At 37.0% G+C, this 288358-nt stretch overlaps 1 protein-coding gene across 2 annotated transcripts; it reads right to left on the bottom strand.

Moving 5' to 3' along the window:
- Positions 1-56990: 56990 nt before the first annotated feature.
- On the bottom strand, positions 56991-205432 carry ZNF516 (zinc finger protein 516). Of its 2 annotated transcripts, none has more exons than XM_036763336.1 (5): positions 205335-205432; positions 144695-146738; positions 76120-77607; positions 67893-67963; positions 56991-59963 (listed from the first exon to the last, which is right to left on the bottom strand). In XM_036763336.1, exons 2-5 carry the CDS (start codon positions 146601-146603, stop codon positions 59904-59906), a joined length of 3528 nt encoding a protein of 1175 aa, XP_036619231.1. In that variant the 5' UTR covers positions 146604-146738; positions 205335-205432; the 3' UTR covers positions 56991-59903. The 2 variants fall into 2 exon arrangements, with proteins under 2 accessions (XP_036619231.1, XP_036619235.1); XM_036763340.1 differs by lacking the exon at positions 205335-205432 and adding an exon at positions 205245-205290.
- Between the last annotated feature and the right edge of the window lie 82926 nt (positions 205433-288358).

The raw sequence follows: 288358 nt of genomic DNA, 5'->3' as shown, positions 1-288358 counted from the left end.
AGTAAGTGTCTGAGGCTGGATTTAAACTCAGATCTTCCTGATTCCAGGTCTAGTACTCTATTTGTGCTGCCTACCTGTCCCAGGTGTCCCATAGACACATCAATTCAACTACCCCTGCCCCCTGCAGAACCTTCCCTAAATATCCCTATTTCTTCTGATGACACCATCTAGGTTTGCAAATTTGGACTATTTCTTGACTCCCCCTACTCCTCAACAATTATATCTAGTTAATTACGAAGTTTTATCAATCCTGCCTTTGTAAACTCTCTTGTGTCCATCCCCATTTCTCCATTCACAGAGCCTTTATTTCAAGTTTTCATCCTCTATTACTTGGACTATTATGAGAGCATCCTGATTGGTCTCCCTGTCTTCCATCTTTTACATCTCTAATCCATCTTCCACATAATTGGCAAATAGCCCTAAAACACAGATCTGATCATGCCATCACTACATTCAAAAAATTTTCAATGGCTCCCTGCTGCCACTACAATAAAATGGAAATTTCTCAGCCTGACATTTAAAGCCCTTATAACGCCAATCATGGCAGCACACCTGAAGACTGCTGCTATGAATAATTTCAAGGATCTAATCGCGTAGTATAATGAACTCTCTATTTATTCAGCAATAAATTAAACATTGTTGAATAAAGCATAACATTCATAACAACATATATATATATATATACATAAAATCTCATATCACTCAGTATGGTGCCTAGCATATATCACTGCACTCAGTAGCATTCCCCAAAATACTTGTTTACAGAGCAGGAGGTCCCAGGGTAAGGTTTCCCCTAGCACAACACATCCTTAAGGGGTAGCAGAAAATACCATCCACCCCTAAGTCACATTAAGAACATCACACTACACAGTATATATCATTGCACCCCCAAAATCAGGGGGTCCCAGGCTAAGGTCTTCCCTAGCATGACATATCCTTAAGAGTAGCAGAAAATACCACACCATCCACCCCTGGGCCACAGTAAGAACAATTTCCTTAATTAAGGCCAAGACTCAAGGTTGACTTGCAAGTACCATGTCTCTTCCTCTGTGGGCTGACCACTCCTGATTCTCACCTGGATTCACACATAGGCAGCTTTCTGCTCTTTCACCAGGTCTCAGCTCTGGGGAGTGCTCCACTCCAAGCTCTTCCTGCTCCTGCCCCAACAGCAGGCTCCAGGGATTCCTGCCCACAACTTCCGCCTCTGGGAAAGCAAAGCTTAACAGGGCAACAACACACACCACCAGCACCACCATCTCAATTCACCTCAAAGGCCAGAGACTCTGTGTTAACAGCTCAGTTCACTTTAACAGTTCTTAAAAGGGGCTTAAGCTAAGCCTCCTTCCCATGGGCAGGTTTCTGCCCTACAGCTCTATTTGCTTTTACAGCTCAAAAGCTTCTTCAGCAAGTCTTTGCCGTCAAAGGTCTTCTCTCTGCTCTCAGAGGTCTCCTCCGCGCTCTTAAAGGTCTCTCCCCAGCTCTTAAAGGTTTCCTCTCAGCTCAGTACTCAAAGCTCATTCTTCTTCTTTGTCTCTTCTCTTCATTCTCTTGTTCTCAATGCTGGCTCACTCTCTTGATGCTGGCTCTCTTGATGTCTACTCTCTCACACTACTGGCTCTCTTTACATACAATTCTAGTAGGTACCTGGTTGGCTAAAACTCAATCCACATATCTTGATCGGCTAAAATTCATGAATGTGTCTGATTGGTTAGAACTCACATACAAGTCTCTGATGGGCTAGAACTCAATCCAGCAAAAACTCCTACTTTGCTTGCTGTTACAGCCCTCTACAATCTAAATATGAACTAGTCTCCTACTATTAACTTCCCTTTCTATACTCTCTATTTTAGTTAAACTGGCTTGCTAGTTATCTCCTATACATGTTTTTCCATTTCCTTTCTCCTCATCTTTGCACAAGTGATCTTCCATATCTGGAATGTATTCTGTCATCACATCTGCCTTAGAGAATCCTCAGTTTCCTACGAAATATAGTTACTCCACACATGAAGCCCCTTCTGATCCCCTCAGTTATTAGTATTCTTTCCCTCTTGAAAATAATGTTTTGCACATATTTAGACTTCTGTACTCATCCTATATGTAATCCTACCAGTAAGTTTCTTGAGAGCGGGGATAATTTCATTTTTTCTTTGTGGGGCTGGGGAAGGAGGCAGCTGCTGTGCATGAATACTGTGTTCAGCACATGTATGCCATCTCCACCATGGAAGCCTGCTTCTGGAAAGGTGTGATAACACATCATAGCAATGCTCAGCCCCTGATCTGCGTGCACATTCAGAAACTAGTCTCAGTATAGTAACTATGTGATAAAGAGACAGATTTTTCATCTGCTACATAGTCAGAACTAGGGTGTATTAAAAAAGGACAAAAGTCAAAATGAGCCTGGGGTTCATTCTTGCTTGGGTGTGTTCCAGTAAAGAAACGAAACCTGCTGAGACCCCTTAGTGAGGAGAAAGGTCTCAATCCTTTATTTCCTCATTGGAGCTGCCACATACAGTAAATGCGCAGCCCTGCTCTTGCTTCTGTCTCAGTTTTGTTTATCCTTCCTTATTTCAGGTGAAGTTTTGGAGACAACTACAGCTTTAGGACCTCAAAAGGTCAGGTCAGTAAGCCACCAGAGGTCTGAGATCTGGAGTACATAAGGAGATGTGACAGAAGGCAGAAAGTGAGGACCAAAGTTCCAAACAACCTACTCAGCCTAGCCCAGCAGAAGCAGAGATGGGGACTTATCCATCCCCATCCATCCATGATGCTACGTTTTGAAGTGAACTTGGTGGGGATAGATCCTATATAGAAACTACTCTGAGTTTAAGGTCGACATCTCCAATCCAGTATCAAAGTGGTATAGGAGATATTTTACCTCTTGGAGAGGGGGAGGGGGAAGAGGTTACATTAGCACTACCGTTATCGCTGTATCTTCTACTTAAAATAATTGATTTTAGTTGTTTAAATGAAACTGGGAAGCTAATCACTGGTGGCTAGTTATGGGAGGAATATACTAGAATGGGGGCTCAAGAAAGACATTCCTGGCTCCTCAGGCATACCCTAGAACCATCTGGGGGAGATGTAGCCAGGTTTGCTCCAGGAGAATGAGTCCAAAATCTCTCTATATTTGCATCCTCGGCACCTAGCACAGTGCCTTGGACTACTTAAGAAATTTTTGTTGAATTGAATTATATCATTATGTTGCCAAAAAAACTAAATGTAGCAAAGGAATATCGTCTGTCATAATCTCAGCTAGACATATCTCAGCAGAGATCTTCAGCATGTACCGTACAGGGGAAAACACTATACTAGGAGAAAAAAGACCAACATCTTACCTCTAGCTCTACCATTTACTACCTATGGGAACATGGGCAGATCATTTCACTTTTCTAGGTTTTGGTTTCCTCATCTATAAAATAATGGAGTCCTTGAGATTTGACAATCTCAAATCCCATCCAACACTAGCATTCCATTGATCTGTTTGTGAGAAAACAAAACAAACTCAGAAAGTAGGGGTAGCCGAAAAGGAGAAAGCACAGAGAACCCAAATTATCTTTTTGGTCTAGTCAACCAGTACCAATCGTTTTTTTATAGGAAACAGTTTGAAGGAGTTACTTTTAAATCAGCAACCCCAACACAAACTATCAGTAAATATCAGCGTGGAGTTATGCTCACCAGATCCTGAAAATACTATAAGACTGATATTTCCCAGTCTAACAAGAAATGGCTCTTTTCCTTTCCCCCTTTTTTAAGTAATAGAAGAGAAATAATGAGAGAACCTCATAGCATTTTAGTCCACATTTCTATTTCCTCACCATAAAAGTTCTCAAAGAAATGCAAAACACCAGTGAAGATTTCAAAGATGAACCTGAGAATGTGGCTGTGCATTCAGGCTATACTGACGTATTCATAGACTTCTTAGGCGGGGTGTGGGGGGGGTAGGGGAAGAGCCCAAAAGAAGAGGAAAAAAGCTCAACGCACAAAAAACAATACACATCACCTCATTCTTTTGCAGCTGGTACTCCAGGTATTCATTTTACCCATTAAATAAACTAGGAGCCACACAAGACCCCTAGCTGCAGCAAGTACAATAAATCTATCCATTTCTTTAGGGGAACTGATTTCTTGAGAAGCAAAAATTATGTGATGTAAATGATGCAAAGGCTGATACTGCTGAATTTCAAAACTGGGTTGAGAAGTTTGACAAGGTGAATTAGATTATGCTATATAAAGCATTCCTAAGTAACTGATATGTACATTACATGAAAAGAGAAAGCCCAGTTAGCTCAACTGTAACTTTTTTATTCTATTGTGAAACAGCTGTCAATTCATTCCCAAATGCATCAATTTTGAAAGATTTCCTAGTTTGTTAGCTAAATAAAAAAGCAACTTTTTATAGTTTTATATTTTTGAGAGACGGATCAAGCATTTTGAGACATTTTAAAGCATTTAGACAAATATATCTTTGCCATTTTAATTTTTTATAGGTTTCTAGTAGGGGGTTCAGAAATCCAGTCACTCATGTTAAAGTATTAATGTTAATATTAATATTAATTAATATTAATTAACTTTAACAACAATTCCGTTGTTGACAGGTTTCTCTGACCTTAGAGGTAGTTGGTGGCACAGTAGATATACAAAGCTGTGTCTGAACTCAGGAAGACCAGAGTTCAAATAGAACCTCAGACACTTACTAGTTAAGTGACCCTGGGCAAGTCACTTGACTTCTGTTGGCCTCAGTTTCCTCATCTGTAAAATGGGGGTAATAATAGCATCCACATTCCAAAGGGGTTGTGAAGATAAAACAAAATGTATGAAGTGCTTTGCACAGTATTTTGCACATGGTAAACACTATATAAATACTTATCCCCTTCTCTTCTCCACTTTAAAGAAATTTTAGCAACAATAACAACAGCTATCATGTATATCACATTTTAAGATTTGCAAAGGACTTTACACATGTTATCTCGTTCAATCTTTACAATAACCTTGTGAAGTAGTATAACAACAATGCTACTGGCCGCTACTGTGGCTGTGTAAGACCAATAACACCAGCACACAGAAGGGCTGCCAGCACAGGTTCTTTGATCTGCTTTTCTGAGGAAAGCAACTTTAAGGGGGTTTACAATCTCACTTTAATTAAACATACATATATACATATATATATATATATATAGTGAGTTGGGAGCTGACTGCTCCCAACTCACTCTCACCTGGATTCACATGTAGGCATCTCTCCACTCCTGCACCAGGTCCTAGCTCACAGGGATTGCTCCACTCCAAGTTCCTGCCCAACAGCAGGCTCCAGGGGTTCCTGCCCACAGCTTCTGTTTTTGGGGAAAACAAAGCTTAACAGGGCAGCAATACACACCACCAACACCACCATCTCAATTCACCTCCAAAGTCCAGAAGCTCTGTGTTAACAGCTCGGTTAATTTTAACAGCTCTCAAAAGGGGATTAAGCTAAGCCTCCTTCCCATGGGAAGGTCTCTGCCCTACAGCTCTACTCGCCTTCAAAGTTCAGAGGCTCCTTCAGCAAGTCTCTGCCATCAAAGGTCCCCTAACTCTCAAAGATCTCTTCTCTTCCCTCCCAGCTCTTCTAGGTTTCCTCTCAGCTTAATGCTCACAGCTCATTCTCCTTTGTCTCTTTTCTTCTTAACACCAGCAACTCTCTGGATGCTAGCTACCTCTCAGTCTTCTTCTCAACAGTGGCCGCTCTTGATGTCTTCTCTTCAATGCCCTCTCGATGTCTGCTTCTCTCACACTCTGGGTTCTCCTTATATACAGTTCTTGCCAGCATCTGATTGGCTAGAACTCAGGTCTCTCACTGGCTGAAACTCAACGCACATTCAATCCAGCAAAATTCCACTTTGCTTGTCATTACAGGTAGGTACCATTATTGTCCCTGTTTTGTAGATGAAGAAAGTAAGACTGAGAGGAAAAGTTTCAGTGACTTGCCCAAAGTCGCACTGTTTATGTATGATGCATGACTGAACTCAGGTTTTCCGAATCCATGTCCAGTGCTCTATCCAATGTACCATTCTCTGACTCTGAGCAAAGCACAGTTACAAGGGAAAAAACACTGGCTCTTGAGTTAGAAGATCTGAGTTTAGAACCTGGCCTTTATTGCCTATGTGGCCATGGGCAAATCACGTTCCCTCTCATGTCTGAGCTTCTTCAGCTATAAAGAGAAGGGATTGGGAAGATGGCCTCCAAGCCCCCTTCTAACTCAAAATCTATGCTACTATGATTCCTCTTTCCCTTATGCTATTCTTCTTCCTTTCTACCAGACTGCTCACAAAAAGCCACTACAAGAAAACTAAGAGTCCTTCAAAAATGAATATTTTAAGTTTACCAAATGGAATGAAATTTACTTCAAGCCTTTTTTGTAATGATGTTCATTTATCCTGAATGGAACTAAACCATACCCCTAGTAATTACTGCTGCGCCTGCACTGATCCAGCGCTGATTACAGTGCAAGGTCTTAAATCTCAGTAATCTTTTGGAAATGTTATTAAATATTAGATTTTCATGTGATTTGTTTTCTTATCACTTGACTTGTAACTTGACTGGCATTCACTGCCAAGACATCTTGAACATAAGCCTGCTGCTTTCATCTCAATTTGTTACACTAAAAATGCAAAATTAAAGAAAAATGAGGAAAGTTTAATATTACCAGAGAACGTGATTGATAGCATCATGTCAGATTGGGGAGTTTTAATATTATAAACTGAGTTTTATGTTCCTCTCCTTTAATAGTGACATATTTAACATGTTAAGACTGCATGGAATAATTTTATGGGGCAAAATGGGTATTATTAGAAGATTAGGCTGTAGCACTTTGTCAAATCCTTGTATATTAAATACAAAGAACTACAATAAAATAATACAAAGATTCTGACTTCAGCCAAGTGAAAATCAATCCTTGATTCCCACACTGTGTTTAGGGAATGCAGAAGTCTCCATGAAATACAGAAAGTCAGAAAATTCATAGTACATTTCTCATTGGCATGTAGATATCAAGAGTCAGAGGAGAAAACAAATATAAGGCTAGAATTTTTTTATTCTTCACAACAAGTAAATATCTGTTATTTCTAAAGTGTGCCAAATCATTTCAGGCACTACCCAAAGATCTCAGTGCCCCCTTGTTTGTATGACATTCTCAGAGAAATGTGATTCAGATTGAAGGAATTCTTTCCGGCAGCTATGAGAGCTGCTATAGTTCACCTGTGAGTAGAACATATAAATAGCAGAACGTACACGAAATTTCAATGAAAAATTTCAATCAGTGTGACATAGACATGGAAATTGTAGCAATAACCAAAACAACTGTTAAGGTCATAGTCAGATATGGAGCAAGGCTTTAATTTTTATTCAATAACCCCATGCCACTTAGAGGCAAAAGGAAAGAGGTGCAATGAATGGTGAGTCTCCAAAAGGTAAACAGATTGGAATGAAAATGAATTGACTACCAGTCTTTTAAGACACACTATGGGGGGGGGGGGAGCGGAGCCAAGATGGCGGCTGGAAAGCAGGGACTTGCGTGAGCTCCCGGGCCAGGTCCCTCCAAAAACCTATAAAAAATGGCTCTAAACAAATTATAGAACTGCAGAACCCACAAAATAGCAGGGTTCCAGCCCAGGACAGCCTGGATGGTTGCTGGGTAAGGTCTATGAAGCGCGGAGCTGGGAGCAGAGGACAGCAGAGCCCAGAGTGGGTGGCTGCAGGACCAACCAGACCTGGAGCCAGGCAGAACAGGCCCTAGTGCCCTGAATCAATGAGCTCTAGCAGTTACCAGACTTCTTAACCCACAAACACCAAAGACAACAGAGAAGGTTAGTGGGGAAAGCTGCAGGGGACAGAGTGAAAGGAGTTCGCAGCAGGGGTGGTGCAGCTACAGAACTACAGCTGCAGTTACTTCTGGCCCTAGGCCCACCTGGTGGGAGGAATTAAGTGGCGGATCAGAGCAAGAGTGCAGAGCCTGATTAAGATCTGAGTCTGGTCCAGGTTGGTGGTTCTTGGGGTAGGAGGAGCACTGGTGTGGCACAGCTGGCTGTATAGAAATAGCTCTGAAGACAACAGCACATCCTCTCAAGCTTGGAACAAATTACCCTCTACTCTACAAGCAGTCATACCCCCAAAAAAACTCAAGGGTCAAGTAGTTGGCTGGGAACATGGCCAGGCAGTGAAAACGCACTCAGATTCAGTCTCAGACTTTGGAATCTTTCTTTGGTGACAAAGAAGACCAAAACATACAGCCAGAAGAAGTCAACAAAGTCAAAGAGCCTACAACAAAAGACTCCAAGAAAAACATGAACTGGTCTCAGGCCATGGAAGAGCTCAAAAAGGATTTGGAAAAGCAAGTTAGAGAAGTAGAGGAAAAATTGGGAAGAGAAATGAGAAGGATGCAAGAAAACCATGAAAAACAAGTCAATGACTTGCTAAAGAAGACCCCCAAAAATACTGAAGAAAATAACACCTTAAAAAATAGACTAACGCAAATGGCAAAGGAGCTCCAAAAAGCCTATGAGGAGAAGAATGCCTTAAAAAGCAGAATTAGCCAAATGGAAAAGGAGGTCCAAAAGACCACTGAAGAAAATACTACCTTCAAAATTAGATTGGAGCAAGTGGAAGCTGGTGACTTTATAAGAAATCAAGATACTATAAAACAGAACTAAAGGAATGAAAAAAATGGAAGACAATGTGAAATATCTCATTGGAAAAACCACTGACCTGGAGAACAGATCCAGGAGAGATAATTTAAAAATTATTGGACTACCTGAAAGCCATGATCAAAAAAAGAGCCTAGATGTCATCTTTCAAGAAATTATCAAGGAAAACTGCCCTAATATTCTAGAGCCATTTAGAAATTGAAAGAATCCACTGACCACCTCCTGAAAAAGTTCCCAAAAAGAAAACTCTTAGGAATTTTGTCGCCAAATTCCAGAGCTCCCAGATCAAGGAGAAAATACTGGAAGCAGCCAGAAGGAAACAATTTGAGTATTGTGGAAATACAATCAGAATAATACAAGATCTAGCAGCTTCTACAGTAAGGGATCAAAGGGCTTGGAATACAATAACCTGGAGGTCAGTGGAGCTAGGATTAAAACCAAGAATCACCTACCCAGCAAAACTGAGTATCATGCTCCAAGGCAAAATACAGACTTTCAAGAAAATAGAGGACTTTCAAGCTTTCTCAGTGAAAAGACCAGAGCTGAATAAAAAATTTGACTTTCAAACACAAGAATCAAGAGAAGCATGAAAAGGTAATCAAGAAAGAGAAATCACAAGGCACTTACTAAAGTTGAACTGTTTTGTTTACATTCCTACATGGAAAGATTTTGCGTATGGTTCATGAGAAGGGAATATATATATGTGTGTGTATATATATATATATATATGTACATATATACATATATATATATACACACACACATATACACATATATATACACACACACACATATATGTATGTATGTGTATATGTGTGTGTATGTATATATGTGTGTGTATACATATATATAGACAGAGGGCACAGGGTGAGTTGAGTATGAAGGGATGATATCTAAAAAAACATCAAATTAAGTGATGAGAGAATGAGAAACGGAGAGATAGAGTGGGGTAAACTATGTCACATAAAAGTGGCAAGAAAAAGCAGTTCTGTAGGAAGGGAAGAGGGGGCAGGTGAGGGGGAATGAGTGAATCTTGCTCTCATCAGATTTGACCTGAGGAGGGAATAATGTACACACTCAGTTGGGTATCTTACCCCACAGGAAAGAAGGAGGAAGGAGATCAAAAAGGGGGGACAATAGAAGGGAGGGTATATGGGGGAGGAGGTAATCAAAAACAAACACTTTTGAAAAGGGACAGGGTCAAGGGAGAAAATTGAATAAAAGGGGATAGGTTAGGAAGGAGCAAAATATAGTTAGTCTTTCACAACATGAGTATTATGGAAGGGTTTTACATAATGATACACATGTGGCCTATGTTGAATTGCTTGCCTTCTTAGGGAGGGTGGGTGGGGAGGGAAGAAGGGAGAGAATTTGGAACTCAAAGTTTTAAAAACAGATGTTCAAAAAAAAAGTTTTTGCATGCAACTAGGAAATAAGATACACAGGCAATGGGGCATAGAAATCTATCTTACCCTACAAGAAAGTAAGGGAAAAGGAGATGGGAGGGGAGTGGGGAAGGGAAGGCTGACTGGGGAATGGGGCAACCAGAATATATGCCATCTTGGAGTGGGCAGGAAGGTAGAAATGGGGAGAAAATTTGTAATTCAAACTCTAGTGAAAATCAATGCTGAAAACTTAATATATTAAATAAATTAAATAATTTTTTAAAAAATATATACACTATGAAGGGTATCCTCAGCAGCAACATCATTCCAGTACAAAGAGTAACCACACATAGCCAACTCATCCATATCAGAGCTAAGATCTCTGTGTGAGATAGCAGTGCCATTTCTGTGTAACCTTGAGAAAGTCACCTAACTATCCTGGATCTCAGTTTCCTCCTCTATAGAATTAGGGAGTTTGACTACATGCCTCTGAGGTCTTTTTCACCCCTGGAACTATTATCCTTTGATGGGAAGATATTCTGACCACATCATTCCTCTGCTTTAAATTGCCTCGATGATATTTTCGAAAAAATAAACTACATCCTTTGTCTGTGTTTTAAAGCCCTTTACAATCGGGCTTTTTCCAGGTTGCTTACAGATTGCTTTACTTCACACAGATTTTAGCCAGGCCAGACTATTTGCTGTTCTCTGTACAACACAGGGGCTGCTAGGTGGGACAGGGGATAGAGTTCCTGAGTATATCAGTAAGGCAAGATTCATGACCTCAAGGATGCCCATGAATATGCCTGAATGATTTGGAATCTTGAAGTATAAGATATTCTCTAGGTAGAAGGCAGAGGAAGTATAACATTTATTTAGACACGAGGGAATCCAATCCCAGGACTAGTAATTCCAGTTCCATATAGTAGCAATAATATTCCAAAGCCAGTAAGCCCACCTCAATGTAGCCACAAGGAGATTATAACACAATATTATAGCAAGAGGCCAAGTCATCCTGTAACCTTCCCCCCCCTGCTAGGGCCTCTCTGTAAACAGTCACTCACAAATCCTAACTCTCTGCTCAGCACTCTCTTCCGCAGCTCTGTAGACTCGGAGTTCCTGCTCCTTCTCCTCAGGCTGAATTCTGATTCCTGTAGCTCTTGCTGCCTCAATATCTTCTTGATGTCTGCTTCTGAATCCTGCCACTCTTAGTTCCACTGCTCTCAGTTCTGGGCTCTCTTTTTATACAGTCCTAGCCAGCATCTGATTGACTAGAACTCAGTGAACATACCCTTGGCTCTGGTCTTAGAAACTCTCCTTAGGGTCCTGAGGGCCTCACGCCCACTTGGCTTAACTAGCAAAAGGGTGTGGACATGGAGCCTCACATCTAGTTAGTGAAAGGGTGTGGGCCTGCATCTAATAGGCCTCCCTTTGTTGACCCCACCTGAGGCCCGTTCAATGGGTGGGAAAGATCTTTCACTTACTCATTGGCCTTACACTGGGCTGGTATCAAGAAGACTTGAGTTCAAATCCATCCTCAGAAACTTACTAGCTGTGAGAGCCTGGGCAATTCACTTAACCTCGTTTGCCTTGGTTCTCATCTGTAAAATGAGCCAGAGAAGAAAATGGCAAGCCACTCCAGTCAAGAAAACTATCAAAAGGGATCAAAAGAGTTAGAAACAGCTGAAAATTGACCAAAAACCAACTAAGTACATTGGTTCCAACTCCTACCTCTCTACCACTTCGTGGGCAGTTCCCCCATGCCTGTAATCTCTCCCAGCTACTTCCACCTCTTGGATTCCCTGTATTCATTTAAGACTCCAATTAAATGCTAATTCTTAAGTGAGGCCTTTCCTGATCTGCCCACTCCTACCAGCTGTAAATGTTACACCATTTAAAAAATTAGTGTGAATAAATGTTCTATATGTATCGTATTTACTTACCTGTGCACATGTCAAGTCTCCCAGATAAAAGGGATGCTCCTTGAGGTGAGAGATTATTTTCACTTTTGTCTTTATATTTCCAGTGCCCAGCATGGTGTCTGGCAAACAGTAGATATTTTTAAAATACTTTAGAATTGAATTTAATTAGACTATCAAAGCACTGATATTTGAGGAATTCACACTTGATAGGCTTGCAAAATATCCTTAGGCTAAGGGACTTGGATTCACTTCAGAAGGTCCAATTATATCAAATCTAACAGCCCAGTATGCAACAGTAAGCAATTCTACCACCAGGGGTAGGAGATGCTTAAAACATATTTAACATAGGACTATTGGACAACTCATGCTGTACTAACCTCATTTCCTAGCATAGGTGTGTATAAGAATATGGACACACCCTAGGGCCATTATAGAAGGGCCAGAGGAAGAGCAGGTGAGAAGGCTCCCAGGTATATGCCAGCCCACATTCTATGAGCACCTATGATTAATTGACAGAGGTTACTGTTGAATATTATAGAGGTCTGGATTTGGAATCAAGAAGACCTAAGTTCAAATCCTGACTGTGACAGTCACTAGATGTGTGACCGTGGGAAAGTCATTTATTCCTGTAAGCCTGCAGCAACTCTCTAAAACTAGGTCCTTGACACACTGAATAGATTCAGTACTTTACAGAGGACTACTGATGATTGATTAGTCAGTCAGGCAACTAACATTTATGAAGCACCTACGATATGCCAGGCATTGTACTAAATTCTCTTGATGCAAAGAAAGGAAAAAACAAAAACAGTCTTTGTTCTCAAGAAGCTCACAGTCTAATGGGAGAGGTAACATAAAAACAGCTATGTAAAAATAAGAAACATACACTACAAATTAAGGGTGGTCAAGCTTGACTTCTCCCATCTTGTTTTTCAGTTCTCTTTTATGTGCTGTCTTCCTATTAGAATGTAAGTTCCCTGAAGGCAGGGCTTTTCTTCTTTATGCCTGTATTTCTAATTCCAGTGCTTAGCACGGTACCTGGCACAGCACTTCACAGATGTTTTTTTCTATCTAATTCCACCCTAGCATCCTTCTCACTCTGCCACATTGATTATAGAAAAACTTCCTAGCCAAAGTTTTGGAAAGGACAGACAGATTAATCTGAGGAGAAGAAAAAATGAGTTGAGTAGGGTTTTTTCCCCCTTTATTTTTCATTTTAGGAAGGCCTACTGATTGGTCTTACAGATAAATCGAGGGTAGACTGCTTTTCTAAGACACATAGAAATACTTTAGGGTTTGAACTAAAAGAGCATGGCAGAGCCCGCTTCCCTCAAAAAGATGAGAGAACACTAACCAAGGACTTCAGCTGAAGCCATCAGCTAGAAGCAAAGAAACTCAACAGGCACATGCTCATGCTTGTCAATGGTCTGTGGAAACTATAGAGTTCATACATTATCCATGAACTTATATACCCCATTTTCTCAACCGACTAAGAAACAAAGAGGTCACAGGCTCCAAGAAGTGAGTTGAAAGGGACCTTGGTGGTCATTGAGTCCAACAAAGCCATTTTAGAGATGAGGAAATTGAGACCCAGAGAGGTAAAATAATTTGTTGAAAGCGGGACAGGTGGTAAGTATCAGAGCTAGAATTCAAACCCAGGTCCTACAACTCCAAATCCAAGTCTTTCTATCATACTGTACTATCTCCCTAACTATGAAAATTTAGCTTCAATTCCAAACTGATTGGAAAACAATTTTACTTTGGCCATCCATACTTTAATGCGCTATAATTTGATGGTCTCTATCAATGTAGATTTAATCCATTTGTAACTTAGTTGGTGACCTCAAGAGTTGCTGAGGTCAAAAAATGAATCAACCTCTGACCAGTCTGGTGATAGGGCAGCTAGGTGCTGCGGTGGATATAGCACTGGGCTTAGAATTAAGAAGACTCATCTTCCTGAGTTCAATTCAACCTCAGATACCTACTAGCTGTATGACTCTGGGCAAGTCACTTAACTTGGGTTGCCTCAATTTTCTCATCTGTAAAATGATCTGGAGAAAGAAATGGCAAACTACCCTAGATCTTTGCCCAGAAAACCCCAAATTGAGGTCAACAAAGAGTCAGACACAACCAAAACAACTCAACGACAAAAAGTCTGGTTATGGGCCTCTAAGAACTCAGCTAGGATAGTCCCAGTTCCTAGACTACATTACTTGATTCTTGTTTCGCTTGCTTTGTTTCTCTCTTCATTTCTTCCACCTCTCAGAAGGAAAAGATTTGTATATTAAATAGTAATCATGAGCTCATAGATCTTTATTTTGTTGTTATTTGTCCTTTGTTCTAGTCAAGGATCAATGACATCAGGAGAGTGTCTTGGCTTGCAAGCAAATTGGATTTAAGTGAGATAGAGCTGTGTCAAGTTATCAGTCTCACTTTCTCCTCCAGGATCATTAGAGTCCAGTACCAAAAAAAAGGTCAAGATGACTAGCAATGGCTCAGGATGCGGTGGGTGACCCCTTCATTTTACAGATGAGGAAAACAAAGACAAGAGAGATTAAGTGACTTGCTAGAGTTTAGAGAGACAAATGATGGAGTTGGGATTTGAATCCAGATCCTCTGATTCCAGAGTCAGTGTGCTCTCTTCCCCACGTATCATGCTGGCTCCCTCTAATAACAGGTTATTGTTTGTTTGTTTTAAGTCACTATAATACCCATAGTCCTATTAATGGGCATAGTTACAGGCTGCTGTGGAAGCATGCTACAAATGATCCTTGGGCATCCAATATAATATGATGCTATTTAGAACATAATCACCCACATTTTACAATCTGTTCAGCCTTGATGTTTTTTTTTTTTTGCCTGTATGTGAGTTTAACTTTGTCCTAGCTATGTACCACCATCACCATGCCGCCTAAATGCATGTAATACAGGGAGATACATTCATGTTTGGCTCTTTATTCTGATTATAATTCATAACACAGAAATGCCGCACAAGGTCAGTTTATATGGGAAAATCTATATTAGCAGAAGTACACACTGATTCTCCTTTCAAGAACAAATGATAGGATTCTGAATGGAATTTACGGTTCCAAAAAATTAAGTGCCCTGACTAGAAAGGGATTATAGAGCAAAATGTTACCCCATTCCCCACCCCACCAAAAAATCGTGTTGATGTTACTGTTATCCAGTCATTCCAGTTTTATCTGACTCTTCATGACCCCCTTTGGGGTTTTCTTGGCAAAGATATTGGAGTGGTTTCCCATTTCCTTCTCCAGCTCATTTTTCTAGCAACTAGGGTTAAACAACTTGTCCAGTCACCCAGCTAGTAAATATCTGAGTCTGGATTTGAACTCAGGTCTTCCTGACTCCAGGCCCGGAGCTCTATACTCTGTACCACCTAGCTGCCCCATGTAGATGCTATATGAAAACAATAATGGCTAGTTTTTATATAATGCTTTGAAGTTGGTAAAGCGCTTAGCAAATATTATTTCACTTTATCTTCATAAAAACCCTGGCTGGGAGGTAGCTGCCTATTTTACAGATAAGGAAACTGAGACAGAGATTAAGTGACTGCTGCAGGATCACTAAGGCAGATTTTGAACTCAGGTCTTCCTGACACCATATCCAGCGTTCTAGCCACTGTGCTACCTAAGAAGTTAGAATTATGGGATTCCTGTTTCTATTTTGTTTTCTCTACCAAGAAGGATCTTCAGATGTCCCAAAACCTAAAAAAATCATTATGCTTTCCACTGTCAAGAAATGAATTTAATGAAAATCAGGTATTTGGGTCAAAGAATAGGAGGCAGATAGATGGCATAGGGGATAGAACACCGGGCTTGGAGTCAGGAAGACCTGAGTTCAAATCCAGCCTCAGATACTTACTAGCTGTGTGGCCCTTCGCAAGTTACTTAACCCTTTTGCCTTAGTTTCCTCCTCTGTAAAATAAGCTGGAGAAGGAAATGGCAAAACACTCTAGTATCTCTGCCAAGAAAAATCTGACAGTCAGACAGAAATGAACAACACTCTTTGCCCAATCAACTTCAAATTCATTTATCTGTATTATTATGCTATTACATACACTACATGTATATGTGTGTGTATACATACATGTGTATTATATACACAATACCATATGTATGTGTATATATGTATGTATATATATAATATACCATATACAACAGTATATTATCATACTATTATCTAGGATGTAGCCATCTCATCCATAAGAATAACATGAAAGGCTTCATCAAATGCTTTGCTAAAATCTGGGTAAATTATATCCGCAGTAGCCCTTTAATCCTATTTTTCAGGCCTCTCTGACTCATGGAAAAGTACAGAAGCCTGGTGAGCTCCACACTCCTTAGCTAAGGGGCTCTTAATCTTTTTATGTGCCATAGGTCCCTCTAGCAATCTAGTGAAGACTATGGACTCCTTATAGTAATGATTTCAGATGCAGAAAATAAAAATGGATTGCAAATAGAATTAATTCTCTTGAAATATAGTTATCAGTTTTTTTAGAAAGACAAGTTTATGGACCCTTGGTTAAGAACCTTTGCTTTAGCCTTTTGAAAAATGAATGGGAGAGAAGAAAAGACTTTATTCAAAAATTCAGTGAATGCTGTTTTGAGTTTATAAACTTCACACTTCTGATATTTCATTGCACTTTTAAAATTTTAATTTTATTGATGTCTTCTTTATCATCACCTTGATTTCCCAATATATTCCTCCTATTTCTTCCTCAATAAAGAATAAAAAAGAAAGTAGAACAAGGGAACAGTTCAGCCAAACTAAATAACATAATTAACTAAGTCTGATAGTATATACAATGCCATACCCGTAGTCCCCTACTTTTATAGAAAAGAAAGTTACATTTTCTATCTTTTTCTTTGAAGATAAGTTGATTGTTACAATCATGCAGAATTGTATCCATTTTTTTGTTCTTTTCATTTTCATTATTGTAATTATTTTACTATTTATTTTATGGGTTGAATAAATGTCACGCAGAAAGCAATGGAAAGGCCCATAGTGTATGTCAGCAAGCTTCAACGTATCACTGGCGAGGGCTTTTGAAGAACACAAATCTAATGGGTTATCAAGGAAGCGTAGGAGAGAAAGAGAAGGTGGGCTGGTCGTGTCAGGTGGACAGGCAGAATGCTCTAGTGGCCTCTTCTCATTATGAAAACAAAAGGAAGGAAGGCCTTTGGCGCTTTGGATGGACACTTCCATGATGAGCTTAGCAGAGGACATAGTCATGAGGTATGTGGTAGCAGCAGAAATGGATGCATTGTTGGATGGAACTCTCAAATCAATGTACAATGTACAATCAATGAGTATTGAGTCATAATGTACATTTTTTCCAATGGTTCTGGTTACGATGCTATGCATCAGTCAATATACATCATCCTATACTGTTCCTAAATCTTCACATTCACAATTTCTAGTGGCGTGATAATATTATATTACACAAATGCCTAGAAATGGGATCTCTGGGTCAAAGAATATGAATATTTTAGTCACTTTTTTCGAATAATTCCAATTGCTTCCCAGAATGGTTGGATCAATTCACAATTCTAGCAATAGTGTATGAGTGTGCCTGTCTTCTCCCCACCTCCTGCAATATGTATTATTCCCATCTTCCATCATCTTTGCCAATTTGCTGAGTACAAGATAAATTTTTAAAGTTATTTTGATTTGCACTCTTCTTATGATTTGTGATTTGGAGCAATATTTCACACGGATCTTAAGAGCTTGCGATTCGTTTTTGAGAATTGTACTTTGTCCACTAATCCTTTGGGAAATGCCTCTCGATCAGATCTGTGTGTTAATTCCTCATTTATCTTGGACATCAGAATCCTATCAGAGATTTTTAAAAGTTTTTTTTTCCAATTAAGTTGTATTGTATTTTTATCCTAAAAAAATTTGATGAATATCTATCAAACAACAGAAATATTCTAAGTGCTTCAGCCATGAAGGTAAGAGTCAACCAAGAAACCTGTACACACTGTGCTCAAAATCAAAATGGATTCGTTTCATCATGAATGCAAAATAGGAGAATCACATAATGAAAACATTTAAATACATTTGTGATATTTTGTATATTTAGAGAACTCAAGCTTCTGCTGTAGGCAGGATTACCACACTGAAAGTCAGAGATAAAGATGAGCAAGGAGAGCAGAGAAGGAAAAGCCAGCTTTTAACATGGTGAGAAAAAAAATTCAGAAAGCATTCTGTGATTTGGCAGCACTGTTATTAGTTATTATTTATAAAGCAATGTAAGATAATAAAATATTTTTGCAAAACAGAGACGATGTCACGTTCTCTGTTTATAGCTAACAATGCTAAGGAGAAGGAACGAGTCACCTAACTACCCTGACAAAGTCAGATATTCCTGGGTTGTTTTTCAAGTAAAGGAAGTAAATCATATTATTACTGTAATTATTGCTCTGTGCTCATAGCAGATTATGGTTACAAAGCTTTATAATATCAGTTGTGTATTGGTTCTTTCTTTATCACATCTACTTTGTGAAATTGGCGAGTTTAACTGAGAAGGGTAATTATGGAATAGAGTTAGGAAAGGGAACATTTATTAAGTGCCTACTATGTGCCAAGTACTGTGTTAAGTGCTGGGGATACAAGCAGAAAAGCAAGTTATCCCTAACATTGAGGAGCCATATTCTAATTAGTATTGGCAATATATGTAGGAATGCTCAGCTCCTGAGCAGATGGAAATTCCAGTGGCCATTTGGTTCTAGCAGGGTGGATCACAAGGCCCAGGAATCCTTAGAGTGCAATGGTATGTTAAATGACAATGCTCCTTGACAGCAGGGACTATCTTTTGTCTTTCTTTGTATTCCTTTCACATCGGTTAGCACAGTGTCTAGCACATAGTAGTCACTTAATAAATATTTATTGACTGATATAGGAAGTAGCAACAGGACAGATGGTAAAGCTTAGTAGACCTTTAGGTATAATGCCAAGGCAGATTGAACAGCCCAGTGGGCCGTCTGACTAGCAGAAGTGTAACTGGAAGAGTTTGAGCAGTCTGAGGACCAGAATGGATCAAGGCTCTGATCTTTGGCTTTCGCCTTCTGCCTCCCTTGTGAAAAAGGGGGGGGGGGGTGAGGGAGGGGTCAGCAGGGAATGAAATACTAATCTTAAAGACAATATTTTTATTTACCTTTTCCCTTTCCTCTAACCAGAAATATCAATTAATATGCAAAGCAGTTTTTAAATAAATCATTCAGAATATTAGCAAATGAATATTTTTTGGTCAAAGTGTTGGAGTAAGGAGAGAGTAATATGGGAGAGAACTATAGGAGCAACATTTTAAAGATTTCGAACATGGCTGTCATGCAGGCAATCATATTGGGGTGCTTGTCCTGACTAGTGAAATAGAGCTGAGGATGTTTGGACATCACTCTGCCTAGTAGAACTGGAGATTCTGTCTGGGCTCCACAATCCCACTGGCTTTTTTAAAAATTTTTTTGAGGGGAGGAGGCAGGGCAATTAGGGTTAAGTGACTTGCTCAAGGTCACACAGCTAGTAAGTGTATCAAGTGTCTGAGGCCATATTTGAACTCAGGTCCTCCTGACTTACTGTGCTACCTAGCTGCCCCTGCCACTGGCTTTTCGGTAAAATGGCATCCAAGCACTTATTACACCTCATTTCTGAGGTTTGCTGTTTCAAAAACAATTCATTGATGTACATTAAATCTTGTCCCTATCAAACCCTAATACATACATATACACATACATTCATACATATATGTGTGTGTATATACACATATATGACAATATATTATCAAAGTCCTTTCACTGAGCTTAAATTGTCAAAAATTATGAAGCAACTGTTTTAAAAATCATAGCATGACCACCACCCTAGCTAATTGCAGGGACTATTTTATATTATGACATGTACATGGCATAATACAGTGGTAGCACTTGGGCTTGTCAAAACAAATAAATTTCTTTCATCCTCCACCCCTTTAAAAAATGAAATCTACTGAACAAAGGAACTAAACAAATTACTAGGTAGCAGCAAATGTCTACCACACCATCAACATTCAGTACCTGAAGAGAACAGTAGAAACTTTCAGGGACTGAAAGCAGGCCTGCCTGAGAGAGCTAATTGAGCACAAATGAAAGGATCTCTTCCGGTTGGAAGGGTAAGCCAGAGCGTGAGCAGGACAATATGCTCATTTATGATTTCAGATAACCATGGTTTGTGCAGTACAGTCTTAAATGAAATTTACAGCCTTGATTACGAAATGGCCCTGCGCAGGAACTTGGAAGAAATGCATAACCTATAAGGGTCTGCTGTGACTAAGGAGAGAAAAAGGGAGATAATTCACATGCTATTGGGGCAGATTCTTCATGGTCACTGAAACACAGTGATTCTGTTAACAAACCAAACTGATGCTTTTATTTTCTCTTCCTCTTAAAAAAAATGAGATAAGATGGTCTGTGGTCTAAAGTAAATGAATGGTAACAGCAGTGACATGACCTAAAAAAAATGCTTTCAAAATAAGAAAAAAGACTGGAATTGGAAAATCTGGCTGCCCTTAGCCAGACCCAAAGTTACTACAAATAATATGTGGGAAAGAAAATGAGTTATGGAAATAGAGCTCATATTACCTTAAAAGAGTAATCTTGTATAATCTGCTTTCTTGAGAAAGAAGAGGGAAGCGAAGAAGTCTCTATGGAAAAAAAAAAAACATTTATTTCTTCCATTATCATAGAAGAGGTTTGTGATGTTGTGTAAAAAAATGCCACTTCTGGAGTTGGAAGAACCAGCTTCAAATCCCAGTTTAACTAGTTACTGTCCATGAGATTCAGGGCAAGCCACTTTACTTTCTGAATCTAAGTTTTCTTATCAGTAAAAACTGAAGAAGCTAGACAAGATGGCCTCAAAAGTAACTTTTAATACACAACAAAAGACATTGATTCTGTGATGACTAACTTGGATAGACTTGGCTCTCCTCAGCAATACAAGGCTCAAGACAGCTCCAAAAGTCTCATGACGGAAAAAGCCAGCTACGTCCAGAGAAAGAACTGTGGAATCTGAATGCAGATTGAGGCAAACTGTTTGCTCTCTCTTTTTTTTCCTCTTTTTTTTTGTTTTGTTTCTTCTTTCTCATGATTCATTCCATTGGTCATAATTCTTCTTTGCAACTTGACTATTGTGTAAATAAGTTTAATGTGAAGGTTTATGTAGAATCTATATCGGACTGCATGACGTCTTGGGGGGAAGGGGGAAGGGGAGGGAAGGGAAGAAAATTTGAAACTCAAGAACATGTAAAATTAAGTGTTGTAAACTAAAAATAAAAAAATCTAGTTGAAAGAATAGCTACCAAAAAAGTACCTTCTACCTCGAAATACATGAGCCTCAAAATTTCATAGAAAAAAACTTTCTCCACAAGTTTATCACATGCATTCTCTGTTTAAAAGTATATGAGTATACACAACCATACAAGAACACTGACTGATTAGCGGTAGCTGATCCTTTATTGCATAACCCAAATTCTTAGAATTTAATAGTTTATTGTTAGCTGGTTATACAGCACAAATAATACTATGTTCATTGGCTTTCTCCTGCCACAATCCACCCACACACACATACACAACCCAATTAATTTAAAAGGATAGTGTTCCTAAATCTAAAATGAGGTTAAGCCACATGGACAACAATAATTCTTTAGTCAGGAGAGTATTCACTCCTATGATATGTCTTAAAAATAAACATGAGTGTGAGAAAAGAAAATGGCCACACACGGATATATAATTAGACCTGCCTTTGGCAGGATTGGCTCATTGTTTTGCTAAGGAATGCCCAATGCTTTGTTACAAAATTCTTGGTAATTGGAAAGGGCTCAGAAATAGTTATTCTTTTCCAAAGTGAAAACGGTATGCCTGAGCTGGGTAAGAAAAATTAAATAATGAAGCAATCACGCCTGGCCCAATGAAAGCAGCTCCATTTGGGAGACCTCAAGAATAGTTTAAGGATCCTCTCATCACTTTTGTACTTTATCAATATTAAGGTTATTTCAACGACATTCCTCCATGTGAAAGGTATTTCTTTCAATAACTTCATTTCTTGAATGAAACCAAGTTAATTAAAAGCAGGCTAGGCATAATGTTACTTTCTGCAAACCAGATTTCTAGACAACTTCTTACCTTTTTGTCTCTGCTCCTTATTTAAGCCTTGTTTGACTTTGTTTCCAAGACAGACCTGCAAAAGTGTCAAAAAAAGAAAAGGTATAGGAAAAATGCAGTGCCTGGCACATAGTAGGAACTTAATAAGTGTCTGCTGAGTTGGATTTGAATTAATAGATGCAGCCATAATTTTCCATGAGATAAATAGTCCCTGAGAGCAAGTGAAATACCCTCTGTAACTGTGTTAACTCTTTCAGAACTCTGAAATGCCATAGCGGGCAATGAAATAGTCATTTACATAATCACAACCATATGTCATATCTGTTCTTTGTACCAAGAAGCACAGAATTTTAGAGTTGGAAGGGGCTTTGGAGATCATCTAGTCCAATCCCATCTGTTTTACAGAAAAGGAAACTGAGACCTAGAGGTTGTGCTATTTTTTTTTATTCATACAGCTCCTTAGTTGTAAGTGTGAACTAAAATCCAGGTCTCAAAAGTCATAATCCAATGCTCTTTTCACTTGATTTTCCTAAAGGGCAGGTCAGACCATATTACTCCCCTACTCATTAAACTCCAGTGGTTTCATATTGCCTCTAAGACCAAATATAAACTTCTCTATTTAGCTTTTCAAGTGCTTTACAACATGGCCCCAATCTATTTTTCCTCTCTGGTGATATATTACTCTCCTTACTACACTCTACAATTCAGTCAAATTGGGCTTCTCTCTGTTCCTCACACATGTCCCTCTAACACTAGTGCTATACCACACCCCCACCTCACAGCATCCTCTATTTCTTCCCAACACCACTCAAGCACCACCTTCTACAGGAAGTTCTTTCTAATCCCCTCAATTATCTCCTTTTTAGCTACTTTGTATTAATTCTCTTTATATTGAGTGTATAGATACTTATATGCATATTTGTCTTCCCTATTAAAAAGTAAGTTCCTTACAGTAGGAATTTTTTCATTCATTCATTCATTTATTCATTCATTCATAGTGTCTGCTATGTATGAAGTGCCTGGCACATAAGGAGTACTTAATAAATGCTTATTGATTCATTTGATTTGCTCTGCCCATCATCCATGACTGGAATGTACTCTCTTTTCACATCTGGTTGGGAGTCCCTTACTTCCTTTAAGACTCCACTCAAGCACAACCTTTTACACAATGCTTTTCCTGATCCCCGCACCTGCCAGTGCCCTCCCTCTCTAAATCCTTTATATTTAAACTCCCTTGTATTTATTTTGTTGTATTGTATTTATCTGTATGTACTTATATACTTACATGTGATCTTCCTCAATGGCACAGAGCTTCTTTAAGCATAGGACAATTTCGCCTTCGTATCCCTAGTGTCTATCTCAATGCCTGGCTTCTATTAGGTGTTTAATAACTGCTTGTTAATTGATTGTCGATTGGTGCATTGCCTAACTTGATTCTAATAGCAACCCTGGGAAATAAAGAAGTTAAGAACTGGCTTTGAAAAGTTGATGCAGCTTCTTACAGCGTCTAATCCCAAAGAAGCTTCTAGGGAAAATCAGGTACACAGAATGTTTAACCAAAAAAAAAAAAAAAGATGGTGGGGGGTGGAGATTTTCATATTCACAGAAGTCCTTTATTTTGGAAAAGCCCAAGGAAGCTGTGGAAATTAGCAAATGATATTTCCCTTTCATAAATCCAAAGAGTAGAAGAACTGTAATCATGATGTCTTGACCATAGGAATTTTCTTTCTTCAGGTGTTTTAATTAGGTGAATTCTTATTCAGGTGACCTTTTTCATACTTGTTATCCAGAACAAGAATTCTCCTCATCATTCAGTTGCTTTTGTTGTGTTCTTATTGCGTGCCTTTCTTTCCTGTCACCCAAGTTCAAAAACCTCAGAGTCATCCTCAACTCTTCCCTCTCCTCAATCTCAAAAGTCAGCTCAAGGGCTACCTCCCCCAACTCACACAAATTGCCTCTCTCTCCCCTGAAAATTACTTCATATTTTCTTTGACTGTATTTTGTATTTACATATGTATCTTTTATTTTCCCTGGTAGAATATAAACTACTTGTGGGCAAAAAGTATTTGATTTTTGTATTTGTATCCCCAGTGTCTAACACAGTTCCTGGCATATGATAGGCACTTAATAAATGGACTGATTGCTTGATTGACATGGCTAAACTTGAAAAGGTTGTCTACAATGGGTGCTTCTACTTCCTTCCCTCTCACTCTCTTCTTAATTTTTTCAGTATTCGTTCTAACCTTATCATTCAACCAAAGCTACTCTCTCCAAAATCACTAGTGATCTCTTAATTAACAGATCGAATAGTCTCTCCTCAATGCTCATCATTCTTGACCTCTCTGTCACTTCAAATTCTCAAATTGTCAATCACCCTCTTCTCCTCAATATTACCTTTTCTCTGGGTTTTCTGGCTGTCTCCTGGTTTTCCTCCCATCTGACTGCTCCTACCCTGTCTCCTTGGCTGTATCTTCTTCTGTCATGACTGCTAACCCCTGTCTCTCTGTCTCTGTCGGCTTGTCTCTCTCTCTCTCTCCTGCCCTCTCTTTCTCTTTCTCTGTCTCTCTTTCTGTCTCTCTCTCTGTCTCTCTCTCCTATTTCACTTGGTGGTCAGTACTCATGGATTCAATTATCATCTCTATGTGGATGACTCTACCTGTCCAGCCCCACTTAACCTCCACTGGCATTTCAAACTGTCTTTTAGACTTCTCAAACCAATTGTTCCATAAACAATCTAGCCCAGCTGTCAGAATGATCTTACTAAAATGACCATATCAACCTCATATTCAATAAATTCTAATCACTCCCTATTACTTCTAAGATCAAATATAAAATCCTATGGTTTTTAAGGCCTTACATAACCTAGTCCCTTTCTACCCTTCTTATATCGTAATCCCTCCAACACGTTCTGTGAGCTAGTGACACTGGGCTCCTTTCTGTATCTCACACAAGGCATTCCATCTCCCAAACTTTGAGCATATTTCCTGGTTGTACCTCAAGCCTGGAATGCTCCCCCTCCTCTTCCCTATCTCCTGCCTTCCAGTTTAAGCTAAAGTCAAATGTTCTGCAAGAATATTTTTCCAGTCCTCAATCTTAGTGCCTTCTCTCTCAGACTACACTCAATTTATTCTGTATATGCCTTATTCATACAAAATGTTTTTAGACATCGTTTGCCCCTTTAAATTGTGAGCTCCTTGAAAGCAGACTTTTTGCCTATTTTTGTCTTTCTTTGTGTCCCCAGTTCTTAGCATGCTGCTTGACACATAGTAGGAACTTAATAAATACTAATTAACTAACTGAAGTGATAGGTCCTGTAATACAATAAAAACATTTTTATCCCTTATTGATAACAGCACAAGAGAAATGGTCATTACATTACTGAAATGTAAGCCACTGCAGTTTGTTGAATAGGGAAAGGCATGATTGGACCTGCACTTTTGGAAAATCACTTTAGTAGATAAATGGAGGATGGATTAGAGTAGGGAGAGACTTGAGGCAGGCATTTGGCCACCAGCAGGCTACTGCAATAATCCAGTTGTGAGGTGATGAGGGCCTGATCTGGGATGATGACAGTGTGAGGGGAGGGAAGAGGGCATTCAACAGATGTCGCAAAGGTGAAAAAGACAAGGCTTGCTAATAGATTGGATTGGGGGTGAGGGTGGCAGAGGGAGAGTTGAGAGATAGTGAGGATTCCAGGAAGACTTCTAGATTGTGAACCTGAGAGCCTGGGAGAATTGTGTTGTTCTCTAGTGTAATAGAGAAGGGTTTTGGGCAGGGGGAGGAATGGAGAGTGTAGAGGGAAAGACAATGTTCCATTTTGGACAAATAGAGTTTAAGATATCTACTGCACATCCAGTTTGAGATATCTGAAAAACAATTGAAGATATGAAATGGTACAGTCTACAGAGAGATTGGGCAAGGATAAGTAGATTTGAGAATCAGTACAGATATGGTAATCAAATCCATGGAAGGTGATGAAATCACCAAGTGAAGTTGAGTAGGGAGAGAAGAAAAGAGGGCTCAGGAAAGAACCCTAGGAAACATATGTGGTTAGAGGGCATGATCTGGAAGAGGATCCAGCAAAGGAAACAAAGAGGTGGTCAGATAAGTACGAAGAGAACCAGGAGAGACTGGCATCCTGAAAACCTAGAAAGAAGATAGTATCAAGGAGGAAAGAAAGTGATTGAAAGCATCAAAGACTGCAGAGAGGTCAAGAGAATGAGAATTGAGAAAAGGCCATTGGATTTGGCCACAAAGAGATAATTAGAAACTTCAGAGAGACAGCGACCCTGGCCTCTTTTCTGTACATCACACAAGGCACTCCATCTCCACAGTTTTCATGGAGTGATAAGGTCAGAAGCTAGATTGCAAGGGGTTAAGAAGATAGGGAGAGGCTACAAAGTGGAGTCACCTGTGACAGACAGCTTTCTCAAGGAGTTTAGCTACAAAGGGCAGAAGATAAACAGGACAATAGTTAGTAGGGATGGAAAGATCAAGTGAGGACTTTTTTTCAGGATGTTTGTAGGCAGTAGGAAATGAGTCAGGAGAGAAGGAGAAATTGAAAAAAGGTGAAAGCGTGGGGATGACAGAAGGGGCACTCTGTCAGAGGAGATGGGATGGAACGGGATTTCTTGAACAAACAGCTACCAGGATTTTGATTAGGTGGAACCTCAAAGACAGAGGGGTTAGTGAGTGATGGAAGAAGGGGCAGAATCTGGAGGTGGCGCTGGGAAGTAAGGAGTATTCTAACTGCTCTGCCTCAACCAGCAATCCAAGGAGACTGAGTGAAGGTACAACCAATACCGCAAAAGGTAGCCATGAAGGTGTGTCATCAGGGGTAAGCAAGATTTCAGTAAGAGCTAGTAGATTCGAAGGAGTGGGAGGAGAAAAGATTTAAGAAGAAGGGAAGTTTGTTGCCTATGTAACATGCATTCCAGAACTGATTATGAATGGTGCCTTTAAACATATTGTAATTTCCCTATATTCGGTATGGTTTTATTTGAAATCACGATTGCTACCGCTACTTTTTTTAAATTGAGCTGAACCATAATAGATTTTGCTCAAGCCCCTTATTTTAAGTCTACATGAATCTTTGTGTTTAAAGCACATTTCTTATAAACAGCATATTGTTAGATCATTTTCTACTTTGATTTGCTATCATCTTCTTTTTATGGGTGAACTCTAGCAGGCACAGTGGGTAGAGTGCCAGGCCTGGAGTCAGGAAGACTCATCATCCTAACTTCAAATCTGACCTAAGACACTTACCAGCTGTGTGACCCTGGCCAAGTTACTTAATCCCATTTGCCTCCATTTCCTCATCTGTAAAATGAGCTAGAAAAGGAAATGGCAAACCCCTCTAGTATCTTTGCCAAGAAAACCCTAAATGGGGTTACAAAGAGTTGGACATGACTGAAATGACTGAAAAACAACTATATTCCTTAAAGATATGAGGGTTCTGAGGAAACATTTTCTTCTTAACCCCCATTAGCATATATGCAATTCATCCCCACATAGTCCTTCCGATTGACTAAATTGGTGGACCTTTCTATATTTCTTTTAGTGTTTGCCTTTCCATTTCAAATGTCTACTCACTTCTGGCCTTTTCATCAGGAAAACTTGGAAATCCTCTATTCCAGTGATGTCAAACTCAAATAGTAATCGCGGTCACTACACTACACGTAAGGATTGCTCAAGGATGCCTCTTGACTTAATTTTTAAATGTAATATTATCTACAGGATGGAAGGGGTTGAATTTTATGTTTTTAAATTTGTTTTGATTTTATTTATTAAATATTTCCCAATTACATTTTATTCTGGTTCAGGCCACACCCAAGAGGGTTGTGGCCCACATGCAGCCTGCAGGAAACATGTTTGACATTTTTTCTCTATTCCATTTTTCCCCCTAGAAAATTATACTTAGTTTTTCCAGATAAATTATTCCTGATTGTAAGCCTTTATATTTTACCTTTTCAAATATTGTACTTCAAGCTTCCCGCCCTCCCACCCCCCAATTTCAGTAGTAGCTATTAAGTCTTGTGCGGTACTTACTGTGGCTTCTTGGTATTTGAACTCTTTCATTTTGGTTGTGTATAGTATTTTTTTTTCTTTGACCTGGGAGCTCTGGATTATGACTATGATATTCCTGGGAATTTTCATTTGGGGGTTTCTTTCTGGAGGTGACTTGCAGATTCTATTTTCACTTTGTTTTCATTTATGATTTCTTAAAATACAGTTTCCAAGATTTTTTTTTGTTTGGTCTTGATTTTCATTTAGTCCAATAATTCTTAAATTATCTCTTCTTAACCTCTTTTCCAGGTCAGTTGCTTTTGATATTATATTTCTTACATTTTCGTCACTTTAAAAAAAAGGTTTTTTAAGAATATTATTTACTGTTTCATTAAGTCATATTTTCTACTTGGTCCATGCTAATTCTCAGAGCATTCAGTTCTAGGGTGAGAATTCCCACCATCAGTTCCAAAGTATCAATTTTCATTTCCATTCTTTTCTCCTTGGCTATTGCATTTTGTATCCCTTGTTTCGTTATCCTAGGTAATCTTGTAACCTTTGTAGCTGGGCCAGTTTTTATCTCCAAAGTTCTACCTGGACTTGTGATGTCACTCTTTTCCTCAAGGTTTACCCTTTAGGTGTTTCTCAGTCCAAAGAATTTCTTCATAGTATCTTTCAGTTTCTTTAGTTTGGGGTTTTTGTTGTTGTTGTTTTAATTTCAGCATGTTCAGTATCTAGCTTGAGCGTGGGAGGTGGCGGTGGGGAAGGGAGGCTGTGCTTAGGTCAAGCTCTGCCCCTATGCCCTGGAATGGTACAGGCAGGCCCTGCCTGGTCCTCAGTGTGCTCGCCACTCATTCTATAGGAATTGTTTGACTTTGTCTCCTGCTGTGGTTCAGGCCCAAGCTTCATGGATGCTAAGTTGGGCTGGGGTTGCCTAGACGTCTGTCAGGGGTCTCTCTTCTTTTGTGGCCAAGGCTCAGGTCAATCCTGATACCAAGGCTTTTCTCCTCCACTGTTAGTAGTAGTAGTAGTAAGCTCTATCTGGGCACCCCCACCACTTACCACAGAACTACTTTGCACTAAGGCTTCCGGACATTCTGGCTTTTCTACTTCAGAGTGTCGGCAGGATTTCAGGCCTCCTTTTGTGCAGTTCTATGCTTGATGGAGACATCTATAAATTATTTTCTTAATTCTTTTCTTACTTGGTGCATTTGTGAAGCTATATTGGGGCGTTTTAAAGAGATTCAAGCTCCCATAAGTCCTAACACACCATCATCTTCCCATAATCCCTAAAACCATCTAGTTTTACAATCATTGACAAACCTATTTTAGGATATTCTATCAGATCCTTGTCCAGTGACCATGTGTGCCTTTTACTGGAAGAAATAACGAAAGCAAATTAAGAGACATATAAATTCTTCATTCTTTCCTTCATCTGTTGTTGTTGACTCCATCCTCCATGAGAAGCATATTTATACCTTATTTTATTTTTTTCATTAAAAGCACTTTTTAATTGAAATTAACATTCACCTGACTCCACTCACATGAACATTTAGTGCTTTGATAGCTATTATTAAATAATAATGTTGTACTTTTATGCTCACCTTCTAAACTTGATTTTGTCTTATCTACATACCTTTTAAAAATAGATCGTATTATTATCTTTTGTTTTCACAGGCCTATGATTCCCCCATATGACTTCTCTTCTCCCCTCCCAGAGTGCCATCCCTAACAACAGAAAATATACATCTTCTTAAAATCTAGGTTGATGAGTTCCTCCCATCCCTAACAACAGAAAATATATGTCTTCTTAAAATCCAGGTTGATGAGCTCCTCGTGTATCCACATTATTCTCCTTTAGAAATACCCTTCTATCCTTCCTCATTGAAATCATTTGCTTTCAACTTCAGAATTTTATTCTTAGAAGTGTCCCATCCCTGTTGTGTCTGGCTTCCCTTACAGAATTTTAGGTGATGAAATGTTACTTAGCACTTACCCGAACCCTTAAAATCTGCTTTCTCAGTATTTTGCGTACCAATCATGCTATGACTTTTTTTTGCCTTCTTTTCTACCACTAGTACTAAGATAGGTATCTCACCTCAAGTTTTCCATTGTTTCCACTTTAGAAACTGTACTTGTTTGACAGAATGATATCCAGAATAGTAGTTGCCCTTATCATCTCATTCATTTTTTTGAATAATGAAACTATCACTATAGAAACTTAAGAATTAATTCATTACTCCACTTTTGCCAGAGAAAGAGGACTCAAGTATAACTTCAGGTAAATGAAGTACTCCATCACTACTATATCAATACTCTTTTCCAGACCTGTAATCTATTTCCCAAACCCCTCATCTATTTCTTCCTTCTGTCCTTATCATCTGTCCCATGACAATATCATTTTTCTTCGTAATTCTGTTGATCTTCACCCAAATGCTTTCCACAGTTCTTTCTCTCTCTGGTTCTTGGCAATTATCTTCTTAATATATGAAGCTATTCCTCTCCCCTCTTTTCATATATTCTGTTTCTTTTGAATAAAGTAGACTTTTCCAACTTTACCAAGTCCAGGTAAAAATTATCTTTTTGCATTAGAATTTCTAGCTCATCTTGCCCATTATCCTTACCTAGAATATTTGTGTATAGACATCTGAGACTGGAGGATTTAATGCTGGCTCCTTCCTTGGCCTTTCTCTCCTGGGTACTATTGGATAAATATTTATTGACTGACTGACTACTGGGAATCTGAACGGCCATTCTTCATATATTATAGCTATTTCTTCTATCTCTGCTATTTACCTTAGTAGATGTATGTAGGCAATTTTCTCCTTTCCTCTCCCTTTTAAATTTAAAGCACTCTTTAAAACCAAATTTAAAGAATTTTCCTTCAAAGAATTTTTAACATTTTATCTTAATATTCTCACATTACCCATTTGCCTTAGGCAGCGTAGAAAGACATTATAAATTAGAGCGCTTTATGAAGCTCACCTTAGTAAAGCACAGGGTGCAAGTTTTTCACCTAAGAAACCATCAAGAGTTTGCCTGGCAAGAATAAGATGGCTTGTATTGATGCCAGGCCCTTTAAATCAGACAGAACTGTATTTTCTTCCCTTGAGATTACTTTGTTATAGAAATGCCACAAAGCAATTTTAGCACAATATAAACTGTATATATTTACTGCCATAATTGTAAGCGCATCATAATCATTTCTTCATTGAGTTTTGCTGAAATATTTTGCCTTTGCCATCTTACGTCATCACAGAAGCTTCCTAATCTTTCCCTGGAAACATTGTCATTATAAACACAAAACAGGCTGGGAAAGTACTAATGACATTTTTATTCCAATGGTACACTTAAAAACCATAGAAGTGATCGATGGTAGTTAGTAAATGCTTTCTAGTAATGGTGTAAGTTTAAATTCTAGGTCTCTAAGCAGAAATTTCAGAAAAGGCTCCCCTGCTCTTTGTTAATTGCAAAATAAACAGATAACCAGCAAGAGCCCCCTATGTTCGTGAGCTCTCCTGCAGTGCGAAGACTGCTTGTGTCATATTTATGTCTATCTTTTGAATGTTGGGAACACATAGAATCTACAATCTGGTTTCCATATCCTCTTATCTACTGAAACTTTTCTCTCAAAAGTAGCCAATGATTTCCTTCATGTCAAATTCATTGAATTTTTCTCAATTCTCATTCTTCTCACCCATTCTGCAGCACTTGACACTACTGATCCTTTCCCCCATCTAGAAAATTTGGTTGCTTAGGCTTCCACTTTTTTCACTCAGCCTCCAGATGTGATATTCCCCAAGGATTAGGATTCAATTTTTCTCTATGTGCTCTTCTTCTGTAAGCTTATGTGCCCTCACAATTTCAATTATCACATAAGCATTAATGACTCAAATTTACTTCTCTGGCACTGACCTCTCAACCAATTTCCTGCTACATATTTTCATCTGCTAAAATCTGCCACTTCGCTAAGTCAAACTCAACATAACCCATATCAAATTTATCATTCGTCTCAAGAGCTAAATGTCTTAGTAAAAAGTCACTTCAATTTTTGATTCATTAGATAGTGTTTTGAATCCAATGGGCAAGTCATTTATCCTTCTGGGCTTCAGTTTATTCATCTATTAAATGGAGATGATAATACTCTCATGCCCTTCCCCATAGGATTACCATGAGGAAAGAGCTTTGTATACATTAAAATCATCATAGCCTTCCTTTTTAATTATTCTAGGAGTTATCTCCCATCATTCATGAGTCTTCAATTTTTTCTTTGGGGGGGGCTCTTATTTTACTATTCATTTATTTAGTTTTAAACATTAACTTTAATAAGATTTTGAGTTTTCAATTTTCTCCCCCTCCTTTCCCTCTCCCCTCCCCAAGACAACATGCAATCTGATGTAGGCCGTACATCTACAATCATATTAAACATACTTGCACATTAGTTATGTTGTAAAGAAGAATTAGAACCAAAGGGAAAAAATGAGAAAGAACTCCCCCACCAAAAAAAAGAAAAAAATAGTATGCTTTGATCAGCATTCAGACTCCATAGTTCTTTCTCTGAATGTGGATAACATTCTTCTGGAGTTGTCTTAGAACCTTGCATTGCTGAAAAGAGCCAAGTCTATCAAAGTTAGTCATTGCACAATGTGTCACTTAGCATCACTTCATATAAGTCTTTCCAGGTTTTTCTGAAATCCGTCTGCTCCTCATTTCTTATAGCACAATAGTATTCCATTACATTCATATACTACAACTGTTCAGCCATTCCCTAATTGATGGGCATCCTCTAAATTTCCAATTCTTAGCCACCACAAAAGGAGCTGCTATAAATATTTTTGTACATGTGGGTCCTTTTCCCATTTTTATGATCTCTTTGGGAAGTGGTATTGCTGGATCAAAGGATATGCACAGTTTTATAGCCCTTTGGGCATAGCTCCAAATCGCTCTCCAGAATGGTTGGATTCAATTTTTTTTTCTATCCACTAGCTTCTCCCTATCTATCTATAAAACTGCTGATTTACCTGTTCTTTTTTTTTAAAGTGTTCTATTAACCTTTGATTTGATTTACTATTACAAAGGAGACAAATAGAGACAAAAATATGAAATGAATACAGCTTCTTCTTGTTCCCCTTGATGACCATAGATGGAGGTGGCCTTAAAGAAGCTGGAGTTCTATTAGGAGGCCCCCTCTAGGATCATTTACCAGTAGGTCCCAACCTGTACCTTACATTATCTCAATGAGGAGAAAGTTCTCCATTGTTCCATGATACCTACATCATATTTGTTGTCTAACCATGCTGTTATTAACTCTCCTCTTGACATACGCTGATAACCTCAAACTTTGCAACCTGGCTGCTGGTCCCATACCTATAACTAAAAGTGTTCTTTCAAAAGCGTCCTACTCACCAAATCCACCAGTCCTTTTTAAGGCATTGAATTCCTAAGCCCTTCTGAATGTGCTAAAAGTGCTGCTAATGCAATTCTTCCTATGGAAGAGGCTGGAAAGCCTACTTCCAGAAGAATCACGATGATGCATAATAGAAGTACCTTCAAGATGTCATACAGATCTGGGTACGGCTTGATTCAAGAATTACACCTCTTGGCAATCTCACTCATTTACATGCCTTTAAAAGCCACAGCCAGGCAGATGATGCCCTGATCTCTGTCTTCAGTCCTGACTTCTGAGCTCTAAAGCTGCATTTCAAGCTTGTTTCCAGACATCTCCTGAATGTCCCACCATCACTGCAACTTGTCCAAAATTGAATTTCATTTCTTTCCCCTTAATTTATTCCTCCCTCCAACTTCACAGTTTTCTCAATGATGCCCCCAGTAACTCAATTTCTTTTATTTGAAACCTTGGTGTTATCTTTGACTGTTGCCCCTTCCTTGCCTCTCACTCTAACCAGTTTTCATGTCTTACTGACTTCATCTCCACATCCTCATCTCTAATATCCCTCTCTTTAAATCCACATTGACACAAACCTAGAACAGTCCTTTACCATTTACCCATTATTTCTACTCTCCTAAGATCTTTCCACCCAGACTATTGCTCCTCCTCGATTTGTCTGTTCTACAGCTGCAATATAATCTTTCCTACATATTAATAAGACCCCGTTACTCCTTGTTGAAAAAAATGAAAATGAAAAATAGTCGTTGGTCTCTATTGACAGCTACGCAAAGCTCAAATTCCTTTCAGTGGCTTCCATAATGAGGTGCTACCCTACCCTTCCAGACTTGTCTCAGATAACTGTCCTCCATGTATTTTGCCTTTCCAGTCAAACTTGTTTGCTCCTTTTCTCTTAAATGCACCATGTGTTTTCCTGAATCTGCCTTTCCTCAGGGTTGTTCTTGACACTTGGAATGACCTACCTATTTGTGAAGTACCTACCTATCCTTTTAATCCCAAATCATCTGCTTGAGAGTCTTCTCTTTTCTTCTGGTTGGCAATGACCTCCCCCTTCAGATCTCACATAGAATTTTATTTTACAAATCTCTTGTAAACTTATTTTACAGTTATAGCACAGGCTCTGAGTTCATTAGCTCAATTTCCTCTCAGACTGGCAGTCCAGGCCCCCAGAGGGTGGCTGACTATTTCTCTTCTTAGGGTTCTAGGTATAAGCCTGAGGGGCTGGGGTGGGGAATCTAGTCCTATTGCTTAAGAGTTCCCATTTGATTTGCCCCAATATTGATTAACCAGTTAACCTCTTCCCAATTTTAGTTAATCTATAACATCAAATAATTTTTATAATTATTAACACTAAAATGCTATTAAATAACTTTTATAAAGGGAATTTGCTGAGAAGGAATTTCAAATACCAAATAATAACATCCAAACGTCTTAGATGTTCTCTTCTACAAGTACACACAGAGTACAGGAGAAAGCACGCTTAAGCATAGAAAACTCACATGGTACAGGAGTTACTCCAAGCTCTGGGTTAGACACAAGATTCTTCTTTCTTTTGTGGAGTCTTCATGAAGTTCCCAGAGGCATTTGTAGTTCCCTCCTGAGCCCCTAGTAGAGTGCTGAGATTGTCCTTCTCTCCAAAGGTACTGAGTTTGTCATCTCTTGGCTCCACCAACGACATAGCCAATGGGGGTCAAGGAGAGTGTGATATTCTCTCTAGGTTCATAGGCACCTCCCACTTGCTCGAGGTCTGTTTTCTTCAGTCCTGAAAGCTTGACTCTTAAGGTAACCACTGGCACATTTCTGCTAGAATCTCCTTTTCTTATATACACCTAGGCTCAGAGAGATATCTAATTCTTTCAAATAATATCGGTAAACGATGTGGTCACCTGATTTCATTCAGTGGCTTGAGGCACTTCACTCCTTCCCACTTTAACTACATTATTCATAATACCTGGTTAATGGTCTTGATTGGTTGATTCAAAAGAGAAGTCTAGGAATTTTTCACACCTAATTTTTATATTGGATTGATTGGTTCTCTAATTCAAACAGGCATTCTTACTTGATAAAGGTATCAGGGCTTAGAGCATCTTGTTAGATGCATTCGTTGGCATTAGGGTATGGAACAAATTCCTCTTACACATTTCATCTTCTGGCCCACATAACGTAAATTCCTTCAGAGTAAGGACAGTTTTGATTGCTCTTTGCATCCCCAGCACTAGCCCAATGTGTGGGAAGTAGTAGATGATTGAAAGTACTTGTTAAATGAATGGAATTATGGTCATCAGTGTCTGTGTCTTTAACTTATACAGTGTCCTGCACATAGAAATTGTATAAGTGTGTGTTTGTTTGTTTTTTTAATTTTGACATATACTGTTGTCATTTAGTTGTTTTCAGTCATATCTAACTCTTTGTGACCCCATTTAGAATTTTCTTGGCAAAGACACTGGAGTGATTTTGCCATTTCTTTATGCAGCTAATTTTGCAGATCAGTAAACTGAGGCAAACAGGGTTAAATGACTTGCCCAGGGTCACACAGCTAGTAAATGTTTAAGGCCAGATTTGATCCCTAGAAGATGAATCTTCCTAACTCAAGGCATGGCACCACCTAGCTGTCTGACATATATTGTAGGCACTTAATAAACATCTATTGAATGGAAATTAATTCAGTTACATGTCCAATGCTGTCCCACACTCCTTACCACAGACCCATTTTTTCATTGTCTCTCACACATCAGGAAGCCCCAATGCTCCTAAAACTACAAAAATTATTGTTGTTGTTCAGTCATTTCAGATTCTCCGTGACCCCATTCGGGGTTTTCTTGGAAGAGATACTGGAGTGGTTTGCCATTTACTTCTCCAGCTCATTTTACAGATGAGAAAACTGAGGCAAACAGGGGTAAGTGACTTGCCTAGGGTCACACAGATAGTAAGTGAATGAGGTCAGACTGGAACTCAGGAAGAGGAATCTTTCTGACTGTGCTACCTAGCTGTGCTTGCTTTTAAAAAGTGGAGAAGAAGGGTTGACAATAGTGTAATTATAAATTTATAATTAGAAGTAATTATAAATTATAATTCCCTAGGCAAAAAATGGCAAAAAGGCTATTTTCCACTGTTATTTGCAAAATAAAATAACTTTAACAAATCTTTCCTACGCTCATGATCCCACTTCCTCCATGAAGTCCTGCCTCCTCTCTTCTGACCTCCACTCATCTCTCTTCTTCTTTACCTCTTACTGCATTTACCTTTTGTGCCACATTAGTAATACCATCTGGTGACAATATCTATATGTCCCACGTATAGAAGCTTCACTCCCTAACAAGACTGAAGGTATGTGCTGTGTCAAACATTGCTTTTTGACACTTACAACCTTGAATTCAGTGTTTGGGACACGCAAGACTTACTCCACTGAAATTGGAGAAACTTTTTATAAGAAAGAATATTGTTTATAATTTGAGTTTAAAATATAGTCCCTGTGGATGTGGAGATGAATAGTATGCCTCTCAAAGTCAATTAAACAAGTTTTTATCAAACCCTGATCTAAGCCCAAATAGTGTGCTAAATTCATGCAAAGAATAGAAAATAAGCATAAGATGGAATTGTTAACACCTAAAGAATATATCCCTTCCCTTTTTAACATCCTTATTAACTATTACTGTGCCATGAACATAGTATGCTCTCTTCAAACATTGATTTATGGTGAGAATAGCAACTTTATGCCTCTTCTATAAACCTATCTTTTTTTATCATATATTTATTCTTATTTTATTATTTGGGTGTGTGCCATAAAATACCATGAAGAAAGAGATTTTATCTTACAGATTTTTTTTTTGTTTTCCTAGTCTTCATCCAGCCCACTGATCTGACATAGCAGGTGTTTAATTAAACTCTCTAGCCCTGGCCACCAGAGCATGAACAATGGAAGGAAGGAAGATATGCTCCCCTCATTTTCCCCCACCAACCATGACCTGTCTGCCAGATTCCTAAAGAATATTGACATTTCTGTGACATCTGTGGCTTCTGTGACATCTGAAGTTAGACCAGAAGACATGGCTCTATCTATCTCTCAATACACTCAGAGCTTTTGAGGAGATGATAGTGATTTCGTGGCCTCGTAGGTTCTAAGTCTTGCATGAAAAGAACTAACTCTTTTTAACAAGCAGGGAATTTCAGAGAGAATGTAGACTGAATCAAAAGCTGATTTTGGAGTAAGAGGACCTGAATTTATACCCCAGCTCTTCCACTTACTACCTGTGTGACCCTGAGAAAGTAAATTACCCTCTCTGGGCCTCAGTTTCCTCACCTATAAGATGAGGAGGTTAGACTGAATGATCTTGAAGTTTCCTTCTAGTTCTTATTCTATGATAATGTCTGAAGTAGGACTGCTTTGAGTGAAGGCTCAAACTCATTGCATTTATATCTTGCCTCCTGTGCAACTCTGACAATGTCTCTCTTGAGACTCTATTTGAACTTATCTGTTTGTAGTTCCCAGAACCCTCTAGAGCTCCCTTCTTGTTCTCCGGGTCTACTTTTCATGTGTATCAACCCAAAGAAGAATGCTATACAAAACTTCATTAAATCTCTCCTCCACGAAACCTTTCCAAATTAAATAACAATTCCTTTGGGTGCAGAAATTTCTCCTCTGCAACTTAAAATGCAGAAATGATGAGATCTTTGCCAGGGATGGAGTATACCTAAGAAGGGCCAGTAAAAATGCAATTTATTGGTGTCTTACAAATTGAATCAAAAAAGTTTCCCATTGAAAAGGAAGGATAGAAAATGACTATAATATCTACCAATCTAAATATAAGAGAGAGTAACTATGGTGTAAGAAAAATAACCATAGAGATGCCCAGTAATTCACAAGAGACAAAAAAATCAATCTACACAAATTTAGTAAGCAACTATTATTTGCCAGGTACTGAGGTAGATACTGGGGATAGAAACAGAAAAGTGAGACAGTCTCTTCCTTAAATGATCTTATAGCCTACTGGAGGATACTATGTGTTCACAGAAAAATAAATTTGTTATATACAAAATAAATATACAGTGATTTGGGGAAGGAGGAACTAAAAATCAGGAAAATTGGTGAAAATGGGGAAATCAGAAAAGATCTCTTGAAGAAGATGGAACATGAGCTGAGCGTTGAATAGAGGTAGGGATTCCAAGGGGCAGAGGTGAGTAGGGAAGCAAGTCTAGTCATGGAAACAGAAATGAAAGCCCAGTTGAAGTTTAATAAGATAAAATTGTAATGGACCTAGTTGTTAGCATGGTTATGTGACTTCTTCCAGCCATCCTCAGCAGCAGCACTCCAGAAGAAGGGGGAAAGAAGAACTGGAGAGCAACCTAGTGCTTTGGTTTGAAAAGGAATAAGCAGGGATAGGATAAGCAGGACAATGGAGCAAAAGATATGAGGGCTAACTAAAGACAGTGTAAAGTTGAAATTGTTAACTAAAGGGTTAAGATTTTTGAAGGAAGGAAACAGGCCAAAGCAGGGACTGGGAAAATAGGGACAGGTGATGTAGTGAGGACACAGAATAAGTTTAGGAAGGGTGAGGCATAGGGAAAGCTGGAAGGATGGGTAATTTTGGTCACATAGAGGAATTTCAAAGTTACGGATATGTGATGAGATGAAGGTTCTTGCCATCCCTTTATTCCAGCTAAAATATTTTTTTTTTGCAAGAAATGGGCGCCCACATTGTTCTCTGTTCTTTGATACTGCAAAAACCCCATACTGTGAATATTTTATTCTGTATTAGATAGAAATATAGATAGAAAAGTAGATAACGCATTTCACAAGTGCTTACTTCTAGTGAAATAAATAGAACCTAAGGAACATAATGCACAATGACTAGAACAATGGAAATTAAAAGATTTAAAAAGCAGCCGAATGCTGAGGACCTCGATGAAATGGTCCTAGAGAAAACATCTCTCATTATCTAATGGAAATGTATATGGAAAAACAAATGGGCATGACTAACAGCAGGCATACTTAAAAAAAAAAACTGGAAAAGGTCTACTTACGATCCATCAAAGCTATCTGTTACTATATAAAAATAGAGAAATGAACCAATGAAATGAAGAAAAATACCAGACATCCAAACGAACACATACAAATTGTTCATATTTGAGAAACTGATAAAAAATCAAAACTGGAGAAAACATCTATCATTTAACAAATACACTTGGGAAAACTAATTTCCAATGTGACAAGAAACAGATTTAGACCTTCATTTCACACCAAATACCTCAATGAATTCCAGCTGAGTGCTAGAGAATCATTTCTTTTTAAGTAAGCTATAAAAAAATGGAAGAAAATAGAATAACACACTTAATCTCAATTATAAAGGGAAAACAACTTTGTTTCTATTAAAAAATAAATAAAATTTTCAAGGGCAAGATAAGGATGATTGATTCTATGAAAATTATGAAACATCTGCATAATAAAAATCAAAATAAACAGAAAATAACAGCTTGGGGAAATGATGATGGTAAATGTGACATGAAAACTTGATACTTAAAAATAAAAGGACTTGTGAAAAATGTATGAACACAACTCCTAGCCTCAGAATGGATAAATAGTCAAGAGACATGAACAGACTATTTACAAAAGAAAAAAATTATCAGTTTAAAAATGCTTACTCTCACTAATAAATTAAACTCTAAGATACCATCTCCTACTCACGAAATTGACAAAAGTAACTAAAAGCGATGAAATGCAATGCTCCTGAAATTATGGAGAAATAGCAAAGCTGTAAATAAAAATCCTGGTACCTAGGGGGCAAAAGTGATAGGGAGTCTACCAGGGAAAGGGAATAGGGCAGAGACAGGGCTGGGAGGAACTCAGCTGGGGCATGTCTGGGGTACGTGGGCCTCCATGTTCATTGCACTCCACGTTTGTTGCATCTGAGGTGGCTTTCCTGTGAATTATACATAATTGGGTGTACTTGAACAGGGCATGAAGTCCCCCAGGGATTCTAACTTGGTCTCCCTCACTTATAGAGAATCCCAGCCAAAGATGCTTAACACTTCACCCCCAATCCTTCCTCCTATAGACAGTGAGAAAGAAGAAATGGCAGCCCTCTCACTCTATCCCAGTATGCATGGGGAGCATAAGACAGATGAACAGGGTGTGTGTAGGCCACTAGCCCCAGGACTAAGGTCCAGCTACTGGGAGTAGTTAGCTGTCTAGAAAGTAATTGCTATTGATGAGGGAGGAGAAAGGGGCTCACGTGTGGTACTGGGAGGACAGGTCAGTTCATATCCAAGTCCTCCTTCCTTCAGCCAGGATGGTTTTTCAAGCACAGGTTGTGCCAGACTATTTCCTTTTCAAACAAGGTGGCTGTATGTATGTAAGAGTCCAAGAATTAACTTAAGCATAGTCACTGGTAACAGCTGATGATCAGCCATCTGGTGTATGGTGTATGAAGGGAGGGGCTCCTCCAAGGAGCACAGAGTGGTTGGTCCACCTGGCTTTCAGACCTACTCAGACCTCACTGAAGGAACCTTTTACCCCTGTGCTGACCACTTCTACCCAGGGTTGCTGGGCTCACCTTTGCAGACAAGAGGAGGCCTGGAGAACCAAGCTCATTTCTGAGCTTAAGTAAAGCAACCATTTCACTGCATACTTAAGAGGCTGAGTCATTTACTGCATCAGAACAGAAAACAAATTCAGGCCAAGACAAAGCAAAAGCTGAGATATAATCTACCTACATTTGAAGAAAATATTGGACAAATTCTCTCATATAATTCAGGTAGACGACATGGAAAGATATGGTCTAGACAGAAGTTACTTGAATTCAGGACTGGTTGAATGACTGGACCTCATAGTAAATCTGAATGAGTCAATATCAGCTTGGAAGAAGGTATCCAGTGTGGGACTCAAGGAACTGTGCTTGGCTCTATTCTGTTCAACATTTTTGCCAATGATGTGAATAAAGGCATAGATGGAATGCCTATCAAATGTGCAGATGTCACAAAACCTAGGGAGATAGCTAACATGTTGGATCCATAAAGGTCTCAATAGGCTTGAATATAAATAAATGAAATTTAATGGGGATAAATATAAATTCTTGAACTTTTGTTTTTAAATCATCATTACAAGTCAAAGAAAAAGAAAGTATGACTAGACGTGAGTTAGTCTGAAAAAGATCACCGGATTATAGTGTATAGCTCAATATGAGTCAACAGTGTGATAAGGAAGCCAAAAATCTGTGATTTATTTTTTTTATTTTTTGCCTCAGCTGGAAAGGCAGCAGCCACTCAGAGGTCAATCCCACCGTTGATTGTACCTAAAGCTGTTTCTAACCTCAGCCAATTAGTCCCTCCTAAGGCAACCTATTGCCAACCATCCACCCTGACTCTCATTTTATCAATGGTTTAGTTTGAATGTCTGATCAGCTTTAGCCCTGTGGTGGCTCAGAAGTCCTGAAATCAAGAGAACTACTAGCCTCAGGCTGTCAGAAGGAAGGACCCCACACCAGGCTCTGTTGTTGTTGTTCAGTTAGATCCAACTCTTTGTGCCCCCATTTGAGGTTTTCTTGGCAAAGTGGTTGGCCATTTCCTTCTCCAGCTCATTTTACAGATGAAGAAACCGAGACAAATAGTGATAAGTGATGTGACATGCCCATAGTCACACCACGAGTAAGGGTCTGAGGCCAGATTTAAACTCAGAAAGCTGAGTCTTCCTGACTCCAGGCCCTGCACTCTATCCACTGTGCCACCTAGCTGCCCAAGCCACCAGACTCTAATATGATCTTAAACTCCATTTAAAAAAGCATAGTGAACAGAGATTGCCCACTGTGCTCTATCCAGCCCAAGGGTAACCAGGAAGATGAAGGACCTAGAGATGATGCTATAGAGGACTAGGTGAAGAATTGGCGATATTTAGCTTGGAAAAGAGAAGATCTAGGTGGGACATGATAGGGGTTTTCAAGTATTTAAAGGTATTTTGCATGGAAGATGAATATAATCTATTCTGTTTGGTCCCAGAGGGTAGAATTGGGAGCAATGGACAAAAGCTGCAAAGAGTTAAATTTAGGCTTGATGTAATTAGAGACTGACTAAAAATGGAAAGTAAAATCAGCTGCCTCCCCTGTGAAGGTGTTTGCTGGCTTATTGGAGGTTTTCAAAGAAAGGCTCGATAACCTCTTTATGAGAATGCCATGAGGGGGATGGATTCTTGTGCAGGTATTATTAGAATAGATGGCCTGAGGCACCAGGCAAAGCCAAGGGTTTCGTTGTTGTTAAATTTTGTACTTCTTCACACCCTCAAGATATTATAACATAAAACTTCTGCCTCACCGTGCATACCTACCCAGCCAAATACACTTCCCCCATCCTTATTCATTGATTCATGTTCTGTTCATTTCTCTGTACGGAGGTAGTAAGTCTGTATACCACAGGGTTATGGCATATGTGCTCAGAGAGGGCTTGGATCGTGTCTGCTTGGATTCCTTAGTACGGCATTAAATCAATCTAAGCAAAATTGTGGAGTGACATAGGTTTGGCTTCAGTGCCCCACCCCCATCTCTTTCAAAGATCTGACAGTGACCACAGACTGCCTCCTCTCCTTCCTAAAGTGTCAAGCCCCTTCTCTTCCTTTTCCCCCTTCCTTCTTTCCCTACTTCTTTCCCCCTCCTTTGCTTCCTTGCTTCCTTTTTTCTTTCCTTCCCTCCTTCCTTTCTTTCCTTCTCTCTTTTTTCTCTTTCTTCCCACTCCTTTCCTTCCCTCCTGCTTTCTTCCCTTCTTCCCTCCCTTCTTTCCTTTGTTCCTTCCCTCCTATATTTTAACCAGAAAGAGATTTTTGTTTCCCCTAACCCTAAATAGTTTAAATTTTGAAAAAAAAATCAAATTATCTTAAATGAAGGTATGAGTGCCATCTAGTGACGAAAATTTGAAACTGCAAATAAAAATCTTTTCAATAGCCAAGGGATGGGGTAGGGGGCAGAGAATGACCCCCAATCACTGCTGATTTTCTCACTCACTTGCAAAACGTTGTGGCGTATTGTTCTTCAGAGAATACCGCTACTATTTTTGGCAGATTTGTGAGATTTCCCAAATTATCTAAGTGGATTGCAAAACAGCAGAACCTGCAGAGATGAGAGAGGTGTAAGTGCAAAGAGGAAATGAAGCCCAAGGTCTAAGGAGAAGTTGCCATGCACATTTTACACTAGCAGTAGTGAAGGCTGCAGAGGATCATGCTGGAGCTCCTGCAGGGAAAATAAAGAAGCCTAGTATAACACTGCTTTATCACCGGATTAAGACAGCATGAGATCAGATAAACCCAGAAGCCGTAGCTAAAGGGTTTAGAGGAAATACTGTATTTCAAATTTCATGAATACAGCTGAAGATGGTATTTTTGAGTTTGAAGAACTCAAAAACAGAGAAAACAATAAAAGTGAGGAAGAAATCAATGGTGCAAGAGAGGTTGTAATAGAAATGGGGGAGAGATGCAATGTGTGAAAACTGAGAGCTACTAGTAGTAAGGGCAGTAAGTAGTAGTAAGTGTAATAAGTAGTAATTTTAAAGACTAATTTTAGGCAAAATCAAAAGTGTATACCATTATATGTTTAAAAAATATTTTCTCATATATTACATTCTTATGGAAGGAAGGGGATATTTCAAGGACATCTTTTTCATTAATATAATAATCCTTGAGATAAAATGTCATCTGTTAATAGATTAAGATGTGAACCTTCCCTGGAGGTATTCGTCTGCTTAGATAGATACTCAAAGGCCTCTGCCTACCTTAGGTCTTTCTTGATGCCCCCAGTTATTAGTGCCTGCTGGTCAAATTACCCTAAAATTTACTTTCTATACATTTTGTATACACTTATAGCTTTATTGTAGTTTCAACTTATGGAATGCAAGATCCTTGAGGGCACAGGTTGTCACTTGTCTTTGTATCCCCAGCACTTGGTACCATATCTGACACACTGTTTGCACTTATTCAATTCTTGTGGATTGTTTGAAAGAAGATTCTCAACAATTTTCAATCTTTCAAGACCTAAAGGGCTGAGTGAAATCTGAGGCACTTGACAGGAATTTGGAATGGGGATGCCAATGTATTTCTAGTCACACGTTAAGAAGCCACCAATAATTCTACCTGTCCTTCAGCAGCATAGTAAGGTATTAAATAAATGCTTTCAGAGATTGTCTTTCCCTTTTAAATAGTTCCAGCCAATACTTTTCTCAAGGTGACAAAGATGCAAGTGAGAAAAAGCCATACTCAAAGGTTCATATAAGAAAGTGGGCACTCTGATATCTGTGTTTGTGCTCCCAAGCTTCATATTCCACATACATCAGGTAACTGCCCCCATGTGACTGTAACATGGGAGACTACAAAATAGACATGGACATCTAGGGGATTCCTGAATGGCCCATTCTGGGAAGGTACTAAAACTTTTAAAAGACAATGTAAGAAATGGAGCATCCCATAAACACAACACTGTGGGAGTAAATCACCGACCTTTCTGGCAGCCACTGAAAAGCTTTTGTCATGTGCCGACAGTTACTCACTGTCTGTCCCTCCCCTGCCCACAGAACAGTAACTGGTAAATTGCTTTTGTCTAACATTCCCTACAACAATGAGCAAAGGCAAGATCTGTAAAATCATCAATCAATTTATCATCAATGGTGAAATCCCTCCCTTCCCCACCCCCCACAAAGAGCAAAAAGTCTTTTTCTGACTCTGCCTCCCTTCCAAATGAATGTCTATAGGAACTTTGACTAACATCTGCCAAGCACCAAGCAGAACTAGGCTACCAGATCCCTAGAAATAGCCCCATTAAATTCTTATAAGAATTCCAGACACATATCCACAACAAAATAATGGATCTAACCATAATACCTAATACTACCCAAACAATAATGTGCATCCATTTAGTAAATTAATTACAAGATTGCTATCTATTTAAAATTATTATCTCCCCCCTTGTCTCCCCATTCTGGGATCATAGATTTAGAGCTAAAAGAGATTTCAGAAGCCATCAAGTGCAACTTGTTTATTTTTTATAGGAAAATGAACCACAGAGTGGTTGTCACTTGTCCACGGTCACACCACTAATAAGTGTCTGAAGTGTAATTCCAGATTGCCCTTCAAATTGGTAGGATCAGTTCACAATTCTACCAACGACGAATTAGTGTCCCAATTTTTGCACACCCCCTCCAACATTTATCGCTTTCCTCATTGATCATTTTAGTCAATCTGGTAGGTGTTGAATCTGGGCTTTCCTAACTTCCAGTCCCCATATCCATCCACTACACTAGGCTGCCTCTGATTTGGAAGGCTTCTCATTAAAAAAAAACAAACCCAGAGTCATTGCTACGACTGTATTAGTTTTCCCTACATCCACCAGTCAACAACTATTTTAAAGTTATACTCTCAATGAAATAATTCTAAGTATATTTTATTGATGTGTATCCCTGCTACTATTTGTCTAATTCAGTTTGGCTATGAGGGTAGTGTGGTGTAGTGAATACAGCGCTGGGCTTAGGATCATAGTCTGAATCTGACTGTAACATAAATCGTAGGACTGAAATAATTTAACCTTTGAGTGTCTGACGCAACTTAAAAGCATCTATCTGCAAAGTGGATAGTACGACGATCTATCACGCCAAGAAATCTGCTTACCAATTAATGTACCCTTGGTCAATGAGGAAAAGGTGTCTGACTAATCACAAAATAACTTCAAAGTAAAGGAGGGGGAAAACTTGCTTCCAGCAAGTGTGGAAGGCAAGTGGGATTTTTCATTGACCTGCTGAGAATGAATCCAGTTTTATCTCTAAGAAGGGATAAATAACATCTCTGTATCCATGAAGTTCAGGCTGGTCTGCCTCCTGTAAGAGAAAGTGAAAGGGGTGGAGGAACACCTCTCTCCAAACTATCAGGGATAATGAAGCGGTCCTTAAAAGACAGGCAGAGGTACTTCCAAATGAAAGCGAATAAGATAAAGGATCTAAAGAAGCAGAGGGAAATCTCGACCTGAGTCAGGAAATTGGGGTTGAAAGACAGTGATACGGAGGAGTATGGAATGTAGGAGAAGCTATATAACAGCTATGAGCTTCTTGTGAACCAAAAACAATGATGCTGATTTAGTGGCATCATGAGAAAAATTAAATGAAGGTCAGAAGAAAATGAAAAGCAGAGGTTGGTGAGGGGTACTGAGGCCACTACTGAGGTCAAATATTGAGGTCGGCTATCATAGAATGAGGGGCAGCTAGGTGGTGAAATGGATAGAGTTCTGGTTCCAGAGACAGGCAGACACGAGTTAAAATCCAGCCTCAGACATTTACTAGCTGTGTGCCTAAAAAAAAAAAGCTCCTCTTGGATCACTGCCTTGTCATCACAGAAGAGCTTACATAGCTCAATGAAACTATAAACAGGGTTACCAAAATGGCCAGGTCATAATGGAGAGCTCTGACAAAAAATGGTGATCCACTGAAGAAGGAAATGGTAAACCACTCCAGTATCTTTGCCAAAAAAAACACCATGGAAAAATAGTCCATGGGATCACGAAGAGTCAGTCAAACAACACTGAATGACTGAACAACAAATCATAGAACAATAAAATCATTGAATTAGAGCTGGAATGGTCCTAAATGGACCATTTAGTTCCCTCATTTTATAAGTAAGGAAACTGAGGCCTGGGGAATTTAAGTGAATCGCCTAAGTTCACACTGATAAAAAGCTACACTGGCAAAGTTTGAAATCTGGTTCTTTGATTTCAGAGACGTCTTCTCAGATCATGTATCTGAGACATGACAGAAAGCTTCTTAAAACCTATCAAACTTGATGACCGTTACTCAAGTAAATAGCCCACCTAGAAGGAACATAGCAAACTTTAATAGCATTTATGAAGTCTTCTTGTCATTTGTCCTTCATTCTTAAAAAAGACCATGACATCAAGAAGGTGATGCCATGACTTGCAATTGCATTGGATTTAAGTGAGGGAGGGCTGTACAAAGTTACCAGCCTCACTTTCTCCTCCAGCACCATCTGGGTCCCATGGCAAGACATAGATCAGAATGACTGGAAGTGGCCCCATTATGAAGTCTTAAGCAGGAAATTAAGGGCCTTCAAGTCTCAGCAAACATCCCCCATTCTTCAAGATCTCCCCAGGCCCCCTTAATACTAGTAGTGGCTTCCCTCTATGGCCATCTCCAATCTATTCTTTATATACCTTGTTCAAACATAGCAGTTTGCATGTTGTTTCCCCCATCAGGATGTAAACATCTTGAGGAGGGGCACTTTATTTGCCTTTCTTTCCCCAGCCCTCAGCACAGCATCTGGCACACAGCAGACACCTAAAAAATGCTTGTGTATGGTTGTTGACCTTAGCAGCACAAATGATATTTTCTAAACTGCTGCTGATTGAAGTTAGGAGTTTCAGAAAAGAAAGGAAGAGTAGAAGTGAACAGTTAATTAAGGAGCTCATATCTTATAAAAGGATTTATAGCTTAAAATACAGGGATGGTAAGCTCTTGGCTAGTGATAAGTACATTCAAGAGAGACCAGTTTTATATGTGTGTGTGTGTGAATATAAAATATGTATATGTGTATATATATATATGTATTGGTGTATACATACATACACATACATACATATGTGTGTGCGTATGTTTATCTGGTCAAGAGGGCTTTAAAGTAAAAAGGGATGGCAAGAGGAGAAATCGTCTATATATACCTAATAAGCCAGATATTGTAGATTCAGGGAAAAGATAATTAGGCTTATATGTACCATGAGTCTGAAGAAGTCAGCCTCAGAGGGATGGGAATTATCAAGAGTGAAATTCTGAAGATACAAAAAAAGAAACGGTTGTGGTGAAAAAGAAAAAGGATAACTGTCTAGATAGAACAATTTGAATACACAAGAATCTCACCAACTGTTATAAATATGCTTATGCTGTCTAGGAATAAACAATACTCGTTGGAAAGCCAGGAAGGTTTTAATTATATTTTACGTTTATTCATTCTGAATGGGTACGTCCCCTGAACAGAGTACAGGAGAGTATGAGGACTCAAACACCAGTCCTTTTATTGACTCCCAATTCAAACCTCCCACCTGGCTCTTCATTTGCCAGATGCAACCCCCTGATGGCCTACGTCATGCCCTCCTTCAAGGGCTCGTTAAGCATGCATACAAGCCTCCAACCTTTCACCAGATCAGAAGCTTGGTCTCTGCTAGATCACAGCTCTGATTAGAACTAGTTACCTGACTTACAATCTGCTCTCACTATCCTGTGGAAACAAAACTCCTCCCATCATTTCTCACCCCAACCAATCTGGTTTATAAAAGATAAGTATAGAAGATGAACTCACAGATAGATTATGGAGAATGAAGAAGAAAGTTTACAATGCTAGAAGGATACTGTCAGGTGGTACTAAAGCTCAGGTAAATAGGTGATGAATGCAAAGGACAACAAAAAGTTTGCTGGGGGCAAAACAAAGATAAAAGTGGATATGAGCATTTTTTTTCAGTAGATGAGATAAAGGACAACTGAGAGAACACAGAATTTCTCAACTCTTTTTGCTCCTTTTTTCCCCTGCCAAGCACAAAAGGTAGACTAGAACAAAATGATAGACCAAGCATTGTAAAAACCAAAGGAAAGAACAAAAATATTTAACAGGCATTTGGAGATCAGGAAAATCAAGGCCATGATCAGAAAGCACCAGGCTGCCCTCAGTAAATTCAAATAATCAGACTGATGAATACCAGGGTATCCAAGGTACTAAACGAGCAGCCAAATGTGTTTGTTGAGCTATTATTAATGGAAGAGCTCCCAAAATACCACAGAGAGCAAAATTTGCCCTGATTTTCAAAGAGGAGTAAGAAAAGAATTTTCAAGCTATAGGTGGGTGAACTTTACTTTGAGTTTTGGGGAAAATGCTGGAATGAATTATGATGATAATGATGATGATGATGATGATGATGATGATGATGATGGTGGTGGTGTGTGAACATTTAGAGGGAAGCAATGATCACTGAGATGCAAAATGGGCTCCTTAAGAAGAGGTCAAGCGACCATAATGTCATTCCTTTCCTTTTTTGGGGGGGGGGGGCGGGGAGAAGTGTTGTTGTTAGGATCAAAAAGTGTTGCAGTAATATGGCATAGTGAATGATTAATGTGCTTGGGAAACAAAGGCCTGCATTCAAGCCTTGGCAACTTGCTAAGTGACCATGAGCAAATCACTTTTGGCCACAGAGCATTTTTGAAACTAAATTATAAGTAGGTTGTGATGCTCATCAATTCAATTCGAATCGATAAACAATTATTAAACATCTTCCATGTGCCAGTGTGCTAAGCATTGGGGAAACAAATAAGAAAAAGATGGTTCCTGCCCTCAAGGAACTTACAGTCTAATGGGGAGGTACGGAATTTCCCAAATCAATGAAATCACTGGTCCTTAAAATACATATTTGATGACTGGTGATCAAGGGAATCCTAGAGGCATGGAGCTCTTTGGTTCCAACAAAACATTTGGCCAAGTACCTCATACTATCTTGTGGGCAAAATGGAGAGATGTGAGCTCAATTATAGAACAGTTACATAGATGTGTCACTGGTTGAATAGCTGTAACCAAAAAGTCATTACTTTTAAATGTGGACCCATAAATAAGCTTATATTGGAATACCCAGAAATGTCTTTGGCCCTATGCTGTACCAGGTTTTGTCAATAACTTAACAACAAGAGTGGCATGCTTATCAAACTTGCTGAGGTTTCTTACACACTAGACGACAGAATCAAGATACAAACGATCTCAGTAGGCTAGAACAATTACCCTAATCTCATAAAATGAAATTTAACAGAGCTAAGTGTAAAGGCCTACTCTTGGATTTTTAAAAATCATTTTGACAAACAGGGAGAGGCATACAAAAAAGAAGTCATCTGAAAATATCTGGGAGTTTTAATGGACATGAGTCAATCATGCGATATGGCATGCCCAGAGAAAGCAAGGCAGCATTGCAAGCCAAACCGTCCAGTTCAAGGAAGGAGAGAGTTCAGCCATACTCTGTCACGGTCATAACCATATTTAGAATGTGCCCATTTCTGAGCACCACACTTTAGGGAGAGCAGAGATCAGCTAGTGCTACTGTCTACAGCAGAGACTCAAACTCTTTTGGTGTCATGGACCCTTTTGTCCATGTCAGTCTGGTGTGGACCCCTTCTCAGAAAAATGGGGTTTTTTAATATTAAATGTCAGTTAGTAAAAAAAATAAAGATGTATTTTTCCCATTAAATTGATAGACCTCCTAAAATCTATCCTCCAAGAACCCTTGATCTAGAGAAAGGCAATCAGGACAGAGAAGGGACTCACAATCAGTGGAAAGAACTGGGGGATGTTTAGCCTGGAAATGAAGACAGCAACATGATAGCTGACTTTAAATGTTTGTAAACTATTATGTGAAAGGGAGATCAAAACTTTTTTTGACTCTGGTGGCCTAAGCCAGTGCTAATGACTAAAAGTTGTAGAAGAGATTGACGATGGTGTAAGGAAAAAGTTCCTAAAACCTAGTGCTATACCAAAAAAGAAATGTATTGCTTCAGGAAGGCTCTAAGTACCCATTAGCAGCGGTCATCAAGCAGAGGCTGTGATCACTTTTCAGGGATGTTACAGAGGTGACTGCTATTTGGGGGCAGATTCTTCTAGTTAACCTCTAAGATTCCTCCCAAGTCAGTGGTTCTGCAACTGGGTGACTATATCAAAATCAAAGCTTGGGGATTTGTTTCAAGACCTTTGCTTTTTTTTTTTAACAACTCATAATTATAAGTTATTACCTTTTATTTAAAGCTATTTTAATTTCCAACTACTCTCTAGATGTTTATTATTTCATATGTAAATTAATGTTTGCTTGTTTTACCTTATATTTATTATGTAGACCTCAAAAGGGTGTTAGAGCCAGTAATTAGGATTTAATTGATGTCAATTAATTAATTGATGTACCTTCACCCTCACTTTTTTTCCCTTTTTTAAAAGTAGTCCTTCTCCTTGCCAAGATAAATCCTCCCAACTGTCCTCTTCTTTATGCCACTCGCTCCCATTTATTCTTTGTTCCCGCTTCTTTCTCCATGGGCTAAGGCCACCTTTCCCTCTGTCCTCAAACATACATAGATTAACCCAATTAAAACAAAAATCCTTCCTTTGACTCCATCATGTTTCAAATTGCCACTTTCCATTAACCACCAAACTTCCTCAGAATAATGGAGTCAGGAAGACCTAGCTTTGACTCCTGCCTCAGACTCTTACCGTATGAACCTGAGCTAATCATTTGGCCTGTTTCTTCATTTATAAAATGAGGGAATTAGCCTTGATAATCCTTCAACTCTAAGCCTATGATCCCAAGACCTTCTGAACAGTCTGGCTTTAATTCCCACCACTTTTCCTGAATCTTCTCTAAAATCTAAGTTCCTTGAAGAAAGGGATGCTGTCATTTTAAAAAATCTTCGTGTCCCTAGAACCTGGAATATTGCCTTGCACATATCAGCTGCTTAATTAATGTTTTTTTTCATTGAATTCTCATGACTACAAATGACAATTACAACCAACACATTTGCTCAGTTCCATCATCCATAGATTTTCTATCACTTGATTCTATTGATCACCCCTTCTTGAATATCTCACTGCTTGGCTTTTACGACATTGTACGTTCCTGGTTATCATCTCTCTATTTCCCACACCATTTTCTTGCTTCTAGAGCCCCTTCCCACACAAATGTAAACATTTTTCTGGGTTCTGAGAATGACATTTTCTCTCTGCATATCCTCCTCTTTGTTAATGTTATCCATCTCCATAACTTCAGCTACTGCTTTTATTTAGACACTTCAATTCGCCTCTACTCTCAGATCAAGACTCATATTTCCAATTGTCCATTGGATATCTGTCTTTATAGCACCTCGAATTCAATAAAAACAAAACTCAATTTATTCTTTCTTCCCCAAGGCTGCTTTTCTATTTCTGTTCTTGTCATCGCCAGTATTTTGGTTACCTTGGTTTGCAAACCTCGAATCACCTTTGATTTCTCTCCCCACTCCAGATGAAATGTCACTAAATCTGACATACCTCAAAAATACCTCTTGAATCTGTCCCTTCCTTTCCATTCCCACTTCTAGCTCAAACCCTCTTGAATGTAGGATTTCATTAGTCTAAACTAGTCTTATGAACTCCAATTCTTTCCCCCCTCCATTTTGGCCAGAACTGCCAGAATTATCATCTTAAAAGATAACTCAGACCGTATCAATACACTGTTCAGAAACTTTCAGTGCCTCTAAATCTCACCCCACAACTCCAATTTGCCTATTGGATTAAATCCAAACTCCTCAGCTTGACAGTCAAGGCCCCAATTTTATCTTTCTAGCTTTCTCTCTCAACAGTGTCTTAAATATACCCTACACTGAAGATGTGCTGGACTACGCACTTTTCACTAAAAATGTCCCACTCTATACTGCTTCAGTATTTTCGCTCATGTTGTTTGCATCCCCCAACATCTAGCAAAGTACCTTGCATACACCACTCAATGAATCAGTGTTTCTTGGGCTGAAATGAATTGTCTGGCACTCCCAGCTAATCCATGAGTCAAACCCATCCCTTAGGATATATATCAATTGCTATCTCCTTTGAGGAGTCCTTCTTGATTCCCCCGAACTGAATGTTATTATCTCCCATCACTGAACCCCCACAGCAAATCTTTTCAACACCCATCACATACGATTACTATCATAACTTTACACTTCTCTTATCCCTCTGTGGGTATATCTTACTCATCCTTTTACTCTCCTAAGTTCCTAGCACAGTTCTTTATAATTAGTGGACATTCTATATATGTATGTTTGTGTGTGCATGCATATATGCATATATATATATATTTGAGACTTCCCACCATGGCCCAGAATTCTGACAATTTTCACCCAAAATGAAACTGAGATTCTACCCCTGGCTCCCTATTCATGCTTTGGGCCTCCATGCAATTTGTCAGTCTCGTTATGTCATAAAATACCCTCCTTCCCTTCTACTCCCCCTTTCTGGTACCAATTCATGTATTTATGCTTTGTCTTTTCCTATTAGAATGCAAACTCCTTGAAGGCAAGGATTATCTTGCTTGCGTTTATGTTTGTAAGTCTGAACTTCGCACGGTGCCTAGCACATAGTATATTATTAATGAATGCTTTATATGTCTTTGCTGAATTGAAATGAATTCATAAATGGGACCCTTTCAAAAGGCAAATCAGAAATAGAAACCTCCATAACCATCTTAGTAAAGAGTGGTGCAAAGAACAACCTTTCTTCCTTTCAGTCCACGTAAGGAGAGGAAATGGGAGTCTAGGAGGATTACATGAAGTGCTTATAGGATTTTCTTTCCCTCCAGGCCTTTTCCATTTCACTGCATCAACTGGGTAATGAAATCCAACAGACCAAGGGATTGTTGCATAGGAAAATAATGTCAGCACTTCACATTTTGTTTGGAAAGTTTACAAAGCCCTTGACGAATAACTTACCTTGAAAAGTAAGAGGGGCATCACTAAAGTGAGGAGCTGGGAGTGCCATAGTAAGGAATAACAAACTGCTGCCCTTGCTTTCATTTCATAAGTTGAAGAAAAAGAGATCCAGGCACCACAAATACATGAGCTCATATGAATACTGGCTATACTTTTTTTGAGAGTTGGAAAATACCCATCTCTTGCTCCCAATATACTATGCTACAAACTTCCATGTGTTAAGACCTGCAATTTCACAACCTTCTTCCAGTAAGCTCCAACAACTCCTTATTATATCACATTCTGGGAAGAGCGCACTGCGTGGTTCACTCTCGGATGGCTGGTAGGTAGAGAGAGAAAACTAACCAACCACTTTCTTCCAGAAAACCACTAAGATTATTTGTAAAGTGCACTGAGCACCGTGGAAACTGGGAAGAACAGAACCTTGTCCGAGGAGCAACAGTCATTGCCCATCAGTTATCCCAACAGACTGACATTTTAAAAGGTTTCTTTGGTCAGATGTCAGCTGCCTTGAGAAAGTGCTTTTTGCCAGTATTGGGGGTGGGGTGGAGATAAATATAATCTTTTCATTTGCGAGTCTTAATGGTGCCATTTCTCTATGCTTTATTCACTTTCAGGCCCACCCTGAAATTCTGGCTAATTAGAGAAATCTAATTGAAGAATGGCTAAGACCCATTCCAAGGTATATCCATTGATCGACAAGTGCAGACAATATATTTGGGGAATCCAGGTATGCTACAAAAATAGAGCTGTGCTATGCTGCCACAACAGAGGTAAATACAGGTGTGCATACTGGAGTATATCAAAGGTTTCAAAACACATCACACATTATTCCAGTATTTTGAAAGACAGTTTGGTCTAGGAATCACCTAGCTAGACTTTTGACTACTTAAATTAAAAATATTACAAGTAAGACTTGCATAAGAAAAGCCAATGATGTCAATATACAAAGGCAGCAACTATACTTTTTTTAAAAAAAAATAGCTCAAGAGATTCTGGAAGCGACCTCGGGTCAAATTCTGAGGCTTTAGAAGCATTTTTTTCAAGTCTAATAATACAGAGAAGATATTTGTATTTCCTCAAATTTTCGGAGGTATTATCTAAACATTCTTGTCATATTTACAACTTAAACAATAAAACACAGTATTAGTTTCTTGGAAATAGAAAAGAAAAAATAAGTGCAATTCACCAATCTTAGTCACATTTCCTAATATGAATCATAGAATGAGAATCTCACAGTTGGAAAGGACTTAGCTTCATGCCTATCTGAAACATAAATCCCTTCCATGATATCTTAAAAACTGAAGAATAAAACAATATAAACCATAATTACAAGAGGTGTAAAAATAATGACATTGAAATTTTATAATGTTCTGTATTTTACTGATTTAGGAATGTTCAGCAAGGGCAGTAGGGGAAAAGTGGTCATTTTTCATTGGGAAAGTGATCTTTTAATCTTTTTCCCCCTATGGAGTTCTCTGGCATCAGTTAAACTAAAATGAAAGCTGTGACTTAACTGGAAGTTCATCATTCAGTGGAAGGTCATCCACTTAAAGCCAGCTTGTGATTTTTACAAGTGAATGTGCTCTTCTGGGCTTAGAACTCTAGTATGAAAACATCATAGAGAATTTATACTCTCTCAGTGACGGAGAAACTGGGGAAAAGTACTACTGCCACAGTCTGTCTCCACCTAAAACATCCTGCCCTACTTCAGTTTGGTTTTTTTTTTTCCACAAAAAATGAATCTGACCACAGATATTCAAGAGGTAAATTGTCCTCCCAAGAAGAATCAGGGCCTTGTTCACTTTCTTTGACCCAGGACACTCTTATTCATTATCTAAACTGTATTGATATAATACAACCTCGTTATGTTACTCAAAAGTCACCAGAGAAAAAGAAAGACCTCGCTATTAACTTGAATTCCAAAGACTACAATCCTTCTAAAGCATAAATTGTTAATTTATCCTTTTTTATTATTATCGCTATGTAGCGTCTACCTCCCGAGCAGCCACAACTATACTGAACACCCCTCCACCCCACCCCCAAAAAGTTCTGGGCACTAAAGTCCTTGGCACTGTCAAGTTGTTCAGAATTGAAAACAGACTGTCAATAGAAATAACATGAAAGAAGTGGTATTAACTATCTGCCTTGCTGTTACACACCCATTTGTACATTGGGCTTTTTTTACCTGACTTACAGCAAAAACCTCCTGTTTATGAGATCTCCGTACTCGAGGGTGAACTTCTTTGAAACAGAAACTATCCTGCTTTTCTGTTTGTGTCCCTAGCAAACTGCACAGGAGTTGGCACACAGGAAACACTTAATAAATGCATTTTCATTCGTTCATTCAATCTTTAGTTACCTACACAAATTAGGAAAACAGGTTATATAATTTATTACTACTAAAGACTGGCCTGCTGGCCAAATCAGAAAATGAATTCTATGATGATAAAATTTAAAAGCTTTTTCTCAAAAGTTATTTTTAATCTCAGGTCCCAAATCTAAATTGTCTGTTCCCTGCCTCTGTGACCTGGAAAATCAGTGTTTTCTGGGCTTTAAAGCAGTGAGACATCCTATTGTGGATTGCTTTCACCAATAAATAATTTTCAAAGCATTTGGCTTAGTAATTTGTCTTCTGTTTTGGCCATCCTGGAACTTATTCATCTGCTCTTGACATAAAGACTTCCAGGAAGTGCAAACAGAAACATGAAAATGGAGGAGATTATCTGTAAGAAAATATACTTTGCATCTGACTTTCATTCACTTTATATATTCATTATAAAGACTAAGAAGTAGCACCAAGTTTGAACATCCTGAAAGGCCTTTGGAAGGTAATTTTCTTCAAGTGTTCTTTAAGTTAGTTAAAGAAAGGGGAAAAAAAAGAGAAAGCAAAAGAGAATGGAGAATGAGTGAGAAGGAGAAGAGGGCAGATACACAGAAAACCTGATTGCAGCATAGATAATCAAACCCTTTATTGTCTAAGTTACATTAGGCTGCAACACTGTAAAAAATCCTGTTAAATAGCAAGGAAAGGTAGATTCTGGTAGAGGTAGTAGGAAGTCTGTAACAGTCAGAAGATGGTTTACAGAAATATATCATGCTAAAATCGCAAATTTTTAAAAAATGCTGATCATTTGCTAAATAAATATGGAACACAAATCATTTTAAATACTATGGTCAAACTTATAGAAATGAATTAATGAAGCGATACAATAACATTGATATTCTTTTTTAAATTGGAAAAGTACAAACCAGAGTTTCATTCCTGAAAACAGCTTGTCTTTTGAGGTTGGCATTCTTGGAGGGTTCTTCAACCCCCACACATTTGTTTAATTAAGTGAAAATCTGATTTCTGCACCATACACAGCATATAATTATTTAAACTGATTTCCCCCTACTGTTGTTCTCTATGTAACTAAATTCTGATTGTAAACTTTGTTGATTAGTACCCTGGTAATGGAAGTGACAGCATTTTCCTCTTCTTTCTCTGTCAGAAACTCTAGGAAGGAAGATTTCACCAAGAAGCTTTCATTTACAAATATTAATTAGGATTTTCCATATCGCTTCTGAAAAATCACAAATGTACACTACACTTTTGTGTCACTTTGGGTACAGAATAATTTTTTTAATAGCTAAAAACATAGAGAAGCAAACAGGGCTAAGCAGCTAGCTTTGATGCATTCCTGAAATGTCACCATTTACTTTAAGCCAAAGGAAACAGGAACCAGAAAGGCAAAAAATTATCGCTAGTGTGAACCCAAAGGATGATCAAACATAAATCAACAGAACAGGTGAACAGTGGAATGTGTCTATGCAACTTCACTCAAAATAATTTTACAAAACAGTCAATTACAGTCACTTCTAAGTATTTGCACAGACATTCCTAATTATACCAGTACTACAGAGAATTCTGGTACACATCTGGTGTAGGGAAATGAGGGAAAATAAGTAAAAAAAAATACACTAGCAAGTTACATTGCTTTGTTGCAAGCATTGCAAAGTAAGATGAACTGTCAAGTAATCCAAAACCAATAACAAGTAGAATCCAGAACCAAACCTTGTCTAATAATAATAATAATTATAATTATAATAATTATAAAAACTCAACAAATCATTAGAACAGAAAAACCACGCTTTAGGGTTTTTGTTGCTGTTTTTTTTTAAACAAATCTTTGTATCAGAAGCCCATTTACTACAAAAAAACTGCACTAGTCCATTACTGTATTAAGTAAACTTGCTCTCACCAGTATTAAAGGTTAGGATAATTTCTGTACATGTAAAATTATTGCTTTTTTTTTGAAAAATATATTTAGCATGCTAGTTTTAATCCATTTCCTGCCTTTACAAAATGTCACAATTTAAAAAAAACCTAGTAAAGCTTTTGCAAAAATTTCACAGAACATTTTCTTTCAAGGCAGCAGTAACTTTTGATAATGCATAAAATCATATGTGCAAAAATCTGAAACTCTCAGAAATATTACCATCACACATAGTGTCACAGCAATAAGGAAAGAAAATATTTATATCTGTGGAATACATTTTTAATTGCTTACACTGCATGGTTTAAGATCCTTTGTTATGTGCCTTAATCCCCACCGCGAAAACTTGCATTTGAAAGAGTTACTGAGGAAGAGGTATATAAAGCATTTTCCCCCCTAACACTACCAGTGACCACCAAGTACAATACATGACATATTATAAGAACATTATTAACCTGCCACCATCAAAAAGGTAAGTCATTTTTTTTGAAAGGGGGGAAGTCACTAGGCCCAGGAAGGAAAGGGGGTAACTGACTTGCTGGGGGGAGAAGGGAAGAAAAAAAAACCAAAAAGACAGAAGCATACAGAGCATACAGTACCCTAGGCAATCTAGGTTTCCTACATTTGCTCAGAGATTCTTCTGCTATTATTAAAAACATGTACACATTAGGAGCATTCAGTGGCTGTTAAAACGTGCAGTCTTCTTTTGTGAGCAGTTTGCCAAATGTAGCCCTGTTACAAAAAGGTCCTGAGAGTAAAATACAGAAGCCTGCTTTTCTTAGTGTTCAACTAGCTTTCTTGTCCAAAGCAGAGTATAAGCATATCCATAGATGTGTTTCCATTTCCATATTCGTGTAGAACTCTTGGTGAACAAACAGTCTAGAACGATCACACGGGAAATGCAAGTGGCCCCCAGATTTTAATGAAAAAGAACCATTGGAGAAATACGGTCTTCTCACCATCAGTCAGTCCCTGTTAGATCAAGCATGGTTTTTCACAGCACCAAATACCACTTCCTTCCAATCTCTTTTACGTACTATTTTCAGTTTGCTTTTTCCACTATGACAAGGAGTGGTAAGTATTAACACTTCATCAGCCCTCAAATCCACCACTATTTGTTTGTTCCAATGCAGTTAAAAAGGAGTCCTCAGGAGCATCAGGGAGAGTCTTGTTACAGTGCTTAACTTCATCACGTTCTCCAAAACACGCAGTTTTTTTCTGCTTGGTTTTCCAGTGTCTCAAACTCATCTTGAATGATGTAGGAGCCTTGTGTTGTCACTGTGCTTGCCAGTCCCACTGTTAATTATAAAGGAAATATGGAGCCATGGAACCGATTAGCATGTGTACACAAGATATATGTATAACATATACATACATATTAATATATATTAGGTATGTAAGATCTTCATTTATTTTTAAATGGTTATGAATATTGAGGCATCTCCCTTGAGTTTCCATTCTAACACAGTGGCTTCCAAGGATTTGAGGATCTATAGGGAAGTCTTCCAGGCAGGGCTATCTGGGTCACTGTTTGGAGGCTGCTGTAACCATCAGTCAGGGTACTGTTAACTCCTGGTTAAATGGTTCTTGGTGCACACACTGGATATGTGTTTAGGTTCCCTTTCTGAGAGGCACTGTTTGGGCAATGTCTGAATTAGAATGGTCTCTCCCCTGGATGAGAAAAAAGAAGAAAAACATAAGAAAATCTCATAATTTTATATTTTTTCAATTCATATCCTTGTATTTTTTTCTTTAATCAAAAGCTACATGCAACAAAATGGCCAAGCAGGCAACACCTCCCCCACCCCAACTTAAGCTTCCTTTTATTTTAAATCAGTGTAACCCATAATAAATTTGACCAATTGCAATTATTTTAATCATTTCCACGGGAAGGCAAAGAAAATCAGGATCCTATAAACATATATGAATAGAAAATAACAGTATTTGGAAGCTTTGGGGAGGAAAAGTTTAAAAAAAAAGATTGGGGAGAAATTAGAGGATGAATCTTAAAAGTAAAATTTTGCAGTACAAAGAGGCTATATAACTGAATGATAGTTCCAAAAAAGGCTGAATTTAAGGCCATACAAACAAAAAGTACAGCTCTCACATAGGTCTGTCAAAACCTGAGAAGGTTTTTACCAATTTCCATAAATAATTACCATGTTGGAAAAAATAGAAGGGATATTCTAAAGTCAAGTGAACTGCAAGATAGAAATGTGAATAAATGTGAGCCTGAAGCTCCTAGCAAATGCTTTAAAATGTTAAAATGACATTTGGAACATCACTGTTTGAATAATGAGGTTTAGAATTCTGATTACTAAAACAACATGGCATGGTTAATCTTACATAAAAGTGTTAACCTTAAGCTAAAATCCTGATGAACTGAAACAGACCGTTTAAAATGAACACACAACAACAACAACAAAATACAGTGCCCATGTAAAATTCTAAACGGGTCCAAGCTGTGCCTACAGCAGTCCCAGAAATCAGGCAAAGAAATCCAGCTCTGGTTGACATAATGAATTAAGTGTCTCTTTTCTGCTAATAGATTTAGAAAATTCCTAATTAATGCTGGCCCCAGATTCATGACATCTACCAGTCAAAGTCTGGTAGAAGTCAGAGAAATTTCCAACAAAATTAGAGGGAGGGAGCCAAGGGGAATGTAGTGGCATATTTGAAATGTAGGAAACAGTAACTGAATGAGGGATGTGATAAAACTTCCTTAGTTGGATGTTGAATTTCTTGCAATAAACTGAGAAGGCTGTTTTACATTTTTGCACAACTACATCATGCCTTAGAGAGAACCCAGCACTTCCAAGAGGAGGTATTCATCATTAACAAGGCTTATTCTGAACAAGCTCTGGATACACTAGGGGACAAGGAAAATGTCCGTTGAGTTTCTAAATAAAAAGGAGATGGGGAAGCACTCTTGCTCGAAGTTCACCTATGTAGTAACTGCCAATGTCAAAACTGATCTCTGATTTGGAGGTATTTATCCTGAGCAAATATTCTCCCTTAATATCCTAATAAGTAAGAGGAGGTATGTTACCCACTACAGAAGGAAAGTGGCATGAAATCCATAAAAAAAAACATAATGGGAAAAAATAAAGGGGTGCTTTGTATATAGAAAAGAGGAAGTTTTTCGTAAGAATTACAAAATTCCTAAAACTTGCTTTTCAGTCATTTTTCAGTAGTGTACAACTCTTGGTGACTCCATTTGGGGTTTTCTTGTCAAACATACTGGAGTGGTTTGCCATTCCTTCTCCAGCTCATTTTCACAGATGAGGAAACTGAGGCAAACAGGGTTAAGTGACTTGCCCAGGGGTCACACAGCTAATAAGTTTCTGAGACTGGATTTGAACTCAGAATGCAGTGTTCCTAAGTCCAGGTCCGGCCCTCTCTCCGCTGCGCCACCTAGCGGCAGAACCCAACTAGTCCTTGATGACATTATCAACAGACTTAATTGCTATTTACCATGAAATACGATTTTCAGTCCCTGCCTTATTTTTCAAAAGAAACATTTTAAACAGCTGATTCATTAGGACTACGATTTGATTACTCAATATGGTAATCCTGATGAGCTCCTAAAAGCAATAAAAAGGTTATAGTTGACAAATAAGGCAGAGAGAAAATGTAGCAACCAGAGGGCAGGCCACCAAAAAAAAAAATCACTGATGTGATGACATAAAGTGTGAGCACCTTGGAATTCATTTTTTTCTCCTCATGAGGAGGGATATTTCTAAGGGTTTTGCCTTTCCAAATGTAGGTGCGTGGACTAAGTAACAGTGGAAGGAATACTGCCTTCTTTAAGAGATGTCAGTGTTTCCAGAGATGAGTACTGACCTCACCTAGTATTTTACGAGGCATATTTTTTATTTCATTTCTTTGATAAGGCTCAAGAATGTATATGTGCTTAAGGATGTATAGATATATACATAACAAAAAATCCTAGATCACGCTAGGTACTCATATATGAATCTCCCTTCCTACAAAATAATCATAGTATTTATAACAGAAAGCTATGAGAAGACTTCCACTTGAACTAAAATAGTTGGCTTTCATTGGGTATATATGTAATAGTCATTTACATTTTGGACAATTTACAATTTGGACAAAAAATGTTCACATTTTTAAAACATAATATAATCAAAATGGTCAATGTGCATGCAACGGTTTACTGTTACATGAACGGCGAAGACATAGGACCAGCTGCATTTAGCAATGAGGCTCATTATGCAGATATTCCAAAAATGTGACTGAATACACATGGTAATCTCATTTCCATAATCTGCCATCTACATGACATCTACCTCACAGCTAAAAAAAATTTAAGTTTTCACTTTGTTCATTACCAATTATTCTGATTAAAGAAAGTCTTATTCTCAGCAAAACTATTTAGAAACAAGAAGACATTTACAATAACGAGAAATGAACTATTAATCATAGATTTTTATTTTAATGCCAAAGAATCAGAACAAATCAGGACATCTCATTGCATGTCAGCAAAATTTCATTCCTTGGTTCTTTTTAAAATGCTAGAGTTAAAAAAAAAAAGCTTTTTTTTTTTTGGTCAGATGATTTGACTAATAATTCTCCAACTAACTAAATGTAAATGCAAATGGGACCAAATTTATCAAGATACCATCACTCAAACAACTTAAAAAGACTAAATACTTAATTTTATTTTCACTATGTATTCCCTAATCATTCATAACAAACACCAAAGACTTCATTTTTAAAAAAATTTTGTAATTCAGCTATACTAAACAGTATAACAATGTCTTTATAAGATGACCTTACATAATATATACTATTCCTAATATCTTTCCAACTTTTTACTCCCAGCAAGCACTCAGATCACCAGAATGATTATAATTAATTTTAAGTATGAATATGCAATATGTTCGGTGAGTTTACACTGCTGGAAGGATATATTTCCACCGCTATTTTCTTCATTGGAAATCACTAAAAAAGACAGTGAGTGCCAACGTCCCTTTCAAAAATATTTTGTTGATTACAAGAAATGCATAAAAATGAGGTGTCAAGGGAAGAGGTAATGAGGCATTGTGAAAAGAGCTTCAAAACTAAGTGAGAGGATGTGTTACACTTTCTTTGATGATACTGGCTTGCAAAGTGACCTTGAAGAGGTCACATTCTTCCTAGGACTAGTGTCCTCACCTTTAAAAAACAGATATCTAATTAAATAACTCTAATACAGTGAAAGAGTAGTGGGGAGGAAGGGGGGGAAGAGAGAGGAAGAAGGAGGGAGGGAGGGAGGGAGGGAGGGAGGAACTGTATTCAAATCTCAACCTTGCCACTTAAATGCTAAAGTCCTTTAGCTTCTCTGATCATTAGTTTCCTGATCCACAAAATGATTAAGACTTGGACCACATGACATTTAAGATTCCTTCAAATTCTAAATCTATGATTCTAGGCCCCCTCCAACTCAAAAATTTTATATTTTGATTCTTCATGATCGCAACAAGGGGTTTATCTACCAGGAATTCTGTTCTGAGCACACTATTTGTTCTTAAACTTTTAACACTCTAGTCGTCTCTTCTATCATGATTGTCTTTCACAGGGTTGGTTGCTGTTGTTCAGTCATTTCAGTCATGTCTAACCCATACAACTACAAAAATGAATCACTGCTGCTGTGGAGTCATTTCGGATTCTTCATGACCCCATTTGGGGTTTTCTTGGCAAAGATACTGGAGCAGTTTGCCTTTTCCTTCTCCCACTCATTTTCCAAGGCAAAAAGGGTTAAGTGATATGCCCAAGGTTACACAACTAATATGTATCTGAGTCATGATTTGAACTCAGAAAGATGAATCTTCCTAACTCCAGGACCAACACTCTATCCACTGCAGTACTTAACTGTCCACAAGGTTAGAGTGTGTATTCATAAATGAATAATTTTATTTTAATCAAGCAAATGTAGTCATAACATCAACGCATAGTTTTAAAATATATCAAGGGGTTCTTTATCAAAGAACACATGTGTGCATGGAAATATTGGAAATCTAGCAAGCTGGAGAACACATAAATTCAATTTTTCTCTATTTCCTCTCAGTTATCTTCAGCAGCAAGGGCAAAAACATTTGGGAAAATGTACATATATTTCTTATAGCTACTATTTCTAAATGTGTATATATACACTCACAAATACACCCATTATGTCCGGATTTTCTTATAGTCTCAAAGCTATTTTTGACTTTTTTAAAAAATATACAATGCCAGAAGAGCCCCCATGAGACTAAAGACTTACTCTGCTAATCACTGACAGACATCCATGAACTATATGATGGATCTGGAATCCATATGTACATGTGTGTACACAAAGGCCAGGGACTTGGATAATTTATAACGACAATGGAATATTTTTGCTTTTTCTTTGGATCTGCAGTGCTTCTGAGCATGGTGCCTAGAATATAGTAAATGCTTAGAAATGCCTATTGATTAATTAATAAATCTCAACATACCAAATATTACTTTAATAAAGTAATCTGGCATACATTGGTATATGTTAGGAGATGAAGTGTGGTACACAGTAAGGACACCGGACAGAAAGAGCCTGCAGTCAGAAGGAATACATCCCAACAGGAAACTCATTAGCTACATGATAACACAGCCCCTCCTTTTGAGTTTTACATTCCTTATCTATAAATGAGGACAGTAATACCTGCCCTATTTCAATAGGGTTGTTTTAAGAAAATGCTTAGGAAACCCTACAGCATTATATAAAGCATGGTGACTGATAATGAGAAATTATTATTGTGAGCATACACAAAGAATTAGATATTCAAGAAGTTGAATATGGCAGGAGATCAAGTAATTTCTGCACGAATAAACCGATGTTTATTGTGCTTGATGATGCTGCTGATGATACACACGTGTGTAAATGTGTGTATGTGTGTGTGTGTGTGTGTCATAGGAAATACGTCTGATCTAAATATCACTTAATATTAGCAAAGCATGAAACAATATGCCAGGTAAAATGAGCCAGCCACAAATAACTACGAAATTATAGCACAACTGCAAAATATCCTTCTATGCATGTAATAAAGGAATTTCAGATTTTGATGACATCATACTTAATGTAAGAGAACCAAGGAAAAGCAGAAAATAACTCTAAAATTTAGTTTATCCTTTCATGATGCCTATTTTGACTACTACTAGGGGGAATAAATTACAAACCCTGGTCACGAGGACCTTTAAGGGAAAAGCCAGGGAAACCTGGGAAACAGGGAAACCATACACGAAACTGGGATCCAGCTATTGGATAAAATGCAACTGTACTAAGGAATCATGACCTTTCATGTTAAACCAACAATAGCTCTAATTATCTTCTATATGATTAAAGATAAAGACTACCATCAGTGGGGATGGCTATGAAGAAAGGAAAAAACCATGCCCTCTTCACGGCAGAGCTTGAGAGTCAGGATGTGTAAACCAAAGCATCTGAAATCTGGATAACCACTGTCACTACACTGAAAAATTACACAGCTCCCTCTGTCCCCCTGGCACCTGTTGAATGGAGAGATAATATAAGTCCGTTATGTCTGTGACTAGTAGAAAGTAAGTACTTAGCACTGCACCAGAGTGAATTTGTTAGGGAAAACATTTGTAACAGCTACCTAATGACAGGATATTAGTTTACAGAGACAGACAAAAATATAAGTAAAGTTTGTCTCTATGATTGTCAAGAAAGGATCATTAATGGCTAGGAATCCCTAACACAAATATTCAGTGTTTTTAAAACAATATAACATAAAATCTTAATTCCAAGGTTTCTTTTGTTTTTAATAAATCTCGTATTTCACGGCTAGTGACACAAAGACAGAAGTATTTAAAGGTACTTAGGCAGAAAGAATCACTTTTTTTTAAAGGAAAATTTCATATATTCATCCAAGCCCTGCACAGAGTTATTCATAGCACCGCACCGTGTTTCACTCCACCAACTGTTTTTATCATGGATCCGTGCCTTTGGAGAGTTTCAATGGATCACTGGTGTAAGCAGGAATACTTTGGAATGATTCCAAATGTAATCTCAATATGTAATTCTCCAATTAGGGCATGACCTTGCAGTTGCTACATTCCATAGAAACATTTCAATGACTTCTCCATGGTACAGGGGTTCCATTTAGTCATAAAGGTCAATACTACCTAATGCGAGTAAAGTCTACACACAAATTTGGGCGCTCACTGAAATGTTTCTATACCTAGTTCATTTAGTTCATTACCAAATTACTGCCTTTATCCCACTAAGCTATAAACTTTAAGAATGGACAAAGGGCCATTTATTAAAATCTGCAATATCACAGTAGGTCCTACTCCATTGCCTCAATGATGTTTTAGCAGCAGATCATTCTGTGCAATTAGAAGTTCCTAAAAATACTTAAAGCCAAAAAACTGCCCTTTGAAAAAAGGTCCTAACTAGGTTCTAGTCTTAACTCTATGTGACTGTTGGCTAAGTCATTAGACTTCCACAGGCCTGTCTGCTCACCTATAAATGAATAAGGAAGTGAGACTGGGGAACATACTTTGGGCGTTAGTCTTTCATATCCTTTCTAGCTCTAAAAATCTCTGAATCTATAAGTAGGACAGATGGGCTGGTGACCCAGTTTACATCAATACAATCCAGCTTCATACATGAACACAGACTTATTCTTGAGGAAAAAGTTTCTAGAGATTCCTTAGCAAAAACCCTTTCTTCAGTGACAAAGAAAGCAGTATGTTGACATGTCTTCTAAGGCAGCTGGTTAGAAGGATGGTTTAAGTGCATACAGAATGCTTTATGTGCATGAGTAAGGCAGTTGATTAAAAAAAGTAATCTACAATGGGGGGGGCGGAATGGGAGAAAATAACTCATGCCCTCAAGTCCTATATGAGAGATGACCTATGAAGTTGCTCATTATACAGAGAAATTAATGTTGAAGACAGTGACAACACCTAATACAAATTCCAAAATGCCTCTTTGCCTCTTTCTGTCACAAAGAAATTGTTCAAAATATGGCCTCTTATAAAATCTATGGCTTATCCAATCATGAATATCTACATTATGATATGCATTTATATTATATATATATATGCATAACTACTTTATGCCAATAACATAATATTAAAATGTATAATGGAAAACACAGTAAACATCCGACACAGTACTAGATTTGGGAATGCAAAGCTCCACAAAGTCAAACTAAAGGCCAAGAGTATGCTTACATAGTGTTAGCAAAGGAGATAAATTGTTTACTTGTAGTATTTTGAATTTTAAAGGAGGCTTTATCCAAAAAAATTTCTTTTAAAAAAATCTTACTTTTAAAATGCCTAATATTTTTAAATTATCACACACTGCCTCTACTTCATGTCCACTACACAATCAACAATATTTAACACTGCATGTCATTGCTAAAGTTACTTTCGGTGTACAGTAAAACTACTTTCAATGTGCATCTGTAAAACAAAGGTTCTCAAATGAGGACAATGCAAATTTGTTTATACATTTGAACTTAAATAGTTAGTGCTTTAGTGATGAATACATGGTACATCTTTTCCCAGTGACCACATTAAAAAAAAAAACACCCAATTAATTGTAAAACATACTTGTTGTTTGGGGGCATCTGTAGAGGTGGTGTGAACTTCAGTCTCTCGGAGTCCATTAGATTCAAATACCACTGTGGGAACAAGGGGGTTCGTTAATAGATGAACATTCAAGTTTTGTTAGCTTTTACATATTATTTGAAACCATTACAAATTAGCCACACTCACTCACTCATTCATAGACAGATAAGATAGATAGTCATATAGATAGAGAAATAAATAAATGAATGAATAGATAAATAAGGCATCAGCTCCTAGCCTGTGGCCGGAAAATACCAATTTACCGTAACACTTACAGTAAGAGAGGCTGATAATGGCAGCCTAGGGCCACTGCCCTTTTTAATTCAGACTTCTCAGCTGAAGAAAGCAATCACTGACAGCATTAATTATCAGTGTATGTGTAAAGGGTCCCTCTTCTTGCATTACTTACCATTTGGCCTCTGTCATTTTGCATCAGCCTGGCTTATGTATGCATCATTCACACTTCTGATAAGAACCTGCAAGTCTCCCAGTCTCTCTACCCTGTCTCTCCCATGCTCACGTGGTAGGTATCCTGACACTGAGTAGTTTCACCCACAGTGTTCTCAAGTATGCACCACTATGATTTAAAAAAAAAATGTGGGGTTTTATAGCACATCACTGACCAGTCTGAAGGTGATCGGGTTTCGGGGAACATTGTTCTAGTCAAAATCAATGAGGAGATAAAACAAAGCCTTATGTTAGGCTTAAAGGAGGCACTTTGATTTCAATTTGTGCTGGTGGCAATAGAATTCATTAGCATATTCATTTCTGAGTAGCCTACTCTCTAATTAAAATGGAACATTTGCAAACAGGCTTATCTCAAATTAAGCCACAAGGCACTTTGATGTGAGGATGGAGGGGGAAGGAAGCAGGTGAGGGACAGAAAGAACAAGTTTAATACTTATATAAGTGAAGGACAGAAACAACTTTGGTGTAGGGTAGAATATAAATATATATATGTGTGTGTGTGTGTGTGTGTGTGTGTGTGTGTGTGTGTGTATACTATACATATATATATTATGCACATATATATCACATACATGCATATGTGTGTATCTCCGCAAACACATATTTAATAAGTAAATAAACTGGTTAGAACATAATTTGTGCCATGGGTAAGATCACTTTTGTTTCAGTTGGATGGATAAAATGACTGGTGAGGGGGGAAAATGATACCTGCGTGAGACCGCATATGGGTCCTTAGGTGATTAGGCTGGGTAAAGCCTCTGCCACATTCTATACAGATGAGCTCTCCTTGGCGGCCTTGTGTCTGCAGCATTCCTGTGGGGTGGTGGTGGTGGTGGTGGTGGTGGTGGTGGTGGTGGTGGTGGTGGTGGTGGTGGTGATGGTGGTGGTGGTGATGGAGGTGGTAGTGGCCGAGGTGGCAGTAAGGAAAAGGAAAAAGGAGGGGAGAGAGAGGAATGGGTAGAGGAAAACATTATGCTAGAAGAAAACATCATTAGTATGTCTAATGTGTCATTATGTGAGGCTACCTTCAGGCCCTGGATGACAACTGTCAGCCTTCATCTAGGCACTGGCTGACAGACCAGGCACACACAGGACTGCAAGAATGCATAAATTACATTGAATTAAAAAACGTTCCCCATGATGTGCCCGCACCAGGACTGGCATGTCAGGTGTGTGCTTTTCAGAGCAGCTGGATCCACTTCTCAGCCATCACCCAGCTTTGTCAAGCAGTACATCAGGCAAATCAAAGTGACTCCAGCGTGGCGGAGACAAGTCACATGGATAATAGGAAGTGAGTAGAACCAGAGCCCGACTGTCCCCCCTGGGCTGCAATACCTGGGAGACAAATGCAGAGTGAGTGCAGCCATCACAAACTGATCAAACCTTTAGCCCTGGCTTACCTGTCTGCCTGGGCTGCTCTGACCTCAGACCTCTGAGGCACAGACGGAAGACATCTGTGAATGAAAGTGTCACTGCAGACATTTGGAGCTAGTAGCAGCCCAAGCCCGTCTCCTACCCACTTTGGTAAACATGTTTTCTAGGCCATTAGCATTTGTGGAAAGCTACTCGAACCTCTTCTTTTTCCTCAAAGGTCAGTTTACAGTATCTGACTTAAAGGACTGGTCTTTGTCTTTTTTCTGCTGATCAGAAAAGACACATCTGACTTTTATGGGAGATTGGGTTCAGGCTTTTAGTGGTTTCTGTTGTTTGCTGGCATATCTTTTCGATTTGGGTAAGAAGTTCTCCTCTGAAGTAAAACAAAAAGTCTAATGTTTTTATAGGATATTGCCTTCAGAGAAATTTCTTAGCATTTGCCTTTTTCTGCAATGCTACAACAGTTGATAGAAAAAGACAAGATGCTAATTAGAAAAGTTATGCTTCTACTCTTAAACAATATTTACATTTAATTTTAGGAATCAAGTAAGTCTCTACACTTTCTAGCCTAAGTCTTTTTATTTCTGTGGAAAACAGGAAACAAGGGGAAATGAGCTTCCATCTTATTGGTCAACAGTTAATTTAGAAGTCTAATACTCTCATTTTAACCCTCATCATCTCATTTAGACATGCTACCTCCAAGTATTTCTAAGATTCTATTTTTAAAAGTTATATCTTGCACTTAATATTTTAAAAAAGAATTATGATTTTCATCATCCTGTTAAGAAATAAAATTTAAACAATGTTATTTGGCAATGTGATGTAATAGAAAGAGAACTAAACTTAAAAATCTAATTAAAAATGAATGGGAATTTATCACAGTCTCTAGAAATTAGATCCCTGAACACAAGGATAATATTTATGTGTTATTATTATATATTATATGTATAATGCATTATTACATATTATAATCATTTATAATATTCATTGTATAATAAGTTATACTTTAATTTATTGCATGTGTATTATTACTGATATAATAATTTTATTACTAATATAATAATTATTACTTTTATAAGGACAGGGATCTTATGCCTAGAAACTCTTCTTTGCCAAGATTTTATCTCAAGTTAATCTATTTGGTCTTTAAGGAAAACATTCCATTTGGTCTGAATCAATTCCAGTGATTAATCTGTGTATCTTTTCCCCTAGTCATTGCTATATAACGTCTAATTAACCTCAATAAAAACAATTTCTAAAAATAATCTTTCTTGGTGTTTAGATGACAAAGACTATGGAACACTTCACCTAGCCTCTGTGGATGAATATATGTCAAAGGAATGTTCATGATCACTGTTATGACACTAAGTCTAGCATGCACAGCTTTTTAAACGCACACTAGGATATATGCATTCTAACCATTCCTTTCCTTCCTCTGAAGATCTACTCAGACGCTTCACACCTTGACGATGATCCTCAATTTTTAAACTGTAAGCTTTGGCAAGTCCAACCAAGCTAAAAAGTCTTCAACTGCTGGCAGTGTTTGGGAGAAAAACACCTACCAAGCAAACAGAGGAGAAGAACACCCACAGCAGTAACACAGATATTTCAAAATACTGATGTAAAAATGTTTGAGCTGACCAAATGAGATCATTTATAGAGTCCGCAAACTTTAAAGTGCTACATAATGGCTACCAATCGTTGCTTTTGTTTACCAAGTCTCCCCAAGGAACACACAAAAAAGGGCTTCCAATCCACTGGTATTTCTTCTTTCTTTTATTCAAATGCATATTAGAATGCTGACTTGCCTCTGGTTATATTTTTTAAACAATCATATTCTTTTTTCTTTCCTTTAAAAAGAGGGAGGGAGAAACTAGGAGGCTTTTCAGCTGTCATCTTGCCCTTTTTAGTCAAGGCTGCTCCAAAATTCTGAGTTTATCAAAAAAAGGTTATAAACTTGTTTTGCATTGAAGACTACCTGGTGAGCAAAAAGCTCACACAGTGACCTGGAAATTTTAATTATGTAGAAAAAGTATTATTTAAAACTAAAAGGTAAAATATTATGTATACATTATGAAGTGTAAAATTAAGAATCACTAACAAGTAATCCAAGATAGACTTTGTGGGCAAATTTCCATAGTTAACAAACACAAGGTAGCATTTGAAACCTCTTGTGCTTGGTAGTTTTCATTTGAAAGACATGTTGCTTGAATATTTACATATTAACTCATATGCTTTAAAAAACAAAAAAAAAATCTCTAAACCTTTTGAAAAATGTAGGGAAAATGTACAGGGAAAATGTTCCAAACTATGCTATACTTCAAGTACTATGATCAGAAATCATCAGTCTTCCTTTAATACTTACCAAAAATAGTAACTCACAATTACTCATCTTTATATGGCATTTTAAAGTTTACCAAGTGCTTTCCTCAATACAACCCTGTACCTTTTTAGATTAAAAAGAATATCTTCCCAAGATAAATAAATCAGTCCTATGTAGTGGCATCATGGGCCCAATAATAATAAATGACACAATTCTTTCATTCCACTAGTGTAAAATTATTTCTCTTCCAATTCATTTTTTTAAAAAAAGGAATTAAATCAGTTTAAAATCTAAAGCGCCAAATAACTTGTTCTACTGGTGTGACTTCCTACTAGGCAAAATCTCATCAAATAGGGATTTAGGTAAATTAACGTCACTATTTCAATAATCTATGATGTAACTTAGATAGTGTAAGTACTGCCTCAACTGATGCAGATCTTAATTCCTCCACGACATAATACAAGGACTTTGAAGCACTATGAGGTCAACAAATCCATCAAATGGGCCAACATGGTGGTGAAACTCACCAAATTCATCTAAGCTACTGCTCACATGAAATAGACATTGTCAATCACAACATCTAGATGTAAAACCTTTACAACTTGACAGGACCTGAAATTTAAGAAACTTAGATCAACTTCACCCCTCAATGAAGTTCCTATTTATTGTAAAACGCTGTGACTACAATCATGTCGTCTTAGTTTTTTTTTTAAATCTAAACTGCATTCATAGGATTTCAAGCTATTAGAAAAGGTAGAGCCCATATAATCTAATCTCTTCATTTTACAAATGAGGAAACTAGACCCTTAACTTGCCCAAGATCACATGGGTAGCAGAAATGTGAAGGAAAAAAGTTCTTTCATTATTGGTCAGCTTTAAAAAAAAAATCAATGTAAGAACAATTTTTAAATGTTACTAACACTGTATATAGAAACATTTAAGATTTTTTTTTTTTGGAAAGAAAACCTAAAAAAAAGTCAATGTAAGAGCAATTTTTAAATGTTACCAAAACTGTATATAGAAACATTTAATTTTTTTTTTGGAAAGAAAACCACAAAACTGTGGTAGCTGTTGTTCAGCCTTAACACAGGACACATAGGCTTTAGATTGGAATAGGAATACATGTGCTTTGGGGGAGAGAAAAGGTAGAAAAATCTATTTGGTTTGGGGGAAGAAGATTTTCTTTTAAATAAATTGGATGGTGTAATGTAAAGAGCATAAGATTTAGAGGGGAAGGGCTTGGGTTTAAATCCTAGCCCTGTCACTTCCCAGTCTGGTTCAAATCCACCTTTAGAGCCTTATTATGCATTATTCTATTCACCTTCATGAGGTCCATAATCTAGCCAAACGGTCCTTCTTGCCACTCCGCATACATGACACTATGTCCCACATCCATGTCATCGAATAGTTTGTCCTATGCATACCCTCCTCATCTAGGCCTCTTAGAATCCCTGGTTTCCTTCAAAACTCAGTTCTCCTTGAGAGTAGGAGTTGTCTTTTACCTTTTTTTGTATTCCCAGGACTTGGCACAGCACCTAACACAGTAGACGCTTAATAAATGTTTACTGACGGACTGGCCTATGTGAGGTCTAGTAATGTAAATATCTTTACGACTTTGGCAAGACAATTCGCCGGGCCTCAGTTTCCTCACTGGAAAATGAAGGGGTTGGAAGAAATGACCTATAAGGTTTCTTCTGACTCTAAATCTATGTTTGTATGATTCTATGAATAGATAACAAAATACAATTCCCTCCTCTTACTAGAAATGGGACTGCTGTGGACGCTATATGTTACATATTATTCGGTTCTGTTTAATTACTTTTCTTTGTTACAAGAGACAGTCCTATAGGCAAGACGGTATGTTACAAAATCACTATCGCGTTGAAAACAAAAGACATCAAACAAAATTTAAAAATAAATTTTTCATGGCTCCCCGTTGCTGATAAAATAAAGTCAAGTCTAAAAAAAAGGGGCTCAACTAATAACTCTTATTTCATATTCATCCTTTACCACAATTTCACACATCACTCTGTGGCCTAAGACCTTACCTTCATTCTAGAAAATTTAGAAAGATCTTCTAGCTATGAGAAATAGTGACAGAAGGACTGCATTAATTGACCACATAGCAATAACATGGGAACAGAGTGGACTTTACTGCCAAATAATCCACTCATTTATAGGACAAAGAAATCCCATAATCTAAAGGCAGTTTATATGCTTTCATATAAACAAACACCTTTATTTCTTCACTCTACGCATACTGCCTTTTAGCTCATGGACTTTCAACCAAAATGGCTGAAAAGTAACAATGAAGATTGAAGAAGTTCTTACTAATAATATGCCCTCTATTATACAATCTTATTTTTTTTTATAAGAATAGAGACTAAACGTATAATTTCTTTAGGGAACTCCCAAGTAAAGAAATTCTCTCTACCAATGCAGGTCAGCACCTTCTCTGAGCCTTGTATCATTAAGAGAGTTTCCTAGAGAAATGAAGACTTAAATGACTTGCCCTGGGGGTCACAAAACCATTATCCATCACAGATAGGACTTGAACCCAAGTCTTCATAGGTTTGAGGCCAGTTGTGAAGCCCCTATATAATGCTGCCTTTCTCAAAGGTTCCTCACACATGATTCTAAGCCAGTATCACCACTATGTTCCGTATTCTACTCTTTAACAACCAGAGCTATTTCACAAAACCAAGAATTATGTCCTTCCCTTGAGAAGTCTGCCTCTATTTTCAGAAAACAAATATTCAATGATCAGTCATCCGCCCCCCTCCTCATCAGCATTACTGAAGTTCACTCACTCACACATTCACTCTTTTGAAGAAATATTTATTTTGCATTCACTTTGTATTTTTATGCTGCCTTGCTTTTACTCAAATCAAGGTTAACATCACCAAGGGGGAACAAATGATAAATCCTTAGAGCAGTAGTTTCCAAGTGTGGTCCAAAAACCTCTGGGGCTCCTCTGAGATCCTCTCAGGGAATACATGAGGTCAAAACTATTTTCATAGTGATACCAAGACATTTTCACTTCTAATAGGTTAAAAATCTAGCAAACATCAAAAGATATAGCTCCCATAAACAAAAGTTCTTGGAGGAGTAGATCTGAAACAATTTTTAAGAATGGAAAGGAGTCATGAGAAGTTATATAACTGCTGCCTTAGAGAAAAATTTCAAAGATGGAGTTTTTGTTTCATTTTGGTTTTTAATAATAAATCCTCAGTATTCAGGTACCTCACTGTATTTTGTGTTTCAAATAGCCTTTAAAAAAACAGAAACAATATATTTTATAAGCTCTGTAGAGCATGTGGTAAGCTGTAAACAGTTTTCTTATTAAATACTAACATAAAAAATAGAGGAAAAGTATCCTACAATCCATTTTTAAAACACCTTCTTCAAGTTTATTATTTCCAAGAATTTTAAATGGAATACTTATATCATGTAAAACCCTGTTTACTTGTTTCTGATCACAGAGTGTATATATTTTAAAATAATACACATATAAAAATAAAACTTAAAATAGTAACTCAAAATGATTACTCATCTTTTGAGAATTAAGGACAATGACTAGCCAAGGATTCTTTGTTTAGAATGACAAAGGAAGTAAATCACAATCAGGTCTGCGGGTTCTTGGCACATTTCTGCGCAGAGGAAATTTAAATGGGTTCCCAAATTCACATCATGCAGGAGCCTAGAGAGAGACCTTATTTTTCCCCAAAGCAGGAAAGTTTATGATGTGTACTAACACCAGCATATCACTAGGGTATCAGTGTTACAAGGGAACTGAAACATCTGTGTAACTCTACCTTCACTCAAAGTAGTGGGTGAGGGAATATAATATAAATGCTCTGCAATGAAACAGATACATCTGACCTGCATTTGGGAAGTCACACAGCAGGTGGGAGCAGCATCCATGACCCTCCAAGTGGGAAAAATTACTCAAACTGTCTCAGAAAAGACATTGTTTATATGGGGTCTGGTTACATAAATGACTAAGAAGTCACAGAGAGGAAAGAAAGGTACTACAAGTCTTACCTCTATGTTCTAAGGCAGGGCCATTAGCACCCCAGCTCTGGTAGAGCGTAGCAAGGTCCTTTGGAATGTACGTCTTGAAAATGTTTAGAATGTCCAGGCGTTTGTCATGTCCCTCAGGTGCTGGCTCTTGTTTGAGGGAGTGTAAAACTGAGGAAGCTCCTGTCACAGTGGACTGAGCTTGCATCACTGGGCTTCCCCTGGATCCCACGCTGCAGTTGGCCAGTGTCCTCAGCTCATGTGCAGCCTTGTTGTGGGGCTCCCGAGGAGACAGGGAGGGACCTTCAGATTTCAAATAATGCTCGGTTTTACCCAGAGGTGGATACTGAGGCTGAAGGTTGAACTTGGCCTTCATGGAGTCAGATGTACAGTGTTTATTTGCAGTGGTAAAGCTGGCCCCCACTGGGGAAATCAAGTATTTCTCTGCTGGCTTACTACCGGTGAGCTGGGGGTTTGCCCTCGATATGACTGTCTGGGTAGGCGTTATGCTTCGGCTATAGCCGCCTGCATGCACCAGTTTGGAGTTGGATTCATACTTAGGTTTCAGCTGCGGTGAGTGCTGCGAAGCTGAACTGTATTGCTCTTGGGCATGGGTCATTTTGGTTTGCCGATACCCATCAGGACCTGATGCCCATGGCTCAGAGTTGCCACCCAAAGGGCTGTCCTTATTCTTAGGCATACTAGCTGGTTTCACTGTGACTCCCAGAGGGGAACTGCTTTTGGATGCTGACAACCCACTGGGGCCCTGGGTGCGTGTGAATCGGGCAATGGGCAAGGGCTGACAGTCTTTTCCCCCAAGAACAGGTGGAGGTCCAGTGCGTCCACTTCTGGCAAGAAAAACTATGGTATTCTTTATACCCTTATAACCATTCTGCTGGATCCACTGAGGAGCCATAGAGTTGCAGCTCACTTTGTGCCAGATTCTTTTGTGCATCCACAAAACTTCTGGGTAGTAGGTCTTGTGGTTACAGTAAGGACATGGGTGGACAATCAAAGCAGCCTGCAAGGATGAAGCAATATCCTTATTCCTGGAATCATCTCTCGTGGATTTCTCACTTAAATCTAGTGGAATCAGGTCTGGTGCCATTATCACCTTTTTTCCTCCCCCAGGATAGTCCTTGTGCAAATCAAACAGTTTTTCTTTAGGATGACTAGCTTGGTTTTCTAATGAGACCTGAAGATCTACTGCCATTTCTGTATATGCTTGATCCATACCTGAAACAAAATCCACATTGTTGCCAGAGCCTGGAATCTCTTGCTTACGGTGAAACGCTGGCATTTTTAAGTCAAGTGAACATCTGTGTTGTTCAGCATTTTTAGAAGCATCTTGGATGTTATTTTCAAGTATTGGAACAGAAATAGTTATTCCTAATTTTGATTCACTGGCCTTATTTTCTGACACGTTACCACTTCCAAATTGACGACTGTGATCTCCATGAGGCAGCACCGTAGGTACCTCTTCGGAAAACTTGCAATTGTACGGTTTTCCTCCTAGAGAACCCAAAGTAAAATAAAAAAGTTACCACCTCTCATTTAAACGTAGAGGTAATATGAAAAGGAAATTTAATAACTTTACAGAAATGTTAATATACTAGTACCATAAAGGCACTGAAGCTAATTGCTTTCAACATACTTTATTTTCAAGAAAACCGCAACAGTGTCCTGGACCTTAGCTGTCTTTGAATTGAGTCTCCCTGGTTTATGGATAATCCATAGTGAAAAACAATACGACAATCACTCTATTTTGCTTAATAGGACACAAAAATATAGTAAGAAAATTCACTGTTGATACAGCTAGTTTATACTTTAATAAAAAGCAAAAGCATTTGTGTTTCTATTATAATTGCCTACTTCCGAGCCATAAAACTTGACTCCAAGCAGGAGTATAGTGCTTTCTCAGGTACTGTACTTTACAGTTTGCAATTCTTTCGTTTGTATTCTTTTCTCAGAGTCCAGTGCAAGGTTGCAACCTAATGCTACAAGGAAGAGATGAAACTCCCAGGACAAGGCCCAGTGTTTTCTGGATAACTTAGTCATAATATGGAGGGGAAGAGGAGTGATAAAAATGTTTTCTTGCTAATTATGACCTCGCAAAATAGGTTTAATTAAAACCTCTAATGAGCAGTTTAAAAAAATACAGAAAGGTAATTCTGTCTACAAATGATAATTATTGAAAGGATATGAACAATTTTTAAAATTAAAAAAACTGTTAATCACTTAAAATTTTCAAACTCAATAGTCAAAGAGAAGTAAATTAAAATAATCTGGGGAAAATGCCTCACAACCCTCAAATTGACAAAAAAAAAGTAATAAAAGAATGCTTGTGGGATTGTGGAAAAATAGATATACTCCTTTGTTGATGGAGAAGTCTTTTCTGAAAAGGAATGTGGCAATACACAGTAAAAGTTCCAAAAATAATCATACCTTTTGACCTAATAATTTTACTTTTGGAAATAGATACTAAAAGTGTTATCACAAGCAAAGCAAAAAAGGGCTGTTCAAAAACTTTAATAATTTTACATTTAATTTTTAAAAATTAGAAGGAAATGAAATGTCTCAATAATAGGGAATGCTTAAAGTCGAGTAAATTAATGAAATGGAATACTATAGAGTAATTTAAAATGCCAAATATGAATAAGATAAAAATATGGAAAGACCTTTATGAAATAAAGGGAAAAAAAGAGTCAATAAAACAGAGATCATACTAACAAAACTATAGAAGATTAAAAGTGAATGGAAATGAAAAGACCAAAAAGAAAAAAAGAAAGATAAAAGCCTTGGAAACTTGGACAGAGTGAGTGAAAAGCCAGGATATTTTATTTGTTGGAATTAATTTAATGTAGAAAATTTACTAAACAAGTCAAATTGTGTTTTTTTTTTTAAATTAAAGAACCAAAGTTACTCCATGAGTAAAGGAAACCTGCTAAAGAATCTGGCTCATGAAAATAAAATATTGTAGGGGGGCTATCCAAACCTATCAGACTACAACCTATCTTTCCAGGCCTGTTTTACTCGATCCCTCTTCATGTACTCAGCCAGCTGTTGCGCAATCTTATTCTGCCCCCTTATAACTGCCTTTCCAGAAGTCATCCATTCTTGATGCCTCATAACACTGCCTGTTGAATTCCTCCAATTCCTCAAGGCCCAGCCCAGGTGCTACCTCTCCATGAAAGCTTACTTGACAGCCTCATCAAAAAATGATCTTTCCCTCCTATTTCTTACATCATTTTGTCTAGAGCCCCTCCTTTGTTCCTATTGCATTCTACTCTATATCATATTTATCTATGTTCATGTCTCAATGATCCTCCCCAATTACATTTTAAGCTTCCTGCGGGTAGGGGCTATATTGTGCCTTACCTTTATACTCACAGGGCCTAGCAAAGTGCCATGAAGGTTTTTGCTTTGATTTGTTTGGGTTTTTTTTTTTTTGGAAGGGGGACAGGGAGAAGGAAATAGACCTATAAATAAATGCATTAGTATGTGGAACTCTCAGTAAGGAAAACACTTTCATGTATGCAGATCTGCAACTTGTCTATAATTTATCTTAGAGTTACCTGAGGCACTTAAGGGTTAAGTGCCTAGTCCAAGACCAGACAAGCCAGGACAGATAAGAAAAAGGCAGAATTTAAACCCAGGACTTCCTGACTCTAAGGAAAACTCTTTATCCACTACACTCCCTATCACCTTGCCTATAAATAGGTGCTTAATAAATACAGTTTACTTAATTGAATTAAGAAGAGGGTACCTTGAGATGTAAAGAATAAGGAGCTTGCCTTATTCACTGTTACTTAACAGTGTTAAAAGACCTCAGAAGTTATTGTCTGTCTGAAGCCTTTCCAAAGTAGATTCAGAGAAGTAGTTTTTTATGGCCGTAAATGAATATCTCATACAGTACAAGAAATAATAAACATCTGGGCTATATATGTGATATTCCAATTTATTTATTCATCAGGAAAAGGTACTACAGGCCATAGGAAAAAATATTTCAAGTCGGAAAGGACCTTAATGGTGATCTAATCTAATCCACCCCCCTTCCCTTATCTTACATATGAAGAAACTGAAGTCTAGAGAGTTTAAAGTTACTTACCCAAGGTCATTCAGGTAGTAAGAAGCAGAGAAAGAATTGTACCCAGGACTATAAATCCAGTAATGAATCATGTAAAAATGTGATCTCAGATAGAAGAGCTTGGATGCTCACAGAAAATGGGAAGGAAGAGTCTGCCAGACAAAGAAGAGTAGATAGAAAAACTGGGAAGAAAATTAGGAAGGGAAAGGAAAAGGGCAGGTTTTATATAACTATTAGTAGAAAAAAGAGAAAGTCAACCAGCGAAAGGAATAATTGGGTGTATGGCTACATTATATGACCATAAAAAATGTCCTAGCGAGTCATACATATGGTGAATCTGGGCCAATATTTTCCCCATTGTTCTGGGAGGGTTCTGAAGCATTTTGTTTTCTCTCCTTGATAGCAGCCTTAATGATTTTGTGACCCCTTAATAGCACACTGCAGATCTAGTGTTCATGGATTTTCTAAAACCTTACAAATTTTTTTTTTTAGCTATGCCACCATTAGGGAGTTTTGAATGTCATAAGCTTATTTCTACCCATTATATTAAAGAGTCTTTAATTTTATCTTAGACTTAGCTCTTCCAAGGTTCCACTTCGGGTTCCATACCAGGACTCTATAATGAAGTCTGTGTTTTCCCTATCTTTACATGCTATGGGGAGAATACGGAGTCAGGGAGGTAGGTGGCTATCAGTTTTGAAAGTCCTGGAGAGGCTTCAAGGGCTCTCCATGGCCAAATCTACAAACCAGTACTAACTGGCTCCTACAGTGGAGCAGTGCCTACAAGGGAAATATCCTCTTTGACAAGGATCTTTTGGTGTTTAGAGAACAAAACTGAACAGTATTATACCAAATTCTCCTCTGTAGGAAAGGGAACAAAACTGAATAGTATTATCCCAAACTCTCCTCTGTAGGAAAAGGGAACAAAACTGAATAATATTATCCCAAATTCTCCTCTGTAGGAAAGAGTATTGTAGAAATGTTCCAGTATTAACACTTTCTGGAAACAAACCATTTTTCCATACAAATACATCTGGCTAAAATGGTACATAATGGAATGGATCATAACTGAGATGAAGACCGGACTATATGAAAAGATAGATAGACAGACAGATAGATGGACAGATAGCACATTTATTAAGTGTCTATTATGAGCTAGCACTACGCTAAGCACTGGGGATACAAAAGAAATAAAACAAGACAGTTCCTACACTCAAGGCACTTACATTCTAATAGAAGACAAAACATAAAGGGGATTTGAAAAGTGGAGCTGGCAGAGTACTTGGCCAGATTAAAAAATTTATGATTCTCTCAGGAGGAGTCGTACTTTTTTGTTTGCTTTGTTTTAACTGGGTTTTGAGAAACTTCAATATGTATGTGTAATTGAAAGTGGATAATTGCATGTATGTATGTGTATACATAGACATATATATATACACACGTACATATATATACATATATATATATACACACACACATGTACATATATATACATATATATCTGACAACTTAGAATGTTCTTTGACACTTCCTCTTTTGGAGCAAGAGACAAAACCAATGAATCTCTTCAAATTGGTTAAAAATCAATTCTAAGATGATCTTCATCACAGCAGTAATGCTTACTTCACAGAATGCATTTACTATGGAGCTGAAGGGAGCAGACTGACAAATGTTTGGTTTCAATTAGTATGTAGTTAATGAGCCACTGTTAAGCAAATTTAAAGGGCTACGTCCATATATAAAATGTTACCAATCCAAAGCAATACGCGAATTGATGAGGATGAGATGGATGATGGATAAATCGTTCCACTCACATGAGCTCAAAAAACTAACATTTAACTAAAGCCAAACAGAGTTGTAAAGTGCATCCTCCCCCTGGGATTATCCTAAAGCACTGAAGGGTAGCCATATGTTTGGGGTTGGATTCTCATTGCTATAAAAGTGTATTTAACCTCGACTTCAATTCAGGGGGAAAAATGTCTTAAGTCTTTGTTTAATTCAAAGTAATTAGGTTAAAAATAACCCATACATTTGCAGTCCCAAGGGACTGAACGCTCATTCTGTTAAGGTCATTTTCAAATTCTCAACGGGTTAGTCTGAGAAGGAGGAAAAAAAACCCTGTTTTTTCCTGTATTATAGGGGATAAGAATTTATGAAAACACATGCCCCATACTATTAGTACAATTTATAATTTAAAACAAAGAGGCTGAGAGCAACAATGTAACATGACACCACACATCTGTGGTATTTTCAAAGAACATCTGTCAAAGCCCAAAACATTTGTGCTCCCAAACTGGACTCTAAAGCTGCACAATCTAAATTCAAGTGGTTGTACTTTTGACCAATATTAAATAACAAACTAAAAGAAAATAGTAATACTCTGAATCAAAAAGCAACACTGACAAAATGTCTCCAAAGAATGTGGATACTTTACATTGGAAACAGATTATCATTTCTTGCAATTAATAGGTATAGAAGGTTGACAGTATGGATACCATTGAACTAGGTGAAAATGTGAAAGGAAAAGAGTTCACTCAGGACAAAAACTGCTGTCAGAGAAAAATGAATTACCCTTCCTATGACAGCACTTTGTAAATAAGAAAGGAAGGAAGGAAGGAAGGAAAGAAGGAAGGAAGGAAGGAAGAAAGACATATATAATCTTTATTTTTGTTATTATTGTATTAGTAATAATAAACTTTGGAAGAAAGTGTGTTGGGGAGGGGTACTTTGAGATAGTGTGGTTTGACTGATACAAGCAAAAATAAGGATTTTACGGGGGGAAAATCAGTCTTATCAAAATTAACCACTTTTTTTGGCTGAAAAATCAGTTGTGACAGAGGCAACAACACACCAGGTTTGTGCATCTGATCATTTTGGAACTTTTTCTCTTCATTAAACTAGGAACTGATTATTTTAAACATCGTAAGTGGCAAATTCAAGTTCAACTGAAAATTAGTTAAGAGACAAAACAGTTGAGTGGAGATATAGATATATACACATACATGTATGTATAAATGTTTGTATATATGTACATATATACATACATGTGTACGAACAGACACATGTAGTTTAAAATACTATAAAGTGCTAATAGTAACATAATGATTTTAAATTATTTTTATCCCTGTTTTCTCTGCCCTCTTAACACAACTTTTTTTAAGGCATGGGCAAAGTCTTTAAAGCACTAGAACAAAATATTTCTATGTCCTGTGCACTGCAGACATTACCGTCATTTGGTACATGTTTCATTAAAGCTAAGTTGAAGCAAAATTCTACAAATGGGGTATTTTTGATGATCCTGGGGATATTATAATTCTCATTCCCAGTTAAAACTTTGCAGCCATCTCTAATTTATTTTTCATTTTTTCATTTTTCCACCCCCTTTTTGTACTGATAATACAACGTATCCCAGTTATTGACAGCTCCTTCAATAACTCCATTTTAAATTTTCTTCTATGGCAGCTTTTCTGCTACTATGTCATGCTTCCGCCTAACACACAGTCTTAATTCAGATAACATCACAATTCAGTTGAGGCTGGCTATTGTTCTTTTCCTCCCAGGCAGAGCTTAAGGAGAGAGACAATGTAAATGAAGAAGCCTTTGGCCCTCTCCATCTAAGGCTGACATGTGGCTCATGAATACAGCCTTCTCTTCTTTGCCTCTTTGCATTTGTTCTATCCTGCTTTTAGGTGAAAGTACTGGAGATAGCTATGACCCAGTGAACTTCAAAAGCCCATAATGATTAACTACCAGAGGCCCAGGAGCCATCGGCTGTGCAAAGTTTTATAGCCAGCCAGTCCATCATTCAGGCCTTATAGCTATGCAATGTAAACCTGGTTAGGCAAATGCTATGTAGAAACTACATAGTGAGTATGAAGAGTTTTTTGTAGCAAAACTCTGCACTCACTCTTCAGAGTCAGGGAGTCCTTCAGAGTGGGGAAAGCCCCCAAGGACTTTGAAGGTATAAAGGAGAAAGTATCTTGAGGCATTGGAGGAAATATCTGTACTTCTGTTCTTCATGTATCTTCTAAATAAATATCTATGGTATTGAGTGATATTAACTGGGTCACTGGACTAGAGTAATAATCACTGGAGGCTAACAGTGGGAGGAACATACCAGAATGGAGACTCGGGCTGATAACATTAAAGGAGAATCACTCCATTCACTCTGAAGAGTGAGGGCAGAGCTTTACTACAATCTCACCAACAGTGTATTAGTGTGTCTGTCTTCCCACAGCCCCTCCAACTTTTTTCCATTTCCTCTCAGATCTGCACTCCCCAGAACCATGCATCCTCATCTTCAACCTGACCATTTTCTACACTGGTGAACCAAGAAATTACTGACTTGACCCAGATCATAGAGCTAACCACATGCTAGAAGCTGTACTTGAATGAAGGTTCTCATGACTCTGGAGCTGGTACTCCCTTCACACACTATAGCATTCATAATTCCCACTGCTATAGAATGCAGTAGTAGAAATCGTGCAGTGTAACTGAGGGCATACTGGATTTAGAATCCTAACACAAGTTGCAAGTGGGTCCACAGGCAAGTGTCTTAATTACACTGAGCCTCAGTTTCCCTCATATGTAAGTAATGAGGGCTATAAATTTTTGTAGTGCAAGGTGGTTGTATCAAAAGAGATAACATATGCAACGTTCTTTATAAATCTTGAAGTGATATGTAAATTTATGTATCATTCTTCTCATCTCTCTTTATGAGATCCACATAGAAATGATCCTAGGATAAGGCCCCCTAGGCTGCTGTCATTCCCTTATATTTGATGGTCTATGGACTATTACATAATTGGAAAAAATAACTGGTTTTGTGGCCAAATAAAAGTTTTATGATGTTAGCTCACAGGCTCAATGTTGGTAAAACTCCAGTAGCAATCAGGACAATGGAGAGGCTATATACCTCACCCTGTTTCCTCATGATTTTGATCTCCTCTTGTTAGCGTTCTATATTTTGAAAACGTTGGGTTCTATGTAGCTTAAGTATTTGGTATGGTGATATCTATTATTGTTAATATCATTTCTTTTGAGATTCAAATAGAAATAATGATGATAACGATATCTGAAACAACAGATCAAGAGTAGGCCCTAAATTAATATACTCCTCGTCCCCCCATAATCTAAAGCAACATACAAAGATGTAGAGAGGCTGCTTAGTTTTTAATTTTTTAAAATATTCTCCCAAGTCTATATTAAAATAAAAATTCTAATTCTGTGCTTAAGCTTTGACAAACTAGACATGAGCTGGAGCAATGTGTATCCAAACGAGGAAATAAAAATGGCTCATTTTGTACATATACATAGCAGAAACATACTAACCGTGGCTTCTAATAGTACCAGAAGTTCACTGTTCAGAATTATTACCTTTAATTGTTTTTAACCCCAGAGGTAACATCTTCAACAACAAAAAATCTACTACCCTTTAAAATGCATAGAGATATAATAAATGCACTTTGTAGGATACATTATTCCCCTTTCACTTTAATGACTGATTTGGGTTCCACTGATCACTCTTAGTTTAGTTTTTACATTCATTTTAAGGCACTTAATTCTTAGCACATATTAGTGCCTCAGTTCTTTTCCCCTCTCAATTAAAAAACAGACAACCAAAAAACAACTTTATTTTCCCTTACTCCTCAGAGAGATGAAATGAGATATGGGAAATGGAGCAATGTACTGGGTGCCAAGAGTCCTAGGTCCTATTCTTGGCTCTAAATATGGGTATATCTTGTGACTTTGGGAAGCTAACTTAAAGCTCTCTGTGTTTTGGCTTCTCCAAATAGGTATATGCTTTCTTATCATCTATCTACCTACCCCATGGCACTTTTGCATTCATTAAAGAAATAATAATCACAGTGGACTCTCTGACGCCTAAATTTGATTCTTTTAGATATTTGTGTACTCACCAAAAATCTCTCCTCCCTAGCTCCTTGCTCCCTGAATTCTAACTATACAACTAAAGGTTTTGGATGGTGCCATTAAATAATTAATTTCATCCTGAAATGATCACCTCAACCTATGTTTTCTAAGCAATCTAGTTAGATGATTTCTTTTCACATCTTCTCAAGATAGGAAATTGCCAGCACTTTGCATTGCCTTTTGTTTTCTGAAGGTTACATCACCCTCTAGTTTCATTCAAAGAAAGGTCTTCTCTTACCTTCCAGCCAGGTGAGAATGATAACAGCTAATAACTAATATCTCTACAGTACTTTAAGGTCCGTAGAGTACCTGACACATCTTTTCTCATCCTTACAACAACCCTGGGAGGTGAGGATGACAACAGCAGTTAACAATTACACAATTCTAACTATGTGCCAGGCACCACACTAATCATTTCACAATTATTATCTGATGGGCTCCGCACAACAACTCGAGTAGGAAGGTGCTATTCGCATCTCCATTTTACAGATGAGAAAACTAAGGCAAAGAGAGGGTGACTTCCCCAGGGTTGCATAGCTAGGAGGTATCTGAGGCTGGATCTGAAACCAGGTCTTCCTGACTCCAGACTGACCACCCATTCTGCCTCCCATTCAGTAAATCCCAGTGGCTCCCTATCACCTACAAGATTAAATCTAAAAGCCTGTGTCTGGCATTCAAAGCCCTTTTTCACTTAGTCCCTACTCTCATCTTCTTCTAGGACCTTATGCCCACCCCACCCCATGTACTCTTCTGTCCAGTGACACTGGCCTCTTTACTGTTCCTCACACAGGACATTCCATCTCCAAACTCCAGCCATTTACCCTGGCTGTCCATAATGCATGAAATGTTACTTCTCATCTGCCTTCACAGGGGCAACTTGGTATTGCAGTGGATGGAGAGCTATCTAGCCTCTGACATTTACTAGCTGTGTGACCCTCAGAGGGTCCCTTAACTTCTGTGACTCAGTTTCTTCATTTGTAAAATGAGGATAATAGTAACTTGCTTCCCAGGTTGTTGAGAGGATGAAATATGATAATATTTGTAAAGGGCTTAGCACAGTGTTTGGCACATAGCAAATGATATATAAACGTTTGTTATTATCATTATTATCAATCTCTGTCTCCTGGATTCTCTGGCTTCCTCCAGTTAAAACCCTACCTTCTAAGGAAGCCTTTCCTAATTCCTCTGAATTCTAGTACCTTCCCTCTGTTGACTGTTTCCTATTTATTGAGTACATAGCTTGTTTGTACAGCACAGAGTTGTTTGAATGCTGTGTCCCCATTAGAGTGGGCACTCCCTTTTGCAAGCAAGCAGGGAATGTCTTTTGCCTTTCTTTGTAACCCAGAACTTAGCACAGTTCCTGGCACATAGTGCTTAGTAACACCATCTAGCTGCCTTAGTAAGTGATTTACTAGATTTCTAAACCAATAGTTAAATTTTCAGCATTTGGGGTTTGTCTTATTTAAATCATCTCTGTGTTTCTTCTGGTAAGCTTACTGTGTCTTCTCTGGAAATCTTCAAAAAATCCTACATAATCATGAGGGTCAGGTTTTCAACAAAGAGAATATCATGCTTTAAGTTCCTGGAAACAACTGTTTTTCTTGTACTAAAAAATAAATAACGTTTTGAGGGGATGAACAGATGAGTACAAACAGTGCCAATCATCACTGACACCTTTTATTAAACTGATTACTGTCAAGGAAGATGGGAGTGGAGGAGAGTGTCAGTAAAATACCACTATTTGTTTAAGTTAAAAAAATAAAATTACAAGCTGTTCAGTTTAGCAAGGGAAAGACTAAGTTTCATGATTTCCAAGGAAAAAAATGTGTCAACTAATTTTATTCCATGTCAGTTACAGAAACTTTCTCTTATACAACTTAGCTCCCTTTTTTGTTCCATTGTCCTAAATACCTTGAAGGGTAAGGCCTAATATAATTGAAAATAATCCTGAATTTTTGCCTTTATCATGACTGTGTTTTAGTTTTTTTTTTTTCAACTTTTCACCTCTTTTAATCCACCCCCCCCAAAGAATATTTTAAAGTATACGAAAGAAAGATATTTCAAGACTTTGGCTGTGTTCTACAGTTTCATGTCCTACAATGGTCAAATCCATCCATGAGTTCCTCTTTATTTGTACTGTTAAACATTTTAAATATCGCATCTCATCATTTCTGTAACCTGACCTCTGCTGCACAAAACTCCTCATTGTATTGTTCGCTTCATCCCCTCAAAAGAGCTGTGAAATGTTCCTGAGGATGAATAAGAAAAAATGCCACTGGAATTCACAACTCATAACATTCTTGATTCTGAATTTGACTAATCTCTCTAGTATTGTCTCGTTGGACACCTGCTGCCTTGTGAAAACAAAACCCACTGAGCCCTCACAATGTAGGCAGTGAAAACATGAATAGGCGACCAGCAGACTAATTCAATAAAGTTTGTTCAATTTGTAGGTCTTGCTCTTAAGATACTTAGATATGTTTGGGCATCAGGGTTGCAAAAATTATAAAGACCAGTCCAAAGATAATTTTTTCAGCCAACTAAATAAGTGAAAATCAAATCCGTTTAACCACGATAGCCCTTTTCCTCAAGCTACTTAAATACAATAGTAAAATATGCAAAATCATTAATCAGACAGTCATGTGATATACCAACAGGGTGTTAATGTACATTTAATAATCCATAAATAATTTTAAAATCCCTCATGTTCTATGTAAATTATTGTACCAGTGGCTCTTAAATGATAGCTTATAGGTAAGGGCAGTGAGGTAATGCTACAGATGCAAATATGTCAATTATAGATGAAAAAAATAATTTTTTTCACATGATTTATTAAGAAAATTTATCTCTATGCCTCATGTTTCTGATGGTAAAAACATTATTTAGTTTCAAAAGGAATTTTCTAAAACGCAATGACAAAATGCAAATACCAAATCAACTGCATTTAGGATGTGAAATGGATTCTCCTTTTTAAAGTCTCATTCTTGGGTTACCAAAAAAAAAACCTGTTACTTCTATCATAAATTTTCCACATTTTTTTTGTTCTACTAGGATGGATACCTCTTCTGTTTCATTACAGTCAGTAGTTTTTGCTCATGTGAAGAGAGAAACACTTCTCTCTTTTAAAAATAATTTAAGTTTGATGGCTATCATTTTATTTAATTTGTTTTTCAATTTAAATTCATCAGAATAGGAAAACCTCTACCAATGTAAACTATTACTTTCTCTGGGCAACTGATAGTCTTAGAGAGTTACCTGGGACACTGAGAGTTTAAGTGACTTGCCCAACATCACACAGTAGGAAGTTCGTTCCAGAGAAAGTACTTGAACTCATCTTCCTTGCTCTAAGGACAGCTCTATATACCCAACATTGCCTCACACTACACACGTAAATGATAAAAGTTTTTACCCTCCCTTTGCTCAGGACTTCCTCCACAAAGGTTCCTTGAGTCACTGGAGATGCACGAAGCAGAGCAAAACAGAAGAGAAATGTAGAAAACAGAATTTAAGGATTTTAAAAATGTGCCTGTTATGTATATAATTCAATTATCTCATTAATTCTCACAAACATATAATAGTTTTCTTTTTTTTATTGTTACACATCTATGGCTGGAAACTGGCCTTTTTACTTTTCCAGCTAATCCTCAGCATCTCACCAATTACCTAAACAAAAAAAGGAAAAGGCAAATGGAAAATTCTCACTAATGCAACATAAAGGTCATGACCAGAAGTACCCATGGCCTATTGAGAACCTTATTACTATACAAAACATTTTCAATAGACCCACTAAAAGGAAAAAAAGTAATAATCACTATAGTTAACACCTGCTTACTTATGTGAGAATTAACCCCTTTGTGAAATTATTATATGGGGTCAATTTTAAATTACAGACAAACTTCTGGCTGCCATCAACAGATTTCTGGACTACCTCCCCCTGTTTCTACTGTCAGTTGTTTTATGCTTCAGGAATTTAAACTAATTTTAATATTAGACTAAGCAAAACATAATTAGGAATATAAATATGTTGCCAAAATATGTAATGCATTCCAAAGTAAAATATAATTATTTTTGGATTGTTTGCTATTTGGCATGATCCACATCACTCTCTCTCCATTACCACTGATACCATGTAAAAAAGGTAATTTAAATCTTTTCTGAATATAGCCTCTTCAAGGACTGTTTTCAGGAAATAAATTCCTCATAGTTTAATCAATTACAAAAGCAACTACAGGCACACACTCACTGAGTTCTTTCAGTCTGGGGAGTGAAAACATAAATAAGAAACCAAGAGAATAATTCGCAAATTCCATAGGCTAAAGAATCTCTATCATTTCTGGAGGAAACTAGTTTACATCCCAAAGGTGATCATAAACCAAAACACTGGCACCCTTTCTGGATACACACAAAAGGGTGGTCCTCACTGCCACCTTAAAACTGAAGGAAAGAAGGGGAAAGACAGTAAAAATGGGAAGAAAGGAAGACCAATACAGGGTAAAAAATTAAAAACAGCACATGATAAAAAAAATAAATTTTAGTTAATATCTTGCCCTAATACTCAGAAAAAAAATCAGTATGACTAAAATTGAATAAAAGTTTCAAGACTCAATTCAACAAATACAATTAATCCCAGAATACTGTTTGTTAAGTAATTCCTTCCTAAGAACTCTGAAAACTGATTGCAATAGAAAGTGCTCAAATATGTGTTGTTCATTCAAGGACTCCAAAACTGGTTTACAAATACTTTGGCTTCTGCTTACCTTAATTTACAACCTACTAAATACTACTACTTGGGAGTCCTTCATTATCATTCAAAAACAGTTATTGTAAGCACAGTATATTATGTTCAAGACACTGGAAGCTGTAAAGATGAATAAACATTCACTTCTTACTTGAGAAGCTTACAGACTAGCTGAGGAGATAACAGTTTTGCACAAACAACTAAAAGGCCCTTGTGTTCTAAGTGACAGGAGAGGTATAAGAGTATAGAAAAGGAAAGAGTTAACTTCAGCTAGTACGTCAGCGCAGGCTTCCTAAAAAATGGCACTTTAAGTTGGGTCTTGAAGAATGGAGACACACACACAGATGGAAAAATGCCAGTGGTAGGAGAGGAGAAAGCAACCCTTATGGGAGAAACGGCATAAGGCAAGGCCTATGAGTGGAATGGCAAGTATGTAGTCCAGTTTGGTTGGACTACAGATTATATATGTAAGGGAACAGATAAACTGGTTCTCTAATTTCTACTCCTCTTTCTATCTGCATTTTACTTTGGGGGGCATTTCTAGTTCAAAGGACTAGCAAAGATTATGGCCATTCTAAAAAGGAAATGCTTGCCATTTTTTAAAGGAAGTTGCTAATAATTTTCCAGCAAGATTTAAGGGTTGCTTTTCCTGTTTTTCTACCTATAAATAAAACATTAACCAAAGAGACAAAAAGAATATATTTTGGCATTTTTAATGAAGCCAGGGTGGTCAGAGTTTAATTTTTAAAAAGGAAACCCTGAGACAGTAAATAAAAGCCAGTTTTGAGATACAAAATCATTAAAACCCAAGTGGACTTTACAAAATCACATCATGCAATCTTCTCATTTTAAAGCTGAGAAAACTAAGTTCCATAGAAGTAAATGACTGTCCAAGGTGACCAAGATAGCCACATTATAGATCAGTTAATGAATACGGCTCTTAACATAGGCTTAAAATTATAACACCCACGTGAAACTATAGCCTAGGAAAACAGAACTGGAAGGAGATAAAGCCCTATGTGGAGGCAAAAAAGCAGGTTAAGGAAACCTAAAAGTCAGAGGGAAGGGAAGAAAGGGAAGCCCAGAAACTGATGCCAAAAAATATAGAAGAAAGAAGGATATGACCTGAGAAATACTTTCACAGAATAAGCTTTTCACTTATTATGTAAACCCCAGTGGAAATGAATTGCATAACACTAAAATTAATATGCTTTCTTGTTCTATTTTCAGATTATTGAAATTTGTAGTATTAGGAAACAAAACCCCAACACAGACACAATAGAAAAGTTCAATTCTAACTTTCTACTGCCCCCTGTAAGGATATGTATATACATATCTGACACCATTCCAGAAAAATAAACAAAGAAGTCTCCACTATAGCAAATTTTATATTTTGGATTCACATCCTAGCTCTTCACGGAGCTGTTAAATATACAAATAAGCCTATGGGGATTGTAGATAAATTAAGAACACATGGTATAATCCCCATTCTACAGACCAAGAAATTCAATCCTTGCAACAACCATTTGTGTGAAAATACTCTAAAGGTTTGCAAACTCAATTGAGTCAACATGGAAGCTAAAAAAGCTAAAGTGATCTTGGGCTCCATTAAGTAGTATACTGTAGTGCTGAGAATGAGGAAGGTGAAAATCTCACTTTTCTCTTTTGAGCACCATCCTGGAACATGACGACATGCTCAGTATTTTATAAAGGAAAGAAACGGACGAGCCAAAGAGCATCCAGATACAAGCAACTAGGAGAGTGAAAATGAGACAACTCATGCCATACAAAATAACTGGGGATGTTCAACCTGGAAAAAAAGGGAGGACGAGGAACTAATAACTATCTTCAAGTATTTGAAGGGCTATCATATGGAAGAGAAATTAAATGTGTCTGCCTCTTCCTTTCCTACCTGTGAGTTCGAAAAAGTCACTTCTCTATGGGCCTTGGTTTCTCCATCTGTTAAGTGCAGGGAAACTGAACAAATATTTGTTGAATAAATAGTGGATGACCTACATATGGTCTTTTTAAGATAGGTTCTTCTAAACAGGTAGAGTTATGCAGAAGTCGAATAGAATGAGTAAAGGGGTGGTGGGTAGAGCTCTCTGCAGATCTTCAAGTAAAGGTTTAATGACATCTGTTGAGGACATGGTAGAAGGGGTTCTTGTTCAGCTGACAGTTGAACTTGATGGCCCATGAGGTCTCCTCAGATTCTGAGGTCTTGTATTTCTATAAAATTGTGTTTTGTTACTACTGCAAATGAAAAGGACATCAGTGTCGCAGTCATAGTTGTTAAGACTATACAGCTCCCACCTTTCACAAATCACTTAACTTCCCAGTCTGTTTCCTCACCTGTTAAATGGGAAAATTTTATTTATTTTAAAGGGTCATTGTCATTTAAATAGATGTTATAGTGTTCTTAAAAGTACAAAACGTCACAGGAACATAAGGATGATGTGCAGCATTCTCGTATTTCAACGATTTGCCCACTGAACTTTGAGAGGACCAAAAAGAATTTCAATACCCTCCTTGGGCATTTCCACACTGCCACCTGAAAGGCAGGAAGACAAATCCTGCCTGCGACACTCACACAGGCTCTGTGACTGACCCTGCAGCACGAATCACTTAACTTCTCAAGTGTTCCAGGCAACATTCTCAACTACACAACAGTTGCCAATCTCAGGCGGTACAGGGAGGTTCCTCAAGGGAAGTTTCCTTTGACAATGAAATATCAGGTCCAGACCAATTAATAATAATAATAACAACAAAAGCGGTGATGATGCTGATAGCAACATACAGTATCATTTCAAAATGCCACAGAGCATCAAATTACTTCATGCTAAAATATTTGGTTGGAATTAAACTGTCAGTGTAGTTCAGAGGAAAACGCGCTGGATACGAGGGTGTTGGACTAGATAATCTCTACTGTCTCTTTCAGCTCCATCTTTCAGCTATCATCCTGTAAAAAAAAGTCAACAGGAAATTGACTGCCTTTCCTCTTTTTTTTTTCATCCCCTGTTCTGAACCTGCAATCTCAAAGGCATAGTAAACCCCCCTTACTAAGGAAGATCTGCTTCTGTGACTTACAATTACTTGAGGCACTGAGAGGCTTGATGACTTACCCAGGACCACACAAGTGAGGATCCCGGGTCTCACTAACTACAAGGTCAGCCTCTCTCTCCACCAACCTACAGCATGTCCCTCTGTTATTCCTTACCTAGTAATTAAATAATATCGCAGACTCTTTTTCAGTGGGTTGGAGGACCCTACTGGGCCACAACAAGAACCTGCTAAATAAATATTCTTTCGTCAGTCACTCATTACAGGAAAAAAAGAAATTATTGAATTATTAAATCATTTCCTCAGCCACAAAGTTCTCATAGGCCTGGGAACACAATTTAGAATTTTGGGCACTGGTCACAGGAAAATAAGATTCAATGCCGTAGGAGACCTTAAAGGTCATTTAGTGTAACTGCCTCATTTTACACATAAAGACAATGAGGCCCTGAGAGGTGAACTGATTTGTCCAATCACAGAGATAGTAACAAAGGTAAAGGAGTCTTTTCTATTATCACCCTGCTTCATTCAGGTTGAATCCACACACGCACACACACGCACACACGCACACACACAGCCCCTACAGCACATAGCCTAGCTAAGTTAGCCATTCTGATGACTGTCACAGGTAACCGATCACCTTATCATCTATTACCTGTGTTGTCATGGAAGAAACACTCTACTGAAAATCAGGAGCCCTCTAGTGGTATGCTTTGGTCTTGTTTTATTCCTCACTGTTCTTTTTAAATCAATGACTACAAAGAATACATTGATGGTAGGCTTATCAATTTCACGGAAGACAACATGACCATTAAATTGGACGATCAGGTGTCAAACAATTCTCAACAGATGAAAACAGAGCCAAAATCTAACAAGATAAAATGTAATGAAAATAAAATGTAAAGTCCTGAACTTGAATTTTTTAAAAAATGCACAAACACAAGGAAAACGTATGTCAACAGCAGTATATGTGAACAGAAACTAGGAGTCAGCAGCGCAGTGTAGCTGCCAAAAAAAGCTAATGTATCTTGGGCTGCCAAGGGTTAAACTGGAGAATGGTCAAACTGCTCCATGTACTTGCCAGATCACATCTGGATTATTCTCCTTAGTTGTTTGCATATTTTAAGCGGTAAAACAACAAATTAATGAACATCCTGAGGATGGCAGGTGTCTTGAAATTATTTCACGGAAGGAACAGTTCGTGACTGGACAGATTTGATAAATGTCTTCCAATATTTAAAGGGTTCTCAAATGGAAGTGAGATTACATTTGTGCTGTACAATTTGTAAATGTACATTGTAATGTACATGTGTACCAGGAAACCAGGAACCAGGAAAGTAGAATTTGGCTCAGTATAAGGGAGAACTTTGTAACAATCAGCACTATTTACAAAAAAAAAAAAAGAAAAGGAAAAGAAAAGAAAAGAAAAGAAAAACAGGCTCAAAGGTAGTCTGATGTGGCCCAGAGAAAGATGATTGCAGAATCAGGAAGGCCTGGGTCTAAGTTCTATTTAGGATAAACAATAACTGCATTACCCTGGGTGAATCACTTAACATTTCAATGCCTCCAGGTAAAACTCTTTTAATACGGAGCAAGTACCAACCTCAATGTTGGTAGAAATTTTTCAAAGGAGTGCCCTATGACAGAAAATCAAAGGTCCGGTTAAAAAAAAGGAATGTTACCTAATTAGCTATCAAATCCCCCCACCCCTCATCACACAGAGTGTTTAAGAATAAGCGGCTGCCTATTCAGATCAATTAAACAAGCTTTTATTAAGTGTTTACAAACCTAAGGCACTCAGAGCTGGTAACAAATAATAAAAGAGTCCCTGCCCTCAAGGAACTTGACTTCTTGGGGTGAGAGGAAAAGAAAGGAGGACGACTTAGATACAGATAAGCAAATACACAAAGTCATTGGATGGAGGTACACTAACATCTTGGGGAATCCAGTAAAGACTCCGGGAGTAGGTAACATGGTAACTGTGGTTTAATGAGAGGTAGGGATTCTGAGAGGGAGCACAGAGGAAATGGGGCATTCCAGGCATGAAGACATGAGAGGAAATGTTATGTTTGGGGTAGAGCAGGCAGGCCAGTTTATTTGGAGTGCAGAATACATGAGGGATAGTAATGTGCAACCAGCTCGGAAAAAGTCAGGAACTGTAATGTCAAGGGCTTTAAATGTCAAAGAGAAGAGCACGCATTTCATGCTAGAGGCAACAGGAATTTACTTAAGGTCCTTGATCATGTGATCATGACTGACATGGAATAACCTGTGTATTAGGAGTATCAATTTGGCCCCTGAAAGCAAGTTTGGAGAGAAGAGAGGCTGGATGTAGGGAGACCAGGTAGGAAACTCTTTGAATAGTACTTGCGAAATGGGGTACAGGCCAAAGTAGAGGGGTGTGTACGTATGAACAGAGATGAAAGAATGGGTATAGGAGATGTACAATTAACTGGGTAGGGTGACATTTGAGAGAGAAGGGTTAAGGATAACTTTTAAGTTGTCAACCTTAGTGATGGTTCCCTTGACAGAAATAGGGAAATTAGGAAGAGAAGTAGGTGTAGGGGGAAAGATAATTCTGTTTTAAACATGTTGAGCTTGACATACCTATGTTTCAACCAAGAACAGATGTTCCAACAGCAGCTGGGAGATGCAGGACTACATACAGCTCAGGTGAGAGCTGGATATGAGAGCTAGATATGTAGATTTGGGAGTGATTTGCAAAGATAGGAAAAAATGTATCCATGGGTACTGAAGAGATCATCAACTGGGAGAATGAGAAGTAGAGTGAGAAAATAAAAGGAACCGGGAAATAGCCCTGGCATACAGAAGGATCAGAGGGATAGGAAGAGCACTGTCACAAAAACCCATAAAGGAAGGAGTAGTCAACGGTGTCAAATCCTGTAGAGAGAGATCAAGAAGGATGAGGTCTGAGAAAATGCCACTGGATTGAATAAGGAGATCTTTGGTGACCTTGGGGAGAGCAGTATCAGCAAAATAGCAGTACTGAAACCAAATCACAAGGGTTGAGAAGCAAATGGAAAGTGAGAAAGTTGATGCATCAAGTGAGGACAATTTTTCTTGAGGATTCCTGCATACTGTAAAAAGTTGAACCCTATGACTTCTGAAATCCTGGCCAACTACGGAATTCTCTGATAGTCTCAGTGTTACCACTAACTGGACTTAAGAGTAAGCCGGAGGACCCCTTAAAACCTCAATTTCCTCATCTATAAAATGGGAATAAAAAACATCTGTCCAACTCACAGCAGATTGTTCAAAGATTCAAAAGTTGGAACAAGTATTTTTAAAAGTGAAAACCATTCAGGTTGTGACAATTATGGAAATAACCAAAATCACTACTGAATTGGGTCACTTGGTACCATGACCTTAAATATATCATGCCATAAAAACACAAAGACAAGGACTGTCCTGGATATGAAAATTCATCAGATTGCTGGATACATATGAAATGAGTATCTATCTGAATTTGATATTTCGACCCACACCTGTTGTTTGTTAACTTAGTATTTCACTCCCTGCATGCTATAACACACACTATAATAAAGTGATTCCAGGGATGATGAAAAAGGACACTGATCTTATTTAATATAGTTCAGTTATATATCACTGGGGCAAAGAACAGGTGCTGGCCAAATTATTTTATTCTTATATGGTCTTGATGAGTGATTGAAAGAGAAACATCTGATCCCACAGAAGGAAATGATGCTTTCTTTTTTTATAAGTCCAAGTCGCTATATTTGGAGAAGTTGGGAGACAGGACTCCACCTGGGGAAGTGGGCAAAACAATGACTTCTCATGTACTTCAGATCTTTCAGAATCTCTCAAGAGGAGCTCCAAGAGAATTTAAGGTCATATTATTGTAGAAAAGGACCAGTTTCACCAAAACAAGATATAAAAATATGTCACAGTGAAAGAATACGCAAGATAATAGAAAGAGAAAGTACTTCAAAGACTGTTTACTGAATCACCATATGGAAAGGTATTTTGAACATATGACAAAGGAGTTGCCATGCATTATCAAGTTCCAAGTTCCACCCAGGTAAGTCTTGAAAAGAACCAGATGTTTCAGAAGTTTTAACCAGATGTTTTAAAGTCTTGGTACAAATATGGCACAACTGAATAGTGATTTGGGTTATTTCCATGATCGTTACAACCTGAGTAGTTTTCATTTTTAACAGTTTTTACTGTTCATTTTTCCTCTCTCCCCCAGTCCCACCAAAATTATCAATTTTTAATAACCATAAAGTCATATAAGGCTATACAGAGTGAGAGTAGGAAGAATAACTATGAGCGGTCCAAGTAACCCTTCTTGCCATCTCGCCGCTACTCCCAACCCTGAAAGGGATCATGTACAGTCTTTAAGTATGAGATTCTATTAGTAACCTCAACATCTTAATAAAAATCCAGACAACATTTATTGTGATCACCTCAAATTACAGAGCGCTCTAAGAGTTGACACTGCACGATACACTCCCATAATTGGTTTCTTCCCCTCTTACAACGCTGATTGTAAGACAATGTTCTATTTTTTCCTTGCCATTTGTTCTTTTTTTTTTTTTTTTGTTACTGGAGGAAAAAGATCTACGATAATTTTAAAACAGCTGACATTGTTATTCTGCTGTTATTATTGCTTTTGGGGGGGGGATGTATGGAGCGTTCAAACCTAATAGAAAGATGACCTCTGAAAATAGATACCAAGAGATATCAACCATGTGCCAAAAGACACCTCCTATTATTTTCTTCCCAGTCTGATTTACCCAGAATCTTGCCTAGTCCAGAAAGACTCTCTTACACAGAGAGGTGTTCTTAAATGGAAATAATATCAAAGTATTTCATCATTCTTATTTTCTCTGCTTTGGGGGTTAATTTTAACATGAGTAAAATTGAGGAGCCGATTTCCATTGACTTCCCAACAAACATTATAAGCTAACAAAAATATAAAACATCTAGTTTCAAAATAAGGATTGTTCAGTTTTTATCTGCTTATCAGCACCACTGAACCCAGTGCCTGCTATATAGTATATATTTAATAAATGCTTATTACCTGATCGATAAAAGAGAACACTAACTTGTGATACTGGTATCAAAAAGGGCATAAAATAGGATAAAAATAAACTAGTGCAAAAAGAAAAAAATGAATGCTATTTTAGACAGAACTCACTGGTTTGATTTATTATTATGTATATATTTCATTTTAGATAAAACTTACTAGTCGAACATTTCGACATAAAGAAAAGAGTACATCTATGAGTACAAAAAAGAAAAAGAATGCATGGCAGCATATAAACACTCAGGCAATCTTAAACATAAATATTCCAAATCAAAATCAAATTTTATGAAATATCTTTTAGCTTAGTAAACAAAGTAAAATACGGGTGTCATCAATGTAAAACAATTTGGTGCTAGAATATAAAACAGGACATTTTTCTACATGTAATATGCATGGCGTTGGTTTTTTTTAAATTTTTTTAAAAAAAAGATCCAAGCTTGACTTAAAAGGGAAGCAAAGGAAATGCTGAAAAACACTGCCACAGGCTGGCTTAATTTGGAAGTTCTGCTGAAAACAAGAAGATTATCAAGATCAGGAAAAAGTAGAGAAAGAAACTGTGCCAAGGGAATAGAAGGTCTAGTTAAGAGGCTACAGAGCTGAAAACGAGGTACAGTTAGTTACCAATCCTTTGCTGAAGGCTTCTAAAATTATATGAGATAAAGGGAAATAGCAAAACCAACAGACTAACATTAAAAAGGAGTGTTATGTACTCTCATTTCAATTTTTTTTAAGCCAACCTCTAGTTTCCCATTGAGAAAAATATAAATTGTTCGTTATCAGATTATGCAAAACTGTATTTAATGAAGATGAATTTTACGTTGTTCTACAAAGAAAATGAACTAAAAATAAAGTTTTCCAACTTCCTATTTTTCATTTGGTGAGAACATGGAATGGTAAAAAAAAATGTCTAAAGAGATAGGAATGGAGACATAGACATGGAAAACAAGACAATAAAAAGATATTTTAAAATAGATTATGTATGGATTAGGTTTACTGATGTAAACACCAGTGGGTGTGTCCATCACTATCTCAAGTAACTACTGCATTTCTTTGCCACAAGTTTACAAAGAGCTTAAGTGTTAACTAATTCTTTATAGCGCAAATAATTTATAAAATGGTTCTGATAATCTTACTAGTTTGGAAAACACCCAGATTAATGAAGAAAACAGTGAAGTTAAATAATTTACTTTTGACTCTCTGGCTGAACTGGGCTAATTATAGTTTCAAAAGTGGGTGAGGATTTTTTATTTTTTAGTATTAAAACTAGTTCTTGCCTATTTGATTTTTTTAAATTTTTACTTGTTAAAAGTAATTAGGTAGTTTAAATTTCTATTCAATGTTTTCAACTCTATTAAACTGTAATTTGTCCTGTCAAGAAAACAACCTTATTGTCCAGTGACCTGGGCAGAGTAAGAAGTAATATCCTAATAGTACACGCTCTCTGTTATCCTCCACTGAGCAAACAATTTACCTGTATTTATTCATTTGTTGGATTAAAGGCCCTAGTGATCGAAGATTTGTTTTAAGGGCTAGTAAGTAATGAAACCTTTAGAAATCCGTAGTGAAAAATAACCTTTTAAACTTTTCCAATCTTGTAAGACCTTTTAAAGGTACAATAGCCTGCCAAAAGTTTAAAGGGCTTTTTTTTTTTCTGTTGTGTTTTATTTTTCTTTATAAACAAAACACAAAACTCTGTTTGTGCTTAGCTACAGTGGTTCTTTCTAAAACTTCGTGTTATTTATTAGTCTACTCTTAAGCTTTATAATCAGTCAAATGTTTGATTTGTTGAACAAAGGCTATTTCATAACATAAAATGGTCTTTGTTTAGAATGTAATACAGTAAGATACTGGCATCCATACAGCGAACAGCTGCCTCTGGCATCAGCTGTTTTAAACTGCACTACACACCATACACCACTAGATGGCACCTGCTCACAGAGTATCAACGACATTACCCCCTCCCCCTCCCCCACTAAGCAATGTGTGTGGTCTCAGTGATTTTTAAAAAGTAACTAAGGAGATATCCAGCTCTGAACAACAGGTATTTATTAGCAAAATATGTGCTGCAAGTCTTTAAGAATTTTGTTTAAAAGTCTGCCAACCAAAAAATTCTTATTTGTTCCCAAAATATTTTAAAGTATTTCCCCTGCCTTGTTCCAAGTAATAACACTGTCACTTATTAAACTTTTTATCAACAGGTTTCAAAACACACATCACTAGAACGTGGTGTTCAGGATTACTTAACATTCACAGAGTATTGAAATACAATGTTGGTATTGTGATGGCTTAGGATAAAAATTATGATTTCTAGAGTTGGTTTATTTGAATAACAAGTCATTCTCCCAAAATACAATAATAGCAAATTGTTCATTTATATTCATTAGGTGCCAGGATCACATTTCCAAATGACATCCTTGATGAAAACTCATTTAAGAATACCTAAATAGGTGTCTAATAGGTGAATCGAAAAGGGTTTAAAAATATACATTTTCAAGTATTTCATTTTAGCTTCAAGACAGCAATGCAAATGTATATACAAACAGTCTGAATATGGATGGAAAAATTCAAAAGACCTTGTGATAAGCTCTCTTTGTCAAGTTACTGATAATCTCTGCTTCAGTCTATGTGCTGAAACAGGGACATCATGAGTTTCTCTAAAGTTATTGATAAAATTATCAGCATGAAAAATTAAACTTATCGTCAACCTGATATAGACGTACACGTGTGTGTATATAAATGTGTGTGTGTGTGTGTGAAGATAATTCACTTCTCTGAAAAATATTACTATGGAATTTTCCGTAAATATTTTGTCAAATCATTCTGTTAAGAAAGTATTAGGTTTTTTTTAGTGGTTTGTATTCACTTCTACAATTTCACTTGTGTTAAATGTCTAATCAGTGCCTGAAAGATGTTGGAATTTTTGTGTGAAAGATACTGAGAAATCATCTCCTCCAAACCTTTCATTTTACAGAAAAGGGAACTGAGATCTGGAAGATATACCACTAGTTCCACCACAAAGTGTCATACTTGATAAGGATAGCTTGATACATGCTTTGTACTGCAATTATTTTTACCCTTGAAGAAATGCAGGGAAATTATATTTTAAATTAATCATTATGGATATAAATATCTTTAATCATTCATTCAAAAACATGTATTTAAGCACATACTACATGCTAGATACTTGTAAGCTATATAGATGAGACATAAATACTTTCCTCATGTACCTTACCATCTCACAGATAGGTAAGACACAAACATAGATAGTTATAATATAAAATATTATGTAATTGAATGAGAGAGGACTCAAAAGATATTATGTGAAATATGAAGAGGAAGGTCATTATGGACCAAAGGCTCACAAATTGCTTGCATCAGAGAGGAAGTTAAACTTAAAATTTAACAAATATTACTGGCATAAAGAAAAGTGTGAACATTACAAGGTTAAGAAAATGCAGTAGTTTTGAGGAAAGAAAGCAATCTAGTTCGACTTAAGTGTGTGGTGGGCAGTAATGTAGATCAAGCTGGGAAAGTTCATGTAGCACCCCATTGTGGAGGACGTTGAATGCCAGGCAAAGGAGTCTAAATGAGCTTTACCCAGAAGCTCTTGTGAAACACTGAAGGCTTGAGCAGAGGAATAGCATGATAAATGATTCATAAGGAAAACTATTCTGAAAATGACTCTAGGCAAGGTCCAAAGGGGAAAGATCATGAAAAGAGGAAGCCAAGAATTGTAGTAGGGTAGTATGACTAGGAATGGAGAGGAGAGGGCAGATATGAGAGAGACTGTACAGGTGTAATCAACAGGACATAGTAAATGATTGATAATAAAGGACAGGAGAAAGAAGAGTCAAACACCGAAGTTACATACATAGGAGACTATGTGAATGGTGGTATCACTAACAGAAATATTGAGATTAAAAAGATGAGGATCCTGAAGAAGACAGATAATAAACTCATTTTTTAACATAGTGAAGCTCCATGGGACATCCAGGTGCAACTATTCCAAAAATAGTTGAAGATGCATCCCATAACAAAAGTCAGAGTCACGGACAGATATTTGGTCAGCAACAGAGAGCCCTACTGATGAGAGTGAAGGAGAACAAATGTAGGGAAGGAATAGAAAACCACTATGGCCAGAGCCTTGGGAAAACAATCCCCTTCCAGGGAAAGAGACAAGAAGAGAATACAAGGTAGCTGCTAAAAAGGAGGAAGATATCTCTTGGGCCAAGAGAAGGAATAATGACCAAAAGGAAGACACAGCTAGCAAGGTCAAAAGCAGGGGGGAGATCAAAGAAAATAAGGACTAAAAAAAGGCTATTTGATTTGGAAATAAGAATACCATTGGTGACCTTTCAGAAAGAAGTTTCAGTACAATGGAGGTGGAAGCCAGATCACAAGAGATTAAGTAATGAGGAAGTAAAGGCAATGAGTGGTGATGGCTTCTTGAAAAAGCTCAGAAGTGAAAGGAAGAAAGAAACGTAGGTATAAGAAGATGAAGTAGAAATAACAAAGGAAAGCTTGGGTTCTTTGGGGGCTTTTTGGTTGTGGTTATGAATGTGTATGTGTGCACATGCATGTTTTTAATGATTCTGAAGGTCTGTATGTATTTGTTAGCTGATAGTAAGAAGCCACGAAGAGAAAAAGATACTAGGATGAGAGACCTGAGTCAACTGCTGGACCAAGGTTCCAGAGGAGGACTTGCTTCACATGAATGATTCAGGTTGAAGGGCTATATTTAAGGAGTAGGCACATGGCACATCTCTCCTCCTATAAACAGTGGAAAGGAAGAAACAGTAAGCGATGATGCCAACTAGGTTGTGGATATGTGTCAGACGGTCTTAATCTCAGTAAAATAGGCTAGGGTGTGTGTGTGTGTGTGTGTGTGTGTGTGTGTGTGTGTGTGTGTGTGTGTGAACTAATTCTTTATATGTGTGTGCATTTAATGGGAGAGGATGTGGTTGGTGGCCCAAAAAGGGAATATAAGATTTGGAACATTTAGTGTTCCGAGTTCCAAGCTACTGACCACCCACTCTGATTGGATATTCTTTCTTTCTTTAGCTCCACAGAAACCACAGTCTCCTGATTCTTCAAATTTCCTCCATGAAGTTATTTATTTGATGTAGCGGTATAGTCAAAGCATGTCAGTTAAGGTCTAGAATAACATAGGATTCCCTCAAATTACTTTGGAAATTTTTGAGCATTACCAAAAAATGCTTTTTAAAATTTCTATTAATTGAGAGTATAGTATTTTGAAACCAAATAAATAAATGGCAAAAGGGATAGAGAACAAATTTGAGTCAGGAACACCTGGATTTAAATCCTACCTCCCATACAAAGGTTCGCATGACTCTGAGCAAGCCACATCATCTGAATGACCCAGGCGACTCTCTAAAACTGTATTTAAATTCCAAAACAACTGGCAATATGAAGCATAGAGGCACTTTTCTCACGAAGAGAGTCCTATACTAATAAAATCACAGGTCCAATTTTAAAAATTAGCTAAAAACATAATGAATAAAGAACAACCTACTCAATACTGCCTAATCAAACATTCTCATTGCTTTAGACAATTGATAACATGGCCTGAATCAGTAATAAGTTAGTGTGGTTACAAGACTATAAATGTATAGAAGTGTTCAACTAAAATATTAACTAAATATTAACAATAGCTTAGGTAAATTATATCCCCTACCAGAATCACAGATCATTCTATCTTTAACAATATTTTCATGGCATTGGAAATCGATGAAACTAGTACATACTATACAAAGTTTTGCTTTTTTTTTTAATTGCTATTTTCTCCTTTCAACCTGTGGAGTTTAGCAAGTATTCTATTAATAATTTGAAGGTAACATTGCACATACACATGAAAATATTATTCCCATTTACAGATGAAGAGAACACATGATTTAAATGTTTCTTCAATTTCAAGTCATGAAGTCCATCTCTTAAATTTCAGTCCAGTTTCTAGGGCATTTGATTACCTTTGATCTCCCTTAAAATTGCTTAAACAAACAAACAAAAAGCTTGTCCTATCAATTCAATTCTGAAATTGTGACTTTCTTGACAGGCCGAAGGGATTACATTTACACTCCTTTGGGGGAATAATCCTCTTCCCTCTTCTTGTGTGTACTTCTTTTCATTTTCTCCTAATCTGTAGAATCCTCTCTCACTTTGTCTAGTAAAAATAAAAAAAAAAAAAAGACAAGAGAGGAAAAAAACCACACTTAAATGCCCCATTTAGAAGTGCCACCAACTGCTTTCAGGAAATCTTGAAATCTCATTATAATATTTGCTCAAATATTTCTTCCTGCCTCTTTACAAGTCTTTCAGTATTTCCCAAACTTCCTCCATTTTGTGGGAGAAATACAATACTATTTCTTCATATAATCCATCCCTCCACCCAGCTGGTTGGTAGCAACACTTCTCAACCTCTGAAAAATAAAGGGACGTTATAAAGAGGTCTCAGATACTGTGTATTGTAGCGGGAAGGGCAGTGGACTGTGGGCAAGTTACTTAACCTCTACAATTACGCACATCCATTCTGTTGGTAAGTCTTGTTGCGTAACCTTCACAGTATCTTTTTGCTACGTTGACTTCTCTCCACTTACACACCGTCTGCCATAGTGCAAGCCCTCTTCATTTCAATGCTTGGACAATTGCAACACTTACCTCAAATTTCTCCCCTCTCCAATCCAGCCACCGAAGTGATTTTCTCAAACTACAGATATGACCATGTTCTTCCCCACCCCCAACACACACACACACACACACACACACACACACACACACTCTCACTCTCTCTCTCTCTCTCTCTCTCTCTCTCTCTCTCTCTCTCTCTCTCTCTCTCTCTCTCTCTCCATCCCCACCCCCCACCCCCAGTGGCTGCATATTACTTTCAGGATCAAGTAGTAAATCCTCTGTCTAGCTTTTAAAGGCCTTTACAACCGGGCCCTTTCCTACATTTGCAATCTTCTTACTCTTTAGTCCCCCTCCCTGTCCTACCATCGACACTGTCCTCATTGCTCTCCCTAGTACATAACACCTCTCTCTTCCCGTGCCTTTTCACCTACTGCTCCCCAGGGCTGGAAAGCTGCTTCTCCTCCTTTGGCTTCCTTCAAGACTAAGCTTAAATCCCACCTTCTGCAGGAGGGCTTTCTCAGGACCATATTGCTTATCCCCACTAACTAGCACCTTCCCTCCTAGGTTGCCTCCCATTTATTCTGTATATATCTTGTTCATACAGTTCTGTGCATATTCTCTCACCTCATTAGAATGTGAGGTCCTTGCGATAAGGACCATGCTTCTACCTCTCTCTGTGTCCCCATCTTTTACCAGTGCCCGACACTGAGTAAGTCCTTGTTAGCAAACATGAACCTCATTTTCTTTATCCACAAAATGGGCATAATATTAAATGTGCCACCTAATAAACAGGATCATTGTGAGGAAAAAAGCTTTGTAAACTTTCAAACAGGCTATAATTATTGCACTGCTCTAAGTTGAAATAAAAGATTAAGCATTATTCCTCATTTAGCCCTCAAAGGATCCCTCAGAAAGATGTTGGTCCTGATTTTCTAGTATCAATCTTTTCACTCCCCTTGCCATCTACCCACAGAAACCCAAAGTAACATGTATGGTCTATGATGTAAGGCCTTGGAATAACTTTATTTCTCACTGGGCACATACTCAACCCCCAAGGGAGGTAACACACTCAACACCCAATTCAGCTTTGTTAGTGCTACTGGTATTTCATATTCCATTAGACATCACACACAGGTACCATTTATCATTCCTTTTACTAACAAAACACAGGCACTCCTACTCATATAGTTATCCTTTAACATACTTGCCTACCTTTGGACCCATGAATCCTAAGGGGTCCTTAGGCTTTCTTCTCTCTTTACGAGCTGGAAGTCACTAGCTTTTCCCCTTTGTCCTGAACAGTATAGAACCAAGTTTTACCCTTCTTGGCTATTTCTGAGAATAAGTATCTCTGAAAGTATGCACTTTTCAACCATTAATTTAATGACATTAAGTGACCTGTTCAAGGTCAGCTTCCACTATATTAACCTGAACTGATTTCAAAAATTGTTTTGTAGACCTATGTCACTTAGCAGTTGTGTGACCTGGGTCAAATGATTTAATTTCTCTAGGCTAGTTTCCTCATCTGTAAAATGAGGGGTTTGGATTAAATAATATCTAAGATCCTTTGCAGCTTTAAAATTCTGAACATATACTTATCATTTTTCACATATAGTATGGGAGCAGAATTTTGGGAGGCTATTTCTTTTGTGTTCTCCTTAGGCTGCCCACTAAAATGTTCTGCATATTGTAGGACACTGGGTAATCATCAGTGACAGACCACCTGAAAAACTGACCCCGGTATTACTGATGCCATCTTGTTAAGCACTTCAGGGGATATAAAAGAAGTACAGGACAAGATCTCTACCTTCAGTGAGTATAAATTCATTCTGATACTAGCAGTTAAGCATATACTTAATTGAACCATGTGAAATAATTTGAAAAGGTTCAAATTATCTATATTTCTAAAGTTTTATGATTTTAAAAAAACCAATGACCTAATATAGGTTTGACTTTTTAGCTAAGCTATTTCTATTTCTCGCTAGCCTAAAAATAACTTTATCAGGCTAGTGGGTTTCTTAATTTATAGTCTCTATTTCTCTCAAAATGCAGACAGCTTATAATTTATATTGTACAGAAGAGAACATAATCTATTGTTAATGGTAGCAGACTTCTACCCATAAAGTTGTTAAGAACCATAAACCAAATTTTAAAACAGACAGATTGTTTTTATGTAAGTTAATTATCCAGGTTACTATCTGAGTCACCTTGTTACTAGGGCTGAAAATTACCAGAACGAAGCTACAAAGCTATACTTTCCATAGCAATGTTCACTTGTTATTCCCTCTTCCTTTTGCACACATGTGCACGGGCGCATGCACGCGTGCACACACACACACACCCCCTTTCTTCTACAGAATTTTAGAATCCTTATATTTATATGTCAATCAAGGAGCTCCATCATCTCATACCACCCTACCTTTCTAGCCTTATCTCACACTACTCCTCTCCAGGTACTACTGTACATTCTAGGAAAACCATACTACATAATGCCCCCTGACACATTCCCAGTATTTTCTTACCTCTACATTTTTCTTTACCCTGTTCTCTTTATAAGTACCACCTCCCCTCTTTCTGCCTATTGAATTTTTACTACCATTTAAAACCCAACTCAAAAGCCAGCTCCTTCAGAAAGCCCTCCTGGCTATCCTGGTATTCACAGAATTGCCCTGGACCTCACAGAGCATTTTCCTTTGCACTTCTAATGTATTTATGCAATTATTTGTTATAACATCTATCTCTACATGTGTCTTCTCCTCCTCCCACTCTGTAAATTCCATAAGGTCAGAAATGCAACCTTTCTCCCTCAGGTCTAACATAGCATACCACACACAGAAATTATCTAACAAATGTTGATTAAATTGTCAAATATGAATCTAGTCCACTTTATACATGAAAAAACTAGTTCCTCAAATGTTATGTGACTTATCCAAAGTCATGCAAATAGTTAGAGGAACACAGAATTAGAGGCTCAACAAATACACTGCACTGAATAAGAAAAACATTCAATAGCATTTGGAAATTCAAGGGATTTTTTAAAAATAAATCATCAAAACTATGTACTCAACTGTTTGTAGTGAAAAATTAGAAATCATACTGGGAATTAAGCAACAGGAATTCCACAGGACCTATTCTCTTTCTTTTAAAAACATGCTTTTATTGATTTTATAATAAAGGTTAACATAAAAAAGACTTAACTGCAAAGAATCAAATAAGTAGATATTGGCTTTTAAGATGGAAATAACAACGTTATGGCTGAGACAGAGTAATAACCATGTGTCTTCATCTACCAAGTGGTGAGACAGACTGCGAACACCTAGGCACACTCACCTTAGACTGGTTACTAATAAACGAGGTTCCTACAAGTTATACTGCACACAACATTGACAAAAACGATCTACCATCCTTGTGGTCCTGGGACGTCATCAATCCACATCCCTGAAGTTATGGCTGTTCGAACAAAGCCATAGCGAACAAGTTGTGAGCAAAGCATGAGTGACCTGAGCATATAACTATACACGGGGTTCTGCAGTGGGGCAACTGCAGATACAGCTGGAGAAAAATTCTGCAAAGTCAAATATTATGATGGACAGTTTCAGCCACAGTAACACAGGAATATGTCCCTCTGTGGGAAAGCAGGAAACATATCCACTCATCTTGTAAAAAGGAGATGTATTTTTAAATGGTCGTCTTAATCATTTCAGCAAAGGTTATGGCAGAAACCAAAGGGAGAAATTCATAAAATAATGGGTGGTGCAAAGAGCAACACAAATCAAAAGCCAACTTTCACAGTATGAACCATTAGACTTAACTGACCCATCTTTTTCCAAAAACTTCTCTCCTCACCTTCAACCCCCACACAGCCAATGGCAAGAGCAGCATTCTTAATTATGAAGAACAATCTTCATTCATTAATTCATATAACCCTTCCACTAAGTCCTTCCTACTCCTATGCCTCATCATGGCATCACTGGTTAGCAAAGGTTAAGGCACTGAAGCACAAGCTCCAGCAGGCTCTGCCAGCTAAAAGTCTTCAAATATGGTGCCAGTAACAGAATAAGACTGTTTTCCAAGGAACAGAGGTCCATCACCAGCAGCTGGACACTTGAAGACAAAATATTTCTATAATGGTTGCTGACAAAAATATAAAAGGGTCTTCAGACCTGTGTGGCTCTGTTTAGTTTCTGTGATAATGGTGGGAGAGTGGCAGAAGAGGCAGTATAGACTGCTAAGCATCACACAATTTTAAGACCCTCTCCAAACTTTAATCAAACTGTTCTAAATGGGAAGCTTTGTCCAATGACCTACTAAGCAGACGTACTAATGGAAAAATTCATCATGCTAATCATATGACATCGCCACTATAAATAAAACTATATGAAAGAAAGAAGTTACAATTACTTGGAAGCTATTATACATATTTACAAAAATAGCTCCATAAAAATAATTGTAGTTTATGTATCAACAACTGTTGCACAGGATGAAGAAGCAAGGTTAGAGGAATTCTATTAATTTCTCACCCTTGAATATCCCTCTGCCCCTCTGACTCTCTTCACCCATTAATAGATATTACCCAGGACCTCCATTTTGGTAAGGAGTTGAGACCAGCCATCTTTTATTCCCTTCCTGGTTCTGCTTTTAACTGTCTGAACTTTGTCACCATCCCCTGACCCACCCACTCCTCAGTTCCCTTTTATTTGCTGTATGTTTCATATATTAGAAGTTCCTTGAAGGCATGGACTTTCTTTTTTCTTGTATTTTTATACCCAGTGCTTAGCCCAGGGCCTGGCACATAATAAGCACTTAATATAAAATTGTTATCTGCCTACTTAAGAATTCAATAACATATTTCAAATTATGCACTGTAAAATGACTTCAATGCAAAGGTAAGTGTGGTAAGAAATTGAAAATGTGGATCAAGAATAAGGAACGAAAAAGGCCAAAGATTTGCAGGGTACATAATCAATAAGTAAACCAACAACTATTTCTTGACCACCTGCTATGTGCCCTTGCTCTGGACATGCCTATATATGACTGAATACCTTCTCTGACAAAAGCACTGGTAAGCGCTGGACAAAATGAGCACAGAATAGCATCAAAGAATGAACTGATTCTGTTTTTAACAGATAGGGGGAAAAAACTTGTTACTAATGTGGGAGTCATTTCTGAATCACTCATCTATGTATAGTCAGACTACTGACTAGTTAGAGCAAAGATCAAAACTGGAATAAAACTGAGAAAAAGCTATGGCACAAGACTGAAATAAATCAGTCCTGACCTTTGCACATAGCACAGTGCCTAATACATAGTAAGCGCTTAATAAATGTTTTCTGATTATTCAAATAAGTTATTGATGATGAAAACAAGATATGGAAGAAAGGACATAGATATGGACTAAAATAATTTGAAGCAGAATTTTAAATAGTATAAGTCAATTGCCATAATAAGGAGAAAAAGGAGCCTTAAAACTGTCTTAGATATCAAACACATGACTTCCTCACCAAGTGAAGAGATAAGGTAGTCAAAGTCTGCACTAATTTATAATATGAACTCACTTATAAATCCTTATAGAGATGAACGACAGAAATCACGATCAATATCACTTCATAAAACAGAAAGAATCAGTGAAGGATAAAACCAGTTTAAAGAAAACTTTTTGAGAATCACTACTAAAGTTCTCCTGAAAGCATGTCAGGATAAAAATAAGAAAACAAAGAAAAGAAAAAGAAACAAAAATGATCCCAAATTTGTTTGTTTTACAACAAACTTTTTTCAACATCAAGCACAGGAAAGACAACATATTAAGACTCTAACATCACAACTAAATGTACTTATAGGACCACGTAGAAATGGCATTAAAGAGAAACAAGGCAAGAAAAACAGCTAGATTAGATCAAATTTTCTCAGAAGAGATCCATGCTGGAAGTATCAAAATTAGGAGGGTTTTGAGGAACTGAAATACAGGTATCTGAAGAAGGAAAAGATACCAAAGGTGTGTGGGGGGGAACCTAGAAATTAATAATCCCCCCCAAAAAGGCAAAATGAGAGAGCATCATTAATTACTGGCTGGCATATACATACATACAAACATACATATGTATGTATATACATACACACATACATATGTATGTATATACATACACACAGATACATATAAAATTTTCTTTCTGTATAAAATTATAACAGGAATCGTCTATACACATCAAAGGCATCTTTGATTAAGGTACTAGTAGAGAAAAGGAAGACTTTCACAAGCAATAGTCCAAAGTGGAACACATCTTTACCATCACATGACTGATTGAAAGATGTAGAGAATTTAAGATCTTTCTTGTTTACTCATTCGTTATTTTAAAAGCATTTGATTTGAAAGAAGAAAATGCCACCTGAAAGGCTTTCTTTCAATAAAGGCTTTCTTTCTGTCCACACATCAAAATTATCCAAGATTCCTGGAGCCTACACTTTAATAAAGACTTGCAGATAAAGTTTAAGTTGAAGAGAAATTCTCTAAGAGATGGTGAAATCCTCCATATATTCATGTTTTCAGATGACACTGTACTGCTTGTATCAAGGTCCAGAAAACTATTTCTATTCAGAAGAAACCTATAACTACTCAAAAGATTTTGGCTTAACTATCCACTCAAGAAAAAACAGATGGATAAAGAGCATTTACTACCCAGATTATGACAAGCACTTGAATAAAAAAAAATATATAAAGTTTGTCTATCAGGGTACTAATAATCCAAGATATATGTACATTTATATCTATCAGTGTACTATCAATCCAAGATATGGAAAGATTATACATATATGCATACATACACACATACACGACTGCATTAATACCCTCCCCCCCAAAAAAGGAGAGCAAAAGAATATCATTAACTCATATATACAATTTCCTACCTATATAAAATTCTTACAAGAATCATTTAAGCACACATAAGAGCATCCTTTATGAAGGTATTGGTAGGAAACAGGCAAACTTTTAATAGATAAATTGATATGACAGATATAGATCAATTATATATGTACATATATACACATGTGTACTATATGTACATACCTTCATATATCTTGGATTGATATTACATAGTATATTACAATTTGTGTACATATACACACATATGTGTATACACATGTGTGTATATATACATATATGTGTGTATACACACAAACATATTTTTATATATCTTGGATTATAGTACAAATGGATAATGAATTAGGCCCAGATTTAAATAAGAGAAAGAAAAGTGGGCTGTGGAAAATTGCAAAGATCCTTTAATGATGCTATGCTTCTCTCAGAAACAAAGGCCCATTTTTTTAAAAATGTCAATATTACCAGTATTGTTTATGGCTATGAATCATAGAACACCACAGTCTCTAAAGAATTAAAAATGAGTTTCACACAGAGGCCAATAGAGAGATGAACAATGGCTGCGAGCAAGCTACATACAGCATATAACAAACTAAGAACTCTGAAGAAGATCTAGAGTAAACAATATCATCAAGGAAAATTGGGGGAAAAATGAAAAAGTTGGTCTGGTCAAAAGTGATAGCACTGGATTCACTGGAATCCTTATAATGTCAACAGAAAGCGAGGAAGGCCCCCAGTACACTGGACAGATCCCCTATGGAGAACTGATGAAATGTTATAAACAGGAGTCACACAGGAGGGACTGGAGCGAATGGTTTGTGGTCTTCATTTCTGGAGGGAATGGCCACGTCAATGACATCACAGATCCATGAGAACGTCTGAGTAATTTATAGTCATAGAATGAGATTGTCTTTTTCAACCCCCTCATTTTTACAATTGGGCACAATAAGGTTAAGGGAAGTTTGGTGACAAATCTAACAAAACAGCTCATTACTAGTCTAAAGCACTTCCATAGCAAGCACATGACATCTGACCTCTTCCTAGTGTGGCGATAATTCCACTATATGAAATCTAAAAGTCAAAATGTCACCTGTGGCCCAGGAAGGTACTTTCCTAGAAAGGGGGCTTTGACTATATACTCACACAGAATAAATTCAGCCTGGGGGCAGCCTGAACCTCTCCCTCCATATTTTTTTTCCTTGTTCTTAATGAATCATTGCATCACTCTCCTGGAGTAGAACTCCTGGGAAAATTTCTAAAACAAGCTTTAGTGTGTGACTTGTGTATCAGATCTCTAAAAGGACTAGCGGGATCCTTCCTAGAAAAGATATTCCATGTATAAAGTAAATATTGGGTGGTAATCTATTTATTTCCCCTGCCACGAAAGAAATGCTTAAAACATACTCCACTAATAAACATGTATTAACAAAACTTGAAACATAAACAGTTACAATTACAAAAAGCCATCTCATCTCTCCTAATGATGATAAAGTCCTTGAGGCTGAAGGGTGTAGGCCTTAGCAACTAATTCAGTGTATATGTCATAGCAAATGCAGAGAATATTGTAGAAACAGCATTGAACATCGAATTTAAAAGACCAAGGTTTAAGTGCTACCTCTGATACATACTTACTTCGTGACCTTGTGAAGTCTCTTAGCCCCCGTTTCCTTAGCTATAAAGTGGTGATGAGGGTAATGTTTATACTACCTACACCTCAGAGGGTTACTGTGATGGAAAGCATACCGCACACCATAAAGTGTTACATAATGTGACGGGAATCATTCTAATAAGCACTTGTTGGTATACGTGTTGTTTTATATATGTGTATATACCAGTAAGTACAATATGTAAAATGTGATATATCTATATATGGAAATATATTAAGTGACTTAATATCAATGCCATACACGTAGAATTTATCAGGGAGGATGCTTCTTAGAAGACATAAAATTTGATCTACCTTTTAAAGGAAGCAATATACATGAATGGATATTGAGGAAGGAGCAGGCATCCTAGGGTATATAATGAACAACAGTCTTAATTACAAGTGGGGTTTTTCTCCTACTATAATTCCTAATGTCTTTTGTATCTTGTCAGAAGAGGCAGATAAACTCAGAACTTTGTAGAGCTGTCTGGGTAGGAGGATGAACTCTGCACAGAAAACTCACTGCTGTTAGCTGTATTTTTTATGTATTTGTTTTCATAATTCAATCCATTCCCTCATTTGAGTTTTTTTTTACTTCTTGTGAAATTCAAAGGATCATAAATATAAAGCTGGAGAGGACCAGAAAGTCCATCTAATCCAACCCCCTCATGTTACATGTACAGAACTAAGGCTCAGCAGGAGTGAATGATTAATTCAAGGTCATTCAGGTATAACCCTCAGAAGCAGGATGTGAACCTAGGTCTTCTCACTCCAGAAAGTACCAGTTGCTCCTATTATGTTAACAACTACTAGTTTCTTTGCTTTTTTAGTTTAATTTTATATTAATTATGAATTTTCGGTCACATTGAGAAGTGTATTAAGTGTATTAAGTCATTACTTTTTTATTGAAATGCCCAAATGTCATTTTTATTCCTCAGTTAAAGCATGCATGATTAATACATGTATTGACTTAAATATGCTTCCCAACTCTCCTTTTTCTTATGTATTTGGATAAATAATATCATAGCATTTTTCCATACCTTATTCATATTCATAAATAGAGTTGTACATGGTATGGCAACATATCTAATAATTTCATGCACTGATTGAAAAGATAAGGGTTGGAGTGCTACAAGGGGCTTGACTCCTGGACTCCCATAAAAGAGCTAAATCATTCACTTTCCTCTTCTAGACTACAAGGTGTCTCTCAGGCAGAGTGGAGTCTTACAAAAATAGTAGAGGAAATGGTTCTTAGCCAGTCACATGACCTTAACTCCCTCTTAATCTTTCTAGATCTTACAATCCTTATCTTTATTCTTTATAAGTTGGACAGAGTAAATCAAAGATTCTTAACCTGGGGTCCACAGACTTCCAAGTGATCCATGGACAGATTTCAGGGAGTCTGTGAACTTGGATAGGAATATCTCAATTTCACTATGATTGGTTTCCTTTGTAATCCTTTGTCTTTTACCTTATGCCTTTGACAACATAATTCTGAACAAGTATCCATCAGATTCATCAGACTGCCCAAGGGGTCCAAAAAGGTTAAGATCCTCTGCCCAAGATAATCTCCAAAGTCCCTTACTGTTTTGGCTCCCTTGTTCTAACTTATTTAATTCAATATCCAAAATACTGAAATGTCCATAAAAGGATTAGTGTGAGGCTGTACCCTCCACTCCCACTGAGCCAGTGCTCACTTTCTCTAAAGTTCCAGGAGTGGCAAAAATTCCCAGCTTCCCATAAAGTCATTTCCTGTTTCACTAATGCTATTTAGAGAGTAACAATGAGTTCCACTCATAGCCCAGAGAAGGAAGAGAAGTATTATGTCCCTCAAAGTCACCAAGAAATCAATGAACTACTTTGTGGGTGCCATTTAGGATTTTAAGAATGGTGGATTAATTCACAAACTAGTATCCTGGTGACCCCCCAAAAATTCATTTTCCTGATCCTGCTAAATAATTGACTTCCAGGCAGAGAGCTTTACTTATCTTTTTTTTTTACCTCAAAACAAAAAAAGATTATTGAAAACCACATTCAGATTCAGAATAGGGCAAAGGGCAAAATATGTAACTATCATTCACAATATATACTCTGATTACAATTACAAAAGTCAATGCCCTAATCAGGTAAATATGCTACCCAATTAACTTAGGTACTCAATGTTCTGGTGACCTGATTCTAAGTTTTTGTATTAAAAGCTATTTCTGGACTTCATCCACTTCTTTGTCAGAAAATAATAATTATGGCGAATAAGTCACATTTCAATAGCATTCTTAGTAATTCTAAAGTGCTTTCTTCACAAATCTGTGACATAGATATTCTAAGTACTAAAGTCATCTTTATTTTACAGCGGAGGAAAAAAAAAAGTCACATAAGACAACGTGGCCAGTGTCACCCAGCAAGCAGATGTCCAATCTAGGATTCAAGCACAGGTCTCTCCCAACTCTAAACAAAGATTTCTCTCCCACTCAAACCATACTTACTCAAAAATCTTCTACCACCTTGCATCAGATCATCCCATTCGACAAAATGATAAAAATTGAAAAGAAGGCAAGGCACCTATAACCTAGCTCATGAGGAAAATATAATATTTAATTAGTTAAATTTGGGAAGAATTTTGAAGGGAAAAATGTAAAGATGTAAGTGCTAACTGTTGTTGTTATCAACAATTAAGGCAGTGATAGGTTAATGTTCTCAAGGAAGGGGTCTGACACCTACATAATTAAAAAAAGAGGTGAGAGAACTATAGACAGGGTGAGAAAACAATTGAAAAATAGTATTTAAAATACATAAGTACACTTCAAAAAAATTTCCTCATCTTTCATTAATTCATGAATACACAATCTGTCTTCAGCTGTCCCTGAATTGTCAATAATGGACTACTTTTTCAAACACTTTCCTCTCCCAGTGGAGATTCAGTATCAACATTTAGTCATTTGTATCTTCAACAGACTTAATTAGTAACACATGAAAAGATAAAAAGCTATGCCTCATACCACTGGTACAAACACTGCTCATCTGAGACCATGCCATCCATTCATACGGAGAAAGCCAAATATAGAAGCTATACATCCTTGCCCTGCTAACCCTCAAAAATTAAATAGGAGAAGGCTATGAAATGCTAAATTCACAGGCAGCTATAGTCGAGGGTAGGGAAGAGGTTAGCCCTTTGAGGAAAAGGACACCAATACAGGCCTGGAGTTACAGGTCATCAGGAAATTGCACAAAAACAAATCAAAGGCTTCCATAATCTTGTCACTCCTTCCATTTTCTCCATTTTGTTTCTTTTATTTGAAATTATCTGAGCCTTATCTCTGCCATTCTGTAGTCCTAAAATAGATTATATCCCAATCTGATACTTTGAATCCCATTACTTCCTTATTAAATTAAAAAAAAAACAGCAGTAGAAGTAATATTTTGATTTCCCCAGCCCAGCCTTCAAAATACTGAGGGAAATATTGCAGTTGGTACCAAAGTAATCCAGTGAAGGGATAAGCAGAAATTAAAAGGGACGAATACTAATTCTGGAGTGAACTGGGGAACTATACTTCTGCCTGGCTAAGGATAAAAGGCACTGTTTTTACTTCACTTGAAAAGAAACAAAAGCTTGATTATGGCTCAGAATATTTTCCCCTAGAACGAAGACTGTTGTCATATCAACAGTAATAACAAAAACATACTATGAGTTTAAAAACAATGAACTGAACTAAATTAGCAAGAGAAAAATTTGCCACTGATGATGAAGTCCCAGGAATATCTTGATCTTTAGAGGCTTATCAGCCTTCTTCCATTTTGAAAAAAAGGGCCATGGCTATTGAGACCTGAAAAACTATTTTGTCAGAACTATTAAAACCACTTCCTTCTGAATACAGAAAAGAAGAGAAGCCTCATGCCTCCTTCTAGGTGGATTTTAAAGGTTCTATAAAGTATGCCAGGCAATATCAAGCCAGTAAAACTTTTATAAACAGATTTTTTAAAATGATATATTATCAACTTTACCATTTAAGCTATGAGCCATATATTCTTCATGTGTCCCAATAAGGGAATATTAAATCAACAGGAATCTCTCAGGATGGATTATAAAGATTTTTTGGTCAAAAATATTTTTAAAAATTTAATAAAACACAAAGTACACAGCCATATTATTGAAAGAATTCATACCCATCTGCTCATTTTAATCTGCCAGTTCTGTAAAGAAAGGTCAGGCGATTCTGACAGCAGATGAGGCTGGAGATTCTAACAGTAGATGAGGCTATCATGTATTGGGAGTTACCCTATTTCATAAAAAATAGCAAATGAAAATATCTGCCACCTCAGGAAATACTGAATAACAACTAGAATTCACAGTTCTTTTCCTCTAAGTAATCCCCTAGTTTTGGAGACTGTTTCTTTCAGACAATTAAAATTAAACTATTCCAAATGAGTAATGACAATCTTGTAACATGCCAGGATCAAAACTTAGTCCAGTGTAGAGCAGTCAATAGGAGACTGACTTCAGAATTAGGAAGCCTTGGGTTCAAATCTCACCTCTGACTCATACTGGTTGTGTGACCATGGGCAAATCAGAATCTCTCAGTGTTCCCAAGCAACTCTTTAACACTATATGTTGCAAAGAAGGTGCTGATCTGCAGGGTTCAGAAGAATTCTGCACCCAGGACTTACCAAACCAATGATGTCTTTTAAAGTACTTTTGAACCCTACAATTTGATGGACTTTAAATTTTTTTTTTGCTAGCTCATAGGGTAATAATACATTTGAAATATGCTCTTTCAGTGAGTATGTACCTTACATTTAAGACAATGGTTAAAGTCTACTAAGTTTAGAGCTGATATATATTAGCGACTCAAAGACCCACCATGAATAAATGATAGAGGTTATCCATCTGAATCATAACTTTCATTCAATACCATATATCTACTTCTGATCAACAATAAAGAGCTTCTCAATAAAAGATGCAAATACTTCTTTATTGCATTTTCTTGGTTCTACAAGGTGTAATTTATGTTATAACAAACCCCCCCAAAAAAAAACACTCATCCCACCCATCCCATCCAACCCTGAAGCCATCTAAAAATCTATTTATCCACATTCAATTATTTTGCACAATTTACTCATGGATCTAAAATACAAAAGCTAAATCTAAATCTGACACTTTAGTCTTAAATCTCTTATGAGTCGCAAGGCATAAAAGTGAATTTGCCTCTCATGTTCCTGCTATATAATCTCAATTCAACATCCAATATATCATTTTCCTTCCCAATAAAAAGTGCTGCAAGCCTTCAAATATAAAATCAAATGCCCCATCAGACTGGCCCAAGGTGTTGTGAATGACCATTATAGAAAAGAAAATTCTAAAGCTATATGGAACTGTTAAAGAAGAAAAATGTTACAGCAATTCTACCATAGGAGTACTTCGAGTGCATTTATTACCTGGTCAACTTATCCAGCTGATGGTTATTTAACTTTGATGACAGTAATAGCAAACTTGGCTTTGACACTGGCACCAAACTCCCTTCACTAAACATCAATTTTCTAACCACTAAAAGCACTTCTCTGAGCCATCACCTTCTAATATAAGTAAATATATATACAGTTCATGGTTGCTATGCTAAAAAGAGACAGTATCCAGCTTTAAAGAAATGCAGTAGTGTACTATCACAAAGGGGTGTAATTTCATCTAGCATTCACCAAGGCTGATGCTCCTGGGCTTTGCTTTTGTGGTTTATGATGTCAGAATAATGCCTCAATGAAATAAAAAGTCTGAGGGCTGCTCTCAATAGTCCAAAAGTAAAAGATTCACTTCTTGTCCTTTTGATCTATCTAATCTTCACCTGACCACAGGAGAGTGCTTCAGGAGTCCCTTCTTGGGAAACTTGTTTTATCTCTTTTTGTACTAAGAATAAGCTACATAATTTATTTGACTCTAGGAACACTGTGGTCTTTCTTATGTAAAACAAGTTCCTTGCCCTGAATACAAAGTTCATTTCAAAGTTTGTACTTCAAATTCAGACGATTCCAACTGTTCAGCTATTGAGGTGCTAGAGGGGGGAAGCTTGAGTTTTCAGCTACAATATCATGTTGCAAAACCTAAAGCATCATTCGTGGCCAAGGCCCTTCATATCTCCTCTCTCTAGTGAAATATCATGTGGTTGCTACTTGCAAATTAAGTCATTTTGAAAATGATTCAGCAAGTGTTAAACAACATCAAAAATTTATATTAACAAATAGATCCAGTAAGTTAACGGCAATCATACATTTTCAATACTCATAAAGGCACACTGGTCATGGTGAGTGAAGGATGGACACTTAGCCCAGCATACTTAACCACTAAATCTCACTGAAAGGATCCGGAAAGTTCTCAGACAAGAAAAATGGGAACTTGGTAATGAAAAACATCACCCAGAAAAATATATTGTGAAAGTAATCAAAGCTCAATACTTGGAGACTACAACAGTTTTTTTTTGTTTGTTTGTTTGTTTGTTTTGCTGTTAAAAGTCTGACAAAGTACAAAGACAGACTACTGGTTTGAGGGTGCAAATGATCTAGTTTGTACCACAAAGGAAGAGGTCCCTCCTGCATTTTTTCATCAGGAGAAAAGTGCTGCAAAACCTCACAAACCTTATTTTAAAATTACAATGTATTCAGAATCATGACCTGTCAGGTGTTTTTAACTTACTGTTACAAAGAATGTCTGGGTGTTTTATTTTTGTCTGTTAATGCCAAATAAAATGCTTTCAGGAAATCATTTACTCTATTTTAACTTGGGGGAGATAAGCACATGGCCAAGTGTTAGATGAAAAACAGTAACAGATACAGAATTTGCACTGACAACAGGAAAATGAATTCAACACTTTAAAGTAATATCATAGCATCAATGGATGCATTCCCAATTAATAAAAAGTAGATTTTATTACTATGTATACATGGGTATATTATGCACCCATATTAATGTCTCCCCACATCATAAATCCATATCTCAAGTCACTTTTGATTAATTTGGTATACATCAGAAAGCCTTTTTTGAATTATGATTTTGAAGGAGCTTAATTTTTTACGCTAGCACATGAAAGAGAAATTTTGAAAAGCTTGATGTTTTTCCAAGATTGATAGTAGCTGTACATTGTCTCTGAAAATGTGGCTTAATCACCAACAGCAGTCATGTGTTAATGAGGAAAAATAAATAAATAAACGAATACTGAAACATTAGTTGTTCTTATACTTGGCAAACATAGCCAATCAACATCCATAAATAACTTAAAGAATACATGGTTAGGAAGATCTAAGATACTGAGAAATAAACAGATTTTCACAGTGATTCTCAGCTTGCAACCATTTGAAGGGTGCTGTAAAGTTTTGAAATGGAACTTGGCAAATGGTTTCAGTGAGATGCCTTTGAACTTTGAATGCTCCAGCTCTAAAATAGCTGCTGAATGGTTCATCTACCCCCTTATTCTCAACTTCAAAGCACAATATCTGCCTATCCCAGGCAAAGTCAAGAAGAGGTTTGAGAATAGTCTTGGTCTTGAAAGTTTTAATTCTAGACTAACTGCTCATAGCTCTTTCAACATTGAATTAACCAATGAAAATTTGGAAGCCAAGGATATCTGACACCTCCACAGCACCTAATGACATTTTAAAATCTAGAAATAATTCTGCTTTTAAGCAAATTTGGAGATGTGATTAACCTTTGTCCTTGTCAAGGATCATTGCATAAAGCACATCAATATTTCTAAAAGACATTTTGTGAAATATTTAAAATGTATTATGCATAATCAAGGTTTAAAAACCATGCTTTCTTTAAACTCATCGCCCATCATAATCGTTCACAGAAACTGCTAAATCAGCAATTCCTATCTCAGGTTTCTTTGCTACTGAAGTCTAGAATCAGTGAAGCTTGAAAGGATTTTTCTTCCTTTCCCATTGAAATTAAATCTATTAACCTGGTAAGTTGGTCCTTTAGAAAAAAATAACTGCATGGAAGAGTCTCTTTGTTCATAACAACTGCTTTCTATGGAGTCTCTGCTGTCAATGAATTTCTGTATCAGTTTCAAAATACCAAGCATCTCCAACAACAAAACAATGATATTTAAATATCCAAGTGGTATCGACTATAGTCTCCTCTTATGTTAGAAAAAGCACATCTTTGCTGGTTACTGGGTTACAAGGTTGTCTTGAACTAGTAGGCAAACATCTTTAAACTCTTAAATTAAAAATCAGTCCTACTTATTTGTGGTTATCTGAAATGTGTAAATAAATGCATTTTTTAAATTTTAAATTTTTAAATTTTCTTTCCCAATACTTCCTGAAGCCGTGTGTGTGTGTGTGTGTGTGTGTGTGTGTGTGTGTGTATGCACATATGTATATGTGTATGTATATATGTATATATTGCTAGGCTTATATATATGTAAATTTTTCCACAACATTAACAGAAAATACATTGATAAGAAGAAAAACTTAGCTCACAATCTTTGTCTGGAATAATTACAACCACTTACTGCAATAAACCCTACATCAAGATAGGAAATAAGAGTAACTAACACAAGAAAGGTGGTTCTGTTTACATACAAATAAACCTGCATTTAAAAATAAAAGCAAGAAATATATAAACCAAATACATGTTTAATAATTTAATGGCATCTATTAATGCACATTTTACATTAAAAACTAAAATATCTTTGGAAAAGGCAAAAAACAGCATTAACAATTATTTGTTTTGAAACTGAAACAAGAAAATAATGTAGCATGCTGGCAGAACTGGAAAAGATGTTCCCCACTTAAAAGATAACAGAAAATCCCAAAATAAAAATGTCATTTAAAATAAAAGTACCCATTAGGGAAAAAATGCACACACACACACACACACGCACCACTTTCCCCCAAAAAGTCATCTAGAAAGAAAGCCCAATTTTCAAAAGAGCCAAGAGTTTGCCCCCCATTTATTTTAATAAATTTTTATCATTTTAATTAAAATATTTCTAACATTCTCTAACAAAACATCTAGTTTGAGAAACAAACAAAAGCTACTAAAAACAATTTGGTCTTTTCTCCTTGACTAAGAATCATCATTATGAACATCACAATACCACAATGCCCCATAGGTGGCCTGACCTCAGACTAGCACCTTTCAAGTCACGACAACTGTTTTTTATAGTTTTCCTGTTTCTTCCCTTCTTGTTCCTATTACTCATCTCTTTATTTTCACCTATTACATTTCAATGCAATCACTGTACTTACCTTTAGTAGTCCCTCTCAACTTCTGACTTGTAATGTGCTACAGGCTGGAGGACCACATAATCAGGCTCGTTCTACTTGTGTGTGAAATTAAAAGTGACTAAGCTCAGATTGAGCACTGAGAAGTTAATGTTAGCAAAGTGCATGAGCTTTTACCTTGGTAACATTTAGCTTTTGCTTGCTTTCTGATTCTCAATTACGTTTCAATGAAGTGAGATACAGCTGTATACAGCTGACATATGCAATGCATTAGAGATTTAGACAAAAGATAAGCTTGACCAATTATTAATTTATCCTATTGAAATGAACAAAATACCAATATTCTTAAGTCCTCTAACACCATTTTATCTCAGCATTTCTTATTTGAGGCACACACTGATTCCCTTGGAAAATACCTAAGACTTCTTCGCTTTAATCAATACATACAATATCTACAGTAGATAGTCATGACACAAAATTGTAAATTTCCAAAATGAAATCTTTGGAAGGGGAGAGATGAGTTTTTCTACTACAATTTGCACTGAATTACTTTTTTAAAATAATCTACTTTAAAGGACAGGTAGTGTCCAACTTAGAAATGGGTTGTGTTCCAAGAATTCAGTTCTAAATTAGCTGCCTGGTATTCAAATGACACATTGCCATAAAAACGATTTTACAAATAGAATCGAGTTTTCCATGATAGCTCAGAAAGACTTTTATCCAAAACACAACGATGCCATATATTTGACAAAAATTACAAAAGACAGACTGTTGCCATTCTTGTGCTTAAACAAAAGAGAAAAGCATTAAAATTGATTTTTAAATATTTTCCATTATCTTGAATTCTGGTGATTGAGAATTATCAAAAAAAAAGGTAAGAAATTCAAGAGAATTTTATTTTGCAAATTCTAGAAAACTGTTCTAAATGATTAGTTTTACCTCAAAGTTTTGGGTTTACCTTTCCCTTGACAAAAGTATATAACAGTATCATACTTTTTATATGTTATGTTTAGTATTATTTACCGGGTCACAAATGAACAAAGAATGAGGGAAGGAAAGGAAGAATGAAATCTCCTGAATCAGTCAAGTGTTAAAAAGGAGAATTTTAACTAGGAGGAAAAAAGTGGTAAGGAGGATGTATATGAAATGATGAGAAAGAGATTTCCTGACAATAGATTTTACTCAATTGCTAACAGAAAAAGAGGGAAAGAGGAAATGACACATACTCTCTGAGAGGGAAAAAAGGAGGTAGTTGTAAAGAAGGCAAAGTTTGGACCTTTCTTTATCAGCTAACATTTGAAATGCTCAGGCCAAGTCATCACATTCCTGTCTTGGGGGATGAGGAGAAAGAAATGTGGAGAGCGGGATTTGGAGACAGAAAATGTTACAAGCAGCCTCAAGTCGGGTGGGGGTTCAAGGCAAACCACTATGCCACCATAATAGGTACATTGATTGTCACTCAGAAAACAATGCAGCTTCCCAAGTCTTTATACAGGGCACCATGTAAGGAAAAGAGCACTGGATTGTAGTCTGAGGAACTGGGTTCAAATTTCTACTATGACCTCTTACCACTTCTGTGATACTGCACAAATCATTTTAACCCTGTAAGCCTCATTTTCCTTCACAGCCATTATTACGGGAAGTGACTGGACAGATCTTAGGATAAAAATCTCACAGACAGGGAAAAATCTTAGAGATTAGCTTGTAAAAACCAATTTATCTGTAAATAAGGAAACTGAGGCTCAGAGAGGTTAAATGACTTGCCCACCCAGGCATTAAGTTGTAGAGCCAGGATCCAAATTTTATGAAGTCCTGAAACTTAGGTTCATGACCTTTCTACTTCATGATCTAGTCCGGCCACCTCATTCAACAGCTGAGAATAATGAGGACAAGAGAAGAGAAGTTAGTCTAAGGTAGCAAAGGTAATTAGTGGCTGAAACAAGGTTGGAACCACAGTCCTCTCTCTCCAAATCCTGGGAAGGCTGATCTTGAACTAGACCATCAGTAGAGCCAGAGGTGTGCTGGAGCCAACTCATACCAGCTCACTAGAACTGGTTAGTAAATTTTAAGTGTGAACATTTACACTTGGAAATCAGCAAACGTTGAAGTATTAATCAGAGCTTGATCTAGCATTTTGTTGATTGTCTAGACGTGAGAAAATGATGGAGAAAAATGTTAAAAACGCATATTAAACCTAGAAGTACGTAACAGCTCTATTTCATTTACCAGCTCAACCCTGCATGCATCCCAAATGTAAGGGGCAGGGAGAGGTTGGCATATAGGTGACTTGAAATTTTTGGAGTTTACTTTCACTGGGCAACCTTTGTTTCAGTCATGTTCTAGTAGCCAGAGCTGACCAGCAGAACTTGCTCCAAATACTAGTAAATTAGTTCACAAAAGGATATGGCTCATTGCAACTTGAAAATCATTTTTGGCATGTTAAGTCCCTCTATGGTACAGAGTTATACTGATTTAGAAAAGGCTTAGTATTCTATTAAAATGGTAATCAAAAGACCAATTGGTATATACTGGACTTTCAACTATTTGAATTCATTTCTTTTATTTTAAATGATCTTATGCTCATGTCAGTATATATACTATATATATAGCATCCCTGTTCTACTTATTCCAGGGTCCACTTCTGTGGAACTTACTCAATTATGCTTGTGCAGCAGGCCAGTGGCATGGACACAGGTAAAGCTGTTAAAGCTTAAAAATGCAGTAATATATTGTATGTATGTATACATTTTTATTTTATTTATTTATATTTATTATTTTCATTTTAATGTATGCATCTTATTTATGTATGCATGCAATATATAATATGCAAATATGTGGGCAAATGTGTATGTGATCACTAAATCTGCCATGTGCATATAAAATCATTAAATTCGCCAATGATGACAAGTTGGGTGGTAGCTTATAATTCAAAATTACCATGACAACTTGGATAATGGGTGCTTATCAACTAAATAAAATTAATAAAATCAAATTACAAAGAAAACACTCAAGTGAAAAAAAAAAACTGACTTTATGTAAGCTAAGTAGGTTTTGGAAAATAAAGTGTTTTTATTAAAATAACAGGTATTATTTTGAAAATGATTAAATCACAAGTTAATATGCTGACTGTTGCACATTGATAAGGCATTTTTAGAGTAACACATCTATCTGTCACCCCAAATTTAAGCGAGATGGGTAAGAAGAGATCAAGTAACTTAAGGGTTGAGAAAACAGCCCCTTTGGAAAAAGACCCCCAAAACGAGGTATTTACCCAGGAGAAGAGAATGCTGGGTGGGATCAGGAATGATTTAATGACAGTCTTCATGTATACAGATATGAAAAATTATGAGCAGCAGTTTTCCATTTCTCCCAAAGTAAGACAAGTAAAAACAGACTTGCATTATAATTAGTAGAGCAGAGAGTAGATATTAGAAAGAACTTCCAGAAGGCAAGCTATTAGATATTAGAATGCATAAATAATAAAGACTGTATAAACCAATGTCCTTTTCTATTCATTTTGACAATGATTCAGTTTGATTTAGTGAGCATTTATTTAGTGCCTTCTAAGGAAGTGCTAGGCACTGGAGCCAGGCAACAGAGACTAGACCCTTGATTTCGTCCATATAAGGAGCTCCTAGTGAGGAACTTCCTCTAACGATGAAGGTCAAGACCTTTTCTACTACTCAGTTGCCTGAGTAACACGACTTGACCAGAGTCATACAGAAGTGAGGTGACAGCGGCAGAACTTGAACTTGCCTTCCTCATTCCGAGGGCAGCTCTCTCAACCCACTATACCACCCTGCCCGTCTGCAAGCAACGGAGATACAAGGGCAAAAAGAAATGTAGTCCTTGCTCTCAACGTGGACTTTCCATTCCCCTAGGAGAGGGTATAACATTTACATAGCCAAGGAAGCAAAATAGGGTCTGAGAAAGGAGGGGAATCAAGAAAAGTTTTTCATTAGTAGGAGGGGGTGCCTGAGATGAGCCTTTAAGGACAGGAGTAAATGACTCTCTGTGACTAAGTTTAATTTTGCCTAAAGCAAGACAGAATGTTCTCTCTGAGCACCATGCACTCCTACAATTCTAAATATTTAATCTTCTTGCCACCTAGCGTTTCTGTAGACACTTCTGCTTGCACTATCTTCACAAAAATGTGTCCCCCAAAACATTTCATTCTCTGAGTACTCTACTGTTTGGGGGACTGCACAATTTCACCACTGAGCACCATGCCCATATTTAGTAAATCCCTTCAAATGGTTCATCAGGACACAATTCCCAGGACGTAATCTACATTTAGTCTTTTCAAATGACAATAAATATGCTTGCCTCCCAGAGTCTTTTTTTCTAAATGCAAATTCAAAGCTTTTTCATAAACTGGGAACGAAAAAGTTACTTTTTAAACCAAGTTCAAGAAGTCCCTCTGGGGATGGGAAAACAGCACAAAGACTTTCTTGCATTTTTCTCACTACTACTTACTTAATTTTCACTGACAGCACCTTGCCTCGAATGCCATTTAAGCAATAATGCATGGTAAGACATATGTTGTTATGAGATAACACACACCTCTGAAATGCAGTCGGGTGGAGTTGGAGCCTTCAGCTGACTCATGAATGCCTTATCTCAAAGCAACACCAGGTTTAGGAAAGTCTTCTATTTCAATTATAGACCATCTCTTAAAATAAATTTGAAATCTGTGTTTGCATATTCCCTGGCATGGGGTGGGGGTCGAAGGGAGAATGGGAGGGACCTTCAGCTTGGAAGGGATTTTAGAACTGCTCTGTGGCAGCTAGAGCTAATGGAGTATATATCAGTAATTCTTCAGCAGTTTGAAAACACAATAAATGATTCCCAGAATAGTAGTTTGCAACAAGATTTTCATTTTCAGATGTACTTGTTTAGTATGTTTCATTTTCATTGAGAGTAATAGGCAAAACCCCATGCACTAATTTCAGTTCAGAACTAGGAGAAAACATTGGATGAATGTGCCACCTAATGATCACATCTCATTTCTCTACCCTGAATTAGTGATGTGGAATTCTGTTCCTAAACTCTAGGACCACTTCACTGCCCATCAGGAGGATATGACCAATATAATAATAAACCGAGGGATGAAAATCAATGAGGTGTCTGTCCAACTGTATATCAAAATCTGGGGATAAGCATTTTTATCAATATTTTTTAGTATGAATAACAGTAAATGAATCTCTTTCTAATTATTATGGATTTCACTTAGGCATCTGCAGTACTCCAGGGTTTAATCCAATTGTTACAATCTCATTTGCTTAATAGAAAAGTTTGGAGAAAGACTAATAAATAGAGAATCCTTCATTCTGGACTCTCTAGGAAACCATGGCAATTGTGAACACCTTGGCTAGGCATATTTTGGGTGAATTAATACTCAGAAACTCACTGAAAGAAGAGACAAAAGAGAAAGAGGAGGAAAACTAATATCAAATGAAAAAAGATGTATAAAGTGCTTGGCAAACATTAAATTGATACATTAAGGTCTGCCAAGCGCTTTACATACCTTATCTTCTTCGCTGCTCTCAATAGCCCTATGACGGGCGATGTTAGGATATCCCCATTCTACAGATGAAGAAACCGAAACCCAAGGAGATAAAAGCAAGCAGAAAAGGGCTCATATTGCACAAAAATATTGCAACTACTTTTATGGCAGCAAAGAAGAGGAAACTAAAGGCATACTCATCAACTGGGGAGTGGCTAAAGAAAACACGCTATCTCGATGCAAGAGAATATTATTGTGCTGTAAGAAATAAAGGTATGAATGCTTTCAGAGAAAACGGGGAAGGCTTGTATGAAGTGATACAGAGTGAAATGAACAGAACCAGAGAACATGTTACACTGTAACAACTACATTTTTAAAAATGCCAAGTTTTAAGTTCATGGTCACAAAGTTATAAGTTTCTGATGAAGGATGTGAACTTGCATCTTTCTTGACTCCAGCCAAGCGCTCTTCACTCTATCATACTGGCTCCATCTATTATGGAATTTTATATTTTAACACATATAGAAGACATTTTGCATACAAAGTCATTAAAAGTCCATTTTATTCTCCCAAGGGCCAGTTAGGTGGCTGAGTAGATAGTGTGCTGGGCCTTCAGTCAGGAAGCCTCATCTTCCTGAGTTCAAATTTGACCTCACAAACTTACTGTGTGACACTGGGCAAGTCACTTGACCCTGTTTGCCTCAGTTTCCTCATCTGTAAAATGACCTGGAGAAGGAAATGGCAAACCTCTCCAGTACCTGAAAAAAATCTGAATGCAGTCACCAAGAATTTGACATGACTGAAAACAACTGAACAACAACTATTCTCCCAAATAAAATGCCTTTTTCAACAAATACACACAATAGGTTCTCTCACTGAGTTGTATAATTGTAAATGTATCTGCTTAGAAAACCAAATGGGAAATAGATATGTGTAGATTATATATGTATACACACACGTATAAGAGGTGTATCATCTAATGTAATTAAGAGTGAAAGATATGGACATTTATATAGAAAAAAGGATGGTTGGATGACGGTCTCAGGGGACAGCGGAAAAGCATACTTCCTCCTCTAGCTCCTCAACATGTCTTGTGAAATGTGTACAGACCAAAGAAATTTAGGGAAAACATGATTTAGCCAACTGAACTAATCATCCAAAAAGAAACATGAGTAAATAAAGACAAGAACGTGGCTAAGGTTAGGTCTCTAGGTACTTCAGAATGATTCAATTTAACATCCCACAGATATTTACTACTTTCATTAGCATTCATGATCATCCATAAATATGGGGTTTTAACTCATAAACATAAACTAAAAAATTCTGACCCCGGATAGTGAATAAATGCTATAAAAGCATAGTGTTTATCCCTCAAATACCAAGGAACTTAATGTCTACACAATGTTGGAGGCAGGCCTTGCACACTTGTAAATGTCATGCCTCTTTATTACCCTGACTTTTAAATCGGTCCCTATAATTCACTTCTAAGTACTTTTAAGATCTCCTCTTCAGTACTCTCCCCCTATGCCCCCAACTGTCTGGGTTACTGAAATTTTATATATTTTTACCTACATAATGGACCTAGCAAAAATCATGTCATACATGTTTGATAGGAATAGTTCATTCAAATCCCATGATCTTTATACTTGATGGTCAGCATTTTAAAAAGCATTTCTAACAAAATTTTTAATTGCTTTTCAAGGTTTTTATTTATTTTTTCCAAATTTCACTATAGACCAAGCATACACAATGAATTACTAGAATAGAAAATGGTCTTTAACATTTTATACCTGGCTTCCAACCTTATATTCCTAAACTACCATATTTCTTAGTTTTGAAAGGGCAATCACAAGTTCCCCCATAAGAATTCTTCCTTCTTCCCATATATTTCTATCACTGCCTAATACATGTCCTAAAAAAATGAAAATTTATAAAGCCAGTAACTATTTCTATTCTGATATCAAAATACTGACTACAAATCATTTAACACCAATCATTTGGGAAACATCTAAAAGCCACTAAAAGTAAAGGCCACTCTCAAAGCAAACAAAACACAACTGAGACTTAGACATAAAACACAATCCTAATTTCAATGTCAAACTTAGGCTTTTTAGCTGATCAATGCAATTATTTAGCCTATACCAAGACAGTTTAAATTTTAAACCTTTGCTGACTTAGGGCAGAATTCTACAAATTTATGACATGGACAAAGAGAATCTTATGATCTATTTAGGATATTTCTTTATACTCATTTAATCTTTACTAGTTATGTGACTATAGCCAACTCACCATCTCTGAGCCACAGCTGCCCCATTCTAAATCAAGTCAACAAGCATTTATTAAGTATTTGCTATGTGCCAGGCTTTGTGCTAGGTGTTAGAGATACAGCGAAAACTGAAAAAGTCTCTTCTCCCAAGGAGCTCACAATCTAAGGGAGGAAGCAACATGCAACATAGAAACACAAACAAGAGAATATACAGAATAGCTAGGAGCCAATCTCAGAGGCAAGACACTACCATTAAAGGGGACTAGAAAAGGCTTCTTCATCTATAAGATGAGGTTAATAACAACCATACCTAAGTAACAGAGTTGCTGTGAGTATGACAATCAAGTATGATAATGCCTAGAAAGCCTTTAAGCAGACCTTAAAGCACTGTTTAAATTTCAGCTATCATCATTTAGATGTGGTCTAAAGTCTTTATCACACATAGACATTATAAGTTATCTTTTCTGATATGTTCGGTTTTATTAGTTTTCGTTCACTTATTGTTTTTTATAGATTGTTTTTTTTAACATTTAAAGGTTGGTCTTTCCCCTAATTACATTATAAAGGCTTGGGAACAGGAACTAGATTTCCTTCCCATTTGTCCCAATGTAAGGCAAGCATTCTTTTGGCAAAGAAAAAATTACTTTTAAAATAGAGTCCCTCATAGGGCTTCAAATTATGCTAGTGAACAATTAGAATTGCAAAATATTTAACAGCAATATGAAAGAATGCTTCAAGTCAGTAATAAGACAAGTAGAGGCAGCTGGGTGGCACCATGAATAGAGCACCGGTCATGGAGCCAGGAAGACCCGAGTTCAAATGCTGCCTCAAAAATAGCTGCGTTAGCCTGAACAAGTCATTTAATCTCTCCTAGCCTTCATATTCTCATCTTTAGGGAATAATATCCCAGCACCTACCTCATAGAGTTGTTCTGAGGATCAAACAAGGTAACATGCAAAGGCTTCTACAAACATTGAAGTGCTATGTAAATTCTTGCTATGATTGCTATTAGAATCATTTTTACTATTCTTTACAAATCAAAACAACTCTGGGCTTTTGCCTCCCACCCAGCAAATGATGATAAAAGAGTCAATATTGAAGGAGGTGTAGAAAGCTGGCTCCACTAATGCAATGTTCAAAGATCTGTGAATTGGTCTAACCATTCTGGAAAACATTCTGGAATTACATGAGGGGAGTTACTAAAATGTCCCTATCCTTTGCCTCACAGATTCCGCTGCTAGGCAAGGAAGTCAATGATAAAAAAAAGAAAAGACCCATATCTACAGCTCCTGTAGCAGCAAAGAATTCTGAACAAAGTAGATGCCCACTAAGGAGGGAATGGCTGCACAAGTTATAGCACAAGGACGTAAGGGAAGATTACTGTACTTTAAGAAATAGTAACTATAGCAAATACAAAGAAGCACGGAAAGGCTTATTAGTGCAAAGCAGAGCCAGGAAAACATCGTCTATGACAACAACAATGTAACTGGAAAGAACGACAAGAAAAGAACTGAAATGGAAGGCTGTCCAATGAGAGATATGAGACTATCTTCTTCACAGAGGTGGGGGACAGCGGGTGTCAAACACGACAAATAATATCAGACATTTCCTGATATGTGTGTTTTGCTGAATTATTTTTTTTCTTTTATATTAGGGTTGTTTCTCTAGGAAGAAAAGGGAAGGAGGAGGGATATACTAAGGAAAGTGGATGATATAAAAAATTACCAATATAAAATTATCTTTTAGAAAATGCACTCTATGTGAATAACAGAGGGCAGTGAGAGAGGGCAGAGGGACAGCCCATGAATCTCTGTCCACTGTTTTCTTTTAAGATATTTCAGAAAGAATTGACTGGATGCAATGCAGAGGCATCTCTAAACAAAATGGGTGGTATATCTTATCTACGATCATTGCATCTCACCCAGCGCCTACAACAGTGCTGTCCCCCAGAAAAAGTCCTTAATAAATGATTGCTAGGTTAAACAGGAGTGAGTGAAGTATGTCTTCAATCACCTTCTAACTTCTCTCTACCCTACAGTTCCCATTCATAGTATCCTTTCTACTCATCTCCCCTGGAAGAAATGCCATTTCAGGATGCCTCCTAGCTGTCATAAGCCCCTCACACAGACCTGTCGTCACCAGAAATGACCCAAGATACAAAAATTAACCTTTTATCATCTCCCATCTTTCCTTTATTAGACATAAGCTAAGAGTTGAGAAAAGCAATATGATTAAAATAATTTCTGCTAAGGTACAAATGACTATCTCTGTTCCCAGGGGCATTTGCATTTTTAAATAGTGTGCTTATCTATCCAAATGAATACATCCAATTGGCAGAATTTCAGGAAATCTGACAATTTGAAACATAGTACCAGAGAGATTTGGGGGCAGGTCTTTCTTTTTTACTGGTAATATAAATAATATTAATGAATGACATTTAATGTTCGATAACATATTTTTTTAGTTCTGGCTATTTATCTTTGAAAACTAAAGTCATTTTATCTTCAAAGTCATTAAGTACTCAGGCAAATGAGGCATTTCTTTTGTATCCCTTATCCTTGCAACTACGCTCTAACACAATGTTCAATACATAGTAGGAATCTGGTTAACTCACAAAATAAACACCATACTAGCAAGAGACTGGCAAGTTAAGAGGCCCAAACAGGCAAACTTTGTAAGGATACTAAATTGGCTATTCTCCAAGTTATCAGATACAAATATCTCTATCTATTGCCGCTGATACCATTATTTAAAACATACTTCAATATCTGATTTGGATATTCAATAGGAAACAGTAACCATAGAACATTTGGAAGATATCAGCATATTTTCAGCGCTCAAATAATTATTCTGTATTTGGCAGAAAGAACTAGAATAATATTCAGATCACACATGTTTTTACTGGAATGCATCTGGCACAGAACAGTTAGCCCAAATGTCTTCCTAATCTAGGACAAACCTCTTTCAAATCACTGGTTTTCTTTGCAAACAGACTAGAGCAGTAGAATGGAAATCCTCTAAATGGATAATAGTGCCTTGAACACAGAAGGCCTTAATAAATATTTCTCAAATTTTAATCGGTACAGTAAGAGTATGCATAAAATAAAGTACAAGTCTCAATAATAAAATTGTCACTCTGCATACATTCATCCAGAAACAAACAACTAGCATTAAGAACAATAAAAGATAAATCTAAAGAAATAATTGGGAATAATATACCAAGCTTTATGCAAACAAATACGGACACATTGAATTAGCTCATAAGCATAGAAAGTGCTCATAAATCTACAAACCTAGATTAATCCCAATACAAATTATCTAGGAATCATCCAAGTAGAAAATATTTAAATTAACAAATGAAAAATTAAGAGCATATTCCAGGGAAGACTGAACAATAAAAGGGCACACTCACTGAATAAAATTTAAGTGCTTGAAAGCCGAAAGTCTATCCATTAAATAATTCACAACAACAAACTCACTCCCAACATGAAAACTCCTCCTAGAATGATGCAAATCAAACAGTTTCTAAGAGATTTCTCTAAAATATCCAACCAACTGACCAAGTCAATCTGACAAAGGATAATGAGAATCAAGAAGTTTTTCATTTATGCATAGGATTCCCAACTGATGACTATAAATTTCATACAGCAAATGAGCTCAGCCGATCAGACCAGTGACCAGAGCTAAGGGAGTATGTGGTTTTCAACACCTTTAGACTCTAGATCAGAGGAACTTGGTTTGGGGACCCTGAACTTGTTTATTTTTTAAAAAATATTTTGATAACTAAATATATTGCAAATTTCATGTTCAATATGTGCAATATTTGTGATCCCATGTTTTTATGCATTTAAAAGCATTAAGGGGTTGATAGGTTTCACCTGCTAACAGAATCCAAGACACAAAAAAAGATTAAGAGCCCTGGCTCTAGGATTTAAATAAAAGAGATGTTTTTGAGAACCCTCTCTGGATATATATTAAGTGTTACTATCTGGCTCAGAAACTGCACACTATGGACAGTGAAAGTTATAGAGGTTTGTCTATTGGGCCAGTAAATGCTGGGCCTTACCCTGCATAGTAAGATGACTGTTTTATAAGTTGCCTGTTCTACAATACGCAAATGCCACACAGTCCCTTACCCCCACCCATTAGCCACCTTTTTACAGACATTCAGAACTTTGCTCATTCCAACTTATTCATATAATGAATGCCAGCATTCGTTATACAGTGTTTATCACACCCCACAAATGATATCATATTTTGTTGCCCAGTGGCTTTCAACATTTTTTTCACTTATTTACAGATATAAAAAGAGAAACAAAAGATCTCATTTAGAACAGTGTTTTAATGTCCTTTGTTTTCTGTACCATACCTAAAATGCTCTCTTCAGTTCGACCTACTAACTTCCCTGGCTTCCTTTAAGTTCTATTTAAATCCCATCTTTTACAGGAAGTCTTTACCCTCATAATTCTAGTGCCTTCCTGCTGTTAATTATTTCCTATTTATCCTGTATATAGTTTACTTTGTATATATTTGTTTGTAAGTTGTCTCCTCCATTAGACTGTAAGTTCCTTGAGGGCAGGGACTGTTTTTTGCTTCTTTTTGTATCCCAGCAGTAAACACACTACACACTTAATAAAAGTTTATTGATTAATTTATTGTCTCATGCTCTAATACAAGAACCTAACTTTGTAGAAGGTAAAGATTATGAGAACTCACAGAAAGATTATGAAAACTCATTGACATGCAGAAGAAACAAGAAAATATTTGAGTGACCTTCTTAGACCATATGATTTTGTAAGGTCCAAACTGTCTTTGATATCAGAGGTGAAGCTAAATGTAGAAATAGATTTAACATTTTTTTTTGCCCTTTTCCATAGTATCACTGGTCCTATACTAATACCCCAGAGAACAAGTGAATATTATCAAAAGCCATAATGGCAATAACACAGAGACGTGCAGGGTCAGAAATGGTGAAAATCATATTCTTTGGGGATTCAGATCTCTAAATGCTGAAACCTGCCCAAGAAACTCAGGAGAAAGGAGTATACCATAAATATACAGTGAAATATTAAATCTAAATGGAATATAAAGGGTGGCTGCAATATCACTTTGCATTGCTACAGCACTTCCATCCTTTAAAAAAAAACCCTTATGAACATAAATATTAAACATTATGTTGTTCAAGTGTTAAGCTACCAGCATAATGTGACTACTATTTTTTTCCCAGACACTACTATACAAAATTTATCTCCTAGTAAATGTATCATTTCTCAAAATAGTTCCTCATCATAATTATAACACAAACACAAACTCAATTTTGCATTGTTATTTACTGTCTCTACCCTCACACGTATGCACGTGCGTCGGCATGCACACACATACGCAAATAGGGAACTGATCACATGGTACCCCAGATGTTGAAGAAATATGTAAAAAAAAAAAACCAAGCAGATGACCATTTTCTTGAGCAAAGCAATGACACAAAAAACAATCTCTGTGAGCTCTGAAAGGCAATTAACTATGAAATGGTCATATCTCCCAGGCTGTGAATGAACTATTTCCGTCAGCAGCCTAAATTATGCTGTTCCAGAGCCATTTTCTAACCACACCCTCTACTGTCAGCCAACTCCCAGCTGACATCAAGCTTCAATACTTAGAGCCCCGTCCCTTAGCAACACCTGCACTCAACAAAACCACTGGTTATTCCCAGCTGCTTTTTGTCTTTCTTCCAGCTGATCAGCCATGGATGATTTTAGAATGGGATTCAGAATCATGCTCTCTCTTTCTACACCTTACCAACCTCGTCACTCTTTGCAAAGCCCCACGTCTCTCTCGACCTTCTACTTGTTATTCTCAGTCACTGTTAATAAATGCTACTTTCAAAAAAGTGATCCTTGGCTTGTATGTCACAAACAATAGAATTTTGCAGCTGAGAGTACTGAGTATAATAACACATTTTTAAAACACCTCATATGCCTACATCCTATTAGATCCTCACAATTTATCAAGATAGATAGCCCATGTTCTAGTATCCTCATTACAAAGGAGGGAGCTGAAGCTCAGAGTAGCTAAACAACTTGACCGAGGTGGTATAGTTAGAATGCAGAAAAATCAGGACTTGAGCCCTTCTTTTCTCACTTCTAGGACAAGTGATATTTCCCGTCTGCTATCCCAGCCTTCTCCAAGCTTACATCCTTTCTTGGTGAAAAAGGAGATAAAGTGCCCACTTAAACAGGAAAGAACAAAATTAACTACCAGAATCAATAGAATACATCAGGGAACAATGAGTCCAAGAAACAAGGGAAAGATTATCCTATCAGAAAATAAGCTAAAGAATCCAACATCATTTTGGCACCTTTGACCTTACTTCATCTTACTTCTACTCCAAAATAACTCTGATCTTTCTGATTTCTACAAGAAGGGAGACAGCAGGATATAAGAGCACTAGCCTAGCTGTCAAGAAACCAGATTTCCAGTTCTGGCTAGAACACCATTTGACTTTAATTTCTTTGGACCCTTGCATAAGTGAACTTCAAAGAATGCATGAGATGAGAGAAAATGGGATAATTTATTTTGCTTTGGCAAATCCTGCTAGAATTTCTCAAATAACCATTTAACGTTTGTTCGGGCTTTCTCAACAGCAGATAGGTAAACACAGAGTATAGGCAGCAAGGTGGCACAATGGATAAAGTGCTGGGACTGGAGTCAGGAAGACCCAAGTTCAAATCCTGCCTCAGATACCAGCTGTGTGACCCTGCACAAGTCACTTCACTTCTGTTTCCCTCAGTTTCCTCAACTGTAAAATGGGGATAATAAGAGCCCTTACCTCTCAGGTTGCTGTGCAGATCAAGTGAGCTAACATTTATAAAGCACTCAGCACAGTCCCTAGCACAGAGTATGTGCTGTATAAATGTTAGCTATTATGATGTTGTTAATTATTATTAAAGGGTGACATAGTAGCATTTAGAGTGAAATGGTCTGGTCTCCCTCCCTTCAATCCCATCGATCAAGGGGATTTCAATTAATCCATCATATACACTACTGTCAGGATATAGCCTCAATTTCTGATTCTGTGAAATGAGAAGGGGATGAACTAGATAATCTTTTAAAGATACTCTCCAGATTCTCTGGCCTGAGAATTTCATCTGCATGAGGCATAGCTGTGATTCTATCACTCCTCTGCCCCAAACTTTCCATACTGCCTACCAAATATAGTCTAAGTCCTTCAACCTGGCATTCAAGGATTTTTCCATTTCAGCTGCAACCATTCTACTAGCAGGGCCTTCACATGGTTTATTTAACTTGTTTTCTCATGAATAGACTGAAGACCAACAACTACAAAAACTAAGTAATTTGGCCAAAGCCATATGGCAAATCACTCTATTGGGTCAAAATTTTTAAGTTAAAGATTTCACCCCTGTAAAAATGGGGTCAAAAACACCTCTCACGCCTATCTCACTGGGCTATTACGGGCATCCAGTGAGACACGGCTAACCTTAAAGCTTTAGTGGACTACGAGTACCTGAAAGGCAGCAACTTTTATTTTTGTCTCTCTGTATCCCGTGTCCACCATAAGGCCAGACATAGAACAGAAACTAAATAAATGTTTGTTGCATTGAAATGGCATTTTCATTTTGCCCTCAATCCTTTAGAAATGTAATAAGTTATATACTGATACTCTCTCATGCACATTTTTTAACATTACTACTTTTGGTAGCTCTACCACACAAAGTATCAATGTTTAGGACTAAATTTTTCCCAGATGTGGTTGTTTTTCTTCCCGATATTAAACTGCCATTTTGTTATTTCCTGCCTATACTTTGAACTTTTCTCTTTCATATTTTATTATTTTTTTATCTATCCTCTTCAGTGTTCACAACATTTCCCTTTATAGTATTATTTCTCTAGACTCTTCTGCAGTCACCAGTGAAGTAATTTAATGAGAATAAAAGAGTCTTACAATCCAACATCTGAACAAATTTACTAAATAGCAACCCACCCAGTGTCTAAGATTCTAATAACATTAAAGTCTAAGTCCCAAGTCTCTAAGCTTCCTCTGTGCAGGTGCCTAGTGTCATTAAAGGACATGCCTAACAGCACAATGGGGAGGCACAGATACCTCTTCTCTAAAGTGAAGTAAACTCTAAGGAATATGTAAGAGGAAAACACCTAAGCTTCTCATCTCTGAGAGTTCTAGTATATAAAAAGTAAATAGGCATAGCCCCCCAATCAACACTGGATTGAGAACTAAGGTTCCTTCCTTAATAAAGTTACTTTGGAGAACGTTTAATGTGCCCTGGAAACCGAATAAGAAGATCAGTACAACCTATATGCACTACAACACGAAAATATGCTCTCAAACTGAGCCAGGTTTATATTCAAAAGATAAGGATTAAATTAATGAGGAAAATATGAAACTGCTTTAAGCAATTAGTATAGTAAAAGTAAGAATATGGAAAAGAATTTCTGCAAATAACCAGCTTCTCTCTCTAAACAAATATATATCCTTCCCGAAGTTCACCATTACCTCTTCTAATTTCTAAGTCTTTTTTACTTTACATATCAACATTACATCATACTATGAATCCTCCAAATGAAAAATGGGGTGATATGTGGTATTTCACTCTCCTTAAAATTATCTTCCTCAAGTCTCCAAAAGATAAAGATAGAAGGCATTTGTTAAAGAAAATAGTATTTATCAGTTGTCATAGAGACATGTATCTTAACAAGAAATGGCTTACAATAATTCCATTTTAAGGAATTTAAATGATTATTAATAAGAGGTATGTTGGAGTCAGACTTCTTGAAAATTTGTGAAAGAATTGATAACAAGAAGTATATATAATAATTTTACATATATATACTTATTTGTCTAATGGTAGCTATCTCTAAGGTATGGAGGGGAGAAAAAATAAAAAAATAAATTTACATGATAACTTTATTATACATTTAAAAGAAAGAGCAATAGATTTGCAGTTTCATGTGCAATAATTTTATTATACCATGCTATGGAAATGCTTGTTTTATCCCATAAATTGAATTTTTTAAAAAGTTAGGGCGCAGTTTTGGTTGAGTAGTAGGGTGAGAAGCTAGCCAGGAAAGAGTTAAGAATTTAGATGACATTAAGGAAATTAAGGAAATGAATGTAGATTACTTTTTCTTGGAGTCTGTGAAAGGAAGAAAGTTTCAGGAAATGGTAGGAAAGTAAAAGATTTTGGTTTTGGGTTTGTTTGTTTTTCTTTAAGGGCCTCAGGCATATTTGTAGGTGTCCAGGAAGAACTCAGTAAACAAAGATAGGGAGATTGAAGATGAAAGAAAGAGGTGATCAAATAAGGGAAGCTTCCAGAGGAGTCAGGCTCAAAGATACACAAGAGGAGGACTGGCCCTGCCAAAGAAAAGGGCTACCTGCCTCTTCTCCAGACACAGATGAGGACAGAAGGAGGAACAGTGGAAGGGGGGCTGGGCATGTGGAGTAGAGAAATTCACAGAGGATGGCCTTGAGATATTATTTTTGTGTTTTTCCTTCTGTTGTTCTCTATACTTGTCAGCAATGTTAGAGAAAATAAAAATTATGCTCTAATTTTTTAAACTTTCTCAAGTACCAGGCAGTGATTTCCAGAATCACGTTTCTATAACAAATATATTATTTTTTTTCAGTTAATCTAAGATATTGCAAGCTATAACTTTATGCAAGGGAAAATACAAAATTCAGTACCTAAAGGTCAATGAAACATCCAAAGATAGAAAACAAAATTATAATAACGGTCCTGGCTTTCTGGGCAGTTGTCACAAGATGTGAATAACAATCTCCTCAAGATCACTGCTATAACTTTTTGAGTGATTCTTTGGGACTCCATTTCTTTATGTGTGTTTAACAAATGTCTGTTGACTTGAGTTTCCCTAGCAAGAAAAGCTCTCATCAACTAACTGTGAGGAGCGCTGTGAGGATTAACAAAAGATAACTTTAATGTTTAAAGTGTTAGGTGACATTAGGAGCATTCTTAGAAGTCAGCATATGTTCTTTGAAGAAAAAAAAAAAGGCACAAAGAGGGTTTGAAAAACAAACCTAGAAATATTGGGAGCTTCATCTACAAAGTTAATTTCTTCTAAGGACTTGTCCAAATCACACAACCTCTTTGACTCTTTTCATAGTACTTAAATCAGTATATTAAGTATTCTTTGCTTCAAAGCAGCTTTATGAATCTGTGGTTTAATATTCTTCCAGTACTCTAATAGAGAGCACTAAGTCCAGTTCTGCTTCCCCCTACCCCAAAAATGTGTTAATCTGTAGGCAAAATAGCGAATCCTTTAAATGGGAAAAGGCAACTTTAGCAGGCTTTTCAGTTTTATAAAGAGCACAATCAGTTTATTTCATGAGTTACAGTCTGACCCACAATATTCCTCTACTTCCTCTTATTTCTATAGTTTACAGTATATGTGTAAGGTGCCTGTCATGCTACATCAAGGCTAAGCTAAAATGTGTAACTTCTTCAAATGGTAAATAATAGCTCTAACCACCACCCTTATGTGAACAAAACACTTAACAATATAAATCCTAAATTACAGTGAAAACTATTTGCTTTTTCTCATTTTGAGTATTTAAAATTCCATTGGGCAGATTAATACTAATCCTCTGATTTTTTTTAATGGTATAAAATAGCCAAATGGTAATTTTTCTCAAATGATAAATTGAACTCTCAAAGTGGAAAAACAAAACAACGCTAAAAGAGATTAGCATTAACCTGACATTTTTATCCAATTCTGTTCTGAAAAATTTACGTTCAACTTTATTGGAAGGAATCCAAGAAAGTCTATAGTTGTCGGAGAAAAATGAAAGCTAAGAATTAAACTCCTAAAAAACATTCAAAGCTCAGAATGCACTTCTTTGTTGTACTAGACAACTCCAATGAACACAGACCTCATTGAATGAGATCATATATGCAAAGCACTTCAAAAAACCTAAAGCACTATTCAAATTTTAGCTATTACTATTTTATTGATGCTAATAATAATTCTATATTCTTAGGCAAACCAAATTCCTAATGAAGTACCTAGTTAATCTGTCTTCATGTGAACTCAATTCAGAAAAGAGTGCCCAATAATTTTAATATATTAACAAGACCTAGATCATTTGTTACATTTCATCACTCCAGTTTTCTCACTCTCTTGAGCTTCATCTCCTTTAGTATTTTTCTCCTTCCTCAAAAGACTTACATATTTCAAGCAGTTTGAGAACAAGTAATGTGTATTTCTAAACTAGGAACCTGTGATTTCTACCTAAAGATAGACAAGATCACTCATGACCAGGATCATTCCCACAATGACTACAATGACCTTTCTTCTTCAAGCTTTCTTGATTTAGGATTCCCAGGGCTGACAAGTAATTTCTAATTTGACAGCTAAAGCCCTGTGCAAGAATTCCTTGCAAGCTATGCTCTTCCCATTAATTATTCCAGTCCTTGAATAGGGAAGTTGTGGAATTTTAAGATAGCCATGCCAATCAATGCAACTCCCTTTGTTTTCCAAGATCCTCCTATGTATTCAGCTTGGCTTAATCTGCTGCTTTCTCCAGTTTCAAAGCATGAATGAGGTACTGCCACTGTACCACCAGAAACCCAGTTTCCTGGTGTTTCTCCTTAAGGGTATTGGTCATGCCTGTTATAATCATGATGAGTAAAACTGCTGTTCAACCCAAAGCCCTAGGTTTTCCATTTTTTTTCATACAATTGGTAATGAAGAGGAGCTAAAGAGAAGAGAAAAGCCAATTCTTTTAACTCGAAGGAAGTATAGCTAGTCTATCAAGAACCTGGCTGCTCAAAATATTATCTGGGGATTAAGTGTTCATTCAGGTGTGGTATGTTAACTGTGATATGTTAACTCTTTAAAGACTGTCATTTAAGATTCTCAAAATAACAATCTTCTGCATGATAGGTCAATATTCTACAAGGTATGAAAGAAGTCCTAACATTTTTCAAAGTATAGCTCTTCTGCTTAAGATAAAGTCTTAAAATCAGATTGGCTGGTGAGGTGAGAGGAGAAGATAGTGTAGTGAGGAAGGAATTTTCATTGAAAGTCAGTAAGAAAAAAAATTTTAATTTAAAAAATTAAAAATCTGTTTTTAAAAATTTTTAAAGGAGTCATTAAGTATGGGATGCTGGTGGAGGCTGAACAAAAAACATGGGAAGGGGAACACAGCGGCAGCTGACAGCTCTTGATTAAACAGGTCAAGCTTCAAAGTGCCAATTAACTGGGTGAGAAGCCATGATTTACCTCCCTGAATGAACCTTGTAATGTCAAAAGGCATTATGCTTACTTTGCTTTGCCACAGAATTCATGAGTAAGAAATGGACACAGAAAATGTATAAACTATATATCATATATTATCATGTATTATATACACACAGAATTTATATGATTATCACAATGCTGCACCTGATTTTATATGTGTATACACATATGTGTAAATACACACATACTGCCTTACCTCAGTTTTCCTGACTTAAAAATAGGGATCATAATCATGATCTTGGCCCTGCCCAGCTTAAAAGTTTTGAGTATCAAATTAGATGATGAATGTGAAGGCAATTTGTAAACTATAAAGTACTATACAAATATAAAATGCCATCACCACCTTTTTTTTTAATTTGGGAGAAACTAATATTTCCTGTTCTTTATTGATAAAGAAAACAGGAACCCATAACTGGCATAGAGTTCCCAAGTAATTTCTGTAGCTACTTAGCTACAAAATACGCTTTCAGAATAAAGGTACATGAATAGTATCTACTGCAAAGTCTTATTCTTTAAAAGATTGTACTCTGCACCAATAGCCAATGCAAACATCATTTCCACATAGAATTAATAGCATATATATAATATTCACTATGTAACATTCATCTGACTATACGAATGCACTTCAGACTATATAATTGTATTTTCAGATTTTAAAAATGGCAAAATTCATTACTTGTTTTGTTGGTTGAGAACACTATGCAGTTAACAAAGTGGCTAAGTCTAGTTTTAGGACTAAAATTCTATTTTCTACTTTTGAAGAATAATTAACTAAAACCAGAAAATGATGGAGAAGAAGGCAGACAAATTAAACCAAAGAAGTTTACAATGCTTCTTTAAATATTTAGCTACTACTTGGAAAGTAATCTGTTCCAGTTAACAAGCATTGGACCCAGAGGACTAGTTTAATCCAAGGAGATTAATTATAGCTTCGTAAGAGTTTACTTTTTATTTAATGCATCTGTATAAGTTTGAAAGGACAGAGGGAGATAGCGATTATGCATTGAGGGGTTGGGGAAGGGGAGTAGTGAGGAAGGATGGAATATGGAGAAGGCATGAATCTTTCAAGTGTGAAAGAAGCTGCTTCCTGAGCTTAAGAGTTACAGTTGCCCAGGAGAGAATACCAGCAGAAAAGCGTCACTAAGGGTAATTTATGCAAAAATACAAGAGCTAATTAATCAAAAGGAGCAGAGAAATATGCAACAAGAGCAAAATACATTTGTGAGGGCATGCATATATTGAACGGAGTTAACAGAAAATTAAATAAATACGGGGCCTTACCTGGTAATGATTCTGGGGCTCCTTCCTCGAAGCTGTCATCAGCACCTTCCTCTCCCATCCCGGAGGTCAATGAATCCTCAGGAGCTGAGGCAGATCCAGGACTGCTGGGCTGGCTGGTAGAACCTGAGTCCCCTTCACTGGTGGAGCCGTATCGTTCTCTCTGGGCCGTGGCCCCACTCTCACTGCAGGTCCGGCGATCTTTCCGATGTACCCTGGAATGGAGCACCATTTGGTGGTATGTGCGGAAAATCTTTCCACATTCAAAGCACTCAGTTGACTTATTATTATTCTGGGTTGCCCGACGGCTCTGGCGGGAAGAGGGTCTATACTCCGTATCACCCTGAACGACAAAGCAGTTGTCTCCTAGCTGTACGCCTCCATTCTTCTCTGAGCGAGCTCCTGAAAAAGTCTTCCTCTTGGAATTGCTAGAAGTGTGGGAATCCTGCTCCCGCTTGCGCTTCTCCTGGCTCACAAGGATGTACTCCCTCTTGTCCTTGTCATAGGTGACATCTGCATCTGCCAAGGTTTCATCCCACCCTCCATACTTCAGGTATTCTGAGGGTTCTGCTACTTTTCCTTTGGTGGCCAACTGCCAAGCCTGGTAACTGTTGACAGGATCCAGTTCCGCTACCCTTTTTCCAGACTGCCCACTGGTAACTTTATCTCCCTCTCCAGATGGTCTCAAATTCAGGCACTGTAAGAAAAGCTGCTGCGTTTCAGGTGGGTCTAGGCTCCCGGGCACTACTAACCCTTGGGTTTTGTCTTGGGTCCGGCTCCCTTCCACCTTGCGGTGTACAGCATTATGGACCTTTAAGCTCTCAAGGTTGGTAAACAAGTTCCCACACTTGATGCAAACTTCATAGAGGGACAAGCCAGTCACAATAGTTTCTTCCTGAATCACATTATTAATAGTAGCTATGGGATCCAAATCACTTTTTGGTTTGTTTTTGTTCCCAGTTTTGGGGCCGTGAGATTTCATGTGATTTTTGAGAAACCAAGGCTCTTTAAATCTCCTGCCACAAATATGGCATCCATGGTCAAACGAGCCCCTGTGCTTCTTCATGTGAGCTTTAAGGAACCAGGTTTGACTAAACGCCTGACCGCAGACTTCACAAGGAAATTCCCCAGGGCTCAGCTCATTCTTGCCACTCTCCACATAGGCCTCCCCATTTGGAATCTGAGCTGTGATATGGTCCTTCTCAATGTGGTTCAATAGAGTCTCCGCTCTCAAAGTCATATAATTGCACAGCCTGCATTTGTATGGCTTGTGGACCTGGTGTACATGCTGTTCAAGGTCTTTCTTCCTCTCAAACTTGGTTTTGCAGAAAGTGCACTGGAACGTGGAGACCTTGTCCTCTTCAGCAGCAGGAGCATCAGGCCCCGTGTCTTTCTTGCTGCTTCTCAGCAAGATTTTGCTGTTTTCCATCTGGGTAGCCCCATTCAGTATCTTGTTGCAGGCTGAGGTGCTCTTCGTGGGACTAGTACACCCATCAAGGCCTTCAGACACTCCCATCTCTCCGAGCTGTGCCTCTCCCATCTCAGATTCATGTCCCTGACTCAGAGTTCCTGTACGATGGCTCCGGATGTGAATCTTCAAGTTGCCCTTTTGGGAAGCTCTGTGGTCACAGTAAGGACATTTGTACGGCTTCTCCCCGGTGTGCTTTCTCATGTGTTGTGAGAGGGAGCTCTGAAAGGGAAAGCTTTTGCCGCAGATGCAGCAGCTGTGGCACAGGGACCTATCTCCATCCACTTCATTGCTCTTACTGGCTTTGCTGGGACTGGAGGCTCTCCTCAATTCCATTTCTGCCTCTCTGTTGCGATCCATCTGTACGACTGCACCATTAGCTGTGAAGGGGAAAAGGGCAAGCTTTCGTCCAACAGCGGCAGGTAGAGTTGTGCTTTGGATCATGCAGTCTTGAAGAGCAACTGTTTTATCTCTTCTTTTTCAAGCGATAGCTTCCCTCTCCAAAGGCAAAAGATATTCCCAGTGTGACTATGTGCAGGCATGTTCTAAGCGAACCATACAGAAGATGGCAATAAGCACCTGAAACAGGAAGAGCATATGTAAACTAATGTAAATGAAGTTTCAAAAGTAAATAAGTATGCTTCATATTCAATGGACAGCCCTCTAATTTCCCCAAATTCAAAAGTATTATTCTACTTATTTAAAAAAAAAAGCCAACTCATGCAAACAAAATCAAATACACGCCCCTTCAAACATTCACTTCCCTTAAAGAAAATGAATGCGTTTTTCACAGAGATTACACACAATAATCCTCATTAAAAACGTATCACATCTAAGCAAGTGTTAGGGCACTAAGAAAAACTGCCCATGTGAGAAAAATCTAGGCTACCAGTCAGAATATGTATATAACCATGATGAGAAGAAGATGGAAAAAAAGTGGGCAGAAAAGCTGGGAGGAAGGAGGACAAAAAAGGAGAGGAGGGGAAAAAAGACAGATGCTAGATGTGGAGTCAGAGGACTTTGTTTTGAGATCCTCCTTTACCATTTACTAAGGGATGCTAGGTAGCACGGCAGAGTGCTGGGCCTTGAGTCAGGAAGACCTGAGTTCAAATTTGGCCTCAGACTCTTACTCAGCTGTGTGACCCTGGGCAAGTCAATCGGTTTGCTGCAGTTTCCTCATCTGTAAAGTAAGCTGGAGAAGGAAACGACAAACCACTCCAGTATCTTTGCCAAGAAAACCCCATGACTGGAACGACAACGACAAATGACATTTACTAGTTTTGTAACTTCGGGCAAGTTACTCAGTCTCTCTGTGTGTCTCAAAAACCCTCATCTGTAAAATGGATATACTACTTACACTGCCTACCTCAAAGATGTCTGAGACTTAAAAGAGATGATGCGTGTAAACTTCAGAGCATTATGTCACCTATAATTACCATTATTAAGAGAGAGGAGACAGATGGGGAACAGGAACAATCTACATGATAAAACTTCACCATAAATTTGCTAGTACATTACAAATATAAGGTATAATTATTCTATAGAGAAAAGTAATGTGGTAGCCCAGCAAAGCAGAACCAATCAAGAGGAACCTGAGTTCAAATCCAGCTTCTGACTCTTACTGGAAGGGTGAACACTGGCAAAGTTACTTAACTACTTTTAAGCCTCAGATTTCTGGCTTGTGGAAAAAGAAATAATAGTAGCTATAGTAATGACTTCACAGGGTTGTCATGAAGATCAATAGAGATAATGTATATAAAAGTATTTTGCAAACCTTTATGTGATGTGTCAATATCAGCATTTATTTAAAGAAAATGATTTAACCAAGTAGAGACATGTATTAATTAATCCATCAATTAGCACTTATGGTGGCACCCACTCTTATGCCAGAGCACCAAGCACTGGAGACACACACAGAAAAGCAAAAGACGGTCCCTGTCCTCCAGGTGCTTACAATCCAATAAAGGAGTGAACATGCAAACAAACATATACAAAGCAAGCCATATGTGGCATAAATAGGAAAATGACAGAGGGAAGGTACTAAAATTAAGCAGGGTTGGGAAAGCATCTAGTAAAACTGAATGGGACAAAGTCTTTACTCTGGTCCTACCTCTGTGAAATAGTACAGATATATGATATGATATAATGATATATGATATGACATAATGCAATTGGTTTATAAAGAAATGCATAAGGAATATTACAAAGATTATAAAGCAATATATAAAGAAATTAATGATAATAGAATATATATATATAAAGAAATATAAAGAAAACTGGTTTAGAGCTAAGAAGATCAAGGTCAAGCCCCTGGATCTGCTTCCTAAGTCACTTCATCACTCTGGGCCTCAGAATTCCTACCTGTAAACAGCTAGCTAGACTAGGTGATCTCTAAAATCTCTTCCAATCTTAAGTGTAAATAATATGGATCGTCCATACAACACAGCCATTTGAAAATACGTGTCTTTTTCTCTAAATAACCAGATAACTTCTGTGCAAATGTTTGGAAAAATTGTGGTTCATTCAAAAATCTCTATTGAAACATCTGAAGTATGGGTATAAACGATGGGACTACCAATTTACAATTGAAGAGGTGATAAACAGAATAAACAAAACAGAAAATAACAAAGTACTTGTAATATTTGAATTTTAATAACCTTATTTAGATGAGTTTTAAAAAACCACAAGAAAACAGTATAAATTGTTCCCACTTGGCCAAGTGCTTATTCTACATTTCTCGAGTCAGAACTAATAGTTTGAATAGCTGTGAATAGCCCCTAATGGTTCTCTCCATTTGGACAAAACTTCGGAAGATAATGTATAAAGCCTACATCTCTTAACAACATATTGTTAAAATACACATGTTATTAACAAATGTAAAATAAAAATAATTCACTTACCAAATGCCTATTTAATTGAATTAAATTGATACCAAGAAAATAATCAGCAGAAATGTCTTTGTACCCATGTATATCCTTAAATAGATCAAATGACATGATATATTGTAAGGTGCTTTGCAAACCTTAAAGTGCTATACATAAATGTCAACTATCGGAGTGTTAATTTTATTTAAGAGTAAAAGTTTTCTACAGAGCAGATGGTCTGAAACTCACTTTGAGCCTTCAGCATTACTACTTTACTTGATTTAGTACTTCCTGTTCAGAACATGAGAACAACCTGTAATAAGTTTAATATTCTGAATAAAACAGAAATAGCCTGAGAAAATGTACAACATGTCTTAACAAGATGTCCTAGCGGTCAGTTATTAAGCAATACTGAAATGCAGATGCAAACTTGAGTTTTAAAGTATTGAAATAATTTCAACTATTAAAAACACTGTAACTATTACATTTAGTAACGTTTTTAAAAAGTTAAGCATATATAACATACATACATATACACATACACATATGTACTCAATACATACAGTGACAAGATCTGTCACTCTATGTGATATTCACTAGCTTTTACCATCTGCCTTCCCTCCCCCACTGCCACCACTCTTTAGCCACCAAAATCAGGAGGGGAGACCATATGTCACCCCTGTAACTAATGAGATAAGAGAATGGTTGATAGCAATGGAGGCAACTTGTAACCCACAGCCTTTGGGAGGATGGGCAGGAAGTTTCCCAGAAGTGTCTACTCGGAACTGAGAATTTTTAATAGCAGCCAATACTCTCATTGCTTGCTACTTCTTCACAATGTTTTAGTTAATGTCTAGGATGACAAGAAGACAGTCACCATTCCTACCTGATTAGTGAGCTCTCTCTGATAACAAAAGATGCAATTCTTCTAAATCTTTCCCTCTACACATGCTATATATAGTTTCAACATAAAGGGAAAACAATGCAATTCTTCTGAATCTTTCCCTCTACACATGCTATAGGCCCTCAACATAAAGGGGAAACACTTTTGTTTGGAATTTTATTTTTCAATCTTTCCAAGCCCCAAGCTAATATTCCCTAGGTTTCCACTATAGAAACATCACTCTAGGAGCCTAAGCACCAAACTCAGTCCACAGTGAAGACAAAGTAGCTTCATTCAGGATACTGTTTGGTATATGATGTAAAATTAAATGAACTCATTACTATAAACACAAGACCAAAAAAAATTACAAGACTATATTATAGGTACATATTACCATAAGTTTCTGACATAAAAATCAAGAAAATGATAAAAGAGAATTATTTACTCCATCGCCTAATATTTGTTAAATGTGATATATGAACACTATTATCATCATAAACATAGAGCTGAACTTTTCCTAAAGACAGCATTTTAAATTATATTTATTTGTACAAAAAGTAACTTTTCTAACAATTTGTTTTAATTGCAATTTATTATTTTACAATCATTTTACCCATAAAAGTATCATTTTTAGGTGCAACTCTTTCTCGAGGACTACATGAGCTACAAAAAAATTTTTTTTATCCATGGGACATATCTTGAATTAAATACACTTAACTTTTTAAATGAAACATTTTTAGTATCTAAATTAGGGACCTAATCTGATAATCTCACATTGTTAAAGGAGAATCACATAATCTCAAATGGTTGAGGAACCACATGTGCATCAAATATACAAAGGGAACAAGCAACCAGCTCCCTGACCCCCAAAATTAGTGTCTCAGAACTAATTTGAAAGGACAGAACTACTAGACACATGGCCTTATTCCATTCAGCATGTAGTTTTTGTCCATGTAACCAAGACAATAAAGTAACCTATTAATAAGACAAGAAGGCAAAGCCGAGGGAGAAAATTCACTCAACCAGTTGGTGATAAATAAGAACCAATACAAATCTTCACCTTAAACTCAAAATGGATTTTTCAAGTGAAAAGGTTGAAAATAAATTATCTGAAATAAGGCTTCTCTGGCTATTCTTTTTTTCTTTTCTTAACCCCAGTGCTAAAAAAAAATCACATCAATTAAGACAATTCAAGAATAAGGAGGAGACTCCAAAAGATACATTCATTAAAAACTTCTTTCTGACCCAATCTGATGCATATATGCTGAAGATCTGTGTCAAAACTAATTTTTTAAATCCCTTTGCTTATCCCTCCCCACTCATTACAGCCAGAGAAGCTTCTCCCTGTTTCTCCTGCATATCATGATAATAGCTAATAATAGTTAGCACTTATATAGAACTGTAAGGTTTGCAGAGATTTTGTCTCATTTGACTCTCACAACAACCCTGGGAGATAGGTGCTATTATGATCCTCATTTAACAAATAAGGAAACTGAGGCACATGGAAAAGTTAAGTTTCTTATGCACACAGCTAGTATCAGAGGCCAGATTTTAACTCAGTACTTCCTGATTCCAACTCCAATACTCTATCCCCTATGCCACCTACCTGCCCTTAGCATGTAAAGATACCATATAATGAAAATCGTTTGAGATTAAATAATAGAGTAAAAATGTCAAGGCATCTTTTACTTGTGTTCTAGCTGTTTCATGTACCTCATTTTCCCCATCTATCAAAATCAGGCCTGTCTCAGAGCAATATTATGGAGCTTAAATACAAGTCACTTACATAAGGGAAAGAGGCTAAGCTTGGAGTCAAAGGACATTAGTTCAAACCCCAGCCCTATCCACAACTAACTGTGTGACCCTGGGAAAGTCATTTGATCACTCTAAGTCTTTTGGACAAGCCACTTAAACCTCTGTGGGCTACAGGTTTCCCATCTGCAAAATGGGGTGGGAGTGGTGGGGCCTGAACCTATACAACCAATAAGACAGCAGATTCCTTTCAGCTCTCAATCTGTGAGTACTTGTACCATTTGTACTATCCACTTCACACTGCTGTCCTGATGCTCAAGTGAGCTAATGGAGAGAAAGGTCGCTATTTTATAATGAAGAGGTGCATAAATATGATCTTATAATGAATGTGAAAACACTTTGAAAACTTTAAAACACAAGGTAAAGTCATTATTAATTACAATAAATAGAATCATATTAAAACACAAATTTGTTATTACACAGATTTTATAGCGTCATTGATATGGGTGTTGGGAAATAACCTTGGGGATTATCTAGTTCGTCTCCTTCATTGAACATGAGGAAACTGAGGCCCACAGCAGTTAATTTGGATTGGTCTCAGATCAAAATTATCTAAAACTTATCTACAGAGTAAAAATCTACAATAATTCTAGCGTTCCTTTCTCTGCCAAGAACATTATAAAATGTTTCTATTTGGTATCATGACTCACAACGTCATTTAGGTTCTTTACCAAGTTTTTAAAAATCAGCTTTTGGCCCACAGCTCTGAGACACTACTCTGAAGAGACCTCTATTGCTCCCATGTAGTATATGAGTTTCAGACCCTCCAAAAACCTCTAAAAAAAATTAGGCATTTTTCTTTTCAGAAGCCCTCCAAATTAGTAAATACAATTTTCATTTCATACTATACTCTGCAAGTTTAAAAATGATACCCCCAAACTAACCTGACTGCATTTCAAAGGCCAACCCAGTTCCTCAGGGGGAAGCTTAAGCATGCTTATTTATTCTATTTTTTAATATTTTTCTCTTAGATTACTGACCACCCTCACCTCTCTGACAAAGCTCACTGATTGCCCCCTCCCTCATCACCATTTATAAAATCATTCATTTAGGAAAAATGTTTTTTGAAGATTAACATTTAGTATAGAAAAATATGTAAATGTATAAACAGGAGAGAGTAATAACATCGACAGACAAAGAGAATGGGCATATTCTGAGGAAACATAAAACATAAAAGAATCTTCCTGTGGGAAAAAAAACAGTTATACCTTCCCAATGGCCACCTTTAAAATGGCCCAAGGTTTCTTACATGCTTTTCAAAAATGCCTTAAAAAAATTAATGTCCTCTAGCTGACCTAAGTGGATGGATCATCATATCTTTGCAATCATTCTTGTTTAATGGGAAACAGCATTTAAGACAGGGATGAACTTTTTCTTTATAAAGATAAAAAGTGGTGTGTTGTTACCAAAACCTCAAATTTGAGAATGTTCTCCTAGTATTTAAGCCCAACTGAAAGCCTTTATCTGAAATGTAATAAGCTTTCCTAGTGATCCACATTACCCTGCCTCAAAATAGGGGTAAGGTGGGCAGAATTTAGCTTCATCCCTAGGGGTCAATGGTTTACATCTAAAAACAATAAAAAAAATACCACAAAACTCAATTCTATTTAAATGAACTGCAAGACTTCGGAAAACCTCCCACTTCCCCTTATCAGACATAAAAGAGGTTTAAGGAATGCATGTAGTTATAACTTCCTTGAAGGTAGTGAACTTACAGGTCCATTAATCTTACAAAACTCATAAAGACAAGTTTTCTTTCCAAACTAGAGTTAAAGAAAATAGTTAAAGCAACTCAAGGGGAAAGGGAGGTAAAAAGGTAGTATTTATGTGTCTTAGAATACACAATGACAGTATGTCAACATATATGCACAAAACAAAGCATAAACCAATTAGAACACATTCTGTCATAATAAATCACAGTTTTGTTATTATTATAACTTTTTCCAAAGCTGAAATTGAGAACTTGCCAGACTAAACTGTAGTTTAATTGTTTAGACATGAAAATGGCTTGCTGATTACTGTATGAAAATAGATTTCAAATGCTTTTTTTATTTTTTTTGAATTTCCCTTGAGATCTAATGAACAATTCAGAGTTATTTTTAGAAAACACATTTTTTCTAATTGTGGGAAAAGTAAAAGAAAGGCCACATTCAGCAAACTGAAAATGAAACATGATGAAATGAAAAATGGAATACAATAAATTCCCAGATCCAGAGACACAAGCGTGTAAAGTTTTAGTAGATTTTGTGAATTTTTTTTTCCTTATTAGCTAATACACATTCCCCGCCCCCTTGTCCTTCATGGAGGAAAATTAAGTGATTTTTAAAAGATCTGTACTTATATTTATTTTATTTGGACAGCTATAATTCATAGTTAGAACCACTGAGCTAATAAATAACTACCTGGATTTAAGTAAGGATCTTGGGATAAGCATTAACTTCAGAACCTAGTACAATCCCTAAAGGGCACTCTAGAGGTCTAAGGGAATTAATTTAATTTCTTAAAGGACCCAGAGCAACTAGGTGGCACAGGGGATACAGCATAAGACCGGCAGTCGGGAAGACCTGAATTCAAATCTGGCCTCAGACACTCAATAGCTGTGTGACCCTGGGCAAGTCACTGGACCCAGTTTTGCTCAGTTTCCTCTTCTGTAAAATGAGCTGGAGAAGGAAATGGCAAACCACTCCAGTATCTTTGCCGAGAAAACCTCAGACAGGATCACGAAGGGTCAGACAACAGAAATGAGTACACAACAATAACAAATCACCCAACTTCAGAACAACCTTAGCCCCTCATGCTAAAAGGGAAAAACATTAAGTTATGTCAGACTCAAAACATTTCATTACAAGAAGGATAATGTAATGTGCAGTCAAAGGAGTGTTTACTATTCAAAATAGGAATGTGAACTAACTCCAAGAGATGTGGAATGTGTAGCAACTCAGGCACATTTCAGGTGCCATGGTGATGTAAGCTAGAGTAAGTTAATGTATAGCCCAGCATGGTCTTTCCTATTTCATTCTAATGCTACATTGGGTTTAAAAAATAGTGTTTAATAAATGTTTGGTGGCTAAGAAGAACTGACATAAACAATTTATTATTGAGATCATTTATAACAGGGAAATAAAGTAGCCTAGTCTTATAAAAAGAAAAACAAAAAAATACATATGTGTATATATATATATGTATGTGTGTATACATATATATATATATATATACACACACACATATATATATATACACACACACACATACACACACACACAGCCTAGTGGCAGCACATTGGTAAGTACTCTTGTGATAATAAAAGAACCTGAAGAAAGTCTTTAAAATATAAGGGAGGTAATCTACAGGTATATTAGGGGAAAAGTTGAATGAGAATCACACTGGAAGGGACTTAAAGAACCTGAGTAGCTGGGCTACCTACTCCATTCTTTCTAGTGAACGATTCAAATCAATTCATTTTAATAATAATAATTTATTATAGAATTAGTATTGTGCTTGGCACAGGGTATACAAAGACAAAAATCAAACCTGTCCTTGCCTTCAGAGAGCTTATCTTCCCTGGGGGATAACTGAGGAGGGAGGAAACATGGACACAGTTACATAAATGCAAGTAAACTAGAAAGAAATTTGGGGGAGGGAGAGCAGGGGGAGCCTACTAATTGCAGGAGGAATGAGGAAAGAACTGATATAAGAAATTTCATTTGATATGAACGTTGAAGGATCTAGGGATCCCAAGAAGTGGAATTGGGTAGGTCAGAGGATTCTAGGCACCTAGGGTAGCCTGGTTTTTATAAAAGCAAGACAAAATAAGGGGAAATTTTGAGTACAAGGAGAATTTGTCTGAAATTTGGCATATATGTCCCCATATACAACAGAAACTATATGAAATCAGTCTAAAATAATAGGTTGGAGCCAGACTGTTAAGTGGTTTAAATACCAAACTGAGAAATTTTCATTTTATTCCAGAGACAACAAGGTGCAGCTGAAGCTTCTAGAGCAAGGGAGTGACATGGTTAGAATTACACATTAGGATCATTAATCTGGCATCTCTGAAAATGTGGATTTGAAAAGGGAAAGGTTGAATGCAGGGAAGCCAATTATGAAGGTACTGTAATATATCAGAGCCTGAACTAGGATTAGTTTATTAAATGAGTAGACGGATAATAATATAATAAATAAATTTTTAAAAAATAAAAGAAATGAAGAGGCGGAGCTAGACAAGACAACTTTTTTCTTTATCCAGGACTTCTCTTTTCCAAGGAAATCCCTATCCCTTTACAAATGTGAACTATTATTAGCCAAACAAGATTGAAGTTGAATTTATTTTCTGACAACATCCTTTTTTAAAGCCTCACTGTTGTATCCTTAAAAACTACTTTTTAAAAAAATTTTCTCTTTTCAGTAGATAACAGATTGCTAATCAGCAAAATATCGTGTACTTTCATAAGGAGAAAGTGAGAGAAGATCTTTTAATAGGAAGAATATTCCTAAATTTGTAGCAAATTCCAACACTGCAGAGTAAATTAGGATTATATGAAAGCTAAATGATTTTATTTATATTCACAGAACCAGCTAAGTTATTAATGCAATCAAAACCCCATTCAGACACTGAACCAGTTTTCATTGAAGGCTAACTTTCTAACATGCTCAATTATTTAGAGTCATAATCACATATACATCACTATACAACTCTTGAGGTTTGTTTAAAGCTGCCCAAAGTGGCATCATGGGCTGGACAAAGGATCAAAAGGGGCTACTAAGAAAAATAAACACAGCATTTCTAACACTAAACTTACTTCAGTGTTTTTTAGGCCTTTCAAAGTCTGAAGGTAGCAGTAACAATCTTTTTCCAATGAAGTTTTTGATTTGTGTTTTCATTTCTATTACAATAACTGTTCTCTTTCAACTCTTGTTTTCATTAATAATATAAACATCCTTCTGCTAAAAACTTGCTTTGGATTTCTAGATTACCAGCATGTCAGAAAGTGACTTCACTTCTCTCTCTACAGCAGGCCCTCAGAGAGATAGATATTAAACTCACAAGAGTTCAGAAAGCAAAGATAAGCTGTACAGCAGCCTCAAATTCTCGATTGATTGATTACATGGGTATGTGGCAGGACAGAGTGGAATTTGGTAGGAATATAGAGAGGGAAGGAAAATGTACTCTATTAAAAAAAAACCCTTAAAAACAAAAACAAAATATTTTAAATGTTTGACAGGGACATGCTGCAAAGAGGTAACACGTTTCAAAAGCAGTCAACAGCACCAACGTCCCTCCCACTGTTTTCTTAGGGGTTTCTAAAGAGACAGTTCTATGAAAAGGTTATTCTTGTGCTCTGCTGCTATAGGGTATGTTGAGAAACACATGTACTGAGTGGGTGAGAGCCCGATTTTGTGTTTCAGTCTACTGGCCACGTTTGTCCTCTTGGAGACAATGAAATGTACTTTAGTTGTTACACTGTAGTATTATGAGCAATGAATGAAAATACATCATTAACATCCTGAACGAGCTTATCTTACTGCTATGACAAAGAGACTATTCTTTAACAAAGGAGAAAAAAAATTCCATAACAACAATGAAGAGTTCCTCTCCCCTAAAAACCGTTCTGTACAAGATTAACAATTACAGGCTTATATCCCACAGACTTGGATCCCAAAGAGCTACATGAAGTGATGCATTCACTATTGGGAGAGTAAGTACCATTGATGACAAGGCCTTGGGGCTGCTGCTGTTCTCAGACCAATCAATAATACATTATGAACAAACTAAATTTCCACTCTAATATGAAGAAATGAAAAAAAAGGGGAACCAGAGTCAGCAACACTCACAAAAAGCTTCGTTGAATACCACTACCATCAAAAAAAATTACCAAATATTGCCATCCCATGATTTGATTAGTAGCAAATATGTTAAGCTTACACAATTACCAATAATCTTTATTTCAAAGCAGTTCCAAAAAAAAGAATATATTACACTATTAAACTGAAATTTTTGTTTTAAATGTGAGCCTGGTCTCATTCAGAAAATAAAATGCAATGAATCAGGACAAAACATGACACAGTCATCGTGTTCTTTTTTTTTTTTAACGCTCTCTTTAAAATATTTGTCAATACAAATAAAACAAAGGCTTTTACTAAGATGACACTGCCCGAATGTGACTAACAGGTTGACCATAAGAAGGTTAGGGAATTGCAATTGTGTGATGATCCTCTAGGCGAAAATCATCAAACTGCTTATCTCCTATCATTTTAAAAGTCTATTCAGAAATGATCACTGTAAGCATCTTTCACAACAGCCACACATCTAGTTATTTCTGCCATCTCAGTTATTTTGCCAAACACGAATTATTCATCATTTTAATCGTATTGTCCAAAGAGCAGTTACATGAATGGTGGAGGTGTATTGATGAGGATAAAACATACAAGTAGAACAGAGCTCATTAAAAGTTACTAGTATGGATGCTCATCAATTACCAAAAGGAAATAGTGAAGCCAAAATTATTAGTGCATAAGGCTATGTCCTTTTTTCTGATATATAAAGACCAACAGTAAAATCTGACCTCAAAGGAGAACGAAAAAAAAAAAACCCAACTCAGATGAATACACAATGTGATTATTGATTAGGCCTAGAAAGGCCAAGAAATCAACTGGTGCAGATGTAGAGATGGGGTGTTTTGTTTTGCTTTGGGTTTTTTTTTTTATTTCTAGGGTCTCTAATAATGTGTGTCAGGAAGCCAAAAACTGTTATCCTAGTACAGAGTTTGTATGTGTGTATATACTAACATGACTAATATAATAATATGACAAAGAGATTCCCATTAAGAATTAGGAAAAATCCTCTCGAAATCAAAGGGTAACAGAAGAAACTTGTTTCTCCTTTGTGTTCCCAAATTCATGACCACCAGTTTATTACACTTCCCAAAATACAGATCAAATAGTACTTTCGCCAAACCATTCTTCTCTAATTAATTAGCCTTCATGAAGCTAAGAAAAGATAGATTAAAAGAACCTCTTGTTCTTCCAGCACTTTATACCAGCTAAACTTCTTATTCAAATCAACCTCACTGCTACGACCCGTTCCCATAACACGTTTGGATGTACATGTCTAGTATTCCTGCAGCAAGCACCCAGCAGGGCTACTATAGTTAATGATCTTGTCACTATTTCCATTAAGAAGCCCATTTCCAGAGGCTTAGAACTTAGCCATTTTAAATTGCATCTGGTACAAACTTGGCAGCTTAGATAAAGTCATACAGGCATCGAGGGGTTGATTCACTTTTTACAAAGATAGTTTACACATCTCTTAATATGCATATGGGCAATCAAAAAAAAGAGATTTACCTTGGTTATTTTCACACCATGTACAAAAATATTAGTATAGAATCATATAACTTTTTCAGAAGTAGTGCATCAAAGTGGAAAATCACTTAAATAACCTTCAAGGTAAAGGAGGGAAAAAAAATCAACTGAAATATCCATTTTCAGGGCAACTTAGAAATGTTATTATGAAACTACAATAAAATGAAATTCTAATCTGGCTTCTAAGTGTTTATAAAGCCTTATTAAGTTGGAGTATTGACAAATTCAAGAATCCACTCACAAAAATTAAACAAACCCCAAAATGTATTCTCCTTATTATTTCAGAGATCAGTTAGCAGAAAAAGAACCAGCATATCTAAAATGGTGAAAAGATAAAAACTTAGGACATCCTCCTATTATCCCCTTTTCCTGAGCACACCATTTTTTAAATTTCAAGGTGTTGGCAGGCAAGACTGGTTATGGTCCTATTATTTTAAACCTGTTCATGAAAGTATAGTCTATTTTTTCTATATGCACAAAATAATAAAGGGACAAGCTTTGGGCCACATCCTTCTTTCTCCATTCCTTTACCCCAAATCAACATTTCTCCTATCACCACAAAAAAATGGATTGCAGTTAATTCGCATTCTAACATTATTATCTCCTTTCCAAGTTCCATTTTGTGAAAGAGCCTAAAATTCCCACCATCAAATAAAAGAACTGTGCCCTAGAATACAAAGAGAGACAATTATGTGCAGCAAGCCAGAAAGCATTCTGTTAAACATTACCTTCCTAGGTAATGCTGTTTAGCACAGAAAGTCAACCAAAAACCCTTATTTGAGGAAAAGCATACAAGGAAAAAGTATATAAGAGAGGCAGCAATCAGTTTTCTTGAATATTATTTAAACACACACATACACACACACACACACACACACACACACACACACACACACACACACAGCTTCTGTAAAAATATCCTGGGGTTTAGTGTATTTTGGTAGGGTTGCTCTAAGGCATATCATGTGAGCTGTCATTTAAGATTTTTTTGCTTGCCATATCTAAAATTTTAATCAATATTTAATGAAGACCAAAATTCTAAATGAATACATCCTCCAAAAATTGTTGCATAGCATACACTGCATACAATGTGTACAATGTGAGCTTGTACAAGTCTATTTCTGTCAATATATACTGTAACATGACCTAGTTTATCACTAACACATGTGTGTACATACATATTAAATATACAGTACCTCTGAAAGATGCTAGATGGCTCAGCAGCTAAAGGAGAAAGAGTGATAGATCTGTGAATGTTTACAAAGAACAATTCTTGACAAGTACATTATGTAATATCTCCATGGGCTTTATCCTGCATTGTGTTTGGGGGAGAGTGTGGGCAGAGAGACAAGCCTAATGACTGTGATTTGATACATCATTGAAAGTTCTAGGCTTTCAAGGGATCAGATCATCTTCCTTTTCCTAAATTGAACCCCCCACCCAACACACACACATACAAATTCCAATTCCCTACAACATCATTATTCTATTATTCCACCAATCAGTAAATATGTCACCTACCATCCATTTAAGAAAAGCATAAACATTAGATCATCATATGATCTTCCATAAGGGAAATGGAGGGAAATTTTTCTGAATAAAAAAGGATATCTTACAAAGCAAGTGTTTCATGTAAAAATAAATCTGAAATTTAAACAGGCAAATTTTGAATTTCAAAGCTCTTAGACCCAGTAATCCCTAGGGAGGTGATATCGAACTTGAAATCGAACCTTTCAACTGTCAGCCCAGTCTGGCTTATTTGGGAATAAAGTGTTGCACTATTAATGCAGAACATCACCGTACTATGTCAAACAGGGAGACAAATAGGAGTCAAACCAGTTGTTTACAAACGTTTTCAAGAACCTTATAACTCTGACACTTACTTGGCAGTCATATTTAGTATCTCTTCTTTGGTTACAGCTAGTACATATTTGGAATTAAACTAGTAACAATTTGGATATATGTGTGTGTATATAATTTAGCTATATATAGCTATATCTATATTTTATGTATGAATGGACATACATATGTAATTTAAGATGTAGTCATTAAACTCTAGCAATGTTCACCCTCCCTCCTTTTTTAAATTCAATTTTACCCCACCTCCCTAGATTTTTTTTTCCTCTTTGATTTGTTCAGTGCAAATGTTGTGACCAGATGTGCAATGCATTGCTAGGAGACAGATAAAGATCCTGAAAGACTGTAACCAGCACAGGTGGTGTAGAAAAGGACTGTTTACAATAAAGACCATGGAATTAAATGTCTACTCGGAACAATTCTAATAATTCCATGCCATCCCTGCTTGCATAGCAAGAAAAAAAGGCGGGGCGGGGGGGGGGGAACTAAGACCCATTCAGATTTTGAGCTTTAGGTACTATTGAGCTCCAAACTTCAATACCAACCTAATGAAGGAAAATTGTCTAAATGTCATTTATCAAAACAATATAAAATTCATATTTGATGAAAGGTCAAAAGGTCAAATTATCTAGGCATGCACCACTGTAAAATTTACATAACAAGATAGGTATGCAAGCAAGAACATGTCACAGATATTCAAATGTGCATAACTACCCACATGTAATAAAAAAGCTTCCATGCCAACTTAGTCCAAATTAAAGAAAACTTGTTCTGTTTGGTGAATTAATAAATGAGGATTGAAGAAAGCACAACTCTTGTAGCTGTCTTTCATCAAATTGCTACTGAATCAATCCTTTAAATTCACGGAGATGGAGGTCATTAACCAAGAAATCTGTTCCCTAAGCCTCCATTCAAAAATATAATAAAATAACGCACACTTCACTTCATTGCCATTTGCTCTCTTATTCAACAACAACAACAAAGAGGCAGACAGGTACCATGATGCCAGGCAGCAACGGTCAAATGTCATTAAACTCCCTATTTCCTTGCAAAGCAAGCTTTGTCACTTCAGATAAAGACAGTATTGCTGCCCTCTTATTCATCTCAGGAACCTTGCTAAAGTGAAACAATAGAAGCTCACTTTAGCCCCCACTACCAACCAGATTTCTTTGGCGGCTTAAGCTGCTCAAGCAAAACCTTTCCCTGCCTTTCTGAACCCTGAGGTTGCAGGCAGTCTTACCTATTCTTTGACCTTGTTAGACAGCAGAATCTGGTATCTGATTAAGAATACTAGAGATGAAGAATGAAGCACGTCTGGAATCTAGCATAACTACATGTCAGAATTTGTTCCCCATTTTTAATCCTTAAAAAAAAAAACTGATAAAGAACCAGTGGTCATGCACAACTTCAGAATTCAAGTGTAAGATTTCTGCTACTAAATCTCACATAACAAATGTATTCTTTTTACATGGATTAGCCCACCATCAAATCTTCCTAGCAACTGTAGCTTCTACTTAAAACCTATCCAAACTAAAGCTGCCCAAATAACAACACAGCATGGATGATAATTTTAGGCTAGTATAAATAGTTGCATGTTTCTCAGGCTAGCAATGCTTGATCAGCATATTTCCTGTTGAAGACCCACACTCTAACTGCTCTGCTCAGAATTAAAGACCTGGGTTTGATCTACACCATTAAATCCTTAAACCTGTTATACAACAAATAAGCATGGATTATTGCATGACTGATTCATCATGGGGTGTTTTCTGATTCTGCTCCTAAATACACAAATACTGTTGGTTTCTCTATTCAAAAGGCAATACTCAAAGCCGATCACAAAACACGCTCACATCAATAGCCTGATGTTCCAGTGTTTCAGCAACCTTTCTGCCTCCTCTCCACCTTCCTATATTTGTCTTTTAATGAGTGTGCAAAAGTAAATATACTTTTTCTACGTTTGAGAGTACTCTGTCAATTTTTCTAAGACATGTATAGGTAGGGGCTCTATTATTATATGAAAACTGTAAACCACCAAAAAAAAAAAGGGGAAAAGATGTTAGCCTACCGTCTATTCAACTGTTAAGTTAAGCTGTTCAGTATTTTGCACGACACAATACATAGGAAAATAAAAATCTTTTAATTTTGAACACTGCTAGATAAGGCAATGCATACTATGGGTGGTGGTAAATGAAATGTTTGCGTAAGTAGCTTGCTTGCAGGACTACTCTTTCAGGCAAATTATAAATAAGCAGTTATAGTATTAGTAAATATTAAAGAGGGTTTTTTAAAAAAAACTTCTAGGACTACAACCACCTACATTTCGGATAAGCATTCATATTTACTTCCTTAAGTAATGGCAGTTTTCTCAAAGCAAGTGTTTAAATATATAAAGGGAAGCAATGCTTGCTAAAGAAAAGCCTACACAGAATTCACAGGAAATCTTTCAAAATTAGAATGAAGGTTAAAAACCTTCTCAAAAGAGTGACAAGCAGGCATTACCACTATTGTGAGGGGGTCTCAAAAACAGAAAAGCTCTAGAATAATAAACTTTTTTTTTTACACAAGGAGATTCTTTTCGTAAGAACATGTTGATCCAGTCTTGTAATCTAGTAGGATAATTCCTTTCAGTGTTACTCACTGAAAAGACAGCTTCACTTAGGAAACAAATGGAAAATATCATTTTACAGAGATATACTTCATGCTAACCTTCAAGTCCTGGTATATTTTAATTTTATTTATTTGAAAGTATGCCCAAGATTATTAGATAAGTTTAACATGATATATTAAGTGAAATGTGATGGCAAAGTCTTAAGAGCATTTTTTTCTTTTTCTCACTGTTTTCTATTAACATTTGTTAGCTGTATACCTCTTAAAGCTGATCCCTGACTGAATATAACTTGCATGAAATTTAGCCCTGTAAATCACCAAAGCAGCATGTCAAGTGATGCTCTGCATCGCACTAGGTCTATTATATATATCCATGTACATTTACTGTGAATGGCACAGTGATTTACCAAGGATTCCAGGTTAACCAACCAACCTTGTTCTGTTTAAGTGCTGATATAATTTAATGCTATACTGCATAGCCAGATGTCATATGTAATGAAGTCGATTTTGCAGGGGACCACAAAATTCCAAAACCTGGGGAGGAATGTACTAAGTTTGAGGTTGCTGACGTTCTATGATTTGTGGTTCAAAGTGACCAGTACTCCCTTCTCAGCCCTTAGAGTAAATTGGGACTATCACTGTCTTTGAGCCAGAAAATAGATTTGAGTCACAAAGGAGTTCTCAGAGTATTGCATACAGTCTGGGAGAAGCAAACTGAAGAGAGTAAGAACCTGTAAGAGCTTAGCAAAAGTAGCTGCAGAGAGAAGATAGCAACCCCAAGCCAACTGAGAATTAACAAGCTGAGCCAGAAATAATAGGTGGTCCAGGTATAATTGGTGAAAAAAACTTAAAGCCTCTACCTAAAGAAACTATAAGGAAAGCATCGTGAGTGGTTGACCCATGGCAACTTACCCCTCTCCTCATTTCTGTCTTAGACATTATAATATATTCTTCCTGCTTCTTTTACCTCAATATTTCCTAAAATCTGAGTTTTCCCTCAAATATTAAAGAGGCCAAGAGTTAAGAGATACAAAAAAATTTTATTTAGGGTGAAAGCCAAAAATTTAAAGTTAAGAATTTTCCAGAGTGCTCCAAATGATTGTATTAATAACTTTTCATTTGATAGAAACTCCAAAAAAAAAAAAAGAGGAAAGGTCCTATAGGCCATTATACATTGCCCCAGACTAAAAAAGGAAGCTAATTGTTGTAAAAGGGCATTGATGATTAAATCTCCATAGATAAAGGGGTTAAAGAGGAGAGGCCAGGGTGAAAAGATCACACCCTAAACCACCCTGCAGGGAAGGAGACAAAAAAGGCCTGGGAAAGATTCAGCTAGGTCCCATCCTTCAGGGGGAAAGAAAAAGCATAAAGGATTGAGTACCAGCAGGCCAGTTCTACCCTCCAACGTGATAACCACCAGTATTACAAAACACAAATGAAAGGACAAATATGTGCGTGCATTCAAGTAAAGAGTATAAATAATGCTACGCTATAATAATGTCTCCTAAAATAAGGTAAATTGGATTTTTCTTCCAAGTGATCTTATCCACAATCTCACTGCCATATAGCTCATTTGGAGGAGAAGGGGGAAGGAGTGGGGTATTTCCTCACTGGAAGAAGTTTATGCTACTACTTTTCCTGAAGGTAAAATGCTCACTGCAGAAGAATCCAGTACTATATTAGAACTGGGCTAAGAAACAGATCATTTGGGTCTCTAAAGAAACAAATGTGCACTAAATCTTCAATGTGGTGTAATTTAGGTATAAGCTAAGCATCATTGCTTACTGACACTAGAAACACACTAGTATACTTCATTTGATTTGGACATTCCTTTTTGGTACCTTTTTAGAGCTTTCTCCCATGGGATTAACTTTCTTTAAAATATTTCGGGGTCAGTCAGAGAAACAGTACTAAGAATACACATAAGACTGGGTAAAAGTCATTTCAGGAGAACCTTTTGGAATCAATGACCGAATTGATTATATTGTCAACCCCATGGTTATTCAGCTGCTTTCCATTCTCAACAAGAAACATGAATCATACAGAGAATCAGGCATTGTTACCCTTCTAATTACTCTAGGGATACTCTTTATGAAAGTGTGCTACTCCTGACGTGAAAAAAAAGCAAATTTCATAATTTTCCAGTTGTCTGAGAGGGCTTAGGCCCTTAGATTTTAGTACAGTAGTTAGTTTTTCAACTTGAAAGAAAACCAAGCTTGGAAACTAAATTTCTGAGACCTTTCCCTCCTATTATTTCTTGTATGCGACAGACAAACTCTTCTTTTGCTCTTCCGCCAGGCATTTGTTCTACCTAGCAGGATATTTCATTTAGTTTGAATGTATGCAAACTGCATTGTTACCAAATGCCAAAGCTTAACCAAAAAAAACAAAAAAACAAAGAAAATCCAGCTTTCAGACGTTTATAGGTTGGCCTTCTACTTCCCCAAACACTTGTACGATTTGGGTTATAAGCTTCATTCAGTGGCTTAAAACCAAGGCAGATTGAAAACTTATACAGAAGACAGGATATTTTTCTTGGAAACCAGTAGCTCTCCTACTATAACATGGGGGTGATCCAGAGGGCAATTATAGTCCCATGGAGTCTATGATTAGGCTGGCTGCAAACATCATATTAAATGTGCTAACAATGAAACCAAGAGGTTCAGAATTAAGGGAAAAACATTTTTTAAAGGACAGAAAAGGACTGGCTGTTAAGAACCTAGGCTGCCTTCTTGATTCTGCTACAATAATAAAGAGGAGGGGGAGTGAATTATACTTAAGAAAAGAATTTGAGTAATGCCAAGCTTGAATGCTTTCTACTTAAATAAGTTAAACACTATTTAACTTTGCACCTATCAATATTATAAGAGCCTGGGCTCCACTAAACCAGTAACTTATTTCTAGATGACCTGAATCTTTTGCTTGGCTCTGTGGTCTGTAAGCCAAGTGAAAATTATTCGTTAGTCACTGTCAGCAATGCCCAGATCCTGTACTACATCTGTACAAAGGAGACAAAGGGGTCAGAATGTTCCTAGAAATTACCCCAAAGGGTTAAACCAATGTGAACTGCTGAGAACCTTTAATACTGTTGGAGGACTAACTCAACCATTATTTTTTCTAATATGCACTCAGAATTAGGTTCCCAGTGCTTCTGTCTTGGTTAGAATGTTATATGGACGGACATCTCTGATCTGCTTTGACCTTCTCGTTAAAAGGATGCTCTTTAAATGCAAAGTACTGTTCAGGGTTACAGCTTGATCCTCAGTGGAAAGTTTCTTTCAATAGAGCATTGCATTCTCAAGTTTGCATCCTCTAAGAGCCAAAAAATTTCCCACAAAAGAATTTAGAGGTAGTAGCTCTAATTAACTGAGAAGTTACCAATTGATGGATAAAAGGCAAAAATACTTGTCTAAAAGACAAAAACAACCACCTTTCTTTCCCTCTTCCACCATTATACTTCATGAAATAATATTTAAGAAATTTGCTATTACTGCTTGAAGTAGGTAACCTCAGTGAAAGATCCATAAAATTTGTTATGGCAGAAACACCACACTGAAAATATAAGAATGATGCTGTCAAAATCATAGGATACAAACCTCCTTTGCAAACAATTAATAAAACTAATCCTTTTCTTTGTTTTGTTTTTTGAGGGGGTGATGTATGTGTGTGTGTGTGTGTGTGTGTGTGTGGTGTTGTTGTTGTTGTTGTTGAAAGTATTCCTGCGTCAAAACAAAATGTATACAAGGTTGGTGTGTTTTTTTTCTTAATTAAAAAATTGAACTTGTTTTTTAAAAGATTTTTTTAAGCACATTGCAGGGCCACAATGTTTAAAAAAAGGCAACGCACTGGAAAGTCAAGGAAAAATGCTCTTTAACAATAAGCCCAACAAATGTCTACTACTGCCAGAGAATATTATACTTGCTAAACATTCATCTAACTGAAACCAATGGTATGTTTCTGTCCCATTTGTTCTTTAGGGGAGAAAAAAAATCAATCTCTTGGCATATGTGTCACTCTCCTTTGTTTTTGGTTCCATTACAAATTGGGTGGGTACTGATATTCACTAAACATGAATTAAGCTGAATTCCCTAAAAATTCTAATATTTGGCAAAACATTGACCCATCATAGTGTATTAATCATATCACAATTACTATCAAATGAATATAAGCACAGATCCCACAAGAGTAGGAATTATCAGTAGTTAACAACAGTAACTAGAACTGCAATCCTTCCCAGCACTACAGTAACCATAAAAGTGTACTCCAACTGTGTAACAAAACCCATTCAATGAATAGTCTCTTGAGAAATTTCTCACCTCTGATTTCCCTTTTGTCAGCCAATCAGAGAGTAAGGCTTTTACAATCTCTTTACCTGTATATGCAAACTTTAGGGTTAATAATTTAAATATTCTCTCTCCCCTCCAACATAACAAGGCTTCTGTTCCTATTATTAACCCAAAGTTTAGTAAACAACATAAATTTGCTCCTGCCAGTATTCTTTTCATAACATTATTTCCTGCAGGTCACAAATTGATAGAATAATTTAATTTTCCTTGCAATATTTTTATGAATCTTAAAATTGTTTTAGGAATGAAAATTCTTGTCATTTCCACGCTGGCCTTTTAACTGCCACACCTAAATGTGCACAACTAATTATGCCACTGAAATATGTTGTTTCGATACAGTTGCCCTACTAAGCAACAGTATCCCAGAAAGAATTTCAACTTGCATTTCAATCGGAAAGGAATTATATGTAACTCCATAAAGAATCACCTGAAATTATCTCACAAATGTTAAATCAACCAGGTCCAAGTGCAATACCATAACAACAGAACAAGGGAACGGTTTATATCACCTTACATTTCCTTATAAGGTATTTGCAAACCAAAAATATTTCAGCTACTAGAATGTCCCTTTGTCATATAAACAGATTCAACTTAAAGGCATGAAACCACAGAACATCTTTAGCAGGGTGACTGCACACTAAAGTAACAGCTCATCTCTTTAAATGCCTGTACAACAAAAGAAACTTGGTGCTTTGTTGACAGAGCTACGGCTTCTCCTACATCTGTTGTAGAAATAAGTGAAACAACATCCATAAGTTTTATAATTAATTGATCTCCATATTATTATTGTATTCACTAGTGGAACTCCCAGAGGAGAAAATGCAGCTGTCACGCATGGAAAGTGCTCGTCCTTTACAGCACTGTACAGAATAATAAAAAGCGGTCAAAACTCCAATGAAAAGTTACATTGTTCAAGCAATATTTTTCTGGATGATCAAAAGGAAAAAAGCAGAAGCAGCAATGAAGCTTCTACATCTGTTTATGGCTAGCTAATCTTTCCAGGAAAAAAAATCCCTGGACAGCAAGGTTACACTTCTTCCCATATTGTTGTGGCCTTAATGAAAAGTAAAAAAACCACTAACTCTCCACAAATAAGGATGAGCATTTTCCATCACCGTTCTTGCTCTACACCATTAATTTTGTTTTCACATTTTTTTCAGCGATGCCAAGAAAAACAAACATATGTCAGCATCATGATGAAAATAGTTGTTTTTAAGCATTTATCTGAAGTCCAGGGCTGTTGAACAAGGGTCCAGTAATTCAAACAGGAAGTTATTCTGATTGAACCAAATTTAACTTTCTCGTTAATGTGTCAACACAAAAGTCAGGCAGATCACAGCTCCTCCCCAGTTTTCATGTGTTTTATCTTGAAGAGGGAAATCATTCACCTCTGGGTTTCATGAACATTATTTTGAAATGCATGTGATACAAATGCATGAGACTGTTCCTTCCCTGATGCTATACCTACAATAAATGTTTTCAGAATAAATAAATGTTCCGTAAGTACAGCTGTTAGTGAAACGCGACATGATTAATAATTAAGAATAGGCAGTTTCTACATCTTACATCTGCTATTCCAGAAGTCAGAACAAGATAAAGAATTGAGCAACTCCAATTATGGAGTGAGACCAGAGGATTTAGAGTTGGAAAGGAGATCCAGATCCAAATTCCTTATTTTGTAGATGAGGAAACTGAGACCCAGAGAGAGCAAGTGACTTATCCAAAGTCACACAGGCAAGTAAACAGCAAATCCAGAAATGGATCCTACACTCACTACGCCGCCTCAAGGAACAATTTGTTAGGCACCTACTACTACAAAGCATTATGTTAAAGCCACCACTAGTGGGGCATAGTACAACCTGAGGTTATTTTTCCAATCATGGAAATGGATTTTTGATGCTGTATTTCCATATTCTCACCCAAAAAACATCTTTAAAAGTTGAAATAAGAATTCTTTACTGTATAAACAATAATCATATCTTAATCCACATCACAAATGTTCATACAAAATGTTGCTATCTACTTGCATAGATATGCAACTTCCCGCCCCCAACACCACCACCATACATTACACTTCTGTAAATACAGATTTGCACAACTGTTTTAAAGTAAGGATTCTGAATCTTGTTTGTATCATGGACCCTTTTGGCAGTCCGGTACAGCCACTGAACCTCTTCTCAGCATAATGTACAATTTAAAGAATAAAATCAAACATACAGGGTTACAAAGGAAACAATTACAATGAAATAAAGATAAAATTTTTTCCCCATACAAATTCATAGACCCCTTGAAATCTTTCCACAGATACCTTCCAGGTCTGTGGAAACCAGGTTAAGAACCCATGCCGAAGGATAACTTTTCCTTCTTATAGTCAATTCAGATACATAACTGACAGTAAAACTGTTAGAAGGCTTCCAGGGAAGTTCTAAACAATTCAGAGCTCCACAGAAAAAACAATGGTTGGATGATAGTGTTGCCCATCAAATATGATCTATGTGAATGGACTAAAGCAGTCTCTTTTACTTTTAAAACTCTATCCCTAAAGTCTTTTCTTTATATATAAGTTTAGCTCAATATCAAGAGAAAAAAATGGAATTATGGAATTTCAAGTAACTATTTCTCCCTCTCAGTCCCATCCCATCACCGAAAAAGAAAATATTCTAATGCATTAGGGGCAGAGGAGGCATCTGAGGTGAGGGAGAGTCATGGGGGTACTTGATGGGTAGGAAGGAAAGATGGAAATATCTGATAATCATTATTTATGGAATAGAAACTGAATTATGGGAGGATTGGAAAGAAGGAAGCACAAACAGCCAACTTACATGGTGCTTTAAGAGTCATCCCCTTCATCTAACAGTCTATTGCATTTAAGCAACCAACAATGCTTGAGGAAAAAGGGAGTGGGGAGTAGTAGTCACGATCATGGTCTAATACTGTACTAAAGCATTTCAACAAGACATTGGGGGTAGTCGGGCCACAAAAAAGGGAGAAATGTATGGCTCATCCCTATCTTTTAGACCAAAATAAGCCACCTTAGCACATGCCTGGCTTATTCATTCTGAAACTTGCAGTCTTTCAACCAAGGTATTAACAATTTAAAAAGTCAATGTTGTATACACTACCCACACTGGTTAACACTTCAAATGTTACTTTCTAATACAATTGCTGCCCCAAAGATAAGCTGTATTTTCAAGTGAAGGAGGATTTCACCATCAGAGACAATGTATGTGTATATAGCTAAGTATAGGAAAAGGGAAAAGGAAGATAAGATTGTTGCTCTGTGGCAGCAGAAGTAGCAGTTCTTTAGTTGAAGAAACAGAAAATGGGAGGAAAGCCCTTTTTAAAATCCATTTATCATTCCCCTGGGACAAAAGTAACTAATCTGTAGGAGACAAAAGACATGACCCTCTACATTTTCTAGGAGTATGCAGAGACAAATTCCCAATTATAATTGTCACAAAATAAAATGAAGTAAGAATTTCAAATATAATAACTTTCAATCTATATGTATCTTTTTCTTCCTTTTAGGCTAAAGAGCAGGTGGTTTCATGCAAGAATACCATTAGTTAGTATACCGCAAAAAGGAATTAGGAACACGACCCAAAATTAGGGTTAGTCAACCTATATCATTCACTGAGTGACTGAGAACCTTGGTTTGAAAAAAACTAGGTCATCTTCCCAACCACCCCCAAACCCTAGTAGAATATAAATTTTTGGAGGGCAGGGCCTTTTTCATTTTTTGTTTCTATATTCACAGGGACGAAGAACCCCTAGTAAGCACTCAATAAATGTTTGTTGAATTAATACCTAGTAAACCTTTCAAAATACCAGGTTCTCATTAGTGAACATACAAGAATTCCACAGAAGGTCATATACAAAAGGACTTACCAGTTTCTGGAGGTAGTCTTAATGGCTGTTTAATTTAAATCTGAGTATTAGAATAAGGAGTCAACACAGCATGAGGTTATAACTTAGTGAGATTACATTTTTAGTGAGCTAAGGAGGACATTAGTACTTTTTTCCCATCTTTTCTGCTTAGACTAAATTTTAGGCAACACATGGTACACTTTTCACAGAAAAAAATACTGAACTGATTAAACTAATCATTTTATCCTTAACACTGTGCTCTCCATTGATATGTTCAGGATGTCAGAAGAACCCACAGAAGTCTCCTTACACATTGGGTGGATGGACCACAAGCAAGTCTAATAGCATGAGCAGATGAGAATAGGCTAAAAACTCTATCACTAAAGGAAATACCTAATGAGATCATAGATCCATATGAACATAGGACTTCTGTACACAGTTCATTTGGAGTCTTCAGAACATGGCTCTAAGAAGGAAAAGTCACAGATTTAATCCTTGATATTTTGTTCTATCCTAGGCCCATAGACTATGCCTTAGCACTAGTCATTCATGCCTTAAAATGCCTGGCACATAAAAGATATTTAAGAAATATTTACTGATGAACTGATGGGCCAAGAAAGAATAAGGATATATCAGTATAGCTTTCACTGCTATTAAAAAAAAAGATTGTCATTTACTTAAAACCTTGTACACTGTAAGCACTTAATGTACATTTTGGGTCATATAACTATAGATAAGTAGTATCACCATTTTTCCATAAAAATTAGTAATTATGGGAAATATAGGCATAATTAAAACCCAATCAATGCCATGACACAAGTTGGCATGACAAGAGATTAAAGACTGAAGAACTAGATGGTAAAATAAGTGTTTTTGTCAAATAAAACCTGGAAGTAGATCAGGTAGGCAGAGTACATATACAGGCATCTATGAACCCTATTTATGAGTCCTATATGTACCTAGTACGTAGCAGAAAACCAGAGAGTATACATCAGGGCCATCTATACAACAAGATTTGGCAAGTTTTTTAAAGCCTACCCTGCCTAAATAGATTCCCTCCATCCAAATATAAAAATCTCATAAGAGAGAGTTTTTTTCAGGGAAAACAGGGTCACCACACCTATTTTACCTGGAAGCCAAAGAACAACCCTGGGCTTCTTTCTAGTATTATCCCAACAACTTGAATTCACCAACCAAACCAACAAATTGTCATCTTGTAAATCTAGGGACCTGGGAGAGAAAAGCAACTTGAGGCAGTAAAAAGAACGTAGGACTAGGAGTTTGGAAAGGGAATATGGGGGAGGGGGAGAGAAGGAGAGAAAGGGAGGGAGACCTATTTCTTAGGCCTTACTACCGTCAGCCACTGTGCTATGCAATGGGAATACAAATGTAAGCAAAAAGAAAGAAAATCACTCCCCTCAAGGAGCTTACATTCTAATGAAGAAAGATACCTCATATGAGAGACCCAAAACGGGAAGGAGTTGTTACCAAGTGGACAAAAAGTGGGAAGTCTTCTGGAGAGTAAGGGGCTGAGTCAGGTGAAAAGCATGGCTGGTGTGATTACTTCCTCAAATGAAGGTTTTTAGGAAGGAACTCACCAATCACAGAAGTTATGTAGGTGGAGGGGTTAGTAGTGTGGGGAAATACAGGCGGAGAAGTAGTCCAGATAGTGATGGGCAGAACCAGACTTGAAGAATAGGTACACCAACCATAACAGACATTTATTTTCAAATCTAAAAAGCAGTTTACATACACAATCTCTTTTGAGCCCCATTACTGACTCTGTGAGGTTCCCAAGTGGCACAGTGGATAGATAGTGTTCTGGGCCTGGAGTCAGGAAGACTCATCTTCTTGAGTTCAAATGTGGCTTCAGATACTAGTCCTGTAATCCTAGGCAAGTCTCTTAATCCTGCTTGCCTCAGTTTCCTCATCTATAAAATGAACTAGAGAAGGAAACAGTATACCACACTGGTACCTTTGCCAAGAAAATTCCAAATGGGGTCATGAATCATTAGACATGACTGAAATGACTGAACAGTACCAATAAATTCCATTTTACAAGTATGTAAAGTGAAGCTCATAGAGACCAAGTGAACATAGCTAGTCTCAGAAGCAACATTTGAACTCAGGTCTTTCCCACTCCAAGTCTAGCGTTCTATCCACCCACCAAGCTGCATCACTTTATTTTTCTGGCCCTTAAATTCTGAAGAATGGTATTTTTGTACTAGGGTCTCTTCATGCTTTAATATCATAGATACCTGTTAAGAACGGGCTACAGGTGGCTCAGAAAGGTATCTAGTGAGACAGACACTACAAAAATACTAAGTCCCCATAGAAGGAAATCAGGGCATCAGAAATAAATTGCATCTATTTCATAATTTTACCCAGTCTCTGAACCCTATCCTTTCAAGCAAAGGGACCCACTATTTGATATTTATATCACTGATCCTAAACTCTCACACATGGTTATTATTGACTGATCTATTCCTCATTTGTTTTTCTATTCCCCAAGTAGGTTATTTAATCTTGTACTGAAGTTACGGACTTCCTTAAGAGGTAATTCAGTTCCCATTCAATTCCCTGTAGCATGTTTTTATTTATCATATTAATTCTGTTCAGGGTACCTATTAAACCATGCAACTTTAAGAATGGAAAGACTGAAGCAAAGCCACTATTTTGGTGCCCATCTTGCTGAGTGGGGCCACTGAATAAAATCCTAAAAGACAATTTGAGTCTTACTAATAATACTATTAGATACAATTAAGATTTACTTTGTTGCCTACTGATGAATTTAACATCACTCATGAGTTGGCAAAGGCAAGTGAAAGAATTATAGAAACCATAGGTTTCATATAAATGGGACGAGATAAAAAGGGAAATAGCCTTTTAGCATCGAGGGCACGCATTCTAGTGTTTAGTAAACTGCTGAGTTCATTTAAAAAATAATAAAGGAACAAGAAAATGGAATTATATATTTAATGAACAAACATGCACAATGAAACATTTGGAGAGACTAATTTTCTTTGGTGAGTCAACAAGTGAATTGTACTGACGATGATATTCATTGGGTGTATCTTGTCAAACCTGTTTATTTTTTAAGTGAGCAAACAAGGACCATAAAGTGCAGTGTTTAGTATTATTTAATGAATCTGAGTGTTATGACCAGAAAACACATTCTCCAGGAGTTCCTTTTTCTTTACATTAATTAATGCTTTTTAATAGCCCGTTCATCTATTTAAGGACTGGGAAAAGTTCAAGAGACAAAGAAACAAGGGAATTTCTCCCGAATTAAGGTGGAGGGCATCTCTACTGGCCATATATAGCTCTGGAAGCTGACCCAGAGCTCAAAAGTAAAAAACAGATGGATGTGGGAGGTGGGAAAAAGAGGAACTGAGCTAAGGCAGAGAAAGGAAAAATAGTCAAGTTTCCAATCACTCCCCTCTGACCCTCCCCCCCACCCCCCATCAAGGGGTCTACCCTCAATCAGGTCACTATGAACTTCACAGAACAGGAAAATGTATCATGATCATTCCAAAAAGAAGAGCATATATGATAGCTGACGATGCATTTTTATTTCCACTTCCAACTCTTACTCTTCCCAGATGAGGAAAATTCACCATTAGTTGATACGAGGAAGAGCCTACACTTAATGTCCAAGTCTTTTCCAGCCCAAGATTTAATTAGACATCTATTTAAGAGGCGAGGACTTAAAATATGTTTCCGGAAATATTAATTCCATTTGGGTTTTGCCAGGTATACTACACCTGATCCTCTGACTCTCTTTACTTGTAGTTTTGCTTCACTTTTATTTCATGTCAATCAACATTTGAATGGATCTGTGACTTGTCAGTAAAGTTATACCTTTCACCAGTTTAGCACCGTATGGCAAAAACAACACATACATATAAAATTACACCGCTAGATCCTTCTACCTCTTGAGGCTTATAATTTGGTTTTTAATCCTGCTATGCATATGAAAAATACACCAAATAGATTTTTTACTAAACATAAACACAGAGAGTGTTGTTAAATATAGTATAAATTATATAATGTAAATTGTATTAAATACTTGTTGAGTTGACCTGAACTTTTATTCACTAAGCATTTACTATTTAACTAAAGAAGGGAAAGGGACAGAGAAAAAATATTTAAGGTGTTTGAAATCCAGCTATTAAAAGGAAAGAAGCATTTATTAAGTACCTACTATTTGCCAGGTACTGTGCTAAGCATTTTTCCCAAATGTTGGCTCCTCTGATGCTCACAACAACCCTATGAGGCAGGTGCTACCATTATCCCCATTTTACATTTGGGGAACCTGAAGCAAACAGAGATTCAGTGACTGACCAAGGGTTACACAGCTAGTGAGTATCTGAGGAAGATTTGAACTCAGGTCTTCCTGACTCCAGGCCTGGCAGCAATCTATTATCCAATCCAGCTGCCCAATGAGATCGGATCAACGGTGGGGCCAGACCAATGCCAAGAGAGCAAAATAAATTAAATGCATAAAAACGTAGCTCAGCCTCCTTCAAATAAGTGATCATCAGCTTGGATATGGTAAATCAAGGAATATTTCTTGACTCCTTGAAGAGTCTTGTAAACATGGAATGGAAGAGGAAATATACAGGAGACTGACCATTCCTAGCAAGATGGAGTCTATAATAGACATTAAGGCACGTAAATGATTATTGACTAATTTTATCAAGGAAAGATCCAGCAAGGCACGTGTTGGCAACAGTAAAGAGACTTCAAGCTGTAACAAAGGAATTTTGTTGGAAAGTAAGAAGAAACATGACTAATGTGAAAATATGTTTAATAGGAATGTATATGTACAGCCTGTATCAGACTGCATGCTGTCTTGGGGAGGGGGGAGGGGAGGAAGGGAGAGAAAATTTAAAACTTATGGAAGTGAATGTTGAAAACTAAAAATAAATAAACTTATTAATAAAAAAAATTTTAGAAAGAAAATAAGAAACAAATTTGAGTAAGTACAAAAGGCAAAGAGAAATTTACTTCAATGCTTTTTAAGTTTAGATGAGACAATGAGACATAAATCTACCACTGGCTTATGCCTAAGTCTTAGGAGTTAACAGGGCAGGTGAAAGATGTGAAGACAGATGACCCAACTTCAAATCCCAGCTCCGATACTTATAACCAGTGTGACCTTGGACGAGTCAAATCATTTAAACTTCTCTGGGCTTCAGTTTCCTTGTCTATAAAATAAAGAGGCTAAACCAGCTGATCTCTAAATTCTCCAACTCTGAATCAAATGGTCTTTATGACACACAGATGATTACATTCAAAATATGCATAAGGATTGCATTAGAGAGGCTCATGAATCGATACACAACATGCTGTAATAAAATGAACACTGGACTTAAGAACTGATGGATTTCAATCCCAACTCTAGCTCTTATTAGCTAAATAACCTTGGGCCAAGTAAAGACCTTGGCTTCCTCATTTATAAAATGAAGGGGATAGGGCTGGATAATCTCCAAGGTCTGTCTATTCCAGCTCCAGCATATACTGTGACCCTCTATGGGCCTCAGTTTTATCATTTGTATGTGAATGTAATATACGTGGAACTATAAAACAATATGTAAGTGCAGAGTAGTATTGTCACTATTAATAAAGGTCTCTAAATGCTAAGATGAGCACATAGTTCAAACGCACAACTGAACTTTCTTATAGCGCAAAGAAATGTCGGGGTGACTAACTCAACTCACTTTTACTACTGCCTTCCAAGTACTTCTTACACTCAATAAATCTTTGCTGGTGATGATAACAGTGCCAGGTCAGTTTATAGGGAATATTCAACAGGCAGTGGCCTCTGTGCTCTAGGTCAAATTCTTTGCCAAGAGGAAGAAAGAGAAAGCACACTGGGGCCTGGGTTCAGATATGAGTTCTGCTTACTTATTATCCTGGTGATCTAAAGCAATCATCTCCTAAGATCTCTTCTAAACCTCTATTCTACCATAGAATTTCCTTCTCTAGTCACTTTTTGAATTTTCATGTATAACTCGAGCTCTTTTTTCTCTCAGAATAAAAAGTTATATATTTATTCTCTCATCAAAGAAAAAAATCATATTTTTTAATGAAGAACACATAAAGTAAATAAATCACTCTGCTAATTACTCTCTGTTAATTCTTGAAACCTCTTATACCATACTGGACCACCATTTCAACAGCTTTTTGTTTTTGACAAGAACAGAGTAACTGGGTCACTGGGTGCTATCCAAAGACAGAAGCACATGAAAAGCCATTCAAAATTAACTGAAATGTCAACAGACTTTGAAAGAAGTCTACCAGTCATGCAAATGTGAAGCAAGCTGACCTAGTGATAAGCACAACAAACATAACAATGAAGCCCATTAAAGAGTACCTGAGACACCCAGACTTGGAGGATCTGGCTTATAGTGAATCAGACAGAATTACTGAAACTAGCATGTACTTCCCCCAAGGGTCTGTGTCCCCCACTTATCAGAAGTTAGAGCCATCAATCCCTATGATTTTGAATGCCCCCTAAATGTTTATGCATTTAGGCAAGCCTACTTTCACTTGATGTGGGGGGAAAAACATTTTAGTTACTTAATACAAAATAGACTCCAATTAAGGGCATAAGGGTGATTGACTTTTACAGCAGAAAATAACAACAGTATTGAAGGAAGAAATGGGTTTGTTTTGAACTGACTTTTCTAGTAACTAAGGAGTTTTAACTGTTCTCTGTACTTGAGAAGGACCTTTCTTCTCAACAAGCAAAAGGATCTAAAATCATAAAAATATACTCTTCATATCAGAAAACACTGATAAAACCGAAATAGTGATACAGAATGTGTATTACTTCATGCATGTGCCATCCATTGTCTCATATTTCTGTCTTTATATTTAAAGGACATATTTAAAGCTCTTTCATGAATAGTTAAAGATGAAGTCATAAGATTTCCACATGTCTAGCTGTATTGCCCGATTATAAATAACTGATACACTCAAATTACGGTGTGCTAAAGTTCCCAGCATTGGAAAAAACTTTTATCCTTCTCCCAGCTCCATGTAAAATTAGTAAATCAAGCAACATGGTGAAGTCAGCAGTACAAAATTACAACTCAAACTTATTATTATTAAGGATTTGCTGTTCTACTTTTTTTACATTACCAAGTTACATCCATTACATTTCTTTATATTTAGACACCTCTTCGAAAATATCTTTTGGTAAATATTTATGAAGGTAACGTATTGTATTAAGTAGAAGTTTTGTTGTTTTTAGGTGCATTCATGATCCTAGGTTACATATTTTTCCTCTACCCTCAACCAAAAACACTAGTAATATTTTCCATTGCATACTGACTAGTTCTATGCAACCAGAGCTTTCAATTAGTGGGAAGAAGAAATGTAAAGAAATAGCTTAATTAGACACTGTTTAGATTAGTAACTTTAGTCACCTGACCCACATTTTAATTTAGGTTTCTTTTTTTTTTTTCATTTCACATTGAGATTACATAGAGAATTTGCTTTCTTGTATCAGAAAGCTCTTAGTGCCTGAATGGGTTAATACATCAGCTTGACTTGGACAAAAATTATTGCTCTCAACATACCTTTAATTATATTTTGTAGGGGGTTTTAAAAGAAATATCGCTGTAATTTTGATGTCAAAATCCATGAGATATGTTTAAAGCATCATAAAGCAAAAAGTACAAGAGGTTCAATTTGACAAATATCTTCAAGTAAATAAGTGATATTTTTATCTAAATTAGTTCTGGTAACATTAACTCTAGAGATTTACTCTTCCAAGCTTGTAATCAGAAAGCTATCATCACCACATAAAAGTGAGCATCTTGACTGAAAATTGGAAATATATGTACATAGGAACTTATACTAAATAGGGATACCGTCTAGGTGGCATAGTCAATTGAAAATGATAATATGTCACTTTATCTGGTCAATTTGAGCTTTCCCTACCTTATAAAGCAAGCCTTTTCTGCTATACATTCCCAGGCTACCAATGGCCATGATCGATGGCAGCTACCACAGGACTCCTCTCCTCAATGAAACTGCATTTGTGGAGCTATGAGGGTCTTTAACATCATCTTTGATTTTATTCTACAACCTTCAACAAGACATGTAATTCTTATTAGCATATATTCCAGCACACGTCCACCAGAGTCTTTAAGCAATCTTTTTCAGCTATACAGTTCCCGGGTTGCTAATGGCAATTTCCCCGAAGTCGAACATGGACCTAGAGAATGTCTTTGCATTGAAGGCTTCAAAAGTCTAGGCAAAAGTTCTCAAGGAGGCAGCATTTATGATTTACGTGGTAATGCTTTCGTCTGATGATTTCTCATATGAACCCAACTTCAGAAAGTAACATATTTGCCTATTCAGATACTCAATGCAATTCTATTCCTGGAATACTGTATATAACCCATCAGTCCTGAGGGCCTCATTGTACTTCATTTTCATCCTGGATGTTTTGCAACATCCTTTAACCAATATTCCGATAACCAACATTCTTAATTAACAGTCGGACCTAATTCATACAAGGAATTTCTCAGCCAGGCTAACAAAATCTTACATACAGTAATAATTTTTCTTTTGAGGCTCAATCACAATAGACTCATTTTTTTTCTTTTTTCCACATAAAGTGTTGTGTGAAAAAGTTTTTAGAGCCTAATTCCTTACAGGGGGGAGGAGGTTCTAATAAAGTTTTATAAAACATATCAAAGAAATAAACTTGCCTTTTTGCAGGGCTCCACCTACTGGTTCCCATGCTGTCTCTCCATCCCTACCCCTTTGCAAAATTAAGTATTTTCAAAAACTTGGCCCAGGGGTGCATGAGACCTACATCATATGGATTGTCTATTAGACTGGTCAAATTCACAACACTGAGAATGCAAATGAAATGAAAGGTGTTCAAAGACACCACCGGCATTACCATTTTACCAGGAAAAAGACACTATAGTTAAATATTATCATTCTTAAGGAATCACTTGACAAGGTCAAGAGAAGAGCACTGGAGTGGGAGTAAAGAAAGGTATATCCTGGTAGAGATTCTACCAGGTATATGAAAATTATTCAGGATCTAACAAATCTATGGACCCTTTTACAATTAAGCAAATCATAATAATCAGTTTAGAGGAAAATGAAATTATAGATTTAATAAGCAACATTTAATAAGTCCTACCCAACCAAAGAGTATCCATGAAGACCACAGCACTGAAAATTTACTATAGAGGAAGCTACTTAAGCAGCAATCTTACAAGACCAAAAAAGCCAGCACATTCCTTTGTAGGCTGGCAGGAAATACATCACTCCAATTCTTGAGAAAGCTTAAAAATAATAAAAGTCGAACTACTGTGAAAGTAGGTTCAAAGATGGCAAAGGCAAATATTTGAAACAGAGATTCATCTCTGGTTGTGAAAGCAAAATTATGGGTGTTCAGGGTACATCACTAATATTCAGAGGTAAGCATCATGGAAAGCCTCTACTATACTCTCCCACTACACTATCTGTTGTCATTGTCACAGATAGGTAACATTGGGCTGGAAGAACCAGAGTTGTGACTCGTAAGGACTTACATCCGTTTATTAAATATGTGTTGAATTTTTATTACTTGTATAACACTGTATTAGATGGCATGTCTCAAGTACACAAGCATTTTATTTACGCACCACCATTATTTGGCCCCATATGACTAATTTTCATGAGAATTCTTATGGGCCAAGGTTACCAACAAAATTATACTACTCATTTCATCACATACGTAGTCCTTCATTCAGCTGTGATATTTTATACATATAATCTGTAATTAAAAGTGTAAATATGCCAAATATGCCAAATAAGTAGATATGTGTAAGCATGAAGTAGGCACTATGTGAATGTTTATTGAATGACTACATGCACATAATGTATCATTTAAGTGTTTGTTTCATATTTGCCTACCATCCCATTTAAATTGCAAAGTACTCAAAAAAAGAGATTGACTTCATTACAGCAAAACTTTTTTAATGATGATGATGATGATGATCAAAGAGTAAGTTTAATTTAAATAGGACAAGACAGCTACTCAGTAATTAAATGTAAATATGACTAAATAAAGATGCAGTTCAAAAATGAAGTAGTATTTATCCATAGGGTTTTTTTTTTGGAGTGATAATAAAAAGTGGTAAGTGCATAAAATTTTATAAATGCTGCTTCTTCAATTCAAAACTAACGTTCCTTGCTCCATATTTTCTTAATACTTCAAAAACAAATATTTATATGTGTGTATGTATCTTCTGATCTATTAATTTATTTCAGGCCCAGACCTGTGACTTCACTGATATAGATAACTTTTCATAAGGAAACTGTACCCACCAATGTAGATCAGCAACTCCTTTAAAATTTACAAACTTAAAGAGTAGTGGGGAGTTGAATGTGAGATTAAACAACTTGCTTATGAACACACAGTTAGTGTCTATCAAAAGAAATACTTGAATCCAGGTCTTCCACACTCCAGATATAGCCCTTTTTTTTTATCTATTATGCTATCACTGAGTATTATGTCTACATAAGAGAATATTTTTCTCTAATTTCAGAAGAAATAGGTTTTTAAAAGGTACATTATTATTTTGGTTCAATGAATAAGATAAATAAATTGATATTAATTCCTGCCCTAAATAAATGATAATTCAATATCAAGAGGTTTAAGGAAAGGAAACTACATTTGTTCTCAGCAACTTCAATTCCTCTTATCTGAAAATAGGCCATATTCCAAATCCAGGCTCCTACTTTCAAGATCTTCAAATATTAGGTAAATGAAATATCAAAAGAAAAAAAGGCTTCTTCTCTGAATGATTAAATTAAGACCTATACTCTTGTGTCTGTTTTCCACTAACCTCCAGAACCAGGGTTATAGTTTGTCTAAGAAAAAAGATGTTTTAATCAAAAAGCTTTAATTTATTATGATACAGAAGTGCCATCTGACCAGCAGATCCTAAGGCAATTGAATAAACATAAATTACAAATGACTTTAGAAGAAATAACGTAAGCTCTTAAGCCTCTTCAGATGTATATCCAATAGGGGGCTGACCGGGTATAGTTTTAAATCATCTTTAAGCTAACAATTCACATATGAAAGCTAACACTTTGGGAGATCATGTGGATCTGTGAAACTCTCAAGAGAATTCTGGGTCCATAAACTAATGAAAGGATTAAGCTGATAACTGAACTTTTGCATTTTATTTACACCAGGTACATTGATGAATACAGATATATAGTAGGTATGTACATGTTTATTATATATGCATGCATATATATGTATATACTATGTATTTAAGAAAGTGCTTTGCTAAAGGCACTAAAATGTGAAAAGATAAATTGTACTTTTTCTGAGCAAATAAAAGATTTTAAAGTTTTATATTCATTTCACTTGAATTTCAAAGTCTATTACTGCTAGAAGTCATCTTATTAAAGCAATATGACAAGTTGTCTTGATGTTAATATGATGGCTCCACAGGAAAAACAGTAAATTAAATCTTGTATTCCTTTCACACCACATTAAGGAGGGATGGGAAAGTAATAAGCATTTTTATAGCACCTACTACGTGTGAGGCACTGTGCTACATACTTCTTACAAATATGAACTAATTTGAGGCTCAAGTGCTATTAGGAAACTGAAGCAAATGTTAAGTAACTTGCCCATTTAGTAAGTGTCTGAGGCCAGATTTGAATTCATGTTTTCCTGACTCCAGGCCCAGTGCTCTAGCCACTCCACCACAAGCACCATCAAAAAAATCAACTCATCAGTGATTAATATTTGAAAAATTTTAAGAAAGTAAACAAAGGTACACTAACAGAATAACAAACTTGCTGAATATTCATATTCTAAACATAAATAAAGAGAATGACACTATTTCAGAGGTAACTTATTTCCTCAACTAGTGTAACTAAACTATTTCCAACTTGCCTGGATAACATACATAATGAAGCAATAATAAATAGGACCATAGAAAAACTAAGATAATATGGGTCATACCTACATTGCCTACAACAGGGGTGCAAAGAGGTTGGGGTGGGGGAAGAAATTTTTATTCTGTTCCCCCTGAAGAGGGCATAAAATATTTTGGTAGAATTTACTCTAGTCTTTCCCTTTCTCTTCACATATCTCTATCCCCCAAAAGAAGCAACTTAACCAATTTGGAACTAGAAATGTTAAAACAATTTTCTAACTGCAATAATAGTTTGGAGCTTTTGAAAAAACCAATACAGTAGATGAAGTAAGTGAAAAATTTGAAATTGTAGAATCACTTGATGGTAAAATGTACTTCTTGCCTTCAGAAGATCATAACCTTAAAGAAAATATAATTTAATTTGATTGGTTTTCTTGCTTTGTCAATGAAAAATGTCCATACTTCAAAGGATCTAGGATTTCAGGACTGTAGTATATCCCTTTGCCCCTTCCATGGAGACAGACCTCAGGTCCATCTCAGGGAAATTGATTAGTGTGGGCCAAAAAAAAAAAAAACACCATCTGGTGCCCAAACTCCTACCGATCATCTTCACACTCAGCTAAGCAGAACTTCAAATGAAAGATACACAGACTATGAAAGATACACAGGACCTTAATTTGATGCTTTTCCAGCTTTGGGACCTGTCACATTATATTCTCTTGGAAAAGCCTTCCAGAATCCATGGTCACCTCCAAGTCATGACAAGGCATTGGAGTAAAACTTCAGTGAAGTTTCTCTGAAATAAACTATTTGTCTTACAAAACCATTTTTGTTCTTTATTTCAGTAGATTTTCTGAAGTAGCTATTCATATTGAAATCTAGCACAAGCTAAAGGTGTTGCTCTTCATTTTTAAAGCAAAGTCCCTTTCTGGCAGAAAGAATAATTTTCCTGAATACAGCTTGTCCATCTTTTAAGAATAGAGTCTCCTGAGAAAGAACTAATGATATCCATTTTTTGTGACTATGTTTAAAACAATGACTCTCTAAAACTAAAATACTAATGATAATGCTCATATATCTTCTCCAAAGAACATGCAAAATTTGAGCATTTATATAAATGCAACAGTTGGAAGTTGCTGCCTTCTTATTTTAAAAGTATTTATCAAATCTACAAGTTTCCTTTTAATTCTTAACATAGAATATTTAGTTATGTGTAATTTTAAACATAAACACCCCGCAAAAAGTATGCTACAGGCAAAATAACTAATAAGAGATAAATATACAAAATTATAATGTTACCAATTAAGTGGTCTAAGTCTCACTAGTAAAACCACTTCAAATGCAAGCTACCTATAAAATGGGAAGTCTCTTCAGGAATGATCTAAAAATCTGCTCATTGTTGAGTTCAAAATATAATCAAAGTTTACTCCCAGTTAAAATTCTTTAATTCATAAATTTAAAAAATATAAACATGCTACCATGTAAGTCAGAAACAAGATTAATATACTGCGTATACAATGTTCAAATTATACAACCATTTAAAATGTATTTTCTGAAAAACAAAGAAATTATTTAAACTTCCAAAATAAGAATACAGTATAGAGTATTAATGTTTATATCCTGAATGTGAAATTCTCACTTGCAAATCCAGAAGGTATAGATTACATCTACATGGAGACCAGAAAGAACCCAAGCCTTTTCAAAACTAAAGACAGAAAAAAGAATCCATAGTCATTTCAAATTGCAAAATCACTGAGACATCTTGTTTACTCTAAACTCTAGATGTCACAAAAAGATAATCAGTCAAATTATCATCATTAGTTTAAGTAAGATCTGTGTGTTTATGGTTATGTCCTCATATCCCTTGTGGTATTTTTGGTTATGTCCTCATATCCCTTTTGGTAAAGAAACAAAATTGTTATTCAGAAATTAAGAAAGTATACATAGAGACAAGGGCAGAGGATAACCACTGACTCAAAGCTTGCATCACTCGTAGAATAAATAACACAAGGCAGAGTTATTTTTTTCTGCCCTAACAGATTAAATCTAAGCTAGGGGTGGGGAACCTGCAGCCTCAAGGCCAACCTGGCCTTCTAGGTCCTTGGGTGTGGTCTTTTGACTGAGTCCAAAGCTTTACAGAACAAATTCTTTAATGAAGAGGATTTGTTCTGTGAAGTTTGGATTCAGTCAAAAGGCTGCACTTGAGGACCTAGAGGACTACATGTGACCTTGAGGCCCCAGGCGCTCCACTCCTGAATTCTAAACTGTACCTTATCTTCTCATTGAACCAAAATGAGTTGAAAAGACAGTCTATCTACAAAACAATTCCTTTTCTTTGCCAGATATAATCTGAGTCTAGTCAAAATTAACTCATATATCAATGGGTTCTACTACGTCACTAGTGAGAAGATGCTTCAAAGAAACTCCAAAAAACAGTTCCTTAAAACGCCCATTGCCTGAATCCATTCATTTGAATCCTATCAAAGTTATATTAAAATAATAAATTGGGATCTATTACCTTAACATTTCAATGACCCCATGATCACAACAATTTGGCTTCTCCTTCTAGCAAAGGAGATTGCAAACTATCCATGACAACTCACCCTGTGATTCTTGCCCATTTCCTTCCATAAATCTTCAATAGAGTCTATACCCAATACAATGGAGGCTTTCCTTGAGTTCTTTTAATACTCACGAATTATCGAGTTGTTGTCTCTCTCCCTTGCTACAGACCTGGAACACATTCTTTTCTATCATACATAGGATCATGGGATTTACAGATGAAAGGAAAGTTAGAGATCATCTAGCCCAATCCCATCATTTTACTTATAAGGAAACTATTGGCTCCTTAGGAATTGCTGTTGTAGGCAGCTTATCAAAAGAAGAATTTCATGTAACTTCATGGAATGGGGAAGAATGCCAGAAGACTATCCATTTGACCCTGGTAAAGTGTGAATGATTATGCAGAAACAAAAGTAACTTGAGAAATTTATAAATAAAAAAACAAATAAACACAATGCCCACCACTCCCTCTACAATTGAAAGTAACTTGTTGTATGAGGACCCCTCCCCAAGGCCAAGCATGGAATGTTCTGGCTCCATTAGCAATTTGCTTCCTCCCTTTTTCCCCTTCCCCATTTTATTCTTGAGATCTACCCAGAGATCTCTAATCCCTTTTGTAAATAACCATTTTATCCTTTTCACTTTTTATGCTTTTGTTTATATCCTATTACAGTACTTGTATTATTGATCCGCATCTGAATCATTCATGTCCAGCATCATTTGAACCATTAGTCATTACAGAGAAAGACATATTTGTGTTTTAACTAAAACTGGTGTAAGAAATTTAAAAAAAAAAGACATCAGGTCAAATTTGAAGTTGCTAATACTTCTGAACCCTTGGAAGTCATATCCTTGCCCTCAAATCGTTTCTTTACTTTCTAATCCCCCAAATTTGCCAACGAACCCCTTTCTTGCTCTTCTGCACAAGGCCAACCCCTGGACCTAATGTTAGTGGACATGTGGCTTTGATGATGGCCCCCACTTCTTCCTGGTGACTGTCTCCCTAACATTCCCTATCTTCAATAGTCAGAAGCAGCCTTCATGTCCCCTCCAATTACTAAACTCACATCCCTTTTTATTCTATTCATTAATTTCTCATTATTACCTGAAGGATATGTCTAATTCTCAGACATTTGAAATGCAGAGATGATAAGTCACGTAACTTGATCAAACTTTTGTAGGTGTGAGTTACCAGCCTTGCCCACTTCATTAGCTTCTCTTTAACAATTTATTATCTACCAAATCACAAAATCTAAAAGCTGTAAGGGACCTCAAAGGCCATCTTGTCTGATCCATCCTTGAACAAGAATTACCTCTATAACATGGCTAACAAGTGCTTATTCAGTCTTTGCATGAAGACCTCCAGGGAGGGAAACCTATCAACTCCAAAGGCAGCCCATTACGCTTTTGGATAGTTAAAATGCTGGGAAATTTTTCATCATGGTTAAATTTGTCTTTTTGCAATTTCCACATAGTTTTGCCCTTTGGAAACAGCCATAATAAGTATAATCGCTCTTGTATGTCACCATATGCCTCTTACATCTTCTCTTCACTAGACTCTCATATTCTCAGTACCTTTAACCAATAGTCATGTAATGTCATCTCAAACCTCTTCATCATCCTGTTTTACTTAGGCTATAGCATCTCTAGCTTATCATTGTCTTTCCTCAAATTTAGTGCCCAAAACTAAACACAAAGGCAGAATATAGTGGGACAAGACACGATGGCCCCTTCTAATGCAATCTAAGAGTGCATTAGCCTTTCTGGTTGCCATATCACTAAAAGCCTAAGATCTTTACTGTTGAACCATGCCTTCTCTGTCTTATCCTTGAAGCTATTTTTTAATCTCAAGTATAAGAATTTACATTAATCCTCATCAAATATCATATTTAATTCAGCCCAACATCATAGTCTATTGAAATCTTTTTGAATCCTAATTGTGTCATCCAACATGTTAGCTAACCCTCCAGCCTTGTGTCACCTGCTTGATGGTGATATCATTTATTTCCTTCTCCAAATCAATGGTAAAAAATGTCAAAAAGCATAGAACAAGACATAAATCCCTTAAGCACTCCGCTGCAGACTCTCTTCCAAAACGAGCATCATCATCCATAGGTGCTCGCTGACTTCTAGAATAGTCATGCAGAATCCTATGATCAGAACTGCAAAACACCAAGATGCCTTAAACATACAAAAGGCAAAAAGCAACATTTTCATCACAATGATGCCCAAATGTTCTTGACTAAATATCCTGGATACTCACAAGCTACCTGAATCTTTCAAATTTTAGTACTAATCCAGAAGTTTAAAACAAAGACCACTTTTCCAAATATTTATTTAGTAAACCTACTATAATTAGGTTTTTAACAAATTTGACTCAATGATATACCATTAGTAATATTCTTCCAATAAGAAGAATAAAAAACAACAAATGTTTAAACAATCTTGTAGGGCAGAGGTTATTAACGTGCACGCGCGCGTTATGGCCAATAAATTGGCCATAAAATGAATGAACTCAACATTCTTGTCTATTCTATCTACAAAAACTTATTCATCAAGCTAATTCAACACGGTAGCAATTACATTTCAAAGAACTACAATATACTGTATTTTAAGAAACTTGTAAAAATGTTCTTGCACAGGGAAACACAGAATAAAGTCCATAAAGGTTTTCAATGAGCAAAAGAGGCTTTGTAATGTTTTGGTAATTCTGGCCAAGATGTATTTTGTCGTAAGAATGTATGGGATGATGACAGTCAATCAGTAAACATTTATTAAGTGTTTTCTTTGTGCCAGGAATGGTACTAGGCAACTGGGATACAAAAACAATTATGATACCGTCTCTGACCTCAAGAAGCTGATGAGGATAAGGAAGAAAAGAAGGAAAGAGAGTAAGAAGAAAACGATAAATTTCCCAAAAAAAAATACCCAAAATAGAACACATAGACGGAAATGTAATGACTCTGGCTTAACAGAATGAGTTGTTTTCCTTGGGGTAAAAAAACCCTAGCTTCAAAGCATGGTTCTGCTATTACTACTGTTTGAATTTGAGCAAGATCTCCAATCTCTCTGAACCTCAGTTTCCTATTCCTATCAAATAATAACACTTGAGCTACCATCCTGAATAGGTTCAATGGGATGGTAGACATTATACAAATGTCGGCTATCGTTCAGTAAGAAAGAAAAGGTATGCAGACATATATTGTTAATGAAAACATAAGATGAAAAATATGCTTAAACAATAATATTACAAGTAAAAATCTACTTTATTGCCGAAATAGTCTTCCTCATCTATTCTGCCTTCTTAGGAAAAAAATTTAGAGTCTGGGCTCAAGTTCTCTCACGACAGGAAGTTTGCCAAGGTAAGTTCTCCAGCCACTCATGCTACAGCACGGAAAAAACTACCTGTACCATTTGACACAATTCCCAAAGTCGCTGGAACTGGCTGAAGGAAGACGGACTTATTCAGGTGCTCTTTAAAAATCCGCATGAGCTTATATAATAATTTGTAAGAGATAAAACTTATATTATAAAAACATATAATGTTAGAGCTGAAAGGAGCCTTAAAAAACAACTCTCCCAACCTCTGTTTTAGCCCAATGTCAGCCACAGAAGGTAATATGGCGTAGTGGAGAAAACATTAGACTTGCCGAGAGAAGACCTACATTCAGACTCCATCTCTGCTACTTACTAGCTTTATGACCTCGGATAAGTTACCTTATTTATCTATGCCTCAGTTTCTTTATCTATAAAATTAGGATAATAATATAACTTGTATTAGCTCAAGGCAAGTACTGTTTTGGAAAAAATCCTTTGTAAACCTTAAAACACTACACAGTAATTAATATATTAACACCCTAGCTGGCTCCGGAAACCAAGTATCCTGACGCCCATCCCATGTTCCCTCCATAATATCACATACCCTTATGATACAGTGGAAATAACACTGACTTTGGAGTTGGAGAGCCTGGGTTTGTAGTCTGCTTCCGATGCTAAGTTTCTTGACCTTGGGCAAAACGATTAACCTTCCTGGGCCTAGTTCACTCACCTGTAAAATGAGTATGGCCTGTGCAATTCCTTCTAGTTCTAAATGTATAACTTTGTGACTTATGACCCTTTGCCATGCTGCTTGTTGATTCTGCCAACTTTTACAACTGTAGAAAGAAACCAAAGAAACTCACGTCTCACTGTTCTCATCTGAGGCAACTGGCTTCCACTTTCTTCAATTCTTGTCTAAAGTAACATCATAGTTATAACAAAAAAGATGAAGAAAACTTTCATAAAATTTTTTGAAGGCAAAGGGCACAGAGAAGGGAGAATAGCTACATAACTCCAAGAGAGCAGTTATCACAATTAAATTGCCTTTCTCCTCTGTTCTTCTCAGCAATTCACTCTCAAAACCAATGGAAACTTATTTACCCAATCTTTGTGCATTTGCCTATCATCTGCCCCTTTTAAATGTGACAGAAGTTACTTTGACACAAAAGAGCAAGTTTTTCCTCAAATTATCTTTTACTTCACTTTTATAGCCAAAGAATAGCAATGGCCACAAGACTTGGATAATAGACTAACTTGCCCAGTCACTCACTATTCATTCTGGTTTTTTCTTTTTTTTCCCCCCACCCTTAAGGTTTTTCGTTGTTATTATGACTGGGGTTATTATTCTTTAGAGAAGATAAGTGGCAAAATCTGAGTAGTTTCTTTCATTTTAATGGGTTTTTTTGCAGGGGAGAAGGCAGGGCAATTGGGGTTAAGCGACTTGCCCAAGGTCACACAGCTAGTAAGTGTGTCAAGTGTCTGAGGCCACATTTGAACTCAGGTCCTCCTGACTCCAGGGCCGGTACTCTACAAACTGAGCCACCCAAATGCCCTCCATTCTACTGTTCTTTATTCTATAGTCCCTTAAAAGTGTAGCAACAGATTCCACAAGCATTTATTGTGTTGGATACATACATATACACACACAGGCATTTCTACATATATACATACACACGTACACACACACTGTTTATATATGTGAGCAGAATGATTAATATATGTGAGAGAAAGTATGTGTGTGTACGTGAGTGTACATGTGCGTATGTGTTTCACAAAGTCACAGACAGTGATATTCATATCGACGATTACCATTTTGTTCACCAAGAAGACAAGCTGTTCTGGGAGCCGCTTGTGGTTTCTGGATCTGGAAGTTACTTGGGATTTAATGACTGGTCCTTTTTGGCTCCGCACTTGCCTGGAATCGGCTTTCCATACTGCTACCTCTAAAGGATTTGAAAATACAATGAATAGGTCTTCATATGGTACAGTTATCTCTTGAATAGCCAAGTAAGACTCTAAGCTACCCTTTCTCACTCCTTATTTTTTTCTCATCCTCAAAGAAGCCAGGTCTAATGCAATCAAAGAGATCTAAAAGTTGACATAGCCTCAATTCAATGGTTATTGGCCAAATATTGACCTCATGTTACAGCAAATTAGTAAGTATTCTTAACAGGTTTAGGTCTTACAAAGTACCTTTGGGAAAGAACCCTATGTTACTGTATTTGTATTCATTGTATTGCATTTATCAGCCTGGTTTACTGGGAAGAATACTGGAGAGAGAATAAGAAGACTGGGATTCTGGTCCCTGTTGAGTGATCTTGGAACAGTTACTTACCTTTTCTCCTCAGTTTCATCATCTACAAAATAAAGGAGCTAGAGTGGCCTAATTACTTCTGGTTCTTTTGGTTACAGTTCCTAGAAATTATATGTCTTAAATTTTCACTGTCTAAAAATGAAGATGAATGGAAAGCGAGTACATTTACAAAAATGTCTAAAAGGATGTGAAGATGACTTTCATCATGGCTTTTCCAGTGGTTATGAACACTGTTCCTTAAGAATAAGTAAGGTCTATGTGGAAGCTACTTTAACTCCCTAATGCCAAAAATAAAAGTAAATAGTAACTATTACCTTTAGGGAAATAAATGACACTTTTCTGATTCCATTTAATTCAACACAACAAACATTTATTAAACACCTACAATGTACAAGGCCTTGTGAAAGGCACAAAAGCAAAAACCAACCAGCCCCTGCCCTCAAGGAATTTACAGTCTGTTTGGGAGATATGATACAAGCAAATAGACACAAGAGTATGTATAAAGTCATTTCAAGGGAGGGGAAAGTATTATTAACTGAGGTAGGGATAGGAGATCAGAAAAAGCCTTACATAAAAGGGCAGCCCTTGAGCTGTCCTTTGAAGGAAGCTAGGGATTCCATGAGGCAGGGGTGAGGAGGAAAGGGCCTTACAGATATGGGGGATCCACTTATGAGAAGCCATGGAAGCAGAAGATGGGATATCATGTACAGAGAAGACTGAGCAGGCCAGTTTGACTGGAATGGTAAGTGCCTGAGAAGCAATAATATGAAATAAGACTGGAAAGGTAGGTGGGAGCCAGATTGTGAAAGGCTTTAAATGCCAAGTTGAGGCTTTTATATTTTCTCCAAGAGGCAATTGTTCAAGAAAATTAATGTAGTTTCCAAAACTGCCTAGCTCATCCTCATGGAATATTTGAACACTTGGGGAATCTAATTGATGAATGACAAAAACACACATTTCTGTGCAGAAGAGCTAAACTTTTAGAGTTAAAAATGGACAAATTAAAAGGCAAAACAGGAGATTCATGATGTAATGTGCATGTATAGGCATATCAAATTCCAAACATAAATCTGAAGAAACCTTGTTTCTCTGGGCATATAACTAAAGCTACTTAATTTTTTTTTAGATTTAAACAAGATTAAGCAGACTTCCTAAAGTATAACCATATAGCAACCTTTAATCCCCAATCAAACTAAAAAATAACTGATAAGCAAAGTTCCTGTAAAACCATTAACAGATTCTGCCTCTATTCACCAGGGTAATCTACTCCGACCATTTTTAATCCTTCCCCTAAAGTACTAATCACATAAATTTGATATAGCATTTCCCCAAATATACAATACCTAGCACCAAGGGGTCAAGTGCTTCATCAAAAACTAAACTATATATTAGCAATTTTAAGTTAATACTTAAAAGCCACTGACCCTCTCTAAAACTTATTTTTTTAAAGTACCATTCTGAAATAAAGTTGCACACAAGGGAAGCCATTTAACACCTGGTGTGCACTGATTATAATGACATTAGCTCCAAGTATGCTTGTTATTACTCAAAAAGAGAGAATTATTTCATCATTATGATTTTGGCCCTGCTACAGGCATAGATAGCCGTGCTATGATCAGTCTGTATCTGATGAGAATATGATTACCAACATAAATGATATTTTCTCAAACAGGAATAAAAATGTTCTCTTGGTGTCAGTGTTAATGTCAATATAAATTATGCATTACCAAAGGCAGTATTCATTTACATTGCTCAAATTCAATGAGAAATATTTCATCTAGGACCACCATTTTGCCCTTAGAGAGATTACTTGTCACATGGAAAATAAGTCCAATTTGTTTCCTTTTCTCCTTAAAACTGGAAAAATAATGCAAGTAATAAAAATAATACCTTGTATAATCTATGCCTTATGGTTTACAAAGATGAGTCCAAGTGTTAAAACAAAGTAAGAAGCAAAGGTGCAGAAATGGTATGAGCTTACTCAAGGTCATAGCTAGTAGCGAGAGCCAAAAGACAAATTCATTGTTTTTAACTCTAAAAACAGTGCTCTTTCTAGCATATCATACTTTAAAGATACTAAGTCTGACGTCAAGACTTTACTAGTGCATACAAAAACATAAACTGTGACAATGACCGTATAACCATAAAGAAGAGGGAAAGTAGGCGGGGAAGGATTAAAAGGAATAAAATGAGCTTTTTCCAAGTTATTAATATTAACAAATCCCTGTTATGATGTGTTACCCATGCTTACCATATGTATATCTATCCCTACATACAAAGAAAACAAAATTTAATTAAATAAAAATTAAATCAAAAAATCTTATTTTTTTTTCTCTTCAAACCCAACTCTAGAATAGCACGCCACCACAAAAATGTAGGAAAACAGTATGATGAAATCTCTCACACATCCAAGGATTCACAAAGAAAATGCAAGCCCCCCTGGGGAGGAAAAAGTCTTTCATAAGAACAGCTGATATTTGTACAGCCCTTTAAAGTTTGCAAAGCACTTGACATATGTGTTTTCCTTAAAAACACCCTGTGAAACTGCTCTTATGAGTTTGATTATCTCCATTTCACAGGTGAGGAAACTAAGGATCAGAAAACAGCTAATAAAGATTCAAAATCAAGTCTCTCCTGACTCTAGGTCCAGAATACTTTCCACTGAATCATGCTGCCTTTTACAGTCATTCGAACTAAGTAATGGAGAGACACCATTGGAATCCACTAACATTAAAGACTAGACTGCTCCTCTATCAACCTTGAAAATCTGCTTTATTGTACACAAAGAAGGCTGAAAGCACTCAACTTCCATGGCAGGCTTTCCTGAAGAAGGTCCTTTATCTCTCATTTCAAAATTTGTACTTAAACTATTTCCAAAGAAAATCATTTTACATATTTTAAAAAAATGGTAAATGGCTGCTTATGACCCTAATGTCAACCTAACAAAAAACTGCTAAAGCCACAGATCTGGTGCACAACTCTCAATGCATCATTTACTGTACTAAATTTCAAAGAACATTCTGAAATGCTGAAATAAATCAATGCTTAAATGCAACTCCTAGTCAGCTCATGCAATATAGGTTAAATACTACCATATGGTAAAGACAGACACATGTTGCCCTTTTCTGAAACAAAGAACATAAATTCTTGAGCAAATTTCTATTCTTTTCACGTGACAAGAACTGAGGATTAATTTTTCTAAAGAAAAATATAGAGTTTTGCTAATATGTTTTTTAAAAAAGTAAATCAGTAAACTTAAAAAAAAATCACATAGTTAAACAAAGAACCTCAATTTTCACTAGTCTCTCTTTCAATATTTCTTGAAAACTAACACCACATGCTAGACTATGCTCACCATTTTTTTTTAAATGAGCAAGAAAATAACAGGACGGCTGTATCCAGGAGGATGATTTGACATCAGCTGTTCCCTGTGGTACAAGAAACTGCAGCACATCAACTCTGCATTTCTCTTTTACCTGCTTTTGAAGGGGGAAAACCCCAGGTTACATTTACTCAGAAAATAATAAAATACATTAAGAGCTCATCCTATTTTCAACATGTAATCTGATCAGGAACTGTCTGAAACACAGAAGCATTAGGTTTTCTTCCTATCCTTTGAAGTAATTCCTGGGAACATAAGATTTCATTATATTCCTGAGGGGAGAGCCAGAGACAGAGAGGAGAAACAGCAATCTACCAGAATGAACCTGTGTGAAATCCAGTGCATCAAAAATGAATTCAGTTGATTTAAAAATGATTCCTTTTGAGCCATTCCCCCTGTGTGCTGAGTATTTGTTTTCATCATCATAGTATATACCAAACATGTCTGATTTCTAAAAATAGTTGCAAATTGTAATTACACATGCTTTGTAGCTTCCATTTCACTTTGAAATGAAGATTAAAAGCTGAATCTTTTTTAGAAAATGCCTTTAAAAAAAAAAACATTGGGAGCCACAAATTATACTTCTTTACTATTTGGTGTGGGCTGCTGGAAATCATTTCATTCTAGACCTAAATATGACAGTCATGGCTTTGGAAAGAAAAACTTTCTTTCTGTTCAAATTCCATATAGCCAGATGTAGTGAGTGAGAAATGGAAGAAATGGATAGGCTCAATAACCAATTAATGCCAATTTCTCTTAAATATAGTTGATTGCTGATATGCCTTGGCCAAGACTATAAACCTGAAGTAGAAGTTAAGCAATGTTGTTTTTATAATCATAGGAAATAAAATGTGAACTTTGTGAACCCAGTGCTAAATACACAACATTCTCTGAGAGCAATTTAATTCTGTCCAATAAGTGATTTTAAATTAAAAGTTATGAAACTACTTTTGAAATACTTAGTTGTCTATAAGTAAAAGCTACTGCTCAGTCAACCCAAAAGGTTTTAAAATGTTTTAATTAATTCAAAACCAAATGGTGAAAAAAGGTAATTTGTGAGTTTGCCAATATTCTTGAAAAACTAACAGCATTCAGAATTATGTTCTTCATAAAGGGCATACTCGATCCTCTAAGTCTCTCCATTCCCTCCCTCCTTTTAGGAGGGGGGATGGGGATGATGTTAACTGGCTCAGGGCAAGAGGTCCCTCGTCTATCAAAGTCAACCTGCCTGCAAGAGCTGTCCCACCTCCCTACCACTACCACCAACCTCCACTTGCCCCTGTGACCAGTCAGAATTGAGACCATCGGTGGCATTACGGTACACTCTTGGCCCTGTGGCCCCTGGCTACATTTGAGGCACTTAATATACTACTGGGACTAACACTCATTGCTGTATAGGTCAAAGGGTTGGGGGTAAGAGAGTCCTAGGAAGCAAGATGAGAAGGAGGAGGAAGAGGTGAAATGGCCACACTCTTCCAAAAGCCACACCACTTCTTAGGTCACTGCAATGAAGCAATGAACAGCAGCTGAACCGTTGAAGATTGCTGCTACAAAAAATACATGGTGAAACTGAATGGGTATTAGATGCTGGAGTGGCTATTTGAGACCCACCTCTATGATACATCCTCACTCTAATCAACTCAGATCTTAGAATGAAGCAACAGTTACAGCTGCCTTTCTGCTAAGGAATGTTAAGTTCAATTTGACACAAAGGGTGCAATATAAATACACACACACACACACACACACACACACACACACGGAGGGCTCTATCAGTTTTAACTGTGGGTGTGGAGCATTGTCAATACCACAAAAGCTAAAGAATAGAATTAACACTTTATTCCAGCTGCTGAAACAAATATGACATATGACTAGATAAGCAAGAGGCTGGAGACAAGCTCTCTGCTCAAAACAGTTATGCAATGACTATCAGCTTTACAAAGTAATACTGGACTAATGAAAGTCATTGCAGCACACGTTAAACTCCTGGAGTACAGTAAGAACACTGATCCACTCATGGCGTAAACTCAAGATGAAGGCTAATTAATTGTTTTTTCTTAGAGACAACTGTTAGAACTTTTTTTTTTTAGTCTGCAGGATAGGCATGGAAGTGGGGTGTTTTTAGAACTAATTGACTGAGTCATTTCAGCTTTATCCAAGAACTGCAATGTATAAACATTTACAGCATGTAAAATGTCTGCTTTGAAAAAGGAATGTTCCTTCTAAGTTCAAATATTTATATTTCAGATATCTAATCAAATAAATTTGACATTGTGCTTCTTTCTGCCATCCAGTCATTAATTATATAACTGTAGCAGGGTGGGGGTGGGGGGGCTATCACTGAGAATGTCTGAATTATCATTTATTTAGTGTGGCACTCAACAAGTCACTGGGTCTTCACCCATCTAAAACCTCAGTTACTTATCTGTAAAATGACGTGCTTGCACTAAATATCCCTAAGTTCCTTTATTTTAATCTAAAAGTCTATGCAGCAGTTTTATTTTCTATAGATTTTAAAATAATTCTTCATTCACTGAAAATCCAGTTACAGGAAGATTAAAACATTATTTTCCATTAGATAAGTAACATTCCTCTTTATCCTGCATTAAGAAATAAACTTCTAAAAACCATCCTACTCTATGGTCTTACAAATTTGAGCAGGCACATTCATTATATGAGGGAAATGTACAGGTTCAGACAAGCCCCTTCCTGTTGAACATAATGAGCTTATATTTTAGCTTCCTATTTCTATGGAGTGAAAGTATAATGTAGTTAGAAACCTTAAACACAATTTCCAGTCAGTTTTCAGCCACTCCCATAACTATTTTTAAAAGATGATTCCTCTATACCAACCAAAAAATACATACTAAAATAAGTAAAACCCACAGAAACCCACCAAAATTTAGCTGATTTTTAAAGCCTGCCTCTGATGAACAGAACTCATGTTTCATGGTGTTTTAAGGTTGGCAAAGCACTTCACATAGATATCATCTCCTTGGATCCTCATTGTAGCTCTGTGAAGTACAGAGTCCAAGTATTTTTATCTATATTTTACAAATGAGGAAATGAACTCAGTGACTTGCACTCTGTCATCCAGCTAGTGTCAAACTTAGGGTTCTAAGCTATGTCTCCGAGGACTTGAAGTTCAGACCATTTTACCACTACCCTACACTGCCTTCACTACACTAAATGTCCATGTTAGAAATGTCTATTAGAGGGTTCTAAGCTATGTCTCCGAGGACTTGAAGTTCAGACCATTTTACCACTACCCTACACTGCCTTCACTACACTAAATGTCCACGTTAGAAATGTCTATTAGAACATCACCCTGACATTACACAAAGTAGTATCATTACGCAGATGAACTACTTAAAGACCTACTTCAAAGATTTCTCATTTTTCATAGAACTGTTTCCAAAGTAATTTCTAAATATTCCATATTTCAATTAACTTCCTCCCCAAAGTATCTTCCTCTAAACTCAAATGAAGTCTAAGTGAATCTGAAGTTTCAAAAAAAGAGAAAGGAAAAGATTTAGAATGACAGCCATGTTTTATCTCTTCACCAAAACAATTTAGTTTCGATGACAATACTCTAAAAATTCATTATGAACAAACATCAAAAAAAGAACCATAAATTTAGAGTTGGAAGGGACCACAAGAGATTATCTTGTCTAACGTCTGCATTTTACAGATTAAGGAAACAAGGTAAAATGACTTGACCAATGTAATACCAGTTCTAAGTGACAGACCTAGAATTTGAACCCAATTCCTATACTCTCAAATATAACCACCTTTCCATTACACACAACCTCCTCCTAAAGTGAAAAATTGACCTCAAAGTGCCTGAAAAACTTCATGAATCTCTGAATATATTAACCAGATAGTCAGGAATTCAGACCACTGGAATATACTAGTCAAGATTAACACTTTGTAGATAAACTATTTCTTATTCACAAGTAATGATTAAAAGTCAGTTACATTCCCAAGATCAAAAGTTCTTGATCCACAGATTTCAGTAATATTAAGCAACTTAAAAGGTCATAGCTAGGTATGAAATACTGAAAAATGAAAAAAGAACTAATTCATAAGTAAAGCTGGCTTCTGTGCACCTAACTAATGGATACAATGCTCCCTACCATGCCACCTTTATGTTTGGGAAAGGCAGTTCACTCAGTGAGCCTTATATGCAATACATCTGTCTTACTACTTAGTTTCTAACATGTTTACGTGATTTCAGTGTTTCATGTTACTTTCCAAAGTTATCATTTTTAGAATTTAGACAATTTTCTAGACAGGTATTCCATCAGCAAGTTTGAGGGGAGAAGGGTTCTATAAAGAAATAAGATTTTTTTTTCTCCACATCTGTAGAAAAAAAAATGTTCCAAAATGTAATGGTCTAACTAAATATAAAGAAGACTACTGATTCTGCAAGTTAAACAATATAGCAGTGGTCATTTTATTCTAGAGATCATTCAAGATGGCCATGGTAGTTACTCTTGTGAAACTAAAGATGTCTCCTTGAGCAACCAAACTCAAATAGTGATTACACCATAGGTAAAGTTATGGGGGGGGGGGGGGGGCGGCGAGATTCATTCCCAACCCGACACATGATACGTTTTAAGTTATATCTTGTATGTGCAAATATAAACAAAAAGGCCATTTTTGACACCACAACTAAAGAAAGTGACAAAACTAAGAAGCATTAAGCCAATGGAGCACCATACAAGGTAACTGATTTTATCTCAGTCAATAACTAAGAACTCAAATTTCTGGGTCAAAACATTTCTACCACATTAACCGGCTGGTTTTATCTTGGCAACTTCGATGAAGTAAAACATACCGGCAGCTCTCCACCTGGACAATGTTCTAATAGCATTTGGATATATCCATAGCCATATGGAGGCACCAAGATTTCTTTCAAATCTTTTCCCAGGAGAAGAGACTTCCTAACATATCCAGGGGAATCCTTCATATGCATATATGTATAGCATACATCTATAAATACACATACATATGTGTATATATCCACATACGTACGTGGGCTGCTTTAGTTTGAATTAAGAACCACAATCTTTAATAAAGTTCATTTTGTGGTTTCCAGGTTAAGCACAACAAAAAAGTATTATTCTGTTCTGGGTAATTCTCAGCATTTAAGTGGTTAAATCAGTACAGTGAGTACATGAAAAGCGGCTTCCAACTCCCATTCTTCTGTCCTTTGTTATGCACTGAGTACTGTTTTAATGCTTTATTCCACACCCAGAAATACATCTGTGTTTCCAGAAACAATTTCATATATTACACTCTTTAGGAAGCTTTATCAGGGAGTGACCGGTTCTCTGGCTCAACACAAAAACAAACAAAAACCCCCCTTAAGGTCTCCCAAGCCATAAAGTGTCAAGAAATTAACTCTAGCCCCACCACCACCACCACCAAATTCCTTGCCGCGGTGCCCCCTCCCCGCCCCCCCTTTTTTTGGTCCCAGTACCCAAATCAGGTTTTAATACTTATGTAATTATTCTCCGGTGCCACGCCTTTTATGCCACCCCATCTCAGCAATAACAAAGTGAAGTTTAAAATAGAAAAGCAATTACCTGACCAAACCACTACGCTTCAGTACCAAGAACCCCACATAATCCAAGAAGGCAAAGGTTTAAAATCTCCCCCACTTCGGTCCCGTAAACCTTCCTCCATGAACCATGCTTCACTTTCTACAACGCTACGAGAGGACTTTCTTCTTCTGCTTGGGTTTCTCTCCCTCCAACCCCTGCTTTCCTCCTTCTTCCCGCCCCCACCTTCCTCTTTCCCTCCTCCCTCCCTCCCCCTTTTCTTTTTTCCTCTCACTCTTTCTCTCTCTCTTTCCAGCCGTTTTGACAGATCCCTGCCTTTGTTAAGGTTAGAAGTTGAGCTGTGTCTGTTTCCTCTGCTCTTTCACTTCTTGTATTACAGTACAAGGCTGCGTGACGTCCTTGCTACATTATGGGGGGGGGGTGAGGGGGGCGGTGAGTGAGGGCGGACAACTGAGTGTAAGTGCTCAGCCAAATCCCTCCTCCTTCTCCTACTCCTCCCTTTTCCCGCCTCCTTTCTTGTGCCCTCCCTCTGACTAAAAAGCACAGCAACAAGCTGCTGCCGCTGCCCTGCGGCCAGTCAGGTAGAAACCTTCCCCCCCGCCCTCCATCCGTCTCTTCCCCCATCACCAGTAACTATGCTCCCCCCCAGTCCCCCACTCACCACATGTATGTCACAGGCACATCAGTCCTCCCGCAGAAGCTCCAGAGATGTAGAAATAGAAATGAGCGAATCTAATAATACCTACCACTACTACCCATTTCCCATCATAGACAGTGAGTTTCTCTGATACACAGGAATCCAGCCAGGAAAGGAAGAAAGGATGGGGGGACAAGGGAGATAGGGAGGGGGAAATCCAGGAGAGGGCTCAGACTGAGGTCTAGTCCTTTGAAGATGGCTTGAGTGGGAGTCGAAGTGGTTACACACCTAAGAGTATTCGTTCGCTTCATCTTTTAATTAAGTTATGTATGCTGCTAAAGAGGGGAGGGGGGAGAAGTTAAGTATATGGCTGCCAAATCCAGTTAATGAAAACCCCTTCGATAGTTAACTCATTTAGTCCAACAGCAGGGCACACAATAAAGTGTGTGGCACAAAGCCAAAGGCAGAGGGATACTTCTCTGGACAGGCTCAGATCAGGCAGTGGGTCAGGAAGGCCACGCTCTTGTTAATCTGCAGCTAATGTGGAATGATCCCGTACTCTGTGGTATTTAGTCCTTTAATTAATCTACATCATCATTCATACATGGAAGCATACACACGGAAGTGTAAATATACCACAAAGGAACCCCAGAGATAACGCGACAATCCAACCTTAGAAAAAATGCCAAATTGCAACTGCATTCTTCGATCAACACTTCCAAACAGCATGTCTTATACACTCAACAAAAAAATCAATTTACAATATCAATATTCGGAGTGAAGTTGGGTGTTGGATTAAACTAGCACAAAATGGGGCATGGTCCATGGCAGGCATTCCTTCAGTGAATGTGCCTATTGTGTTGGGCAGAAATGACCATTATTCATAGCATTCATAGGTCTAGTGGTCAGCAGCACTTTGTTTTTACCCACCAAAGAGCTTTTTAAGTTCAAGAATCTGCAACATTGATTTGGGGGGTGGGGCAAGGAAGTTTGTAACTATGACTTTTTCTCACCATCTTAAACAATTAATTTTATGCACTTTTTTTTTTTTGCCACAGTCTACTAAGCTTGGTCTTAAACCCCTTAAGACGAACAAAATAAATAATAACATGGGAAGGAAAATGGTTGCTATACTATGATGTTTATTCCTCATTTTTTTTTCTCAAATAAGGCCACAGGACCACTGTGAAACATAATAAAATCACTTATATTTTCTCCCACTTTAACAGGTTTCAGCTTGAATCTGAAAGCAAAGTATATGCCTACGTGTTTAATTATTACATGTTTGAATAGCTGGAGTGTTACCTTACAGGGTGTTTTGGACATCTACATGCAGTTATATGGATTAAAGTACAGCAATATCTACACACAGTCATGCACAAATCTGTGTAAATACAGAAGCCTGACTGATTAGCACCGGGCTAGGAGGATTTAACAGTGTTCTCACACACACACACACACACACACACACACACACACACACACACACACACACACACACACACACACACACACACACACACACACACACACACACACACACACACACACACACACACACACACACACACTCAACACACAATTACCTCAGAGCTTGAGAAAGAGGCTCCGGATTGGACGTCTCAGCTGTCACTCACAACAAGGGGGCAGTCAGATGCAAATCAGGGATACTTTGCATCGGCGTTTCCTATTCTTTGCCACTTTTTTTTTTTCCATTTAATGATAAAACAATTGTAGACCTCAGAAACTTAGGCTTCTGCGCCGAAAGAGTGTGCCTCCCTTACCAAGTAGGGTGTCAGTCAATAATCTTTTACTTCACAAGGGAGGAAATGGAGACAGTTTAGCGATAACTAAGGCGGGTCGGGGGAAGGGGGGTGCGTAGCGACTAGGGGGACCTGAGAGAAGGGGGAGTCGATGGAGGGGTGAATAGCTGGGTCTCTACCCGAAAGGGAGACTTTGACCTTTCATTGATTTCCGAATTAAATATTTTTGTCACAGGTCAGATTATAACACACGCCTGTCTCTAATTTATGAACTCATTAGTCTAATTTCATTATTTAATCATGCGCCAGCAATCGTGTTTCCTTAAGAAAGAACTGACCTATTTTTGGCTGGAGATAAACGATCATGTTAACAGATGTTAATCTTGTAATCTGTTTTTCCTGTAAGCACTTTACATACCCGCGTTTCAGACATTAAAAATAAAATCTTTTCCAAAAGAGTTGACGTCACATTTCGGCTCCTTAAAAAAAAAAAACACTCCCCCAATTTTTCCCCCTGCAATGATTTCAAAGACATTAAATCTTTTTCACTTTATAAATGATGATTTGTTCTGCCTCAACTCCCACAGGCTTTTATTTGCATTTCAAATTCCACAGGTTACACCAGTCGCCTTTTCAGAAAATGTAAACCAACAATAAGGCAGCAAATGGGTTTTTGTGCATCTGGATTAAATAAAGCGCAGAGTGAATATGTTTAGAAAGAGGTCCAAGCAAGTTGATCTTTGCACATTTATAGTCCAAGTGACTCTTTTATCAATATGCGCAATGAAATGAGTAAGATATATACACATACAATGCACATTCCCCAGAAGATCCTAGTCTACTGCTGGGAGCTTATTAACGCTCATAATAAATGGTGCTGACTACAGACCCACACTTTTCAGTTAAAATACTGGGTCTCTATGGTCCTTAATTGCAGAGGTTAGCTGGTTTTTCAGAAAACAACGGCTGATTGTCATTCCACCATCACAAACCTCTCATTTTAAATACCCCCACTAGGCTAGCTTTTTACAAAGTTACCCATACAAAGTTTCTTAAAACTTGAAAAAGTGGTTTAATCCAAATGAGGATCGCAACTATTTAGTATGCTAATTCTCACTTGAAATGAAAAATGAGGCATTTTTTTCCAACATGCGCCCAGCCCCCCACACACATTATCTAACATTTATTTTTTATTTTCCATATTATCTATATACAGTATCTATATTAGGAAAAATAACAGCTCCCATCCCCACCCCCCAAACCAGGCTATTTTCATCTTCTAGTAGTAATTGCCACCCAGACATTGTCCTTCAAGCCCTTTTCAGCATTTCAGAGTCATTACATGAATAATTGTCTCTCCCCACTCCTGACTCACACCCCCCCCCCGCCAGTTTGCCCCAACTTCCCTTTAATAAGCCGTACACTACTTTAATGTCTGCTTCAGTTATGTGCTCTCAGCTGATGGGATTGTAACTAGGGAAAAAGGGGTAAAAAAAAAAACAAAAAAAAAAAACAAGACCCGCACCCACACCCACAAACACATTCACAGGACATCAGGCGATTCATGCACACACTGAATCAATACTATCAGCAAAGCCCTTAATAATTTAAGTGGTTACTCCAGACTCGGAGCCCCATTACCCACCTTCATTAGCCCGAGCATTTTACTTTAAAGTCAGGCAATTTGCTCTTTGTTTCTTAATGGATGAATGTTGCATCCAAGCTTCCCGCCCCCCCCCCCCCCCTTCCCCTGTCGCCTTTGACGAAGTATACAAAGCGAAAGGCTTCTTCAAGCTCGGAGTCCCGTCCCCCCCCCCCCTCCGCCCCCCTCCACTGCGGTAAAAAAAAAAAAAAAGAAAACATCTCCTTTTCGCCAAACAGCCCAAAGTTCCATTTTTAAGTCCTCAAATTACTCAGCAGATTAACTATTAATTGGAAAAGCGAAGTTTCCCTCCCCACCTCCCACGTCCCCCCCCCATCTTCAGCCCCCCCCTCGGGCGTATCACACCAGGATCCCCATTACCTTGAGTACCCCCCACGACCCCTACTTATCCTCCTCCACCTCTTCCTTCTCCCCAGAAGGGTAGTGCTGAGATCTCTCTGGGCCCCTTACCTTGCTGAGTTAAGGTAATGTTATTTTTGGAAGGACGCAGACAAACAGAAGAATCTGAAGGTGAAACCATGCGCTGAATGCAAGAAGGAAAGGACTGCACATGATTGACTGCGCCAGCTCCACTCGGGAGAGGGGGGACGCCGAGTGAGCCAGCCGCTCGCAGTCCCCGCCAAGGGGCCCCTCCCCACTGAATCTCCCCTCGCCCGGTGGCCCGGAGGCACTGTGGTGGCCCCCAAGCGAAGGTGTGAGAGAGGACTTCTCCGATCCAAGGCGTTTTCTGGAGCCTTTCCCACATGTATAGGTTGGTGTCTTCCCCCAGTATGAGAAATGGTCTGTCCTATATTAAATGCACACACTATCTACTATTGTCTCATCAGCACAAAGTTCTGCTACAATGCGGGGAAAGTCTAGATGCTCCAAATGACTCATAAACAAATAATTGTTCCACTAATAGCATTGGATCATTATCCGATCATGTATTTGTCTTACCTTCTTTCAGATGACTAGCCCTGCCTTACTTCGGGGTTTCAGTTGCTGGATGCACTAGACAGACACATGTAGAGACACACATACACACGTATGTGCCTACACAGGTCGGTTATACATTTGTAGAGAATTTGGGCACTTGGGGACTGATACATTCTCTAGAGCCCAGAAATGTTTGCTTAAATATGGATATAGTTTCAAGCTGTCCCAGATGCATGTATATTAGATATGGTTTGGTGCGTTTGGTGTGTGTGTATGTGTGTGTGTTTTTAACTCCCTGGTAAAATATTTATAGATTTATTCAAATGCACAGTAACAACACATTAAAGTCCTCAATCAAGATCAAAGAGTTCACCAGTTACACTGGAATATCTGAAAGACCTCTGAACAGTATTTGTGCCATATGGTTTTTGCAGTGTTGTGTTGTTTTGGTTTTTTTTAACTTTCATCCTTCAAAAGTTAAAATCTTATTTTTCTGTTTTCAGAACTCAATTTACCCAGACTACATTTAGCCAAAGGCAGAACAGCTTATATCGCACTGTACATTATAATTTAACCCCATGAGTTTTGGTGCTATCAAGGATGTGGAAAGAGTCTTTCCCACTCTTCCCCACCCCCTTTCTGTCTCTGTGTCTCTCTCACCTCGCCGCCGTCTCCCCCCCCCCCAAAAAAAAATTAATGTATTTTGGAAAGGGCAATATTATATTCTCCCTCCAGGTTTTTAACCCTATGATAATTCCGGAATCCAAAAAGTCATTGTCCAATAAAACCCTGAGTAATTCTTGCTAGACAAGCAGCCCTCCAGTTTAAACGGTTACCTAGCGATGTGGTATTTCTACGCATAACATGCAAGCACGGCTGGAATGCCCTCCAACTTCTGGCACTTGGAACGGGAAGTACTAGTCAAACTCCAAAGGAAGGTCCTCTTGCCTGTAGAAGCAATACTCTCAAAGATCTGGGGAAATGTGTCTGGAGGGGAGTTGAAGGTGGGGAGTGGAGTAAAGATTAGTTGAAAAGAGAAGAAAAGAGAGTGAAGAAAGGGAGAGGGAAAATGGGAGTGAGGGAGAGGAAGAGAGAAAGAAGGAGGAAGGAAGAGATAGAGACAGAGACGCCATGAAGGATACACGAATCATAAAAAGTAAGCTATGTGTGATTAATGATCTGCACTAATTTGGAAAGCTGGCATGTTAAAGGTCATTGACAATTGTTGCTAGTTTCAGCATGAATGCCTGAGTGGGATGTATTCTTGAACAATCAAATTTCAGTCTAATTCACAGGAAAGTATTGAAATGCACACAGTCCATTGCAATGCACAGTAAAATACACAAAAGTACAACTCACATTCCACTAGAAGTTCAACTAATTACCCAGATAAGACAATGAATGGACAGTATCCTTTACTCAAAATTATATACTTTGAAAGATTTTAATCTTAACACGAAAGGCATGTCTCTATATTCTTTAGAAATACTTCTATTTCATACACCAGGAAGGTAAAAGTTGCATGGGCATGTTGCATTACTTGCAATTTTAGTATTTTAGTAGTAGTTTGGTATGCGTTTATATTAAAGGTTTAAAAAAATCCATTATACATCTGCATTCTTGGGTTCTACTTAAAACTACAGTGTCCACTAATAATTTCCATATGTTGAAAATTGACAAGTTAGAGCAATGAAAGGTGAGTGAAGCTTCCAAGTCCCTACACACACACACACACACACACCACACACACACACACACCACCACCACCACCACCACCACCACCACCACCACCACCACCACCACCACCACCACCACCACCACCACCACAACAACCTGTGATTTTCATGGCTTGCCTCTTTTGTAGTCAACATAGGGTCTTTCCTTTAGACAGCTGCTTGTGAATTCACTCAGGGCTGTGCCTGTTGTGAAATAATATTGTGCTTCTAAAATATTTTTCCCCCACATTCCCTCGATTAGTAGGCAAAATCAGGAAAATTAATGTAACAGACAAACAAAAGTTAACTCCAAATCATTGGCTTGCCAAAGATCTAGAAGAGGCAGCAAGAGCTCAGCATTGTTGTGATTTCAGTGAGAATCTCATCTCTGACCATCATAGTAAGTTTACATTATTGGGATAGAAAGTCAACAGTAGCTGTTTATCGTTCTAAGCAACATTAAAAGATAGCTTGCTGGAGCTCATCCTAATAGACTCCAGAAAATCACTATAAAAAATCAAATATTTAATAAGATTTTAGATTTTATTAACATAACCAAATCCAGCATTGCCAAAAATTTCAGCTGTTTAATATTTTCATACATTTAAAGTAGCCTATTAAAGATTAAGCAACACCATTACTCCATTATACAAATCCCTGAAATCTTCCAAGAGAGGCACTCCTGTTTTGAAATCTTTTAGTTAAATTACAGTATTTGGTGAGAGAATGTCAGTGATATTAATGGTTCAATACATGTTTGGCTATTTATAGTTTTGTTCATATAATAATTCTGGCTAATGAAATATATGGAGCAGGAAACATTTATTTTCCTTTGCTGTAATCTAATAAATTATTTGTTCAGCATTGGGGACTTTGCCTTCTCAAGCTAAGGAAAATGGCATTTTGATGAAAATCTGTGCAATGGCTTGTCTGCATAACTTAGCTTTAGAAGTGATTGGTGGAAGTTTAGATAAGAAAGGTTCCTGAGAAACACCATAATAGAATAGCTAAGAATAAAAGGCCATGTCTGTCTGAGAGCTGGAGGTAAAAACACACATGGTAAACTACCAGACAGTCAAACCAAACGAGCTCTGATTAAATATTACACCTATGTTCATCTTCACAAAACTGTAAATAGAACGGTCAATTTGGCCTGCTACTGTTTATTTGTAATTATTTCATTTAAATTATCTCTGTGTTTGAATTTACCAGAAATTTCTCAGATAGACTAATAAGGGTGACCTTAGGCCCTGAAATCTTGGGACAAATCTTACCTTTATATCTCAGAACTCACTTAAATTGGGAGATTTCCCTAGGGGCCTGGAGAGTAAATTTTATTCCAAGTCTGAAGTATTCATGGATGAAGATTTTTCAAGAACATAGCAGAGACTACATATGTGACTTATATTCTGATTTAACCAAGGATAATTGTTTAAAAACAGGAATTAGAATTTAAAGATTCTGTTTAATAACTAATCATTTCAAAGGACATTACCAATATCCATAGTCTGACTTATAAAATTTTTCTTTTTTTCATGAAATACAGACACAAGAGGTCTGTTGTATTTAGGATTTAGAGAGAAAAAGACCTAATCTATGGATCAGCATACACCCTAACATACGCTAAACCCCAGCAGAGGGTGTTCTATGGAGATGTGGTTTACTAATTATTTTTAAAATACAATTTTCAATGGAATGGTTTTGGATTACTTGAGTAAGAAGCCAACTGAATATTTTCCCCTTGACCAATCAATTTTACTTCATTATAAATTTTATTCCATGGAAGATAAAGAATATTTTATCAATGAGCACTTTTAAAATCTTAAAAATACAAAAGAGGGTTCTGATTTTTGAAAATGTGAAGGGCATTTTTGCCGAATACTCCAATATTTACATTGAGAGAAGTCCTAATCAAATACGACTATCATGCTACAGTTAGGGTCAAGCTCTGATATTCTTTTTGCATAGTCATGGCTAAATCAAATGCACTTTTTGAAATAATACTTTTGTAACAGGCAAGCAATAAAATTTCATGTACCTCCATTTCAGAATCCAAAGATACCTTCAAGATGCAACCACACCAGAATTTTTGGTGAGTCTAATAACAGGCAAGTTATTACTTCAAGATTCTGTGCAAAATATATCCATATGTATGATCCATAGAATGCCTCAACTCATTTTTCTTCATGGCAGAAATAATCTTGCAAACTTTCTCACTGAATCAGCATTTTTAACAGAAATGCCTGACATTTTTTTTTACACCACATAGTGGTTCATATAAATCTTTCTATTTCTACATGGATTATCTTTTTGTACCTTTTTTGTGAGAGTTTTAGGGTGACAGAAAAAGGTTATGTTGATAAATAATGTAAGGCCACTACATGAATTTGTAGCTTTCCAGTGGAGGCAAAGGTGTCATAGGAAAACACTGATCATTCAAATGGCTGCAGCCACTTTTTCTCACCCATGTGCAGTTTTTGGTAACTGCATCAGGACTTCACAGTAAGTAGGGGACCCACAAATCTGTTCTTAATTTCAAGTTAAGTGAGAGAACCTCTGCAGCAGCTGGTTTCAGAATAGCTGATATAGAATTCCACAGATGTGGTTCATAATAGTTTTAGAAATAAAAGGAACTAGGCCACTGAGTAGAATTAATTTTAAGATAGACAAATTCAATAAGGATGCCTCTTTTGAAAGGGTTCCCATGTTAAGTAAGATATATTTAGTGGCCTGTTTTTCATACTAACTTCTTATTATAGAACTACTATAAATTTATCTCCAACCAAATAGATTTTGACCTATTAAACACTACAAATTCTTATAAAAGTGAAAAAATGTAATGTTTCCCTATGCTAAAATCTCATGATCTTGGTCATGCCTAAATGATTATGTTTCATTTTTATGTAAACTTCTCTAACTGAACTGAAAATAAGAGGAAAAAGGAAGTAATGATCTTTATTTGACATATGGATATGTCAGATACACTTGTAATGAAACTCAGCAGGAGAAGAATTGCTGAAGTTCCTTCTGAGGGAATCTCTGTTAGATGACAGATCATGTAATCATCTGTACAAGTACAGAATGTCAGAGATCTACTTTAAGGGCAGTTCATGTGGAAAAAGACTTGGGGATTTTCATTGACCATATGCTCGATGTGAGTCAACAGAGTTACACCGATACTAACAAAGCTCATATGAGATAAGGCTACACTGAAAAAACATAATGGCTATGACAGGCTAGGTAATAATCCCAGCCACTGTTCTCTTGAGCAAGGCACATCACACCCAGATCATTAAGCTCAGCTCTAGGCACTATATTTCAAGAGGTCCAACAATGATAAATTAGATTCCATATAGAGGTAAGGCAAACTACAGAAAGGTCTCAAAATGCAGAAGGGTCTCAGAACCATGCTACTTATGGATCATTTGAAGGATCGGGGAATGTTCATTCTGGGAAAGATTGTAGTTGGATGTGATTTCCACGTATTTGAGATGTCAGAAGTCTACAGCCAGAAGTCATTTTGTGTAGGACCAATAGGTCCTACAAGAAAACAGATATTGACTTAATTTAAGAAAGAATTTGCTAATAGTTATGCAAATTTGAACAGGCCGCCCTACGAGGTAGAGCATTCTCCTTTACTGAAATGTTTTGATCATGGTCATTTATTATAAGGAGAATTTTTACATGGAATGGAGTGTGGATAAGGTGATATCTATGGGCCATTCCAACTCTAACCTTGGAATATGTAGGGAAGGGACTGCTTTATTGGTTTGACAATTCCCTGTTGAAACATCTCCACATGGAAGCCGGAGAAGATAAGTTATCCAGATGTTGTATTTATTGAAGTGGATAATTTCTAGTTCTCCTTCCCAATCAAAGATTGTATGACCCTAAGGAGGTAAATGATAGGTGTGGCAATGTTTGCCTCCAAGTAAGGCAATTTTGGGGGCAGCTAGGTGACACAGTGGACAGAGCACCAGGCCTGAAGATATTACTTCAAATCCAGCCTCAGACATTTACTAGTTGTGTGACCCTGGGCAAGTTACTTCACCCTCCTTGCCTCAGTTTCCTCATCTGTAAAATGAGCTGGAGAAGGACATTGCAAACCACTCCAATATCTTTGCCAAGAAACTCCAAATGGGGTCATGAAGAGTTGGACACAACTGAAACAAATGAATACAACAAAAGCAATACTTATCAGTAGGAGGTATTGACATCTGGCATTATTAAAGAGTACTAATCAAATTTTATTGTTGTTGTAGTTGGATTAATCTAGTCCACATAAATTTATGTACATGGTTATTCAATCTTTGTAAGTTATAACAAATCAGTTTTCTTTCCTCAGTCTTCAGAATGTCCTGCCTAAATTATTCTCATAATTGCATATGAATTCTCCACTTTACTTTGCCTTAAGGTCCATCTCACTATCCTGAAAGGAACTATGACAGAAAAATAATCAACAGCATGGAAATCCATAATTGGCAACAGAAAAGTAGTAAAATATCTCTAGAATAGGGAAAAGAGAACAGAATTACCAAGTTCCAACCCTGTTGGACGCTGTGTGTCTGAAGCTGAGTTTGAACTCAACCTGCTCTGTAAACTGAAGAAAGCCAATTCACCCATCTCAGCTTCATTTTCCTGAACTGTAAAATAAAACTAGATGATGGTCACTTTGAGATCCTAAATATTATGATTTCATAGTAAAGTTTCAATTTCTTGGGCGTTGTTTCCCAGCTAGTAAATGCAGACTGCTTTGGGGGTGGGGGGAGAATATTTAATTAACATTGTGATATTAGAAGCAGGAATTTGATTTTAGGGGGATTTGAAGTCCTAAGTACCTTCCAAAAATAAACAAGTTAGTTTGGTAACAAAAGTTAAATTCCGAATCCCCAAGCAAAAATTTCAGACAGAGCCCTTTTCCTTGCTTCTTAATAGTTGACAGATAATGCTGTAACTGGCCTCATCCTTACAACCTACAGAGCATCACACCTCTTGACATCCATTTCTTATTGCATCATCACTATGATCATTGTAAGTGGAAAATATGGAAATGGATATTGAACCATTTTCAGACTAGAAAAAAATCTTTGTAGATCTAAACCTTTTAAAAAATATGTCTCTGAAGCTGTCACAACCTGTGGAATGTAACGTCACCATCAGGTTAAAAGAATTCCAAATTAATCAAGGCCTGTTTTTATTCATACATATATACATATATACACACATATGCATATGTCATGATTATCATTTTAGTGATAATTTGCTGACTACCAGGATAAGATCAGAATTGGCACTGTCTAGTAGAAAGTGAATTGTTAATAAAACCAGGTCTTTAGTATAATGTTTATATGTTGTGGTTACATGCACATTTTTTTTTTAACTCATAGGGCACATGATCAAAAAAGTTCAAAAAGGTAAGGGTGGGAACAACAATTTATTAGATGCTTACTATATGCTAAGCACTTTACAAACACAATTTCATTTGGTCCTCACAACAATCCATTGAGATAGATGTTGCACCACTGAGAAAATGGAGGCAGATTGAGGTTAAGTGACTTGCCCAGGGTCACCCAACTACTAGTAAGAGTCTGAGGCTGGATTTAAGCTCAGCTTCCATACTCTAGGCCCGAGATTATCCTCTGCACCAATTAGCTGCCTAGACACCTGGAGTCAGGAATATCTTAGCTGAAATCCAGCATCAGATACTTACTAGTAGTGTGCCTGGGCAAGTCATTTCACCCTCCTTGCCTCAGTTTCCTCATCTGCAAAATGAGCTGGAGAAGAAAATGGCAAACCACTCTAATACCTTTGCCAAGAAACCCCAAATGGGGTCGTGAAGAGTTGGACACAACCGAAACAAGAGAATACAACAAAAGCAGTATTTATTAGTAGGAGGTGTTGACATCTGGCATTATTAAAGAGTATTAATCAAATTTTGTTGCTGTCATTGCTGTGGTTGGATTAATCTAGTCCACTTATATTTATGTACATATTATTCTTTGTTATTCAACCTTGGTAAGCTATGACAATTCAGTTTTCCTTCCTCAGTCTATAATACTAGACCATTCAATTTGTCACTTATGTACTCCTGCAAATGGCTATCTATTTATATATGTGTGTGTGTATGTGTCTGTCTGTCTTAATTCATAGAAGAGGTTCTTAACCTGTGATCTGTGAATTTGTTTGGTTTTGTTTTTTAAAAGGTTAAAACCCTGCAAGAGTAACTGTGTATATTCTCTTAAACTCCATCCTTCTGCACATAGTAGGTGCCCAATACATATTTGTTTTGATTAATAACCTATTTGTGACTCAGTTTTCTCATTTGTAAACCGTGAATTATTCTTGTACTACAACCACATGGAGAATCATGCAGAAAACAAAAGGAGAGTGTGGTAAACTTTCTCCGAGTCAAGTTGTTGGTCTTTTCCTTCTTTCTTCTCTTCCTATAAAAGCGTATAAAAAGAAACACTGTATCCTGTTGCTGATCCGCCCCACCCCCCTTCTAGAACACTAACTTCCCAGATAATAGTGTATATAACACATTTTTCAGATATGACAGCATTTATTCTTTTAGGATAAAAGCAATCTGCATCATGAGAAATGTCAGCCCTAATTCTTAGTAATACTGTTCTCAACCTTGGGAAATTTCAAGAAGCATTCATTGTTTGTATTTTCCCTATCTTTTTCTGCCTGTCTCTCTCTCCCTTGTCCTTTCTCTTCCTTTACCTTACCCTACCCCTCCTCCTCCTCCTTAGAGCCTCTCTCTCTTCTGCTCCCCTCCCCCTTCCTTTCTCCCTCCTTGTTTCCCTCCCTTTCCCCCTCTCCTTCTCTCTCTCTTTCTCCCCCTCTTCACTCTCTGTCTCTTTCGGAATATACTTCTTTTCTTTCGGCATGGTCATGTCAAACGACTAATCTCCTGATTTACACATAAATCACACCAAAAATCATGAATTTTTTAAACTGTTCCAATTCAAGACCTATTTGAGGCTCCCCCCGGCTATTAGAAAAAAGACATGGATTGTAATTCTGAAAGCCCTAACCACCACCACCTCGCCCTCGCCCCCCCCCAAAATTGTCCTAAAACTAAAAAGAGGTTTCAGAGGATTTTTTAAGGTTATAGTTTTGATTTAGCTTTTGAAAGGCAGATGTGAGATATTAAAGTCTGTTACAGAATTTGTAAGTAGTTTGCTTTTTTCCCCTGTTAAACTCCAAAGCTAATAAACCCAGAGCATTCTGTAACAAGTGAGGCACTCATGTCAACAAAGGCCTTACTTAGAGACTCCTAGGTTTTCAGAAGCTTCTGTGGTGTGGATTTAAAGATATTTTAGTAATATGCAGCATACTCAGAGTCTGAACATTCACTTTTACTTCACTTCCTACAACTTAAATCCTTTGGCTTCTATGCAACCTTTCTTTAAAATAAAAACAGAAAATATGTGTTACACTCTCAGTCACACTATAATACAATCACCCATTAAGTACAAAACTCTGTTCAAATAAGATTCACCAAGGGACGGACAAATTCACAAAGCAAGAAAATTCAAGTAGGAGGAGCAGCCACTCAATTCACGTGTCTTTCTGCTTCTCCTAGGTACAGTTCTGCCATTAGACACAGACCAACAGAAGAAGGTTCTGTGGATTTCCTTTTCTCTTTTCTTTCTCCACACTTAAGAAATGAAATGCCTCAGCAAAATCAGGTTGCTTAAGGTTAGAAGGGAAGCCTTTACTTTAATATCTCAATAATCTAATTTTCTATATATCTATATGTTGACTGAAAATGACATAGCGTATGCTTATAGGAGATAACACATCACATGCCTATCAATAACATATAACCATGTTTACCTCCCCTTCAAAAAAAAAAGAAACTATTGCCTATTTGTTAATGATATCAGGATTTTATAAACATGGAAAAAGAGAAGGTGACTAAATTACTGTGTATGAGAAACAAACTCTTCCAATCATAGAATATTTATAATACTGGAGATATATTTGCTCTATAATTTTACTTTATTATGAAAGATATATCCATGCAACATCACATAAAATCACATATAATACCATATATTTGCATATGGTATTATATATATAATATATACATAATATAACATAATAGCAAACTTCCTCTATTTCACTGACACCAAGCCCATTCTTTCTTCTCTATTCAGTCCCAGGAAGTTGATATTAGTTATAAGGATGGATATATAAAAATTAAAATGCAGTGAATCTGATCTGCAGTGAATAGAAGCACAAAGAATACAGCAGAATAATCAAATTTATTTCTATGAGAACATATACCGATATCATTTTCATCTAGGAATATTTTTCCCCCATTGTATGTCATTGTGTAAGATTATTTCATCCTCTTCTTGCTGTGCAAAATTACCAGGAAGCCAGTGGCACAACATCTCATTTATTTTAATACCACTCTATTTATTAACTAAACAACCTGAAAAGGAAACAATTTGCAGTGTTATAAGGTGATTATAGAAAGGCTGGAGTGAAGGTCTTAAGATACTAAAATGGAGAAACAGGAAATAAGAGATTTTAAATAGTCACTTAAAAATACAGTATAATGTTTCTTAATGAAATATGTTTAGCACATCTACATTAATTATCATGACATTGTGAGATCCAATCAGCTACATATCTAATTTGTATATCTAGGTGCTCATTTCTAAATTCAAAAACAAAATTTTGAAACTGCCCGGAAAGTTGGGGATTATTTGCTATAAAAACAAAAGGGTGGGAAGTTAAAAAAAATCAAACTGACTAATGTATTCACTTAGCCATTTAGAAATATCTAAAATAATTCTGTAACCTATGTGGATTTCAGGATGAATTCAAGTAGTGATCTTCACAGAGGATTATCATCATGATGGTTGTTATCATCTAGCATTTATATAGCACTTTAAATTTTGCAAAGTGCTTTACAGATGTTTCATTAAATCCTCACAACGACCTGGGAGGTAGGTGCTATTATTAACCCTGATGTACAGATGAGTAAACTGAGGCTGAGAAAAATTAATTGACTTGCCCAGGGCCACACAGCTAGTAAGTATCTGAAGATTTCCTGACTCCATGTCCAACACTCTATCCACAGGTCTACCTTGATCCCTCTGATCCCATCTGCCTAGTATGTTTTTACATGGAATTATAATTACCCATGTAACATATGCTATATTTTAATGTGCTTTCTTTACTTTCTCTTTACAATAACCCAATAAGGTAATTCAAAATTATTAGCCCTGTTTTTTTGTAAAAGGCACACAGACCATCTAAATTATTTTTCCCATGCCACATAGTCAGAAGTAGTATAAATTATGCATGGAGAAACGCCTGAATGCCTACAGACAGGTGTATGAGTTCAACATTAGTCCACACAATGAACTCTGTCTTTCTACCATTCTTTTCAAATCCTAGGTCACAAAATCTATATGATCTCCATATTTAAAATAGCAGTGTTACACAAATTTACATTATTTGACATGAAATAATTGTATTTAAAGATTTTCTTGCTGTAATGCTCCCTAAACAAATTGATTTGGTTTAGATGGACAGTTCTTTGGAATAATTTTTTTTACTTGGCTTCTTTAAAAAAAAGGGAGCTAATAGTTTGCTATATAGTTGCCTTAGTTTCATACTGCTGGGTTATAAATTCTGAAGGCAGAAGACCCCAAATATGATGCGTACTCAATAAATGTTAATGAGGATGATAATTTCTACTTGACCCTAGATTGAGAGCAAAATATAGTAGTGATTTACTATAAATGTGTGACACTCCCTTGATAGACTTTGATTCTGTCCAGCAATGAATCAATTGCAATGATTATTTTGTAACTTTTAAAATCAAATATATATTAAATGATGAATTATATTTTAACTAATGAACAATATCTGGAAAGATGAAGAGGAATGATGGAATGACAGATCAAGTATCAGCCTTAGAGTCAGGAAGACCTCTGTTTTCAAGTTCTGCTTTTAAGACATATTATGTGTGTATACATTAGCCCATGAGCTCTTTGCTTCTTGGTGTCCAAAACAATTCTCTCATACAAGTTGCTAATCTACATTGGTGGATATGCATATGTGTAGATATGTATATTTGTTCATATGTATGTATATATGTGTGTGCATATATGTATGTATATGTATATATGTGTGTATGTGTGTATATTATATATAATGTATGTATGTGTGTATGTATGTTGGAAGGAAAGGAGGAAGGGAGAGAGGAAGGGAATGACCAGTGAGGGCCAAGTCCTTAGACCATGCACAATCTTCCTGGTATCAACTCATTGAGAGTTTTGTTGAACCTGCTTCCAGAAATGTGTGAAGGAGGAAATCTTTCCTTGCCCTTGGGCACAGCTATTCCAGTTTCCTGTTAGCTTACAGCATGGCCTGAAAAGTCTTTTAATTGGTTACCAAGCCAGAACTGTGTATGCAGACAAAAGGCTAGAATAGCTAAAATCTCTCTCTTTCCTGGTACTGAGTGAAACAAGAACTACTGTAGGCTTCCTGGTGGAAGAGGGTGGTAGCAGTGTTAGGAGTCGTAACAATCCACAGCTGCTGGCTATCTTAGATTCCTCTGGTCACCATGGTACCATGAATGCATGGTGCCACATTTTTCTTTTTAGTCTCTCTTTCCTGAAAGTGTATTGGAGAAAGAACAGACCAGATTATGACTTACCAGATCTAGCCTGGTGTGAATTAACCCAGCAGCTGAGATATTTCCTGCAAACAAGGGAACTACTTGTCAATTAGCTATGCCACACCCAACAATAAACTGGTGAGGGCGGGGAGAGTTGGGCATGGGTGTGAAAGCAGAATCTTTTTTAGCAACAACTTTAAGCTTGATCCTGCTCTCTGCAGGGACTGAGATGATAGAGGAAAGTGGTCTCTTAGTTAAGGAAATTGCTAAATTCTGGTTATTGTCATCCTAAATAGTCCATTGTAAAACCTAATTGATATCAATTGATTATAAATGATACTGGGGAGATATTAACTGGTCAATTGATATTGAAGGGGAACACACTAGATAGGAGCTATGAGCATAAAGTAAGACTCCTTGATCCAAAGTATCTCCTTCAGTAGCCTACCATTGTGCCTGAAACCCAACCATCAGAAAGCTATCCCCTTGTATCTTGAAGATTTTTCATTGTTCCAGTCTCCTCTTAAAAAGCAAACATGCATGAGTTTTATCTCCAACTTTTATCATCCAGTGCATCTTGTGGGAGGACTGGCAAACATCAGTCTTAGAACATAAATGGACAGCAAGCTGGTCCTGCAGCAATAGAACACACAGAATGGGTCCCTGGAAAGAGACGTTTGAGGACGGAAGGGCAAGTATACCAGGAGAGAGATTACTGATGGGAAGGTCAACTGTGACTATGTCACAGTTCTATTGATAGCATAACCTGGTAAAGGTTATAGTGGCTTTGCAAAGCAGTCTAATAATAGCTAATATCTATATAGCACTTTGAAGTTTGCAAAGTGACTTATACATTATCTCACCTGAAGCTCACAACAGCTCTTAAGACAGCTGTTAAGAAACTTGAGGCAGAGATGATGTGAATGCTCAGGGTTACACAGCAAATATATGATGCAGAATTCAAACTCAGTGATTCCTGAATTCAAGTCCAACACTCTATCCACTGTACCACAGTCTTCTGTACCTATGCCTTCTTTAAGCATGTCTTTTTAACAGGTAGACTTTAAGAGTCCATTTACCGGTTTACAGAAGCTCCAGGAGACCTTTGGTGATATCAAGTTGAATGTGTTTCCTAGACTGGGTAGTAATTTTTAACATTTTCAAGTTCCTTATTTCAATCTTTTGTACTACTATATAAAATACATTACTAAAGCTGGCCCCACTATACAATTATTTTTAAGTTTATTGTTAGTAGTAAATGGTTTGTAAAGGATACTTTTGACTATCATTTGACTAGTCATATGAAGAAACTTTCTCTACATGTCTTCCACACGTATGATAAATTCAGGAATGTGCTAGAGTCAACTTGTGCTCGCTGGTAAGGGCTGATTCTTAAATGATATAAGCATTTCTACCTTGCAAACCAGCAAATGCTACAAGTCAGGGTTTGATTTATTGTTTTATTAATTGCCCAAGAAAATGATGAACAATGTATTAATAATGCAGATTAAACGTTAAAATGTGAAAATCATACTTTTTTTTTCTTCTGTGGAACTAGTTGCTAAACATTTACTAGCACACCTCTGACCAAATAATTACAAAATTTCTTGAAAGACATAAGAACATAGAAAACTTTGAAGACCCTCTAATTAGAAATATCAAACAAAAAAAAAGAAAGAAATATCAAAAAAAGCTTGAAAACAATAAGAAAAAAGAGTTTGCTACTGTCATGGAAAATATCTAGTAAAAAGCCCAAATCAAAGAGAAATGAGATTCTCAAACAGATACTCCTGTTTGCTAATGACATTGTGCTGATTACATCAAGCCTAGGAACTTTACAAAGTCTACCAAATAAGAATCACTCTAAATATTTGGACCTATTTAGATAGGGAAAACCAACTGGATAAAAAAAAATCTGTTATCTAGGATAGGATACACAATTAAATGGATAGTCCGTAGAACTGATCCATGAGTATATATATTTTGGCTAGCCACTAAAAATAGACAATGAATTTGGGCCAGAATTAAATAGAAGGAAGGCAGCTGGCTGAATTACTTTGGGAAAATTGTATAGTGTAAATAAAAATGCTAAAAAATAATAATATAACAAAAATAATGATAATCCTCTCCAAATTTAACCCACTGCTCATGTTCTGAGGGGAACAATGACAAATAGGGGAATGCCAGCCAGGGTGATGTATAATGGGGACCTTATGAGCCCTGAGATCATTATGGTAGTTGTAAAGGCCTGGCAGGAACTGTGAAGCACTAGTGAATTAGGCTCTGGTGCTACCACTGATTGGGTTAGCACTCAACTTAGTGTGCTGCAACTGCTTCTAAGAGCCAAAGAAATAAACAGGAAAGTATAAGATTACAGTCTGGTCATAGTCACAACCGTCATGGTAATCCAGTTGACAGAGAAAGTAGCAATGTCTTTCTTACTGCTTCAGGTTCTGTTACTATAAGCCAAGATACACTAGAACAAATCAAAATACCAATACTCTACCTGCTGGAAATGGATTAGAGTGGCAAAGCACAGGTGTACATAGAATGGACTGAAGACAAGAATACTTTCATTATGTGCCAGTACTATACTGAAATACTCAAATGTATGTGTGGCTCATTTAGGGATTCTCCTTCAGTGATGCAGACTGAAGTAAAAGTTTGCTGCAGAAGCCTTCCCAGTAAAAATAGGGGTGAAGCAAGGATGTCCATTATCACCACCATTATTCAATATTGTACTAGAAATGCTAGCTACAGCAATAAAAGAAAAAAAGAAATTGCAGGAATTAGAATAAGCAGTGAGGAAACAAAACTAATGTTCTTTGCAGATGACACAATGACATACTCAGAGAATCATTTAAAAAAAACTAGTTGAAATAATTAACTTTAGTGAAGTTGCAAAACACAAAATAAACCCACACAAATCTTCAGCATTTCTATATATTGCCAACAAAGTTCAGCAGCAAGAAATAGAAAGAGAAACTCCATTTAAAATAACTATAGACAATATAAAATACTTGGGAGTCTATCTGCCAAGACAAACCCAGGAACTACATGAACATAATTACAAAACACTTTTCACACATAGTCAGATCTAAACAATTGGAAAAATATTAATCGCTCATGGATAGGTTGAACCAAAATAATAAAAATCACAATTCTGCCTAAATTAATCTATTCAGTGCTATACCAGTCAGGCTGCTCAATTATTTTATAGAGCTAGGAAAAAATAACGAAATTCATCTATAATAACAAAAAGTCAAGAATATCAAAGGAATCAATGAAAAAAAATGTGAAGGAAGGTAGCCTAGCCATGCCAGATCTCAAACTGTATAATCAAGGGCTAATTGTTAAAACAGTTTGGTCCTAGCTAAGAAATAGAATGCTGGATCAGTGGAACAGATAATACATTATAGTAATTTAGTGCTCGATAATCCCAAAGATTCCAATTTTGGAGATGAAAACTTACTATTTGACAGAAACTGCTGGGAAAACTGGAAAGCAGCTTAACAGAAGCTAGGTATTGACCAGCATCTCACACTGTATACCAAGATAAAGTCAAAATGGGTACATAATTTAGATATAAAGGGTGATACCATAAGCAAATTAGGAGAGCAAGGAATAGTTTACCTGTCAGATCTATGGATAAGAGAAGAATTTAGAACCAAACAAGATACAGAGAGCATTATGAAATGTAAAATTGATGATTTTGATTATAGAAAATTAAAAAGTTCTTACACAGATAAAAGCAATACAACCAAAATTAGAAAGCAGAAAACTGAGGAAACATTTTTATAGTATCTCTACTAAAAGCCTCATTTTTCAAATATATAGAGAACTGAATTAAATTTATAAGAATACAAGTCATTTTCCAATTTATAAATGGTCAAAGGATATGAACACAAAAAATCGAAGCTACCTACAGTCACATAAAAAATGTTCTAAATCACTATTGATCAGAGAAATGCAAATTAAAACAACTCTGAGGTACCATCTTACACTTATCAGATTGTCTAATATGACAGAAAAGGAAAATAAGAGGGAGAGATACGGAAAAACCAGGATACAAATGCACAATCAGTGGAGTTGTATACTGATCCAAATATTCTGGACAGCAATTTGGAACTATGCCCAGAGCACTATCAAACTGTGCATACCCTTTGATCCAGGATTACCACTATGAGGTCTGTCTCCCAAAGAGATTTTTTTTAAAAAGGAAAAGAACCTATTTGTACAAAAATATTTATAGCAGTTCATTTTGTGGTGGTTAAGAATTGGAAATTGAGGGGATGCCCATCAATTAGGGAATGGCTGAACAAGTTGTGGTATATAATTGTAATGGAATGTTATTGCACTATGGAAAATGATGAGCAGAATGATTTCAGAAAACCCTGGACTTACATGAACTGATAAAAGTGAAGTGAGCAGAACCAGGAGATCATTGTACACAGTAACAACAGTATTGTACAGTGAAGAACAGTGAATGATTTAGCTATTCTCAGCAATACAACCATCCAAGACAATCCCAAAGTACTCCTGATGAAAAATGCTATCTGCCTTCAGGGAGAGAACTGATGTTGTCTGAATGCAGATCAAAGCATACTATTTTTCTTTTTCTTCTTTCCTTTCTTTCTTCCTTTCTTTCTTAATATTCTTCCCCAAAATGACTAACATGGAAACATTTTACATGTTTGCACATGTATAACCTACATCAGATTGCTTACTGTCTCAAAGAGGGCATTAGAGAGGAAGGGATACAATTTGGAATTCAAAACTTTTTTTAAAATGTTAAAAATTGTTTTTCCATAAAATTGGGGAAAAACAAAATTAACATAAAAATGAACTTTTTTTTTTGTAAATTGCTACAAAGGATCCACCCAGTGTTCTGGAAGCCTTTCTCTATCCCCAAACATTGGGAAGGTACCATTGGAGTACGATAGCTGTCTGGCTTTCATCTTTCAATCTTACTAAGTGACCAGCCAATCTTCTCTTCCTTTTATACAATCTCTTGATTATGACATTTACACCTATTATTCTTTGGGGTTCTTCACTGGTTATATGTAGAAGCCTGCTTGTACCCACTATGTGCCTCTCCACTCCCTTTGTTTGATATTCATTTTTAATTTTTCAGAGATTCATCAGGGAGTCCAGGTTCAGGAGACATTCCCAGTGGATGATAGATTCTCCAGATGCTCCTGTTTGTGGATGACATTGTGTTAACTGCCTTAAACCCTAAGACACTGATGAGGCTTCTGGAAGAGATCTGTAATCACTCAAAGGAGTTTAGCCTCTCACTCCACAGAGCTAAGACTAGATGGTTAGAGAATATTTTCCAGATTTCAACATGCATTTAGATGGACACCTTAAAGGACTTGTCCAACTGTATATATAGAGAGGAATACACTGGATTGCTTTTGGGAAATCACCAAGCTCTTTTACTGATTCCGATATTCTTTTGAAAGCCAAGGTCCACTTTTGAACACTAACAGTTCACTGACAGTGAAACATGGAACATCACTACTCATGCCATGTTGTAACAGCACTGAAATCAGACCTCATCAATTATAAGCAAGGGTTTCATAAAGCTTTTTGTCAATAGTACCCTCAGCTCAAAATCTTGCAACAACATATTGTGTGCTAGTGTAGGGCAATGATTAGAAATGTCTTTATTCCTTAGAGGCAACTAGGTAGCACAGTGGATAGAAAGAGCTCTGGCCCTAGAGTCATGAATATAGGAGTTCAAATCTGACATTGGACACATACTAGCTATGTGATCCTAGGCAAATCACTTAACTTCAGTCTCTGCCTCAATTTACTCAACTACAAAATGGGTGTTTTATTCATGTTCTTTCCTTTTTAAACTGATGCAGCTCCTTCCCTGCCACCATCATGCAGCTGAGGGATGAATAAGAGAATTGCTTTGTCATCCCATAGCACCCAACTCCTTCAGTGGTGAGCCAGCACATGTAGTGATCCAGAAGCAGGCAAGGCAGCTCTGTGCATAGAATGCAATCTTTGTTACGCAAATACTGCCAGATCATTTGGCTCAGTTCCACACTAATTGTTTATTCATGTGCTGTAAATATATAAAAATCTAAGTATAATGGGAATTCTAAAGTATTTGAAATCCACAGAGAAAGCAGTTCTCTTAAAATATACCAACAGGATAATGTCAAGAACAATTGAAATTGTAATTTATGGTATTTTTCAGGGAGACCATTTAAATCCATCATTGTTCTGCCTAGCTTTTAATCCACTGTTCTCTCTCCTAAAAAGAAGTATGACTTTCAAATTAAAGGTGTCAAAAAATCTTGCTAATAACCTGGTGTATATGGCTATATATAGATGACATCAAGCTATATAGCTCCACAAAAATAATTTTTCCAATAATATAAAATTTAAATGTTGACTTGATTTTTAATATACCTCAAAGAAAGATTTCAAAGGCTTTGAGTGTAAATCCAGAAGTGACATTGAAGCAATGGATGAAAGAATCTTTAACCGCCTTGGTCTCTTTCAGTCAAATCATAGCTAGATATTTTGATAAAGACATTCAAGGAACCAAGATAGCACCAAATGAGTCCCTAATTTAGACCTAAAGAAAGAAATTAAAAAATTAGAGGTGCATAGAAGAATTTACCTATTAGATCTATGGATATAGAAGCGTTCATATGACCATACAAAAGATAGAGTTTCACAGAAGGTAAAAAGGACAATTTTGATTACATAAAATTAAGAAGTTTATACACAAGCAAAACCAATTCACCTAAACTTAGAAGAGAAAGGAAATTGGGAGTGGGTGGAATCTTTCCATCAAATTTCTCTGATGAAGATCTCATTGCTAAGATATAGAGAGAATTGATTCAAAATTACAAGAACAAGAACAATTCTCTAGTTGATCAATGGTTAAAGGATATGAATAGGCAGCATTAAATTTCAATAAACATTTATTACTACTGTGTACCAGACATTGGGTTAAGCCCTGGTGATACAAATAAAAAAAAGGAAAATAGTCCCTGTCCTCAAGGACCTTACAATAAGTCACAAAAGGAAACTTAAAAGGTTTGGGGAGGGGTGTGGGGAGGAAGAAAAGGAAGAGATGATGATGGTGCAGTCAACTCTAAGGAATGCAGCTGGTGGAAATGGTTAGACAGTAAGCCTTCTTAACCCCCTTTGAATGGAAGCTTTGGGAGTTTTTTTTTCTCTCCCTCAAGTCAGCCCTTCAATCAGAGGGGCAGAGGCTAATGAAGATACTCATGAGGCATGGATAGTAAAGTTGAGGCAATCTCTGAGATATGGGTTTACTGGCAATGAATTTTACCTGGGAGGATGAGGATGATGAGTCCAAAGGATACAGCTGGTGGGAGATGATTCAGAGGAAGAAATCCAAGTTATCAATAGCCATAGGAAAAAAGTGTTCTAAATCATGAATAATTACTGGAGTGCAAGTTAAAGCAATTCGGAGGTACCATGTCACACCCATCAAGATTGGCAAAGCTGACAAAAACGGAAAATGACAAATACTATGGAGGCTATAGGAAAACAAGTACATTAATGCTCTATTAATAAAGCTGTGAACTGGTCCAGCCATTCTGAAAAGCAGCTTAGAACTGGGTCCAAAAAACCATTGATGCTGCATATACCTTTGATCTAGCACCACCACTACCAGGTCTATATCCCAAAGAGATCAAAGAAAGAGGGGAAAAGACCCTTAGATTCAAAAATATTTATAGCAACTTTTCCTTTGGTGCCAAAGAATTGGAAACTGAGGGAATACCCACAAATTGGGAAATGGCTAAACAAGTTGTGATATATGAATGTGATGGAATATTATATTCCTGTAAGAAATGATGAAGGGCTGGTTTCAGAAAAACTTGGGGAGACTTGTATTATCTGATACAAAGTGAAGTAAGCAGAACCAGAAGAACAATGTATACAATAACAGCAATATAATAAAGAAAAAACAACTTTGAAAGACTTAGGAACTTTAGCAGCAAGCGTCCTATCATACCCAGGATGGCCTGCTAGCACAGGTTCTTTAATCTGCTTTTATAGGAAAGACTGCTCAAAAAGGGGTTAACAATTCTACTTTTAATTACATTCACTAGTTCAGGGTAAAGGTCAGCATCCTGAACATCAGAAAAAATACAAACAGAGAAAATACAAGCAGAGAAATTAGCATAAAGACCAATGGACAGGGCTCTTAACTGCTTGGATCAAAGCAATATTGCTATAACTTTACATACATCACTGGATCGAGAGAGACTTCACATCTGAGCAGTCGAGGGACTGAACATAAAGATCCTTCTCATAAGCGAATGCCCAAAGCAAAAGTACCAACTTAGAGTATATATACACTTCTCAGAGTCAGAAGGCATCACAACCCAGTGCCTAATTAACTTAGTACCAAAAGGTGTGAAAGCCTTCCTACAAGCAAGTCTCCCCTAAGCAAGCTTCCCTCCCCCATTGGGCTCTATGACTCAGGATGTGTCACAGTTGTGAGGTGGGCCAGAGCTCAAAGCAGGTCACATAGTCTTATGAATGGATGGGGAAGATCTTCCTATGCCATTAATATTACAGGAACTCTGATCAAAGGAATGATCAAACAAAATTACAGAGGACTTATGGCGAATAAAATGATCTGCCCACCTCCAGCGAGAAAGGTAATGGACTGAGTGCAAATTGAGGCGATTGTGGACATTGGTTTAGCTTGACTGTATATGTTTATCATTGGCTTTGGTTTTCTTGATTTCTCAATTGGGGAGGGGGGAAATGGAGGACAAATATATATTTAAAGCAACTAATGCCTGTACAATACCAGACTTAATGTTCATTTTTGAAATTATAAAAATGGATTATAACAGACTTGGAAAATACCCTAATAAAAACCCATAAACTATTAACAGGACATCAAGGCATTATCCTAAACAACTATAGAGAGATTAACACCTTCAGTCTAAAGTGCAGAAAGAATTGATAGACATTCTTAACCAACGTGATTAGCAGATTAAAAAAAACTTTGCAGAAATACTATTGAAATAGGCAGAAAACACTTAGTTGAGGAATAATGAGTTGATGACAGGTACACCATTTTGGTAAAATGTAACCAATGAGGGCTTACCTTCATGGAGAGTTTATGAAATGCCTAAGATCCTAGAGTAGAATCAAAACGCCCTTTTGACATCTGCATAAATTCAGGCAACGTTTTTCTTTTTTGCAAAAGAAGCATCAGACACTTTTAAAAAATGAAAATTGGGCCAAGGGAAAGGGAATAAGCATTTATATAGCACCCACTGTATTCCAGGCACTTTACAATCCCATTTGATCCTCACAACAACCATGTGAGGTAGGAGCTGTTATTATCCTCATATAACAGTTGAGGAAAACTGAGGCAAACAGAGGGTAAGTTACTTGCCCAGGATGACACGATCAATAGGGGTCTGAGGCCAGATTTGAATTCAGATTTTTCTGATTCTAGGCCCAGCACTCTACCACTTTGCCATATAGCTGCCTAGTTGATGGTGGCCATTTAAGGTTAGGCTACAGCCATTAGCAATTTGCATAAGTGTTATTTTTATGAGGTGTTGACTTAGTGAGCAGTTTAGACTATTTAGGGTAATGATAGAGATAGCACAATATGTAACTGTAAGTGATAGAAATTTTGTGACTTCTGAATGACTGCTAAGACATGACATGGTGGTTAAATTAATAAATCAGAAGCCTACAATCTTTCATTGACTAACAGATGATAAATCAATATATTGCAAATAGAGACCTGAAAAAATTCTGGAAAATTCAACTACTAAACTATATTGTAACTGAACTATTACCACAGAATGAACTCCTGACCTTAATCACCCTAATATAACATTGATCTGTAATAATACAATATTTAATAGATGTTGCCATACCAAATACTCATAATTTCCAAGCTTCATGGAATGAAAATCTTTCAAAATATGAAAACCTTGTTGAAAAGGTCAAAATCATATGGGAACAGGATGAGGTAAATATAGCTGTTGTCCTGTCTATTACTTTAGTGATTTGTATCAAAGATTCTTCCAGCAAGCCTACAGAAGATGAGCTTGTATGTCAATAATTTTATTCAAGTATAAAAACCATTTATTTTATCCAACTATGTGATCGTCCATAGAACATCGAGCACAAGGAAATATATAAGGCTATCAACTTGTCCCAGGATCGTTTCTATCTGAACCTCATAGACAAAGATGAGAAAAGTGTGATGATTACAACTTACAAACATCTTCTTTAGGCAAGATTCATTGTGCATAAAGCTATTAAGGAGAAAGTTGTGTCTGTGTATGTCAAAAAACTTAATAGCAGCCTGAAATCAAAGCTCAATGAGAATATTGTTAGAACAATTAACTATACATTACTAGTCATATATAGTTTTGAAGTAGTAAAATGGACAATAGTAAAATGGACAAATTAAAATCCATAAAACATTAATAAAACAAAGGCCCACCACCCCAAAGAATCTAGAGAAAGAATAACATTTCTCAGCAAAAAAGGAAAAATAGAATTAGTAGAAGTCATCAACACACATAATAAACAGATTTAAAATATGAAGGAATTCTTCTGTAACAACCAGACAACTTTTCACAGAATAACAGTAAAGGCTGAAAATTTGTACACTTCTATGAATTTGTTAAATATAACTGGAACTGGTCTAACTTCCAGATGGAGCCCACAAAAAAAGCTAAGAATGCAAACCAAAATCCGAAGGCGTAACATGGGTAATATCCACATGAACCCCCAAAATAATATGTTTATAAAGAAGTGTTGAAACAAGTGACTAAATTATTTATGGAAACAATGTTTTTATGATAGTACACAAGACCAAAACATGACCACCAGAAATTCCAAAAAGTGATCCTTAAGGAGCCTGGATTTACTAGTAGACGTAGATTATGTAAGAAAATGGCAGGAGCTGTGCAACCTATCACTGCAATTGCAAAAATTTAGCACTTACCATGCATCTAGATCAGAGATTCTTATTCTTATTTGTGTCATGGAGACCTTTGGCGGTCCAGTGAAACTTACGGACCCTTTCTCAGAATATTTTTTAAAAGCATAAAATAGAATATGCAGGATTACAAAGAAAATAAATTCTATTGAAATAAAGATAAATATTTTTCCCATCCAAGTTCAAGGGCTGCCTGTAATCTATTCACTGGAAGCTTGCTATGCTTTACAAACAAGCAGGTGACAAATCCCCATATTACAAATACAAACCCTAAAATATCCTTAACAATTCAACAAATAATCTGTACTGGAACTGGGGCATTATCACAGACAAAACTATTGCCCATTACAATCACCTGGACATAATTCTAATCCACAAAATCTTAATAATAACATGTTTAATAGATATAACCATAACCAATATTCAAAATCTCCAAACTATATAGAATGAACAGCTTTCAAAATATAGAGACCTAGAAGAAGAAATGAAAACCGTATGGGAAAGGGATGAAAGATGACATACTATCATCATCTTGTCTGCTACATTTCTATGTTCTCATTTATTTTCAATCTCTCTTTGCCTACTGGTTCATTCCCTTTTGCTCATGTCCCCCCAATCCTGAGGGAATAAAAAACCTCATTTGATTGTTCTGTCCTCATTATCATCCTTTATCTCTTCTGTCCTTTGTAGCTAAACTCTTCAAAAAGACCTTCTACAATAGGTGCCTCCACTTTCTCTTCTCTCACTCTCTCTCTAACCACTTACATTCCAGCTTCTGACTTTATCAATTCACCAAAAAAGCTCTCTTCAAAGAGGAGTTACTAATGATTTCTTAGTCACCATATTCTATAGCCTTGTCATAGTCCTCATTCTCCTTGACTTCTCTGCAGCCTTTGACATGGTTGATGTTCAGATCATGCCCTCTAACCATAGTTGTCCTTCAGGATTATCTCCTGGGCCCTCTTCTCTTTCTATAAATAAATTAAATTAAATATTTAAAAAACAGTATGAGAATGATATCATCCTGGGCCATTTCTACCTGAATTCCATTTAAAAAGTTAGAACAGAACAACAACAATAATAACCAGCATTTATATAGTGCTTTAAAGTTTTTGGTGTGTTATATGTATATTATCTCATTTGAGTCCTAAAACAACAGTGGGAGGTCCCAGTGACCTGAAAGCTTTCCCTGAAACAAAGATCAGTTGTTTTTTATTAACACCATTCTTCCAATGATGCTACACAGATAACTATGAAGCAAAGAATGGTAAGTCTCTAAATAATTAATGTTCCAGTTCACCCAAAAGACATGGGCAAGAGCTTATTACTCATGAAGAACCACTAGTGAAAATGACACTAAAAAGAAATATATGTCTGGAGAAAGTTATGGCCTACCCATGTAGAAAAAGTTAAAGATAACCAGAAGAGAGCCTGCATACTCAACTGGTAACAACATGATATCAAGTGATCCAGGGTAGTGATTTCTAACGTTTTTTGTTCCATGAATTCCTTTCAACAACAGCAAAAAAAATGTGTTGTGCATCCCTAGGATAATTTAATGTACTATACATAATATTCATTTAGATTCTTTCATTAAGTGCTTACAATAACTACAGTGATAATTTTGGCTCCCAAACGCTTCAAATTAAAATGTACAATATATGATTATGATGTTAAATTAATTCTACCTATGATTTTGAGAATTCTAAATATAAAATTATAAAAATAATTATAAAATAATTATGAATATCTTATCAAATTTTGTGAGAATTAAAAGAAATAATCCAGCAAGACCTCATATGCTTACAATTTATTATCTGTAAGACTTCATATTTAATTTTGTTAAATATAAATCACATTTTCAGTGAAATAAGTTAGAAGATGAAAAATGTTTAATGTAATGTGATAAACATATATGGGAAGGGAAGGGAAAGGTGATAAGCATTTATATAGCACCTACTACTTGCCAGAAACTGTCCTAAGTGCTTTGCATATATCATCTCATTTGAGGTGTGTCAAGGGAGATGCTGTTATTCTCATTTTACAGTTGAGGAAACTGAGGCAAACAGAGGTTAAGTAATTTGCCCAGGGTCACACAGCTAGTAAGTCCCTGAGGCTGGATTTGAACACAAGGATTCCAAACTCCAGGCCTAGCACTCTATCCATTCCATCATCTAGCTGCCTAAATATATAACTCCATTTAAATATTGGACTTTGTTGTTTGAACAGAGGTTTGTAATATTTGTCTCAATACCAGAAAAATAGTCTTAAATCTGGTTCTGCCCTGAGTTGATTTCTGTATTTTGATTTAATACAAGAATAATGTAAAAATGATTGCTCATACAAATATGTGATAGAAAATAGAAGAGTTTTACAAGCTCTCTTGCTGAGAGATGGAAATTCCATTTTTTATGTTTAGCTACCTACCAATTGATGAAAATGAATATAATATGCATTTTTTCTGGCTAATGACAAGTGCTGTATCAAATGATAAATGTACTTTACATTCGGTTGCATATATTGCTTCATATTTAACAATGCTTCTGTATAAACTAGCCTTTGTACAGAAAGAACTCTTCAGAGCTGACTTTCTTCTTTTCTAACACTGGCACCTGGCTCCATTCTCACAGAAGCTCTACTGGACAACATACCAGTGTGGCCATCCAGTTCATTTGAAAATTTGCCAGATATAAGAATAGTAACATAAGCAGAGGATAAGTTTAAATCAGAAAACAGCCTTAATACAGCAAGGAGAGGAAATATAAGGTTTGTTTCTGCAAAATTTTTGTTATGATTTCAAGATGGCTTACAATGTGCACGTTCAGTAATCATGGTTTTCAAACAGCATGACATTTTTGATGCAAGAACACAAAGATGTTTGTAACATCTTGATTACATGATTATGCAGCTAATAAAGTATGATTACAAGGTAACAGAGGGGAATGAAGGCACTACAATGGTGTAGTGTACAGAATATAAATGAGAAAATGCATGGGTGTCTGACCATCCACTGGGATTCCATTTATGTTGAAAGTTTGAAAACAATTTGATGACAGGTTGAGAAACTGCAAGAACATTTTGATCATAGAAGTAGTCAGATTTTGATGTAATCACTACATGATCATCAAAATTAATGTGCACATTATGATGACAGTTTTGAATTGTTATATAAACAGAATTATAATGCCTCAAATATTCACATGCTTATATTGTAACAGAGGAAAAATACAGTGATGATATAATTGGATAATTATTTACTGCTTAAGATGTCATCAAGGAATTTTTAGTATAAATCCATTAGACAATAAGGAATTCATGTGTTACCAAAAGGTGACTTCTAAAATAGCAGAAAAGCCCCAATACACTTGATAAACTCCCTACAGAATATTTATAGTCAGTTAGTCAACAAGCATTTATTAAGTGCCACTGTGGTAAGTGCTGGAAATACAAGACCAGTTTATAGGATGGCATAAACAAAATTAGCATAGAATTAAACATTATGAGGTTATGATCTGTACCTGTGGAAGAAAGAGCCACATCAATAAGATAGTAGATCCATCAAAGTACTAGTGCAGGAAAACAGACTGGGAAGATATAATTTAAAAATTATTGGATTAGCTGAAAGCTATGATCAAAGAAAGAGACTAGACATCCTGTTTTAAGAAACTATTAAAAAAAACTGCCTTGATAGCTTTGATCCAGAGGGCAAAATAGAAATGGAAAGGATGCAGTGGATTTCAGGATGCAACTTCCTGAAAGAGATACCAAAATGAAAACTCCCAGGAATATTATAGCTAAATTCCATAGCTCTCTGGTCAAGGAGAAAATAAAGTAGCTAAGACAAAATTCAAATATCATAGTACCACAGGCAGGATCACACAAGATTTAGCAGCTTCCACTTTAAAGGAGTGGAGGGCTTGGAATATGATATTCTGGAAGGCAAAGGAGCTAGGATTACATCTAAGAATAACCTACCCAGCAAAGCTGAGTTTAATCCTTCAGGGGAAAAGTGGTCATTTAATGAAATAGAAGACTTTCAAGCATTCCTGATGAAAAGACCAGAATTGAGTAGAAAATTTGTCATTCAAACTCAAGACTCAAGAGAGTAAAAAGGTAAACATGAAAGAGAAATCATAAGGGACTCAATAAGCTTAAACTGCTTCTATTTCTATATGAGAAGATTATTAGGGCACTTGAAGGGAGTTTACATAGACAGAGAGCATGGGAGTGAGTTGATTATGTTGAAATGATCTCTAAAAAAATGAAGGGGTAAAAAAGAAGGATGCACTAGAAGAAGGGGGAAGGGAGAGGTAGAGGAGAAAATTTTTCTCACCTAAAAAAGGCATGCAGAGAAGAGCTTTTATAATGGAGGTGAAAATGCGTGGGGTGGCAAGCAATGCTTGAACCTCACTGTCATTGGAATTGGTTCAAAGAGGGAAGGATATCATGCATATTCAGTTGTGTATACAAATCTGTCTTACCCAATAGGGAAGTATGAAAAGAAGAGGATAAGAGAAAAAGAGAGGAATGATAAATGGGAGGATGCATTAAGGGAGGCAGTGGTTAGAAGAAAATAGACTTTTGAGGAGAGACAGGATAAAAAGAGAGAGAAGAATAAATAAAAGAAAATCAGAGGGAGAGAAATACACAGTAGTCATAAAAGTGAATGTGAATGGGATGATCTCCCACACAAAAGAGAAGTGGAAAGCAGAAGGGATTAGAAAACAGAATCTAACAATATGTTGTTCACAAGAGACACACTTGAAACAGAAAGACAGAGTCAAAATAAAGAGCTAGAGCAGAAATGAATATGCTTCAATTGAATTATAAAAGGCTGGCATAACTATTGTGATTTTAAAGGAAAAGCAAAAATAGACCTAATTAAAAGATTTAATCAGGGAATCTATATTTTTGCTAAAAGGTACCATAGAAAATGAGGTAATAGCAAAAAAAACTTTACAATAAATTTCTCTGATAAAGACCTCATTTCTCAAATATATAGAGAACTGAATTAACTTTATAAAAATAAAAGCCATTCCCCAATTGATAAATGGTCAAATGATGTGAACAGGCAGTTTTCAGAAGAAGAAATCAAAGCTACTTATAGTTACATGAAAAAAATGCTCTAAATCACTATTGATTAGGGAAATGCAAATAAAACAACTCTGGGGTACTACCTCACACCTATCAGAAATGACAAATGCTAGAGGGGATGAGGCAAAATAGATACAGTGGAGTAGTGAACTGGACCAACCATTCTAGAGAACAATTTGGAATTATGCCCAAAAGGCTATGAAATGTGAATGCCCTTTGACCCAGCAATATCACTACTAGGTCTGTATCCCAAAGAGATCAAAGAAAAAGGGGAAAAGACTAGTAGCTCTTTTTGTGGTGGGAAAGAATTGGACATCAAGGGGTTGTTCACCAGTTATGGAATGACTGAACTAGTCATGGTGTATGATTGTGATACAGTACTATTGTGCTAATAGAAATTATGAGGGGGGTGGTTTCGGAAAAATAATGCCAAGACTTACATGAATTGATGCAAAGTGAAGTGAAAAGAGCCAAGAGACCATTGTGCAGAGTAACAGCAATGTCGTAATGGTGATCAACTGAGAAAGACTTGGCTACTCTGCTCAATACAATGATCCAATACGGTTCCAAAGGATTCGTGATGAAAAAATGCTATCCACCTCCAGAGAGAGAACTGATGGACTCTGAGTGAAAATTGAAGTATAATTTTCTCACTTTTTTGCTTTTTTTCCCAATATGGTTAATGCGGAAATATGTTTTGCATGATTTCACATGTATAATTGATATTTTATCATTTGCCTTCTCAGTGGATAGAGAGTGCTGGGAGAAAATTTGGAACTAAAAGTTTAAAAAGAAAAAATGCTAAAAAAAAATTATGAAAGTTTTTTTTCAAGAAATCTACTGTATGCCATCTGTTCAGACTCTAATGTTATATTCAGTTTCTTGAACAGCTGTTTTATTTTCACCTTCCAGTCTTGCCTTGACTTGACCGTTGTTTAAAGCCCTGATCATTATATGAAACAATTAGCATCAATGATCAGTCAGCAGCTCGTGCACTTTGTTTCAGTAATGTAATGCACTAAAACATCCTATCTTTAAGTGACCTGAGACAGAAGTTGCAACTACTGGGGAATGACTAGGACACTAGGGAGAATATGGTTCATTATTATGAGATTTAATACTAGTTATTATCAGGAAATTCTTCCCAATGGTTTCTTTAAATACCTTATGCCATAGTTTAGGTTCATATATTCTTTTATTACCAGTAGAAATATAAAATAATTTATAATCAGTTTATTTTCTTATATTTCATCTAAACACATGACGGCAAAAGGGTTTTGAGAGATAGCTCAACAATCACTTTTGTTCAAACCAACCAAAAGAGTCAGTCTAATTGGTTAACATTGAAGTTAACAGTTGTTCTGATCCTACCTATATAAATAAACCTTGCTGACTGGTTTGACCAAAATGTTGCCATCCAGACAGTCCTTAGAAACTGTGATTCATACAGCTGGAGTTACTGGGATGTATTTGATGAAAATTCCTAAATTGTACCTAAATTGTATACCCTACCCTCTCTGTTCAACAGGTGGTGTAAGGAGACCCAGGTCATGGGGTATCAGTGATTGTGAACAGTTTTATGACATGTTACAAGTGTCATATAATTTGTAATTTTACGAAATAGTAAAAAAAAATATGACATGGTAACATTCTTATAGAGATAATTATTTTGCTCTTTTTTAAGTAAAAGAAAATGTTTTATTGGTGCTTTGGGAGTTATCTCCTCTTCCCCATACCATCCCCCCAATCACATTACCATATTTTTCTTTTACTCTGTATTAAATCTAGATTATTGGATTACCATTTTGCGGTTGAAAAAGAACTTTAAGAGATCATATAGTCCAAATCCCCTCATTTTATAGATGAGAAAACTGAGGCAGAGAAGTTAGCTACTGTGCCCAAGGTCACACAGATAATAAGTTACAGAGGCAGAATTTTTATGCAGGTCCTATAATTCCAAATTTGGTGCTCTTTCCTTTATGCCATGCTGCTTCTCTAATGGATTGATATTGAAAACCCCATGGTTACCCATTTTCCTCCCTCTATTTTATTTTAGTTTGTGTTGTACAAAACACATCCACATCACATTTGGTCCCCCTGAATATGATTATAAAGAATCATAGCTCTAAAAATGGAAGAGAGTTCAGAATTCAACCCCTTTATTTCATAAAGACAATGACACCAACTTGCCCAGGGTCACAGAGGTTGGTAGGAAGGAAGGTGGATCGATTCAGGTCTTCTGGCTCAAGAGCCAGTGGTCTTTTCACTGTGCCACATTTCCTCTTCTGTGAAACTATATTTTTTAAACTATTTTTTTAACATTATGTAGTGAAGAAATAACTAGGAATCCTAGACTAGGGAGATCAGATTATAATAATTAATAGCCATAAGTCTAGCCCTCTGTTGGGTCATTTCTTTTGTACATGCAAAATATCTATTGTCCTCTGATTAAAATAACTGATCTAGTTATATTGAGTAGGCATTATAGTACAGGGCAAAGCTGGGGGTCAGAAGATCTGGGCTCTCAGTCTAACCAGCTGTGCCTGGGGCAAGCCACTTAACTGCTGAGGCTCAATCTAGTCATCTATAAAAAGAAGGATTGGATCTCAAATGAGCTTTAAGTTCCCTTTGAACATTAGAGTTTTATTATTTTATTACTCCTTCCATTTAAAATATTGAGTTAAAAACACAATAATTTGTCTGAAATCCTGATAAAGAAAATCTATACCATGAATCAAACCATTAATAATAGCAAACTATTTACAATATAAATGAAGATAGGTGACAAGACCCCATATATAGTTAGGAATGTGTGTGCGTGTGTGTGTGTGTGTGTGTGCGCGCGCGCGAGTGTGTTTTAAATTGGGAACTCTCTTGTAAAGACTTAAATTCCCCAGGTTTAAACATTTTCTGTATTTTCAAGTGTCAGAAGCACATGGCTTTGATTCTTATAATGTGTATGCATGTCCTCACTAAATGTACATGGACACATTTAAGGAAAAGAGAAGTTTCATGTCTCTTTCAGAATAAAAACAACAATAAAAAAATAAGGCAGAGGAAGACTTGATCCTGTGGTTTGCAAGGCAAAACGTCCCCTAAATTTCCCAGTCTTAGAGTAACTACAAATTTACATTTTGTATGGAGATCACTAGCTAATATACTACCAATAGTCCTAAGCCTTAAGTGATAGAGTTTTGAGGTTCTTTGGAGTTTTTTTTTAAAGTGTTTCTTGTTACTTTATTAGGAAATTATAATCTGCATTCACTGAATTCAATGATATGGATAAGATTTTCTTCAACTCAAAAAGATTTTTTTATACACATGTGAAATTAACATTTCAATTTCTGTTATTTAAATGCAATTAGAGTAACTTAATAAATATATGGAAATGGATTCAATTTTGGAAGTTTATTAAATATGACAACTGAAATAGTTTGGGGACATGAAAAGGTCACACTAACCCATGAACTTCTAGTTTGATGTATTAAAGACACACTATCTAGAAAACTAGACTTAATCTAGTAAGGCCTCACTAGACCCTTAGCTCTGGTGGTATGAGGAGCTATTAATATCTGTTAAGAAACTTGCCTTTCAAACTGTGGTCATTTTCGGTATAACCAGTAAGTCTACATAGGCTGGCTAACATTAATAATTTTAAGCTTAATCAACACACTCTGCAGCAAGGAATACTTCAGAATTAAAGTAGCAAATCAGCAAATACTATTTGATTTTTCAGAGAACATTTTATCTGGCTTTGTCATTGTTTTTGTAATTTAAATATCCTGTTGTGTAAGTATAAAGACAGGAAATGAGTTATACCAAACCTTTCAATAACAACAGTATTGGGTTTCAGATAAGCAGATGTACTCAGTCTTTTTAGAGTTAATATTGTATACTACGTTTTGAAAATGCTTGAAGCCACTGCATTTGCTCTGAGGAAACCATTTTAAATCTCTCAAAATAAGCTTTGACAGTAAAGAATGCATATTCTCCAGCTAACAATCACCAGTTGGGCCTGCCTGTAATGCCAGTCTTTAATTATTTAGCTTCCAGCTTTATTTGTGTTTCTTTCATGAAACTAAAAACTCTTTTTCCATAGTGAGAGACAGAGTGGTAAAGTCGGTGACCAACTAAACATACACTTGTGCATTGTTTCTCTTCCAGTTCTGCTGGATTGTTTTGGTTTTTTGTTGTTGTTGTTTTTTTTTTTTTTGTAAATGCTGATCCAAATCTCGTTGCACACAGAGCTGGCAAAGATCCTCTGACATTTTGTACACATCACAATTTACTTTCCTGCTGGAGCTGCTGCTGAGCAGGGTTGTATCATTTCCTCTAGTGGTGATTACACTTGCTTCTGAGACAAACTTTTAAGAATAGATCCTTCCTCTTTAAAAGGTTATAGACACAGAAGAGTTACACGCTGTTTGAGATGTCTGTTGCTTTTGTTCAATCTGAATTTGCTATCATTTTCAGTTGGCTCTTATGAAACTTTTTCATTTATATGCATTTCAGATTTTCTTTTTAATTCATTGATTTTCATGAAGTTAAGGAACATTGTTGTGAATCCAGAATGTTAAAAGAAATATTTGTCCAAAATACTACAGTAATTAGTGGTATCTGTAGACCTTGATTTGTTAACATATTCTCTGTTAAAATGATCACATGCATCGATATGCACACACACACACAAGAAATAAATATCTGAATTGTAAAATGTTATTAATTTATTGAAATCTGCAGAAAACAGGAATAAATAAGTTCTCAAATACAGAGAAACAATTCACTCACTCTTATGATATGAAATAGTAGCCTTTTAAATTGTCCCAAATGAAGCATTAAAATCTATAATAATCACTGGAGTATTGTATGAAGTAGAGCTTTTATGGAGTTTCCATTAGTTTCTGAACTCCCTCTAAACATAATAATGAAGAATGAGTACTTGCTGCAATAAATGTTGCTCTCCCTTCCTTTGCCCTCCTCCCTTTCTGTTGGGCTAAGTAAAGAGTTGGGTTCCATTTTCAGCTATTAAAATGATCTGTGGCCTCATTACATATTATGTTTTATTTCTGCAACCTACTCAGTATAATAAATGATTGTTCTCCTTAACACTGAGAGACTGGCTTACCTTAAACAAATGATTTTCACTTGAAAAAATAAATGTTCTTTAGTTAGAATCTCAATTTCAGAGACATGAAAAATATTATAAAATCAAATGGTTGCAGACAAGTAATGACAGAGTTCTGTTTTAAGGTAGACAAAGATGGTCCTTTTGTTTATTAGTGATAATTAATGCAAAAATAAAATCCAGTTTGTTAATGCATATTTACTGAGCATCTGCATATTTCCTCAAATTCATATGTTTTGTGAGGATATTTTTAAAATTAGAGAAAATTATCCTTATTAGCTATTTAAAAAAATAATGCTAAGGCACGGACTGGGTTCCGACCTAGATTTGTGTACCTTTGTGTACCTTGGGATTTTATTCCTAAGTAGACATAAATGCCTGGTTTTCTGAAGGTGCCATGCATGTTTGTGAACAGCTATTTGCATTGAACTAAAACTTAAGCTTAAGAACAGTATTGTCTTTTATTTGGTTTTGTAAGTTTCTGGCCCCTTTCACATGGAATTAGTAGAACCTAGCTTTAAAAGCCTAATGAACATGGCTAAAACTCAGTAGGCAGTCTTATTAGAAGCTACAGTTTTACACAGACAGGCTTTTGGCTTTATTTATTTGATTTGATTTGTTGACTGCTCAGAGCCTTGTAAACTGATGCTGCTTGTATCGATTTATGTTAGAATCACTCGAAAACATAATTTGGAAACCAGTATTTTAAGCATCTCACAGTCTGATCTCTCTGCAACTGCTGTTTTCCAAACATTAAGAAAGAAATAATCAATGATCATTTGAAGTTTTATCACACAGCACACACACACACATGCACACGCACATGCACATACACATACACACACACTCTATTGTTTTAATGCTTTGTATAGTCATAGTTTGGTTTACTAAGTTCCATGTTCTAGGATTCATATCCTTTAGTCTTGAATTAGTAACAAATTGATTCTGAAAGTATCATTTAATAGCCTTTGGAGGTTGCTGCATAAACGATTCTGATATCTATTCATAGACCTTTATAATGGAACCCACTCTAGTTTATCCCTAGAACTGTCAGACTCCCTGGGAAATAATAGCTCCTTGACAGTTGTAGAGTTAAAATATAGGATTAATGATCAGCTTTTAATGTGCAAATAGGGTATTCAGCTTGCCTTTAACCTATCTTATTTAACTCAAATTCTCTGTTGAAACAGGAAGTGTTGGTTGATTCTCCAACCCTATGTGGATCATTAGCATGATGCATCAATCAGGCTAGTTTGGTGAGTCTAAATAGAAAATTATATGAAAGACCACTCAACAAAGGTAGCACATGTGTATCACCACTAAAATGAAACCCGGATATCAGTCAAATTAATGATTAACTTAAAAAGCTACAAGGCTCCAATTTCTCCCTGAAATAAAAATAGCTGGTTATCAACCAAGTCAAACTAAAAGAACCTCCTAGCCAACTCTAGAAAGAATCTAACTTTTAAAAAGAAATCCTTTATTTAACTGTTTCTAGTAGATGATGATAATCTTCTTGTAGTGAGCAGAAAATGTATTGTTTTTTTTAAACGGTGATTTCCCTGGTTAACCACAGTTCAGTCTCATGTTTTCATTAAGAGCTTAATAACCTCTTTCTGTCAGTGGACCTTAAGAATTATATGATAATTTTCAGTCATGACATCCTATTAAGAAGCTGCCTATGTATACAAAAATTAGACTATTTAGGAAGCATGATATAACATGTAATTGGAAAACATGCTTAAAATTGTAATAAGGGATGTTTCAACAAGTCAGTTCAACATTTATTAAGTGCCTACTATATGCAAACCTCTATGCTAGGTGCTAGGACTACAGAGATGAAATTAGACAGTGATTTCCCCTTATAGACAAGGGACCAGGATATTTGTGTTATTATATTATATGTGACTGTCAATTATCTCACAATAATGAGACTTCTTTCCAAAAATATCAGATTAGTAAATGTTATAACCCTCTTGTCTTTAAATTTCTTATGCTGTTCCATTGACTGTGATCTATAAATAGACCCTTGAGATACTTTAAAAATGTGCTTTGTTGGGACTGATTTCTTTGACTGTTAGTAATATTGTTATAGGAGGCACATGTCAGAACATGGAGCAGCCACATCCTTGGACGCTAACATGAAATGCACAGTGTATGATAAATATACCCCACGTTTGTAGCCAGAACAGTTTTTTAGTCATTCTTTATATCTCAGTATCCAGGCTAACAGGAAAAGTACAATTAAACTGCTTGGGAACCTTGGTCATAACAAACTGCTTCTAAATGGCCCCCAGGGGATTTCTTTTGTTATTTCAATAACAATGCCAATTTAAATGGATACCACTGATTTCTAAGAATCCAAAGCAATATATCCTTAATAGCCTCTGAGAAACCTAAGCCACATATAAATTAACCTCACAGATACTCTTTTCAATTCATTTAGATATATATAGCCATGGGAGGCAGTGTTTCTAATGAAGCACCTTTTAAAACTAATAAGGCATTTACTGAGGGCCATCTACTGATAATCATTACTATAACAAAAGAAAAAAAAATCATCAAACACCTATCTTGATTTTAACCAGCAAGACCCACTTGGGGATCTAAAACTCCAATTCTCTAGTTAATATTAGGCTAAGGTTCCAGAGAGTATCTCTAAATGAGGAAGGAGGCTTTGGGTGATGGAAAAGAGCAAAGCAGATGTCACAAAAAGGTTTTTGTGGGCTCTGTACAGCCAGCTTCTCCATGCTGGGAGAGTGTTTGTTGTTGTTGCGGTTCTTATGATCCTTGAATGTGTAATCAAGAGGCCTTTCCATATGTTCAAAGCTGCATTTGATTTAAGTGGAAATGTTATTCAGGCACAGCAAGTAGGTAGGTAAGTGCTACTTGCCTGTGACGTGAGGTTCCGTGTCACTTCCGTATTTCCTTTTCACAGCGTTTTGAAAGCAAGCAGAGTCAGTCCTAGAAGGCTGAGTAAATGGAAATTGATACAATAGACCAAAATGAACAGACCACATCATAAATGAAATGATTGCCAAATTCACTGTTCGAATTGAAGCCATTTGCAAATGATATGATTCTCAATCAGGACAATAAATATTAATGTCTTCAAAACAAAACACGGGCAGTATTTTATTAAAAGTATTGTCTGCATATGTCTTTAGAAGGATAAACAAAAATGAAGCAAATGTACAAGTTAGGTACCTAAACTCTCACTTTGTTGTGAGACTTCTATGACTAAATTCAAGAACACTTTGAGGATAAAAATTCATATGTGGGTTTGTGTATTTTTATCAGTCTTTTTCTCTCTTTGTCTGACCTCCATCCCTGCTGATTCAAGCAATAAGATAGGAACTCCAATATGTGTGTTTGTGTACACATAAGAGTATGATGGACCCTCCAGGAGATGTAATTTGATATTAACAAAGGTACTGAAATGTTTTTGGCAGAAGTCCATAAATTTCATTTTAAAAACCTTGAATATAAAATAATATGTGGTTTCATGGAATTAAAGTATTTATTCTTATTTATTAAAAATAATTAATGCTAGGGTAAAGGGGGTTTGTTTGACTTGTAAGGACAAAGGATAAAATTAAGAAAATAAAGATTAAATTGATTTTAACAAGTTCAGTAGGTAGGTAGCTAGCTACTTAGGTAATTAGACTACTATGACCTTTGAAGAGAAATAAATGTGGAGTCACTTTCCTTTTTTGAAATGCAAATAAAGAAAATACTAAAGAGGTGCAAAGTAGGAAACAATATAACTTAAGTGTTTAGAAGACCCTATTGGAAGTTTTGTGAAATTTCAAATATCTATAATTCTATGAAATCAGTAGCGATACAGTCCAATGACCGTCAAGTCCAACTCACAATAATGTGATTAGAAGATGATTGAGATGCCTGACGCTAGGTGCTTGATGCTCTCACACTGATGCTGAATTGAACTAAGAGGTTGTCCCAGGCAGCTGGCTGGGGTTTGCAGGCTTTACATCAAATAGAATTGGAAAAGCTGATGAGATCACAGCAAAATGCACACCCATGATATACGAGTGACAATTCACACAGACTCCAATTAGATTATGTCAGAAGAGGGGGCTGAGATTTGTCATAGAGTCTGCCAGGCATAATCACCCAACTAAAATCATGTTTCTGTTTGACAAAGTTCAGATCGTGCCGAATAAAGGACACATGCCACTATTTACTAAAATCAGAAATGGAATCATGTGATTTTTGCTGTCAGTAAATCATCTTAACTTATTGTGGTCTTTTTTTTTTTTAATTACTGGCTCTTCCCTTGTATGAACTTTCCATTATAATTCTTTATCAAATATTTATATCTTTCACTTGATTTTTTTGGGATAATGTCCTTTGGAGGGCTATCAGTGTTTCTTTCACTGAAAATAAGACCGTGCTTAAACACGGGCACGCGCATAAGAGACGTTAAGAAAAGTAAAAACTTGGTAGCCTCGTTTGGATGAATGGGTAGTATTCTGATTTTAGAAACCATAAAGAGAACTGTGTATTAATTAATTAATTATTTTGGGAAAGAAATTGCCCCTGTGAGTAGCTGTCTCGCAGTGTTAGTGAAGGACCGATTATTATTCATTCCACATATAACAATATGGAGAGTGTTATCAGGCTAAATGGAAAGAACTCTTCACTGATTCATTGCTTGTGCTGTGCCCTTAGTTGTTGGCTCTACCATCTCTTCATTAACAACAAGACAGCTATCTGAGAACAGGGCTGTTTTCACCAAAGAAGTACTAAATCATCTATATTTTCATTAGAAGCTGCTATGAGGCCCCCGAGATCCGTACCAAAGATTCTTTTTTTTTCATGGACCGGTAACATACACATATACCTCCCTGTGCTTTTATTTATTTATTTATTCAGCTATTTCTTTATCTATCATTTGTTTATGTATGTATGTATGCATTTATTTATTTATTTATTTATTTATTTATAGGCAGTGTCAGCTTTCAGCTAGCTGTTTGCACTTTTACCTGTAATTACACTGCAAGGAAAAAAAAAAGAAGCCCAGCACCATCCCCTCTGACCCTACACCCTATTGCCAATATCATTTGTTTAGTTAGTAATTCTATCTTTGCAGACTTTTAACATTCAGGGGGTCTGTTGACTTCTCTGTGTACTTAGCTGCATCTCCATGGCAATGGAAAAACATGATGCTGCAGAGTGAAAAAGAGGGAGGCAGAAAACATAAAACGCTGCCCTCCTCTCCAGGCCTCATAGGGAGGGGCTAAGCTAATTTATATGTCAAGTTAAGGGATGTTGGGGCTTAGAGATCAAAGAAGGTCAAAAGGGGGCTCTTGGAATGGGAGATATTTATTGTGTTTAATATAAATACAAATGTACCCAAGAAGAGAAATTGAGCCCTTAAAAGATCAGTGGATTGTTCTTAGTAAATATAAATAAAACACATTCGAATATATTTTGGGAAATGAGTAAACTGTTGAGGACTAAGGAAAGCCATGTAGTAGAGAGAAGATAGCCTTTTCTGCCACCCCCATCTCTCTCTCTCTCTCTCTCTCTCTCTCTCTCTCTCTCTCTCACACACACACACACACACACACACACACACACCAAATCACTTCTTAATCCACATGTTTGTTGTCAGGGAAACAGAATACGACTATAGAATAATATAGAATGAGAACTTGAATAGGCATTGGAAATATTGGAAAAAACTGATTAAAGTAAACTTTAGAAATGCCTTGGCATTCTACTCAGTACTTCTTGAGTTTCTATTCCAATCTGTCTTTTTATGAAAAGCATTTATGTTCAGCAATTAATTATGAAGACCCTCCTAGCTGTTGAACAGCATTAATATGACAAATAGAGGTATGCAACTGTGATTGCTCATAGTAGAGAAGGGCTTTGTATTTTTGGGTCTCCATTAATGGAATAAGAAATAAGCCCTTAGTAGAATTGATATGATGAGGAATGACTTCTATTCTGTTAACTCAATTATTAGTGTTAATTGGGGCCAGGTGAACCATGGATAATTGAAATTCACAGATAATCCAAAAAAAAACCCCTCTATTTAGCCACTAACTTCATCCTTCTTCCCTATCAAACCAATTAGGAGAGCAGTTAACAAATAGAAAAAAAATAGATTGGACTGAATTTCTTCTCTCCAAAGGCTACCACTATGGTATCTTTTTTTTATTGGGGAAATTTTTTTTTAAAGGCAAATGATTGAATATGTCCTGGAGATTGAATTATAGTCAGATTTTAATTTGTGTTACAGAAGTTCATTCCTAAGCTGATTACTGAGGATCTGAAATAGTTTAAAAAAAAATAGAAATGATGTTATAAATGGTGGTTAAGTTCTTAGGGTAGCACACAAATGCACATTTGTCATCGCAGTCCTAGACCCCAAGTATCCCTTGGATACCAGAGCCCCAAGCCAGATCCCTAGGAGAACCCTCAGCTTATCTGAATCACAAACTTGTCTAAATGCTAGGTTGCTGAATTCCTCCAAGCTATAGGGTATGTGTGCTAGGGGGAGAAGGGGTGGAGGGGTAGCCAAGGTGGGGGGGAAGGGGAGACAGGAATTGGGCAACACTAGTAAAGACCTTATAGAAATTTCCAAAGCTGAGGCCGTGTGACCCCCACTGTAGAGTCACAGAGGCAGCACAGAGCCACCCAGCCACCAAGTGGCAGCAGCGGGCACCAATGTCCAGCAAGTCTTCATCCAGCAGGACTATAGCAGTGGACACCCTGTGCCAGTTCCAGACCAAGTTCCCCACCAAGTTGGAGAACCCGATTGACCAGCAGTAGTTTGAAGAAACAGTTTGTACTCTAAATAACATTTATGAAGAAGCAGAAAAGCTTGGGGGTCAATCTTATCTTGAAGGCTGTTTTGCTTGTTTGACGGCATATACTATCTTTTTGTGCATGGAAACACATTATGAGAAGGTTCTTTAGAAAAAGCACCAAATATATCTAGGAACAGAATGAGAAGACATATACTTCCCCCCCCCCCACCCCCACCCAGGGTCTCCTTCTGATAGACCCAATTGAAAGAGGACTTTGTGTTATCAAAATTACCATTTATGAAGACAAAGGCATGACAAGGGAAGATAAACTATGGAGTCTAAGAGTCCCTGTCAGAATGGGACTCTCTTCTATCCACCAACCAACTGCAAGGCGTCCCCTAGTTTCTCTCCAAGCATCATTCCTGCTGGGGGAGCCACAGTGCCATTCTACTCTCAAAATCTACTCCTGGAGTGACATCTATTCACTCAGCATCCATGGTATCTTTAAACTATGTAGGACTCTGTAATCTATGTAGTTATTTCTGAGAAAATATAATGAAGCATTTCATTTTTTAATTCAAAACAATTTAATAAAATGAGCTGTGTAAATCAGGCCAATCCAAAATCCATTTCTCAACTGCCACCAGAACTATCAGTTCTTCTCAATATTTATACCGTCATCTCTACAAGGTTTTTTATTTTGTTTTGTTGTTTAATTTCAGTAAATCATACTGAGTTTTGGTTTCATTTCCCCTGAATTGAAGAATGCCTTTTCTTCAGGGCATGATTTTTGATGAGGGGTAAAAGCAATGACTGTGGTCTGCTGATACATCTCTCAGACCTCAAGGAACTCATGGGGTTGTCTGAAGATCTTCTACGTTAGTTTCTCATAATGAAGATCATTGGAAGGATAATATATAATGGTATTTGTTTTTAATGTAGCACTTAGTAGGTAGTGAACTAGAATTTCCTGTGATTTCCAGTTACCTTGATTCTCTTTAGAGAATTTTATATCATTACCACATTGTCATGAACATTGGGAGGATGTGTTGCTTGTTTTATTAAAACTATGTAAGCACAATAAAGTGGATCCCAAACCATCACACCCGTAGACATCCTTGCTGTGTTCCTTGATGTGTAATAAACAAATGTAATGAATATTTTCCTTATGACTTTATTATAAATATAACTTATGGGGAAAATAATTTGGTAGGAATAATCCTGTACTGTTTGTTTTAAACTATTTCTACCGTCAAAACTTACAAATTATAAACCCTCCTTGAATTCAGTATTCAAGATACACATAGATCTTGAAATTAGTTCAGGTAAAATGATATGAATGCTTTGTGAGTAAAACTCCCTAAAATCTAAATATTTGTTTTCCTTCTACCTACATTCTTCATGACAGTGTTTCCCAAGACCTTGGAATTAACTTAATCTTTACGGTTTGAGAACACTGTTTGTTGGGAAGAGCTAAGGGATTTACTAGAAAAGAATGGAAAAATTTATGGTTCAACTTTCAGTGATGTTGTGGGTACTAATACTGTGTCTGATCTTCCAGATTTATTTTTTTATGGATTTGTTAGTCATTTACCTAAAGCCAAGAGGCTTGTTTAACATTTTGATTGTATAAAACCCATTTTTTGTTTTTCTATTGCCTGTAACAGTATGTCTGTCTGTCTTTTATACCCATTGTAATAACTTTGTCCAAATATAAATGCATTAGTAAAACTTTTCTTAAATAAATTGTCTCTGTTTAAAAAAATTCCAAACAACTTCCATGGAAAAGTATGGGACAGGTTCCATCAATAAGAAGCAGAGGGGAAAGCTCCAAGGGGATATGTTGTGAAGAGTATGGGATGGCTGTGGCAGAATAGGGCATCAATGTGAGGAAAGACTTCAGGCAGAAAGGGGAAAGGAGCCAAATGTAGAATAGAATGTAAAGTCCTTGAGGTTAGAAACTACTTTTTCTATTTTGTCTTTGAATTCCGTAGCATCTAATTCAGTGCTTTGCATATACGTCATTACCCTTTTATATGTTGCCTTCCACCAATAGAATATAAGCCTCTTGAAGACAAAGACTCACTTGTTCGCTTGTGCTGGTATCCCCAGTGCTTAGCTCAGTGCCAGATGTATAATAAGGTCTTAATAAATGTTTTATAAATGAACACATGCTAAATATTTTTGTTATACAGTAAGAAGTTCTGGTACAATGGAATGGCAAACTAAGAGTCCTCTGGCATTGTTAAATCCAGTGTTTTACTGCCCCTACGGTTGGAACCACAAAGCTGATGTTTCTCACTCGAAGGACAGACCATAACTATCTCACTTAGACAAAGAACCTGGCACTTTCACGTAAGGGTAAGATCCAAAGAATTATCTGAGAAAATGCACCCATTCAGGTTCAAAGCTATGCGGCAGGGACAGCAAGGTGGTGCAGTGGGTAGAGTACAGGACCTGGAATCAGTAGGACCTGAGTGCAAATATGACATCAGACACTTGACCCTAGCTGTGTGACCCTGGGCAAGTCGCTTCAAAGTCACTTAACCCCAATTGCCTTGACAAAAAAAAAAAAAAACAAAAACCAAAAACCTCACAAACGAACCAAAAACAAAGACATGTGGTTTTCCTGGGCTGTACTCAGTGTCAGTACTCAGTGCCAGAAACTAGGCAAGAGTTCTTGATGTATGGCCTGCTTCCCACTTTTCTGAAAAGCAAAGGACAGTAGAAGTCTAGGTGGTATGGTGGACAGAGGGCTGGACCTTGAGCTAGGAAGACTTGGGATTCAATCCGACCTCAGATACTGTGCGACCCTGGGCATCACGTCTTCTATCAGCCTAGTTGCTTCATATGAAAAATAATGGCACATATCTCTAAAAGTTTCCGTAAGGATAGAAGATTAATATTTGAAAAGTACTTTATAAACCATAAAGTGTCATGTAAATGCTAATTATTATTATTTTATTCATATTATTAGGGCAACTCTGCCATTCATTGTGTCTATGGGTATTCTTACTGATTTTTTGACATCATTCTATTACACCAAGCCATCATGGTACATTGGAAAGAAAACTGGATCTGGAATCAGAAGGTGTGTATTCAAACTTCGGATACTACTAATTCTGTGACCTAGGGCAAGTCACAAAACCTCCCTAGGTTTCTCAGTTTCCTTCTCTGTAAAATGAGGAAGTTGGATTATCAGATGGCCTCTAGCCATTGAGAAGAGGCATGGTGTAACAGATAGAGATCCAAAAAAATATCTCTAGAAAAGCAACTTTTCATTCACCCCTTCAAGTCATCATCCTAAAAGTTGCTCGCTAAAAAGCTCCATCTCCTGGCTTGAAATTCAGGAAGAACCTCCTGGGTGTTAAGAGACCTCCCTCAGAGACAACTCTACTCATTTTGAAAGCTGCCTTGGCTTACAATTATGCTTCAGTGCAGCCCTAACAGTGGGGTCATATTTGACAATGGTGTCTGAGGTAGGGTTTCAAAGTCCCCAGTGGGTGTTCTTCCTTGGCTTTAATATTTTTCACTAAGTTCAATTCCATTCAATAAACATTTATTAAATACCTACTATATACCAGGCTCTATGCCAGGGATACAAAAAGGGGCAAAAGACAATGCCTGCCCTCAAGGAGCTTATAATCTAATAGGGGAGACAACATATAAACAAATATATATAAAGCAAGCCAGATGCAGGATAAATGGGAAATAATTAAAAGAGAGAAAACACTGGACTTAAGAGGGGTTGGGGAAGGCTTCCTGTAGAAGCATTAGTTGGGACTTAAAGGAAGGTAGTCAGGGGAGAGAAGGGAAAGTGTTCTAGGCATGGGGGACAACCAGAGAGAATGCCTGCAAGTGAAAGATGGAATGTCTTGTTCATGGAACAGCCAGGAGGTTAGTGTCACTGGATTGAAGAGTATGTGTCATAGACTATGCAGGGGTGGGGAACCTGAGGCCTCAAGGCCACATGTGGCCCTCTAGGTCCTCAAGTGCAACCCTTTGACTGAATGCAAACTTCACAGAACAAATCCCCTTAATAAAAGCATTTGTTCTGTAAAACTTAGATTCAGTCAAAAGGCTGCACCCAAGAACCTAGAAGATCACATGTGGCCTCGAGGTGGCGGGTTCCCTGTCCCTGGACTAAGGCATAAGAAGACTGGAAAGGGGAAGGGTAGGGAGGAGTTGGTTATGTTATAAAAGGCTTTGAATGCCAAACAGAGCATTTTGTATTTTCCCTTGGAGCCAAGAGAAAGCCACTGGAGTTAACTAAATTGGGGGGGGGGGGGCGCGCTGTGGAGGTGATATGATCAGACCTGCATTTTAAGAAAATCACTTAACTTCTGTTAAATCAGTATTATTTTTAGGACAGAATAGAGACAAGCTTTATTATTTCTGATGTTCTAATCATACATTCAGTACTTTTTATATTATTAAACAGAATCATGGCCTAAGTCTATAATGTAGAAAAACATGTAGCCCTCTAGGCCAGCTCCATGTTAGGACTAATCGTGCCCCAAAGCCTAGGCTACACATGCAAAACACAAAACAAAAAGTAGTTTCAAATGACTTCCTCTTCCATTTGAGGATGTCCTGTAAGTAGATACAGGTACAATTGTTGGACTTAAAGTCATGAAAACCTGAGTTCAAATCCCATCTCAGACCACTGTTTTAGCTAAACCCCTCACCCTTCCAAATTACTTTTATATATTTGTATAAACATAATTTTTGTATAGTTTGTATTTACTTTACATATGTACCTGGAATTCCCCTGATAGAATGCAAGCTTCTGGCAGGCATTTTTGTTTTTGTAAACTGGTATCTATCACAGGGCCTGGCACGTAGTAGGTACTTAATAAATACGAGGAGGAGGTAGAGGAAGAAGAGGAAAAAGAAAGAGGAGAGAAGGAAGAAGGAGGAGGAGGAAAAGAGGAAGAAGAGGAAAAAGGAGGAGGAGGAGGAAAAGAGAAAGAAGAAGAAAAAGAAAGAAGAGGAAGAAAAAGGAAGAGAAGGAAGAGGTCACCATATCACCTCTTAGCAATTAGTGTGGGGTGAAGGGAACACAGCTGGAACTTCAAAGGAGTTTCAGGGACTCCGCCTATACCTGCTTTAGTAAATTAGCAGGTATTTAAATGAGTTCTGCACTTCCTTCAGTATTAGCATACCCTAATCAGACCAACCCATCTTTGTGGACATTCTTCACTGCAGAGTGGGAGAGTTGGGGAAGTGTAGCAGCAGATAAAGCTTTGGGAGCTTCCAGCAGCTCAGTGGTGGTGGTCTGGCATCTCCATTCTGTTGCTTTTCCTCTGTTTTACTGCACCTGTTGGTTGTTGCTCTTAGTTCTTGAAGAGGACCAAAATGACATCACTATGCTAGAGTCAAATTTCAATGTGTCCAGCGGTGGCTGATCAAACCAATACGAGCTCAGAATGCTCTACCACAGGTCAGGCACAAATAGTCCATGTGAACATTTGGGGTGGATACTCTAAATTTGTGCATCCTGTGTTTCCTTTGAACTGTTTCAATTGTGCTTTGCTCATAGAGCACAGCACCTTCTCTGATGTGGGCACGCCATGCTGAGCTGTTTTGTGCCAGTGTCTCCCATGTCACAAATCAATTCCAAAGTTCTTAAGAGAGACCTTGAGAGTGTCCTCGTATTGCTTCTTCTGACCACCATGTGAACGCTTCTCCATAAAACAGTCTTTTTGGCAAGCGTAAGTTTTGCATCCGAACAACATGGCCAGCACATCAGAGTTGCGCTCTCTGAAGCAGAGTTTGAATGCTTGGCAGTTTAGTTCGAGCAAGGACCTCAGCGTCAGGTATCTTATTCTGCCAGGTGATCTTCAGAATCTTCCTAAGACAATTCAAATGGAAGCAATTTAGTTTCCTGGCATGGTGCTGGTTCCACTGCATGTGTAGTCCTGATTTCACTACCTCCAGTGAGACAGCATCCTTGAAGCTGTTTTGTGTAATTCACGGTCAGACCTTGGGATGCTCTGAAGCCAGGAAAAATGATTATATTTAAGGAGAATAATTGGATCATAGAGACACCAATCTATAATTGGCTCAGAGACCATCTAGATAGGATATGGATATTTATTTATGGTATGTTCTAAAGGGGCAGCTAAGTGGCACGGTGGATAGAGTGCTGGGCTTAGAGTCAGGAAGACTCCTCTTCCTGAGATCAAATCCAGCCTTAGACACTTAATAGCTGTGTGACCCTGGGCATGTCACTTAATCCCATTTGTCTCAGTTTCCTCATCTGTAAGATGTTCTGAAGAAGGAAGTGGCAGACCACTTCAGTATCTTTGCCAAGAAAATCCCAAATGGGTTTACAGAGAGTCAACCACCATCATCGAATGTTCTAAAGATCTGACCTGACAACGTCAAGGCTGGTCTTCCTTAACTAAACTCAATTCACCATCATGGGGAAGATGGCCCTGCTTTGGGCATCTTTGTGAGATGCTGGAACAGATGCTGAAAATTATGCACAGCTCATTATGCTATGGAATGTGCAGATGATACCAGTTTCTCTACATTTTAGAAACACAGACAAAAGTGCTTGTCTTCATAATTCAGAATCTATATAAAAGAGCCCTGACATAAATAACTTGATACAGCCCAATTCATGATGATGTAAAGCAATTATTACCCTTGAGCATCAGGAAAAAAAAAACTTTAAAAAAAATGGGTCTATGAAAGGACTGCTCTCAGCTCCTATTATATGTGGAAGGATTACCCCATCTCCTTGTTGAAAAATACTTAATTTTAATTTTTTAATTTTTTAATTTTTTAATTTTAAAGTTAGTTTTGCATTAGATTTCTCTCCCCCACCTTAAAATTTAAAAAAATTCTCATCTTTTTGTTTTTATATCATCATCATTTCCCCTTAACTATTCTCTCACAATGGAGCCCTTCCTCATAACAAAGACAAACGTTTAATTGGGAGGAGAAGGGAATAACTATTTATATAGCACCTACTATGTGCCAGCCACTGTGCTAAGCAATTTTTACAGCCATTATTTCGTCTGATCCTCACAAAGTAGGCGCTATTACTATTCCCACTTTACAACTGAGAAGAACGAGGCAAACACAGGTTAAGTGACTCGCCCCAGGGTTAGTGTCTGAGGCTGGATTTGAACTCAGGTCTTCTGGACTCCAGGCCTGGTGTTCTGGGCCACCAGCTGCCTTTTGAAGGCAAAACCAAACAACACATTAATCTCACCTAACAGCGTATACCACATTCCACCTCCACAGTCCCCGACCTTAAGATAGATTTCATCATCAAGTCTCCCAGACACAGATCTGTCTTTAAAATTAATTGGAGTTCAGTGCCTTTTAATGTTTTCATTTATATTGCTGTAGCTATTGGGAGCATTATTCTCCTGCTTCTGCTTTACTCTGTTCTGCATCAGTATAGATTAGTCTTCCTGTGTTTCACTGAATTCCTTATAACCTTTATTTCTGACACAATAATGTTCCATTACATGTACGTGCCAAAATGAGTTCAGATATCCTCTAATCTCTAATCTACCAGTGGTTTTTGTTACCACACACAAAAAAATAAAGCTGCATTAGATATTTTGTGGTATTTTATTGTTATAGGTCAGGGGTGGGGAACCTACTATAGACATTTTGGTATATTGGAACTTTCCCTTTGTTTTTGACCTCAGGGTTTATGGCCAGTAGTGAGATTGTTGGGCCAAAGGGTAGGAAGGGTTGGGCCAAAGAGTTTATTACTTTTGTCACATAATACCAAATTGTTTTCCAGAAAGCTTAGGCCAATTCTTAGTTCTTCTAACAATATATTAGTTCTTAGTTCTTCCTACAATCTAACACTGACTCACTTTTAATTTGCTCTTTACTTTGAATTTTGCTCTAGCTAGCCAATGACCTGACTGCATACAGCAGATTTGGAAAAGACCATAATGCTGGTAATCAGTTAAATTTTTTTTGTTACGATATTATGATTTTCATTTTTTTAAATGTTATTCAAAACTTGCCAGATTCTGTGCGTTCTGACTCTCTTCTTGAAGAAAGTATAAGGTCAATATGTGAGGTTTCTAAGTAGTTTACAAACCTCTTTCATTTCTTGATCTCTCTCACTCTTACTCCCCTCCAGCAACAGAGCCCTGCTTGCTATGCTTTGTACACAGCACTGCAAACTACTGACTGTGCTTTTCATTGACTGTTCTCCCTGCCTGGAATGCTCTGCCTCCTGGCTTCCTGGGCCTGCTTCAAGACTCGGATAAAATCCCGTCTTCTCTAAAAGACCTTTTTCTGATGTCTACATTTCCCCCCTCCTTCAATTCCCTTCCCTCTGTCTGCTTGCTGGGATTATCTGCCATTTGCACTATGTTATGTACACGTATGGACACTTTTTGCATGTGGTCTACCCAATAAACTATAAACTCCTAAGGGCAGGGACCATCTTTTTTTGCCTTTCTTCATAACCCCAAGCCTTAGCACAATCTCTGACACATAGTAAGCACTAAAAAAAAAAGCTTGTTTAATGACTGAAATTAATTAACAGTTTTTTGTTATCATTCTAAGTCCTTGCTTTGACAATTAAGTTACCAAGTATCCAGATATATTGAGATTTTGTTTGGAGGATCTTGTCAAATTCTCTTTTCTTTACGGTAATTATTGCCATAAGAGCCATTTTTGGAGGGAGGAGGGTGACGCTTGTGCTACTCATGAGTACAAGGCAAGGTGACCAAGTATCCCATACAATCAGGTTTATAGTTGCCATTGGGTGCACAGTAGAACCAACTCTGAAAACTCTTTTATTCTCCTCACCAAGAAGAAACTGCAGGATGCTCTTCTATTTGGAAAACCCACAAAAAAGACCAATAACTAAAGACTCTTGGATTTATACAACGGCTATTTTCCAAGGCCAACTTCATTACTTGTCTTCCCCCAATACGCCCTACAGACTAACTTGTCCTATATATAAGACATTGTCTAGAACAGAAGATGGTCAAACATTGCTCTTCACCAAACACATATTCTCTAGAGTCTGCTGAGTAGATTATAATGTTACCTAGATGAATTAAGTCTTCTTTCTGTTTAAGCATTTCTCAAGGGATGCTATTCATAATTCTTCAGAAAATGACTGGCATACTGCAGAGTACATAAGACCTGGCATTGTACTGAGATTGCTCAAACTGGAAGACTGTCTTCCATTTACCTCCCTTGCACTTGTACTCCAATTAATCATTATTTAAAACTTGTCCATATATATTTAAGTTAGATTTTCAATGAGTACTTGTTGAATTGAAACTTTGCTTATGGGAGAAACTGATATTTCAATACTTATGACTCATGTAGCTTTGTGTCAACCCTGTAGGAAAGAGAATTCTGACTTTGAGAACCTTCTAAATTAATATCATCTTCAATATTTACCTTTCTTAATTTGTACGTTTTAAATTTCTTAACAAGGCCTCAGCTTTGGACTTATTCCAATGGGAATCTGAATAGGTGGTTAATATCTCAATATATTGGGCTCTTAGATCTATGTGAAACCCCTTACAGAAGATAAAGGGCTTTCTCTGTAAGTGTAAGGAGTAAAGACTTTCATGGTAGAAGGAAAAGGACTACTGGCTCTGGAGTCAGGGTTTCAGTTCAAATGTGCCTCTGACACTTACTACCTATGTGACCTTCACCTCCATGGCTTCAGTTTTGTTATTTTTCATTTGTAAAATAAGTGTTGGATTTGATGGCCTCTGAGATCCCTTTCAGCTCGAGATCCTAAGAACTTTCTATGTAAGTTATACCACAATCTCAAGGTGAGGGTCAGTGGAGTGGAGAGCAAGCTGGTCTTAGAATAAGAAAGATATGAGTTCAAGTATGTCCTTTGATGAGCAATAGCTGTATTAACTTGGGCAAGTCACTTAACCCGAGGCTCAAAGAGGTGAAGGGACTCTTCCAAAAATCTGATTTTGTAAGTGGCAGAGCTGAGATTCATAGCCAGGTCTTCTAGGTCAGTCTTGGATTCTTTCTACCCTACTAAACTGGCTGGATTTGGTTTCTATTCCTCTAAAATGGGTAGAATAGTCAAACAAGGCATGGTGGTGAACATCTGTGATTCCTCTTACTAAGAGGGCTAAGGATGGTGGATCTCTTCAGCTCAGGAGCTTTGAGCTGCACGTGGACTAATGCAGCGGGGTTGCTGAACTAAATTCAGCATCAATATGGTTGGCCCCCCTGAGAGAGGGGAAGTATGTAAAGGGACAGGTTGCTTAAAGATAGAGGCTTAGAGGTAGATTGTGGTACAGTGGATAGAGTGCTAGGCTTGGGGTCATGAAGACTTGAGTTGAAATTTAGCCTCAGACATTTACTGGCTGTCTTATCATAGGCAAGTCATTCAACTTATTTGCCTCAGTTTCCTCAACTGTAAAATTAGGATAATAATGGCACCTCTCTAATAAGGGAGTTGTGAGAACCAAATGGAATAATATTTGTTTTTTTTTAATTACTTGGCACAGTGTCTGGCACATAGCAGGCATTATATAAGTGCTTATTTCCTCTCCATTCTCCCAGAAGAATGGGTAGACCAACTCAGATTAGAAACAGAGCAGGTCTAAGTTCCCAAGCAGATCAGTAGTGGGATTCAGTCTGTGAGTGGCCCTACCTTCCAGTCTGGGTGAAATAGGGATAGCCTGTCTCAAAAAATAAATGAATGAATCAACAAATGAATAAGTACGCAGATGGATGGATAGGTAGATAGACAGACAGACAGATAAATGGATGGATGGATGGATGGATGATGAGTGGAATATAGTTCACACAATTACTGTATATAAGACTTGTTCACTAAACCTCTTTAAAGAGTTATTGTTATTATCTAACTAGTGAGAATATACGTTTGAAAGGGATCTGGATTTACCATCTATCCCAAAAAAAGGGAAATCACATTTTTATGGCACTGATAGACAAAGCATACCTTTTAAAAAATAGGAATTTCACTAAAAGGAAATGATATCCAGCAATACAAGTGAGAAAGTGTTTTCAAAATCTCCAAAATAGATTCATTAGAGATGGTGAAAGTCGAACGGTTTAGAATTACTATAAACTGCTGTGGGCAAGTGAATGGAATGTCAGTTATACTTGAAATTAAAAGTAAAAGTCCAAGAGTGGGTGCATTTAACTCCTATTCAAAGGCTTCTTGTTTTCTTTTCATAGTGATAACCATATGCTTGGAGACCACTTGTTTATTTGAAAAACAAGAAATGTTTGCATTTTCCTGATTGCCACTCAGAACTTGTTTATTTCCATGTTAAATGATCACTTTACATAGCATAGATTCTTATAACAGGAAACATATACTATAGGAGGTCTTACCATTTTTCCACTGGGATCAAGTATATAGGTCCAATATTAGTTAATTTTTCAGAGTATTTTTTAAGAAATAGTTTATAATATTAAAGATTCACCATATTATAAAGGGGAAGGTGATTAAATATATCTCATTATGACCCTCAAAAGTCTGCAATAAACCAACATTAAAGTTTCATGTAAACCAACTTAAATGAAGGTTCTTTTAGTAATATCAACTCCCCCCACCTTGCCCACAGGTATTATTCTTGATTACTAGTAGGCCTGTTAAAGATACATGCTGTGATTTGTATACCTTGGGCATCTAATTGGTATTATATAGAGAACTGATTACTGTGAATACCCTGTAGTATAACAGAAAAATAGCCAGAACAAGCTGAAAATCCAATATATAAACTCCTAGAAATGGGTCTCTCCCTTTTATTTGGTTGTCAGTCAACAAGCATTTGTCAAAGCATTTTCTAAATGATGGGTATTGCACTACATGCTAGGGATACAAACACAAGCAGAAAGACAGTCCTTGACCTCAAGGAGCTTATATTCCAATAGGGAAGCCAACACACAAAAAGGAGCTGAAAAAGAAAGAGAAGAAGGAGAAGGTACCCAAGATGGTGGCAGATAGAGAAAGTCCTATGGAGATGAATCAGCATTATAAGCCTGGGGAGGAATAAAGACATCTTTGGCCTTGGCCTTTTTCTTAAGCTGGAGGTTCTGAGAAGAACCAGCCAATCAGAAAGCAAACACTTAATAAATTCTTGTTAAATTGAATGTTTCTCTACTGGGTAGAATAAAGGGTGGAACAGCCAGACAAGGCATAGCAGTGAACACTTATGAGTCCTGTTACTGGGCTGAGGCTGGTGGATTCTTTTAGCTCAGAAGTTTTGAGCTGCAATGGGACAACTCCACTATAGATATGGTTAGCCCCACTGAGAGAGGGGAGGTCAGGAAACAGATCAGGCTGCTTAAGGATAGTGACTTAGATCCTATTCCAGATCTTCATATCTATAAACTCACTTCTCTTCCTTGCTATTGCTTTCTTATCTATTTTTCTTCCTTCTCCCAAATGATGAACACTATTGTTCCTACTATTCTCTACCTATCAGTCATTTTAACATCCTCAAAATCTATTTGAGAATCCCCAGGATAGAAAATAAATAACATTCCTTAGTACTGTATCTAAAACGACATTCATTCTAGAGTAAATACCCATGTATTTTTACTAGGCTCACAGGACCTCAATCTGGAAGGCACCTTAGAGACCATCTCATCCGATCTCCTTATTTTAATGTTGAGGCAAGTAAGACAGAGAAAGGTTAAGTGCTTTGCCCAAGTTCATACAAGTAGTAAGGATCGTTGGTTGGTTGGTTGTTGTCCTGCATTCTCAAAGATGACCAAAATTACATCACTATGCTAAAGTCAAATTTCAATGTGTCCAACTGTGGCTGATCAAACCAATACAAGCTTGGGATGCCCTACCACAGGTCAAGCACAAATAGTCCGTGTGAACATTTGGGGTGGATTCTCTAAATTTACACATCCTGCATTTCCTTTCAGCTGTTTCAAGTGTGCTTTGTTCATAGAGCACAGCACCTTCTCTGATGCAGGCACGCCATGCTAAGTGGTCCTATGCCAGTGTCTCCCATGTCACACAATCAATTCCAAAGTTCTTAAGAGAGACCTTGAGAGTGTCCTTGTATCACTTCTTCTGACCATCACATGAGCACATGTCCTGTGTGAGTTCTCCATAAAATAGTCTTCTTGGCAAGCATATATTTTGCATCCGAACAACATGGCCAACCCATCAGAGTTGCGCTCTCTGAAGCAGAGTTTGAATGCTTGGCAGTTCAGTTCGAGTAAGGACCTTAGTATTTGGTATCTTATCCTGCCAGGTGATCTAGGATAACAACTGGGGCCCTCTGAGATAAATCTTTTGTCCTTTACACTATACCGTGCTCTCCCTCATCAGGGTACCATGTCACCCACAGAACTATCACTATACTTGTACATACTTATATTCATTTAAATCAGGTGACCCCTGTCCTGCCCATATCTCTAGAGGTACTCAAATTTTCATAAGAGGTAATCTATTTGTATTTTAAACTTAGCCCTGTTACAATCAAATTAATCTTTAAAAAGGAAAGATAGCAATGTAATGCATAATCTAATACATATATTGTGAAGAACAAGCTTGTTAGTATAGACTGAGAAAATGATGGCAAGTATTTATTGATGAAATAATTTGAATTTCATCAAGGCTCCCCTTTTTGGACCTTTCCAGTTCTCTAGAAAACAACTCTATTTTTGGCATATTTTTAGCATAGAATTTAAGAGCTGGGAAGGAATAACAGTGAATAAAAAAATAAAATGCCCAGGCCCCAGAAATATAAAATGTATCACATTTTTCTACATAGATCTATAAGAACAATTACAATCTTGACTGATTTCAAAACTTTTTACTCCTCAAACTTTAAAAAACATAAAGGCAGCTTCAATGTCCACAAGAGAAAGCATTTTGTTTGAAAAATGAAAACCTTAGAAAATATCGTGCTTTTTCTCCCCGTATGTTGAGTAGATTCTGTGGGAAAAGAGCAAAGACACTTGGCAGCAGTTTTGCAAATGATTAACCTATACTTGGGTAGAGAAAACAATTTTTTTTTAAAAAAATGGATCTTACTAGTTTGCAATAGAAATTACTTTGATGTAAACATATAAAGCGGATTCCCTCCCTTTTTAATTCCTTTTGTAATGCTGTCTATTACAATAGCTAGGTGGTGTAGTGGATAGAATGACAGGGTCAGAGTTAGGAAAACCTGAGTGCAAATCTAGCCTCAGACACTTACGAGCTGTGTGACTGTGGGCAAGTCACTGTGTTGCCTCAGTTTCCTCATCTGTCAAATGAGCTGGAGAAGGAAATGGCAAACCACCCCAGTATCTTTGCCAAGAAAACCTCCAAAAGAGGGGTCACAAAGAGTTGGAAGTGACTGAAACAACTGAACAGCAACACTGCTGTTTATTACAACGTTAACACGCTGTTGAGAGACAATGCTCTATAGTGGAGAGCTTACTCCAAGAGACAAAGTCCTAGGTTTAAATCCCACTCTTGACACAAACTACTCAGCTGCCCTGAACAAGTCACTTAAACACTCAATGCTCCAGGCAACTGAGACTTTAAGTTATAGGGCAGATGCTAGAGGAAGTTTGCTTACCAAAAATTTTCTACACTAATGAAACACATATCTGCCTCTACCCCAAAATATTGATCCTAATTTACTCCAAATGGTAAGGTTTCTGTAAGTTATCTAATGTCTCTCGAACGAGGCAGCATATTTTTAAAGACTGCATACAAAGAGATACGTGGAAAATCATACCTGAGAAGCAAATAATCTGATTCTTGGGATTCATTTATTGTGATTCTAAGTGCTATTTTGGGGGGTATGTATGGTTGCTAAGTCTCAAGACAACTGACTGGAGTCAGAATTACATCCTACACCAATGTCCTGGGAATCCACATGACATGGCCCCTCCTCAACATTCTTCTATTCTTGCTTTACTTACATGTCAGAAGTGATAATGCTCTTGCTTTCAAGGGATGACCCTTCAACTCATACCCTGGATCCTTTTCACTTTAAAGATAAGACTTACTTTCACCCTACTCTTGACATCTTCTTTCTCAGCAAATGCTCTTTGTCTTCAAATCTCCTTTTGCTGGCAGGTATGGCTAATTCTTTGGGAACCCTTTTTTCATCTCAATGCACCTTCTAACAACAATCCCATCTCTTTCTGCTTTTTCATTCCTAAATTCCATAATTCAGTTTTCTAGTCTTTGATAATCATTTTCTCCTCAGCAATACTCCTCTAACTGGGGCATTGACTTTTCCTTAAAAAAACAAAAAACAAGCAAAAAATCCCTCCAAATCTCCCAGCTAAATCCGCTGATTCTTCTTTCATGCCATTCTAGATTCCTCCAGAGCCACTGACAATAATCATCATGAGGTACCTAGGTAAAGTAGTGGATAGCGTCTAGGACTTGGAGTCAAGAAGGCCTGAATTAAAATTCTGCCTCAAATACTTGCCAACCGTTTGACCCTGGGCAAATCCCTTAACCTCCCTCAGCCTCAGTTTTCTCATCTTTAAAATGAGAATAATGATAACACCTACTTCACAGGGTTTTTCTGGAGAAAAAACAACACAATAGACATCAGGCACTTTTCAGACCTTAAAGTGCTGTGTTACCTCTTTCTTGAAATTCTAGGTCTCTTCACAGAGACTTTGGTAGCAGTCTTTTGTTTATGACCTCTTGGTCAGGTTACCAGGTAACCTGAAATTAGGAAATAACGGCCTTCAGTAATTTATTTATTTTTTAAAAGCAGAGTCAGGGCATATACAAACAGAGTTTGGTCTTATAATCAAATCAACTGAACAAATCAATCTGGTACTTATTTAATGATATGCATAATCATTACAGTGCCATATAGTAATTAGGCATAAAGTAAGTAGCTGAAGTAAATGACAGTAATTAGTATTACTTTTAAACAGCCAAACCAATTTCTTACAGTTTTCTCTTCTTTTTATTTTTTCCAGTATCTATAATTAGCAACAATGTCAACAATTTTCCTTGATAGCATGAATAGTTTAATCCTCATCACACACCCACAACTCATCCACTGAGAGTGTAAAAGTCCTGGTTTCAACAACCCAACAGCTGGGTTCCCTTCAAGCCCTCCCAATTCTTCCCACTACATATGTCCTAGGGCTGAGATTTCTTACACTCCTTCCTGTACCTTTCCCATCCTTTGAGGACCCCTGAAAAGCATACTGACTCTACTTCTGACTGATCAGTTGTCCCTGGGGCAGCAGAATAGTCCTTAAAGGCTATGGTTGGCCCACTTGGAGAGTAACAGCAGTGGTTATAGTATCATCAGCCTCACCACCATCCCCATCATTCTATCATCACCAAGAATAACATTTATTGAGTGCCTGTGATGTACGAATAACTGTGTAAGATGCTTAATGTATTTAAAAAAATTAAAAGTCTGCATTCTCATGGATCTCAAAATATAGTTGGGAGGATGGAAACACATTAAAAATAAGTAGCAATAAGGATGCATATGCAAAATGCCGAAGGAGGGTAAATACATTAAGTGCTATAATGTTAAGAGGAGTGAACATTTGTTGTAGTTTGGAGTGATCTAGATATAAATACAGATAGATACATAGATACAGATATAGCTATAGATATAGCTATAGATATAGATATGTAAAGATTCTAACCAGGCTGAATGGGTTAAGAATGACAACTGACTAAAATAGTACATCTAGAGAGGAATAAGGTATAATAAGCTCAGTTTCAGAAATGTCAAATTTGAGGGGATGATAGGAGCTTCTAGCTGGAAATACTGGTCTAGAGCTCAGAAAAGAGGTCGTGTCTGGAGATGTATTTGGTATTCATCTGCAGAGAAGTAACAGACAAGGAATTAAATGAGATTTCCAAGGGAAAGAATATAGAAAAAGGTCAAAGACAGAACCCAGGGGCACTTCAGAGGTCTACAAAGTGAACGAGGACACCACAAAGAAGACAGAGCAAGAACAGTTAGAAAGATAGATAGATAGATAGATAGATAGATAGATAGATAGACAGACAGACAGACAGACAGACAGACAGACTGACAGGTAGGTAGGTAGGTAGGTAGGTAGGTAGGTAGGTAGGTAGGTAGGTAGGTAGGTAGGAGAAGAGTCAGGCGATTGTGGTGTCTCCGAAGCCAAGAAAAGAGAGAGAATGTAGAAGGATGAGGCAATTATCAGTGCCAAATGTTGCAGAGAGTTCAAGGAGAATTAAGGACTGGAAAAAAAATGTTGTAGAACTTCGTGATTTCAAGATTGCAGATAACTTCTGAGTAAGTAGTTTTAGTAGAGTTGTAGGATATAGAAACCAGATTGCTGGGGTTACTGGTTACTGCCAGGCATATTTCTTGCAAGGCAATGTGACATAAGACTCTGATCTGACTGGGAAAGGTAAAACTGGAAGAGGTGAGTGGTATGGAGTTATGTCATAAGAAAGTTTTTTTTCCCCAATTATTAAAGCCCAACACTGAGGAAATAGAGGACTCAGATCTAGACTTCTTTAAGATATTTGTCAACCAGTCATAAAATTTTAGAGTGGAAATTACCTCAGAAGTGATATAGTCCAGTGAGCACCTGAACACTATTTTGACAAGTCTCATTAAAATTACCCATTCATATCTCTCTTGAGCTAAGATAGCTTGCTCTTGGTTGAATTGTTCATTAACTCTGTATATTTTCTTGTATATTCTAATATGTAAAACTTCTTTTATTTCTATTTGCTGTCTGCTTGAATAAATGGGTTTCCTCACTATTCACTATTTGTAATGACCTTTCGTGTAATTAGCATTCGATAGAAAGGAATGAAGCCTGCAAATGTAAGCTTAGCCACTCCTTCCCCTTTAAGGGACGATAACCAGAAAAGTAGCTTGACCCTTCCCCCCCGAAAAAATCATTCCTCTAGATCAGAAATATGTAGGAGGCAGATGGAAATAGTTCTAGTCTGGAACCACTCTCTCAAAGTAAAACATGGTCTCTTCACTTGCTTGTGACCAGGCAAAAATGGAAATCTCCCTTAGAGAGAGGTAGACAAGATTCCAGAGAAATCTATCAGTTCCTCCATTTGAACTGCATTTAGACAACCCATATGACAGACACATCTTATATAGGCAACACACATACACACCCTACCTATATGTTATCTCCTTGTGATCTTCATAACTCTGAGTGATATTTAGTATATGTATTACTATCTCCATCTTACAGATGAAAAAATAAAAATTTGAAGAATTCAAGGACTCATTTAGCCAGTATAGAAAGTAGGCTTTGACCCAGTTATTGCTTGACGTCAAGTTCACTGCTCTTTCAAGGCCCCCATACTACCTCCTGATATGGCCTATTTCACTTTTTAATAGCTGTGTCAAGAAGTTCTTTCTTGTACTAAAATCAGCTTTCCTGTAAATTTCACTTATTATTCCTAGTAATTTAGTTTTTTTCTTTTTTTATTTATTTTGATTTATTCTTTTTTTCCTAGTAATTTAGTGCCAAGAAGAAAAAGTTTTAACCTTTTCCCCATGGCAGTCCATCAAATGGTTGAAGAAGCCATGCCCCAGTTAATTACCTTTTCTTCTCCAGGTTAAGCAGCTCTCTAGTCTCCGCAACTTATGACACTTTTGTGGTTTGGTTCCCAATTCTCTTTCCACCATGATTCTCTTCCTCTGAATATAGTCTATTTTAAAAATATACTTCTTTAAATGTGGTACGCACACACACCTGAAACAAAATATCCTAGATGAAATGGGACCTGAGTACTATAGCTCTACTATCTTCCTTGTTCATCAGTTTATACATCTATGAATGTGGCCTAGGTGAGCCTGTGCCTTTTTGGCTGCCATGCTATACAAACTGACTCACGTTCACCAGAAGTCCACTATGACTCTGAGGTCTAATTTCATGTGATTTGTTGTCTAGCTGCGCCTTACTCCACTCTATATTTATAAAGCTGGTTTTCTGAACCCAAGTGTAAGATGTTACATTTACATTTCTTAAATTTCATCTTATATTGAATTTGACCCATTGTTCTAGATCAGGATTTGGCAAACATTTTCTATTAACAACCAGATAGTAAATATTTTAGGCTTTGTGGACCACTAAGAACAATTGAGGACATTGTGAATATACTTACCTAACAAGAGGAAACAAATTGCCATAGATTTTTATTGATGAAAATTAAAATATAATAATAAAAAATAAGCCTTTCTTTTAAAAATGCAGGTCTTATAATAAGAAGCATGGAAACCTTTTAGAGGAGGTCACATTTCACTTAATTTAGGTTCAAAGTTACTATCCCTCTCATCAAAATCAATTGCAAATGTTCATCCCTTAAAGTTGATCTGTAGAGATTTTACATATTTCATCTTTGAAAATGTCTTTTCACAGATAGGTACTCCTAAATGCTAATATCAATCCATGAGCAGATGATTTTAATTGAACCAAAAGGCTAATCAATAGTCTCAAACAAATTTATTTTCTCTGGACACATTTCTTCAACTGCTACAATAAGACTTGATTTAATTAACTCACATTGATAAGCAGCTTTCCTTGCCTGGCTAACAAATGAGGAATTTGGAAACTTAGACACTTATTTTGGTTACAGCACCATTTTCATTTTTTTTTATTTTGTTAAGAAATGCTGCTATAATGAGCTGTTCCATTTTTAATTTTTCTGACCATTGCTTTTTTATGAGTTGAGAATGTTGTGATGAGTGCTTACTCTGGAAATGTAGATGTACATTGTATTCTCTTAGTGTCATTTCATAATAAACACAAGGTTTTTGCCACGTAACCCAATAAGAAAATAAGCCATACTCCACTGTGCTTTAAAAAACAAGATTCAAAACCCACTTTTCTCTTTTTGTTTTGACATTGTGGACATGCACTGATAATACTTTTTTAAAAAGTCATGATATGGTGGTACACACAGCCCTTGAAACACTGTTGAGTTATAATTGCATCACTGTTATTTCTAATGCATCCAGCAATAGTGTAAAGCAATGAAAGTGCCACCTATCTCTGTCATAGGTATTTGACTCTACTGTTATAACACAAAAGTATCCTTAGCCTACATAAATGAATGACTATGGCTGTGCCCTCATAAAATTTCATTTATGGACACCGAAATTGGAATTTCATATAATTTTTATACATCATAAAATATTATTCTTCTTTTGATTTCCCACCTCCTCCAACCATTTAAAAATATAAAAACCGTTCTTAGCTCATGGTCCATGTAAAAAAAAACACCAGGCTGAATTTGACCCATGGGCCATAATTTGCCAACCCTTGTTCTAGACTGTTTAGATTTTTTTTGGATTATGACTCCACCATCCAACCTGTAAGCAAAGTATCCAGTTTTATGTCATATGACAATATGATATGTCATTTATGCCTTTGTCCAAGTCTTAAATATAAATGTATAATGGTGAAGGTATGGAGATTGATTCTTAGGGTAAAATCCACTAGACCATGGGTGTTTAATCTAGGGTCCATGAATTTATTTTTAAAATATTTTTATAACTTGTATTTCAATATAATTGTTTTCCTTTGTAATTCTGCATATTTCATTTTATGCACTTAAACACATTATTCTGAGAAAGGGTCCATTGACTTCACCAGACTTTCAAAGGAGGTTCATAAGACCAAAAAAGTTAAGAACCCCTGCACTAAAAATTGTCTTCTAGCAGTAGCTTCTAGCTGCTCTTGAGGTCTGGTCATTCCAAATCTATCACTTGTACTATCACCTATCCCATATATGCCTTCTTATTCACAACGTATCATGAGTTCTTGTCAAACATCTTGCTGAAATCCGTGTATTCTGTAGCTATACTGTTCCTCTCATTTACCAGTCTATTAATGCTATCATACATGAAAAAACAAATGAGGTTAGTTTGTCATAATTTGTTCTTGATGAGGCCATGAGAGTTCTTAGTGATCACTGCTTCCCTTTCTAAATGCTCACAATCCATCCCTTAAGTATACTCTATATCTTTGTCTGGACTCTGTCAAGCTCACCACCCAACAATATACAGAGTCCACTGTCTTACTTTTTCAAAAATTAGGACATCATTTTTCTATTCCTTGCCCTCTCCCACTTTCCATGGTTTCAAAAAAGGCATTAATAATAATTTAGTAATTACACTTGGCAGATCTTGCTGTGACCCAGTGACTTGAATTGTTTGAGGATAGCTTACAGTCTATCTTACCAACTCCTCACTTATCTTGGTTATAAATCCTTGTTCCCTATTTTTGTTGTATCCTTCTCATTGCAAAAATAATTCTCCTTGGTAGAGAAAATTTGCAGTCTGGCTATCTTTTCATCATCTATCATCATTAATGTATCCACCTTGAAGAGTGATCCCAGCCGTTAAGTGGAACTTCTACTGGCTCCTGACATAGCTTAAAAACTGCTTTTTTTCTTTTCCTTATCTCTAGTAAAAGCTCAGAATGAGCTGAGGTTGTTGATAAATGGTTGGATCAACAAAAAGGCCCTTTTTTAAGCTGTATTGAGAAGAAAGAGATAGGTCAATAACTGGACCGGGTAGAAAGATCAAGGGAATGGGAAAAACCTGAGTAATATTCATACTCAGATGGGAAGGAGCTAGTGGCAAGGGAAAGATCAAGGATGTAAGATGTTATGTTGGCTGAGGGGGTTAAAGCAAAACTTTCACAAGAAACAGCAGAAGCCAGACAATAGAACAAAGTGGAATATGTATGGGGGATAGAAGTGGATTGAAAAACAAATGGCTTAGTTTCAAGGACAGACCTCTATAATATTTAACATTAATCTTGCTGATTTGAATCTTATCTTTTAAAATGCCTAGGCTTACTAATTTTTTGCGAACATTTTATCTCAACAATAACAACTAACATTTATGTAGTATTTTTTGCAAAACAAAAGATTTGCAAAGTACTTTGGATAGATTATCAGATTTGATTCTTGCAATAAGCCTGTGAAAAATGCAAACATATCATTATCCACAATTTACATATAGGGAAATTGAAGCTGAGAGTTTAAATGACTTGCCAACAGCTAATAAGCAGCCTAAAACAGAATTTGAACCCAGGTGCTGACAAGAAGAATCCTCATCAAAGACTGAAAACAGACTCATTAGACATCAGTAGAAGATGAGATCTCCCAGAAGGCTACAGGAATACCAGACTATTAGGGACCAAGTCAGGTTAACCCAACAGTGAACTAAGGAGTTGATGCACGAGAAATTACCATGGAAGGAAAAAGAGATGTGACAGGGAACATAAAATATTACATCTTAGCTATGTTTTGAACTACAAATTTATTCCCCATCTCTGCTAGCCATAACTACGTGGGTTGATAATTTAGATAAATCCTGGGTACCACTACTTTTTTTCTGCCTTAGAACCATGATAGAGGAAGAGCCAAGGAGCAGCATGTTAAAGAAGAGAGGCATACTGAAGTAAAGTATTGGAGGAGACCTCAGAAAGTGAGAATCAAGGGGAAAGGAAACAAACTTAGCTTTAGTAAGTAGTATCTATGACCAAAGGGAAGAAGAGAGATGATATAGAAAAAAGTCTAAAGAATGGAGGAGAGGTGTTGAAGGAGTTTATGGATCAGATGGTCTCAATTCTCTCAACAAAATAAAAAGCTAAGAAATATTTTTTTAATGTGAAACCATAGTTGGGGCCTTAAAGAGAAAGGAAAATTTTGAACTCTGAAGCAAAACAGATTAATAAATGAATGGATTAATAAATGAAAAGCATTTACTAAACACTATTTCAAGCACCAGAGCTACAAATATAAAAGAAAAAAAAAGAAATCCCTGTTCTCAAGGAGCTTATATTCTAACCGGGAAAGATGAAACTTAAAGATTTATGGCCACAGTGTATTTTGGTCAAAAATATTACAGTGATAGTTAAAGGAGCCTCATACTGTTCCCACAAGCAGAGACAGAGTTGATTTGATTAAGGTTCCGGAGATCAAAAGAGGGGTTAGGAAAACATAAACGATAAGCAGCAGGATTGGCAAAAAAAATGGCTGGGGTGTGAAGTGAAGCATGGTGGATCTGGGGTTAGATGTTGTTGTCGTTTTTCTTTCATTTTCAAAGAGGACTACTGATATCATGGAGTAATGTCTTGACTTGTGCGTGAATTGGATTTAAGTGAGGCGGAGTTGCACCAAGTTGTCAGCCTCGCTGTCTCTGCCAGAGTCATCAAAGTCTAGTGGCAAGACAGAAGTCAAAATGACTGGTGGTGGCCCAGGATGCAGCGGATGACCTTGGCATCTCTGATGTGTGACCAAGCTTTAAGTACTCCACAGTGCCAGTTTCAGCTACTTTCAGGGATATTGGAACAAAAATTATTCTCATCCACCCATTCTGCATGGGGGGGTAAGTCTTCACATTCTTGGTGTAGACATCCCCCTACCTCACAGACTAGTTTGAGGCTTTATCAGTTAACCTCAACATGGTTTAACACATCTGCTGAGATGATTTTACTGAGATGTGGCCTCTGTGCATGCAATAGCACCTTCAAGCCACAGGTGATGGTTGGGTGAAAGGTAGACATCAAAACAGCCCTGAAAAGGGCTTGGCAAGTCCTCCCACCAGAGATGCTAATCCTCCCTGAACACCCGAAATATCCCCCAACTGAGTGACTGAAACAACCACTCAGAAGAGTAAGTCGGTACTTGTTTAGTAGTTTTTCAGTCATGTCCAACTCTTCGTGACCCTATTTGAGGTTTTCTTGGCAAAGATAATAGAGTGGTTTGCCATTTCCTTCTCCAGCTCATTTTATAGATGAGGAAACTGAGGCAAACGGAGTTAAGTGACTTACCAAAGTTCACATAGCTATTAAGAGTCCAAGGCCAGATTTGAATTCATGAAAATGACTCTTCCTGACTCCAGGCCTGGTACTCTATCCATTGTGCCACCTAGTTGATAAGGTTAAGTCTTCAGTAGCAAGGTCTCTGGTTGATCAGCAACTAGACTGAGAACCATGGAGTGAAGATTAACGGTTATCAAGGAACTGCAGAATAAGAAATGAAGATGAGCTGGTCATGTGGCAAAAGTGACAGCTGACAGACAACCAGAATGCTTCACTGGTGCCCTCATCATATCTGGAGAAAGCAAAGAAAGTCTTTAGAAGGTACAGTAGACCCCCAAGGTATATTTTCTTGAGAATGTAGTTAAGAGTTAAGCCTAATAGATAGACAAAGATGGCTTTTGACTAAAACACTGGAGGCAGCTCTTCAACCAGAAATCCTTTGAACTTTTGAACCATGAGGATACAAGATAGGGAAGTGGTAAAAGTAGAGTAGAATGATTGTCCAAGCAACAGAAAGGGTCTGACAGTGGTTACATGTACACTATAAATTTGTAGTAGATGAAATTACCTTGATTTTTTTAGAACTTTCTCCAGAAACTTTTAGCAGCCCAGGAGAAGAAATCCAATAAGCAGGGCAGTTTTCTTACTACCATATTAAATTTAATGATCACATTTAAAGAGCAAAGCTTATATAACACAATTTAACATACAATCCTCCTTCCTGTTTTTCCTTTTATATTGAAATGTTCATGTTTGTTAAATTCAAAATAAAAAAGAAAACGTATATACAAATGTTTTTAAGAAAGCACATGAGAAGTGGGAACTTTTGTGCTGCATTTGTTGAAATTGGTGAAACAATGCAAGTCAGATGAAATAGATACACATCACGATGCTGGTGGTGTTGTTCAGTTGTTTTGGTCATGTCTGACTCTTTGTGACCCCATTTGGGATTTTCTTGGCAAAGATATTAGAATGGTTTTCCATTTCCTTCCCCAGCTCTTTTAACAGTTGAAGAAACTGAGGTAAACAGTCTTAAGTGACTTACCCAGGGTAACACAGCTAGTAAGTGTCTGAGGCCACATTGGAACTCAAGTCTTCTTGACTCCATCCTGTGCACTGTACCACCCGGCTGCCCGTTACAATGAGCTCTACGATTGTTTAGATGAAGTCTCAAATACTGTCAGAGACACGAGTCATCCAGGCCCCTACTTGTATTGACTCTAAGAAGACAACATCAATGACTTGTTTTTAGTTTTTAAAAAAAGGGGGAATTATCCCTGAAGACGAATGTTAAAGATAATGCATTTTGATCCAAGCCACTCTAAAAGGGTTAGGTTTTTTTTAAAAGTTTGATGTGTTATTTACATGCAAAACAAAGAACCCCTTCTTGATTTTGCTGTGGTTTCCCTTATTAATTGTCAACTAAATAGTCTGTGTGCATTCCACTGCAGAAATTAAACCAAAGGCCTGAATTTGAGCCCAGAACTTAAGTCAAATAAATCCTACCCTCCCCACTCAGAGTGCAGAATATCCAAAATGTGTTTAGATCAAAACATAAGTTTCTTCTGCAAGCTATCGCTGCTTTTCTATACTTCTCTTTCTTCCTTCTGTTCTTGCAGCAATGTCTGATTGACCATTTTTATTTGTTCACAATACTTTTACAGCAGAGCCCCAAAATTGACAGTGACTCAAGTAGCAGCTGAGGCAAAGCGGAGGAGAGAAGGAATTAGCTCTATTAGGTGGTATTAAGAAAACAACAAATCAAACACTGATACACATCCATACGATTAATACACCAGAACCTCCTACCATCACTGCAGCAAAGGAATACAACCATGTTTTCCCCTTCTACTCACGTGGCCTTCATCTTTTGCTATGGTATACCTCCTTGTGAACAGGGTGAAGAACTGTGGAGTCCAGGACAATTGTATAGCGGGTGTGTAGACAGATGACTGACTGACCCTATTCAAAGACTGTTGATTAATGCATCCATGTCAACCGAGAGGGAGATCTCTAGCTCTAAGGCTCTGTCTTTGCTCCAGATCTATTCAACCCTGTCTTATAACATAGAAGAAGATGGAGAGGACACGCTTATCAGATCTGTCTGTGATACAAAGCTGGGAAGTATGGTTGTAGTTCAGATGAAATTTCAGCAGGGTGAAAATATGAGATGACTTAAGATGAAGTAAGGATAAAGTCCTCAAAAATTTGAGAGAATCAAAACCTTAATTATAAGAGTACATGATAAGCACGATGTGACTTGATCACAGTTACCATAAAAAAGATAAATGTTTTAGTTGACTGAAAATCTAATATGAGTCAATAATGTGATGGGGCAGCCAAAAAGTTTAATGAGATCTTACCTTGTCTTAATAGAAAAACCAAGAGAGGCAATACTCTAACTACAATCTGTAGTGGTTAGACCACCATTATAGTATTGTGTTCAATTTGGAGCATTGCATTTTAAAAAAACATTCACCAACTGAAGCATGTCCAGAGAGGGTCACTAATTAATCAAATCAATAAGCTTGTATTAAGCTTTATGATAACTTGAGATGATGGTAGGGTCTTTGTGGCTCAGTGGTGGCCAATTCTCTGTGATACCATTTTGGGGTTTTCTTAGCAGAGATATTAGAGTGGTTTGCCATTTCCTCTCCAGCTTATTTTATAGATGAGGAAACTGAGGCAAACAGGGTTAAGTGACTTGCCCAGGATCACATAGCTAGTAAATATCTAACGCTGGATTTGAACTCTGAAAGATGAGTCTTCCTGATTTCAATCCCAGTGTTCCATTGACTGTGCTATCTAGCTGTTCCTGGTAGGATCTAGTGAAGGTTTTTTAAGGATAGGGAAGGCTTACATATGTTCAAAAGCATTAGGAAAAGAACTAGCAAAAAGGGAGAGGTTCAAGATGAAAGGGTGACGGTATGGTTGGAGATGAAATCTTCTGAAGAAGAAGGGAGGGGGATGGGATCAAGCACACATCTAGAGGGTAGTGAAAGAAACTTAAACCACAACCTATGAGGAACAGTTTAAAAAACTGGGAATGCAGTCTGGAAAAGAAAAGATGAAAAGGGATTCTATTTGCTGTTGCCAAATAGCATTTGTCCTATGTAGCTTCCAAGAAAATCAGCTCTGTATAGGAAGTTAGACTGGATGATCTCAGAGATCTCTTCCAACTCTTAAGAATTGATGATGCTCTCTGGTGATTTCTTTTTTGTCTCGAACAGAACCCCAGTATTGTTGGTGGCTTAAGAGGAGAAGAACAGAAAAAAGATACACATCTTCTGCAGTGTTGAAGGGTAGATTCAAAAAACTTATTTTGTTTTTCATGAGAAGATAATGCAGTGTAGTGATTTTGAAAGTCTCTGCTTGTCACAGCATTATAAAGGGCAAAAGAAGGTATCAGTTCCTAATTCTCTAGATAGTTTGTGAGAGTGTGCCTTACTCTGAAAGGCCTTCTAAATTCTCACAAAATCACAGAAACTCAAGACCTTACAGTTGGAACAGACCCAGGCATTCCACAGACACCAGAATATGAGTTCCCCCTTTAGTATACATAATAAGAAATACTATTATACAGGTTTGGCTTAAAGACGACTAGGGGAGTTGGGGGCAGGGTGGACACTACTTCCTAAGACAGCTTTGTTGGTTAGTTTTCCTTAATTTAGCACAGTGTCTGGCAAATACTTGTTATTGTTTGTCCTTCTTTTTCGAGGAGGATCAATGACATCATGGGGTGATGTCTTGACTCGAGCATGAGTCGGATTTAAGTGAGGCAGTTACACAAAATCATCAGCCTCATTCTTTCTTCCAGAGTCATCAAAGTCTAGTGGCAGGACAAGAGTCAGGATGACTGGTGATGGCTCGGGATGCAGTGGGTGACTTTGGCATCTCTGATGTCTGACCAAGCTCTAAGTCCTCCACAGTGTCTGTTTCCGCTGCCTTCTCCACCATTGGAACAAATTGTTCTCCTCTGCCCGTTCTGTTGGAAGGGAAGTCTTCACACACTTGGGCTAGACATTCCCCTAACTCACCAACAGATTTGAGGCCTATCAGTTGCCCTCAAGCTGGTTTAGCCCATCTGCAGTGACTGTTTCACCAGGGTGTGGCCGCTGCTCATGCTACAACTTCTTGGAGCCACAAGTAAGAGTTGGATGAAAAGTGGAGGAGCAGCCCTGAAATGGTCTTGGCAAGCCCTCACACCAAAGGTGCTACTCCTCCCTGAATACCTTATACACCTCCTTGCAAATAGTAAACACTTAATAAAATGCGTATTGACTTATTTGTCTTTGTTATAAGGGAGAATTCAACTAGGAGGGTTGGGAGAGGGGAATAACTGAAAATGACTTGGATATAAAGAACACAACACATTTTTAGAAGTTGGGAGGCAGAGGGACAAAAAGTATACACATTCAAATTCTTGGGCATTTTCTGATCCACCATAAAAGCAGGAAAATACAGTGAGGACTCAACTTCCCCAAACTCCTAGCCTAGTGATTGCTGACTTCTATAGTATCCATTTCAAATAAACCACCTTCCCAACTAAACAAAAATCTGAAAAACAAAGTGGAAGTGACCTTACTAGTTATTTGTCCAACATCCACGTGATGATGTGTATTCTATATATCTATAATGTGTGAAACATAGCACCTTAGGTATTCAGCAAATTAACCAATCAATAAGCCGTTAGAAGGCAAGGACTATGGAAGAACTAGGTTCTATACACCCGATGGCAGGTTGGTAGCATAGTGGATAGTGTTCAGGACTTATCACCTGGAAGACCTGAGTTCAAATTCTGCCTGAGATACTTCTCTGTGTCACTAAGCAAGTAACAATCTCTCAAAAGCTCAGTTTTCTCACCTTTAGAATGGAGTAATAATAACTGCCTCGTGGGGTTATCGTGAGGATCAAATGAAATGGTATATATTGGGATCTTTAAAAGCATTAAAGCATTATAAACTGTAGCTATTAAAATTATTTATGGCAGGGTAGGCATTTTCTTATATAGAGTATTTAAAGGGATATCAGATATCTGAAATTTCATTATCGGATATTTATGCATTCTCTTTTAAAATGTAGAGAGCCTTCATGGTATCTCCCTAAGCCATTATCTTAGGGCTATCCTGTTTTGTAGTTGTATCCCTAGAACTTAGCACATAGTAGGCACTTGATAAATGTTTATTGACTACTAGGTAATCAGTGTAGAGTCCATGCGTGAGGACATTTTCCTCTGTGACTATTAGCTGATATCATAGTCGGGGAGAAGAAAAGAAAAGAATAGGTTTGAAAGCCTGAAGCCTCACCCAGGTAGCGACACTGGACAACCTGGGGGCCTAGAGACATTTAGGTTTGCTCTGGGGCAGCCTGAAGTCCTGAAAGAGAAAGGGAGGGGGAAACATCGAGAGGAGGGATGGGAAGGTACCAAGGGCAAGCTTCTCTGACTTTATCATTTTGCTTACAGTTTGATACAGAAGAGATAATAAATGACTTGAAGGCCCTAGATAGAGTTTTGATTAACATCTTGAAAAGACTTCCTTCTCCCTAGCAGTTATTTTGCCCAACTTATCCAGAAAATTAACTAAAGTCTTCCTTTCACTGGAATTTTGTAAACATGGTCAATAGTCTAGACAGCCAACACCTCTGGAAATTAGGCAAGTGAGTTAGTTCCTCTCCCCATGCCACTGGGCAGATAGAATGTTGTGCATTTAAATGTTAAGGATCATGACCTATATAAGAGCAGTCGCTTTTAATAGTGAAGCATGACTCAGGAAAACAAACCTTAAATAAAGAAGGAAAAGGTGACGTGATAAATCACTGGGTTATCCAGGGAACCTATGTTTGGAAACAAAGGGAGGATGTGTTATATTTTTCACCAGAATAAGTTGTATAAATATTGGTTGCAGAAAGAGCAATCCTGACATATTTCTGGGATTCCATTATGGTGAAGGCCTCTGTGTGTGTTTGTATTTCCACAGTTGCCTCAGCCTGAGCCCTGAATGGGTGCTGGGAAATAGCTCCAAACTCTACTTCGAGACAACTTGCTTTTAAATGGCTTAACAGATCTCATGTAGTGTCTGTCAGGAGATAGATGATGTGAGCCAAAGTGCATTTTTCCAGCCAGGCTGGAATCTAGAGCTGTCGGAACAGGGCAGCTATGCCTATTGAACTCTCCACTCTGGTGAAAGGCCCCGACTGTCACAGGTGAAATAGATTTAGTTCATTTTCTGCAAAGCTTGGGTAGGACGCATACCACTGACATTCACCCCATTAGGGACAAGCTAGCTTTCTGGTTTAAGGTCCCAGATCCAACGATTTTAATAACTTTGTTTTGCCTGTCACAGTTTACCTTTTATGGCATAAGGGCAACAAAGTAAAGAAAACTTGAATGAGTTTAAATCATTTTAGCTGTTTCCTACTGCCTGGTGAAGAAATCAGTTTAGTTCTTATTTTAACTTCTATTCTAACCTCAAAGGGAAGCCTGAAATAGCAAAACTGATTTTGTTTTCATTATGGAGACCTGGGCGGTTGTCATAGAAGAAACTAGGCTTCTAATTACTTGACACATTTATTAGGTATGCTAAGTGTTGTGCAGAGTGTATGGCTTGCTAGAGGCAGGAAGTCTCAACATGTTGCCTTATTGTAGCTAGGAAGATCTGCCCAATCTCTCATTACCCTTCCCCAGGTGGTAAAAGGGAGGGAAATCATTTGTGCTAGCCCGTGCCTTCCCTCCCCCACCCCATATTCAGAGGACACTGCTGTTTTCTATTATCATAGCTCAAGCCTAAGGGGTACTGGGGAAATACCTTGATGTCAGAGTGATATATTGGGAAAAAATTAGGTTTATTATGTTTTATTTTTAAATATGCACAAAATTAGAGATACATGGGGATTTGTTTTGAGAACATTTTGCAAATAAAAATGAGTATCAAGTGCTTCTATGCTAGTTCCTGATAATGACTACTATCAGGTTTTTTAAATGAGAAACTGAATTGGAGAAGATGTATCTAAGAACTGATATGAGATTACATTTGCAGCCATCCCCTAATCTTGAATGGTCCCAAATTATTACTCTATGCAGTATTTCAACAGACATTTATAAAGTTCCTGCAGCATAAAAAACACTATCTGAAACACTAAGGGAGTTAGTTATGAGAGGTGCTGTATTATAAAGGAAAGAATGTTGGCACTGAAACCAGGAGAGATCTGGATTCAAATCCTGTTTTTAATTGTTACTATCTCTAAGCCCCAATTTCTTCATTTGTTAGTGGGTGTGATAACAGCTATGGTATCTATATAGGATCAACTGAGATATGAGTTACTAAAGCACTTTGTAAACCTTAAAGAGCTATAGAAATGTCAGCCATAATCATATGCAGTTTAGGTAGGATAGTCTATACCCTCATAAGGCTTACTATCTAGCAAGTTTTTGCATAGCCCAATAATATGCCTAAGCAAATTCAAAATCCCAAGGGTGGCGTAACATAAATGCCCCATGTGATTTCTAAACATCAGGTGACTAGTGTGTTTTCTTCCTTGGGACAGAGAGGTCTGTTTATTATTGTTTTTCATACTGTTAGCATGAATGAATTACATTTAACTTGCTATGGGCTGTTACGGTTCTGACTAATGAATGCCAAGCACAGGGGCATAGTGGGAATAATTTTAGTATTACTGAACAATTTAAGAGAATTGGATTATGTAGATTTTGGTTTGATTTTATTTCTCTCCACTTGGGTCTCAAGCACTCTTCACAAATCCTGTGATTAATTTTGACATGTAAAGATCAACTAAAGTCTAAACATTAGGAATGCATTCAATTACCCCCATGACACTATCACAGAATTATAAAAGTACAAAGAAATTTAGATGGAAGGCGTTCTAATTTAGTTTCTTTCCCTTGTTTATTCAGTAAGTATCTTTGCGTAGGCAACAAAGCTTCTGCCTATGTGGCCCTTCTCTCAGTGATACAAAAGGAGCAGTAGATGCTCACAAAGGACTATATGAAACCATTTTGTTTTACTATCTCATTTTAAAAGATCTCCTAAGAAAAATTTCCACAGCCTTCTTCAGTAATTCAGTCATATACTTACCCTTCCTCAATGTCCATGAGTTCTTCCTTATATTTGACAAAGTCCTGTATGCTGTTCATTCATTTTTTTTTGTTTGATTCTTATTGGACACCCTTATCTTAGAACCACAGACCTTTGAGGCTGGAAGGCTTCTAAGAAATCATCTACTTTATTCTCCTTCATTTTACAAAGAAACTAAGTGCCAGAGATATTAAGTGCATATCAGTAGTGGATGAAAGTTGTATGAATGCAAATTTTGTCATAATTCAAGGGAAAACTCTCTAATAATTATAGATATCTTAAAGCTTAAAAAACTTTCAAGCAAGGTTGCATGACTATTTGTCAGGTATGTAACTGTGGTAATTTGGCGGGGGTGGGGGGAGGTATGAGTCTGCTGCCAACACCAAAATTCTGTGATACTCTATGCACATGACTCCCAAAGTAATAAACCTAGCCCTAATCTCTCTTCTAAAGTCCAATCTCATCTCAACAACAGCCTGAAAAACATCCCCTCCTGTATAACAAGCTCAACATACCAAAACCAGAATGATTATCCGCCTCAAAACTTCCCTATTTTTATTGAGGTCATTACTATTTTTATAGTCACCCAGGTTCAAAACTTCAGTCATCCTCCATTCTTCCTGCTCCCACACCAAATAGTTGCTGGGTCTTGTGGATTCTACCTTCACAGTGTTTTCACATCTGTCCCTTTCTTACCACTGGTACAATCATCATTCTAGTCCATGCACTCATCACCTCTTGCTCTGACTATTGCAATGATTTCTTTATTGTGCTCCATGCTTTTACTCTCTTCCCTCTCCAGTCTATCCTTTAGAATCTGTGGCTCCCAGTATGATTATCCTAAAGCGCAGGAATCACTGTATCATTCCCTGTTCTAAAATCTTCAGCGACTCCTGGAATTACATACAAACTCCCCAGCCTAGCATTAAAACTTTTCACAATCTGGAACCATCCTTCCTTTGCAGCCATACTCTACTCTCCTCTCCTTCATATACATTATTGCCAAACTGGGCTACTACTAACTCTTCCCCAAATTTCACATTCCTGCTTCTGTTTCAGTGCATTTGTACAAGCTGTTACCCATGCCTGGAAGGTACTCTTTACTCATCTCTGAACTAGACTCGGAGGTACACATCTGTAATCCCCACTACTAGAGAGGCTGGTGGATCTCTTGAGCTCAGGAGTTCTGAGCAGCAGTGTCAAGTGGATTGGGTGTCTGCGTTAAGTTTATCATTAATAAGGTGATACCCCAGGAGTTGGGGCCTACCGAGTTGCTTAAGGAGAGGCAAACCAATAAAGTTGGGTAAACAGAACAGATCAAAGCTCCCAGCAAATCAGAGTGGGAACAGACCAGTGAGAACAGACCCCTCCAACTGGGAGAGATAGGAAGACTCAGTTTTTAATAATAATAATTTTAAACATTCATTTCTGCCTTATAGAATCTTTATCTTTTTTTTAGTTCTTATGAAACATTCTCTGCGTCTCCCATACCCATCCAAGTTGTTAATGCTCTATTTCCTCAAATTCCCTTGTATTTATTTTCTATAGTGTTATATCTACCATTAGAATTTAAGCTCTTGAAGGGAGGGATTTTCTTTTTTCTTTTCATACCATCAGCCCATGGCACAGTGTCTTGCAAATAGTAGCTATTTAATGAACATTTGATAAGTTCAATAATAATAACTGACATTTATATAGTGCTGTTCTTGATGAAGCATATTATATTCATGACCTAATGTTTAATGTTATATGTATTGATAGTAAATACTCATTTTGAATATATCCTTTCCCTCTCTTCTACCCAGGTAACCATTCTTTGTAACAAAGATTTTAAAAGAATATGCATCTTTTATATTGTTCTTTCCCTTTACATCATCGTAGTTGTATTTTTTTCCTGTTTCTGGTTACTTCAGCTTTTAACAATTCACAAAATCTTCCTATGTTTTTCTGAGTTCTTCATATTCACTATTTCTAACATGACAGTAATATCCTTTTACAGTCAGAGACCACAATTTATTCCGCCACTACTTAAATCAGTGGGTGTTCTGTGTCCAATTTTTTGCTACCACAAAATGTGCTACAATTGATATTTTGCCATGTATGGGTCTTTATTTCAGTTTTGACCTCGTTTGGGATAACTGGCTTAAAGGGTTTTGACATATTTGCCACCTTGGGACAATAATTCCAAATTGTTTTCCAGTGTAGTTAGATCAATTTAGAGATACACTTATAGGGTATTAGTGTGCCCGTCTTTCCATAGTCCTTCCAGCATAGACTATTTCCTTCTTTTGTCATTTATGCTAATTTAATGACTATGAAGTGATACCATGGAGTTGTTTTGCTTTGAATTTCTCTTATTATTCTTGATTTGGACCAGTTTTCTTTTCTTTTTAAAAAAAATAATTAGTTTCAGTTTTTGACATTCACTTTTATAAGATTTTGAGTTCTAAATTTTCTTCCCTCTCTCATCCCCCTTCCCCCTTCCCAAGATGGCATGCAATCTGATATAGGCTATACATGTACAATTATATTAAACATATTTCCACATTAGTCATGTTGTGAAAGAAGAATCAGAACAAAAGGGAAAAACCACGAGAAAGAAAAATCAAAAAAAGAGAGCATAGTATGCTTCGACCTGCATTTGGATCAGTTTTTCCTATGGTTATTAATAATGTGCAATTCTTTTGAGAACTATTTGTTTAGATCCTTCCACCATGTATTCTTTGGGGAATAGCCCTCCTATGTTTGTATTAGTTTTACATGTTTATGTTAGTTCTCTGTGCTCCCTGGAGTTCAGACCCTTATCAGAGACATTTATTACGAATTATTTTTATCACTTGACAGTTTCCTTTCTTAACTACACTGATTTTGCTCGTGCAAATGCTTTAAGAAGAAAACAAGCATTTATTAAGCACTTACTATGAACCAAACACTGTCCTAAGCACTTGAGAAATTTTATCTCTTTTCATACAGCAACCCTGGAAAGCAAGCGCTATTATTATCCTTATTATACAGTTGAGGAAACTGAGATAGTAGAGGTTACATGACTTGCCCATCTGAGGTCTTTTTGACTGGGGGCCCAGCATTCTATTCACTGCGTCACCTAGCTTCCTCTAATCAAGATCACCTCTAGATTTACTGTGGTTAGAATTTGTCACCTAGCCATAGATGTTGAAGGCACCTGAAAATATTCTCTTCTAATTTTTTAAAATGATGTGACATTTTATTTTCTGGTCCCATAGCTATCCTGAGCTGATTGTGGCGGGTGATATACAATGTTGGTCAGTCTAAATCTAAGTTTTGCCATGCTTCTTTCCAGTTTTCTTAGTAGTTCTTCTTAAGTAGCAAGGCATTCTCTAAATAGTTTATGTTCTCAGTTTTTTGAAAAACTGAATTATTCAATAGGTTCTGATTCTTGTTTACCTAATCTGAACTACTGCTCTAGTTTTCTACTTTTGAATGTGGACCAAATAATTTTAATGATCACTGCTTTATGATATCATCAAAAATGCTATTCTTCTTTTGATTGTACCTTTCTTTTCATTATTCCTCTTGTTATTCTAGACCTTTTGTTCCACCAAATTAACTTTGTTATCATTTTGTCTGGCACTGTAATACACTCCCTTGGTAGTTTGTTTGGTACGGTGTCGTATCTGTAAATTAATTTAGCTAGTATAGTATTTTTTATTATATCGATATGACCAATATAATGAATGATGAATACTTCTCTAATTATTTAAATTGTTCTTTATTTCTTTAAGGAGTGTTTTGTATTTGTATTAATCTAATTATTAACTATACTGAGGTAAATTGGCTCCCAGATATTTTATGTAGTTTGTAGTTGTTCTGAATGGGATTTCTTATGCTATTATTTTTATGATTGCTGTATAGAAATGCTGTTGATTTTTGTGGATTGATTTTGTCTCTTGCCACTTTACTGAAGCTGTTGTTTCAATTAGTTTCTTTTCTGATTCACTGGGATTTTATAAAGTCGTGTCATCTGCAAATAGAGATAATTTTCCCTCCTCTTTTCCTATAGTTTTCCTTTGAGGACCGTATTCCCGGAAATTCGGCATGTTTTCTAATTGTTATCATTAAGCCACTAAGAAAAGCAGCGGCTAGGGCACCGGTGTCTAGAAGACCCAAATTCAAATTCTAACTCAGACACTTATTCACTATGTAACCCGGGCGAGACTCTCCCGGACCCAGTTTCCTAGTCGGTAAAAATGGGCCTGATAGTAGTAGTACCTACCTCTCGGTGTTGTTATAAGGGTCCAATAAGACAATCCGTGTAAAGTGCTTTGCCAGCTGTAAAGTGTTATTTAAATGCTTGCTCTTACTGTAATTGTCACTAGTAGTCTCTTTCACATTGTTTCTATTTGTTCTTTGATTCAGCGTGTCATTACTGAGTTTCTATTTAGGTTTTGTCTTTCGATTTTGTTCTCTGTGTCAATTACCATTTTTGTTGTCTTAGGGTCCGTGAAACATGCATTTCCTATTTCTATCTCTGTGCCCTCCTACATGGTCTATTTTCTAAATTATTATCCCTGTTTTACAGATTAGGAAACTGACTCCCAGAACAAATGCCCTGCTCAAATTCACGCACACAGTAAACTGAAGAGTCAGTTTGAATTTGAATCCCGGGTTTTTTTAAATGTTATATCCAGTTCTCTGGATGCTACATTATGCCCGTCTTTGATGGATTATGATGGGTATTAATTTTTAACCCTTCTAACCTCTTTTAAGAATATATTTTCAATAGTCTACTAACAATTAAACAAAATTCTGCAAATATTCATAGTGAGAGAACAACTATGCACATTGTTGTTGCATGTAAAGCATTTCTTAGGTGGAAAAAAAAAACCACATTGCCTGTGAACACCAAAGGAGAAAAGAAAGTACTTAGGTTCTTGTGTACTAACTGTGAAACCTTACTCCTGCACGGAAATCTCCTGGGGTTGAATAATACATTGTGGTATCCAAGAGAGCAAAACCCAGGAGGTCTGAGAGACCATCCGAACCTCAAGATCCCAGTTCCTCAGATATTAGCTAGCACAGGGATTTTTCACTTATAGTTCACTGGGTGATTAACCTTGACATTTGAGGGTATTGTAAGAATGAATCAGATAATCACCTCAGAGTGGTTTCTAGCTTCTCAGTGTTGTTAAAAATACAGTCTTTTTATTTCCTGGAATCGGGCTTTCACAGATCACATAGTTTATGCATAGATTCTCACCCTTCACGCTCTTACCTGATGTGACAGGGATATTCAATATTCAAGATAACATGAAATTAGGAAAGCTTGAATCTTTTCTAATTCTGGAGCTGGATGCCTCACATAAAGTGGGATCGGGGAAAGAGTAGATATTGGTTTTCACACTGTCAAGATCAGGACTCAGAAATCAAGAGAAATTATTAATATAGCTGATTAAGCAGAAGTTACATTGTATTTGAGGGTCATAAAACCTTTCACCTTAAAAGGACATTGAAAGATACATTCCCTACCTTTCAGCCAGGACCTGGTAGGTCACAGGAGGCAGCAGAGAACAGTGTAATAAACATTGGCTGTAGAGCTAAAGGACCTAAGGTCAAATCTTATACCTGAAATTAGCCTACTTGTGTCTCAATTTATTCCCACCCCTTCAGTATTCTCATCTGTAAGATGAGGGCGTTGTCGTAAAGGACCTCTGAAGTCTCATCTAGATCTTGATCTATGATGGTTCCAATTCCTTCATTTTACAAATGAGGAAAGAAGTCCAATCAATAAGCATTTATTAAGCCCAGGCTGTGTATCATGTCTTCTGCTTGGTACTTAGGATATAAATACAAAAACAAGACAGGTCCTGCACTCAGGGAGCTTAGGGAAGTGAAGAGGGTTGCCCAGGATCCCACGGGTGGGAAGTAGTAGAGCTAGGATTCAAACCCAGGTCCTCTGTCTTCAAATATCTATTATCCGATGATATTCAAGAGCACAAAATTCTATGCATACTCTTGGTAACACCTTCTGGTTTATAAGTATTACTTACAAACTGGAGGGAGAGTAGGGGAGAGGGAAGGAAGTGATTCCAGAGATATATGTTGTGTTGGCCAAATGTATGCTTGTTCCTTCTGACTTGGTATGTATTTATAGTAGGGTGTTACTCCATGTTTATGGTGGACATTTGTTATTGTTACTAGTTTGACTTTGTCATTTTAGTAAATGCCTTTGCATTGAGCTAATTGTGTCCTCTCGCTGACTATCAGAAGGTAAACACATTGGTAAGGTATTGTGAGCTATAGTTTGGGGAGTGCAAACTTAGAATACTTTAAACTAAGGTAGTGAGTCATACTTCATAAACCCAGAGAAGTGGGTGTGCGTACTATGCTTAAGTACCCAGAGATGGCGCTACAGTTGAATATGCATCTTATTCTCTTACTAAGCTTTAAGTTACACGAAGGCAGGAACCATATCTTATCTAAATCCTATATTTCCATCAGGACTAACAAAAGGAATGTTCTTTTCCCTAGTGTATAACTGTTTGTTAAATTGAATGAAATAGAATTGAATTGTATTGAACTGAACCCAAGCAGCTAAAGAAAAGGAATTTCTCCAGCCCCTAGTAGGCAAAGAACCCCTAAAAGGTAATGATTCACATTTATAGATATTTTTAAAAGCATTTTCCAAACAGTGTTCCTGTAAGCAGGCAGACATAAGTAGGAATTTTTGCTTCAGGGATAAGCCCCACAAAATGAGTTCAAGATCTGACACTTTTAATTAGGTATAAATGGACCACTCAAAGTCTGAAAGTGTTATATCTCATTATCTCTGTTACTTTCCCTTTACATTCTATAATTTTTCAAATGAACTGGAGAAACTCGATTGGGGAAACCTGGTACTTCCCCCAATACAATATAATGACCATACTCCACAATAATATGTGCTAAGTACGTTAGAGAAGTATAAGGAAAAGTATTAAGTGAAGTCCATGGTATCATTATTATTAAGGAAGAAGTGTTGAATAATAGGATCATAGATGTAGCATTGGAATGAACCTTAGAGGTCAAGCTTATTCCCCCCCGCCCCCCCCATTTAACAGTTGTAGAAACTGAAGCTAAGAGGTTAAGTGACTTGCCTAGGGTCATATAGATGCTATCGGAGTCAGGTTTCAAAATCAGGTCTTCCTGATTCTAAATGCAGCACTCTAAGATTTCATGAAGGAGACAGCATTTGAGTTGGGTTTTAAAGGATAGATATGAATTCAAGAGGTAAAAGGTGAGGAGGTCTCTTTCAGTTCTAAATCTATGGTATGATGGTACACGCATAGACTATGACAAAAGCAAAAGCATGGAGGTGGGACAGTGAAGGGCATGTATGGAGGACAGAGAGTATTCTAATTCCCTAGGGTACAAAATACAACAAGGAGAGTAATATATGGTATAACTTTGGAAAGACAGAGCAGTGCCAGATTTTATAGGTCCTTGCAAGTTGCTTCCAGGAAGGTTTTTATGAGTGAACAGGCTGATGCAATGATGAGACTTTTCTTCTCCTGGGTGCAACTCAGCTTTAGTTCCCTAATTAGCAGGAATTTTTCTCCAAATAAAATTCAGCAGGATTTCTTGTTTTGCTTTCTGCTTATGGGAAGATTTGCTTCATGAAGCAGGGTCTTCATTCTGCCAGAACAGGGAATAAGAAATTACCCTATGATGCCACTCTTGTGATAAGATTTCATTCCCTCTCATTCATTACATTAAGTGATTGAGCAAAGACAAGCACCAAAGATAGCTGACAAATCTTTGAGATTCATTGTGGATACTTGGCCTCTGACTATTATTTAAAGAAATCATTGACAAGGCCCGTCTCTTTTCCAAACAAAAATCCAAGGTTATAATGAAATCCAAGAAGCTTGAAGATAATTACTCGTACTAAGTTGGATGTTACCATCCTCAAAGAGGCAATGTGGGAGAGAGAACAATATTTGGAAAGGAAGATAATTTCAAAGGAAGTTGAATTGAGCAGCTGACTAACAACCATTTCATTTAAGTGAGTTAAGGACTAGAGAAAGACAGTGATTTATCTTCACCAGTATCTTATTTCACTCCACTGAATGTTTATGCAATGCCTAATATACTGAAGTACTCTACAAAAGCTATCAGGTTGACTAACAAAAGTAGATTGGAAAGAACCTATTTCCCATGTGAAAGTAGGGGCACACTGCTTGCTGCAAGAGGAATAGGTCAGAGAGGGAGACTGAATAGCTCAGGTGAGGGTAAGGCACATAGAGAGAGAGAGAGAGAGAAAAGATAATGGGAAAGTGACCTATATCCAAAATAGGCATACTGCACATGTGTACCAGAATGATACACATAGAGGCCTAAAGGAAGCTAGCAATACTCTTGCAATACTTGCTTCTGCCCCTCTGTTTGGAAGATGAAACAAGCAAACTTCTCCCATAGCCTCCCTTTGTAGAGGACTCAAAATCCGAGCTTTTTCTTCATGTTACCTGTTTCACTGATAACACACAGGAGGCAATGGACTCCAGCCTCTAACAGGTTCCCTCTTGATCTGGTCAGGTAGAAAGGACAGCTTCAGAGGGGTTAATAACTAGCTTTATTCTAGTCTAGTCTTCTCTAACACCATATTGCTGATAATGGAAGCACCATCAACTCCTGCAGCATTCCCTAATCACCCTTCTCACAGGGGAATTCAAGAAGGGGGGGCAACTACCCCTACATCTCGATGGGGTCAATAGAGACAGGCACAGCTTGTGTGCACTTGCCTAAATCCCCTCAAGCCTCAATGGGGGCTGGTTGGGGCAGGTACATGCATTCCTCTATGCATTACCCATGGCTTCCCCCATGGATTCCCCATGGATTATCCCCTCACTGACCAGTGCCCACCTGTTTTATAGGGCACCAGATGAAGAAGGCATCTTGCCAACGTTAAGCTCACAAGTTAACTTTAGCAATATTGTCATTCTGCACAAGCATAGTAAATATCAATTACATCGCCCCTATATCTCACGGTGCAGCCTCAGTAGGACTGTCTGTCACTATGAGTCTAAGAATTACTATCTAGGATCCTTGAGACTATCCTGGGAGTTATTATCTAACACCTGGAAACTAGGCATTCCCACGGCCATGGATCCTGAGAAACTAAACTCTAAAAGGATAACAAAATCCTCCTTACTGACATTATCATGATGATCATGCCCCTCACTACCCTTGCACCCTCTGGCACCTTCCCCCCTTCAGCTTGCGTTTGTGTATTGTCTTCCCCATTATATGGTAAGCTCTTTGGGCAAGTTTTTAGTTGTATCACCCGTGCTTAGCACAATTTATGACACATAGAAGGCACTTCATACATGCTTGTCTTACCATATCATAGTGGTTGGACTGTTTGAAATGGAGTCAGGAAGACCTGAGTTCAAATCCTGCCTCAGATACTCCCCAGATGTGCAACTCCTGGGCAAGTGACTGAACTCCTCTCGAGTCTCAGTTTCCTCGTCTATAAAATGGGGATAATAACACCACCTGCTTCCCAGGTATGTTGTGAGAATAAAATCAGAGAGTGTTTGTAAAGTACTATATAAATGCCACATACATGTTAATTTAAAGTGCCATATAAAGGTTAGCTATTACTATTATTATGGGGCAGCTAGGGAATACCGTGGATAGAGTGCTGAATCTAGAGTCAGGAAGACTCATCTTTATGAGTTCACATCTGGCCCCAGACACTTAACAGCTGTGCGATCCTGGGCGAGTCACTTAGCCCTGTTTGTCTCAGTTCCTCATCCATAAAATGAACTGGAGAAGAAAGTGGCAGACCACTCCAGGATCATTTCCAAGAAAACCCCAAATGAGGTGATGAAGAATCAGACACAGCTGAATAGCAATTACTATTTTATAAATTTTTTCTGTTGACTCGTATTTGTCACCACCTCACCCTTACTGACTTTCAGAAAAGGAACAGAAAGAATCTTTTTACTAAGTGATATTTTCCATAAACTATGTACTTCATCTTTTCCATTCCTGTGACTTCAAGGCCTGCCTTCCCCTAGTCTTATCTCCTTCACATTTATTGGTCTTTTCATGCTATATCATTATCATCTTTGCCTCCTAAGCTAGACTTCATAAAAAAATCTCTTTAATATTATTACATGAATGGAACTAGAGACATGTGGTAATTCTAATAGATGAGTAATAAATAAGAGTGTATAGAGCTAAATATTTCCCTTAATCATAGTATGTTACGGAATGTAATGGTTCATCAAGAAGACCCCAGAAGAACAATCAAATGTGAATATTCATTAGAAATTCTACAAGAAGAGTGAGTATGAGTGTCCATACACTTTTGCTTTTGTTATATATTGGAC

The sequence above is a fragment of the Trichosurus vulpecula genome, chromosome 1 (assembly GCF_011100635.1).
Source record: "Trichosurus vulpecula isolate mTriVul1 chromosome 1, mTriVul1.pri, whole genome shotgun sequence".
NCBI lineage: Eukaryota > Metazoa > Chordata > Mammalia > Diprotodontia > Phalangeridae > Trichosurus > Trichosurus vulpecula.
The sequence above is the reverse complement of the archived record's forward strand: the minus strand, read 5'-3'. Positions and strand labels throughout refer to the sequence as shown.

Excerpts from the sequence above, each read along its gene's own strand:
- ZNF516 (XM_036763336.1), bottom strand. The coding sequence starts at position 146,603 with ATGATCCAAAGCACAACTCTACCTGCCGCTGTTGGACGAAAGCTTGCC. Across the intron at positions 77,608-144,694 it reads AGCCCCAGAATCATTACCAG|GAGGAAAACCGTACAATTGC; the intron begins GTAAGGCCCCGT and ends TGGGTTCTCTAG. Across the intron at positions 59,964-67,892 it reads CAGATGCCCCCAAACAACAA|GGGAGAGACCATTCTAATTC; the intron begins GTATGTTTTACA and ends TTTCTCATCCAG.